Source organism: Rattus norvegicus, chromosome 6, assembly GCF_021556685.1.
Source record: "Rattus norvegicus strain SHRSP/BbbUtx chromosome 6, alternate assembly SHRSP_T2T, whole genome shotgun sequence".
Classification (NCBI taxonomy): domain Eukaryota; kingdom Metazoa; phylum Chordata; class Mammalia; order Rodentia; family Muridae; genus Rattus; species Rattus norvegicus.
Genome location: NC_141539.1, coordinates 28944048 through 29232405, shown reverse-complemented (window position 1 = coordinate 29232405; position 288358 = coordinate 28944048). Strand labels below are relative to the sequence as shown.

Below are 288358 nucleotides of genomic sequence, written 5' to 3'. Positions count from 1 at the left end.
AAACTCATCTGGACCTGCCTTCCTAGTGTATGTCCAGTACTTTCCAGAATGAACTGCAGTTCCGAGCAAGCCTGCTCTCCTGACCCACCTAGGATAGAGAACATTTCCTTGTTAAACTCTGCCTCTGCTTCCTCCCTCATCATGTCCTGCTAGGAGCACACATGGAAATGTCTGCCTTCCCTCCCAGGGCGTCCTACTCACACCTTCCTCTTGTCTTATCTCCCTGCCCCTCAGAAGAAGGAGCCCTGCCTCCTCCTGTCCTTTCTGTGCCTAGCAGAGAGGCAAATACATAATGAGTGTTTAATGTGCATTCATGGATCAGCCTGACACTTATATCCCGACTTTTCCTCCCCTTATTAGAGTGTAAGCTCTAATTAGGACAATTAACTGCCTCTATTGGGTTGTAAGGGGATGTTTTAAAATTACAATAGCATGTTATTGACCAGAAAAGGCTCTTCCTTGCTCAGAACCCTTTAACAGCTTCCAATTGACTTGAATACAAACTCCCAAGTCTTTCCCTGGGTTACAAGGCCCAGTATTTGGCTGTGCTGTTAATTTCTACCAGCTCTTCCTTTGCTCTGACCACTTTTGAGACACTTCAGTTTTTCATTTGTTTTCCTTTAGGCTCTGGGGGTAGGGGTGGGGTGTTAACCGAGAGCCTTGTGTGTGCTCAGAGAGCACTCTACCACTGTGTCATTTTTAGTTTCCAAAGCTCACACCCACGGCAGGATCTTCCTCTAGAATAGCGTCCCCAGTCCACTGGCCTATCCACACTTTATCTACCTTGATTCTGATTATATTCTCCAGGGTTATCCAGCTCATCTCTTCCAGTGGTTTTCAAAGTTGGGTGTGAGTCAAAAATCTCAGGGGCCTTCTGTTTCAGCAAGTCTAGAAGAGAGTCGGAAAGGCTTTATTTTCATCTTGCCCCTGATCGATTTTGCTCCTGACCCAGGGACCATACTGAGAAGACCATGGACCCCTATTCTTATCCTCCTCACCAGACCAACTCCTTAAGGGTAAGGATGGAGTCAAATGTGTGAAAGAAAATATCTCATATTCCTGCCACTTAGTTTCACCAAAGTACTTTTGCGCCTGTCTTGTTTGAGCTTTAAATCATCTCCGGGAGTCAGGCAGAGCATGCACAGAAGCTCCTGTTCTGTGATCGTTCTATTTGGCATTTGGCTGGCTCAGGAACGGTAAGGAATGGCTCAGATATGGTCAGTTCATATGGAGGGTAAGCAGGGCTTTGGGTAGGAGAGCCCATAGCATCTTGGTGTGTTTCCAAGAGAACGTTATTGTTACTGTGTCCTAGCCATATCTGCCTGCAGGAAAACAGAGAAAAGAATGAAGCGATCATTGATTCTTCTTCTCCTCTCTTCCTTTAACAAGCCACATGGGACTGAGAAATGCAGCCTGTCTGCAGCATTTACCCCATGGCCAATGGCACCAGCTGGATCCCTAGCAGCAGGTATGCTAAGTGTAGTTAGTGCATCCAGGGTAACAAAAGCACACAAGGCCTTCACTCCCTGTAGCTACACAGCCTTCCCCAGTTATCGCTAATCTGGCAGGTGTGGGTGGGCTGTATAGGAGCATGAATGGAGCTTTTGTTTTCTCTCAGCTGGAATCCACCTGGACTTCTTAGCGTCACCAGGCTCAGAAGACAGATGGAAGGCTTACATATCATCACCCAAGATGGGCCATGCCAGCCAGATATGACCATGACAGCTGCCTTTTGCTCTGTTCAGAGATGTGGAAAAGGTCCCTCCACAGAGCTGTCAACCCTAGAAGCAGACGTTGGAATTGGACAAGCAGCACGCGCAGCAGAAAATCCAGTAGTTCCGGGAGCCTCCTTGACAAATGTTCCCTTCGCTCAAATCACCTACTTACAATTCTTGATGGCATCCGACCCAGTGGGTGCATTTCACAGCTGCTGTGGATGGACTGTGTCCCTGAAAATGTATGCTGAAGCTAAGTCCGCTGTGTGAGTATGTTCGGAGGTGTCACCTTGAGCAGTAGGTCATGAGGTAGAGTCTTCATCAAGAGGGATATGCCTCCATAAATGGACAAGACCACAGCACTTGCAATGGCACTGGTTTGCTGGCTTCTTCCTTTCCCACAGGCACCCATTTGTTCTTCCTGTGTCCCTCTGTCCATATCAACCACCTTGGTTCCACCATCTAGCCTGATAAATAGCACTTCTATCCTTCCTGTTACTTAAACCAAAATTCCAGGCTTCCTCCTTAAAGCTTTTATGATCCCCCTGGATACTCATCTGGAAGCAAGTTGTATTAACTGTAACGCCATACACGCCAGCCACTCTCACCCACTCATGGGTCCGCTTCCCTTCTGCCAGCCATGCAACCCCATCACCCCTTGTCTGAACCTTCTTCCTACCTCTGCTCTCCTCCCAACCTGCTCCCCATTCTCAGTCCTCAGCAATCTTCACATATCATCTGCCCACTTCATCCTCTGCAAAAGCTTCCCCTGAACTTTGGATAAAATCTAGTCCCTTCCAATGGCCCTAGGGACCTGCAGGAAGCCATCTGCCTGACTCATGCTCCTCTTTTCCCTCCTTGGTCAGTCTTCATGGAAACTCACCTGTCAGGTTGCCAAGCCCCTCTCCATGGCCCTTACCCCTTAGGCCCATGTCCTACCCTGGTGCACCCACTGCAGGTTGAGTCTCTCTCACTCTTCACTGGCCAATTTAACTGTCACTTCAAGGAGGCTCTCACTGTGCACAATATTTATACAATATTTTCTGTTCGCACTATCATTTGTGGATTACTATAACTTATTTTCCTGGTCACATGCTGTGAGACATTTTAGGCCATTTCCGACTTTAGCATAGTAATCCAAAAGTTAAATATCTCAACTGAATCTTCTAGCATCCTGCAAATATTCCCTTAAAATAGACCAATAACATTTGAATTTAATTTTTATTTATGTATGTGCTATTTACCTAGCGCCTCTGTACCACAAAATATTCCAAATGCTTCTCTAATGGCTACATCGATATTGAATACAGGTTTTGTGGTTAAGTGTAGTGTGTGTGTGTATTTCATTCTGGCAAAAGCATTCAGTGTGAGTGCTAGCCTCTTTCCTTCCTTAAGGCCCATCTTATTGACAAAACTTTAAGTGTACAATACAGTATCTACCTACTCCATTAGACACAACCTCTGTGAAAGTGAGTAAGATGGCGTTCTTGCTTCCGCTGTCAGCAACACAATCCATCGTTTTCCTGGGGTGTGGATTGGAGTGTGGCGTTTAAAGGGGCTCACTCAGTATTAATCAGAGAATGAACAGGCACCTTGGCCTCTTGCTTACATGGTCTCATTTGATCTTCCAGGCTCCCCTATGAAAACATTCTTCTTTCTATAATTGAACACACAAAGACTCATAAGTAAAGAGTAAGTAAGGAGTAGGGCCTAAGCCTGCAAGAATTCTTAGCTCTAGTGTTCCTGTTGGTCAGAACTGCTGCCCCAAGACATGAGTGTTCCTGTCTGTGTAGCACTGTGCTCCACATGGGTGGAGAATGACACAGGCAAGGTTTCCCTTTCTTCTTTCCTTCTATCAAAAGATGGTTGTCTCATGCCCCTGGGGATATGGAAATGTAAAAATGAGGACCTTGATTAATAGGTCTATATATAACCTTTAATTAATTGGTCAGCATCCAAGGATTACACCCTTGAACTTTAGGAAAAATTAACAGAAGAGCTTCTAAAAATTAATGAGTAGAAATCAACATACTGACAGCTGTCTCCACGTCCTCCTGCAAGAAGTGTATACAAGAAAAAAAGTGGTTCTTGCATTAGAGTCACAAGGTCACAGATGGGAGACCTAAAGATCTGGCCTATGTTGTCTCAAGGAAGACTTGGCTTTGGGTGCCGAGAACATCCCTGATCAAATCTAGTCTTCTTCAATTATTCAGTTGTTTATTTCCCTCTGATTTGCTATGTATATAGAATCATCAAATTTTTAAACCCCCAAGTACCCTAACGATCATGTTTTGTTTCTTTAATATATGACCCCATTTATTCAGATGACATTAATTTGAAATTCATGATAATTACATAAACATTGAGTAAGCAGTACTGTGGATCCTTCCAACTGAAATATGCATATTCTCTTTACTGATACGACGCCTCTCTTAGCAAAGATGTGAGGTGACTGCATGATCAGTGCATTGAAGGTCTCCAAAGGAGGAAGGAGGAAAATGGGTGACAGAGATGCAGGTAAGACCTACTCTTCCAGGTTCAGAAGTGTCCGAGGGCTGAATTTTGGCTCCACTACTTTCCAGCTGTGTGGCCTTGTACAAGTGACCAACCCAAGTTCCAGGTGCCTCATCTTTAAAGTGGGAGACAACTAATACAGTGAGAGGAGAGGAGTTTGAAGCTTCTGAGTGAAGTGTGCAGAGGTACAGAGCCAAGTCATCACTGAAGACCCAAAGAATTCACTTGGGTCTTTCTCGGACTAGACTCAAAGGGCTTCTATATATTGTGTTTCTACATTTAAAACTTTGAGAAAGCATCAAAAAAGAAGGAATATGGGGACTAAAAACCAAACAGATGACCCCACTCTGACTGATCTGAATCATGCTGATGGCCCTGGTGGAGTGTGCTCCTATCCCATGAGTTTTAAAAAGCAAAGGTCACAGTAAGGGACCAGGGAAGAATACTTTAAACAGTCAGAGCGCACTGAAGCTACAACAGACCGATTGAAATTCTTCAGCCCACTGGCAAAAGGATCCCAGCTTGTAATTGATACCCACAAAACCATGCCTACACAATGAAAGAGGAATATGGGGGAGCTGAGGTACATTCTGGAAATTGAGGGGAACATGCTGTCATTGAGTAAACAGGAATCCCATGGAATCTACAGCTTGGAGAGTAAGCGCCTAATAACGGTTGCTGATGGATGGTGCTTGATACTAATCGGCTCAAAGAGAAAAGGCTTCAGCTCAACAACCACCACTAAATGTTAGAGCCAGAGTGTTAACGTTTTTCTAATTAAACTTTTGTCTTGAGCAGATGTAAATTCACATGCAGTGATGAGAAATAATACCAAGATCCTATGATGCACCCCCATGCATTCCCTCCCAATAGTGACATCTTACATTAGTATAACATATAGCACAGCCACGGTGCAGGCATGGATACAGTCCAACCACTCTTGAGATTCCCCTACTTTCAGTTGTCCTTGCATGTCCAAACGCTTTTGTGTTTAGTTCCGCATAATTCTATTCTAGCCTATGAATTGGTTTCCATGTCCTCCAGCACCTCAAGAACCCACCTGCTGCTCTTTTCAAAGACTCTCACCTCCTTTCCGCCCCCATCCCTAACACCCTGTAACCACTAATCTATTCTCAGCTCTATAATTTTGTCATCTTTCATGTTATATAAATGGAATCATAGGTGCTGTAGCATTTTACAGATAACAGCACGCAATTATGCATGAGAAGCATCCCTTGAGGTGATAATTGAAACCCCAAAGCACATCTCCTGCTCTAACAGGGGGTTGCAGAAGGATGGGCCTCATGCACTTGAACTTTCTGACAGTCTCAGAAAATGACTACTTTGTCTCTTTTAGCAATCCGAGTATGGATGGTAGGGAAGGAGACAAAGAAAGGGTCAGTTAGAAACTGGATTTGTCCCAATGGAAGGGCAATGTGCTGGACCTCATGTAAATGGTGGGTATGTTGGAAAGATGAAGTATAACACGTCAGTCTCAGAGTGGTTTTGTTCAGTGAGTGATCAGCTCTTGTTTGGGCCTAAAAGGAAGTCCAGAGAGCCAGTATGGTAGAGCTCACCTGTGCTCAGGAAGCAGACACAGAACATTCAGAGGTTCAAGGTCATCTTCATCTATGTTGGCAGATTAAGGCCAGAACAGGAGTAGTAAGGGTCTCTTGAGGGCTATCCGAAAACAAAGCAAAAACCATCTAACTAGAACAAATCGAAGAATAAAAGACCCTTGAAATTAGCCTGTGCTTGCACTTGAAAACCAGACTTAAGCAAAGTGGGATCTATGAAGACTTCTCCAGAGGCTGAAATGGAGAACAAATCATTGTCAGGTAACTTTAAAAGGTCTCCTTAATGTCACATGTATGTGTTTAGTAGTCAACATCTTTTCATATCAATGAAGAGAGCTGGGCAGACACAAGAGTCTGGTGATGAGACCACCACAAAACCACAGGTGGGAAGAAAGAACCTGAAATAGAATCACTGAAGAAAAAAGAGTTTACAAAACATTAAGAGGAGGGCAGGGGCACTACATCACTGTGAAAAGTTCCGGGTTATACACAAAAGCCTAAGGAGCAGCAGAGTTCAAATCCCATGGAAACCCAGGCGCAGTAGCAGGCTCTGTAAACCCAGTGTTCCTACTGGGAGATGGGAGGTAGAGACAAGAAAATCCACAGAAGGTTGTGGGCCAATTAACTCAGCATAGGCAGTGACAAACAAGAGACCCTCAGACAAGGTAGAAGATTAGGACTAACAGAGAGGTTGTCCTCTGACCTCCAGACTCATGTTTAGCAAGCACTTACCTGCACTGTCACATAGACACACAGACACACAGACACATGCACACATAGACACACACAGACACACACACACACACAAACACGCAGACACACACAGACACACACACAAAGACACATGTATACATACAGAGATATACACAGGCACACAGACACACAGACACAGACACACACAAACACACACCCACACACCCACACATAAACATACACCCACACAACTACACACAAACACACAGACACACACAGAGAGACACAGACACATACATAGACACACAGACATACACAGATACATAGACACACACACACACACACACACACACACACACAAACACATACAGACAGACACAGACGCATACCATATCATACACATAGACACCAAAAGAGTTTTGTTTTTAGTTTTTTTTCTCTTGTTTTTTTTTATTGTTGTTGTTGGTTTGTTTTTTTTTTTAAGATAGGAAACAGGATTTTCTGCAAGTGGGAGAGAAAGGTAAAAGTCTGTTGTAGCCCAGATTTGTAGCCTGAGTAAAGAGGAAGCTTGGAGACAGGAGAAAGTTTGTCATGAAGACAGGAGGTACAGGGATACAGACAGGGGCAGAAGAAGGTGGTTTGTCATGTAGACATGGCAGGTCAAAGGTCCTTTTCATAGTAGGAACAAACTGCTGCTTGGCCACAGCTGCGATCAAAACAGCTGAGAGGGCAATGGAAGGAAAGAAGAGAAAATTTAATTTGGCTCACAGTGTCAGAGAGTCTAAACTACTGTGTGGCTTCATCCTTGATATTATAGCAAGAGGACTACAGCACCCAAGGAGGGTAAAGAGAAGTAGGGACTATAGAAGGTCCTACACCCTCCCACATCTTCCACATGAGGCACACTGCCCAAAATTTCCACCACCTGAAAAAAACAATGTCACCTTCCAGGGACCAGGCATTTACAGAAGAATTATGGGTGACATTTCCTATTCAAACCATGACATGAACATTGGAAAGTTGGGAATGGCAGTATGCAGCTTGGGAAAGGTAACAGCTAGACAGCAATTTGGCAATCCTGTTCCTCATAGGTATCAGAGTGGATTTCAGGGGCCAGGGGGGACCTATAATGGCTTATAGTTCACACAGGAAGAGTGAATAAGAAGTCAGAAAAAAGAATGTGCATATGGATGAAAGGGGGAAATGTCATTCCAAGCAGTTACACACTGCTGTGTACTCCAAGGGACTGGAGTAACTGAAGGGTAGGTCTCCACAATCTTCCCCTGAGAGCCATAGCCTAGGGATTGTCTCAAAAGAAGAGTGTGTGTGTGTGTGTGTGTGTGTGTGTGTGTGTGTGTGTGTGTGTGTAAATATGTCATGGAATACATTTTATTATAAATTAGAAATATGCGTTCAAATTTTTAAATGATACACACAAACTGTACACATTGATGAGATTCTGTGTTGTGTTTTTGTACATGTACATGTATTTATCATGCAATGTTCAAATGAAAGTAGAAAATCTATCTCCTCTAATATGTATCCATGCAGAAAGGATGTTAAATCCTCCTATCTTGTCTCTTAAATGTTTACAGTGTGTTATCGCTATCTACAGCTACCTTACGGGCACAGCAGGGCTTCTCTCCTCATCCTTGTCTGTTATTTAACATCAACCACAACCATTCTCGTGTTCCCCATTTTCTTACTCCATTCCCAGACTCTGGTGAGCACCATTATATTCTTAATACCTCAGGGATGAACTTTCTAAGATTTCACATATAAATGAGACTTGTGTGTGTGTGTGTGTGTGTGTGTGTGTGTGTGTGTGTGTGTAAATATGTCATGGAATGCTGTGGAGGTCAGAGGACAACTTGTAGGAGTCAGTTCTCCCCTTCCACCATGGTGTTAGTCCCCGGAATCAAATTCGGATTGTCAGTCTTGGCAGCAAAGAAAGTACTAGGCCCAGGTAACCTATTTACCAGCTAATTCCATTTTATGGCTCCAAATGGAGGAATTCCTAATGAAAGAACTTTTGATAATGTTGCAGGTGTGTTTGTTTGTTTTCCTGGTTCCTTGAGAAAGGGCAACTTTAGAAGTGTGTCCCAAATTCTATTACAGCTAACATTTACCATAGCTGCTGTTAAGAATTCTCTTGTTTAATAATGAGAAATGGTAATGTCTGCAGAGGGTTCTAGCAGCTAAGGCAAGGAGCAAAAAGCAGAGAAGAAGCCAGGAAGACAAGGATAAGAACCGTAGTGGTTATCAAGCTTTCTTGGATCATTCAAGCAGAAAAATCAATAGGAGAACTTTGGACTTGAAATGCACTTTAAGCCCAAGGGACCTAGAGACACAAACACACAGCAGCCACAGAATGAGCACTCTTCTCAGTGCCTATGGGATATTTATTCAGATAGACCATATGGTTACACCACGAAAGAAGTCTGAACACATTTACCAAGACTGAAATCATATTGAATATATTTTCTGACCACAATGATATGAAATCGTACATCAATAATAGAGGGAATTTCTGAGTATATGGAAATAGAACAATATGCTATAGAGCAGCCAAGGAGCGAGAAGGAAATCAAAGCAGAAATTTAAGAAATCTCTTGAGACCAAATTTGTAAACCTAACATAACCAAACCTATAGAAAGAATTCAGAAAAAATTATTTTAAGAGCTCAATATTGTCAATAAACATCTTTATTGTTAAAAAAGGAAAGAGCCCACATTCCAGAGGCAAAGGCAGACAGTTCTCTGCGTTCAAATCCAGCCTGATCTAGGTAGCAAGTTTCAGGGCAGCCAGGGCTATAGAGTTAGACTCTGTCTCAAAAAAAAAAAAAAGCAATAAAATAAAATAAAGGAAAAGGTCTGGAGTGTGGCAGAACTGTAGAGCACTTTTCTGGTACACTGTGGTCCTGAAGTTTGATCCTGCAAACAGTAAAAATAAAATAAACAATCTAACAGACACCATAAGGAACCAGAACAAGCTATGCCACAGTTATCAAAGAGAACAGCAGTCCCAGAGCAAAAATAAATGAAAATGTCTAGAGAAGCAGCAGAGAAGGTCAACGAAACAGAGAGTTGGTGATCTGAAAGCACAAATTGGCAAACCTTCAAATAGACTAAGAAAAAGATGGAGAAGATCAAAACAAATAAAATCAGAATGAAACAGGCAACTTTACATGTTACACCACAGAATACTAGGATTATGAGCCCCTATGAACAATTACATGCTAACAAATTGAATATCCTACAAGTGGGTAAGATATAAAACTTGCAATGACTGGAGTGTTCAATTTATGACCTGCCCACATTGATAAGTGACTCTTGTTAGAAATTCTTAATAAACAAATGACAAGGAGAGACACATGAGTAACTGAAACATAAAACTGCAAAGAAAACTCTAAAATATAATAGCTTACTGGCAGAATTCTACTAAACTTTTAAGGAATAGAACCAATGCTCTCAAACTCTGCTAGATTATTGAAGAAGATGTACTATTTCTAAATTCATGTCGGAAGGCCATAATCAGTATGATAACAAAGCCAGAGAAGCCCTCTTCAAAAAAGGAAAATTATAGGTCAATATCTCTGATGAAGATAGATAAAAAATCCACAGCAACATAGGAAAAAGTTAAAATGGACAGGATATACCCATCAAATTATGGCCATATAATTGTATTTATACCCGTGGACCAGCCTTGATCTTAGAAATGCTGTTTTTCACTGGGTAGTGGTAACTATGGAGACCCATCACTAGGTCAAAGTGCTAAGAACAAGTGACATCTCTATCACCCTTCCCAAGGCTCAGAGAAAGACAAGGTGGATGGAATGCAACAGCCCCAGAGGCAGGGTGGAGTATGGTGGAGTGTCACCTTCAAAAAGTGACATCACTGGTCCACTTGTGATCCCACAGCATACATGATACCTGCACAAGACCTGTGCAAGACTGGGCCTGCTAAATTCTGTCATAGGGAGGGAGAAAGAACTGGGGGAAGGTACACACACACACACACACACACACACACACACACACAGAGAGAGAGAGAGAGAGAGAGAGAGAGAGAGAGAGAGAATGGTAGATTAAGGAGGATCACGGGACTCCACCCATTCCTAGAGGGAGGAGTCATAAGGTTCCACCCATCCCGTGGTCACTGAATGGTCAAGGGTATAAGAAGAGATCTTTTCTTCAGGAGTTTAACCTCTGGTAGGGAGCCCATGTTCCCATAAATAACCTTTCACCCAGGATCCTATAAGCAACCCTAATAAAACCCACTCAGTTATCAAAAAAAATCAAACAAAGGAATAAATAAGACATAAAAATAGAAGTGGGATGAGGTAGGAAGAAGGTGTTCAGTAGGAGTTGAAGAACAGAGAAGGTAACAAGTGACTGTGATAGAAGCTTATATAAATATATAAGATGACACCAAAACCCACTATTATGTTTAATCAACATGTTACTAAAAATTTTAAAAAGAAGTATAAAATACACTAACAAGCTAATTTAATAACATTAAAAGAATCGTTGATCAAAATCAAGTGGTATTTATCTCTGGAGTACAAAGACAGCTCATATATGTGATCAATATATGTGATATGTCACGTTAAGAGATCAAGTCCGTGGCCGTCTCAATGGATGCAGAAAGGAAACATCATAATATTCCACATTGCTTCCTAACAAAACTGCTTGACACTTTGGGTGGGAGAGAACATACTGCAAATATTAAAACTCCCATGTGACAAGCCCACTGATTGGCACATATGTCCTATGAAGAAGAGCTGAATGCCTTACAGAGAGGCATGCCCACTCTCGCCACTTCAGTCTGACATGGCACAAGAGGAAAGTTGAGTCACAACAGAGTAAGGGAAAAATAAAGTCCACCTTAGCCCTTCATCTAAAAAGCAACTCAACTAGAATTGAAGACTTAAACCTAAGACCTGAGACTGTAAAACTACTAGAAGAAAAGACCGGGGGAAATGCTTTCTGACATGTGTCTAAACAAAGAGTATCTGGATTTGATCCCAAAAGCATAGGCAAGAAAAGCAAAAGGTAAAAAGCAAATTGGATTATATCCAAATAAAAAATTACATGCAGCAAAGGAAACTTTAAATGCAATGAAGAGAAAGCTCGTACTTGAAGAAAGTATTTATAAACCATGTGCCCCATAATGGGTTAATATACACATATCTATGGATGTCAACCAACTTAATAGACAGTCCAATTTAAAAAATGGGCAAGAACCTGAAAAGACATTTCTCACAAGACAACATGCAAAGGGCCATGGGTATAAGAAAAAGTACACAATATCACTAACCGTCAAGGAATGTAGGTGAAAGTCACAATGAAATATTACCTCCCACCTTCTAGGATCAGTTACTGTGGAGTCAGAGACTGTAGAGCTAGTATGTTGACTATAATTTAACTGGGTAAGTAATGGTCTGAGAGCTGAACCATCTGAAGATCTAGAAGAGATGCAGAGTAATTCTGGAGTGCCACAGGGTGAATAGTGTTTATGGACAGAAATAGGAAGTAAAATACAAAGGTAGTGCATGGCTTAAAACTTGGATTTGCCATCTTGAATGGGGTTAGAGTAGATGGCTTCCTGTGCATGACTGAAGTGGGGCTGCTGTGATTGACTTCAGCTAAGCTACCCATTACAAAACTAGTGTGACGGTCTTTACACATCAAATTAAGTGTGGTTTATGATTTGGAGAAATGGGCCAAACTTCAGTCTATATGAAAGCAGCTTTAGGTAAACTTAATGAACCATAATGATATGACAGAATGAAAAAAGAACAAGGTGCCAGTGAGGAGGAAGAGAAGGAGGAGGAGGAGCAGGAGGACAAAGAGGAAGAGTAGGAGGAGAAAAAGAGAGGCCATTTCACCTTCGGACAGGATGTGAACTAGTTCAGTAACTATGCAAAATGGATGGAAACATTTCTCAACATATATGCAATTCTGCTTCTTGGTTTATAGACAAAGGAAATGAAGTAGTTGCCCATGAGCATTCAAAAGAGCTGGGATTTGAGGTCCAGTCTGTTTAACTTGTCTGTTCTGTCCCTAGCTACCCCCTTACAATCTATGTGTCCCTGTATATACCTCACTATAATCATGGTATCTACACCAGGTGTCTAACATGCTCTGATCTCCCTGCTCTGGACAGCCTAGCTCCTCCTGTGTGGAGCCTTGGTGGGAGAGAACTCCTTGCTCTCTAAAAGCGAGAGCTTTCTCTTTATTCCCATCTTTTGTCCTTGGTCTATTTCCCCACAGCACTCATTTTGATATGCAATTATTTCCTCTTCTGCATAGTTATGTGTCTCTTCCTACCCCTATGATGCATAGCATCATGACACCTGATATAATATCTTTCTCTTTTACCATTTTGCTGATTAATCCTGCTGTGGTTCCTATCATATAGTCAGTAAATATTTGCTCAATAAATGGATAATTAAACAATGCATTTGCATTGTATTTCTCCACTATACTAACTCATTCTATGATGGGAGTAAAGAACACAGAGAAAAAGAAAGAAAGGTTACATCTATCAGATGGGTCAAAGAGATCATACCTCATGTTACACAAAGGGCCCCATTGCTAAGATGTCTCTAATGACAAGAGAGTGTGTGACCCGTGTGTCTTTAAAGAAAGAACAGTGCTTTTCCTATAAGAAATGTGTGTAGAAATAGCAGTTCAGCATGCCAGTCACATGGTGATGACAAACACCTTCAGGCTGTCCCCTGAAGGACACTAGAGCTCAGGCAGGGCTGATATCCATCAAAGGTGTCAGAGATGTCAGCCAGGTTGTCTCAGCCTTACTCTGGCCTAATTCTATTGAGTTCAATGGCTTTGTCCTGTCAGCCCAAGGCAGAACTCTACAGGCAACAAATCCACAGAACCAGTGGCTGGGGAGGTAGGGTGGTCAGGTTCATTGAAATCTGTCCAACATTGTCAAGACCTCCTTGCCACTCTCAGGTGACCTGCTCCAGGCTATGCACTTGCTGGTTTACCTCCCTGTTGAGCATCTGTCCAGAGCTGTTTCAAGGGAATGGTGTTAGCGCAAGGGCAAGGTTACCAGGAGCTAAAAAGAGACAAAGGAGAAGAAAGGTGAGGACCTCTCTTTAAAAGCTAGGGAAATACCTCTTCAAATTTGGTTAAGAGCTTGTCCTGGCACTTAAGTTCAACTTTCCTGAGCTCAAGGTTCTAGGCTAGCTCCAAGGTCATCTGAAAGCAATGGAACCCAGTACCCAACCTGACCTCCCACATCTGACTCCAGCTAAGTTCAGCCTCACTGGGCTTCTACTGGGAAGTTCTCATCACAGATGTTATAGATGATGCAGGTTTTCTATTGCAGTGAGTGTATTAATGACAATCATTGGGGTTATCATCACCACCGTCACAGTCATCATCATCATCATCATCACTGTCCTAAGATACCTTAAGTTTTAGAACCCTTCATGGCCTACTAAGCCCCTTTGGAAAACGAGGATCACGTAATTCCAACAGCTGCTGCCCTACTCGGAACACAAGAAATGTCTTGCCAAGAGTTTTGTCACACTAGTTTAGAATCCAATTCACACAAGTTCTAGCCCAGAGGAGATTTGCTAGGAAACAGATTCTCTAACAGAACATAATAACAGGTAATGAACCAGGCATCCACAGCACACAGGAGCTGGGATATGGGCAGCCCTGGGGAGCCTATCCATCGCCTTCTTGGGTTTCTAATCTGCTTTGTTAATTTCTCATTATTTGATTGGCTTCCTCTGGCACCCAAACTGAGTTTCTGAGTGTTGTACAAAGCCATCCACACGTCTAGACACTCATGGGTTCACCATCTCTCTTTATAGTCATCCTCCCTGCCAGAAAACGTTCTTCTATTCCCAAGACTGCAGAGTAAAGAACCCCTGGCTCTCCTGTGCTCAGATGTCCATCCTTAGGTTCCTTCTACCTGCTGTCCAAGTACAGTGTTTGCGATGCAGGAGGAGTTAGGGAGACAGAAAGTCTGTCTAGCATGAGGATTTGAAAGCTGGAGAGAAATCACCCAAGAGTCTATGTGGCATACAGTAATTCAAAGGCTTATTAGTGCTACTGATGTTGTTGCTATTGTCTAAGACCACTGTGCATGCAAGAGTCAGAACCTGAAACCTAGTTCCCAAATGCTCAAAATGTTTCTGCTAGGGCCCTAGGGTTCCAGGGAAAAGACTGTACTCTGGTTATGCAGGTACGTCTCTGGCGTTCATCCCTGTGCATCGTAGAGCCCTGACATTTGAATATGTTGGGTTCGTGGTTGCCTCTACTCTCTGTAAAATCACAGCAACATCACTGTTTCCCTTCAGGACCAGCACGTGGCACACGGATACACTGCTATGCAAATAAGATCTGAGAGCAGTTCCCCAAACCCATAACCCATGTTTTTTAAAAAAAAAAAAAAAAAGCACGAAGGCAGGAACCTGCAATCCCAGTTCAAAATTGGGTGACTTCCAAATGCTTACTAGCCAGTGAGCCTAGTCTAATCAGCAACGCTGAAAGACCCTGTTTCCCACAAAAAAAGCACCTGAAGAAAGACAGCCAAAATTGACCTCTGCAAGTGCATGTGCATGGCACACACACACACACACACACACACACACACACACACACACACACACAAAATGGGTGAGAGGACAGACAGAGACTGACTTCTGACTGCTTCAGAAAAGATTCTTCCTTTCAGGAGAAATGAGGCTCTTTAACCCACCCCTACCCTTAGAGAGGATATCTTCTTCTTCATCATCATCTTCTCTCATCCATATAGCATAGCTTCAGAAACCAAATGCACTCCTATTGACTCTGGAAACTACAGGGAAAGGAGGGATAGCGAGCCTTGTGAGTGTTTGCAGAACAACACTGGAGATTGCAATGCACGCACACTGAGGGACTTGGACAGGAGGAGCTGGCAGCATCTGAGGCGTCTCCGAGGTTGTGCCAACTCAGTGTGTGGTCGGCACAAAGCTCTCACAGTCTACTAGGAGCCAACAGGTTTAGTGGACCCTGTCTAAGGACTAAACCTACTTGTGAGTGGAAGAATTTTTAATTTCTATGGTAATAAGGAGCTTAAATTCCATTTCTATTTACAGGCTAAACTTCTGTGCTATATCCCCATGCCCCAGGCTGATCACTATGATATGCAGATTTCCCAGGGCCTGGCAGTGACTAAAGAGAAACTACATGAGGACAAATTACAGTTAGAAGATAAAAAGAACTCTGTGATTAAAGAAGCTGAGAGATGCCGAAACAGAGACAGGATTGAAGGGGAAAGGCCTTAAAGGCTCATACAAGACGAGCCAGACAGAGTCCATTTCAACGCTTGGAAACCCCAAACCTCTTACATTAGCCATGGGGGGCAAGGCAAGTAACCCCCAAAGACTCCTTGGGGTTCCTCTGCTAATCTAATCAGTGTTTGACAGACAGTAGTGTGCACCAGAACCCCAAGGCACTCATCCAAACTGTGCACCTCTACTCCTTTCTGGAGCCTATAGGCAAGCGTTTTTCCTTCTACTTTTTGGCAGAACAGACATAGAATATATTCAATATTTGAAGGATAAAATCCATTATCTGACTGGTACTGGTAGTGGCTTCTGGGGTGGTGGAAGGATTAATAGATTTACATAAAGAAAGCCTCCGGCCCACTCCAGCTTCTGTAAGACTCTCCACTCTGTAACAGTAGAGCACTGTTTAAGGGGATTCTTCTAGAAAAATAATTCCCATTTTGTCAAGGCTCAGAGTGCAAACGAGCATCTCAAACAAGGTGAAATAAAGTTCTTTTCTCTAGCTGCATGTCCCTTCATGGAAGTTTAATCCTTAAAGAAAGATTTTTTTTTAAGACTCTCAAAATGTCCTCCAGATGTAGGCTTGGTGGAGTGGAAGAGCTGTACCAAAGAGTCATTTGCTCACTCTGTAACTTCTGCATTAAAATAGTCAAAATGGTATTTCTGGGTGAGAATTGGATCAGATTACAAGGTTCACTTGTCCCAAAGATATCTTCTGCCTTTTTGTTGCTGCGATCATGCTATTTAACTGATTCATGAATTGGAGATAAAGTTGCTTTGTCCTTGACAACTTGAGGGCTTACAACTGTCCTGCAACTTGGGATTTGTATTTATTTCCAAGGGAAACACGAGAGAGTCTGAGAAGTGGCCTGGAGCCACAAAATACCATAACTGCCACACAGGAAGGGAATGATGGCCTGTACACGGAGCTTCCTGGATTCCAAGTTACAGCGTCCTAGCTGCAGTCATGGTTCTATGTGACATTGGAGAATGTTTTATTCCATGACTCCTCAAACTCCTCATCTGTAAAACAGGGGACCTTGTACCTGACCTTCATGTCCCCTTGGGTTGTTCTAAGGATCTGGTCTCCCAAGACCCTCCCCTTGTAGAGATTATACCCAACAGAGGAAAAAACACAGTTATAAAGAACATATAATACATGCACAAACATATGGTAAGTTTACAATAATCATAAGCTATACTGGCATGTCAAATAGACTACCTGTCACTTAAAGGTGACTGAAGCAAAGGTAAAGCAAGGAAGGCTCGTAGAGCTTCAGGATGTAAATGAGATCAAATTTGAACTCAGAAAGTAACGTTAAGCAAAGATTTGAAGTTACTGAGGCAGTGAACCATGTGGCTATCTGCAGGAAGAAAACGCTAAGCAGGATGTGTAGTCTAAGCCTAGTCTAGCCTGTCAGAGTTCTCCACTCTGACTAAGTATGTCTGCATGTAAAGCGGTGGTTCTCGGCCTTGCTAATGCTGCAGCCCTTTAATCCAGTTCCTCATGTTGTGGTGACCCCCGACCATGAGATCACTTTCACTGCTACCTGACAACTGTCATTTTGCTCCTGTTCTGAATCATATACAGATCCGATATGCAGGATATCTGATATGGAACCCTGGGAAAGAGTTGTTCAAGCCCTCAGGGGGGTGTGACCCACAGGTTGAGAACTACTGACCTGGGACAGCCACAAGAATATCTCCTATGCCACCCATGTGTTCTTCCTACAATGCAACTTTGAGACTCCTTTTTTTTTTTTTTTTTTTTTTTTAGTTCTTTTTTTCGGAGCTGGGGACGAGACTCCTTTTTTAAAAAATTTTTTTCTTTATTAACTTGAGTATTTCTTATTTACATTTAGAATGTTATTCCCTTTCCCGGTTTCCGGGCCAACATCCCCCTAATCCCTCCCCCTCCCCTTCCATATGGGTGTTCCCCTCCCATCCTCCCCCCATTACCACCCTCCCCCCAACAATCATGTTCACTGGGGGTTCAGTCTTAGCAGGACACAGGGCTTCCCCTTCCACTGGTGCTCTTACTAGGATATTCATTGCTACCTATGAGGTCAGAGTCCAGGGTCAGTCCATGTATAGTCTTTAGGTAGTGGCTTAGTCCCTGGAAGCTCTGGTTGCTTGGTATGTTGTTCATATGGGGTCTCGAGCCCCTTCAAGCTCTTCCAGTTCTTTCTCTGATTCCTTCAACGGGGGTCCTATTCTCAGTTCAGTGGTTTGCTGCTGGCATTCGCCTCTGTATTTGCTGTATTCTGGCTGTGTTTGAGACTCCTTCTATCCAACATGGAGTCCAGTGTCTCGCTATCTAGAATTTTAGTCAGACTTGTGCCTATGACCAACGTGATCCTACATAACTCCTAAGGCTCAGACAGTAAAAACCTCTTCCTGATTATCTTAAATCGTTCATTTTTGACATCCGGACATTTTGTTGTGAAGAAGTCCAGGCAAAGGTAGGCAGAGAGGAATGCTGGCCTTTGGCTCCAGCTGAGTTCCTAACAGACAGCTGTCACCAACCAACCAGAGGATCAACTAACTTGCAGGTGGTTCCAAATGGCAGCCATCAATTCACCTCAGCTTTCCAGGCTTCCCAACTGAAGCCTCAAATATTATGGAACAGAAACCAAACATCCTCACTATGTCCCTGACAAACTCCTGGCATACGTAGTCCACAGGCTCACAAAATGCTTCCTTTTTGCTTCTAAGTTCAAGTGGTCTGCCATGAAACCATTTTGCAAGCAATGATTATATGACATCCAAACATTTTGTTGTGAAGAAGCCCAGGCAAAGGTAGGCAGAGAGGAATGCTGGCCTTTGGCTCCAGCTGAGTTGTAGAGCCTTACCCCAGCTAATAATAGAGTGATATTTTGATTTCCGTGTGCCTCGTGAATGTATAGTTTGCATAGGCATCTTATAGGGTTCCTAATTAATATCTTTCCAATAGTCTCAAGGAGCTCATTGAAATGAAAAAGACAGAAACAAACTTCCATAAAAGCTAAGGAAGTATGGCACAGCAGTAAGAAAGAGAAGAGTTATCTGAAAGTGGATAGCGTAACAAATGTTAACTATTTAGAAGAAATCACTTTAGATGTAGCACTTAAATAATTACTAAAAGCAAAGAGCTAAATGTAAGAAGTGAAACAAGGCAGAAACCATGGCTCAGGTTACACTTTGCTTCTTGCTGGGAGGAATTCTCCATATTCAGAAGCAAAGGAAATACAAAAGGAAATATTAATAGATTGGACTGTATGACAAAAATCATAAGCAATATTAAAAGACAATGAATGAGGAGCAATATCTGCAGGAAAGATTATAACCAAAGAGCAAACACACAAAACAAAAACACCAAGATCTCAGATGATTAATGGGCAAAGGACACAAGCAGAAAAATTCTAAATGAGAAAAATCCAAATGGTAAATATCCAACCTGGGGAGTTATCAGAGAGCTTCAAATTAAAATACTAATGAGGTAATAACGATCTCCATCTATAATAATAGCCAAGTGACAATGAAGGTGTGTGCTGGCCTGAACAGCCCGCACTGCTGGCAGTATTTACTTTTACAAACCTTTGATGAAGTAAGTTGGCAATATGAAAAATGAAAGTATTTGAAAACAATTTACAGCAAATCCCTACGATTAGAGGAATAGGTGAACAAATCTTGTTATATTCATCTTAGAAACACTGTGTATCTGTTTAAGTCTTGTTTACAGAGAGCTTTTAATAATATGGAAACAGCCAATTTTTAAGTAAATAAATGTGTGCAAGTGTATTTATGTTTCTTTAGAGAAAAAGTCTAAGACAATGCACCACCATTACTTGGGAATTTCTTGGTGTGTTGTTGTTGTTGTTGTTATTGTTGTTGTTATTGTTGTTGTTATTGTTGTTGTTGTTGTTATTGTTGTTGTTGTTTGGCTCTTGTGAAAATGAAAGAAGAAATTAGAGTTCACTGGGTAAAGGCACTTGTTGCCAAGCCTGATGACCAGGATCCAGCACCTCCAGAACACATATGGTAGAAAGAGACAGACAGACAACTATTGAAGGCTGGAGAGAGAGAGAGAGAAAGAGAGAGAGAGAGAGAGAGGATAGATAGATGATAGATAGATAGATGATAGATAGATAGAGATAGATAGATAGATGATAGATAGATAGATAGACGATAGATAGATGATAGATAGATAGATAGATGATACATAGATAGATAGATGATAGATAGATAGATAGATAGATAAATGATAGATAGATGATACATAGATAGATAGATGATAGATAGATAGATAGATAGATAGATAGATAGATAGATGATAGATAGATGATACATAGATAGATAGATGATAGATAGATAGATAGATGATAGATAGATAGATAGATAGATAGATAAATGATAGATAGATAGATGATAGATAGATAGATGATAGATAAATAGATAGATGATAGATAGATAGATGATAGATAGATAGATAGATAAATGATAGATAGATGATAGATAGATAGATGATAGATAAATAGATAGATGATAGATAGATAGATGATAGATAGATAGATAGATGATAGATAGATAGATGATAGATAGATGATAGATAGATAGATGATAGATAGATAGATGATAGATGATAGATAGATAGATAGATAGATAGATGATAGATAGATAGATAGATGATAGATAGATAGATGATAGAGAGATAGAGAGATAGAGATGTACTATGTATGGAACACACACATACAAACACACACACACACACACACACACACACAAATAAATAGATTGTAGGATGATGTCATTATGCAGCAAGAAGGAAGCTCCCCAGGAAATTTGGGATAAGGCGAAGCATTGGATGAGAAGGAAAGGTAGGTGGGAAAAAGTCTAGGAAAGAGAGAGGATTCATGGAGACCACGGAGGAAGATGATTCTGATCTGTGCAAGGGCCTGCAGAATGTGGGGTGAGGGTGGGAGTGGGGGTCGGGGGCAGGCATGATAACTACCACCTAGAGGACTGCTCGGAGAGGGCAGCTAAAAGAGAGACAGCTGGAGAACACAGCTCTCGATCCGCACCAAGTAAGAACACACAGGAACCGGTTCTGCTGCTTCATTATTCTTACCACAACAGAGGAATCAAATAAAGAAATGTAAAAAAGTTTAAAGGACTCAATTTGTATTGAAGTAATGATGACAATGGTTTTAATGTGTTGAAAAGAAGCCAAACCCAGTCAGTGTAGAGGTATGCCTTCTAATCTGTTCTCCTCTTGACCAAAGAAGCCATGAGCCTTATTCCATCCTTATACTGAATATCAATAATTACATTGTAATAATACGTTGTGTGCTGCATGTACTCACCCACCTCCATGAGAAAACCTCAGTTTTCTCTTCTACCATCTGCTTGATAAAACTCTGGGTGTTTTCAGAAAAGAGACCAAAAAATGATGACAAGGGGTTGACTAAAGCGGTCTCAGTTCAGAAGAATGGATCCAGGCAGGTGACAGAGCTATAGAAAAATACATATAGCACACCTGGCCATCTCTCCAGGCCTCAGTTTCAGATGAAAAGGTGATTAAACTGCATGGTTGCTAAGGATTTTGATGGCCATACATTGCTTTACGATTCTTCTTTTCTAACATAGCTTTGTCCTCGCTTCCAGGTTGAGGTAAGCAGTTTAAGGTGCAGAGCATCTGTTCTTGGGAGCTCCCCAGGGAATTCAGGACCTCTTTGGTGATGGCTTAGGCTGCATGGACTTTTAGCTTCTTGAATGCACACTCTCGCCAAGAATCAAGGCGCTCATGCTGTCCACTCAGGTCTGCAGCTCTGACCACTGATTCTGATGTTTCATCAAAATGATAGTTTGGCGTTATAGGCTCCCATTTCAAACAGGCAAGAGATCCAAGTATCATTTATCATGATTAATGATAAGAAACCCAGAATCTGATGGCGTGATTTCAGCTGCCTCTTTGCTGCCACACTCCAAAGACCATACCTGCAGCCAGAATGACATGTGGAGTGGGTAGAGGTATTGGTTGGAATTTCGGGGGGTTGAGGGGTGGTTTGCCGTGATGTGGACAGTGTCTGATACCAGGTCTGCACATGCCAAGGGAGCAACAGAAGCTGAGGCGGAACTAGCCTCCTGGCGTCTGGCAGTTGCAGAGGCTGGGAGGGTAAAACCCTTAGTGGTAATGAAGAGACAAGATGAACACTGTGCTCAGATGTTTATTCCAAGTCAGAGACAATAAGCACAGAGAAAACAACAGTTGGTGAAACCAATCGGGGTGGAAGAGGTCAGCCCAGAAAGGAATCCAGAAAGAACTGAAAGCTCTGGGAAGAGAATTCCAGAACAGGTTTCCAAGCCGAGTCTCAAAGGAAGCCAGATGGATGAGAGCCACAGGGAGCTCCTCATGAACTAAGCACAGCCTGTGGAGTTGAAGCCCCCTCCTGTGCTCCATGATCCTGACAAGTCAGGGGACAACAAAAGTACCCATTGTCTTGATACCCAGAGGGTAGTGGCACACTCCCTTACAGTCACCTCCCTGCTAAGCCTCAAAGTATCTATGGGCCCTGCACTGTCTCCTCAAAATAATAGCCAATGGTAAGAAAGCAGTTCCCTGTGCATCATGGGAATTTTCCTACCAGAGGGTTAATTCCTTCTGGTGTGACTCACATGTAAGAGTAGGAAAAGTACTAATTCTGCAACGGGTCAGTCTTACAATGAGGCCTCTAATATAATTAAACATTACCCAGAACCAAAGCATGAACCTACTGATCAGATCAGCCAGCCAAAGGGGGTGTGAACAACTCCGTGAGTCCCATTGCCTAGGGATTTGAACACACAAAAATGCCTGGCATGGTTCCCATTTTGACTTTGGATGATTATAAGATTACTCCCTTCTCTGTGATTTCCTTCACTGGTCCCCAGTCTACCCCCATCACCTAGAACAAAGCAACACATGACAACTGTCAACTTAAGCTCAGTACAGAAAGTGTTCTGCTCCTGTGACAAAGGCAGACAATGCTTGAAATAAACCTCACCAGTGACAAGCTGAACCCACAGGGACTAAATGAAACATGAGACACATCAGATCAGACACTGCTCTCCCCTTTGAGACCAACTCTGAATCCAACTGGAAAAGCCAGACATTTTAAGTAAGGGACAATGCGAGAGCCCTTGCCTAAGGCAGTTGCCAGGCCAAGGACAAGACACCACTACCACCAGCACTTCCTTCAGAGGAAATGCTGTTGATATTATTCTAATACTCTCTGGACAGGAAGTGTCCACACAGCCTATGTTATTTCTCAACCTATTGAGGAGAGGCGAAGCGTGCATGATGCATGTTCTCCAATGGGTGAATTGAGAGTTGCAAAGGAGACCATTTTTAGAAAAGTCTAAGAGAGACAAGAGTGAATTCTGCATTCAAGCATTGGTAATTCCCATACAGAAGAGTCTCTGTAAATGACACTGGAGAAGCATTTGCAGAAACAAACACCGGTGGACTCAGTCTCTAACATCTGCCTTTACTCCAGTTCTAGCATCCTTTTCCTAGGGAATGAACCTCCTTTGCAGGCCTTCCCTACTGTCAGTCAACCAGAATTGGAAGCAGAATAAACTCTTTCTCCCCTAAGTTCCTTTTTCTCAGGCTATTTTATCACATAGCAGAAATGAAGGTAAATCGGTTCATAGAAATGCAATTGAAAATAGACTAAGACACAAGTTTGCAAAGATTTAGAATAGAATTGTTCCCAGTAAACAAAAGATGGAAACAGCCCAGACACCCATCAACAAATGAATGGAAAAACAAAATGTGATGTAAACATAGAATGGGGTGTCACTGGATGTATAAGTAAAAGATGAAAAATTGGTGCTTCTACACCACTGAGAAACTTTAAAAACATGCCAAGTGGTCTGCGGAGACGACTCCGTAAGTTAAGTGCTTTTGTACAAAGACTTAAGCTCAGGTCCCCAAAACACACATAAAGCTGGACAGGTCTATCGTTCTGATGCTCCTAAAGCAAGGTGAGAGGTGGAGACCAGAGCTCCCCAGCCCTTGTCACACCCCAAAGTCGGCTGCTCAGGTAACCTGTGTAGGCTTCAGCCAGCATGAACAAGGTAGACGTGAGAACTGACATCTAAGTTGCCCTACATACTCTATGGCATGTGCAAACACATGCACACGTGCGCATACACATACACACACACACACACACACACACACACACACACTCATACATGGATACACACAAACATACACACAAAGATACACACATGTTAAGTGGAATAAACATGGCATAGAAGAACAAATAAGATTCTACTGTTTCCTGGTCCTGGCCCTGATCCTGGTGAGGACATAGGATCCTGCCCTCTGGAGGAGTGTTGAACATTGTCACGCTTGCATTTTAATGAGCCCAGACTGCACCACGATAGTGAAACAGAGACAACTTGGAGGACAGAAAAACGGTAAAGGCCTGTCACCACCTCCAGTCAGACAAGAAGAAAGAAGCATACTTTGAGCAGATAGCATGTAAGAAAAGAATGCTATGGAGTGAAAAAAAAGAATTAGAGAATATTTAGGGAACAACAGGGTAAGACAATTCCCAGATCCCTGACACGGGAGACCAGAGTAGCATATGGCACAAAATGAAATCACAAAGTGAGATCACATACCTTGAATGCTGCCTAACCGCCTATGGATAGCTTGCTTGCCCTCGATAGCTCCTCCTGGGTGGCCTTTCCAGTCTATAGGTTAATGCCATGTTAGAAGTAGCACACACTGAAGATCATTCTTATCAAGCCTCTCTCCTAGCTATAACCATCATGGCAGCTATCAGCAGCGTGCAGGCTCAGCTCCTGGCCTGTTTGTGTGGTGCTACATCCAACATAGGAACCACGGGGTAACTCCGCTCAGCTCTGTCAAGAGCACCTGAGAACCAAGAACTCATTGTCTTCTATACTTCATACCACAATGGATCCCTCTGTATAACTAAGCCTACCTTAGGAGCAAGGGTGGTTTTATGTTTAAGTTTACCCTGACCCTCTCCATTGGCTGCTCTGTTTACTACACATGCTCATGAGGATCTCATGCTAGACTTCTGGATCACTTGGCAATGTGTATTTATGGAGAGTATTCTCTCCTTTCTCTGTCCTTGACTTTATAGGCTATTTGGCCTTTGAGTTACTTTGCCTTTCTAATTCTTAGTTTTCGAATCTTTAAAATGGTCCCAATTCCAAGGCTATAATCAATCTTAAAGAAGATAATATAGATGCTGCTTAGACTGACATCTAGAGCATGATAAGCTTCCATTGTGTGCTAGCAATGATGATGATGATGGACATGATGCTGCTATGGTAAGGGTGATGACGGTGGTTCTGATGGTGTTAACACTGGTGGCGATAACTATGATAGTGGCAGACATAGAGATGGCAGTGATAAGAGTGGTGGTGGTGGTGAATTGGATGGTGATAATGGTGGATGGGAAGTTAATGATAGTAATGATGGTTATCATGGTGCTCATAATGGAACAATGGTGATGGTGACAGTGGTGATGATGGAGATGATGACAACTATGATTCAAATGGATGATGATTGAATATTTGAATGAATGAATGAATGAATGAATGAATGATGAGAGGGATGTGACAATGGTGATGATGGAGATAATGAGTGCTATGGTATGAATTTTGAATGAATGAATGAATGAACAATGAGGGTGATGGTGGTAATGGTAATGATGAAGAAGATGATTTGAATATAAAATGTACCCCTCTGGCTCATGTTTGAACACTCGATTCTTAGCTAGCACCACTGTTTTTGAAAGATTATTGAAAAATTTAAATGATACCTAACTGGCAGGCATAGGGAAGATAGCAGGGGCATAGAGGTGGGGGCTATAGGTTACAGCCCAGCTGATTACATCTGATTCCTTGTGTGTGAAGATATAATAAGTCGTCACTTCAGACCTTTGTCACTACAGAGCCATACTTCAAGTCTTCCCCACCATGGTGGACTATATACCTTCAACCTGTGAACCAAAATAAATTATTTTCTGTAGCCATATATTTTTCACAGCCTATTTTAGTATACATTCAACCTCTCCTCTAGTCCGCCATCCACCAGAGGTAGTAAAAGAGAAAAGTTATTAGGACGCAGGGAAGTGAACTTGTTTAGAAATTGTTCTTTGTAGCAAATTCAATCTGCACTGTCAGAAAGTCATCAGTTCAGTTCACAGGAATTATCGGCAGCAGCTCAGTCCATTCACAAACACTTCATGAATATACCAGCAGTCCATTTCAGTAGTGCTGGGATAGCAAACATGAATCCACAGCTATGGCATGACTCAGCAGAAACAACCAGGTCTCTGCTGAATCAGCACAAGTTAGCAGGAGTGACCAGGACCAGCAGGGACACCGGGAGAAATTCTCTGCCTCACCTCTCTCAACAAAGCAAAAATCAGTGAAGACAAAGAAGCAAGACCAAGACGTATTGCAGGGCTAGCTATGCAGGCCTCATCACTATTTCTTGGGTCCTGTTTATACTCTTTCCAAATGTCGCATGTCCTCCCACAGGTATTGTCTCACTACTGGATGTCAGTCTGTATCAGCTGACATCACTCAGCCAATTAGCCCAAGTCCATGGAAGTAGCAAGAAGCCACCAGAACACCACTAGAAGTTTTTTTGGTGTGTTTCTCTCTGGAGTCATGAGTCATGACAAATAGAGTTCAGCAACACAATGTAAAGCGAACCAATACACGTATAGTTAGCAAAGAATCCTTCATTGCATGGCATTTCACGTCCTTTCACCTGTGTCTGCTTCAGTGAAACGTTCTATGTCACAACTGACTTTCCAAAGGAACCGTATGCTTCCAACTGACTTTCCAAAGGAACCGTATGCTTCCAACTGACTTTCCAAAGGAACCGTATGCTTCCAACTGACTTTCCAAAGGAACCGTATGCTTCCAACTGACTTTCCAAAGGAACCGTATGCTTCCAACTGACTTTCCAAAGGAACCGTATGCTTCCAACTGACTTTCCAAAGGAACCGTATGCTTCCAACTGACTTTCCAAAGGAACCGTATGCTTCCAACTGACTTTCCAAAGGAACCGTATGCTTCCAACTGACTTTCCAAAGGAACCGTATGCTTCCACTTCAATTTTCCCTTAAGTTGTTGCTTGTCTAGGCAGCAACAAGACAAGTAACTGGCATGATGCTGACATACACGTGATGCTGATGGTGGTAATAATGGTGGTGGTAAAGGTGACCGTGTGACGTCAGCTTCCTTTAGAGTGTCCAGTGGAAGTAGAGCTCACCTCTGCTTTGGACTGGCTCGCAGGCTGTACTCTTGTATGAGATCTTGTCCTTCCATCTTCCGGCCTTTGATCCAGCCTTCTCCTGCATCACCTGCTTTCCCAGCACCCAGAGTAGAAGTCAGGGTCTTCATATTAGAACGCTTAGCACTAATCCAACACAGCACACGTATATCCTAAGTAAGAGGAGGCTCGCTGGTCTTTTATTTAGGATCATTGTCTTCTTTAGCACCTCTGATGTCACATTTTTTTTTAATGTATCAGAAACCATCGCCCAGCTTTCTTATATCCTGTCCATACAGTGGATCTGATTGCTGATGTGGGCTAAAATGGAGTGATACATCAACCCCTTTACATTTGCTATTCCTTCATGCAAAACTGTATATCCGCAAGGCCCTGTCACTTACACTGTTCCTACTGCCTACATTAACATCAGCTTGTCACAACAGTCTTTCTGTAAACAAGTACCCCTTGTTGCCTTCTGTCCTCCGCCAGGCTCTGGGCTCCTCCCACATTCATTGCCACCTGCTATGTGTCTCTCGGCTTATTGTCTGTGCTCCCTATGGATGGGGACATCATCGTGACAGCAGGAAATGTTTTCGGTTTTGTTCACTGCTCTTTCCTTTCTGCCTCAAATGCTGCCTGGCACAGAGCAGTTATTGAAGAAATAACTGTTCATTTGGTCGTTCGGTGGGAAAGTCAGTCTGTTGTTTATAGAACGAATTCACAAGGCCTTGCAAGGCCTCTACATTCACAGAATGGAGAGCTAATTAGGTAGATTCCCACTTCTACCCACATACAGACTTCATTCTAGCTGTTATTGGTTTATAAACAAGGCCTCAAGGCAAGGGAGGCATTCCATATGGCTCCTATGCCTTTTACAGAAGAATCTGGAGCTTGCTCTCACCCCTATGTAGAGTAACTGGCTGACCTATGACCCTTTGGAAGCACAGTGTAAAAGCCCCACCTCCTTCTGCTTAGCCCTGGGCTTCTGGATCCTTCCTGATCCACAAGAGACTTGACCACCAGGACAGAATGTTAGTGGGCCCACCTGTTTACTACAATCTGTGAAGCCATTATCCCATCCATCCCAACTTGGGACACAAGCTGAGAAGAACATTGTTCAGTAAGAAAGGCTCTGCTCCTATTGTACAGAATCAAAAGCTATCTCTTTCATTTTGTTAGATTGCAGGATAAATCAAGCCCACAGCTTTTTGTTTACCAGAAAACCACCTGTTTACCATTTGTAAAGGGACTTGATTGCCTCTGAGAAAGTCAGTGTGGGCCTGCAGCGTTCTCCACACTGTGGAAGACAAGCGGCCCAGAAATCACAGAAAAGACAAAGGAGGAAGTTGTGGGCTTTGGGGAAATTAGGTCTCCTGGAGACTCTGAGACAGTCTGGGAACTGTGACAAGCCAGGCCTTGCATTAAACACACTGCTCACTGTACGTGTTAACCTTACAAAATGTCTTCAATTATCTGTATTTTATACATTAGGACACAGAGGCTCTGAGGTCATATGACTTGTCAGAGTCAATAACCTACAAACCGTAAACTTCAAGCCTAATTTTTTCTAACATTGCTCCTTGGCAAATCTGTTGGATTGTCCTTCTAGGTATTTTTCTAAACACAACCTCAGCTTTGCTTTTGATAGTATCAGTGGGGTTCTGGGTCCCTTCCCAGACTCAGAAGAGAGATACAATCACTAAATCAAAAAGTGGCAGACATATCTGTTTCCTAACATTCTCCTACCCATACCCAATGTAGGAGACGGATAGAACACTGTCTTCAGAATCAGATGCTGCCACTGGGATCAAGGCACTACTGAGGCCGGGGAAGTTCCAATGAGTTGAATGAATTTCCAGTCACTGTGATGAAGGAGCATCTTTTTGTGGTATTAAGGAGCAAAGTACTCCAAGGATAAGTACTTGGCTCGCACAATGGCCATGTGCAGAATGCATAGTGAGGCGACTAGGGACAGGGCTACCAGGTCTAAATGGAAAGTGACATCAGGCTATAACCCTGGCCAGCATCCAGGATGTAGAGAGAAGGTTGGAGATTGGCAAAGAGATGGGTCAGAGCTACAGGCCATGCAGAAACAGCAGGCTGGCTGGGGAAAGGCCTGGCAGAGGCCTAGTAGGCAGCTTGTAGGCATCTATAAGGTTGATGGCAGAAAGCAGACACTATCCTGAAGGCCTAAGCTCCCTCAGGAAAAACAGTTCCACTCAGCATCCTCTTACTCCAGAATCACAGATGCTATGACTAGGAACCAGGACATTGAACTTACCCTTGCTGGGGACATACAGGTGACTGATCCACAAACAGCCTGAGGCTTCCCAAGTCACAGGCCTCATCCAGGGTATAGAATGCTTCCTCTGAGCCACATTCCTGGGTTGGGCTATTCTATATAATCTGATGTTAAAAACTTTCCACATTTAGATAAGACAATCTAAGGAAATACTCCTGTCTAAAATGGTCCTTCCTTCTCAAAGTGGTAGTCACTAACAAGATACACAGTTTACAATGAGCATGTGCTAACCCACAGCTCCTCCTTCAAGGTAGGACTGGGATGAGGGCATCACTGAACTACCTGTGACTGTGGCTAGGAAGGCACTTCACCTCAGGGTCACCCTCATCTCACCCTTGACTCTACAATACTCTAGGAGCTGGAAGTCTGCTTTAAACTATTCTGTTTCAAGTCCTTAGTCTAATGTCTTCTCCCTCCTAAACCTTAGGTCCCTAAAAGAGACATCTTCTAGACAATGGTCCATCCGACTTGCCCCAAAGGATGGGCAGCTTGTTTCACCCCTTTGTCCACAAAGCACAGAGTTATCATTCTTTGAAAACAAAGAGAATATGCCTACTCATATAATTGCCACACCTAAGTTATTCTTTTAGGGAAAACTTTTTCTTCTGTATCAAGAAGCAGCCAGTAAGTTACCTGTAAAATGAGTTGAGAGGCCAGGCTAAAACCACATGTACTGTTCTGCCAAAGAGATGAAATGCCATCTGAATGATTTCAAAGGAATGAGTTATCACAGCATCATCATCATCAGATGCTAATACAACTCTCTGGCCTGAGATAACTTTCTCTGACAGCCAATGTCCCAGGGCAGGTTTAAAACACATCTGAGAACCCCATCTTGCAAATTCCTTCCCGTCTTTGCAGGGGTGCTGCCTTGTTAGAGAGAGAATAGGGAAATGCCATTTTTTTCTGTGAGCCCATCCTTGGAGAGAAATGTACCTCATTAACGACAAGGCCACTTAGTCATCTCTCAGAGAAAATCTCCTGGCTATGGTAAAAGACCCATGTACTCCCCAACCACCTGTTCTGTGCTCTTGCTGTCTGCCAAGTTCTATCTTGAGCCTGTCTGTGGCCATTTCAGAATGAGCCGTGATGTAGAAATACCTGGAAGGGCTGATGGAAAGTCAGGAGGATGGTGTCAATCTTCTGGCCTGGGGTAGAAGGAGCCAGAGCCCTTCAGTGATTTGCTGAGTCACCTCATGGCTGCAGTTCTTAAATATTCAGAACCACAGACCCTGTTGAGAAATAGGTGAAAGCTATAGACTTTCTCTTTGTGGACCAGAGCCTAAAGCCTTTAAGTTATTGGCTCTCCCCAACCCTACGACCTGTCTAATACCTACCTTGTGGATCTCCAGAGGTCTACAGATAGATTTTTTAATTACAGCATTAAAACAACAGCTTTAGTGGGCTTATGAGTTCATATCTAAAAAGAAGAACTGTAGTCTAATTGAATAATATCTAATTGGCCACTATTTCCCTATGGTCCACCCCATAAAAACTCCAGATGATTGGAGCCAGAGTTTGGTGGATGTAACGTTCACAAGGTCCTGAGTTCGGTTCCCTAGAGCTACACAAACTGGTCAAGGTGGCACATGCTTCAGATCCCAGCACTTAGAGGACAGGACTTCCAACCAATCCAGATAAAACTGGTTACATAATGTCTTTAAGAGCAGTCTGGGCTACAAGAGATGTCACCTCAGAAAATAAAGATGAGTGGTGAGCTCCCTTTTTAAGGGGTGCTATGAGTTCAATGGGACAATTATTTGGGACAAAACAAAGAAATGGGGCTTTGTGGTTATTCTTCCATCCTTCCTGTAAAGTTAGAGCAGTTCTTCTGGCCTCAAGATGTTTGAAAATCTTTGTTCCCAAGGTCCTTTCCACGGCTAATTTACCAGTACTTTAGATATGTATGGCCTGGGCAGAGAGATGAGCCAAGGATAGGCGGGTAGCTCCATTACGGGGCCTAACTATCACAAGCTACTTCTTCTCTTGTTGCTGTAGCTGACATGAAGTAAGTTAAGGAATCAAGAACTTATTCTAGGTTTACAGTTCAAGGTGGGTACGGTCCCTTGTGGCAAGGAAGGCAGAGAAGGAGAACTTTGAGTCACCCTGTCACATTTGTCATCTGTGGTCAGAGAGTAGGTAGGAAGCTGGGCTGTGCTATAAAACCCACCCTCAGTGACCCCACTTCTTCCCTCGGGACTCTGCCTCCTAAAGGTTCCACAGCCTTTCAAAGCGGAACTACCGACTAGAAGCCAAGTGTTCAAACACCCAAGCCTCCAAGTGGACATTTCGCATTAATACCATAGCACAAGCATGACTTGGGTCCTGCCTGTATCTTAAGAGAATAAAGATCTATAGCTAACATCGTAAGTCACTGGCTCTTGAGAGAAGTGCCTGCAAATGATATGTAGCAAAGTAAAGAAGAAAATCCCTTGTTAGAAAGGAGGACGTAGTCTTCCTAGTTTTCACTTGTAAAGCTTTCAGTTGGGGAGCTGAGCCTTGCAAAGTTCCAGGGGCAAACTGTGAATGCTCAAGGAAACAGCAGGCTGCCGCCCCATTCAGTGTCACACTGTGTTACTGGAATTGTTCTGCTAACTTGCTAAATCGCTATAATTAAAACCAGGCTATTATCATTAATTATGACCTTCCCTCTTCTGATTGGCGGCTTGGTGTTTTCACCAAGTTTCAAAGCACAGGAGTCCTATGTCCTACAGGAAATAGGGCGGGGGCCGAACTGTTCTGACTTTGGAGCAATGGGTATGGCAGCATCTGGGGACACAGCAAACTTTGTGTCTACAGGAAGGGTTTCCCTGTCTGCTCATCCAGACACAACAGACTCTAGCCACCTCCTTCTTCCTCCACAGGCTGATCCATACATAATGGAAGAGCAGGCCAAGACTGGGAGGGCAGATGAGATTCCAAAAGTAGGTTGGAAAAAGAGTCCTACCCGCATTTAAGGCTCCTAAAACTTTTCCCATTACCAGGCTCCTGAGCTCCTTCACCATTTCCGGGTCCAAATGAAGCACTAACCCCTCTCTCATCATTTCACTTCTCCTTGCCTTAAATCTCCAATCCTGTAATTTTCATTCCCACCAATTTGGAGAAACAATGGAGAGACACTTCCTCAACCCAGATGTCACAGGAGTCCTAGGAGACAGAAAAGCCACATTTTGCTATACCCACCTATCCAGATCCCTAGTTCTTTAACAGCTTGGTAGAGATTCATGTCCACACCACCACAGCACAGCCCCCCACTTGTCCATGAAACAGGGATTCTTCATGAAACTGTCTAAGACAATCGTGCCCAAGTTTGCCATGAAGCAGAAGAGATTGTGAAAGATTATAAGTTTGAGACTTCTGTTGTATCCCAAAGACAAACCTTGACTTGAGGAAAAGTTCTTCCAGAACTGTGACAGTCATACATAAAAGTGTGACAAGAAGGAGACTAGAGCTGGCTATAGACATACTCCCTCGATCCTACAGGAGCTGAGGCAAGATCACAAGTTCAGTAGCAGCCTGGGCTGTACAGTAAGATGGCCTCAAGGCTCTAGGAAATGTGACTGAATATAGAACTTGTGTGTCACATGCAAGGCCTTGAGATTGATTCCCTGCACTGCGAAGGAGAGAAGGGAAGGAGAAAGGGAAGAGAAGGAAGACAGGGATGGGGTGAAGTGGATAAGGAAGGAGTGGGCAAGGGTGGAGTGGGGCATAAGGAAGGAGGGGGCAAAAGGAGGGAGTGGGGCAAAAGGTTGGAGTGAATCACAGACAAAAAAATAAATAAATAAACCAAGTAGCAAATCACCTCCAACCTGGTCTCCTCCCCTAGACTTTCCATTTCACCTCACCTATCTGTTGAGCACCTTCTCTCTTTTCTTTTACTTTTAAACATTTATTTCTACCTCATCTATATAAGTGTTTACCTGCATGTCTATATTGCACCACTGAAGTCTGAAGAGGGTGTTTGGAGCCCTTGGAACTGCCATGACAGGCAGTTGTGTGGCACCTTATGGGTGCCAGGAAGGAAACTCAAGTCTTCTGCTAAAGCATCACATGGTCTTCACTGCTGAGCCACCTCCTTAGTCCAACTGAACGTTTCAATGCCCTCCCAAGACAGCTCCTCCCAAGAAGGATATCACCCCTTCTTAGATATCACCCCTGCTCTTTGCCTTATGACTTTCACAAACTCGTGGAAGTGAGTTCCTGAAGGTGGGTACCCTAACTTGTCTGCCCCTTAATGCCCCAGAAGTGTCTAACATGAGACCAGATTCACAGGGGTGCTCAAGAGAAAACACTTGATTGAAGTCCATCCCTCTTTCAAAACATGAAAGCAGAGAAACGAGTAATTAAAGCCCAAAGGGGTAAAGACTGGATTCAGAACCACCCACTCCTTCAAGGGCAGTCTGGAATTTTTATTTAGGCCAAAATTCCATTTGAGTCCATTGCCTGATAATCTAGCACATGTATCCCGGACCCCCCTAGTCACCTACATGCCAATTACTCTCTGTCATAGCCTCCTGGACTCAGCCTATCCCCAACCTTCCCACCCCTACCCTCCACCCTCTCGGAGTGCTACCTGTGCTTTTCTTGGGGATTTGGTTTCACCTCCCATTTTGCTGCCTAATAAGCTTCTCTCTGTTTAATTCTATCTCATGAATTTTTGTGGCTCTGAAATCTAGTCAGGGTTTGGTGACACTGTTCTTGTGTTCCATATAACATCTACCAGGGTCACTAGGTAGCTTCATTCACCTGTTTGCTACTTTTATCAAGACAGCTATAAGTCTGGATTTAGCTGGAGCCGTTATCCAAAAGTGTTCCTCTGTCTATAGCAATCATGGTAAGAAGACAAGAGAAAGCTTCAAGGCCTAGGTTCAATGTCATGCAGGGTCACTTTTGCTTCACAAGCACACAGCCACATGCCTATGCAGATGATTCCCGGAGAGAGAGAGAATGGAGAGCTCACCGTGTTGAAATGAGAAGAATATCAAAAGAGTAGTCTACATTTCTAAAGAGTAAACTAAATTACTAAATCTTGAGACCCTTATGTAGACCTTGGTTCCATGGGTCCAGGGTTGGGCCTGAGCTGAGTCTCTAGTTCCGCCAACTCCCAAGTGATGCTGATACTGATATCAATCACCATTTTACCAATTACATTTAAAATAAATACGCTTTCTGACAAGCTATCATGCCATATCTTCCATTTTACCAGAATATCCTGTCTCTTACTGGTTTTTGTTGCTTGTCTTATTCTCTGGAAGCTTCATTTAATTTAAGGTTGAACAGGTCAATCTTTCCTCATCCTTACAGGAAGTGCTGCTATTTCAAAAGAAAAAAAAATTTTTTTTCTGTGTTTAGGTTTTACAAGGGAGTTCCAAAATGGCTACAGGGGAAACCTTTGGCAAATGAGGGTGTCAGGTGAGAAAATGAGAAAGCTTTCTGGGTACTTTTCCTGACCAATATCCACTTTAGGTAGACACTGAGTCCAAAACAGAGAGCTGTGAGAAAGAGACACACTAGAGGGAGGTTTAAAGGCAGCACCTGTGACTCAGGTGGCATCCATGACTCAGTTAGTAACTAACCAATAAATATTGATGCTGGGTTTCTCTTGATAAAACGTAGTTATCATTGTTGAGTCTATGTATGAAGGGCTAGGGCCTGGAGATGTTGAGCACATGGGCCAATTTTTTTATTTGTCTTATAAAAATGTGCCCTTTGTTTTAACAAACCACCAATGTTAATGTACCTTTACTTGCTAGCATTTATTTGCTGAGTTGATTAATTATGTAATCCAGAGCAGGGGCTGAGGGGATAGGAATCTCTAGGGGCAACATGGCAGTTCTGTAGTGCTTCTCATGTTATAACGGGTTTCCTCATAAGACCCAAAATGCTAGCAAACTTTGCCCTGTGTGAAATTCCAAAGACTACCCTTCTGAACCACCCTCACAACGCAGAGGCTCATGGGTAGCAGTGGTCCTGAAATCTATACTGCAATTTACCTGAAAGAAATCATTAAACCTTCCTTTCAGTGTGCCTAATTAGCTCTTGTGCACTCTAATTTCATGGCAGTAAAACCTAAGGTGTCTGAGAATTCCTATTAATTTCCCCAAAAGAGCTTCTTCTTACCCGCAATTTTTGAGTCTCTTACCCTCCATTCAAAAACTACTTAAAAGAAAATACCGTGTTAAATGCAAGTTCCTATGACAGCTTCATGATCAGAAAATCGTTCTGCTAAGCATGCCAGCACACACCTGGAATACAAGAACTCAGGAAGCAGAGGCTGGAGGATCTGGAGTTCAAAGCCATCCTTGGCTACTACATAGCAAGTTTGAGGCCAGCCTGAACAATGCACAAAACCCTATCTTAAAAACCAAGCAAAGAAAAGAAAGGGAAAGGCTGAGAGAGGGAGAGAGGTGGGGAAGAAAGATAGGAAGCAGCCATTTCTGTAGCCTTCTGAAATCTGCCTTCTGGCAATGTACTGTTGGATTAAAAGTAGATTTACATGCTATGTGCTTTGATTGAGAGACTCTGCCAAAGGAATTCCTAAGGACAGTCTCAATATATCAAACCAATACAAGATGAGTAGTCAGAGTTGAATCAAAAATGGAGACCACCATATCTCTAACCTGTCGGAAGACCAACGGGCAGGAGTTAATTTGAACTGAAAGATAACTTTAAATAGAAAATGAGTCTGGTGGCCTCCTTCCTGAGAGCCCCCCCAACCCCCAACACACTCTCTCTCTCTCTCTCTCTCTCTCTCTCTCTCTCTCTCTCTCTCTCTCTCTCTCTCTCTCATTAACATTTTAAAGCCCTGAATGGAACAGGATGCTTCCAGAACCTTACAATGGCTTCTCTGCAGAAGGAGATAATAGACTGAAAGCAGGGCAGAAACCACTGGGGGAGGTGGGTAGGGCCCCGCTGAGGGTTGGCTCTAGCTCTCCTAGTCCCAGAAGACCAAGGAGGCTTTTCACCTCCTTATGACCTGACTAGTTAAAAGAAAAGAACAAACAGCTCCCGCAGACTGTGTTGTGAAAACAAGCTGATAAAACAAGACAGCAGGACACTTACAATATGTTACAGAAAGTGCTGGGGGGAAAATGCATGTCCAGAAGATTCTAGTCTAAACAAGTGTGATTCCAGGGAATTTGTGCTTTCAGCTGAGCACCTGATTATCTACAGGCATGAGAAAGACAAGCTATTCCCCATCGTTGAGCAGGCATTCACTGTGACCAAGACCCCATGAGCCATGCATTTTGGTTTAGCTGTTTATGAAAATATTTCTTTCCCAAGTAGTCAGGCTGTTAAGTCCTTAGAAGAGGACTGTATCTTACTATAGGCTCCTAACCTAAAGAAACAAGCCTGAATATGTAGATTCCTAAGGGTTATGTCTTAGAGTTGATTCTTAACCTAGGCAACAAGCTTGAACATATAGATCCCTAAATGCCTTTGGTAGAAACCTGCAGTTCTACAAACTAGTCAGGCCCCTCTGTTTTTCCTCCCTCCCTCCCTTCCTTCCTTCCTTCCTTCCTTCCTTCCTTCCTTCCTTCCTCCCTTCCTTCCTCCCTTCCTTCCTCCTTCCCTCCCTTCCTTTCTTTTATTTCCTGTCTTTCATTTCTTTCTGTCTGTATGCCTGTATGTACATATGTATAAATATATACATATGTATATAGGTACACACATATGCATGCATGCATAAAAACTAGATTTCAAGCTGAGCTGTCATTCCTTAGCCAACCTCCACTTTCGTTTTTGACAGAGTCTCTCACTGGCTTATAGCACCCAGTCTGGCTGGACAGCATACCTCATAGATATCCCCCCCACCCACTACCACCTCAGAGCTGGGATCAGAAGCATGGACCACAATACTGGACCTGAACTCAGGCCCTCAAGCTTAAGCAGCAAGGACTTTATGGCCTGAGCTACCTCCCCAGACCCCTGTGCACTAGAAGATGGGGACTTCCTGCCCTTCAGTGTCTTCTTCTGTACACCTGTCATATCATGCTATTTATAATAATGAAGAATCAGTCAGGTAAACTCTAAGCACTAGGGTCCTGGCATCAGATGCTTTGAAGGGATGAAGGTAAAAGAAGCGAGCACCCTAAGATAAGAGAAGACAAAGAGAAGGCATTGGGTGGCGATTGTCCATTTGTCATAATAGGAGTAATAAGTCTTAAGTGGACACAGTGTTGGCATTAGCACTTAAGTACATTAGTGAGTTTCAGACCAAGTATTTCAGGCACACCTCCTATCCATTTGTCCTGTGATTATGGCCACAGACCATAGGAACTGGAAATGGCCTTAGAGATCCCTCTACCACAACTCACTTTTAAATGGACAAATCTAAGCCCCATTAAAGAACATCTTATGGTTCTGTGGAGAACCATAAGAACTATAAGAAGGTACTGAATGCTGGTGCTGCCTGGGAAACAAGGGTTAGCAATTACATCCAAGTGCTTGGGGAGATATTTGCTATCAGTCCAGACTCCAGTGTACCCAAGGTTGGTACCAAGCCATAGGTAAAAGCTTAAATGAATCTGGGAGAAGAGGGACAGAAAGCATTTGGGCACAGCCATACTGACATCCTGCTCTTCTCTCTCCAATAAGGTCAAGGGGAAGATTTATCAAAAGTTTGTTCTCTGAGCTCACATCCATTGCTCCAGGAAACTGCAGTTTGATTGGTGTTAACCTGCTCCTTTCACATGGCTGCCTACATATATCATTGTTCCTTAGTGGAACTATGGAGGTAGACTCTCTTACTACCTTGAAAATATTCAGTCTCTCCCCCCCAATCACCTCACACAGGAGAATGTTCTTCGCCTTCTTACGGATGTTGGCTTTGGTCTCACAACTGTTTCCAACTGTGATGTGTGTTGAAGGGACAACAAACCTGTTCCTGTAGAGATCCTCTAGATTTTATTTCCGTGATAATGTAAAGACTAAGAGAGACTAAGGAGATGATTCAGTGTGGGGAAGCTCTTGTCATACAACCCTGAGAACCTGAGTTCAGATCTCTAGAACATACATAAGAGTTGGATAAACAGTGCACATCTGCGAGCCTGACGTGGCTATGGTAAAATGGGAGATGCAGACAGGTGAATCCCACAGTCCAGATAGTATGACGTATGTAATAGAAAAACAATAGAGACCTGGCTCAGAACAAGGTAGAAGGCAAAGGCCAAGAGCAGAGCGAGTCTTCTGATTTCAGCAATGCACACAGGGGAATCACATATGCACACACACAACTCAGTCAACACATTGGTGTTACTCATTCTGACTCACAGAGTGAGAGAGGCATAAAGCAGAAAGAAGAAGCCTGACTTTCCAGAGTGGTGGCAACAGTCTTCCCATAGCACCAAGCAGCGACACAAACAAGCAAGACATGAAGCTATCAATAAACATTAAGAGTTTGACTATCGGGACAACAGGACCATGTGAACACTGTGTGCCACACGCTTCCTCTGTGGGACTGTGAGGGATGACCTGGACGGCCCTGACTATTTACCCTGCACAGGCTCTGTGCTGAAGGCTTTACTATTGCAGATCACCTGGTCTAGATGAGTAATTGCTGTTGCCCCTCTTTCACAAACTCGGGAACTGAGGCTGAGCAAACCAGGAGGCTAAGAACTGCAAAGGTTGGTTACATGGTTGACAGGTGGCAGAAATGACATTTGGAGCCAGCCCATCCACACCAGCCAGTAGCCAGGTTTGCTGTAGACCATGTGGCCTCTGTGAACATTAATGGATCAAAAGTACCCTCTGCCCTTCTTCGCACCCATTCTACCTCTCAGCAGATCTCTCTCTCTCTCTCTCTCTCTCTCTCTCTCTCTCTCTCTCTCTCTCTCTCTCTTTCATTTAAATGAGCACTTGGAGGGAGAAATGACTTGTGAATCTTCAGAATGATGTAAGCGCCCACAAACCCATTTTGAAGATTACATTGCATTTTTGAGCCATTCTATACTTGACAAGACAGTCAAATCCATTGTGCCCACAGCCCAGCTGACACTGCCTTATAGACTCCTCCAGGCCCTTCCTTTCTAGGGCACAAGAGTGCCTTCCGGGGACCATAACACTTACCCCTTCCCCCTGATTTACTGCCTCATCTGTTCCAGGCCACTCCCAATGTGCCACTGTTGTCCCTGCTACCTGACAGCTTTGGAGATTTTTCTCAGGCCATAACATCTGAGTATTTCCATCCTCAACCTCTCATAGCCCTGGAATTTCAGCTCCTTTTCATTCAGAAAAATTCTGTTCCATTTATTGGCAGCCTCATGGGCCTTTTTACATTTGGCTCCTGCTCAGCTGCCTTCCTGATCAGGTATTTAAAGATAAGCCCGTCTGCCCCTGACCAGTGACCTGCTCCTTCTTCTTGCTGCTCCGAGTTTCTCTCTTGCAGGCTCAGTATCATTTTATATGTTTGCGGGCTTCCAACTCACTCCATTATTCTTCCCTTCTTATCAATGAAGATAATGGCTGCAGAATGTTCTGAGAAACTACAAAGGGGTATATAAATATTAGTTCTTTCCGCGTTTGTCACTAACAACCTCCTAAGTTGGATTCACTATGATTTCACTGTGGCAAAGCCTTAACTCTCGATGCTAGGAAGGTTCTCGCGTGCATCCTCGGCCTCAAACACGCTAAGCACCAGGGATTGTGCTCTTGACAAGTCTGAGTTCTCTGACATGCACTCATGCCCATCAGAAGCAGATTACCATGCAGGCATCAACACAACCAGTCATATAGGTTTCTTTCCACGACATCTGTAACGAGAAGAACTTAGATGACCTGAGTGAGTAGAACTTTTTGAATGTCACAAGCAGAATCTGAAGGAGTTTCTTTGCATATGAGAAAAAGCACAAGGCTGAATACTAGGTTCAGATCCTAGTTCAGTCTCTAGCAGATGAACAGCCTGGGCAAAAGTAGCCTCTGCCCCTTCCCTCTTCCTATCTTGTTGTCTCTCCTGAGCTGATATGGATTCCAAATTCAGGTATCCCATAAAACCCCAAACAGAGTGCCTGGCTAATAACAGTCCTCCAGTCAAATGGTGTCAGTAATAATATTAAGAATAAATAGAAGACTAGACAGTATTACAAACAGTTGGGATAGTCATAAAACTTTCTAATTCAAAGCAATGTCAAAGATCCAAAAGCTTTTCTTATGGTGCAAAAAGATTAGGGCATAGGGTATCTAGATGCCCTGATTTGCATGCTCTAAGGCAAGGCCGCCTCTTCCCTGCAGCAGCTCGTGGTAGAGTTTCTGTGCTTGTCCTGGTGGCTGTTGTTGAAGTAAAAGGAATGAGAACAGCATGTCGGCCATCAGCAGATGCTGGGAGTCAGCGAGTCTGGAGCACAGGCTCCAATTCCATCAGAAGCAGTAAGATCCCTGGTCATGTGGTAATGTCCCTAGACCTCTGGAGAGTGGTGAACTGATGGCACTACTCCCTTCGAAGAGTTGTTGGTTGGGACATGTGCTAACCCAAAGTTAGGCTTCGTGATCATGTTTAGCTCCTGAAGTTATCAATAACAGAGCCAGGAGACCAACAAGAGGCCCAGTGACATGGCTTCTACTCCAGGGCATTTTCCCTCTATTTCAGAGAAATCAGACTTACAGATCAAGGAGAAGTGGTGCTGCTGATGCTTCCTCCCTACTCCCAAGCATCCTTGGCAATGCAGTACTCTCATCGACTCCAGACTCCCTGTCAGTTCTCAAACATCTTGCCTTTAGATTAAAGAGAAAATGCCAATATCTGTGAGGACTATTGTTGCTTCACAGCCTCTCTCTCTCTCTCTCTCTCTCTCTCTCTCTCTCTCTCTCTCTTTCTCTCTCTCTCTGCACTTAACACTTCTTCAATTTTCATCATATGTACTGAGGCAGGTACTCAATGTATCTCTACAGATAAATATACATATATATATTTTATATTTATGTGAAGGAATTATATATAACCTTATATAATTATATATACCCTTCAATTTGCATCTATGGTGAAACCTTGATATGTCCTATCCTGTGTTTAGACAAAATAACAGGTGCTATCATTACTCATAATGCATTTTTGAATCAAGTCTTAAAATTTATTATAGCTTTTATGCCTGGAGAGTGGCAAGACTTCAGTATGGAAGTTCTTGAAGTACACACAAGGGCCACTGGTTGATTCTAATTTTCCTAGATGATTTAAAGCCTTAATTAGCTCTAGACATTATTTCTTTGGATGGCCTCCTCCTTGGCATTTTGCACTGAGAATGGGTGACGTCAGAAAGTAGCCCACTCTCGAGGGAATGAGGATTCCATTAGAAAATATTTTTTCATCCTGAAAGACACCAGAAGTGAACAGGGGCTAAAAGACAAAGCTTTCCTTTAAAAAGGAATGGGCTGTGAATTGCAAGTTATTGAGGATGGCTTGGCAAGGAGACAAGAATTGAGAATGGAAGCGGGAACGCCGGGTTGCTTTAGCACCCTTGTGTGGCTGTGCACTGGTTACACCACAGCCTGGCTCTGCTCTAGTCTGATGTCTTCAGGGACACGCTGCGCAACTGATTAAATAATGTAGAAAAGAATCCACGGACTTTGTAAATGAGTGTTGCTTCATTGGCTAACGTTTCTTATTTTATTCTTTCTCCATAATATTTGCATTTTAATGGTCTTTTTAGTGGCTTAATTCAGGGCATCACTCACCATCTCAGTTCACCAATTAATTGTGAACCTCAGTCTGGTCAATTACCAGCTTATTGGCTGGCCATCATTTCTCCTAAGCCATTTTTCTTTTGGCCAATGGGGTTCTGAAAAAGGAGGGCCACCGGAGTGAAACTGTGGTGATCTAGGTTCTCAGTGACGAGAGAAACAGCATAGGCACTGGTTATGTGTCTCCCTCCCTTTTGGCCTTTTAGGAAAATCTGTAGCAGGCATGGGTACCTACATCCTAAAGTAAGGGATACTTCCTAAATGTTCCCATATGCTTTATAAACCATTCTGTGCAAGGGAAGAGTAAGGGTGGCATTGAGGCAGCAGGAAGATACAGAGATCTAGAACAAGGATGATGGGCTCGTGGGCTCTTTTTTGTCCCAGTACAAGGAAGGGTGGGCAAGCTTTCTTCTACTATGGACCTATCCAGCTCTCTTTTTATTTTGTATTCGGAGACAGCATTCTGTGAAAATGTCTGGGCTGACCTCAAACTCAGTCTGTAAGCCTGGCAGGCCTTGAATTTGCAACCCTCCTACCTTGGCCTCTAGAGTAGCTAAGATTACATGTGTGAGCCATGAGTCCTATCTTCCAAGCTCTTATGAAGCATGAGGCCACAAGTTCTTACAGAGTTAGGCTAACACGATCTTTCTAGACAGGAACTTATAGTTCTTGGGGTGCACAGAAAAGTACATGGGTATCTATAAAGAAGGATGCTATAAAACAGAAAATGAGTCTTAGGAGGGTTTGAAACATCATATAAAGTATAAAGAGTTTTTCCCAAGCTAAAGAGAGGAAAAAATGAAAATTTTACCCCCAAGAAGAGAAAAGGAAATGCCTTCACATGCCACAGAAGGGGGATGAACTGGGTGTTGTCATGGACTGAATCCTCTTGCCCTAACTCATCAATTTAAGCCCCACTTCTCCATGTAAGGATATGTGGAGATAAGACCATCAGAGTCGTAATTAAGATGAAGTGAGTGCATCATCAGTGTCTCCATAAGAAGACATGCCAATGACATTTGTGGGAGGAGAAAAAGGCATGTAAGGACACCATGTTAAGGCAGGCATCTGCAAAACAAGGACAGAGGCGTGAGGAGAAATAAACCCTGCAGCAAAATTAATCTTGGACTCTCAGCACTGAGAGGTATAAGAAAATAAGTATCTGTTACTTACACCAGCCATTCTGTCCCATTTTATTATGCTAGCTCTGCCAAGCTAAAGTACATGTTCTCTGGGGAGCATACTTGTTTACCCCAAGCTATCCTGTGAAGAATAAAAACCAGATGCAGGCATCAATGTATGACTATTGTTACGTCATGCAAATAGGTTTGTGTGAGTCCTATGTCAATGCATAGAGAGCAGCCCATAAATAATTAATAGTAGCTATGTCTAGAAAAAAGGAAGAGGAGCTAGAGGATGTTCTGGACAAAGGGAAACTTACGTATAAATAGGCATAACAGAGAACTAGTGACCTTTATGGTTAGGAGGGTTGGAGAAAGAGCTGCCATTGTGAGGACATGAGTTCAATACAGAATCCATGTGAGTGAAGCTTCGCATGGTGGCAGGAAGGGCGATCCAGGCACTGCGAAGGCAGAGACAGGTGGATGGCTGGAGTTCAGTGTCAGCCAGCCTAACCTACTTGCTAAATTCTAGCCCATGGATTCTTTGCCTTAAAAATAAAATAAAAATAAAAATTTAAAAAGATAGACAAGGCCTGAGGAAGACCATTCAAGGTTGCCTAGTCAGGTGTGTAAATTTGTACCCAAGAGAAATGGAGAAGGGAAGGAGACAAGATAGGCCTAAAGGAAGGTTAGAAACTTAGGGGAAAATAAAACTGAAGAATGGGAAAGAGGGAGACAAGGCTAGGAAAGGCAAGAAAGGAAAAGAGGAGAGGAGCAGAGGAAGGAAGAAAACAAGGAACCCACTGTCTACATTGTGGGTTCTCCAGCACACAGTCTCGGGGAATTCTTTCCCATCACCTTCCAGGACAGAGGCACACATTTCTCACTGGCCGGAGGACTGCATGCAAACATAAGGTAGTTTTCTCCACAGGGCTATCTCTGTTCTTCCCACCCGATCTTAGGTTTAGAGAGAGGGATAGGCCACACATCTGACCAAAAGAGGAAAGCATTTCTTTGAAACTGATCAAATGCAATTAAAGCAGAGTATCCAACCCATGCACCTCTGATTAACCTTAATCTAAAGAGAAATGATTGGTGATTAAGAATTAGATGAGGTGACTAATTATGTCAAGAATCTGCTTTCGAAGAAATCTCTTTCAGCACCAGAGAGAATGCTGATAAAAACAATCATGGCTGTAATGGTCCCTTTTAAGGAGAATAATTAACCTGTAATAACAATTTTGGCCCTGACTTAAGCCCTGTAAAATAATCCTTTTTCATTAACTTCCAGTTCAATTAGCATCAATAATGAGCGCTCATTTAGACGCAACCACAGCCCCAAGCTCCCTGATGGCTGTGGTTACTCAGCTTCCAGCAGACAGGCTATCGGGATCTTCTGCCCAAGGAGCTGAACATCTGGGCACTCCCATTGCAGGGGTATGAAAGATTTGATCCTCTGAAAGTAACATGTTACAGGGGCTGGTGAAATGGCTCGGCAAGTAAAGGCGCTTGCCATCTAGTGATCTAATCCTGATGAGCCAAGTTCAATTCCCAGAACCCAGGAAAGAATGGAAACATCAACTCCACAAAGTTGTCCTGACCTATGGGTGCACATGCACACTTGTGCACACACACATGCATGTGTGTGCACGCGCTCGTGCGCGCGCGCGCACACACACACACACACACACACACACACACACACACACACACACAGAGGAGAGGTTGACACTGATGTTTCTAATGAAGAAGAGAGAACGAACGGCAGGGAGAAGCCGCCTCTACCATCTCATGGTCAGTTACTCAAAACACTTCATAACCAAAAGTCTGTGTACCAGAAGGACAAAGACATTTCTTCTATTTGCAGTTCAGTCAAATTTATAATTCAGATTCTTACTATGAACATTTTAAATGAAAAGGGAGCCCCAAGAAGGTATGAGCCAGAAGGGACCAGAGCCCTGTATAAAACCTTTTGTCCTTTTTTGCCAACACAGCCTTTACTGGATGTACTTCAAGAGAGATGCTCTAAGACTGAGAGGTTTAAGCCAATGGATTTTCGGTTTGTTAGAATTGCAAATTCCTAGGCCTCACCCCAGGTCTACTGAAACAGGAGCTCTGGGGATGGAGCCCAGCCAGGTCTCATTTTAACAAGTCTTCTTGGCAATTCTGGTGCATGATAGTATTTGAATCTGAAGGAATTCTGTTATTTCTCCTAAGAACTGATTTTGTCACTCTTCTGTAAGGCAGACCTAACAAAGGAGCCACCAGTGGAAAGACACTGAGCGGGGGATGCTTTCCTCTTGCTTAAAAAGGAACACAGTAATACCAATTTCTCCTTTTTAGCCTCTGCAAGTAGCCATTAGGGAAGGTGACCAGAGTTTCTGTAGTCATCTGTAGCCCTGAGGGAGTCACCACCCCTGAGGAAGTGGGAAGATACATGACTCTGGATACTTGGTCTTGTCATGTGCTACTGAATAAAGCCACATGACCTCCAACCTCAGAGCTGAAATGCCTGCTTATTACACAGCTGCTTTCAACTGGATCTGTTACATGCCACCCAACACTCTATAATAGATAGTGCACTAGAAGTGATGACCATAAAATCAACGTCTAGGATAGGTTTAGTCAAGTGTTGTCACGACTGCTCCATGTGTAGTAGTTCAACTCCCCTTCACAGCTGGCCTTGCTTCCTCATTAACCTAAACCACTACTATTAGCAACATCTGTAGAGCTGAACTGAACTGAGTATGTTGAAGACCCAGGGCCAGACAGTCCTTGACTTGTCCAGATTAGAAAGCCTTGGAAAACATGAGAGATTTTCACTGTGGGTAAGCCAACTCATTCTTTATTCGCCTACTAGAGAAGATGATGAATGTCAAGAGAACAGTCTTCATGGGGTGTAACCTGAGGGGTGTCAGTGAAACAGACTGCCTATCAGGGAGTCCTGGACACATAAGAGTTATAGAAAATGCAACAGACGATAGTGGACCATGGCAGAAAGGCAGGGACACAGTGAGCCACACTTGCCTTTTAGACCAAGAATCTACTAACCTCCGTGTAAGGTTGTTTCTTGTCCTTTTTCTTGCTGAATTTTTTTCTCCTTGGCCTTAGTATCAACATAGGCAAAACTAAAAATCACACTTTTATTTTCACTTGAAGGAGATTTCAAAATACCCATCTGAAGATAATTTTTTCTAGCACCTACTGTGATGCCTTGAATGCTGTACGTATTTTGTCCAATGTCATTCTGCAATCAAAATGAAAACTGGGAGCGGGAGCCATTTGAGTGGAGTGTACGGCCTCATGCCCTCAACAGGACTCACAGAAGGTCAACAAAGAGGTCACAGAACATGGTGAAAAATGAAAGACTGGGCGCTCACCGCCTCATGCTCCACCCACTTCAAGACAGAGAAATGTTAAGAGAAGAAGGGCCACGTTGCTTAGAAAGAAGTGACAGGAAGCAAATAGATGCCAAAGGGGCAGAGGAGCAAAAGAAATGGGGGACTGTGGGAAAGGAGACAACCTGGACAAGCTCCTCAGCCCCTCAGAGCCTCATAAGTGAGACAGATAAAATTGCCTAACTCACTGCAGCTATGAGAGTTATACAAAAATGCCTGTAGAGAGCCTGGTGTACCACAGATGTTCAGGTAATATCAATGCCTCTTCAGCCTCTGCTAACGTTATCTAACATAAAGCATCTTACTCCGAGACGCTCTGGGTGCTGTTTTACGGTGTCTAGGTAAATACAGCAGTGCCTTCCTTTTGAAGGGGGAGGGGAGGACAGAAGGGAAGGCGATTCAACTTCCGAGTCCTACACTCTCCACCTCTGTGAACCTTCATCCCGCCACAGCAGAAGCTTGGTGCCCTGGAAGGAGAGCTGGCCTGCAGCACATCCTCTACCAGGTTTGGAAGCCCTACTTCCTGTAATCACGTTATCTCCCAAGCAGCTCCTCTCTTGTTGGGAATCGGCTCTTTACTTAAGAAAAGCTGCAAATCAAACAACAGGGCTATCCAGGGAACTGAGGATTTAGCTCTTTAAACATTTCTTCCTATAAATATAAATGGTTGCTTTTCTCCAGAGGAAGGCCCAGCCCTTCTGATCTACACAGCACTGGTGAGGAGGCTAAGGAGATCTTCCTGTCTTCTGGTGAACGTTGCTGATCACCTAATCCCTTCTCTGCCAATCCTATGATCTGACAGAAATAGAGGTTATTGTGTCCCTCGGTTTACAAAGAAGGGAAGACAGCGTGGATCAGAGGGAAGAACAGAGAACTCACCAGGGAGACACAGAGGAGGGGGAAGAAAGAATTGCTTTTAATGCAGTTGCATAATCCATAATTCAGTAAGCTTTTCATTTCTCTTATCTTCTAAAAAACACAAAATTAAGTTCTAAGTAAAGTGCATAATTTATGAGAAGTCTCTGTGTTGATGACTCGCGAATCCCCAGGCCTCGCTGACTTCTGACGCTTCCCACAGCCGGTCTCACATCTCACATCCTCTGTGAAATGTGCTGCCTGGAGCCAGGCTACGGGCTCACCTCTCCACTAGCAATGGATGAGCTCAACTCATTTTCCAAATTTCTTTCCTGCTGAGACTCGCCTTTCCATTGTCATTCTCATCTTGGTGGCAAAAAAATTCTAGAAGCACTTGGATTCTTCCTCTTCTGCCTCTAGTACCATGGTTGATAAAGGGTTGTTGAGGTTTGGTCTATTGCTGTATATTGTAATGCTCAATTCTATATCTGAAGGTTTGGCCTAGGAGTGACTTCTCATGTTTACAAGCTTTGGTTCCTTGATTCGAAACAATTGGCTAAATAAAATTGGCTACAGCCAGTTACTGGAGAGATTAGAGGTAGGTGAATAAGGAATGACCTCAGTGGAGTGGGGGTGGATATGAAGGGCGAGGATCCATGAGACCCTGGCCAGGAGAAGTGGCAAGCATCTGGAGTATACTATGGGGAGGTAGCCAGGCCCATAGTTAGAAGAGTACATTAATGGTGACCCCCAGCAATTGTCAACACCAAACAAAATACCACAGTTTGAGTCTCTGTTTGTAAGCTACGGGGGTGGGAGGAAGATAAGCTTAAATTGTTCCTACTACAGAGGCTTCCTTCATAGACACACTTTCTCTCTTACCCCATTTTAATCTACTCCTGTAAAAGTCTTCGCACTTCAACCCCAGCCTCCTGAGCCTAGTGTGCCCACACAATCTGAACCACAGACTACATTACCAGCTCCATCTTCCTAAAACACTACTCACATCAGCTCACTAAAGACTGCCTATTTCCTGCTATGAGATTCAATGCTCCCTGCTTGATCCACAAGGTCCTGACCTCATCTTGTGCATCTAAAGTATTTAAAACAAAACTTCTTCTGCCCTCACAGAGGATGCAGGAGAGCATGGAGCTCATTGCAATACTCAAGCAGGATGATGTGAGGCACTCAACCTGGATTGACAGCCTCTGCCTACATCCCCACACCCATATATGTGCACACACACACACACATGCACACGCACATGTACTCGCACTCACACACACATACATTACGTTCCGCACTCCATACCCCCCAAGATGAACCCTATCACCCCAACCATTCAAACTCTACTCATCTTCCTGGAACCAAGACTCAGCTTCCTGCAAAAGCCCTTCTCCCCACATACTGTTCTTTGCCCTGGGACACATAGCCCTAAGTCTACTCTACAAAAGTCACTTAAAAGTAAATTGAGTTACTTTTAATTAAAGCAGGTATGTGATGTTCATGATGTTTTGAATTCACAGTGCAGTCTTTTTGGATTTTCCCAACAGACTTTCCAATACCCCTACAGTTCACTAGGACTCAGAGAACCTAAAGGAAGATCATGAAGCTGATGTCAGTGTAGAGGATTGAACTTCCAACTTCCGATGCCAACTCCCATGTTCTATATGAGACCCTAAGTTCTTCAAAGCTGGGGGCACATTTTGTTTTTACCATTTACAACTTGTGATTTGAGTGCAAAATCTCTCCCGTGGGCTTATGCATTGAACACTTACTCTTCCAGCTCCTGGTACTGTTTGTGGATGTGTTAGAAATTTTAAGGGTACTTAGAAAATAGGTCATTCAATCCATACTGTTGAAGGTGGTAATTGTTTGTATTGCTGAGGGTTCTTCAGAAAACAAAACCATAAAGGAGGAGAAAGAGGAGGAGGAGGAGGAAGGAGAAAGGAAGAAGGAGAAGGAGAAGGAGAAGAAGGAGACGAAGGAGAAGAAGGAGGAGGAAGGAGGAAAGAGGAAGGAGGAAGGAAGGAAGAGGAAGAAGAAAAGAAGAAGAAGAAGAAGAAGAAGAAGAAGAAGAAGAAGAAGAAGAAGAAGAAGAAGAAGAAGAAGAAGAAGAAGAAGAGGAGGAGGAGGAGGAGGAGGAGGAGGAGGAGGAGGAAGAGGAGGAGGAGGAAGAAGAAGAAGAAGATGGTGATGATGATGATGATGATGATGATGATATATTACAGAGGGGAATTTCATGAGATCGGCTGACAAGATGGGGCCTAGGTAATCCAACAGTGGCTATCGATATAAGGAGAGATGGGGGGACTCAGTTGCTGGTTGATTTGACCTGCAAAGCTGATCCACACCATCCCCAAGCCAGCACTGAAAGCCTGGGCGATTCCTAGAGAGACGCCAGACTTCGGTCCAAAGAAGCTGAGTCTTCATTGTCAGCAAACGACGGTGGCAGCAGTAACGGTGGGCAGACACGAGTACCAGCAAGAAGCAAAGCAGGCAGGTAAACACAGCCATTTCCTGGACCCTCAGGAAATGGCTTAGGTCCCACCCACACCCCTCAGGCAATCCTTCCTAGAATGCCCTCACTCATAGGTCCACCCATAGGCCTGTCTCTCAGCTGATTCCAGATGCTATCTAGTTACCAATCAAGGCACCTAGCCTTCCTTCACATTAGCATCTGGTCTGCCTTCTTTCTCTTCCTTTTAGTTTCCTCTTCCCCTTCTGTCCTTCCCTCCCTCCTTCCCTTCTCTCCCTCTTAGCCTCTCACTTTCTGTCTCTGTTTTTCTCTCTCCCCTCCTCTCTTTCTCTGTTGTGTGTCTCTCTGTCTCTGTCTCTGTCTCTATCTCTCTCCATGTCTCCCTCTCTGCTCTCCTCCACTGCTGTTTCTCCTCCACTGCTCTCTCACTCTCTCTGCTTCTCACCAATCAAAAGATGAGCAGCTGTGATCTGAAAGTTCAGAAAGCTTGAGCTTTTAGCTTAATTTTCTCTGGTATCTGGTCCAGTGACAATAAAACTGACTAACACAGAACTTTACAAATCTCTCAGCATCAGGTTGAAGAGATGGCTCAGCAGTGAAGAGCATTTACAGAGTTAAGTCCCCTTGCGGAGGACTGAGTTTCTCTTCCCAACACCCACATGGTGGCTCGAAACCTTCCGTAACTACAGCTTGCTCTTTGGACCTCCACAGACACTACACACATGTGATGCATACATATATGTAGACAAAACACAGGCACGCACACAATAAAAAATATTTTTTTAATAAAAAGATGACAATGTTCTTAACATCCACAAGTCTTAATGGTTATTTGTTAAACAGAGAATTGGAGCTAAGGAAGGGGTCAATGAGCCATTAAGATGTAAGTGAGGAAATTTGTCAGACACACACTGGGTTCACTGGGGCATGGGTTGTTCAAGCAGCCTTTTGCACACACCATGTTTGCATCCATCTTCCGTTCGCTATTCTTTCTGTCATCGATTTAGCAAATACTGAATGCCTCTAGGATCTATCACACAGAGATGGATAAATCAGATGCTTCCTGACCCTCAGTTCTGACAGTAATAGAAAGAAACCTTATCCCTATAAGGAAGAAGACACTTAAGTTTATGTATATACATAGGTATATGGTTATTTATTGACCAGCCAGTAATTGATTGATCAATTTCCTCGGTCCACATGCCCAGTGTCTGACAAGCAAATATGAGAATAGAAAATCAGAACGTAACAGCTTGAGTCGATTTACTGTACATCCAGAAAAGACTCTCCTGTTGGGGAGATATGTTTTTAAATATCTTCCCTCCTGCCACAGTCTGTGAGGTATAGTAGAAGTAAAGATTGCTTATCATAAATTATTATTTACCAATTACATGAGAATCAGAGGAGGATCTCATTTCTCCTCACCGATCTGTGAAAGTCTGATTCTACATCTGATAAGGGAACAGTATCTTACCAGCGATGTTATTGCATCTGTCCAGGGACGGTTAGAATCACAGGATACTGATATGAAGTGGAAAGAGATTAGAACTAACTTATTTGATAAGACACAAACCAAGACTCAGGACACTTACACGACTTTCCCAGGTTCAAACAGGACAGCAGGGCATAACCTCCAAGAAAAGTCCAATTCCAAAATTCCTAGTACAGAACACGGCCCTCTCCTTCCAAACTGCTGCCAGGCAGAGGACATTGCCTCTGACTTTACAATTAATTACTGAGGTATGGAGCATTTTCTGCTATGAAGGTGAAGGACTATCTTAAGAGCTAAGAAATGCTCGTCACAATTTCAGCCCTTTTGATGTGAATGAAGCATGACCTGCTATTTTCATGCAGAATCCTGAAGTGACAGACAATGTAACAGAGGTGATTTTCTAACAAATTTTAACTATTTGAAAGAAAAGATGTCTTGGAGGTGTCTCCTATTTCGTTTCTATGAGGTAAACTCTAACTGCAGAGATGAATAGATCCTGGTAGATTATAAAGAAAGGGAGCCACAGAACAAGGATACCCTTCTATTAACAACAGTTGGAAGATAGACACACAGTAACATGTTTGGTGCTTTAAGTACCAAGTGTGGAACAAGACCCTAAGAATTATCTTACCCTTTCTAAAAATGCTACACTATGTGGCAAGTGTTGAGATGATCTGCGTGTGTTAATTGATGTTCCCAAGGGCAAGAGACGCCGGGATCTTGTCTTACTAGATTGAGAACTTCTCCACAGTGGACTCTAGAGCTGGGTACCCAGACCAGAACTAACCACAGATTCTTTTTAAATACAAAGTAACCCTGTCTCCTTTCAGAAGTACATGGATTAAGACACACTTACAATTTCTTAAGGAAAAAAAAAAGCCCGGCTCAGACTGAAGCTGCTGCTTTTGATGCCAATCAAACAGCAGGCTGAGTAGAGCATTCCAGTCAGGGCTCAAGACTTAGAGTTCTGTCAGAATGTATGCAGTTGGAGCAAGATTACTCTCCCTCTGTTTTAGCAACCAAACGTCTTTAGTAAAATGAGGATAAATAATACAAGTAAACACACACCTTAAAGTACTTTGTATTGAATCAAGAGAGAGGACATATTGATTATGAGCCTATCTCTGAGAGCCTCCATATCACATCACTCAGATATGAAAAATACAAACACAATTTTGGGGCTGCAAAATACTTTCTTGATGTTATCAACTGTTCTCATTACCTACCAGGAATCATTTACCACTTCTGTTCTGTCCTGATTTCTCATGTTTCTCTCGTTCCCATCTTCTGTTCTCTGTAGTGTAAACATCAGTACTTGTGCTGATCCTTAAAAGGGCTCATGGTTCTCATAGGCTAGCAATTTCATGCAAATGAGGCTTAAGTCAAAATTAGGTTTCTTGCCTAAATATTTAAGAACATAAATAATGTGTGGGTGCCCTAGCTGTCATTTTAAGCTATTTGACATTTATTGTTCTGAGGAAAAGAAAGGTCAGATGTATCAAATCTGCATTTCTTCTTCATGACATTTTTTCCTACCATACTTTTCCAAATTATAGTATCGAGGCTAATACCATGAAAGGGGTTAGGAGAGAAGGAGAAGGAGAGGGTGAACAGGAGGAAAGGGAGGAAAAAGTCTTTCCTCAACACCTTTCTCACCTCACGTTCCCACCATGACATAGGCATGTTTCATACCCTCTGAGCTGTTCTCAATGACTGCATTTGTCTAGCAGAAGTGTGGGTATCAGGAGACTGGAGCATGAAGGGAAGGCAGCACCCATGGCAAGAAGAATATGCATGGATTCATGATCTATTTAGCATGACCTGTGGTCATCCTTCACAGAACAGATGGAAACCGTCGGGCTCCCACCCTTCCTTTCTGCATGGCTCTCTGCGCACTTATCTTCCTCTCTCATGTAAGTCATGCTTTTCACTGACGTTTCCCTGACCATGGTTTGGCACATTTGAACACTGAAGGTCAAAACACGATATGCAGAATAACTGTCTTGAAACATTTTAAGATGTCCTAACGTTGAAGAGAGGACATAACTTGTGAGTAGAACTGTAGGACAGGTAATAGCAATGACCTTGAGATTCTATGTGTAGCGGAAACAGGCTGAGTTCAAGTACTCCAGTCTATGCTTACTGTGACCCTGAGCCCTAGTTTAAGTTGGAAAACAGAAGCGATATTAAAGCCAACCTTAAATGTGAGAGTAAGGATTAAATTAAGAGATCTGTCTAGCTGTTATGCTTAATATTAAGTGACAAGGGCGTAGGATTTTGTTTTGGGACACACCTTCCCAGCTACTCTGAGCAGCAATCGTAGAGGAAGGAACTCATTTTGATGGAAGACTCCAGGAACAAATGGATCCAGATGAAATAGTACCCAAAAGCTCTGTGAAAAACCCTGTACTCAGGAGGCTGGGTCAGAAGGAACTCACGCTTGAAGCTAACACAAGCACCTTGAGGAGAAAATGCACCCCCCACCCCTGAAAAAGAACAAACAAACAAACAGAGTATCTGGACACATATATGTTATGTGTATGGAGTTCCATGATGAAATCTATTACTTTATATGTTAACAAAAAGAAATTCTACAGTATCTGGGCTCAATGATTTTGCTGCAGAATTATCATTTTTCTGACTGACACCCAACTGTCTGTCCTTTCCTTATAGTTTTCGTCCTCCTGATTTTAACACAAGGAGTTTCGTTTGCCTCTAACCCAGCTCTGCTTCATTCTGACCACTATTCAACATCACTGACACACACACACACACCCATTCTCTTTCCTTATTTTTTCCTTCTGCAGATGGGCTCCAAGAATAAATGAATGACTTTGTCAGCATCTTTCTCTTCTAGGTCTTTAGGACACTGTAAACTTCTTCCTACTCTAGAGTGCACTGGCAGACCCACCAGACACAAAACACAGCCTTTCTGTTGCTTCTGAAACATGTGATTCCACGGTACCCCTTGATAAGGAAGCTTCTCTGCCTTTCTTAATAAATGTTCTTGCCAGTGGCACCAGCAGTTCTGTCCCACTGTGTGATCGTGAGCTTTGCTCAAACTAAAAATGTTACCCCTCCTTTGTCCTCCTCCTTCCTCTTCCTCCTCCTTCTGGAAAACCCATTTCCTTTCAATAATTAAACTGTCAAGATCAAATAAATAACTCCTATATCTATGTGAACCTTGAGTTCTCTCCTCTCTCAATTCTGTCCCACACAGCCATGTGCATATCAGGAAATCTCATCTTCGACAGATGTCCCTACTAATTGTAATCATGCCAACCACTGCACCCTCAAAGCACATCCTCTTTCTGACCACCTTCTTCATCACCAATACCGCAGATTTCAAGGAAGCCATATGAAGATCGTTGACTTGAATTCCTTCCTCCTGTTTCTCATGTAGTGAGCGTGTCAGACCCATCTGTGATGCCTTCACTTCTGAGTACAACAGACTCTCGGGGCTCCAACCTAGCACCAGCTCTCCCTGGGATTGGAGACTCGCTATGAAAATATGTTTCCCGAGGAATCTTCAGCTTGCACTCAACATGCTCTTTCCCGATTCCAGACCTAAATACCTTCTTTTCTCTTTTCCCCCACAATAAGTGTAAATGATACTTAATAAGCCATCTTCATATAATTCACAATACTTGTCCAGTACAGTGTCTCAGAACCCCAATATTCCATAGATTTCTGGGCCCCTGAATAGTTCTACTTTCTTAGACACACAGAGAAAGAGAGAGAGAGAGAGAGAGAGAGAGAGAGAGAGAGAGAGAGATTGAGAGATTTTGTCTGCCTGACTCTTTCTTCCTTATCCCTCTTCACCCTTCAGCCAAGCATTTCTCCATTTCTCACCTGGAGATCATATTTTGCTACTGTCCCAAATCAGAAGGTTCATTACCTGACTCTTTCTAAGTAAAACGCCTCATGCCTTCCAAGACTTTTCTCAAATCACCTACTGTTGTGGTTTGCCTTGGAGTTCTCTTTGAATTTGTAAAATAAAGGCAAGAGCGCTAGATTTGGGCAGAGGGAGGAGTCAGGAGCGAGAGGGGGATTAGGTTCAGAGAATAGGGTTAGAGAAGACAGTTGGTGACAGTTGAGCCAGTAGAACCTGAGCAGGGGGGGGAAAGCATGGAACAGTTGAGATAGTTGAGAGAGTGAGAAATGAAGATAGGTGGGAAAGGGACTGGTTAAGCACATGATGGGGAACTGAGAAAAGTTAGAGGAGACAGGAGATGGAGAGAGGGGAGAAGCTAGGAGTCGTTGTGGGAGAAGGAGAAACTAAAGCATGGAAGAGTTGATATAGTTGGGAGAGTGAGTAATGAAAAAAAGTGGGAAAGGGACTGTTTAAAGACACGATGGGGAACTGAGAGAGGATGAGTTGGGAGAAAAGTTAGAGGAGACAGGAGATGGAGAGAGGAGAGAAGCGAGGAGTCGTCGTAGGAGAAGGAGAAGCTGGAGACCTGGCAAATAAAAGGTGCAAGGGATAGATGGTACTGGGCTTTGTATGTTTAAGTGGGCAATTATATCTTACCAATTGGATCTAAGATTATTGTGTTGTGTGTTCTTTTATGTGAGGGTTTGAGTGTAAGAAAGTGTGTGGCTGGGCTGTGTTTCCGCCAAGATATCTAGCAGATATCTGGGGCACTGAGGTGTAGGACCTAGCAGGGTAAAAGACAAACTTTACCGTTTTATTTTTATATTTCAACAACAACAACCTACTCCTGGCATTGTCTTGCTAACTCAACTTCTGTCTCAGTCCCCAAAGAAATCCATCAGTTTCAACAGATACCCTTTGACCTGATTCCTTGCCTTGGAGTAAACTTATTTTTTATAAAATTACAGGGCTATCCTGTCCTGTCTTAAAGGAACAGACTCCTTTCAACTCAACATGCACTAAACAAATCCATCTGTGTTTAGTGAGATGGATTTTTGGTATCTGAAGGTACAGAACAACTCTGTCCTCCATCACCCTGGTGATAGTCAACCCTTTGAGGCCTCCACTAAACCAACCATGAGAACCAGCTTCACCATGCTCTTTGCTTTTGAGAGAAAGATGATGTAATTTGTTGGAGATATTTATCAGTGTGCTCTGTCTGCCTTTCTCCTTAATTCATTTGTGAAATCGTCCTGGGAAGAAGAGATCTTTCTTTATTCAACTCGGTAATTGCTCAGTTAAACTGACCTAATAAATAAGTATTTTCTCAGGGAATATTCCAAAATCTATAGGCCTCCCTAAAATCTAGAGAAGGATACAAGAGAAAGTAATTGCTCCTTAAAACTGTGCAGGGGTCCCATGAACCCTTTGACTGAATGTTATTAATTCCTGCATTCATGGATGAGATATTACAGTGTAAGCAAAAAACAACTGAAAGAGAATGGGGTCGGTGAGAAGAGAGGGGGAAGTCAGGGCAAGCACAAGGAAGGACAGAAGGAAGGAAGGGAGGGAGGGAGGGAGGGAGGGAGAGAGGAAGGGAGGGACCATACCAGAGAACTATAGGCTGACCACTTTCTACCACAGATCATACAAAGTTTGTGTGGTGATTTGAATGAAAATAGCCCCCATCAGTTCATAGGGAATGGCATTATTTGAAGGATTAGGGGCTGTGGGTCCTATTGGAGTGGGTATGGCCTTGTTGAAGGAAGTGTGCTAGTGGGGGTGGGCTTTGAGTTTTCAGAAGCTCAAGCCAGGCACAGTCTGCTGTCTGTGGATCCAGATGTAGAACTCTCAGCTAATTCGCCAACACCATGTCTGCCTGTGTGCCACCATGCTCCCCAACATGATGATAATGGACTAAACCACTGAACCTGTAGGCCAACCCCTGACAAATAATTTCCTTGTAAGAGTTACCATGGTCATGCTGACTTTTCACAGAAACCCTAACTAAGACCATTAGGAATGGCTGGGGTAATCAATGGCCATCATACATTATCTCACCTCACCTGGGGCTCTTGTTAAAGACTTTCAAATGTGGATCTGAACTAACCATAAAACAGAGGCTTAAGGAAACTCCCTTAGAAAGGCTTGCTGATAATCTTTGCTAGGGTTTAGATTGATAGGCAAGAAAATAAACTGTCAAAAAAATTTTCACCAGTCTCTAAAGTGAAGACAGAAAAATCCCAACACTCAACAATGTAATATTCATAAATATAAGATATTTAATGACTGAAAATACAACCTACAACCAAAGGAAAGAAGATCAATATGAAGTGACATAGAAATGTAGATTGGATCTAATTAAGAGAAGGAACTTGAGGACTGGAGAGATGGCACAGTGGTTAAGAGCACTGACTGCTCAGGTCCTGAGTTCAAATCCCAGCAACCACATGGTGGCTCACAACCATCTGTAATGAGATCTGATGCCCTTTTCTGGTGTGTCTGAAGACAGCTACAGTGCACTTATGTAGAATAAACAAATAAATAAATCTTTTAAAAAAGAGAGAAGGAACTTGAAAATAGCTATGATAAATATTTTCAAGGATGTAGAGCAAAACATAGGCATAATGAGGGAAGAAATAAAAATGAAGCATCTAGAGCCATAAATAATAATGTATCTCAGAATAGATTGATTTAATCAGCTGATCACATACTCCCAAACATACAGGGGATGAGCTTTAAGGCTTGCAGTAAAAGCTACCCAAACAAGAGAGAGAGAAGACTGGGAAAATAATTTCGGGATTTTTGTGAAATGCAGCAGCATGTTATACATAATTATAATTTGATTCCTAAAAGATAGTAACAGGAAAAATAGAAAAGTTCCAAATGTGAGCTTGGAATTGCATTTCACACTTACAATCCCAGCTGCTCAGGAGGCTGAGGCAGGAGAATCACAAACCCAAAGCCTGGCTTGGAATACAAAGCAAGCTCAAGGTAATTTAATAACTCCTAGACCCTCTCTCAACCCCAATAGTAGATAATAGTAATAGTAGATAGGGGTCTGGGGATAGAGCTTAGAATAGAATGCTTGCTCAGAGACCCTAGACTCCATCCCCAGGATTAACAAGAGAAAAAAATTGATTTATTTCCCAATGTAATGAAATATCTAATCTCCAGATCCAAGACCCTCAATAAAAGCATCAAGCCACATTATTTATTAACTAAATTTCTGAAATACCATAAAATGAAATCCTAAGGGAACCAGAGAATGCAGGAGACAGACCAGAAAACACAGGTTAAGAGAGTCTCCGAGTCTCATCAGAAACTATGTACAAAGAATAACAATGGAGTAGCAACCGCTGAAGTGTCCTTGGCCCAGGCACATTCAGTGAAGATATCATCAGAAATGAAAGAACATCAAAGACACTCAGAAAACAAAAGCCAAGAAGATTTAAACGAGGACTAACACAACATTAAATATTAAAGGCAGAAGGAAAATATTGTAGATGGAAGCTTTCAGCAAAGCAGTATGTAGCCGAAGTGGCACAAACCCACTAAACTCTATTTATCCTGAGTTTTACAACCAAAAACTGCAGGGCAGCATGGAAACAGCAACTGGTGGGGGGTCGGCAACGTAAATAAAGCAGTGAACACTGAAGAAGAGAGCAAAGTTCTACCTCGGAGGAGGTAAGTCTTCTTTTCGTCTCTTCTCCTTGTGTCTGTGATCCAAATGCAGGCTTCTGTGATAGCATGGAGTTAAGACACTCAGAGAAACCCTTCTTCCTGTCTTGGAGACTGATAAAGAGTGTGAAAAGAAACCTCCATTTCTTGGTGCGTGCGTGCGTACGTGCGTGCATGCGTGCCTGCATAGCAGAGAAGTCCAAAGTTAAGATGGCAACAGAAGTAAGCCAGAGGGCCCTCCTTGCCAAGGATCCTGGACAGAGAATCCCTGTAGTCTCTCTTCAAAGGCCAAAGGCAACCTTCTCTGCAGTTAAAATCAGTCAAGGCTCCGCCTTTAAGGGAAATTCTTGATTGTTCTAGAAAATGTGCTAATTCTGAGTGGACTGGCCTCTGGCTTCATTTTTCTCTGAATAGCAACTCTATTGACAGACTCAAAGAAAAGTCTTTTAGGATGCCTGGGGTTCTAACACACCCAAGTCTCAGACCAAATAACACATTTTGAATCTCTGGCATACACTGAGGCCTGGTGGTGATACAACCACTTTGAAAACAAGTTGGCATATCCATTTTTATGAAGTTGAACATATATTTACCCATGCTCCAGCAACTCTATAATGGACAGAAAAGAACTGACAACATAGAGCCACAAAATCACTTGTACAGAAAAGATTCTTTCCAGATGTATTCAGGAAAGCTCCAGACAGGGTATGGCCAGTAAGTGATGATTAGAATAAGCCTACCACTGTATGCTTATACAGTGGAATACTATTCAGTAATAAAAAAGAAACAAGACACTAATACATAGAAATACATGTAATATTAAAATAAAGCGAGAAATGATGAACTCCACAGAGATAGGCTGTGTGGTCCATCTATAGGAACCTCTAGAATACACTAAACTACTGATACAGTCCAATCAGGAATGAAAACAAAGATGGTGGTGGTTCCTGGACCGTTGTCCAGAGCTCAGAGGACTTTGGGAGATCCATGGAGGCTCTAAGAGTAATGGAGTGTGGGAAAAGGAGTCTGTAAATCCCACAATAGCTCCAGAACAACTAAGGAGAGAAAGAAATCAGAAATCAAATCACAAAGTTTTTGGAGCAGAAAGTATGGGAGACCCTTTGCAAAAGCAGGCATAGGGAGGTGGGGGTTGATCTGGAAGAATCTGGGGGGAGGAGTTGGGGTGAATATAATCAAAATACATGCTATGAAATTCTCAAATTAAAAAAACTATATTAAAAACTGGTCTAGCAAGAATTTTTAATCTTTATGGATTAAAATTTTTATAGATCACTGAAGAAACGGCCATTCAGAGCCTGCCCCACATGTGGCCCATACACACACACACACACACACACACACACACACACACACCAAAACTAGATAAGATGGATGAAGCTAAGTGCATGCTGAAAGAGACCGGATATAGATCTTTCCTGAGAGACACATCCAATACGGAGGTCAATGCTAGCAGCAAACCACTGAACTCAACAGGACCCATTTTGGGGGAATTAGAGGAAGAATTGAAAGAGCGTAGCAGAGGATGGCCTTGTCGGGGCACCAATGGAAGGAGAAGCCCTTGGTCCTGCCACAATTGGACCCCCAGTGCAGGAGAATGTTGGGGGGAAGAAGGGGGGATGGATGGGGGAATACCCATATGGGGGATGGAGGCTTATGGACAGGAAACCGGGAAAGGGAATAACATTTGAAATGTAAATAAAGAAATCTATCTAATACAAATTTTTTCAAAAAAAATTATTATAGATCCCAATTAGGATGATGTGCGTGCATGCATGAGTGTTTGCGTGTGAAATAAATTAAACTGCACAGTTAAAGGAGGCGCATGTATATATACTTCAATAAGACCGGAAATGGTCATTATACAATGTCACCCTAGATATAGATGGAGACTTTGAGAACTGGTCAGTATCCTTCCAGGCCATGTTCCTTTACCTGGCTCCCTTGCCACCCCACCTCACTCGCACTTGGTCTTTTCCTGTGTCCAGGCATCTCCGTGACCAGAGCATGACTCCAGCTGTTGTCCTGCCTTACCTCTTATTCTCCCTCTCTCAGTCTCTTCGTGTTTCTATCACGCTTGGCCATTTTTATCTTTCTCTCTGCTTGAAAATTTAGTGATATTTCTACTCAACTTTTTCTTTCTTTTTTTTTCTTTTCTTTTTTTTCGGAGCTGGGGACCGAACCTAGGGCCTTGTGCTCGCTAGGCAAGCGCTCTACCACTGATCTAAATCCCCAACCCCTCTACTCAACTTTTTCTATCCCCCTCTAAAATATTCTTTTTTTTTAATTATTTGTATTTTTTTACAGTCCAGTCATTAACCCCCTCCTGGTCTACCTTTCCACAGTCCCTCATCCCATTCATCCTCCCCCAAATCCCCATCTCCAAGAGGATGTACCCATACACTCCTGAGCCCTCCCACCCCACCCACCCATCCCTACCACCACTACACATACCCTCTACCCCCTGAGGGGTCTCACTACTCCCTAGGGCCTCAAATCTCTTGAGGGCTGTGTGCACGTCTTCTCCCACTGAGACCTTGACTACAACACCAAAAGATTTTTAAAATCATGTTTACTGAATGTTTTTTATTTGTTAACATTCTAACTAATCATAAGAATCTCATTAAAAGTTATTTTATTTATAAGTGAAATTATTGAAATGGTTACAGGACTCACATGATCTTTACCTGTCGTGCTTACCTCTGGGGGCTAAAGACTGCCCTTGCAAAGGTTTCTCTTTCCTACTTCAGGAAGCACCTTTGACAAGTGCATCTTGGCCACCAAGGGGAAAATACAATCAAGAGTTGGAGAAAGGACTAACATTCGTTTGGTACAATGGGGTGCATGGGGCTCCTTTCCACAGGCTTTGCATTATGAAATTCTCACAATAATCTCGGCAGTGCTATTATTTTTTCTCACTTTACAGATAAAGACTAAAGCATAGAGAGAGGAAAATAAATAGCCTTGGTCCAGTAAATGATAAAGCAGGCCTTCAACCCCAGATCTGTGGTGTGTTCTATATTTTATTTGTGATAGATTGTTTTATGTCTGAGTCTCCCGCAGAGACAACACCTTGGGTAGGGAGTAAATAACATGTTCTTGACAGGAACACAACACAGCAATATAAAAGAACATTGTGACCAGATGGGGAAGTGTATCTCTGAAATGCCAGTACTCAGGAGGCTGAGGCTGGACAATCACAAGGTAAAGGTCAGCCTGGGGGCTGGAGAGGTGGCTCAGTGGTTAAGAGCACTGACTGCTCTTCCAGAGGTTCTGAGTTCAATTCCCAGCAATTACATGGTGGCTCACAACCATCTGTAATGAAATCTGATGCCTGGGGTGACTGAAGACAGCTACAGTGTACTCATATGTGTAAAATAAATACTTCTTTATTTTAAAACAATTAAGTCAGTCTGGACTGCACAGTAAGTTACAGGCCAGTGTGACATATAATAAGACTATCTCAAAAAAAAAGAAAGAAAAAGAAAAGAAAAAATGGAGGGGGAGGAGGGGGATGAGAGGGAAGAAAGAAGGGGAGGAGGGAGACATTTTTAGCAAAGGGGTGAACCTCACAAAAATCATATTCAGTAAAAGTAACAGGCACTTTTACTGAAGGCATCTTAGATTCTTTTCCTGTTATAATAAAATGCTCCGACAAAAGTAACTTAATGGGGAAAGGGTTTATTTTCACCCACATATCTAGGTACGGTCTACGGTGAGGAAGTCCAGGCAGAAGGAGCTTGAAGCAGCCGTTCACATCACACCCGCAGTCAGGAAGCAAAGAGCAATCAATAAACGCATGCTCAGCTCACTTTCTCTATTTTGTTCAGTCCAAGAGCCCAGGCAACGCTTCTGCCCACAGCTGAGATGGCACTCGTCACATCAATTAATACAGCCTAGAAAATCTCCCACACACATGCCCAGAGGGCCATCTGCCTAGGTGAGTCTAGCGTCCATCAAGTTGTGACTAAACAGGAACCCTCACCATTGGCATGAGTCCATCTGTATAAAGTTCAAGAACAGTCCCAACCAGTGGGTCGCTCGTGGGTCAGAAAGAAATGGTTACTTTGGGTGGAGAGTAGGTATGAGTTGGAACAGGATTTGAGAGAACTTTCTTGATACTAGAAAGGTTCTGTCTTCATCAGAGCAGTGATTTGCACATTGATTATCAAGCTCTATTGATACTCACAAACCTTTTGGCATCCCTATGTTTAAAAGGATGACCATTACTTGTAGGAAGAGTATTGCAACTCACTACCATGTAATAAAGTCTGGAATGGCTTACTACAGAGGGTTGAGAAACCCTGGGAAGGGGACACAGAAGCTCTGTCAGGATGGTAAGCTGATGGCTGAACCCAAACCTGACTCCAAATCTGGTACCTTGTACAGCTGCTCCTAATGCCATGTTTGGTTGAAATAAAGATTGGTCCAGGTAGGAACTTAGCATTTTCAAAAAAATTCTTAGTCCTGTTTTCCTATTTCCGTGTGTGTGTGTGTGTGTGTGTGTGTGTGTGTGTGTGTGTTCTAATAATCCAACTGAAGTGTGTTCCATACAGGTCATCTCATTCAATGTAAATAATGACCCCATGAGATAAAGGATACCTCATAATACCTTCCCTAAAGACCAATAGCACCAGCAATTTTTTTATTGCATAGTTTATGTATTTACATTTCAAATGTTATCCCCTTTCCTGGTTCGCCCCTCTCCCATCCTTCCTCTCCCGCTTCTATGGGAATGCTCTCCCTCCCATCCACCCACTCCTACCTCAACTCCCTGGCATTCCCTTGCATAGGGTATGATGGTTTGCATTTGCTTGGCCCAGGGAGTGGCACTATTAGAAGGTATGACCTTGTTGGAGGAAGTGTGTCACTGTAGGGGTGGGCTTGGAGACCCTCCTCCTAGCTGCCTGAGGTTGCTCAGTCTGCTCCTGGCTTCCTTCAGGTGAAGATGTAGAATTCAGCTTCTCTTGTACCATGCCTGCCTGGATGCTGCCATGTTCCCACCTTGATGATAATGGACTGAACCTCTGAACCTGTAAGCCAGCCCCAATTAAATGTTGTCCTTTATACAACTTACATTGGTCATGGTGTCTGTTCACAGCAATAAGACCCTAACTAAGACACAGGGGAAATGAGCCTTCCCAGGACCAAGGGCTTCTCCTCCTCCTGTATAGCAAGGCCATCCTCTCCTACATGTGCAGCTGGAGCCATGGGTCTGTCCATGTGTACTCTTTGGTTGGTAGTTTAGTCCCTGTGAGCTCTGGAAGGTATGGTTGGTTGATATTGTTGTTCTTCCTATGGGGTTGCAAATAGGACCAGCAGTCTTAAGGAAATTACACAAGATCTCAAATTTAGTAACATGTAAATTCCATAACAGACTCCAGGTCCTCTGGCTTCTACTGAAGATGTCTCTTCACCCTAGAATGCTGACTTTAATTATGTAGGCTGATAATGTAGAAAGGTCTACAAAAGAACCTTGGCCGTGCCTATGTTCATGAACCCATGTTCTAATGGAAACTGAGAGGGGAAAAAAGAAAAGGAAAGGAAGACTCAGTGTCTTAAATTACCCTTCTAGTTTCCCCTGGCTAGCTGCCTGAATTCCTTAAGCTCTCCCACATTTTCCTGTCCTCTGAGCCCACACTGCATCCCTTTTAGCCTTTACTCTAAGGGATTCCAGCCAGCGACATCCATGCACCTGCTGTTATTTGGCCAGGAAGGCAGAGTCCAAGGGCAAAGACTTAATTAGCCAAATGTTTAGGTAGATCTGTCCCAGGGGAGCTCTCCGGTCCTGCAATCTCATGCTTTCTAAAATATGGACATTATATCACCCGAATATGATAAAATTTCCCTAGGTGAGGACCCATGCTCAGAATGACTAGCTGGAAACATCACTTAAAAAAAATTCTGAAGGGGTTAAAATAAAAAACAAGTAGTTTTGAGAAATCCAGCTTACCGAAGAAGTTCCTGAGGGATTCAACCCACCCCCTCAGCACCTCAGCACCAGATCAACATTTCACTTCAATCCCTTCTCTGTATTAGTGATTTTCCTCATTGTAACAAAAACAACTTAAGGAAGGGTGGGAGGTAACTCACAGTTGGAGGGCATGACCCATCCAAGCAGGGAAGTCATGGCAGCAGATGTGTGGGGCAGTGATTATGCTGCATCTACACTCAGAAAGTAGAGAGATGAATGATGAGACACATCTTCTCCTTTCTATTCATCCTTACCAAAGGGCTCCATTCTCTATTCCAAAACGGAGATCATTTGCATCTTTTGAAGGCGATGAATCAGCCATGAAAACCGTTACCTATCAGATGTCACATGGCTACTGAAAAGCCTGTTTAAAGCTGTAATGCTTTCCTGGGGAAGCCTACCTGAGTCCCTCACAGGTTTAGAGTCTCTTGATGTGCTCAGGTCTAGTAACCAGGTTCTTGATAGCTTGGTAACTCTAGTAACTTGGTTCTTTACATCTCCCTCCATGTTCTTCACTCATCAGGGAGAAAGATGAGGCAGGCCTTCCGGTTTCTGCCTGTGCCCACCTGGAGCTGACCCTGTGACACAAGACTCTTTACCCAGATCCCCTAGGGAAGAGAATGGGACTCTCAGAAGTGCGGGCAATCCTGAGAGCACAGAGGAGACCACCACTTCTGCTCACATTCCTGGCCCAAGAGGAACCCACCTGGAGCCCTCTGGACACAGGAACCGAGGAGCAGTCTGGGACAGGATCCTTCCAGTTTCTGCCTGCTCTGGAGTTGACTCTGGGACACAGATATCTTTTTCCAGATCCTGCTGGGAGAAAGCTGGTCTCCACACACAGGAGGGTCAAGCCACTGTCAGAGACAGCAAGACCAGCTAACACCAGAGATAGGCAGATGGTGAGAGGCAAGGGCAAGAACCCAAGCAATAGAAACCAAGGCCACTTGGCATCATCAGAACCCAGTTCCCCACCACAGCAAGTCCTGGATACCCCAACATACTGAAAAAGCAAGATTTTAATTTAAAATCACAACTCATGATGATGTTAAAGGAATTTAAGAAGAACATAAATAACTCCCTTAAAGAAATACAGAAGAGCACAGGTAAACAGGTAGAAGCCCTTAAAGAGGAGAAAAGTGAGGCAGGCAGTGAAAAGGAAGAGCATAACTCCAGTTAAACAGAGTAAAAGAGACCTAAGCCTGGGCGTTCTTCACACCTCTGGACAAGACAAGGCATGAGCTGGACAGGTGACTCTCAATTGAGGGACATTTGCCATTGGGAAATTGTTGTTCTGTGTCTTGCTCATCTCTAGGACCACTTTAATGCTTTCCTGAGTTAAGGCTAAGTCTCTTCTGTAGAACAAATTATCAGAGTGTAAATCTGTAGTCACCTGAGTCCAAGGTCAAAAGACCTCTCGGCTGTAAATGAAGTACATCTCACGCCTTCATCTTCCCCCTCTCCTAATGGGACAGAGCTTTAGTAAGACAACAGGAACTACCTCTATGGCCTCTCTTCTCCAGTCCTTTGCCTCTCTTGGGAGTCACGGATGTGTTGCAAGAGAACCTACAGTGTCACTTTTGTCACCTGGGTCACCAGACAGGGTCACACATAGGGATTACACAGCCCCAGGTGGCACCATTCAGACACATGAAAACACACGTGGATCCCTCAGAATTGTAGATCACCAGATGCTGGAGTTATGCTGCTATTAGAAAACTCAGTGCTACACATTGGCAGGGTACTGTACAATCCATCAGCCACAAAGCTAAGGGTTCATAGGTATCATCCAATATAATCTCTAATACAATTGTCACCACCCACCTTTAGAATCACACAGGAACCATCATAATTTCCCTAGTTTTATAATGATGAAAGCAATTTTAAGGAATTTTTTTCAAGTAATGGTTAATGTCTACCAAACATTAGCTACATGGCCTTCTGACAAGCATGATACACTGGTCTACATGTCTTACTGGTTCATAATGTGCATTTTGACATGGTTCCTTGATCTGAGGACAAGAAGCATAGATCCAGGCAGCATCTATTACGGTACCTAACCTCTGGTAACCTCTCACCATATGAAGCTCCCAGGTCTACTTACTGCTTCGTATATACATGACCTTGAGAATGTGCTATCAAACATCTGGTTTGCACTTACTCTATTCACAAATAAAGCACAGAGTTGCCCTACCTGTTATACAATTAATAAAAATAATAATAATTGTGAAAGTGATTTATGAATGTAAAGTTTCATACAACTAGAGCAGAATACTAACAACAGGTATAGAGGAAGGAGAACTGTCCTTTACTAGGCTGGACAAATGCCATAGGCGAGGTCACCTGTCAGTAAGCTTTAAAAGTGGTAGAGTACTGGGAAATTTCTGCAAATGGAATTGTCACTCTCTTTCTATACCTACAGGCCAGTTGCCCCTGCCCTTCAACAGACAAACAGCTTCATAAATATAGTCTCTGTTAAAGATAACATGCTTAGGGTGGGGGCGGTGCATGCCTTTAATCCCAGCACTCAGGAGGCAGAGGTAGGCAGATCTCTGAGTTTGAGGCCAGCCTGGTCTACAGAGAGAGTTCCTGGAAGCCAAGGCTACACAAAGAAACTTTGTCCAAAAATTAAAAAAAAGAGAGAGATAATAGTCTCTCTGATTCACACACACACACACACACACACACACACACACATGCACATACATACATGGGCCTTTTTTCTGGTCTCTGAGGGTGTCAGATACATACATGGCAGACACACACCCAGGCAAAACATCCATATACATAAAGTAAAACATTTTTAATTCATTTGAAAGAATTTTCAAGTAGCCAATAGAGGTTTATCCAACATATGGTGAATGTACTCACCCCACTGGACCACCAGACCATAACCCAGAGAAAAGCTTTAATGTGAGAATCAGGGGGGAACGAAACCTAAACCTAGTAATTTCAACCTTATTTACTCTGTTGTAAAAATTTCCCAAGTTTAAAGATCCTCAAGTAATTCTTCTTGTCCCCTGGAGACACCAGTGCTCAAAAACACTCTCAGGAGTAAGCTCCTACAAGATCAAGATTTCTGTCCCCAACCCCCCTGCCCGTCATGGGTTTCTCAACATTAGAACTTATTAATTACAATTGATGTGGCTTGTCTGACCCACAGCTCACCCGACTCCCTGCTTGCTCCCTGCAGGTCCCATCCCATAGTCTGAATGGAATCCATTCGGAAATGGAGAGAAGGGTATCTATTTCAAAAAATAAGATTCTTTGATATCTAACCTGGAGTTCTCTTGCAGCAGGCCCATCCTATTACTTTTAAAGGATGCACTAAATAACTCGTGCTCCTCACTGACAGTCGCTCTCTTCAGAGATTTGTAGATTGTTACCATGGCTTTCCCTTCATCGCCATTTAGCCCAGCCATATATATTTAATTCTTTTCATCTTCCATCATAAATCAGTCCCTTCAGCTCTTAAATCAGCTTTCTGCTCTTCTCTGGACTGGCTCCAATTCTCCCAATTCACCTCCAATAACTGATATCCCTTCTGGGAGCTGCAATTTCCTTATATCTTCCTTTACTCTCTCTGCCCCTTTCAGAAATGAAATGAGAAGGGATAGGCAGATAGGTGAGGTCAAAGGTCAGGCTCCTGAATTGCATGCATCATCTCTAAATTACCCAAGTTTCTCTGGAGTACATATAAAGTCCCAAGCTGTGTCTTCTTCCCTGTGGGCTTTCTGAGAAACAGACCCTCCTATCCCACAACGTTCTCTAGACCTCAGACTCTGAGATTACAGAAAGAGACCTCAAAGCACCTACAAACCAGGTTATAAGCCAGAGCTATGGGCAATAGGCTAGCATCAGGCAGACCTCCTTGGAGGCTTTGTGAATCCTGTAAATCTCAGGAACTGCCTCTCAAAATGGGGTTCTCCCAGGAACTGTCTTGGGGTTTGAGGCATTGATCCCAATTATGGATTCACAATAATCCACAAAGGAAAATCACAAGGATGTCATTCATTACAAAGGCCCCCAAACATCCTTTTGTTCTGTCAGGCAGCCCAAACCTTAATCAACACCCCTGCCCCCTGTTTTGTCCTTACTGGGTTCCTCTCTATTTTACTGCCTCCCTATGGTTCTTCTCAAGTTTAGGAAACTCTCTTCAGTCTATGACAAACGGGCTCCGGCAGAACACTAACTACAAGGGGTGGCAGATCACATCCCCACACATTAACCCTATTGCTCCCCTCTTGGTGGGACCATAAACCCCTGGATCATTAAGAAAGGAACTCAATTTGTCCATTTTCCTTGTGTTTAATTGAATACCCTATGTCACAAAAGAGAAACTGTCCTATACCTAAGGAGCCATATGAAAAGAATAAACTCATCCCCCTCCCCAACAGAAGGAGTAGAAAAATCAACCCCAGTGGCAGAATGCGAGCCAGGATTTCTATACAAAGAGACAAATGGAGCCACAGTGATGTGTGCTGCCCCCACCACAGAATGCGGTATGTTACAACAGGATATGCCCACTCCATGGAAAGGTCTATGGTGGAACCTGTATCTGAGGGATGCTAGGGAGGCAGCGAGGCAAGAGGCTAGTCCTGTGTGGCTGGCTGCCTAACCTCAGACAGCATTTGTCCTCAGAGACAAGAGAGCCCATCTTGTTCAAGTGTGGTGGCCACAAGGCCTGAAGTGCTCTTCAACAAGCTGTCTGTCTCTCTGGAGGTCACAGGGAGCTCATCCAGTTACTCTTAGTGTCTTATTTGATCCCATCAATAACCATTTGATCCCAATCCTGCTGAAAAATGCTTGGCCAAAATTCCTAGCCTTTTAATGGCAGAATCCTGGCTCTTCCTGAAGCCAGCATTTCTATGTGTGTCAAATAGCATAAGGATTGGCCCTGCTGCTCCTCGGGGAGGACTTGGAAAGCTCACCGCCTCGCTGTATCCAGTAGCAGAACAGCTCTTGGGAGACACTCCTTTCTACATGAAGTTTCCCCTGAGCACAGTTTGACTTCTGCACACAGGGCTCTCGACTACAGTACTATGTTCTTCTAATGCATTATGTGACTCGGAGGCACCCACTGCAGCCTGTCTATAGTTGTTAAGTTTGAGGCTGGAAAATGATCCCCTTTGTCTGCCTTCATGTTCATGTGACATGTGACAACAGACTGCTGGAGTCTATGGTCATATCACAAGAGGTGATGGGGAAGCCCCAGCAATGCTCAAAGACATGAACATGGAAAAAAAACTGTCTTTCCAGAGAAGTCACTCTACATCCACCACAGAAACATTGGACACTAAAAGACAATGTTTCATGTATAAACCACAGAAGCCACAATGCCTGCCGTCAGAGCTCAGCTGTTCTTTTCAAAAGGTCCTTAGTGGGACAACAGTTTCATTCTTTCACGTCATTTCACTGAAGGCACTGCCAAGCTCCTCAGACCCTGCCTTTCTCTAGGCACAATATAAATTCCAGCATTGATCATAAGGGGCTTGTTTTAAGTCGTGCCGATGTCACCAATGCCCATGCCGAGATTCACATTCTGTTTCCCTTGAGGACCACATGCCAGTCCAGCTACTATGCAATGACAGAGGAGCCTCTGCTTCTCTGTATCTTTGCTACAGGAGAGCACTGAGTGTACGTGTAAGTGGTGTGTGTGTGTGTGTGTGTGTGTGTGTGTGTGTGTGTGTGAATTGTGTAAGCATTGTAGCTTTACAATGGACCCTGTTCAATGCTCTCCTTCCAATTAATACTAAACATTAGTAACCAGTGGAGCGTAAGAAGTTCATTTATTTCTGATGATGAGAACGACAGAAAAGAAGCTAGGTCCGCTCAATGGAATCAGTGTGGGCTTCTTTTTTAAAAACATGATTTCTCTTTCTGTGGTTTTTCTCATTCATTTACATTGCATATCTAATTCATTCACAAGCCCTTCCCCTCACGGTCTTATGAGAGAAACATTCATTCAAAACCACCTGGCTTGCCATTCAAAAGACACTACTGCAGAGTTGGAAGCAAATGCTTGCACATACAGCCTTAACTCGGTGAATTTTGGAAGAAATGGGGAAGTAAATGAAACAGAAACCTCACTCCAAGAGCCTCCAGCAGTGAGGGTCTGCACAGAACTCTCCTCCAGAGCAGCTGCCACACACATGCAAGCTAAGACTCCCAGGGCAAACAAAGGGGGAGGCAGGAGAGACAACTATCGCTTCTCCCCAAAGCAGGGCAACCTTAACAATTTTCATCGCTTTCTCTACAACTCTCCTGTCCCTTGTTCCTTAGTTCCTCTGGGACATTCCTGGGACATCTGAGAAGAGTGATAGTCTGAGTGTGTAAACAATCTGGGGGGTTGGAATCCAGTGTGGCAGAATAAATAATTAAGGAAAATAGAACCTCTGGGCTAGCCAGCACTGGGGAGGAGGGCCAGCGCCGGGCAGTTGGCTGAGACTCGGTATAAAGGGGAATTCTATATTCTCTGGGAAATTCTACCACATTCTCCAAACTGGCAGTAGACCAGAAGAGGAACAAGAGTTGGGAAAAAATAGAGCAATAGTTTGAGGTCTGGTAACTTGGAACTTAGGAGTTACAGGGGCGTTTCAGTCATTCTCAGAGCTCAAGAAGGAGGGCATCCAATTATGATCTAATTGGATCATGTGTAAGTCTGTGGAAGGCATTCTGCCAACACTGGGAAACTTTTCTCCCAACTTGGTTGCTAAAGAGAAAAAAAGGTTCTATTGGAAAGTCACTATGTTCAAGTACATAAGAAGAAACTACGGATCTAAGCTCAAGTACGATGAAATGGGGGCTAAGAAGAGAGTAAGGGTTAGTTAACAGTGGCTACATGTCGCTATAACTAAAAATGCAAATCCCAACACACTCTGGTGGGAACTGCTCACCGGTCCCGAAGATCTGGAAGAGAAGGCGGGGCTGGGAGGCTCGGATCGCAGTGGATAGCCTTCCCTCCCTGCCCACTTCCGATGCCTTCTTCTCAGGCATCAGGCGGATCCTCAGCCGCCCTTCGCCGTGTAGAATCCACCAGCTGAACAGCTCGCTAAGGTTGAACTGGAGTATCCCCACAGCCGCCGCCTCCTCTGGGGGACCAATGCAGCCTTCAAGGATCGTCTCCTCGCCCAGCTCCAGCACCAGCTGTTTGGCACGCCTGAGCTTGCGCACCGAGCCGCCCTTCAGCACCCTGGACAGCGTCGGAGCCGCCTCCGGACTAGGAGAACTGGCTCCCTCTGCCCAGGAGATTCCAGGCGATGGCCCCAGCAACCTGAGCAGAGGGTCGCAGTCCAGAGCCAGTGATCCCCGCGCCTCCAGCCCGCCAGCCCCGGGCTCCGAGGGGGACGGTGGCTGCGGCAGCAGCAGGTCTCGGGCATAGACGCGGAAGAGTGAGGGCACCACGAAGTCCACCGCCAGACTCTTCCTCTGCAGGCGCGAATAGCTGAGCGGCTCCCGGGGCTGCAGAGGCGGCCCTGAGGCTGGAGAACCCGCGCGCTGATCGGTTGCAGCTCCGGAGTACGAGGCTGCTGTCAAAAGCAGCGGCGGCAGCAGCCACAGGAACCCAAGGGCTCCCATCCCTCCGGAGGGCGAGTTTACACTAGACTCCCTTCCCTGCCTGGTCCAGCCTCACCTTTCACTCTCCCCTAAACAGAAAGGGGCTCCAAATAGTCCTTGGTCCTGAACGGCTCCTTCCACTTGGTCTCAAGGACTGTGTACACTATAGAGCGCCCTGCTTTCCCCAGTCTACAAGGAGGCAAAAAGGGTTCTCAGCAAAACGGATGAGAAAGTCAGGGGGGAGTTCGGAGACAGTGAGACACCTTGGGTTCAACAGCTGGATCCTGCGCCTCTCGCCATGCTGCGCCCCATTTGCTCAGGGACCAGAGAAATCACTATGGTTGAGGGAGGTGGCAATTAGGTACCGTTCAAGGAGCCCTCGGTGACCAGAGCTCTCCTCTTCGCCTCCAATCTTCTGCAACTTTCCAGGCTGCGAGCCGCGGTTCTGAGTCGGTCACTGTCTTGCCCACGTCCTCCGTTCCTGTCACCTCCTCTGCGCTCCTTCCCAGGTCTAGGCAAGGACCACCGGAGGGGGCTGCTTTCTAGCGCCCCCTCAAGTGACCTCCGCTGCAGGAAGTCTTCGGATCGATCACCCTGCCCGCTGAACTTCTGGGCGTGAACGCGAGCTCTGCGTTGCGGAGAGGAGGCTCCCGCTGCCTCCACGCGCACAAGTTTGCAGCGTCCTTGCTGTCACCGACGTCTTCGTTCCTCGGAGTTCACTCCCAAGCACCAGAGCGGCCCCGGCCGCTGCCGCCGAGTGAAAACATTCGGGGCAGAGGAGCCCGCAACGTAGCCAGCTCCCTCCTTACCTACCAGCAGCGCCCGCGGTTTTGTTGACTGGCCAGGGGGCGAACGGAAAGCGTCTTACTGCCCCGAGAACCCCTGGACAGAAGAAGCGGGAGGAGCCAGTTGCCACCGCCGCTGCCGCCCCCAGAGCTGCTGGCTCGCATCTGCCTGGGCGCCCGCCACTTGCAGCTGGCAGTGCCGCGAGCGCGCGCCGAAAGGGGGCGGGGCCTCCGTGAGGGCGGGGCTCCTGAGCGAACTCAGCGCAGCCGCCCAGCCCACGCAGTCGGCCCCGCCCCCTCCCATGCCCGCCAGCCAATGCTGCTGCGAGATCTGCTCCTATGCAAATCTGCAGAGGCCCTCGGTATTCATTCAGAAAAGCACCAAGCCCGCCCCGCCTCCGGCTGTTGGTGCCCGTTCCTTCCTCCGGATTGCCTGCCCTATTTCTCTGCTGTGCGAACAAGAGAGTATTTTGGATAAATGGGAAAACTGGAAGCGATCGTTGCAACCAAGCACTCTCTCTCTCTCTAATTATATATTTAACAGATTAAATGTGTCCGACTTCAGAGGAGCAGGATCCGGAATAAAACTGGAGGCAAAGGAAAACCAGGAGGAGGCAGGAGTAGCATGGCCCCTTCTCCCCCCCCCCCCCCCCGCCCCGCAAGATTCAAGAGCAGCTTGTCTTAGGGCCTTGAAAGGGAACCTTCTCTAACACTCCAGTTATTTGAAAGCATTCCTGAGAGCCTGGTACTTCCGAATCGAGTTGTTCTTCAGCCGCATAAACTGCCGTTCAGACCTGTCAGCCACTTTGTTTTCTCATAATGATATCTGAACAGGTTTCCAGACTGGTGCTGGGGATGAAATTCCGAGCCTTCTGTAAAACAGGCAGACACTCTACTGCTGAGCAACCACCCCACCACGACACCATTTGTTTATCCATTTGTTATTTTGGCTTTTTTAAAAATAAGACCTTGATTGGTAGCCCAGGCTAACCCTGAACTCACTATGTTGCTAATACCGACCAGGAAGTCTTGGAAATCCAGCTTCAGCTTTTCAAGTGCTGGGGTTACAAACATAAACCACCACACATAAGATAAATATTTTTAATTCCAGTTCCGGATCGTATGGTCACATGAGACTACCAAGCCTATCCTCCAGTCCTGTTGACTGTTACTCTGCCATAGCCCTCCATGAATAGCAGACCACAGGCTATGGATGTGATTCTATGAACGAAGTTTGTGTGGGACAGTGGCTCACACAGTCAAGGCCTTTTATTTATTCACTTAAAATGCTGGCTTCTACCTCCAGTCTCCTTTCCTTTCTGATAACAGCTGTGTGTCACCAGAAGCCCAGATAAGGTTAATGTTTAGTTTATACTAATTTCTCAGTCCCTTCTCTCCAAGGCTGACTATCTTACTTTATGCTAGCTCTCCCAGTACCCCAGTACATTGCCCAGTGGACTCTCCCTTAGCCAGCTCTAAGAGACACAATATCTTGCTCACTGCCCCACATGAGAGAACGGTCAAGTGGAGCCCCTGCTCTTCCAAGGCCAGGGTATTTTCCAGCACTATGCTATCATGTTGACCAGTGAAATCCTACAGACAAAAACAAACAGCACTGCTTCTCAGTGACCTTCTGGCTTCCAGCTGCATATTTGAAATCTTTATGTGCTGCCAATTTAACTGTTTAAGGAATAAGACTTGACACAAGGAGAATTTAAGAAATGATCCTGTCTTGGGGAGGCAGAGGGAGAAGGAAAAGGACTATGGAGTTAAAAATTTTCATAGTAGGCTTGGGTTCTCATCAGTTTTTCTGTTGTGCAAACCCTCAGAAAAATACCTTTCTATGGGAAACATGAAAAGGATCAAGACACTAGCCCCTCGGCACCCCTGCTCTTTCTTTCCTGTCTGTATAACTCTTGTTCAAAGGCAAATTGACTCGTAATTTGTCAAGGATGGTGTACAGGCTTCTGAAATCAGTGGCCACTAGGGGGCTGCAGAGACTAGAAACTCAACCTGGAGGAGCATCAAGGTTCTGAACTCCGGGACAAGGGCTCCTAAGGTTGTGTTTGTATCTCACGGACACTGTGGGGGAGGGGGCGGGGCGTCTCAATTAACTTCAATTAACTCTCATGCCTTATTAATTCTCTCACGTCTCCCAAGGAGAAACTAGTGCCTTCCCCTGTAGGTTAAATTATACCAACTCAAAAATGTTTCCTATTTGCTAGGTAAATTTTTTTAATGAGTCGAAAATGGCTATTGATAATTTATCAGGCACCAAGCATCTGCATCTATAGTCATGTGTGTGTGTGTGTGTGTGTGTGTGTGTGTGTGTGTGCATGTGCACATGTGTCTCACATCACACAAGTAGACTTTTGTGGGGACAGAACAATTATTATTACTTCCATGACAGGAGAAACAGTTAAGGCTCATAAAGGCAAAATAAGTGGCCCAAGGTTAAACAACAAATAAATAACAGTGTTGGGATCCAAACTAGTGAATCTTTTTCTCAAAAAAAAAAATCACACATCCCAGTGAGACAAATTAGGCCTTCTCATCACATCAAGACAACTATAATTTTGACATTGTTATCCTACATCATTACCATGGAGAGGTGAGGTTACAGGAAAGTGGAATATAGAACAAGCAGGGGAAATAGAGACAGAATATGTGAGCACTGAAAACTAACATACCTTGTGTACACAGCGTGAGTCCAATATGTTTCAAAATAATCCTCAGTTAGGATTTAGAATAATGGGGTAGGGAGTGTGTCTTGGTGGTGTAGACCTTGCTAAGCAGGCACAAGACCTGAGGTTCAATTCTCAACACTAAAAAGATATTCTCAGTAATGCTGCACTGTGGTGGGTGGGGTTACAGGTCTTTATTTATGGAGGGCAAATAAAAGCTGAATTAGAGTCACTCCTCATTGAATCTATTTGGGTGTCAGGATTTATCACCTGAGCTGACCTAGATATCTGAGTGGGTGTCCAGGATCTCAATTTACAACGGAAGGTAATTGGGGCAGAGTTGACTGATGGACTTGTGTGGGCAGAGGAAATGAAGAAGCTGAAGGGGCAAATAGAGGTAACAGAGGAGGGTGAGGATGGCAGAGGGGACAGATATAGGTACTAGAAGATCTAAAGAGATGATCAAGGATGGTTGGGGTGCTGTGGTTACCTTGCACACAACTTTATTGTTAAGTAAAGTTGAAACGTGATCCTTTTCGTGGAATTCCTAATTTTTCTATACAAAGAAATGGACAACTCAGTCGGGGTGGGCTTTGCATTCTCTATAAGGAAGGCAATAACAACAGCATTTTAGATCCAGGTCCTGGGGTGGAGAGATGGCTCAGTGGTTAAGAGCACTGACTGGCCCTCCTGAGTTCAATTCCCAGCAACCACATGGTGGCTCACAACCATCAGTATTGGCATCTGATGCCCTCTTCTGGTGTGTCTGAAGACAGCTACAGTGTACTATGATAGATAGATAGATAGATAGATAGATAGATAGATAGATAGATAGATAGATAGATAGATCCAGGAGCTATAACTTAAGTAAACACATCTCACAAGTGTAAAATCTGACTTCGACCTATGGACCTTGGACATCCATTTAGTCAACAAACATGCCTTGAGTACCTAATGTGTGCAGGATGCTGCCTGTGTTGTGCAATGTCACTTTGAAGAAGAGACATTGAGTAGTCTCTCATCTCTAGATGCTCACATACCCATGGTGTAAAGACAAGAGATGGGAAGAGAATGTAATAAGGCCATGCAATGAAGAATGGTTTGGTGTGTGGGTTGGGATACTGCAGTAGGTATAGCGAACTGGCTAAAGAAGTGAACTCTGCCAGGATGTCCTCATTTGTTGGGCGAGATTATAAGGGAGAATGGTCTTGGGAATATCAGTTCAAGCCTGTGAGATCCTGAGAGGCTCTGCCAGAGCCCTGTGATACAGATGAGGATGCCTGCAGCTAACCACTGGACTGAACAAGGGGACTCCAATGGAAGAGTTAGAGAAAAGACTGAAGGAGCTGGAAGGGTTTGCAACACCATAGGAAGAACAACAATATCAACCAACCAGACTCCACTGGAGCTCCCAGGGACTAAACTACCAGACAATGAGTACACATGGGAGGGACCCATGGCTCCTGCTGCATATGTAGCAGAAGATGGCATTGTCCAGTGTCAATAGGAGGAGAAGCCCTTGGTCCTGTGAAGGCTTGTTTACCCAGTGTAGGGTAATGCCAGGGCACTGAGGTTGGAATGGGGCATCCTCATAGAAACAGGTGGAAGGGGTAGGGGGTATGGAAAAGGGAGGAAAGGGGATAATATTTGAAATGTAAATACATAAAATACCCAAGAAAAATAAAATAAAGAACATTCTGGCATACTCAAAAAGCAGAACAAGACTGGTAGGGTTAGAAAGCAGTAAGTGAGAGACGTGGCCTGACAAGGTGAGCCATGGTCCACTCCCTTGAGGGTTTCAGAGAGCACGGTCATAAAGAAAGCTGACTTCTGATTGTTGTTGGAGGATGCTGGCAAGCTGAATTGTCGAGCCCTTAAATAAAGATCTAAGAGTTGAAGGAGACTTGGAAAGAAGAGGGATGCCAGAGAATGGGGGATGAGATAAGTCGGGGTTATGTGAGTGAATATGGTCAAAATTCATTACAGACATATATGAAATTGTCAAAGAATAAGCCTTTAAAACAAGGAATTGGGACCCTGAGGACACCTCCAAATAAAGCAAGTGAATTGTGTTCAGGAAAGTTGCGATATCAGCTTCTCATTTTAGAGGCTAGAGGACCTTGAGGAGCCTTGATTTAGCTGGGCTCCTTGCAAATTAGGAAAGATGGCAGAGTCTTTAATATGCCAGTCAAGAAATCTATGAGGAGGTCTTCAAATGATCCAACAGGCTCACCCTACACCAAGGACAAGAGTTGGCAGATACTAGGAGACTAAATGTCCAAGGGAAGTAGAAATAGGATCAATGAAATACTGAATGGAAGAGAGAGGGCCAAGATTTATCCAAAAGTTTGTCTTAGCCCAAAGACAATCCTCAACCCTACTTCTGTAGCTTGCTATTGCTGGCCAGTCATATAAGCTATCATCTAACATTGATTATGGTCAAAAGTAAGAAACACATGATATCAATTTAATCAATATTTATTACGCATCTACTATGTGCTTGTCTTGGCATGATGTACAGAGGAAAGTTACTCTGGCAAAAAATGTTCAGGTTCTAGGGCTGAGATGACTCAGTAAAGTGCTTGCCATGTATGCATAATGACCTGACTCTAGGACCCCAGAAGTCAGGTGGACCTGTAATCCCAGCACCGAGGAAGTAGGCACAGAAAGAAGCCTGGGGCTTTCTGGCCAGCCAGTCTATCAAATTGGTGAGCTCCAGATTTAGTGAGAGATTGTTTCTCAAGAGACTAAGTAGAAAATAGTGAGAGAGTGACACCTATGTTGACTTCTGGCCTCTACATACACATGCAAAAATGAATGTATACAAGTCTAGGTTCCTACTATTGTGGGGCCATCTGACTATTAAATTTAAATGACCAGAATATTAAGTTCAATCCATGCCTATGCCACAATGAAACAAAAATAGAAAACATGGGAGGAAAATACTAAAACCTCCACCGACTGGAATGAAAATCATCCTTCCATCAGAGATGACTTTTAATAGGATTTGATCCTCGCCCACAAACACCTAAAACCCAGTAGCTGAAAAACAATGAAATATATTCATCTTATAGTCCCTGTTTACCCCCATGCACCAGTCACATAGCAATCCAGACTGATAGGGGCACCCACTACTGTACAGCTGTGGAGGATCAAGCAAATACTCCAGCCATAAATAGCACATGTCTTCACACACACACACACACACACACACACACACACACACACGACACTAACCTGTATGACGCAGTGAAGCATCAGAAATACCTAGTAAATATCCTTCCTCGCCTCCTTAGAAGGGTAAGACTTGAAACTTGTATGAGGAAAACTAATATAGACTATAGAGAAGAAAAACACCCTGAATTAATTCACTGTGAATCCACAGCCAATCTGAAGGGCCCAACTACCATTGTAAAGTGCTGCTCCTCAAACATGATGGCCGTCTTACAGACGTCACCGTGGCGGTGTTGTCTCTCCCAAGGTAGCACATAAGACATGACACAGGCAAAGAGAACGCTTTTTCCAAATACCAGAGGAATAGCACTCTCCTGGAAACTACAAACAACCATACATCTACAAAAGAGAAGGGAAACGAGGAGATAAAAGCAGACAGCATCCGCCGTGCCTCTCACAATAATCCCTGTGTTCTCAGAAGCCCAACACATTAGGGAGAAGAGCACCAGCGCTGGCTTTACCACTTTCTGCTATCCTAATGTGCTCTTGCCTTCTTAAAATGTCTGTTTGGGTTGAGGAAGATGAAAGAGAAACCTTTGGGGACAATTTGGTTATCAACGTAACCTTCTTGAGAGTCTTTCTTGAGAGTCTTTCAAAGGCCCCCAAACCAATACACAGCATCCCTTCTATTTCCCTCTCTCCGATTTCCAGACAAGAAAGGCGAGGGCCCCGGCCTAGGACCTTCAGTGGCATCAAGAAGGCTCTGGAGCCCGAAGCTTTCTTGTGACTACGTGATGGATCAGACAGACTGTAAGCAAGTCAATCTCCAAGCAATAGACTAAATCCAATTGATCTGCTCTAGACATCCTAACGATCAGATGAAGTTCCTGCTACCCGGTCTGATCTGATCCATCATTCTACGTCCCTGCTGTGCCTGCCTTGCTTTCTTACCCAGACCCTGGATGATTGACAGCCTTTGACTAATACCAGATTAGCCTAAGAAACCAATCTTGGCTCTACTTTGGAAAAATTTAAATTAGATGCTCATTATCAACTCATTATCAACTAACCCCTTTCTCACTCGGAGTCCAACCTCTGATATGATGAGCAGACCCTATTTTTGTCTTGCCTCTGTGACCGCGCCATACCTTGCTTCTAAATTTCCTTGTGTTGTGTCGAGGGAGGGGCGCGCACACACGTGTGTGCGTGAGTCCACAAAGGCAGATGCACACGTGGAGGCAGAGGCTGATGGTGACTGTCCTCCTTGATCATTCTACAGTTTGGTTTTCGAGACAGGGTCTCTCACTGAGCCTGTAGCTGGGCTCCTAGCTCCAGAAATCTACCTGTTTCAGCATCACTAGTACAAGTCTTTTACACATAGTTTTCATGTGGGTTCTGGGTACTTAAGCATTGGTCTTCATGCTCTGTGGCAAACCCATCTCTTCAGTTCTGTCTCCTTAAATTCCTTAAAATAAAATATCTTACCTTTGTTTTTATGAGACTCCCCACCCCACCCCAGGTCCATTCTTCCTGAGATCTATTGTGCATTGACCAGTTTCCTTAATTGATCCTACGCTCTGAACACACAGACTCCTAGTCCTCACTCTTAGGAATATGCATGAAATGCTGCTCTTTTCTTCCTTTTCTTTTACTGACTGTGTTCTTAGCTGGTGTCAGGAATCCCTAATTACTGTGCCACCATCGTGGCTGGTGAGAGCAGAGGTTCACAGCAGGATCCAACTCAGTCTAGAGTGAACAGTTGGAGTATCTCTCCCATCTTTGAATTGGCAAGCACAGACAGCGAGGGCTTACACTTGACTCATTTAAACAGTAGAGTGCCAGCATGCTCCCTGTCTTGAGAACTGATACTTTCCATCAGACCTGTGATCTCGTAATGAACACCTCACTTTCTAAGCAAGCATGGGATGGGCTTTAAAGACCCTTGGCAAATCAAACCAAGGCAAGCTAACCCTTTCTCTGTTGCTGGTCCTTCTTGGATCGTTCTCCATGTAGGCTTCGTAGACCATATTCTGTGAGTGTCTGAGTGTCTGCATCTGTCCACACTGCCACCCAGGGATGGCCTTGTCCATTCAGTAATGGCAGAGACTCGGTGTCCCCTGCTTTCAGACCAAGTGAATGTTCCCAGCCTTGGGGAAACCTATGCTCATAGTGACATCTTTACAGAGGGCACGAATCTAGACATAGCCTGATAGAATTTCTGGGTATAAAGAAGCATATAGAAGAAATTAGGTAGAATTAGTTTGGATGCTACAGTGTTTGTACTGCATAGATATTTCTAAGCTACATAGAAAGTAAATTTGTATCATGGTTGACCCAAGGCATTCAGGATGCAGGGTTTTAATACCAGTTGTAATACAGGAGATAGTCCTGAAAGCAAGAGAACTATTCTATTTTGGGAATAACAAGCTTTCTCTATGAAGCCTTTTGTTTTTCAAGTTCCAAACCCTGTGTAATGTCTCCTAGTGGCTTAGCAATCCCAGAATGGCCCTGCCAACCAGTCCCCAGCCCACGAAGCAAAATCTCAAACCTTTCACTAATCCAGACTGTCTGGGGGTAGAGACACTAGCAAACTTGGCAGCTTCGCCCATTGTTTTGAAAAGCAAATGTCCATTAGTTAATGAGCTTTGAAAAGAGCCCACAGTCCTCTGTTTGCAACACTGTATCTTGCCTACCCATACTGACTAAGGCTAACCAGAGTCACCAAAACCACGGGCAGAAATACAGTTTCTGAAGTTGTCCTTAAAGTGTGTCTTGGATCATTTGTTCTGAAGAAACCACTAGCGTTCTGTTAAGATAAACAAGAAGCTCTCCAGAAGGCCTGTGTGGCCCAGTGGCAAGAACTCCTGCCATCAATCAGCTATAACTTGTCAGGTATGTGACTAAGCCCCCTGCGAGCTGGATCTTACTGCCATGGCCAAGCCTTCCGATGTCAGTAGCTTCAGAAGAGACCCTGAGCTAGAACTATCTAGGTAGGTCAGCTGCTTGACTCACGTGACTGAGAGATAACAAACAAGTGTTTACTGTTATGTTAGACAGCATCACTTCTGATGGATTTGTTCGACAATAACAGATCATACTCATTCTCTGTGTCCCTCTGCTTCCTTTATTCCAAGCCAGTCACTGCAGGCCAGTCCTCTGAGCTCCAAAATCAATCAAGCTAGTATCCATCACTAAGGGCTACCACCAAAGAGAGGGTACCCCAGGAGATAGAGCCACTGTCCATTAGTCCTCCCCAAAGAAGCTCATGGAAAGAAAGATCCCTGGGAAGAAGCCTTTTCAACTATATATTCTACAGAATTTGTTTTCCGATTATATAAAAGTGATAGGTATTAACTGCGAGGAATTTGGAAAATTCATAAATATATTTAAAGAGCAACATAAATAACCCACACACTCACCACCCAAAACTAATGACTTAAAATTTCGCCGTATATCCTTCCGGTATTGTTTTAAATTGGTATAATTTGGCTCATGCACAGTTATGCTGTGTGCTATTTTTTAAACTTAACATTATATTGTGAACATTTTCCCATATCACGGAACATTCAGAGGATTTATGATTTTTAATGACGCCATAGAATTACAACATATAGATGCGCCATCATTTTTCTAACTGATCTCTCTTCTGGAGCATGGGGGTTGTTTGCAAATCTTAGCTGCTATGTACAATACTTCAACAAATATCCACGGACATCAGTCTTTGTCCACGGCTCAGATTAATCTATCAGCCATAAATCTCTGTTTGCATTTCAATTCACTTGTTTTTAGAAACCCTGAGTATGTATGTATGTATGTATGTATTTATTTATTTATTTTTTAAGAATGCAGTTGTGGGCATCGAATTAAAATGCTCCAAAAAGGTTCTGGAGTAGCAAGTACCTCTTGCCCCCAGCAGGGTTCTCTAGTCCTCCAAGTTTGTTTTCTTAGAGGTGATCATTTTTACCCATTCAGAAATATTAATGAAGAACTCTGCAAGAACAACCACAGAGGTATAGGCTAGCAGTCCTCAAAGACGCCTGGGGTCTCGGGTCTGGGGTCTGGGGACTTTGTGACCCGTTTAGGGAATCCACAAGGGTCAAAATTATTTTCACAATAATACCAATGTGCCTGCCATTCACCTACTTTATGTTTATTCTCCCTAGACTCACAGGAGGGTTTTTCAGAAGCCACAAGCTATATGATGGTGTCATCAACCCAACAGCTAGTGGGATGCATGTTTATGTATCTTTGAGTTTTCTAGAACTTTCTAAAAATAATCTTTGCATCTTGATAACTTTAAAGAGTCCAAGAGTTTTTCGAGGTGCTAATGTTTGACTTCTGTTGGTAGAGGCCTTCCCACACGCACATTCGCATATGTGGACACACAGGATGCTATGCATACTCCTCTCACTTTTCTAAATGGGATAGCACAGCTTTGTGACTGCTTACTCTCAGCACTCACAAGGCATCCTGAGTGTCTCTAAGCGACAGCATTTCATCTCAATTTATGGCTGTTCCAATTGTATCCAACCAGCACCTGTTGACAATGCAGGCTCTGTTGTGTTGTTTTGTTTTGTTTTGACACTCCACTGTCACCAATATCATGCACCCCTACATGTGTAGCTGGGAGAACTTGCCTCCTCAACCTTCACCACCACACTGTGATCTCTGAAGTCTGATAGCCCTAACCCTGCCCAACTTCAAGTTCCTCTCTGCTCCTTTTGGTAGACTGAGTGGTTGGCTGCTCTGGAAAAGTCTGTTGAGCCATCTTTTCTGGAAAGTTCCTGTGTGCGTCCTGACTTCCTGTGTTTGTTTGTTTGATCGCTAGGGGATCTTTATGCACTAAGTAAAATGGCACATTTTTCTTTTTACATTTGGTTATTGTGCAAAAGTTTTTGTAACTGAAATAAATAGTAATTTCTTTTGAGAATTCTGGGATAGAGATAGATAGGTAGATAGATAGATAGATAGATAGATAGATAGATAGATAGATAGATAGATAGATAGATGATATATATATATATATCAGATATGAACATAAGATATCTTAAATTCTAGCCTATATTTTTTCTACCATTTTCATGGGGTTTTTTTATTTCTCTATTTTTTTCCTTTTTTTATTAGATATATTTCTTTATTTACATTTCAAATGTTATTCCCTTTCCCAGTTTCCTGTCCATAAGCCCCCATCCCGTACCCCTCCCCCATACGAGTGTTCCCCCATACATCCCCTTTACTGCACCCCCCATATTCCCCTGCACTGGGGGTACAACCTTGGTAGGACTAAGGGCTTCCCCTTCCCCTGGTGCCCCAACAAGGCTATTCTCTGCTACATATGCAGTTGGAGCCCTGGGTCAGTCCACGTATAGTCTTTGGGTAGTGGTTTAGTCCCTGGAAGCTCTGGTTGGTTGGCATTGTTGTTCTTATGGGGTTGCAAGCCCCTTCAGCTCTTTCAATCCTTCCTCTAATTCCTCCAAAGGAACTTTTGCTAAAGTATTAAACTATAATCCAACTTCAATTTTGAATTTGAGACAAATATCTTGCTATTTTAGCTATGTTGTTCAGGCTGACCTTGAACTTGAATTCATCCTTCTTCAAGCTCCTGAGCAGCCGAGACTATATGCATGTCCCGCTAGACTGTACGCGTGCCCCGCTAGACTGTACGCGTGCCCCGCTAGACTGTACGCGTGCCCCGCTAGACTGTACGCGTGCCCCGCTAGACTGTACGCGTGCCCCGCTAGACTGTACGCGTGCCCCGCTAGATGACTGTACGCATGTCCTGCTAGACTGTATGCGTTCCCCGCTAGACTGTATGCATGCCCCGCTAGACTGTATGCATGCCCCGCTAGACGACTGTATGCATGCTCCGCTAGACTGTATGTGTGTCCTGCTAGACTGTATGCATGCCCCACTAGACGACTGTATGCATGCCCTGATAGACTGTATGCATGGCCTCAACTTTACTTTTAAAAATTATATTCATACGTGGAGCTCACTGTCACAATACAATTATACTGAATAAAAAAAATAATTTCCTGGGGCAATAAGGAAATGGCTCAGCGAGTAAAGCACTTGCTTTGCAAGCATGAGGACTTGAGTTTAAATTCCCAGGTAAAGCCAGGCACAGCTACATCCTACTCCAGAAGGAAGAGGGACAAGAGGATACCACCGAGTCATTTGCCAGCTGGTGTACAGTGTAGCCCAAACAATAAGCTCCCACAAAATGAAAGAGGGCCCATCAATAAAAGAGAGGTCCCTTTCCCCCTCTCTGCCCACAAAAAAAGGTGGCCAGTGAGAGAGGAAGGAGCTCTTTTGTGCCCTCCAGATGCACACACTCTGACCACACAAACTTGCAAACCATTTCTACTGATAAGAAACACCACATTTCTTTTTTAACATAGGTTTTGCATATTTGCACTTCTGTGGATTCCTCTATGCAAGGACACAAATCCATCTGCCTGCCCCTCCCTCCCCAACCTCACACCATGTGTAACGAGAGAATAGGCGTGAGGCTGTTCCTCCTCGTAGCCAATCAACCTTTTCAGAGTTTCCTCATATACTCCTTAATATATCCTTTAATTTTGCCACACGAATTTCAGAAGTGGTTCAACTAGCTCGAAGTATTTATTGAAATCACTTAGAATTAACAAACTCACAAAGTGACACAGAGCTCTGTCCTCTTTGAAGCACTGAGTGTTTCTACTTAAGAACACGGGAAGCATTTTTCCCTACAATGTTCTCAAGGAACATTTAATAATTTATTCATATAGACCTTGAGTATTTCTTATAAAGCGTATATTATTTCGTTTGCTACTGTAAATGAGATTTTTCCTGTCAAATACATTTTATTTTATAAGTGGTTATTCATATTATATATTGGAGTGCTATTGATTTTCTTATATTAATTTTGTACCATCTTCACTTTTGGAAACACTCATTGCTTGTAACCGTTTTACTGTGAATCGTCTTGGATTTCCCAAGAGGACGACTATATCATCAGCGAAAAGTAATCACTTTTCCCTCTGATTTCTATACCTCCTTCCTATCTCTTATCCAATTTATTTGGCCAGCTCGTCCCAAAAAGATCCTAGTGAGGCGACTGGGATTGTAAAGTCTTGTGTTGTTCCAATTTTGTGAGAGAGGGGTCCTAGAACCCTGTCATTGAAATTGCCTTGGGAATTTGCCTTGGAGAATATGCCTTTTAGTTGAACTACGTCTTACATTTCTAAGCTCCATGCTTCCACCAACAGGTTAGCTTTCCCAATCGGTATTTCTGACTTGTTCTGCCCTTGTCAGGCAGGACATATGGGCATTTCAAATCGAAGGCGTGAGCTTGCTGCTTACAAACAGGTGGTCAGCAGCAACATTAGGTTTTTTTAAAACATTTTTATTTAAAGGAGTTCTTTTTTTGAGGGGTTTGTTTTGTTTGTTTGTTTGTTTTAAGGACATAAATTTCAACAGAAGGCTACCAGGTCTGACTAGTTTCCAAAAGCCATTTTGGGAAAGGAAAGAATGCCTGTTAAAGCCTTCAACCCCCAGCCTGTTTGCTCGCTGCTTCTGTGTCTGAACTCTTACTCCCTGAGCCTCTAAACCCATGCCTTTCTCTGCCTCTCAGAGCACAGCTGAGCCCAGGGACACTTTAGACACATTCAGTCCTGACACATGGCATCTAGGCTAACCCCAAGGTCACCAGAGCCCAGTCGGGTTGCTCGGTGAGCACATGAACAGTCAGGATGCTGGCTTTGAGCTTTACAGTAGCTGGTGCCACAGACCCGGTGATGTTTATGCAGGACAATGGTTGGGAAGCACGCAAATGCTGAAGGAGCTGTCGATGAACCAAGAATGCCCAGCCCTTCTGCCCTTCTTTCTTGGCTACTCACCGGCTTGCACCTCCCAAGCAGCAACAGCATGGAGAGGGCCCTGTGAGATCTTGTGTTGATTCTGACTTTGTGAGATTCACTGTGATTCTTAGCAATGGTAAGCTGAGGGAATCAATAATCTCCTGAGAGACGGGCCAGTACGGGGATTATTTTGATTATTTTTAATAATACAAGAAGACCCATCCAAAGTATGGGTGGGGCCATAACGAGCAGAAGATCTTCAGCTGTGTAAAAATGGAGAAAGTGAGTTGAGCCCTAGCAAGCCTTCCTTGGTCTTGGCTTCTTGACTGGATCTAACGCATGCAGCTACGTCGGGCTCCTGCTGCCTTGGCTCATCCACTATGCTGGACTTCATCTTTGAACTATGGGCCAAAATAAGTCTTAAAGTTGCCCCCCTCAAGTATCTTATTATAATAGTAACCAAGATGCTTACCATTGAGACCAACACTACAAGTTACCTTGATAAATACGCCTTTTAACGGAACTACAGCACTCACATTGCTGAATTTCATTCTTCCATGCTGGCTATGTCTCCCAATCAGTTCTCATGCTAAATCCTGTCTGACCATACAGAGAGCTCAAAAGGAATACAAAGATTTATTGCTAAGAATGTGGTAAGACCTGGCTGAACAACTCTTCTCACCAGGCTGTCCCTGGGACTACTTGAATGTGCGAGACAAACACTAAGGGAAGGAACAGTATTCAACCGCCTCTGCTTGGAGTCTTTTTTTTTTCTACTTTTTTTTAAATTAATTGCATTTTTATTTACATTTTAAATATTATCCCATTTCCCAGTTTCCCCTTCAGAAACCCACTATCACCCCTGACACACACCCTCCCACCTCCCTGCCCTGACATGGGGGCATTGAGCCTTGACAAGACCAAGGGCCTCTCCTCCCATTGATGCCTGACAAGGCCATCCTCTGCTACATATGTGGATGGAGCCCTAGGTCCATCCTTGTGTTTTCTTGAGATGGTGGTTTAGTCCCCGGGAGCTCTGGGGAGTCTGGTTGGTTGATATTGTGTTCTTCTAATGGGGTTGCAAACCCCTTCAACTACTTCACTCCTTTCTCTAACTCCTCCATTGGGGGCCCTGTTCTCAGTTCAGTGGTTGGCTCCGAGCATCCGCCTCTATATTTGTCATGCTCAGGCAGAGCCTCTCAGCAGACAGCTATCGGAGGCTCCTGTCAGCATGCACTTCTTGGCATCTGCAATATTGTCTGGGTTTGGTGACTGTATATGAGATGGATCCCCATGTGAGGCAGTCTCTGGATGGTCTTTCAGTCTCTGCTCCACACTTTGTCTCCATATTTCCTCCTGTGAGTATTTTTGTTTCTCCTTCTAAGAAGGCCTGAAGCATCCACACTTTGGTCTTCGTTCTTCTTCAGTTTCATGTGGTTTGTGAACTGTATCTTGGATATTACGAATTTTTTGGGCTAATATCCACTTATCAGTGAGTGCACACCATGTGTGTTTTTCTGTGATTGTTATCTCACTCAGGATGATATTTTCTAATTTAATCCAATTGCCTGTGAATTTCATGAAGTCATTGTTTCTGATAGTGGAGTAGTACTCCATTGTGTAGATGTACAACATTTTCTGTATCCATTCCTCTGTTGAAGGGCATCTGGGTTCTTTCAAGCTTCTGGCTATTATAAATAAGGCTGCTATGAACATAGTGGAGCATGTGTCTTTGTTATATGTTAGAGCATCTTTTGGTATAGCTGGGTTCTCAGGTAGTACTATGTCCAGTTTTTTGAGGAACCTCCAGACTGATTTCCAGAATGGTTGTACCAGTCTGCAATCCCACCAACAATGGAGGAGTGTTCCTCTTTCTCCACATCCTCATCAGCATCTGCTGTCACCTGAGTGTTTTATCTTAGCCATTCTGAACTGTGTGAGGTAGAATCTCAGAGTTGTTTTGATTTCCATTTCTCTCATGACTTGAACATTTCTTTAGGTGGTTCTCGACCATTCGATATTCTTCAGTTGAGAATTCTTTGTTTAGCTCTGTAGCCCATTTTTTAAAGGGTTATTTGATTCTCTGGAGTCTAACTTCTTGAGTTCTTAAGAAATTAGGGGAAAGACACCTTTCACAATAGTCACAAATAATACAAAATACCTCAGTGTGACTCTAACCAAACAAGTGAAAGAACTTCAAGTCTCTGAAGAAAGAAATCAAAGAAAAGCTCAGAAGATGAAAAGATCTCCCATGCTCATTGATTGGCAGGATTAATATAGCAAAAATGGTCATCTTGCCAAAAGCGGTCGACGGATTCAATGCAATCCCCATCAAAATTCCAAGTCAATTCTTCACAGAGTTAGAAAGAACAATTTGCAAATTCATTTAGAATAACAAAAAAAAAAAGGATAGCCAAAACTATCCTCAACAATAAGAGAACTTCTGGGGGAATCACCATCCCTGACCTCAAGCTGTATTACAGAGCAATTGTGATAAAAAAATAAAAAATGTTAAAAACTGTATGATATTGGTACAGAGACAGGCAGGTATATCAGTGGAATAGAATTGAAGACCTAGAAACGAACCCACATACCTGTGGTCACTTGATCTTTGACAAAGGAGCTAAAACCATCCAGTGGAAAAAAGACAGCATTTTCAACAAATGGTGCTGTTTCAACTGGAGGTCAGCATGTAGAAGAATGCAAATTGATCCATTCTTATCTCCTTGTACAAAGCTCAAGTCCAAGTGGATCAAGGACCTCCACATAAAACCAGACACACTCAAACTAATAGAAGAAAAAGTGGGGAAGCATCTCGAACACATGGGCACAGGAGAAAATTTCCTGAACAAAACACCTATGGCTTATGCTCTAAGATCAAGAATTCACAAAAGGGACCTCATAAAACTGCAAAGCTTCTGTAAGGCAAAGGACACTGTTGTTAGGACAAAACGACAACCAACAGATTGGGAAAAGATCTTTACCAATCCTACATCCGATAGAGGGCTAACATCCAATACATACAAACAACCCTGCTTGTAATCTTTAAAGGTGCATTTTTGTGACAGTGGCTGTCACTGGCTGTCTCTATGTATATTGCAGAAGACATTCTGAAGTAAGTAGATAATATGTACATGTTAGGCCTAGAATTAGGAGGAGACTGTGGAAACTTCCCGGCCTAACCAGACTCTTCCTGGGATAGGACCTGAAAGCCAAATGATAAGATCTTTCCACCCACGCAGGGCGATGCTAAGACAGCTCTGTACTCCCTCACCACGGGCAAGTCAGCCTCTAGTCCGTCAGAACTTGGGAAGCCATGAGTGACTATGCCCAATGGCCAACAAGTCAGCATGAAGGCCAGCAAGAGCCAAGATGGCTTCTGCTCTCCCCACCCCCCCACCCCCGCACTGCTCACCGGTTCCTCGTCTTATGAGCGACAGCGAGAGTTGTCCTTGTCTGCTCTCGTCCCTGGTTCTACTTCCTCTTCCCTGACCCCCACACCTAACACTGTGAACAGGCCATTCCCACAAGCCCACTGAGTGCGGTTGTAGATGAATCAGCCTCTTTGCAAGTTGCCCACTGATCACTACTGAGCAAGGCGCTTAGAAAAGCGGCCTGGGAACACAGGAGACCTGCATGCAGGCAGCTTCCTGCAGTGGAGTCAAGGGTCGGGTACAGGCAAAACCACGAACTGCTGTAAATTGCCCTTTAAGCTAAAGAGTGAAGCAGCTCGGCCCGTTAAGGAATGGTCTCTTGGAAACTGTCCCACTGCCCTGCCCACCAGAGCCTGTAGAGACTCCACTAATGAACCGTCAGCACTATAGCAGGTCCTTGCCAGTAAGTCACGTCACATCAAGGTGAGTTTGCAGAGTAGCAGGCACACTAGTGGCAAGCCGAGGGATCCTGTCTCGTGAGTTCAGCGGCTGCCTCTAGCAGCTTGACATAATGAAGAAGGCCCCTTTGAGAAAAGCAGAGTGTTTCTCCAGTCTGTCTCTGTTGCCTCCACAGACAGGATTTTGAAAGCCTGGAGAAAGCAGGAGGTCTCCCCTCTCTTACAGGGAACACTAGAATCCCTCCATGGTGTCAGGCTCTCGGCTACTTAGTAACACCGTACAAGTGAGCTGCGGGCCTTATTTAACAATGGCAAACTTAAACAAAAAGTAGGATTGGTGCTGAAACAGAGGTGAAATCCCGTATCCAGTTGATAGGAAAAGGAGAACCAAGAAAGGCTACATTGAGACTAACACAGCAGGGCAGACAGTTTGCAGAGGTTAGAAGCCCCTCTTTATCCTGGCATCATCTAGCAATCAAGGCTAGGGTGAAACAAAGCCTGTAAGATATAAATGGTTGAGAAAGGGCGGGGCTATAAAAAGATCACCTACCTCGTGGCATAGCGCTCTGGGAGCTTTTTCCTGGCTTGCTAACCTACTTCCATACTTGGGAGCGCCTTTTTCTTTCTTAATGAGCTATCTATATTCCATGCTTAACTTTAAAAACATGGCTCTGTCTTGTACTCTCCTCCTGGTGACTGCCAATAGTTTTACCTAGCATTATATATATTTTTTTTTCCAAAAAATCTACTAAAACTGTCCTCTGACTTCCTTCCGAGTACCTTTCTTTCTTATTAATGAGACTAAGAACCCCAAAAGGGAACTTCAGTTTCCCAGGTAACAGTTACAACTTAAACCTGAGCTACTCACCTTCTTAAACTGTGGTGTTCTTACACTAAAAATAACTCACAGGTAGAGTTGGAAGAGGAGCCTTTTTTAGCATCCACGGGAAAGTCACGTGCCTGCTACAGTCTTACTGTGCACATGCAACTTGACATGTCGGTACAATGGCAACTGGGACAGAGAAACATCCTTGTCACTAGGCCTTCAGCATTAGGATTAGTGATGCTCTTGAAAGCACACATCACTTCACAGTGTTCTTTCTGATCATCATCATCATCATCACCACTACCACCATCATCATCACCACCATCTCCAACACCACCACCATTAACATCATCATCACCATCACCATCATCACCATCATCACCATCATCATCATCACCACTACCACCATCTCCATTGCCACCACCATCACCACCATCATCATCACCACCACCACCATCATCATCACCACCATCTCCAACACCACCACCATTAACATCACCATCACCATCACCATCATCATCATCATTATATGTGTATAGGTGCTTTGTCTGCGTGTATGTTTGTACACCACATGTACATCTAGTGTCTATGGGAGTCAGAAGAGGTTGTCAGATATCCTAGGACTGGACTTACAGGCAATCGTGAGCCAACATGTGTGGGGCGGCGAGTTGTGAAAGGTACCCTGATTCCTGGTCAAGACTGGTGGAATCCCCAGGAACCCTAAAAGGAACTGCAGTCGCATTCCCAGCCTCCCATATCAGGTTCTTACTAGCTGAAGCCCCCCACAAACCCCTGTAGAGAGGTTTGAGACAGACCAAATCACGTAGAGCAATGCCCCAAGCCCCTCCTCTGCAGGTGAGGACGTGACCATAGGTCATTAGGCCCAAGACAGATCAGTCATAGAGACAAGACCACGCCCCTGAATATGTAGATGAGGTGACCCACCCCCAAAAAAACTGTATTTAAGGATAGTGTTCAGAATTAAAGGTGTGCAAGGATCCTCCAGTCATCTGAGAGCTTCTGTCATAAAAGCTGTAACACTGCCGCTTGGGGAAGAGATCTACTCTCTCAAAATCTCTGCCAGAAGCCCTCCTGCACCCCTGCTGGCTAAGCCCGGCCTGAAATGGAGGCCGGACAACACCTGCCCGAGTTCTCTTCCTTTCTCCTGGACCCTTGAACCTAGCCAGACCAGAGATCTCCATGGAAACCTCTGGCACACAGTTCCACAAACATCATCATCATCATTATATGTGTATAGGTGCTGGAAAGGGAAACTTGGACCCCCTGCAAGAGTATCCGCTACTCTTAACCGCGGAGCCATCTTACTGGCTCTTTCAGAGGATTTCTGACTAGAGCAAGCTTATTGTAGCTGCTATGAGCTGGCGAGAATCTTAGGAGCCATCCTTTTGCCTTCTACTATGGGCTGCTGTTTATTTAGCTTTTATTATTATCAACTATTTGGTTAACCTGTGGTGTGTTGTGATTACCAGTGGCCTATACCTTTGAACCTGTAGTTTTCTACTGATTAAAATTCAGCATTAATTTTTTTTATATCCCTGTGCTAATACTCCTTTCCAAGAACATATCATTTGTTATGTGCTGCCTCTGAACTTGTACCACTTGAACTGAAAACTTTGAACCTTCTTGTCAAAGAGAGCATAATAAAATTATTGGGCTATTTTAAGACCTCTCTTGGCATTGTTTTTGCATAAATAGACTCTTTGATGGGCTTGTTTTAGGTCAAATGCTATAAGTTTATTGTCATGTACTGGTTTTATTTTTCTCCAATTCTTTACCAAAAAAAAAAAAAGAAAAGAAAAAATCTCTAACTCTATCAGTTACCAACAGAGGCAACAAGCAGGCCATGGAAGCTTCTGTCTCACCCACGTGGACTTCAATAAAAACACATTTAAGGGCTTTAAGAGCTGAGAAGGAGACTGGAAAGGAAGACAGTGGCCAAGGATCCTGGCCCTTAACACATAAAGCACAGCAGCGTGCTTCTGATCTGGGCACACAATGCATTTCTGTATTTTCAGAAGGAAGCTTGCTGCCTGCAAACATTTGCATTCCTGAACTACCCTTTTCTTCCTTTTCAGATGTTGAAAACCATTTTAAACAATGCTAGAATTTAAAAAAAAGAAATTAAATAAATAAGTAAAGTGATACTAGAAAAAAATACCAAGAAAAACCACCTCGTAGGTTGTGGTAATGACCTTATTTTGGGAAGAAAGATAAAGATGGCTGTAAAGTTTAGCTCAGATCAACTAACCCTAAAGCACTGGGTGAGTCCTCTTTGCTTCAAGTGAAAAAGGGCATTCAAAGCTGTCTGTGACAGAGAAAAGAGAGAAGCAAATGCCTTCGGGGAGAGGACCCAGTGTCACTTTGATCCTGTCGGACTAGGAAGGATTCCTGAGCTGATGTGACCTATTTGGCCACTCAGCAGAAATTTAGCACTGATGGTGCTCTAGAGGACCATGGGGAGGGTATTGGGATTCGGGGACATTAAGAAGCATGAGGGAAGACATCACTTCACCAACTGACTTGTCTGCACAGACTACCTGGTGAGAGGAGCTTCCTGGGAAGCAGGTTATAATCTAGCAGGTCTGTGGTTAGCTTAGTATCTGTAGTTTCTAGTTAGTTCCCAGGTGATGTGTCAACTGCTGGTCAGATGTTGAACAGCATGGACCAAACAAATCCATGAACAGCCTAGTGTACATGTGGAGGCAGTGGCTAACCCTGAGACTGACTACCTAATATATCATCATCATCATCACCATCATCACCATCATCATCACCATCACTACCACCACCACCACCACCATCATCATCACCATCATCATCATCACCATCATCACCATCATCAACGCCACCGCCGCCACCACCACCACCACCACCACCACCACCACCACCACCACCATCATCATCATCATCATCATCATCATCATCATCATCATCTTGCTCTTAGAAGCCCAGTTTGTTTGGCAAGGGGGTTATCTCAACTAGAACCATTTAATTCCACATGACCACTGGGATAGGAGTAGGCATACCATGATTCTAGCAAAAGAGATGTAAGTAGAACTTCCTGCTAAGGCATCCCTTTCTGTTTGATGTGGCAAAATCTCTGGTAGATGGTCTGGTCCTTTTCTTGACTTTTCTAGTCTCCCCACCTCCCTTTTTCCTGTCTGAAGACTGAGTCTGATTCTTGGAGGGGCTGAGACCTCACCATGACCTTTTAAAGTTTGGTTCTGTTTGCTTTAATCATCGTGATGGTCTTAACGTTCAACTTGACACGATCTGGAATCATCTGAGAAGGGAGTCTCAATGAGGAATCTCACCTAGGTTGGCCTAGGGACATTGCACTGATTACATTAATTGAAATAGAAAGACTCATCTACTGTGGGTGGTACCATTCCCTAGGCAGGTAGAAGAAATGAGCTGTGTGCATCGATTCACTGCTCTCTGCTCGTGACTGAGGGTACAATGTGACTAGCTGCTTCCAATTCTTACTGTCTTTCCTTTTCCTACACTCAAAGGCTGAAACCAGGAACTGTGTGAGTCAAATACTTTCTCTTCTATGCTGCTTTTATGGGTGAATTTTTGTCACAGCAAAGGAAACCACACTAAGGCAATTAGTATATTAATTGTATACAGTGACAGGCTTTATTATGTTTTCATACACGCATAGAATGTGTTTTGATCATAACCAGCGTCATTACCCTCTTTTGTCCCTTCCCTCTCCCACTGGCCCCTTCTTCACAGTTCCCTTTCTACTTTCTTGTCTTTTGTTTCTTCATTTATTTTATGGCGAGGCAATTAGTTTAATTAGGGTTACTTACAGGGAGAGGAGTGGGGGGCTATTTATGGCTATTTATGGATGACCACTAGGGGGAAAAAATCTCTCTTCTCTCCCTTAGCCCAGCAACCATCAACTGTCCATACATCCTAGGGAAGTAGAGGCCTCATGAGTCCCGCTCTTGCCTAGCAACGACTGACTGCTCTAAGTACTTAACCTGGCTCTGAAAACACGACTCACATGCTGGAGTTGGAGGAATGAACCGGGGTCACCCCATGGACAGTGCTGACCCTTTTAGTCTTGCTGTTACCTGGTATTTCCATTTGGGTTTCTCCAGAAATAGCCCCAAGACAAGAATTAAACTGCAGATAGGTTTCTTGGGAGATATTCCTAGGAAGCAGCAGTGGGAGGATGGGAAGTAACACAGGAAAGGAAAGGAAACTAGTCGGTGTGTCATCAAGCCAATTACCACCCCGGGAGACTGGTTTCATCTCTGAGCAGGTCTGGGAGCGAGAGAGCACATCAGAATCAGTCCACCGAAGGGGGAGGAGGCTGCAGTATGGGTATGTAGTTACCAAATCCCAACCACCCTTGGGGAGCTCTGCTTCTGTGGCACACTGATTCCTCAGTATTTTAGTTGGCCCCATCTACCCCCTTCCCCCTTACCCCCTAAAAAAACCCAAACCCACCAGGGTTACAATTGGGAGGACTTGCACTAGAAGAACTAAGTAAATCAGCAGGGTTTAGATAATAACAGTGTCTGCTACCCACCTGGGAAAACTCATTCCAGGCCTAGTCAAATACAATCCCAGTGGAAATCCACCCGGGGAAGATTCTGATTTTAAATGAGGTTCTCACCCCACCACATTAACAGAGAGAAATACTTGACACTAACCTGAATGTCTGCAACTGAAAACCGCAAGGCATTCTCTTAAGAGACAGGGAGGCTTTTTTCCAGCAAAGTTGAAAACACTATCCAGGTAGCCTCCCTCTCTGTCAATACAGGAAGCGGCCAGTGGGCCTCCCCACATTGTAGGGATTTTGACATAACACCCAGAGCTTATAAATATGTTACTCACACAGAATATTTTCCCGCTTTCTCTAGATAGTATTTTTTCAGTTCTTGGGAAAATCAAAGAGACTTTCGATGAGTTCAGGAAAAAGCATTCTCCAGGTAGAGAAAACTCCCATCCTTCTGAATGATTAACAACCTTCTGAATGACCTAGAAGATGAAATACGAAGAGAATTCCTCAGAAGGGCACACGGTACCGAGCGGAGACAAGGCAGACATGGCCAGGAAGATTAAAAGAACGAGTTCACGAAGTTTGTAAGTGTAGAAGAGTGAAGAAAGCCCTAAGATCATCTTTATTCTTGTCCAAGCCTTGGAGGGGGTAAAAAATAAATGTGGAGAGATGAAGAGACCCAAGACTTGAACTCCTCTCTGCAGCCCACGTCTTCACCCTGCACAGGGGTGGCTGCAGTCACAGCAGCACACACTGGAGACTAAGTGTACGCAGCTTTTCAAAGGCCTTGGCTTTCAAAGAGAAACCTAACAGCAAATGCAGCCATTTCGGAGTACCAGAGAGCAGCAACTCGGCCTCAGCTGACCCAGGGAATGAACTTTGGAAAGCCAGGGCAGAGTCCAACTAAGACAGAAAAACAGTAAGCCCAGGGTCACGGAGGGAGAATCGAGCAAGCTTTCAATTTAAAGTATCTGGGAAACTTTGGCACTCTTAAATATTTCCAAATTAAGTTCTGCCATAGCCAAAGGTCATGTAATTAAATAAATGCACTTGCTACACAAGAGAAAACAACCTGTTTTTCTTTGTGTTCTCCACATTGCAGTAATGAGACAGCCACTCTAAAAGCCCTAATGCAATCCCCCTGGCATTAATTTTTCCATTTCTTTTTTAGGTATTGGTCGATCTGTTGCTTCACCCTTGCAAGTCTCGTTTTCGTTATAACTCGAGACACATCCACCTTTTCAATACCTACAGGCTGGTGCCCAAGTCAAAACAAAGACTATCATAGATGAGGAATTGTATAAGTAGGAAATACATATAAAGTAAAACCATATTATTAGCATAAACAATATATTTAGCATCATTATTAATTATATTAATTACTAATAATTATTATTAAGACTAATAAGTTGTGATTATTAGCATTACCACTGCCCCTAAGTGTGCTTCATTTTTGGCTTATACAGCATGGGTCTTATTTATTGGTATGACTTCATATAATGCAGTGTGACTTGTATAAATACTATGGTATGTATAGAGACTGTTTATAAACAGTGTTCTCAATGTATTGTCTGTGTACCGACTATTGTTATGGAAATCACAATTAGCACCACCATCACCTCCATTCCCTCACCATCATAATTATATCCATCACTGCAATAACCATTGTCATCTTCACCACCATCACAGTTAGCATCGTCCCCATCACAACCACAGTCATCTTCATCAGCACCATTAGACTATCACCCAGCGTGGTTCATTTAATTTATTTTATGTCATATGCATATATGTCTTTGTAAATGCCCGTCAGTGTGACAGAGGCCAGAACAAGATATCAAATCCCTTGGGGATAGGGTCACAGGCAGTTATGAACCACCAGACACGGGTGTTGGGAATTGAACTCTGGTCCTTTGGAAGAGCAACAAGCACTCTTAGGTGCTAAGCCATATCTGCAGTTCCTGGTTCATTTCACAGTATGAATGCCCCCGAGTCAAGGAACATTCTCCTCCGTGGGTCATGGGAGTTTGGCTGCTTGTGTTTTTCCACTTTGAGTCCTTGAACCAACATTCAACAGTAAAAACAACAGAGGGAGGCATTCCCTGATACCCTAGGAGACTTTTCTTCAGAAGCTGGTGATGAATGAATCCAATATTACTTTTAAGGGGTTCTCATCTTTTGCACGCTGTCCTTGCTTTGGCCTTTTCATCAACAGCATTCATCTGAGAGTTTTCCCCCACAAGCCTTGGGATATGTGCATCTTGAACTTTTCTCAATAAAGCAGGTGTAGAGAAGATTTTCCATGGGCCTAGAGCCTGACAGAGTCAGCTCATGCATCTGCAAATAAATCAGGTGTATCTTCTAACTTTCTCCCCAAGAACCATACCACACCGTAGAACTGGGGTTCTGGGAAAGCCTGGAGCAAGCTAGTGGGTGCTCTCATCTTGAAGACTGGTGCATCAGGCCCAGGAAAACAGGCCTGTGAGACAATGAATAGAAGGACAGAAGTCCTCATCTGCTGAGTCCTCAGCACCACACTTTCCACTCCTCTCTACTGAAGTCAGATGGCGGCGCTGCAACAGACAGCTGGAGGGGGAGGACAGGCATTTCCTGTAGTTAATAAAAAAGAAGCCAGGAACAGCAGGAGATGAACTGGGGTGAAGCTGAGAGAAAATGGAGAGGGACCCCAGCACCACAGAGAGGATAGCATAATGTAAGGCAAAGGGTAAGAGGCAAGCATGGCCAAGACAGGAGCTGACACTCACAAGGACACCTATGTAACCTGACAATTCCTCAGAAGGCAAACTCATGGGACTTACTGGTTCCTCCACATCCGGGAAGACCAGCCTGGACCTGAAGTAACCAGGGATGAAAGCTGGACCTACCTTCTCAAGCATGATGGGATTGAATCAGATTTCAAGTGTTATTTTGAGCATTCTAAAGGGTTTAATTTAATCAAAGGATAAGTCCAGACCAGAGACCATATTCTAGGGGTGAATATTCCAAAAATACTTAATTTTAAAAGAACTGGAAAAAAACCCACAAAATTTCTTTCAAACTGTGATAACTGACAAGACTCTCCAGGAACTGAGAACTATTAAGAAAAACAAAAACAAAAACAAAAACAAACAAAAAACAAGTCTTAAGTAGAAAACCCAAAAAACAAATGTGATGGTTTGCATATGTTTGGCCCAGGGAGTGGCACTATTAAAAGATGTGGCCTTGTTGGAGGAAGTGTGTCACTGTGGGGGTGGGCTTGGAGACCCTGCTCCTAGCTGCCTAAGGATGCCCAGTCTGTTCCTGGCTTCCTTTGGATGAAGATATAGAACTCTCAGCTATGACTGCACCATGCCTGCCTGGATGCTGTCGTGCTCCCACCATGATGATGATGGACTGAACCTCTTTACCTGTAAGCCAGCCCCAATTAAATGTTGTCCTTTATAAGACTTGCTTTGGTCATGGTGTCTGTTCACAGCAGTAAAACCCTAAGACAACAAGGAAACAAAAACAACATTTCTTCTGTTCCATGACTAAGATACAATTTTAAAACTATTCTTGGGGTCAGTGAGATGTTTCAGTTAGAAAGTAATTACTGTAAAAGCATGAAAACCTGAGTTTGGATCCCCAGCACCCGAGTAAAACCTCTCTGTTATGGGGAAGTGTGGATTGTTGTCTATATGCAGGTGAAGGCAGGTACAAGATAAGACAAGGCCTGTGATTGGGCAGTGAAAGAGTAAGGTGGGCATGGAGTTTGGAAGAGAGGAGAGCGAGGAGAAAGAGGAAGAAGAATCAAAATGGAGGAGGAGAAGGACGGTCCAGATCTGTGTGACCTTAAAGAGCCAAAGGTAGTTATGACTATTTCATAAGGGATGGATTTTTATAGGACAATTTGTCTTATCTAGGTGGGCAGATTATTTATTGTGAGGACATTTTGTGGGGTGAGGATTTACTGATATAAATCTGATTGATAAATTACAAGCTTGCTGTGTTTTGATTTTAATGGGTTACTGGGAGTTGTGGCTATAACCACACGTGGTAGATGCCGGGGATGTGAGCAGAGTTCACAGCAGAACGTCACAAGAGGGCGGCCACTGCTGGGGCCAGAGATTAGCCTGCAACAGCTTGGCATGGAAATTGGAAATGTAGCAAATCAGGTTGAGATGCTTTGTTGATTAAGAAGAAAATACCCAGCGGATGCCATGTGGCCTGTCAGAGATGGCATCGTGTGGGATGGTAGATTCTCCTTTTGTAAAATTTGCTGCTACAGAGAAGGAGAGCAGCTGGATTCCTAAAATTCACTAGCCTACTAATCTAGACAATGGGTGAGCTCCAGGTTTAGTCACAGACTCCATCTCTAAATAGTAGTAGTAGTAGTAGTAGTAGTAGTAGTAGTAATAATAATAATAATAATAATAATAATAATAATAATAATAGTTGTGTTTTATAAAAAGAAGGAGAGAAGCCAGGGATGTGTTTGTGGTATGATGTGAGGGAAAGGGGCGCCTCTATGGAGTGCCATTCCTTCCCCCTGAGGTACCAGCCACATGAAGGTACAGCATAGAACAGAGTTTATTTAGGGGCATGGGGAGGGGAGTTGAGAGAGTAGAGACAGAGAAAGGTGGGGGAGGAGAGAGAGAGAGAGAGAGAGAGAGAGAGAGAGAGAGAGAGAGAGAGAGAGAGAGAGAAAGTAGAAGCTGGCAATGAGCACATGGAGAGGTGGGAGGGAGAGCACATGAGAGAGGGCGGGGCAAGCGGCCCCTTTTATAGTGAGTCAGGCACATCTGTCTATTGCCAGGTAACTGTGGGGCAGAGCCTAGACAAAATGTCAACAATAACAAACAGGCAAGGTGGGGAGGGGTAGAGAGGAGCACTGATATTAGCCTCTGGCTCCCACATCTACACGACACAGGTACATGCACCCCCAGGTCATGTACATAAACACACAAAAAGCATTTGTAAATAATCTTTTCAAAGTAAATCCTCTCCTTCTAGGGCAAAGACATAGATTGTCAGAAGGGATTTTTCACAGACGCTTGTCTCTGTACTCCACTGCAGTTATAGCTTGAAATCCTGACCCCTAAAATATTGTATTGGGAAGGGACCCTCTGGGAGGGTGACCAAGTAGGGATGTAGCCCCCTATCTAGTGGGTTAGCACGTGTACAAGAGCAGCTCCACAGGGCTCCTTCACCCCTTCATCTGGTGAGATTACAGTACAAAGCTGGCTGACTACGGTACAGCCAATGCCAAGTTTACCAGCCATGATTTCCAACACCTCAACTTCTAAAGCGGTTGCTGGGAAGCCACCCAGTCTCTGGTGTTCTGCATGCATGGACTGTAACACCTGCTTCTCAGCCTCCCTTGAGAAAAATGACAAGTTGCCTCTGTTAGGGTGACAAGGGCGGTGCAGCAGCAGACCGAGCATCTGCATTGGACTGCATCTGCTGTTTAAAGACAATGAACTCAGCTAGGGAATGGACAGGCACCCAGAGCTGTAGCAGAAAAGGTGGGGACACACATGTCATCTGTGCTCAAGACTGGATGTCCATCTCTTGACAGGCAAGTGACCTGCCACTAAGTTATAACCCCAACACTTCTATTTCCTTTTATATTGAGACAGGGTCTCACTAAGTTGCTCAGACTTGAGTTTATTTTTTAATCCCAAGCAGGCCATGAGATTCTGCTGAGGTCACCCATATAGCAGCAATTATAGACCCGTTCTGTTGCATCCAGCTAAGAGCGGGTTTAGAGGAGCATAAAAGATGGAGGGATTGGAGCTTGTTTGCAATCGATTCTCAAGAAGTCTCTCAAGTTCAGCCTGCCCTGTCATTCACAGATTCGGTATTTGCAAACCCTTCTATTTACTGAAATTTGTGCCCCAGATCCAAACTCCCTGTGCTCCTGGGTCCTTCACAGACACAGCAAGACAGGGTTTGTGCACAGTGAGGTGAATTCCACCTCTCTGGTTCGGCTCCAATACCAGTGCCTTTTGGCAGTCTATTTAGTACCATGTTCCTCGCAGCTCCACGCCTTTGTTGGTGATTCCACTGTTCAAAATTAGCTCCTACACAGTGTTGAAGAGCTGTTGAGTCAGGAAGGCGTGGTGCGCCTTACAGAGGAAACGTGTGTCGGAGACGCCGTTCAAGCATGAGTTACAGAGCTGTTTGCTGTGAGTTTGATGTTAATGAATCAACGCTTCATAAATACCAGGTCTAAACCAAAACACATAGAAAACATGTACTGATAGAATGGAGAAACTGTTGTGGCCTAAGGCTTGCAGGAACCTAACTAGCCCCGTGTTCCCCTGGGGAGCAAGGTTCCAGTATTTACAAACATTACTCTTGCGGCTGTGTAGAACATGGTTTCCATGAGGAATGAGAACTAACTGTACTTGAAACAGCATCATTTTATTTCACAATGTACATTTCACAAACAGGAGAACCCGATTCTCCTAAGACTGAGGCTTGCCCAAGGCACCACACTCACTAAGTGTCAGGGCCAGGACTTGAACACAAATGCTCTGACTCTTATTCTCCTCAAATTTCTACTCTGAAGTGTAGCAGATGCTAATACAGCAGAAATACTAATGGCCCTCAGGCCAGGTCTCAGAAACCTACAGTCAGATATAGCACACACTGAAAGATAATCAGCCCAAGTCTGCGAGGATGTCTGCCTGGGCTCCTGACCATAGAGAGCGGCTGATCAGATAAGGAGCCAGAGTCTTGCTCGGGTCTTCCTGAACTTGGCTGTTTGAGAGCGTTATCAGTGGCCCACAGCAGGATCTGAAGTGAGATGGCAGCTGGCCCAGGAGAAGCCCGGTGTCTTAAAATTCCAGAGGCAGCAGTGCCTGGAAGCCTCGGGTTGCATGAAAGCAGCTTGGTTGTACACATGCTTGACATTCCCTCCAGCAACCCCAGCTCTCTCCTCCTGTTTCCAAGTCTTGCCGTGTTTTTCTTTTTTTTTTTAGAAAGACTGAACACATTAATAGGGGGAACCAAATAAAAATCTATGGCATTCTGGAGAACCAAACCATGAAGAAGAATGGTTCCCTTCTGGGAGGGAAGAAAAGAAGGACAGAGGGAAGGACGTAAGGACCGAAGAAGGGTGGGACAGACAGACTGACAGACCAACAAACAGACCACATTTTATCTTACTGAATGATACTTTTGAATTATTGTATGTCTGTTCAGTATTCAACTGATACCCTAGAAAAAAGTAAGCTCAGCTAGTGAATGGTGTGTATTTTATCTGTATGTGTGAGCACACTTATATGTACGTGTCTGTCTGTGTGTGTGTGTCTGTGTGTTTGCGCGTGTGCGCATGCATACACACATTGGACAAATAGGGTTAAGAAGGAACCAAAGCATTGGAAGAAAAAGGAAAAGAAAAAACCCTTCACTCTACCCATCCACTGCTAAATTGGTTATCTCCATGAGATCCCTTTCAAATCTTCCAAATTGCAAGGACATAAAATCCTTTGAAATGATGTCCCTTACAGAAAGAAGAATCAACATGGAAAGGTTAGTTAGAGGAGGCCAGAAGCAGGCCCAGGTTAACCAAGAGGGTCTGTGAGCTCCAGCAACTCTGGAGGACTTCTGCTCTGTGGACACTTAGGGACCCCACAGCCTCTCCCTAGTAGCATTAAAAGGCATCCACTACTTAAAGTCCCATCTGTCCAGCTAATACATGACCTACTGTGTAGAAATACTGGATATTGCACCATTTAAAGAAATCCCACCCCTAACTAAGAAGCTACTGGTCATTACCAACCGCTGGGAAAGTAGGAGTTGGTTTTATGGAAGTTGTGGTCTCGGGTGGGTTGAACACGTTACACTACATAGCCACACACCCAATAGTAATTGAATAAAATGGGCTTTTGTTTTGTTTTGTTTTGTTTTGTTTTGTTTTGTTGTTTTGGTGTTTCAAAACAGGAGTAGCACTGACTGTCCTGAATTTCATTCTGTAGACTACGCTGGCCTGCAACTAGTCCCTAAGTGTGTGTGTGTGTGTGTGTGTGTGTGTGTGTGTGTGTGTGTGTGTGTGAGAGAGAGAGAGAGAGAGAGAGAGAGAGAGAGAGAGAGAGAGAGACAGATAGACAGACAGACAGATTTTGATCCTCTATTCGCACACTGCCTTCCCTGTGGTGGTAATGATGGAAAGAGACACTTAGTCACCTGTGGAATCCCTATGGCTGTCTACAAATGAAGGCCCACTCATCCACCTCAAACTTTTGGAAATGTCTTACTATGCATGGCCATGCTGATTAACCAGACTGCCATGGACACTTTCATGCTGCAGAGGTCACTTACAGGTCTAGATGGCCAGCAAAGAGAAAATAGCTCCTGCCTCTCCTTCACAAGAAAGACAGTGTCCAATCTCTACCACTAACACTGGAAACTGAAATCTATTCTGGTTGGTTCTGTTCTCCTTGAATGCCATACAAAGCAATATCCTCCTCCAGAGGAGAGTTCCCCACCGTCTTCCAGCAGCTTCCCACCCACCCTCCTGCAGCAGACAGCTTCCCACCCACCCTCCTGCAGCAGACAGCTTCCCACCCACCCTCCTGCAGCAGACAGCTTCCCACCCACCCTCCTGCAGCAGACAGCTTCCCACCCACCCTCCTGCAGCAGACAGCTTCCCACCCACCCTCCTGCAGCAGACAGCTTCCCACCCACCCTCCTGCAGCAGACAGCTTCCCACCCACCCTCCTGCAGCAGACAGCTTCCCACCCACCCTCCTGCAGCAGACAGCTTCCCACCCACCCTCCTGCAGCAGACAGCTTCTGGGCTTGTGTAACCAAGCACAGTGATTGAGTTGGGGCTCTGAACTGGTCAAGATGGAGACCCCTTCCTTTCTCAGTCTCTATTTTCATTCAAAAGAGGATTGTAGCCACCCAGGCTCAGTGATGATCTGCCTTCTGGGGGAGCTATAGATTTCTAATGGCCACCCTCAACCTCATTCTCACTATAGAAATCTCTGGGTTCTTAAACTCGATAATTTAAACTTTCCTGTAGCTTGTACTTACTTATTCAGCCATCGGTTCTCTTTACGAAAAGCCTATCTAGTGAGGCTTGCTTGGCCTATTAATCAATGTATAGCCCCCAGCCAACTGGGCAGGGTAGCAAGGAAATGCAGACGAGAAGGGAAAGAGTTTCAACTCAATTTGGCTGGTATTAGAATCAATGATTGTTGTAGCTAAAAGGGAGCTGCAGAGCAATTCCTTTATTTGACAGATGAGTGGGCAGAGTCCCAGAGTGCTTACAGAACTTGCCTAAGGTCAAAAAACTGAGGACTAGTGGGGCTTAAATCAGAACTCGGGAGTCCTGACTCCAGGATCCTGCTGTGTTCTCTCCATATGACTAACTCCTTTAGGGCTACAACAGAAGACAAGCACCGCACCGAGTGCTTTAAATCGTAAGGTGAGCAGGTGGATCTTTTCTAGCCCACAGCCATCCTACATTTCTGGAATCCCTTCCTCTAGCCTCCCTTCTCCATTCTCTAAGATTCCAGAGTCAGGCCCTGGGTGTTCAAGAAAAAGGACTAATATGTATATTATGTTTTAAATGCAAATGTTTTCTACAATTACTGCCATTTTAAGTCTGTGGAGCCTTTAGGAGGTGGGTCCTGACTGGAAGATGCAGGTCACTAGGGAGTGGGCTTTGGAAGGTTATTCCCACTTCTGGTTCCTGACTGCTCTCTGCTTCCTGGACCACTGCCGTGTGGAGAGTCTTGGCCACAGCTCCCCCATGCCTTGACCTCTGACATACTGTTCCCACCATGATGGACTGGAATTCTCCTGAAACCTGGAGCCCCGAAATGCTTCTGAAGTGGAAACTTAAGGGTTCTTTGGAAAGTCAGTTGGATGGTGTTTCCTGGGACAAACATGTGAAGGAAGTTTTCGTTGAAGTGGACATAGGTGTGAAAGACTAAGGCAGATTCAGGAAGGAATGTTTCGGTGAAGCAAGCATAGGAGAGAGGATGTTCTGCTAAAAGATTCTTTGTTAACAACACACATGTATATGGTCTGCCTTACACTGTGTAGTTGAACTGCATTTGTCAGGACTCCACAAATAGAAATGCACCAAAAAACTTCTGGTGGTGTGCTGCAGTTTCTTGCCCCTTCATCGGACTTGGGCTGATTGGCAGAGTGATGTCAGCTGAGACAGATATACATGCTGAGGCAAGACAAGTGGAGGACACATGATGTTTGGAGCATATAAATAGAACAATGGCCACTGACAGAGGCTGAGCTTGGCTTGCTTATAGAGCTAGCTGTGCAATGCTTGTTGGTCTCACCTCTTTGATGATCTTCGCTTCCCTGAGAGAGGCACAGCTGAGAACTTCTCTTGGTGTTCCTGTTGGCCCTGGTCCCTCCTGCTGACTCATGCTGAGGCTGAGGCCTAACTGTCTCTGCTAGGTCATGTCACCACTGTTGCTAACCCAACTCTACCAAACTGGACTACTGGTGTATCCATGAAGTGTTTTAGAGTGGATTGAACTGCCACTGCTAACCTGTGACTGCTGATTTCCAGACAACACAGATGGGATTTGCTCCAAAGAGCTTTTCTAAACAGGTCCACTTCCCCTGTATCCTTTCTTTCCCACTATCTCTAGTGGGTGGTGGGTTACAAGGGAGGTTAAAGTGTTTAAGAACCATCATTAAAAATAAGATTTGAAAAAAATTAAAGTTACATTCTTCCTTTTTATCTTGCTTTTATCTTGTAATTTGTCACAAATGATGAGAAAAATAACCAGTGGAGTGTATATACTCACTACAATTTATTGAGCACTTAAGTATGTTCCAAGCGCTATGAGATCTGCTTCTATACTGGTAATGAATTTAACTCTTAACCATTAACTACTTCCATTGGATAAACTGGGAACTGGGGCTTTTCAGAGCCACCTGAGTATGGTAGAGTTGGGATCACAAACCAAAATGTGAATCTTTTACCCAGCACCCCTCCTGCCTCCCACTAATGGAAGCTGCATTTAACTGGCCTATGGCATTGCACACAGTCCATTCTTTCATGGAGGTGACTGTCTTTTACCAAATACACTTGTGCTCTCACGATCAATCAAGCAACCAGCAAAAACTGATAATGGATCCATTGCAATCCTGGTATTGTTTTTTACTCCTTTGCTCTCTTGCCTCAAATGGCTTAACTCTACAAAAACCACACAGGTCTTGCCAGCTCCAGCTGGCCATGTAGGAATAGCTTGCTCCCCTTCAGATTCCTGCTATGCTGAAGGTACAGTTGATTCCATCGTCCCTGCCCCCTTCCACAGGCACTTGCCCTAAATTGTAGAAAGAAACAAGCTGGGACCCTGAATCCACTTCCCCTTATACTGAGCCCTTTTATGTGGCACAATATGAATGATGTTGATACACAAAGAAAATATACAGCTCTGCCCTCCTCGGAGTTTATGACCTTGTAGAAGGAAAAATGCATTCACAAATCATTTGAAAAATAATGTGGGACCTAAAGCACACTGTGACGCCTGAGACTAGGGCACTGGTTCAACATAGTGAGGTCAGGGAATGTTCCAGAAGGAAACATATTTGAGCTGAGTATTTTAGGATCAGTAAGACCCATTTAAACTAAGAGAGGGAAAGAAGTCTACAGCCCACTGAAGATGGAGAAATTTCTTGAGCCTGTTCATGAGGTAAGGCCAGAGTCCTTTACTCACATAGCAGCAAGCATGCAGGGGGCTGTTGTTCTGTCAGCGTCTTGTGTCACGGAAGTGTTAACCCAGTATTCACAAGCCCCCAGGTAAGTAGCAGAGCCTACTGTGCAGAACATGGATGCTTAGAGAAGCTGAGTTCCTTGTCCAATTCTATGAAGACAGATGCCTGGGTTCCATACATGGCAGGGAAGTTGCAAGTCCAGAGCCTATGTCTGCACTTACCCTTGGGCCCAACAGCTGGGGCCCAAAGGAGTCAGTCTGAAGGCCAGATACACGATGGGAAACCCAGGTCTCCTTGGTTGGAAGCCAGATGCTAGGGCTAAGTCCTGAGGCCATTAAGCAGTGGGTTTTTTCCTTAAAGACGATAGGGGGTGCTGGTCACAGTTAGAGCAATCTTCTTAAACCAACCCCTGTGTTTCCTCCTTCCTGGTCTTATGTCTGAGTAGTGTAAAATTCTGGAAGACAGTTGGTCTGGAGAGATTTAAAGACATAGGAGCTGAAAGGAATAATATGGCTGCCATTGCTAAAAGGCAATCTTACCTGTGGCCTAAGTTAAAATCTTACCTTAAAAAAAAAATCCCTGTTTTCTCATATATGGAGTAGGCCAAGGATGCCCTACAGAGACTACAAAAGCCCCTCTCCAAGAGTCGGCTCAGATCACAAGTGCAGACCACAGCCAGAATCAAGACTTCAGCCTTTCTTCCCCTCACCAGAGATGGCCTTGTTTATACCTCAGCTTCTCTTGCTTGCAGTGAACTGTTTGACTTAGAATCTCCTAGGAAGAAAGATGGTGTCTTTCTCATCTACCTTTGTATATCTAAGACCCAATGCACAGCAATACACCTGCTAAACGAACTCACAAATCTATATGCCTTGTAGAGCCCAGAAATCCCACATGCATTTAATTAATTTATCTTTTTCTCCCCTGGCTTTCCACCATTTTCACTCACCGACGCAGCAAATGTTGGTTGAATTAACAGTTCATAAGTGTCATCCCACTCCAGGCACTGTGGGGGACGTGAGGCATAGAAGGTCCCCGTCACCCTCTAGCCCAGACTACTGGAACAGGTCTGAAGGCAGTAGGAGCTATGTACCGTAAGGAGTGTCTACAGTGTTCAAAGTGCTCTGTGGGTTTAAAGGGAAGAGAAAGCCCTGGGGTTGCAGTGGCAGCTTCACAGAGTACTTGAGCTTTGAAGAGGATTACTCTGGCCTGAGTGTAGAATTTACCCACATCACTTCCAAGCACGCGATGCAGCTTGACTCTGTGTCTGCTCTTCTCTGCATAGTCCCTATTTGCCCAACCTCTCAGCTATCAACTCGTTGCCCAATCAAAAGTAACAGATCTGATGAACAGGTAAAACAAGGCGCAGGACCCTTGCAGGATGCTGTCATATTTATAAATTGGCTTTCCTTGGCTTGTGGACAAGCCTCATGCAGTCAACTATGATGGGAAAGGGGACCAAGGAACCAGGTACAACATGGTATGTTTACAGACTTCCAAGGACCCCTCCCTCAGCAAGGCTCTGAGGAGATGCTATCGTAGAAGAATCCTGATAGGGTAGGCGCTTTGATGACCTGCCCCAATGTGGCCTCAGAGCTTTGGTTGGTTCTCATGGGAGGAGATAACAGATGGGGAATGGGGGAGAGAGAGAAGGAAAGCATTCCAATGAGGGAAGAAGAAAACCAGGAAGGGCAAAGTCTTGGTGATAACAATGTTCAGAACGAAACGATTCCTCTACCTCAGTGGTTCTCAACCTTCCTGATGCTGTGACCCTTTAATACAGTTCCTGCTGTTGTGGTGACCCCAACCATAACTACTTCATATCTATAATTTTGCTACTGTTATAAATAGGAATGTAAGTATTTTTGGAGATGGAGTTTTGCCAGAGTGTCTCGACCCACAGATTCAAGAAAGTCCAGACTATCAAATGACAAATACTGCCTTTAGTGCAAGGGGACTCACTATTCAGGAACACGTATGTTTATTCCTTTGGAAGCTGAAAAATGGAATATATCAATGGGTCGATGAGAGATATTCACACCTCTACATTTAAAAAAAGAATGCATGTGACCCTTCCAGGACAGCACAGGGTAGCAAGGCCTGGAGGCAGAGAGCGGGACCATGCACACCTGTTAGCAAGACTGTTGTAATTAGCTCCCCAAGACAGTGGACAGGCACCAGTCTTAGTCCTCAAAAGGCCTCATTAAACATCAAACAGAATTGGCCGCAGCCATTAGCAGATCTGAGAGTTCGACAAAGGGAAAAGGAAATTGTTTGGGAAGTACTGAGAGACACTAGGTGAAACTGTAGCTGGGGTGCAGGTAAAGTTGGCACAGAGTAGTAACCTCAGGCAGAACTGGGGAGTGGGGCGGGTATGGTGGAAGCTGGAGTCAGAGAACAGAACAAAAATGAGAGCTGTGTGTACGGCACCTCTGCCTTCATACGTCCGTAGCCAGTCCCGAGCCATCTGCCCCGTGCAGAGGAAAAGGAGGGCCCTTTTTCTCATGAGTTAAAATAAGCTGTCAGGCTGGGGACAAGGCTCGGCAGTGCGGTGCTGGCTTTGCAAGCAGGAGAAAATGGGATGGAGCCACAGGACCGGCATGGAAAGTGTCTTGTATGGTGGTGTGTGCATGTATGCAGTTCTAGTGCTGCCGAGTCGGAGTCAGGTGGATCCTGGGGTGCGCTGGGAAGCCATCTTACCTCGCTTTCTGAGGTCCAAGTCAGTGAGAGACCCTGCCTCAAATAAAGAAGTTATATGATTTCTAAAGAATGACATCCATTCAAGGTTGACCTCTGGCACACACACACACACACACACACACACACACACACACACACACACACGTATATAAAACACATCTAGGAACAATGTGAGTCACTTCTATGACTCGTTTCCCCAAGTAAAACCACCTTCTTTTTTATGTTGGGGAACCCTCAGTGCAAGGACTCCAGGTCTCCACATCAGAAGAAAAGTTGTCAGTTAAGAAACTTTCCCCATCCTCAACCAAAAAGAGCAAATCAAATTCACAAACAAAAAGAACAAGCAAAGTTCAGCTCTGAGCGAAAACAGGGATTAAAACAAAAAGACAAAGCAAATAGGTCTCTCACAGAATTAAAAAAAAAATGCACCAGTTACACATCATCAGGCACCATTTTATTTTGTTTTGGTCTCTGTGAGGTTGGTCTGGCTTGGTTTTTGTTGCAGGGTTTCCAATCTAAGGCTCACACCAGTTTCTAATTCATAATCCTTATGCCCCAGTCTCCTCAGTGCTGAGATTACAGCAAATACTTCTTAGCTGCCTCAGGCTGCCCCTTTTTTAGACATCAGAGAACAAGACAGATACCTCGAAATCCAAAATGTAATTTCCCTAAAGTACAAATTAATAAATATAAAACACTAGAAAATAATGCAAGGGCTGCTTTGAGGATCAGAAGAGAGGGGATACAAGCTATGAGTAAAAGACACATCGTAGGCCATTCAGAAAGTCTAGATTCAGGCTAGGGATACAGCTCTAAAGGTCCTGACTTCATGCCTGGGGCTGAAGAGTCTTCATTCAAAGGATGAGATCCTAAGAGAGAAACATAGTGTCAAAAACCGCAAAGAAACACTCCCATAGCTAGAGTCAGAAGACCCAGATAGAAACTAACAAAAATCACTGGGCAGGTGTGTACGTGCGAATCGCCTACATGAGAGGAGGAATTTGGGTTGACAGTATCCCATCTCATCACCATGACTGTAGGCTAGAATATGATCAAAGGATGTCTCAGAGGCTGAGAAAACGCCTGTTAGCAACTAGAAACCAAGCCACTGATTAACCAAATGAGGAAGAATGAGAAAATTCTCGTACCGACAAAACCGTCTGGGTGCCATGTGCCTGTCTTTGAAACTTATTTTAGGATCAACTTCAACAAAATGAGAGCTGAGGTAACTCTAAGGTGTGGGAAAGATGTCAGGAAGTACTGGGAGGCCTGCTGTGAAGCAGACCCCACAAGGAGGGAGCGAGGGTCAGAAGACTCTAAGAGAAGCCGAGGAGGGAAGGAGGACTGAAGAAGGGGCGGGGTGAGGCTCAGGCCTGAGAACACTTTAAGAACGTTAAAAGCAAAAAAAAAGAAATATTTAAAAAAAAGGGGCTGGGGATTTAGCTCAGTGGTAGAGCGCTTACCTAGGAAGCGCAAGGCCCTGGGTTCGGTCCCCAGCTCCGAAAAAAAAAAAAAAAAGAAATATTTAAAGAACGTTAAAAGCATGGTGAGTATGGGGGGGGTGAATATAAGAGGTACTCAGACACCCCAAGGGAGAAGGAAGCGCTCTCAAATATGAAGCAGTCGGTTCAACAAAGAACAGAGGGTTGTTGTCCTTGAGGAAGAAGTGAAATGCATTCTGAACAATAAAGAGAGTGAGTGGTAAAGGGATAAAGTGGAAAGATAACTTAATGTGGAAAACCTAGAGCTATTCATCACCGGATGGTGGGCAGTGCTGAGAAAAGGACAGGTGCCATAAACGTGACCTCAAAATGAGAGACTTGGAAAAGAAATGATATGTCTGAGCAATTGGTGGAATTTTAAAAAGAATCGTCTATTTAATGATATTTCTTTGCTTAATAATATGTCTATGTGCATGTGTGTGCATAGTCTATGTGTGTTTGTTATGTGTGCACACGTGAATGCAGGTGTGTTCACCTATGCACACATGGAGAAACAGAAGGACATCAGGTGTTCTGTCCCGTCGCTCTGCCCCATTCTTTTGACACAGGGCCTTTCACTTAAGCTGGAGCTAGACTGATAGCCAGCCAGTCCCACTGATTATCCCACCTCCTCCCACAACAGCAGTGGGGGCTAGAGGCATGGCCAACTGTCTTTGTTGGGATCCAAACTCAGGTCCTCATACTTACCCAGAAAGAACTCTTATCTTCTGAGATATGGATCCCGCCTGAATAATTTCTTCTGAGCTGCAGGAAAAAAATTACATTGTAACCATAGGGGAAAAATATCATTGGCCTATCATAATTGATTGACTGCAGTAAACAGCCCCTCTTCTTGATAACATAAAATCTTTGTGTTGGTTCCACATTTAGAACAACATAGAGTCAAAGCAGAAGAAGAAGAAGAAGAAGAAGAAGAAGAAGAAGAAGAAGAGGAGGAGGAGGAGGAGGAGGAGGAGGAGGAGGAGGAAAGGAAGGAAGGAAGGAAGGAAGGAAGGAAGGAAGAAAGAGAGAGAGAGAGAAAGAAAGAAAGAAAGAAAGAAAGAAAGAAAGAAAGAAAGAAAGAAGAAAAGCTTAATTGTAGTTTCAAAATAAGATTTAAATCCCCCAGCCCCAGCAATACGAAAGCTGGGTTCAATGTTCTCATTTCTCAGAGAGATAAGAGGTTTGTCTTTACAGGACAGAGGTTTGAGTGGAGTTTAATGCTATCCTGAGATACAAAGTGCTAAGTAAAAACATCAAAGCGACAGGAACTCGGAAGCGCTGACGTCATTCTTTAGAAGAAAGAAAAGGAGAGGACAGTAAGGGAGCTGTGATCAGAGGAAGTCAGATGATCCTGTCCTGGGCTAGAATGGTAACGTGCATCACTAACACGTGCTTGGCAGCAGGCTGAGGGCACAAAGCGCCTAAAGCAATTGCTTCTGGGAAGCTGGGCTCAGGTGAGAATAGGAAGGGCAGAGAGAGGGAATGAGGTGAGTCTATTATAACCAGTGTGTGTGTGTGTGTGTGTGTGTGTGTGTGTGTGTGTGTGTGTGTAATATTTTATATATTATACTAAAAGTTAAAATATTATTTCTAAAAATATTCTTTAAAAATCTTAAAATACATAATCTGGGAAATACATATACATATACATATACATAAGACATAAGTATATGTCTTATTTGTTACTAAAGAACGATCTAACTCATAGATAATATAGAGCAGGCCTTTTCAGCATCTTTTATTTATGTGTCTGTGCATGATTGTGTATTATGTAAGTCCAGTGCCTCCACTGAAGGACAGTTATAAACTAACCACCTTGTGGATGCTGAGAGTCTTTGGAAACAGCAGCTACTGTTCTTAACCACTAAGCCAGCCCTCCTGCCCAAGATCAATGATTTATACATACATACACTTACTTACACACACATACAGGCACACACACACAAGCATGCACATGTGCACACACATACAGGCATACACAAACACACACACACTCAACCCTATGTCCTTTGACCTGTAGTCTGTCAACATATCCTTTCTTAACATACAGATAACCTTTTATATAAAGCTAGTAGAATTCACATTCAACTAATTCAACTCATGATTTATTTTTATCTAATTATAGGTTATCTCCCAGTTCCCATGACTTTTAGAGGGTTATTCTTTTAAAATATAGTATCCATCCAGTCTGACACACAACATTGAATTATTTTTGTTTTGTTTTGGTCTTCTTTAATTGAAAGTAGTTTTAGTCTTTGTCATTTTGTCATTCAAGAAGTTGTTGTTTCTGAAGAATACAGAGCATTTGTCCCACAGGATTTTTATGGAAATGGTGGGTTTTTTGGTTTTCTTTTCTTTTGTTGCAACAGACTTCCGGTTTGGGTGTGTTGGGTTTGTTTGCTGTTTCTTCGCCACAACATCGCAGAATACAGGTTTTCTACACAGCTGTGGAGCTCTGATTCTATTGACTTTTTGCTGTCTGGCCTCTATTGAACCAATTAGTAATCATTTGAGACGACTGCCTTTTTCAATTCTGAAAACTTAGTTCATTCATTCACTGTTTCCCTTTGTCTCACGGTGAGTTCCCAGTCGTCCACTGTGTTGTTTTTTAAAATGGCGGGCATCATTTTCTATACATCTTGGGACATATCTGAACTTCATAGCCATCTGACGTCTTTGCTAAACGACACACTAGGACTGGTTGTCCCACTCCTGGTCACTGCTTTGCTTTTCTTCCCAGACCTCAAGCTTTTGGTTAGCAGTTTGAAACTACAGGTAATACGTTATGCTGTGGATTCTGACTCCCACCCCTCCCCATTTCCAGGAGTGACAAAGAGCAAGGTCACCCACCCTAAACTGCAGATATCACTCCCCTGCCTCCAACCAAAGCTGTCTAGCTACTCATTTCTCTGCTTGGCTGTTTGCAACTCACCTTCACTTTAAAGAAGAAAAAAATATCTGGCTTTCCAGGAATTATATGAGTGAGTGGTCAAACAATGACCTGTGCTGAGCTCATTCTCCAGTTGGTGGTACAGGATACATTGCTGACAATCTTGAGTGAGTTGTCATATGTAATTCATAGTCTTCACAAACATGGGGGTATCAGCCCAAGGGGCAGAGATGATGGCCCTTTCAGTCCCACCGTATCCTCTGGCTCCCATCTTCCTCTCTCCTGTGTGTAACCATACAGAGCCTGCCCAACCAAGAAGTTGACTTTTCACCAGCTTCTGATTGATCTCTAGATCCTTGAAAGGACTGTTCTGTTACACTGGGGGAAGAGGAAACACTAACTTCTTAAAGCATGTGACCGGAAATTCTACCCTCTTTGATACACCTAGAGTTTTTTCAGCAAGTCATTTAGATGAATAGGCCTCAGCTTTCTTTTTTCTTTTTTTTTGGGGGGGGGGTGGGAAGTTGCAGTGAACTTTATGGATGGTATTCAAGAGAGTGGGGGCTCCCTAGGCCCCTCCTGTTATTATAGGGTCTTGGATAGAAATTGTGAGGAGATGCTCAGTGTTGGGGGCTGAGTTGGGACTCCTTAGCAACTGAGAACCTCTCTCTTGCTCTAAGTGTCCTTGCTGGTTTGGGTGGTCCAGGGTTTCTTACTCCTTGGAGGCCATGTAGGCCACAAGGTCCAACACCCTGTTGCTGTAGTCGTATTCATTGTCATACCAGGAAATGAGCTTTACAAAGTTGTCATTGAGAGCAGGGATAGCCCCAACATCAAAGGTGAAGGAGTAGAAGTTATTGTTGAAGTCACAGGAGAGAACCTGATCCTCAGTGTAGCCCAGGATGCCCTTTAGTGGGCCTCAGATGCCTGCTTCACCACCTTCTTGATGTCATCATACTTGGCATCCTGTTTCTCCAAGCCATATGTCTGATTCACAATGGTACATTAGGGGTAGGAACACGGAAGGCCATGCCAGTGAGGTTCCTGTTCAACTCTGGGATGACCTTGCCCACAGCCTTGGCAGCACCAGTAGATGCAGGGATGATGTTCTGGGCAGCCCCATGGCCATCATGCCACAACTTTCCAGAGGGGCCATCCACAGTCTTCTTAGTGGTAGTGATGGCATGGACTGTGGTCATGAGCCCTTCCATAATACCAAAGTTGTCATGGGTGACCTTGGCCAGGGGGGCTAAGCAGTTGGTGGTGCAGGATGCATTGCTGACAATCTTGAGTGAGTTGTCATTCGTAGTTCATACTCATCACAAACATGGGGGTATCAGTCCAAGGGGCAGAGATGATGGCCCTTTTGGTCCCAACCTTCAAGTGGGCTACAGCCTTCTCCATGGTAGGTATTGAAGATACCAGTAGACTCTATGACCAGCACTAGCATCATGATGTTTGATGTTAACAGGATCTCGCTCCTGGAAGATGGTGACGGGTTTCCTGTTGATGACAAGCTTCCCATTCTCAGCCTTGACTATGCCATTGAATTTGCCATGGGTAGAGTCATACTGGAACATGTAGACCATGGTGTTGAGGTCAATGAAGGGGTCGTTAATGGCAACAATCTACACTTCCCCAGATGCAGAGCAGAAGGCAGCCCTGGTAACCAGGAGCCCAACCCATTGGGCCAAACCCATTCATAGTGACCTTCACCATCTTGTCTATGGGACAAGGCTGGCACTGCAGGAGAAGATGTGGCTGTCTCTGGAACAGTGAGGAGCAGAGAGCAGACCTCAGCCTTCTTAATGCTGAGACCTTTTAATACAACTCCTCATGTTGTGATGACCCTAACCATAAAATCATTTTGCTGCTACTTCATAATTATAATTTTGCTACAGTTATGAATTGTGATGTAAATCTCTGTATTTTCCAATGGTCTTAGGTGACCCCTGTGAAACAGTTGTTCCCACACAGGTTGACAAACACCTATTGCTCTGACATTATTCAAATATCTCTCTTTTCTTTAATGGTTTATGATGCTTTGACATGTGCTAAACATGTGGATTTGGTTTCTGAACTCATATTTTATCAGTTCATTTACTTGTGACTGAGTACCACAGTCTTAGTCATAGGACTTTTTTAGCGTGTTTTAATATCTCCTGTGCCTACCCACATACCGCCTTTTTACTGTTCCGTGGTTATTTTCCACATGAACTTTCAGTATGGTTTTGTCTCAATCCAGGACAAAAGGCATAGCATTAGTTCCATTGGGAATGCAGTCAACATCTAAACGAACTTAAGCAGATCCAACATACTACAACAATGCAATATTCTATCCAGGAACAAGCAATGCCCTTCTATTTGTTCAACTGTGTGCCTCCCAGAAGTGCTTCATGGCTTCATTCATTGGATTCCCATGTTTCTTACTATTTATTTTAACACATCTTTGTTATTCTTATTCCTTTAAATATAAAAGGCTTACAACGTGTCAAATCAGGCCTGGCAAGTGCTCATTGTACTCACTAGGTCCAATACCCAACTTTTCCTCTTGTTTAGCAAATGACCTTCAACATGGTACGACCTAATTCTCTCAGAGCCCCAGCTTCTTCACCTGGGAAATGGGAGTTGGTACTGCACAGAACTGAAGGGGGCTGAAAGGATGAGCTGAAACGAAATTTCCACATGGAATGGCCCACCCATCCCTAGTGTACCAAGTTTTTCTTTTCCTACAAAATGTTGGCAAGGGTTGTAAGGATTACAGCATCATTTGATTGCTAGGAAAGTAAACCACTCCCGTTACGTGAGCATCCAAGCAAGAGACTGGGGAATGAGGCGGTAAAGAGAAGATGCAAAAGATATCATTAGAAAACTCTAGAATAATGGTTGTGCTAAAAGCACCAATTAAAAGCTGCATTGGAGCTAGCAACATGGCTCAGTGAGTAAAGGCGCTTGGCACCAAGCCTGATTACCAGAGTTCAATCTCTAGGACCCACAGGTAGAAGAGACTTGACTCTCATAAGTTTTGTCCTCTGACTTCCACATGTACATCATGGCATATCCATGCTTCTCCCTAACACACACACACACACACACACACACACACACACACACACACACTCACACACACACACACACACACAAATAAATGTACTTTAAAAAACTCTCTTATTGCTTGTATAACATGGAGTATTTGTCTAGCTTTGTCCACAACTCTGTTCATTTCCTCCCCACCGTGAGAATGGAACGGAGCGTATGGGAAACAAGAAGAAAGAAAAAGAGAAACCCTAATCAATGAATGCTTCTTCGTGTTGTGTCAGACATAATTAGCAGACATTTGCATAGCTAGCGAGGGGGTGAGAAATATAGGATTCTTAGCTCGCAAAGTTTATTATCATTCAACTAACAAAAGTAATGAGACATAACTCCGTCTAGACAGAGAGAACAGGATCCTGGACAGGCATTGGAGTCTTGATGCTACCTGTAATTAATAACATAAATTGGATTGTTTTACATAGTGTGATTAAGTTTAAGATTCCTTGTTTTTTTAAAAGTAATAATACTAACAATAGTATTGTTAACTAACAATAGTATTGTTAGTATTATTGCTATTATCACTTATATGGAGGACAGAAGAATGGAGCTAGAGTTTGCAATGGTGGCGAGCCTCCCCACATGGGTGCTGGGAACCCTCTCAGGAGCACAGGAAGAGTGCCCTTAATTACCTGCGGAGCCATCTCTCCAGCCCACTTCTCCTTTTCTGTCAGGAAGGTTGAATGAGGTGATCTTGATGATCTCTTGGGCTTTTAAAATTCCACGGCTCTGTTTTGCATGTTCACAGCGTGAGAAAATGATTATCGTAAGACAATTACAAATAAAGTGTCGTTGAATTCCAGAAGATAATAAAATAAAATGACCCCACTTAAAAATTGTCACCACTTCTCCCTGCGCTGTGATCACAGTTGCCGGACTGGACATTTACCTTTATGAACTGCACATCTGTTTCTGCCTTGCAGCATGCCTGCTGGATCTCTTGGTGAAACCTTGTTGGTCAAACTGTCGGAGACAGACTAGTAGGGTACAAAATGAAACTGTGTTATTTATTCTCTTAATATAGGAAACATTCACACATGTGAGATGTGATTGCTCCTCAGGTTCCTTAGTAATTATCTAAACACACACACACACACACACACACACACACACACACACACACACACACACACTTTAGGATTAGTTCGTTTGCAGGGGAAAAAAATTGATTCAAAAATCACAAAACCTTCCCTAACTTTCCAAACTCTCTGAGGTGGGACTCGGAGAAATCCCATCAAATTTCTAACAGCGTTCCAAGTTCTCCTCCAGCCTGGGAATTTATTCATGACTCACAGTCCCTTCACTATCTCAATGCAGCAAGCTCTGTTCTCCCGTCGCTACTTTCTGAAGTAATCACCCGTAATGCCAGGAACGGTGCTTTGAGATCCTAAGCGGAAAGGATTTGTGTCCATCCACCTGGACTTTGGTTGGCATTACAGCATGCCCCTCGCCTCTGAGCCTTTCATTCAGCACTGAGCAACTTTGCAATCTTGCTCCCTTTAAAAGTCGCTGTACCATGTGGGGAACTGGGGACGTGCTGCCTTTCAAGACACCAAATGTCCCATTTTCAGAAAACAGCCTGTTCATTTCCGAGGCGCCTTTGGCTGCTACTCCAGATTCCCCGAGCCAAACAGAACTTCCCGGAGCAGCTGGGGCACGCAGGTGCTTCCGGCTCCTCCACGTCCACACCTGAGGCAAGCACCTCCACGTCCACACCTGAGGCAAGCAAGAGAGAGAGCATTTGAGGCCTCGCTCTTTGTGGGCCTGAGGCCTCCGGGCTTCCAACTGGAAACACCAGTCTCCTCGCCCCCAACCCCATCCCTACTCACCCACAACCACACCACTTAAATCTGGCAACCCAGGAGGACCGGTTTCCTCTGGATATAGCTTTCTTGTTACCCTTTTGGCAGTGGTTTCTCTTTAAGTTTGGTTTTCTTCTGAATTCAAGACTGAATGGAAAACAGTAATAAGTCCGTTCAAGATATGGAGGTGGGGGTGGGTCTAAATCTCCTACCCTCCCCCAGCAGACATACAATGGGACCCAAAGTACAAAACCCTGAGGCTCTTTACTACATAACCTGAACATTAACAGCAGGGAAAGAAAGAACATATTTGGATCGGTAAGTGAGGTTTAAAAGGAAAGCTATGGGGCTGGGGATTTAGCTCAGTGGTAGAGCGCTTACCTAGGAAGCGCAAGGCCCTGGGTTCGGTCCCCAGCTCCGGGAAAAAAAAGAACCAAAAAAAAAAAAGGGGGGGGGGAAGCTATGAGGTTGTAACACCAGGCAACACTCCTAACCCAACAAAAAGAAGCAGGAAAACTTCAGAGAGCAACGAAGCCATGAACCTGAGTGTACACCAACCTGTCTTGCACTTCATCCACTGTCTGACCTTGCCGGTCACGTGAGCCCTCCAAGCTTCTGTTCCTTGAGGAGGTACAGTTAATGCTATCGGCCCATTCCCTGAGGTGCCCCCATGTAACCAATGGCAACGACATTCCTTCTCTCTGTAACACTCTACCACACTGGGGGTTGGTATAAAACAGCCGGGCTACATAAACCCCTGCCTAGCATTTCCGGTGATCCAAAATGTGATCCCAATTACAACCCTGCTTAAAGTAGCCATTCATTCCTTTAGAGCCGGCCCCCTTTGCTTAAGTCTAAACCTGCACTTGCCATTGATTAAGGCCTCCACATTTTATAACTTTCTACATGACACATTTATTACATCTTTGTAATCTATCCCCACTAAAACGTACTCAAGCTAAGCCAGACACTTTTAGGACATGATTTTTAAGTAGTGGCTATGTGCAAATTGCATTAGTGCCTCCAAATTAAATTGTTTTTACCTTAATGCACGATGTCAAACAGAGAAATATCCAAATTCGAATTCTTGGGGATAGAGAAAGTGGTAACAGGCTTGGAACTTGAGATTTAGAGAAAGTTGGGTTCGTGAACTCATTTTCATCTTCAAACCGGTCTTGAGTCTTCTAGACTTAGAAAAGAAAAAAGCCAGTAATTCCATGCAGGGACTGAGGGGCGGGGGAAGGCAGAGGATGTGAGTGGGGAGGGCAAAGGGGACTGGAAGGAAACTGTGTATAGAAGACACCGAGAGAGAAAAGACAATAAACGCTCCCTTAAAGCTTTCCTGTCTCCTTGCCTGGTCCCCGTCAGCTCCACTCTGTTAATTACACCGTGTACTTTTATGTCTGTTTATTATGGACTCATTCCTTTCGCACCTGTCTCGGTTCATTTTATGCTCACAATAATCCCAGGACCTACAGGGAACAGCCTACTTTGTATCCATTTCTTCCGTGGAGGGAAGATGCTCTGTGAGAGTGACTGGCCACTCCTGTTGCCTGGTCAGAAGGGGAATCCAGAGCCTTCCATTCCCCTGTGCGGTCTGCTCTGCACAGATCTTGTAATTGCTAACCCTTGGCCGGGCTGTTCATTACAGGTGTAGACAAAGGTCCAGAGGGCACCCGCCAGCATTTCTAGATTTGTGTTGTCCTGGCAGAGGAACTGGCTAGTGATGGGAACAGAGGCAGTCTATTAAGGAAGAGGTGCTCTGAGGAAGAAGTGAGCTGGGAAGGTTAAGCTCAATGGCTCGGGGTCATGAAGGTTGTCACCCTTTTAGACAGTAACGCTTCCTCTGGCATTTGTCTACTGCACAATCTCTCATGTCGTCCCTAGTCAAGGGTTTCTTTCATGTATAAATCTGGATACATCTCTCCGTGCCTTGCCCTCCAGCTATATGCTGCCCCATAAAGCATCTCTAAGGACCTCCCTTAGAAGTATCAAAGGCTCCTCTGAGGAATACTCCCTCAGGAACATGCCCCTGGGAAGACCCTGGCTGCATTCTGGAGACCTAGATTCTGGGTCCTGCCTGACTCACTAAGCAACCCCACACATTTTGCTCACATTGCCTTGGCCTGCATCTCTGTCACAGTTGGAGGTTTCAATGAGCCCATTGACAGGCTCATAGTCAGTGCAACAGAATTTTCTATACACATGAAGGTAGTTTGCTAAGCTGAAAGTTAGACTTCATTGCATCCCATTGGTCCCTGAAACTGCCCTCCTTTAAGCTCTTGTCTTGGGAACATCTTTCAGTCACATCAGAGCCTCAGACCATCTGGCACAGGACCTGGTTCCCTGACCTCATCCTGGGGATCTGCCAAAGGGGCTGCTCCCCAGGGACAAGTGCCTGCCTGTCAGCCCAGCCCTGCCAGAGGCTCCCCAATTAGGTTACAGGTCGGCTCTCTTGCTCTGCCCCAGCAAGGGGCCATCAACAACCTGAGAAACCTGTGGCCAAGGCTCTGAGATGTGAGATTCACTATTGAATGAGTCAGTCCTGGGGCCTGCTAAGCAGTCACTACCCATAAGTGTGCCTAAGGAACAGGTTGGAAATAGGCAGCTCTAAGCTGAGATTCTGCTCTTATTAGATCTAACAGCCTGCTCCTCTTCCTCCAGTCACTCCTCAGGACTGAGCCTTTTGTGTTCTTCCCAATTCGCTAACTGCTTATTGGGTTAAAGCATCAAACACAGGAGTTCAGCCAGTTCTGGTTTTAGAAATCTGTAGTGTTCATGGAACCTGGTGAATCTGGGATCCCAAACTGTTGCAAGAAAAGGTGGTGTTGAAGATGAAGTAGAGAATCTTGAGTTGGGGCAAGGGTAGGGAGGAGAACACTGTGCAGTGTTTAACTGTGTTACACACCAAGCCTTCAGACAGGCTGCAGAGCCCTTCACTATCCCCCTGACTGTCTGAAACCAGAGACACACGGGGTGAGAGAGACAGCTACCTTGAGGTCCCTTCATTTTCACAACAAGTCTTAGAAGAATCTGGAGCTGTAGAAGGTCTCTAAGCCTGCCCTGAAAGTTATACTGAAGGCAGTGCCACCAGGCAGCTGTAAGGAGCCCCAGCTCAGGGAAGTTTCTTCATGTCGAATGTGTAAAATGCTCTGGTAGGGCTGGCGCTGATTAGCACTAGACCCTGAGCTGCTGGCTTGTCTGCATGCAGTGTTTCATCTAGTCCTCCCAGGCATTACGTGACTTATGGATAACAGAGAGACATGCTCACCCAAACAGAGGCAGCAAGCAGTACAGAGCTGAAGCAGGACTGAGGCCTGGCTTCAGAGTCTGTCCTCCTGGCCACCTTACCAAACAGGTTTTGCTAAATGAAGTCTGGAGACCTCTTAAGGAGGGAGGAAAAAGGCATGAGCTCTACTCTGCGATGTGGATCCCTTATCTCTCTGATTTCCTTCCTAGTGACAGATTAGGACACTGAGACTCAGGTCATTAATGAGCGGAGAGTTATCAAACTGGGATTCAAACCCAGGTCTGTTGGGTCGGTGCTTGCATTCTTCCCAAGGGCCTGACCTGAGAGTTTGTGATTCTCTCTCAATTTCTAGATTCTTCTAAGTCAAACTCTTAGAAGAAGGAAGAGCTCTGAGAATGCCATGGGATTGAGGGAAAATGTAGTCTGTTAGGATTAGGCAGTGGCATTCCTGAAAAGTCTCTGCAAGTCCCCAAAATGCTAGGAGCTGCTGACCCACTTTTGAGACTTTCTCAGAGCCAGCAACCATGAGATCTGAAGACACGTGGTCTTTCAAAGGGACAACACCAAATGAAGAAGCCAGAATTTTACTTATATTTTCTCTCTACTGCTGAATGGACTCAGGGTAACCAGTTCCCTTCTTGGGGTCTCCATTTCCTGATGTCTTTCCAAAGCCCCCAGCACCCACTACTTTCTGATCCTGTATCAGAGCTGTCCTTGGGTTGTGACAGCCTAGAAGATAGCACAGCACACTGATTAGGTGACATGCTGCAAATGGTTTGTTATTAATATTAGATGTACCAAACGTATGCCCTTTAAGTAACACCCATAATGAGAAGGAAAGAGGAAAGAAAGTAGCAACCAAAGGTAGCCATGGCACAAATACCAATTACTGGTGATTCCAGGTAAGTGTGGGTAATCAGTCACGGGACAGAACAGTGACCAGATGGAACAGAGGAAGTGCCATTTGTGCTGAATCTTGGAGAACGAGGAGGAAAAGCATTGTCAGAAGGACACAGTCCAGCTCTTTGCCAACCACGATGATTCAAGTGGATCCAGCCATCCCTCCAGCACCCTCAAGGAAGGTCTAAAAATGAGCTAACTTTTCCAGGGTTCCCAACCCGCAATGAACCAATGTAAACAGCTTCCTGCTACCCAGAGAGAATGGGTTCTAAGGTAGCTGTTTCTAAGAACAGCTGGGGACCAGGAATATTCTCTTTCCTTCAGTAATAACTTTAAAAATCTAAGACCCTAGGCTCAGGGAACTCCGAGGAAGAGGAGGCAGAGTGTTAAAAGACAGAAGGGATGGAGGGCACAGAGAAATCAAAACCTTCTAAACACATGAACTCACAGAGACCGTGGCTGCACGCACAGGGCCTGCATAGCTATGCATCAGATGGGTCCCTAGAGTTGAAAGGAGACATGGACACACACTCCCATCCCCAAACCAGAACCTTTCTCCAATTAATAGCCACTTTCAAATAAAAACTTAGTTTTCTTCAAGATAGTCTTCCTGAGGAAATGAGTCATTCTTAAAGGTGGTCCCCATGTTCAGGGGAAGACGGCCAACACAAAAACAACTCAACAGGGTTGGGGATTTGGCTCAGTGGTAGAGCACTTGCCTAGCAAGCACAAGGCCCTGGGTTCGATCCCCAGCTCCGAAAAAAAGAATAGGAAAAAAAAATAACTCAACAGCCATCTTTGGAGGTTCACGGTCTCTTAATGTTAAGTCGGGGCACTGTCTTTTAAACCTTACAAGTCCTTAAAGTACATATTATAGCTTCTGGTTTGGGGTTTTTAATGGGGTTCCCATGTATGCAAATATGTACTTGGAGTCTGTATGTGTTTCTTATGCCTTTTCTTTGGCTCCTTTGCTTGCTTGGCTGACTTTTGTCATGTTCTGATTTGTCTTTGATTTATTTTATGTCCTTTTGTTACTAATCCCTAGGTGCCTGTTTGGTTTCCAATAAGACACAGAAATCGTGTGGCTCTGGATGGAAGCGGAGGTAGGAAGGAGCTAGGAGAAACAGGGCAAACCATAATCAGAATATATTGCATTTAAAAAACTATTTTGAATAAGAGAAAGGGAGGAAGGAAGAAGGAAGGGAGGAAGGGATGGAGGGAGGGAGGAAGGAAGGAAGGAAGGAAGGAAGGAAGGAAGGAAGGAAGGAAGGAAGGAAGGAAGGAGACAGAAACTGAGGCTCTGTCCTGCCGTCCTACCCTGCTCTGTTCCCTGGCCAAACCTGTCCAGCCACGTCCAGTCATGCCAAATCTTGTCTCCTCTATCTGACCTATAAACTCCACCCAATTCTGCCTTGGCCTGCCCAGTCTTGCCAGCCTCTTCCCAGTTCTTAGGACTTGTTTTGCCCAGTCCTGCCCTGTCCTGCCTAACTCTGCTCACCAGCTCAGCCTTGAATGATCCAGTTCTTCACCTGCTCCACCCTGCCTGGCATTCACCCTCATTCAGCCAGCCCTTCCCGTCCACTCCTGCCTGCCCTAATGCTGCCATGTGCTCTCAGTCCTGTCCTGCCTGACTTTCTGCTCTGTGATGTTCCCTGTGTCTGAGACAGTAATCTTCTCCTCCGGAGGACTCGACGGAATCTTCCTTTTACAAGATTTCTCCTCTCTCTAAGGCTGTATGTGGGTACACCCTAGGAAGAACCCTGTGAAAGACACCATAAGGTATGCCAGGACAGGTCACCATGTCCCATCTCTTAGGACAGGTTGCCATATGGTCTCTTAGAAAAGAGTCACCATATAACCTCTTAGGACATGGTCAACACATGGTCTCCTAGAATTTAGCCACTATATAGTCTCTCAGGACACAGTCACCATATGGTCTTTAGTACAGGGTCACATGTGATCTTCTCGGGACACAGTTACTACGCAATATTCTCAGGTCTTGGTTATCATATGATCTCGTAAGACAGGATCACCTTATAACTTCTTGGGAAGTCATATCTCTACTAAGTCATCTCTATATTAAGATGCTATCTTTTAGCATATTGTCACTGTGGAAACTTCATAGGACATTGTTACTATATAATCACTTAGGACATGGTCATCTTGGGATCTCTTACAGTATAGTCTGCATAGGACATCTTGGGACACTATCACATGATCTCTTAGGACATGATCACTATATGATATTTTTGATGAAAGGCCTCAGAAGAAGAATCTATCTGAGCTTAGAAGTAGATAGCACACTTCACTCTTCTTTCAGCCAGTGGGATCATTTCTACATGTGGCCATTGTAATATGATAGGGTTTTTTGGTTTGCTATGTTATGTTTGATGCACGACCTTGCTATGTAGAGCAGGCTGGTCCTGAACTCATAGAGATTTGCCTGCTTCTGTCTCCTAAGTGCTGGAAATTAAAGGCATGTACCACCACATTAGATATTTTAGGGGCTTACAAGAAGGGCAGGAGGCAAATGAATAACCCACCCATACAGGTGGATAGATCATAGGATGTGCATTTGGATATTAATCTTTTTCCACCTCACAGACAGGAACTTCTTTCTCTTTGTTTCCTTCCTATATGGTTAACTTATTTTTCTTTGTAAACTACCCTGAATTCTTTCAAAAGGAAGTTAGGCAAAAACCATGGGGAACATTTATCGAGCCTACACTTTGCAGTGTTGTACAGTAAGGGACCCTAGAAGCTCTCGCACATCCTTACAAGGCAGTTTCAAAGCTCCCCCAAAGCCTGTGGTGTTCTAGTACACATACAGCTGGAGACCTGACACCCAGCAGAGCCAGGAACTCGGCTCAGCAGGGACCAATTTTACCCAGAAGGGAGAACAACCTTTAAGTTCTTAGTAACTGATTGTGCTCACTTTGGGGACTTTAAGACATCAGGTTGGGGGAAAAAAACTTGCAAAAGATGAAATGACTGACAGCCTTGGTTTTCTCAGATGTAAAGCTCACACACTGGATATCTTAAAGTGGGGAAAGGAAGAACCAAGTAGACACAGGAGAAAAAAAAACACACACACAAGTGCACATCAGGTTGCTTGCAGTGGCCAACATGGACACGTTAGTGTAGTCGTCACAATCATTAAAAAGGAGCAGAATTCCTAGGGATTCCATTACAAGGTAAGCCTGGAATACCGAGAAGATTTTTTTTTTATCTCCAAAGACATTATAGTCCAGCTAGAGGAAGAAATCAAGGAGATATTTTTAACAACTACACATAGTTCAAAGTTCTCTGTGCTGAGAACCCAGTTGGCAATGGGAGACCACATTGGCATCTTTAATCAAGGGGTACTAAGGGGCTCCCTCTCCCTCTGCTGCGAAGAGTAGAGAGGAATAAGCATACTGCACAGTGCTGGCCTGTTAACTCGGATTCTGCCAGGAGCCCAAGGTGAACAGGTAACAGACATGGCCAAGAACAACTGATGAAGGGAAGTGTGCCCCCAAGCAGTGACAAAATTGGAGTATCTTATTATGCACGTGTCATATTTTCTCAGCTCTAAATATGGAAGTGCAGAGAGATGTCAAGGGGGAGGAGAGTGCACAGCTTCGTCTGCTGCCCCCTCCGGGATCCAGACAATATGGCGCTGTGGGTCCTTCCTCTGGTTCTGTTCCCCACTCTGAGTGTGAACACTCAGCAAGGCAGTGAAGGTCTAACTAATGTGTAAAGATCCTTTCCCACATGCAGCACGGTCTCCACATCATCCTTGCCCCTTCACAATGTGTTGTACTTTTGGGTGAATTAAGTTATTTTCAGGAATAAATTCCACCTTGTGATCCCTTACAATATGCCGTTCTCTACTTCAGCCACTCCGCCCCTCGCCCTGTGAGACGCAGCAGCTAACAGATGCTTGGTACCGTTTTGATAAATGACTAGCTGAAGAGGATAAGGTAGGGGTAAGAATCAACCTCAGACTGTGACCTGAGATGATTAACGGGGTCGGCGAGAGAGTCACAGAAGCCTAGAGATGCAACTGGTCGTGGAGAAATAGCAGCGGTCATTCTTTATGGCCAACATGTCATTGCGCATGTCATGTCTTCAGCCTACAGCTCCTCTCCTAGTTTTCCTCTTGCCTTTTGAAACTCCACTTACACCATTTCTCTAGGTAGGGCTTCCCTGGACCCATATTGGAGACTTGGTTCCTGTCGTGTTACAGCACACGGTTACTTATTGCTTCGTCTGTCACTACTGCATGGAGCACAACACTAATCAACAGCACAGGTTCAGTTGGAGACAGACCAAGATTGGTAAGGCATCCAGTGTGATGTACTGTAAAACTGGTCTAATTCCTTACCAGTAACCCCTGTTCCTGAGAAAAAAGAAATGGACTTTTCCAGACTTTGATTTCAAAACATGTGATGCAATGTCTCACAGAAGGGTTCCTGAGACATTTTTTAGGGTGATCATGAATTCAAACTATTTTCATAATAGAAGAAATTACTATGTATTCTCTTCACAAAGTTGATTTTTTTTCGTCAACTATGATGAAGATTGTTGGCACTTTAGTATGAATCAAGGCTACGCTATAACAATGACACAGGTGGACCTTATAATATTTACCCCATTCACTTACGGTAAAGGAGAATGTTCGTCTCCAGAAACTTCCTTGATGAAGCAGTAGAAGGGACTAATGGTTTTGAATTTTGAGAAACAGCTGTTCAATACTCCGTGTAAAGAAATGGGAAGTAAAACTCATGTTATTTCTGTCACGCACCCAGGTACTGAAGCTGCCTCAAGGAAAGGCTCTTTAAGATGGACCTGCAAGCTGCACCAGCTAAGCTGGCCAGACAGTGTCACTTTTTTACTTGAAAGAATGACTAACAAACACATTCACGTGTTTGGCAGACGCTTTGTCAAAACCGAGCAGAGACTGTCACAGGTAGGGAAACACCTGACAATACTTGTAGCTAATGATATGATTTGAGCTTTCAAGCCCAAATTAGAATTTTGTAAAACATGTTTTTATCAGTCAGTGTACTGAAGACGCAGACTCTTTTTGATGTTTGACAAGTCCCACCTGTCTTTCTTCTCTTGCCCTACATTGTTTAAGCAGGAAGGAAGCCAGGCAAGTCCAAGCACTCTCTCCCTGGTGCCAACACAGAAGTTTAAGCTACACAAAGCTTAGCCACACAAAACATCTACTCTTCTCTTACTCATGACAAAACCCAAAGCTACCCTTTTTTTTCCGTACAAGGAATTTGGGACCCATTCTTTGCCTTACTATATGAGCGGTGTGATCATTTTTGACAACCATGCCAACCTGAGGGAAAGGCCAGTCCTGCCTTCTGAGAGCAACCACAAGACAACAGGCACCGCGGGGCAGGATGCTCTATGTAGTGAACACAAGTTAGGAGTCTTTTGTCCTCCGGCTTTCAGCTTGTCAACAAATCTGTAGCCTTCTGGTACTGCCCTTGAAGCTGCTACCTATTGGCCATGTGGCTTCAGGCTAGGCCACTGCCTGTGGACAGCCTTGGAGCTATGTTGATTTGTGCTACATTTTCCAGAAACTGCAATGTAGATTTAAATGGCCCAGGTAATGGTCCTTTAGGAATAGAGGTCTCTAAAATGGTATTTCTACTTTTGGTGGAATGTCCTGGTCTAGATCTACTTAAGTGGCACAGGTTGAACTATGTATCTTATTCTGACATATTCTAAGGCTGACAGACTCCAGGCTCAGTGAGGGACTCCTGCCCTCTGACTCTAGTTTGTGTGCATGAACAGCAGTTGAACTTTGTACAGAACCCCAAGGCAAAAGCCAGTATCATATGTAATGAATGGGCCCATTGGGGTTTTCCTCATGTAAAGACTTATGATGTGCTGGAGCTCAAGTGCAAGTGGCTATTGGGACTCTGTGGGACTTAAGAAAAGTGTTTCTATTGCTGTTGCTTTGCTTCTGCTACAAAAATAGATCCAGATGCTAGAATTACAGTCGTGGGACCCTCAATGCCCCAAGGGATAGACCCTATGAAGAGTATCTCAAAATGTTTCACCCTATTTTCCCAATGGAGCCAGAAAAGACTGAAAAGGGGGTCACCAAAAACTCGGGGGATAATATAAGAACATCTAAGTGGCCATGCCAGCTCCCCAGAATCAGAGATCTCGAGGACCATCATAGGGTGGTAATATAGAGGTGGGAGGTGAAATGCCTAATGTTTATGACACTGACTGGGAATCCTCAGACAGAGAAGCCTGAACGTGACATGAGAAAAGCCTGCTCTGAGATATTTCTCATAACCACTCACCAAACTTCTATTCCAATGGAAGACATGAAATGGAAATAGAGGTGTGTGATTTGAGCTGATTGAAAATTTACTAAAAGAATTTATTCAACAGGAAGACGAAGTGGGAGCCGAATGACTTTTGCACTTCTATAACGCTAGCTCAGAACTGACGTTAGCATCTATTGAGAGGAACCAATTGGTAGGCATATCTCGTGATCCCAAAATTAATAATTTATTAAGAAACCCATTTAATTTATTAAGATGGGACCATTAAGCATGCCCTCTGCAACATTCTCAAGCTCATTTTCTCTTTCATTTCATCTCGTCAGTGTTGATGACACGGAAACAGCCCATCCCACCATGGCAACAAAAGTGTCCATGCCTTCCCTAGCTGTAAAACATTGGAGGAAGGAGGACAGCTATTCAGGAAAGTGGGCACAGTGTGGTGGGTTTATTGCTATTATGCTGAACATGCCATAGACCTCTTACCAGCCCCAAGCAGGGCCTTTGATGATAATATAAAGCAATTGTTTTAAAGAAGAATTATTCTCTACATGAAGAATGAGATGAAACTCAAATGTTCACCTACTGTTGAAATAATGCAGGAGACAAAGGTCCCCATAAGAGACCATCCAAAAACATGACTCACGTACAAATTCTGATACTGGATATTTTGTTGGTGGTGGCTTTTTAGGACAGAATTTTGCATTGTCCGGGATATACTTGAACTTGCTATGAAGCTGAAATGGGTCTTCTTTTTTTCTTTTTAGTATAGAATAGGGTTTATTCAGGGCATGAGGAGGGGAGTTTGGAGGGTAGTAGAAGCAGAGAAAGGCAGAGAGAGAGTAGGGAAGTGGAGTAGAAGCCATGAGCATGTGGAGAGAGAGGGTAGAAGGGAATTGGGGGGGATGGGGAAAGAGCCAGAGCAGGAAGGCAAGAGCAGGAAACAGAGTGAGGCTGGTCTTGAACTCTTGATCTACCTAACCCTACTTCCCATGTTCTGGGTGGCATGGGCCACCATACCTGGATAAAAGACTTGATACTGGACACTCTGAAATATGAATCTCACAAATAATTTAATCTTGGGAATAACACTTGAAGAGTGGCAATTTTTATTTCATCAGACTACGGGGAAGCTAAGGACCCCAGGACCAGTTCACATGAGATGTACACGAGGTGGTTCCAGGCTACTGCCACCCAATATTCTGATGTTAAGGGATGGCAACCACAATAACCCTGTTGAGAACTTGCAGGGACAATAGCCACCAACTAGGGACAATTTACTCTTTACCTCTCTGTTGGGTCATCAGTCTCCCTTGTTGTTACTGTATTTTTATTTTTAAAATATTCACACAATATATCTTAATCATAGTCTCTCTTTTCCTCCAACTCCTCCAGAGCCTCCCCACCGCTCTATATACCCAATTTCATATTCTTTGTCTCAAAAAAGAAAAGAGGGAGAGAGAGAGAGAGAGAGAGAGAGAGAGAGAGAGAGAGAGAAAGGGAAGGGAAACCAAAACAAACAGCAAACCACTGAAACAAAAGCCCCCCAAAATTATGAAGTCTATTTTATGTTGGACAACTATTCCTGGGCGCACTGGGTAAAAAGGAATTGGTTGCTCCCATAGTATTTGTCCTGCCCTGGAGTGTAGATAATATACCAGTGATATCTCATTAAAGAAAACTGACTAAACCCTCACATGCATCAATGTTAAATGGCTTCTTGTTTAGTGTAGGGCTTTGTGTCAACTTCCCTTTCTCAGCATCGAGATTTGTACTGCTCTTGTGTATACTGTCATAGTTTCTGTGAGTTCATGTATGTGTCATTCCTGTTGTATCTGGAAGATGCTGTTTGTATGAAGTCATCCACCCTTTCTAGTCCTTACAAGTTTTTACTTCCCCTTTCACTTAAATCCCTCAGCCTTGAAGGATTTGATAAAGACATCTTATACAGGTTAAGTGTTCTAAAGTCTCTCACTCTCTGCATGTTGTCCAGTTGTAGATCTCTGTGTTATTTTCCATCTATTTCGAGTAGCAACTTCTCTGATGGGGGTTGAGGATTGTCATTAGGAGTGTCCTAGTGTCTTTTCAATTTCTGTGACAAAATACTATGACTACAGTATTTAATTTGGGACTCACAGTTTTAGAAGGTTAGAATCCACGACCATCATGACAGGGAACATGGCAGCAGACAGGCATTAATGATTCTGAAGTCATATCTGAGAGTACACAACTCAATCCATGAGCATAAGGCAGAGACCAAGATAATTCAGAGTAATATGGGTTTTTAAAACCTCAGAGCCTACCTCCAGTGACACACCTCCTCAATAAGGCCACATCTCCTAATTCTTCCCAAGCAGTTCCAATCGAGGACAAACTACTCAAACATCTGCGCCTATGAGTCCCATTCTCATCTAAACCACCATAAGAAACCATTTTATTGTTATCTTCCTTTTAGCAGAATAGTGGTAGTAGGTTTTCATATAGGATTCATGACTTTTCTAGTCTCATTTTTTGACACTTTAGCTGTGTCAGATATGGGTTCCATCTTAAAAGAAAATGGAGGAATTGGTTACTCCAATAACATTTGTGCCACAATTGCACCCATATTAACTTGTAGGCAAGTTGCTGTTGTAGGTCACAGAGTTTGTAGGTGGGAGATCTTGATGGTTCCTTTTCTTCTCTGGAAGCGTGCAAAGTACCTTTTAGCACCATGAACCCTAGTCAGTATAGTGGAGCTTCTAATTTGGTGCAAGCTTAATAGCTCCATGTTCAATGACATAAGCACTGTCACCACCTTGTAGAAAGTAAGCAATGACCTTGACAATAGCCTGTGACCACTTTGGCCAATGTAACAAGATGCAATCCATTCTTGACACTACAAGTTTTACTTGATGGCAGAGATATCTAGATGAGGCAGTGTGGCCCACATTATATTCACCAGTCTCCTTAAAACTGGAGCCTCCATAGTCTTCATATTATTTCAACTTACAGTTATACTCAGGAGCCTAGAAAAACTAACAAAGCTTACCCTGTATATTTAGAAAATTTGGCAGAAATAAAACAGAACAAACAACAGTGTCTTATCTTAGCTATCAGAACTATTTTCTTACATACACTCTCCACAATCATATCATTCGATGCTCCAAAATGTCCCATAGTTGCATAGACGACATGATCCAATGAGTAATAAATTAAAATCAAGTTGGCCTTTGCCACCCCACTTCATTTCTTATATTTTTGGTTGCTTTAATGGCTGAGCCATCTCTTCAGCTCCCCCAGTTCATTTCTTTAACTAAAATCCTATAAACCTTTTCCATATGCATACATGTGTTCATGTACGCCCTTCCACATGGTTAAAATAGCTACATTCTGATAGACTTTGAAACAGAACAAACAAATGTGAAGCATCTTTATACAAAATTTACTGAAGGAAGGGGTGGTAAGTCCAATGATAAACCTTGTTAGTGTTCTAATTTGGTTATTGTACAAACCCAACAGACAGTTTGTCTAAATTTTATTTGTCACAGTCTTGGTACCATCAATAAAGTCCCCATATCTAATACCATGGACAATATTGACTCTATGTAGTAGCAACTGCAGAGTAGTCTGCTCTCTTACACATTTGGTTAACATATCATTTTTGGTGCCTATTTTGACGGCCTCTTGGACACAATTTGCCTTCACTTTCAAAGAAGCAGAATACATCTTTACTTGTCTCCTTGTGGGATTTTTCAGAATCCCTGCCAGCATGTTCAGTCTTTGCAGGCAAGCTCATAACCATATTCAACTTCTTCTAGGACCATAGGTAAGACATTACACTGATGACATTCTCCAAGGTTATTTAAAGGATATATGCACACAGAATATGTAAGTATTCAAACAGGGACTCAGTCATTATATCTCAAAAGATTCAGTTGACATAAATTTCTCATATTTCAGCACCTCTGTATTGATGTAGGCCCATTATTCATTATTTCTATGCTCACTAATCACCCTACTTTGAATGGGATCCCTAGTTTTAATAGGTCGTAATGTCGTTTCAATGGGTCATCTCGTTAATGTTCACCAGAGACTCCCCTTCTCTGTAGAAGCATCATCAACTTCCTTTCATGCCCCCTGAAGCCTTTGTGCCACTGTTGATGACAAGAATTTATGTGTGGCTTCCAGGGCTCAAAGTTCCAGAGTTCCCTACTACATATTATTAGACTCACAATTTATGACTGCATGCTTGGATCTTCTGAGATGGATAGGAGCTTTCGCCATTCCTTAAACTCAGACTTTGCTCAGATTTATCAGATCAGCATTTACCAGCTGCCATTGTGCCTAGTTTTAATAGGTCGTAATATAAGGCCAATGTGGCCACAGGAGGCTTCCTTATTGAAAGAGAAAGAGTACTTACAGGATAAAAACTCACTTAGGACCCCTGGAACACCCTGCATGCAAGGGAGTATGATTTCTCTTATTCACCGTCCTTTGACGGAAGCAGTGGTTTCAGGAAACAGTTAATGTTGTTAAAGACCAAATTAACACTGGAGTCAACTAAATTATCAAGAAGGGGAAAAGCAAGTCCACATATTTCATGTATAGCAGATATGACAAAGCCCACTGGAAAGCTGTCTGTCTCCATTTTCTTACAAGATGTACCTAACATCCAAGCTGGGATCCAAAGCCAGTGAAACCGGCCAAACCTCCAGAGTCACTTCAGTACCAGAGAATGCGCTGTCTTATCAGCATTTTTTAAAGAACATCAGGCCATTGTCAAGGGTATAGATACTTGGTAGAATTAATGTTTTTACCCTTTGTAGGTAGAAACCTCAGAAAGACATCTTCATCTAATCACTTGATTCCAAGGAGCTCACTATAAATTAAGAAAACACAGACCACTTCAAACACTAAAGCCACAAGCAAAGCCTCACCAAACACCCCTATTATCCCAGAGTTCCAGACATTGCTGACAGTGACCAAAGCACTCAACTGACCTCTCAAAGTGCATAATCCTGGGACTATCACCGTGTTTTCCAAGTGCAGTTAATTAATGTCACTTAGGTTATTCTTCAAGAACCTTCTATAAGGTGGGCCAAAAGGATAATTACAAAGGAAAGCAGCAGTTAATGAATGAACTGAAAGACTGAACGAGAGGCTACACTGAGGAAGGAAGAGTGAACAGAAGACAGAGAGGGGAGGAGACTATATTAGGCATGCAAGAGAGAACCTTGCATTCCAACAACTGGAAGCAGCTCACTGCAATTAGAGAGCAGACTCTCTGAGAGCTGATAGAATCAGGAAAACGGAAACCTCTCAAGGCTTCTCAAATCAAGGAGATTTAATGGATGTAATTCTTAACAACTGCAGTGGAAAAGTTAAAACTACCAGGGGGCAGTCAAGCAACTCAGCCGTCAGGGTAGGGAGCCAGAGGAGAGGTAGAATCACAGCCCACACTGAATTCATCTGGCTGGGGCCACATTGTAGTGATGACTTCCTGGTGGGAGCTGGAGAACAGGAAACACCACGATCTGAGGTAGGAGATGGCTTGTGGTAATACCCTCCTACTCTTCATGTCTCATCACTGTCTTTGATGAGCCGAGCCTGGTGGAGCTTAGCTGATGTGGGAACCTTGGATTATATTTCTCAGGGTGATGCTGACTCCGACAAAGAAAATCTGGGGAAGAAAAGCATGGGAGGGTGAATAGGCAAACCACACAGGGGTGCTCAGGAAAGATGACATCAGAGAAGAAAGCCACACTCATATCAGTCAGGGTCCTCTGGGCTCTTAGACATAATGGGGAATCCGTTGAAAGGTTTGAAGGTAGAAGTCGATGGTTGATTTTTGTCTTGAAAGATTACTAAATCTTTTGATATATTTCTTTTCATTTCAGTTTCTGAGCACAAAATTGCAAGGCTTCATTATAGTAGATGCAGCATGAAAATACTGACGTCCCATTTAGGTTGCACTGGTGAGTCAGGGAGGATCTGGAGACTAGGAAAGAGAATAATGAGGTGTCTGGGAACATGTCATCCAAGAGCCCATCTGAGGGTATCAGTAACATTTTGCCTGGAGAAGAGAGCTCAGAGGGGAACCATGACAGCTGTCACAGCATGTGAGAAGCTGACACGCAGAGGACGGATGGTCTGATCCCTTGAATTTTCCAGGGGGAAGAATGAACTTCTTGGGGAGATGGCAGGAAGGCAGATTCTATTTCAGTTTGGAAGAGAGAAATTCCCAACCACTAGACCATTTCAGCAGTGAATAGCCCTCCTTCTCCACAAGATAGCAGGTGCCAGGGAGGAAGAGCAATCCTCTGGAAGCGTCTATTGGTTGGGGAAGATTATGGAGGAATACAGAATGTCAGTTGCTCAATACAGAGGGGTCTGAGTTCATACTCATGCTGTACATTGAATAGGGGCCAATGTTGGTCTTCGATCCCTGTGGTTATCAATGTGATGGGAATGGATGCATAAACATCCATGAACTCCCCCGAGAAGGCCCTCCCAGAGCCTCTCTCTCCAAGAAAAGTGATCTGTCCATCTTATATTGCAATATCCATAGCCTGCCACATAGACATAGTGCTTAAAATAATGATATTCAAAAGGCAAAAGACCAGAAATAATTAGAAGAGAGCATTAATGGAAACCATAAACCTCATCCTCTTGACAATGTGTGCACTGCCCACTTTGCAAGCTAATGAGAGAATACCATTGGGCGCATGAAATTATTTTCATAAGTAATAAAATGAATGGATGCTGATGGCATCTTGCATCTTATTTACTGATCTCTCAGGAACCAGTCACATGCTGTTGGCTGGACAGACACCTCTAGCTCAGAGGAAGGAGCAAACAAAGGCTATCAGACACCCAAGAGAACCCTAGCCCCTCAGTAGAGGGGAGAGTGGTTTGTGGTCCTAGTGAGCATGTATTGGTTGCTTGCCTGGAATCACTCTACAATCTTGTCAAGTACCACTAAGTTTCCTTCATTGGTGTGCCTGAGTTGGATGGTGCCTTACTCTTGGCCGAGTGCTATAGAGGCTCTGTAAATGTTTGCTGAAACGCGATGAGAACTGACAAGCTCTTGCCCTTTCGATGTCAAATGTCTTCTACAAGTTTCTGTGTTTTGACCCTTGATTTTTAGTTAGTGGTGCCGTTTGGGAGGTTGTGGGACCTTAGGGACTGTGGTCTATCTAGCAGAAGTGAAGTGGGTAGCTGGTAAAGGAAGGGCCTTGGGATGATGTCTGCTTCCGGTTCTGGTGAGATCTATGCTTCCTGGCAACCAAGACGTGAGAAGCTCTGAGTACCATGACCTCTGCTGCATAGACCTTCACCACAACGGACTGCAGCCATGAGTCAAAACGAACCTTTCTCCTCTAACCTGCTCTCTAACCTTGCAGCAAAGCAAAAGTCACTAACACACAAGAATGGTGAGGTGATTCAGTTTCTACTGAGAACAACCTCAACTGACCCTTGCCAATACTGGGAGATAGGAGAAGGCTAGTTCAGTAACCAGAATGCTGAGAATCTGATTCCTCGGTTCAGACAGAAGACAAATTAAGTGACTCAAAAGTCCTCTTTAGCAAGAACATTTTATTTATTTATTTTTTTTACTATCTGCGCAGTTTCCTCCCTGGAGACAAAGAAACAATGATAATCTGGAAATAATGGGCCAGGTTTCATGGCTTGTGAAAGGTATTTTATTCTTTCAAATAAACCCTTCCCCCATCCACTCCTTTGCTGGTTTGTTTTATTATCTGGATGGTGTGAAACTTCCTGAGCTGTTATTGCCACATCCTCATCTAACACTATAGCAAAACGAGGCAGGCATCATCCCTCATTCTGGCTAGCAACCCTAGGAGAAAAGAGATTGGCCTCACAGATGATACCCACTGTTGATTGACTAGGTCCAGCTCAGTCCAATATAAAGTAAGAAATCTGAACCTTACAAAACTAGCTTCAAAACGAAGGCTTCTAACTTAGAGATGCTTACAGCACAGAAACATGCCTGAGCCCCTTCAACTGTAAAACCCAGCCCAGCTTCCAAGCTCGCAGATACAGCCCACAGGAGGAGGCTCCGCCCCACAGCGCAGGTGCTCACCAGCCCAAAAACCTCACCAGTAAACACAGACCCTTTGGAGAAGGATCCGCAGCCCTCACAATCACAGTTTTCTGTTGAAGTGGCATTTTCCCAAAACATTATGTAAAAGCAAGTTGGAGAAGACGCTGAAGACTGTAACTTCCTAATTTGATTCTGCCATTTCCAGTAATGGGAAACCGCACTCCAGCCATCCATCTTAATAAGTGACAGATGCATTCCATTACAACTTCCTTAAATAATTTCTTGTGGTTTTAGAAGGAGGGGAACAAACAAGAAAATGTACTGTTCTGTGCTCTCTTGCATGTCAAGATTTCAGGAGCCATTAAACAAAGCAAGAGTTCCTCTCCAGTTGAGAATTAAGTGATCAAGCCTCTGCCAAGCCAGGAGTATCTCTCCAAAGCACTCCTCATCGGTCCGAGGCAAAGGAAAGAAAGCTGTTAGACCGTGTGCTGGCAAATGAGTTATAGTCGTTCGTACATGTGACTCGACAGTTGGTGTTACTGGGCCCCACCCCATGACACATTACAGCGTGGAGAAGGGTAAATCTGTAAAATGGATCCTTCTCAACTTTGTAGCTCTCTGTAGAAAATCAGATATTTAAAAATCCAGCAGAGCAAAGGGGGAGGACACTGGATGCAGGGGTTTCGGTTCTGATCTTGTTACTACTGCTTATGAGCCACGCAGCCTTGACAACACAATGCCTCTGTCTCTAGGTGTTTGCAACACTCACATTTTGATGATATAGTATGTGTCAAAGCAGCTCCGCTGGATTATCACCAGGATTAAATGAGACAATGAAGGAGAAGATATGTTAAACTATAAACATTCACGATACCATCATAAACAAAAGAATTCTTTCCTTCCTCTTCCCTCCCTTAACTCTCTCCTGTTTGCCCTTTTCTTCCTTTCTTCCTTTAAACCTTTCTTCCCCATCCCAACACCTCTGGTGTGCAGAACAACACCTAGCTCGCATTCTTGCTTGATTTTAATTGAAAACTCTATAATTAATCTTACGTTGTCAACTTTACTAGGCCACAGGATTTCCAAACATTTGATCAAATATTATACTGAGTATTATACTGAGTATGTCTGACGGGCGTTACCAGGTGATCTCGGTATTTGAATAGTGGAGTAAGTCGTTTGCTCTCCCACAGTGGGTGGCCACCATCCAATCAACTGAGGTTCTGAACAAAGCAAAGTAACGGAGAAAGAATGAACTTGGCCTGTCTGGCTGCTTGAACTTAATCCATCAGCTCCCCTAAGTTTCAGGCATTGGGCTTGGACTAGAAATTGTGCCACTGAGGCTCCTGGGTCACCAACTCACACTTTCAGAGTTCTCAACCTCTGTAATCTGTGATCCAATTATTTATAATAAAAAATAAATGATAGATACACAGATAGATAATAGATAATGGTGATGGACTGATAGATGACAGGTAGATAAATAGACAGACAGACAGACAGACAGATGATAGATCCATCTGCTGAATTCTGTTTCTTACAATGAACACAACACATAAAATGAAAGAATAATAACAAAGTCACTTTGGTTGGCTTGACCTTCTAAGTAGAAATATAGAACTGACGACGAAAGGTAAGTGAGAGAAACGTAATGGGAAGTTGAGCTATAACTCAGGGCATGGGGCTTCACACTTGAACTTCCAAGCAGGACCCTTCAAGGTTGTGGGCTTTACCTCAGCTCTGTTGTTCTGCTCTCTTCTGAGCCCTCATTACGCGCTCAGCAGTGCTCATGCATTATCCCATTTAATCCTCACAAGCCTGTTATTATCTGTTCTCTGCCTTCACCTGAAACACTGAGGCTTAGGAAATTCAAAACACCTACCCTACCACAGAGCTGGCGGTGGACTTAACTCTTCACCACCACACCACCACTTCCCAGTCACCTCTATGGTGGAAGAACGGTGGCCGTGCCATTTACTGTAGAATTTTAATATAACCCAAGCCAAGCAAACGTAGACAGGACGGGATAAACGGATGCACGACAGAATAGCACTCTGTCGAAGGTTCTTTAATGATCTTGATCCAGGATTCTGTTCTAGTTCTCTGGATCTGTTCTTATCCATGTGTCGGCTACATCTTGGCCTGGCTGAGCAAAGTTATGACAGAGACTCCAACACAATGTGCATTTCCAAGATGGTTCAGAGAAAAGCAGAAGACAAATCCTCTCCTCTGGAACTTCAGGCACACTAGGAAACGCCATGCTCATGGACCAACCAAAGAGAATCAACATGGTCAAGATATGGCCACACACTGATTAGTGTAGGCTAGGGTCATTTCCTGGCCCCTACACAACACCCAGGCAAAGAAGATGAAATGACTCTATCTGTCCAAGGATAAGATGACCAGCACCTCAGCACCACATGTAGGAAACTTGGAGCTATTGAGGGAAAAGTGGAGAGTGTAACTAACACTAGGCTATCCCACCGCTATTCCCTCCATTAAGGTGCCAGGACTCCCTTGACTAACAGCTAACAGCCTTCTTCCTCTGAGTCAGAGACAGCCTAATCAGTCAGCATCCTCTCTTCTTTCCAGTCACACAGTAGACCAGCAGACATTAAGGGAATAGAAACAAACACACACACAACCCTACCACACAGAGTACCACTGGATTGACATTCCAAAACAGATCCGATGTCTTTCTGGTCTCCAGAAGACTTTCAGTGGCAATGCTGGCAAATGACTACAATGGATGCACCAAGGAGGAGGAGGAGAAGGGATGTAGCGTGTGCAGAGGTCATACGTGGTATCAGAAGCCTAACTGAGGCTGACCCTTTGACCTTTCTGCTTCCAATGACGTCAGCCCAATGTGAGGCTATTCCTTGAAAGCATTTTTTATCATGGTCCCTAATGCCTTTGGACCAGAGCCTCCTTCTCTATTCTTTTTCTCAAACTCTGAGCCCCTTGACATTTGCAGTGCTCCGGGGCTCCCAATTCAACTCCCTCCTCCCCCACCTTGATGCATCTCTCTCCTTTATTCCTGCTCAGCTTGCTCTCAATCTCCTTTCACATAGACACTGGGGAGGGGCTGTGCTTAAATATTCTTGTTTGCAGCCCGCCCAAAGCAGAGCTGTTGTTCAATATCTATCTATTAACAACAGTAGGTACATTGATAAAGGATTCCAGTCCCCTGAGCTCTTAATCAGATGCTCTTTTGACTACTTCTAAACTCATTTCATCCTGAAATATTTATACTTCTCACTCATCAGCAAGTTGACTTATTTTCTATCTGTTTGTACGGTGAGATTAGCAACCGGGCTTCTCCTTGTTCTATAGATTTTTTTTAGTCTTAGAAGCATAGATGTCCCCTAAGCCTCCTGAGGCTAGGAGGGGTTAGTTTTCACAGCCGACATTTCAACGGATTGAAAAAATACAATATACTGAAATACAATACATCGTATCTTGGGCGGCAGTCACAGAACTAAGCCTGCACTTTAGTTTCTTGGTAACCCTTGCCTGTGCTCCTGGGTTTCACATCTGTCCTACCATGAATGTCTTCTAAAAGGCATGGGTGAGGAAGGGCTGAGTGCATGACAGCAAAAGGAGGGGAGGAAGGGGAGATGCTGCATCTACTGTTGCTACTTCTCAGGCTTGGTCAAAGGTTTTCCTGGGAACTCTATCATGTATTCTGGTCTTAGATGGTTATCATTATTCTCCTTGTGCAGACAGACAGGAAAGTGGAAGAGGCTCACCCGGTGACATCAGTGTGCAACCCCAGCTATGGCAGAGATTGGGACAAGAGGCTTGTAAGCTAAAAGCTTACCAAGTGTCAGAGGGAGTTCTAGGCCATCCCAGGCAGCTTTGTGAGACCCTGCCTTAAAATAAAAATTAAGGGGTTGGGGATTTAGCTCAGTGGTAGAGCGCTTGTCTAGCAAGCGCAAGGCCCTGGGTTTGGTCCCCAGCTCCGGAAAAAAAAATAAATAAAAATTAAAAAATAAAAATAGAGGGCTAACCTAAAGAGGACATTTGTACCACTCCCTCTGAGGCTCAGGAAACATCACAGAAGAGAGGGTAGAAAGAGCGGAAGAACCAGAAGATTGGAAAGGCTGTTGTGAAGGGCCGTCTCCTAGAGATGACAAGCTATGTGCCCATAAACTCATACTAGCAGTGGCTACAGAAACAAGGCCTGCACAAGACTGGGCTCCATTGTAGGTGGGAGGAGAATTCGTAGGGAGGCCCCACCCCTCCCCGCAGAGTTATATGCGTTTGGTGGAAGCTGAGGAGGGAGTTATATTTGCCTGTGGTGTAAGTACTAGTAAGCAGCCCTTGCTCTAGGAAATAAACCCTCAGTGGTGTCCATGCAGGCAATCCTATCTAAAACGCAATGAACTACAAAAACTGAAGACATGAAGGCAAGAAAGGATTTATCGGGGAAAAGAAGGGGTTCTGTGGGAAGAAGAAAGGAATAAGGGGGCATAATGGTGAAAATATTAATTCTGTGTGTGTGTGTGTGTGTGTGTGAGAGAGAGAGAGAGAGAGAGAGAGAGAGAGAGAGAGAGAGACATTATGAAAGATCAAAGGGTTTTTTTTGACTATTTTTTAGATAGAAGGTTTAGGATACAGTTCAGTGGTAAAAGCCTTGCCTAGTATGCACAATCCCCTGAATTTAATTTCCAATGCCCCCAACAAAAAAAAATTAAGAAGAATGTACTGTTGCAGAAAAGTGAGAGTCAGCCCTCATTCTCAGTTCAAACTCGGTCCCAGCCTTTGCACCTGCTGTCTCTAGTTTGAACAAACCAGCGATGGACTTGCAAGTGCTTAGGAAACAGCATCTGGAGGATGTCAGAGCTGAGCATCCCTCCTGTCCCGACTGCACTCTCTTGTGATGTCGTCTGTCGATGATTTGATGATGGTAGCAGACATAGCTTGGGGAATGATGCTTCTCACCCTCTAGCTGTCACTGTCTGGCTGAGTGGCCTTGAACAATTCCACTTCTCAGAACCTATCCACGAGGAGTTTCAAATGGATTATCGAACACCTAGCAGAGGAGTCTGTTGATGACTTAGCTCTCTTTGCATCTGACCATGTTAAAGGTACTTGGGAGGTTGATAAAGATCTTAGGAGTGCTAGCCCAACTGCTGTGGAACAGAAAACCCAGGGTCTAAATAACCTGCCTGTAGGAGAGTAAAAGTCAATAACTATTCTGTCTGGGTACTCCTTGCCTGGTGCTGGTGTAAAATCTAAAGAATTAACACTCCTTCCAAGAATCATCTGGAAATGGAGTCACAGAACAAAGTGGGATCAGAGGAGTCCTGGACCAGAAAATAAAGGGAGGGAAGGAGGAAATGGAGAAAGGGAAGGAAGAGAGAGAGAGAGGGATGGATGGAAGAAAAAAGAGAATAGGTTTCTTTCAGGAACCTCTTCTGCATAAAGGGAGTCAGCATGGAGTAGAAAGGTACTATGAGCTAATGAGCCAAAGATTGGCTCTCCAGTGACAGTGGCCTGCGAATGACACCGGAGAACACATTCCTTTCCCCTGTGCAAAATGCAGGCAACAGGCCTCACCCCAACTCTCCCACAATGCTACCTAAGACTTCAGTGAAATAAAGCAGACGAGGAAGGACAGGTTATGACGTCACCACGAGGGGGGTTTAGATGGCTCTGCCGGACACTTTAACACTTCTTTCTCACCAGGGGACATCTTGTGACTGGACCATCTTAAGAAGAAGGGGCAGCTAATAGAAATTTCATGAGACTGTACTATAGGCAAAGTTGTAAATGTCTACAAAGTTATAAGGCATATTCTTACCCACTGTAGTGGCTGGAGATACATACCTCCAGTCTCATCCTGTACTTGATGGCGAAGCTAGCGTGCGGTTTCAGCAGGTGGAATGATCTCTACCCAGTCTTCTGCATCTGAGAGCCTGTGCATAGAAATGTTTCCACAGAAAAGGAGAACCGGGTTTGCAGACAGAAAGAAGCCTGCTAACTGGATGACCCAAGATGGGAGGGTGGAAGAGGACCCTGCAGCCTGTGGGATAGATACCCCGTTGTGATCTCAATGACATCTCCTGGTATGTGGAAGAGAGGACAAAGAAGTTATCAGAGATATGACTGTGAAAGAAAGAGGAGGCCCCAGGATTTCTGGCTTTGAGGCTGGAAGGAAGAACCCACGGGCCCTGAGAACTGGAGGCTATCCTGGTCTACATAGTAAGTCTCAGGACAACCAGGGCTACCTGGTGAGAACCCTGTCTTAGATAAATAAAGGAGGTAAGAAAGGAGGAGAGAGAAGGAGATAAAGGAAAGAAAAGAAACAAAGTACAAAATGTCAAGAAAATAGTTTTTATCCATGTAGATAGGATGAAACTGGTGATACCTTGATTTTAAGTCCAGTTCAACCCTTCTTGGACACCTGACCTCCAGAACTTAAGATGATTGGTGAAGGTTTAAGCCTCTAGATGTTTTATAGTTTGTTGTAGAATCCAGGAGGATCTGAGAGAAGAGTTCCTTTACTTTTTAATTCAGATACAAAATAGCAGATTTCCTTATGATTGTCATAAGACCTTTGTTTTGACCGATCCTTCTTCCCATCCCCCACTCACTGCCCATCCCCCCCCAGCCCCTGCTCATACCCCCTCCCCCAGGTCCCTCTTTCCATTTTTATATCACATGGATTCTCATTCCAAATCTCCTGAGTTTTGTTTTTGTTTGTTTTAGGTTTTTGCTTTTTAATTTCTTTGTTTTTTTTTAATTTTTATCTACTTTCGTGTTTTGTTTTTCTGTGTTTGTATCATATGCATTTGGTACACACAAAGGTCAGAAGAGGGTGTGGGATTCTCTGGGAATAGAGACAGACATGATCATGAGCCATGATGTGTGTGATAGGAATTAAACCAGGTCCTCCAGAAGGGTGGCCACTACTTTTAGCCGCTGAGCCATCTCCCCCTTCCCCTATCCTGCCCCCTCCCCATGTCTCATTCTTTAAACCCCCTTTGGTTCTCTCATGGTCCCTTCTCTATTCTCATGGTCTCTGTCCTTATTCACTCTCACATAAGCATTGTCAGTCTGCCCTGGTCTTGGTGGATTCATCGGGTACGGTGCAGCCCATTTCCAGTCTCCAGCAGTGTGTTCTGGTCTAATGCTCCATGTGCCCCAGTCATAACGAATCACTAGGACTTCAGAACAGCAGAACTTTTGATCAGTGGGGACTGAGGCACTCTTGGGCTCTGCTGTCTTCCTGTAAAGGGTTCGGCTTTGTTTGTTCATCTGTTTGTGCTTAGAAATAAAATGGAGCAAAGGGCTTTGAAGTCCTCTTTCTATACAGTTAATGTTTCTTCATATTCCTTGGGATTTCAGAGAAATTACCACAGTTGGTGATGTAAATAGGCCATCTTGCATTCTCCTTCCAAACACTGGCTAAGCCCTCTAATATCAAGCCAGAGGTTTGAAGCATCCTTCAGAACTCTTTCAAAACTGATTTCATCACTAAAACACGATGTTCCCACATCAGCTGTGACTTCAGGGCATTCACAGTAATCTCTGCCCACCAGTGTTCCAAGAGAGAAGGGATTATTGACTGGGAACCAATTGGCCCCACTGCTGGTACAGTTATCAATCTGTAGTACCAATATGTGTTCCACTGGAATTCCTAATCTTTGCTCAGTCCCACCTACGTCAATGGCAACTTTAAGCTTAGTCACTAGTGAGACATCCTGTCCTCACTAAGGGTTGACTTAGGTCCCCAGGATAAGACATACTACATGCCTTTCAGATGGTTTTCTTGTCTGTCAGTCATTATTAATAAGGCTGCCCTGTGCTCAAGGCCAAGGCTGAGTAAGCAGAGCCCAGCTCCAGCCTCTTAGGTACTTCAAAGTCATTCTCCACTGGATCTTAGCCAAAAGGCCGAGAAGTGATCAAAAAGTCATTCTCTACCGAGTTCCTGACACCTCCCACAGACACTCTAGTGATGAGGCCCTGCTGTCTATCACCCACTAAACCCACACATTTTCTTTCCTTCTTGATCACAGAGGATGTTTAAAAACGCTCTTCTTCCTTCGGCAGCTTCAGTATCCTGAACCTGTTGGACACCAAACACTTGTATCCACCTTGGTCTCTTCCTCTGCGGCTCAGCAATTACCCTCTAGTAAAGAAAAAGCCAAGAGAACCATTGTCTCCTGGGACGCTGAGACTGCTGCTTCCTGCAAATGCCCCTGAGTGAGGAAACAGAAGTCTGAGTAAGGAAAACACTCACTGCTAAGTGCATGGGGTTGGAGCGCACGCCATTGCTATTTCGGTAACTAGTGCTGTGGTGAGTCTACTGTGGTGCCTCATACTGCCACAACAGAATTACTACAATTGTAGGAGAGAAGCTCCTTTGTGGATTCTTGTCACCCTTTCTCCACAGGACAGTGGGAAAGGGCCTCTGGTTGTGGGTGATGTGAGCCATCACACCTCTTCTACCCACCAACACGCTGTCTCCATCCCCTCGTGTTAGCAGTGGTTTCATTTGGGCCTTGCTCTCTTACTAGACTGTGAGTTTCTTGAGGGCAGGGTCAGAGTTTATCAGGAGATGGATGTTTCTGTGAAATCAGATACCAACTGTTCATTGGTGAAGGGACTGTTACAAATACAGAGGTGTAGGAAGGATGCAAGGGATAGTACAAGAATCCAGAACTAACAGAGATGGGAGGGATGAAATAAAAGGTCATGTTAGTAGCACCCAGAAGGAAAGCATGGGACAGGGTGTAAACACCAACCCAAAATGGTCTGAGAGGGATCTGTGAAATGTCACTCTCCTAGCTTCACTCTCCTCCAATCAGTTGAACTCTCCACTGGCAAACCGAACCAGACTTGGGGCTGTGGTTCCATATATGCCTTCTGTTCTGTCCATGATTCCTATAGCCTATAGGGCTCTGGGTATTGTGAGAACCCTCCCAAATCAGCTCTGCCCCATCCCTTGTGAATCTTACAGTCCAGATGTGACAAAGGAAGCTTCGCATGGGGTTTCATTCGCTGTGAGTCCACAGTCTGCTCTGCTTCTCTTTGTGACCAAGTCACTGCTGATTCTGACCCCTACAGACACTCAGTGTATCATACCTACTCCATTAATTGATTGTAAGTTGTTTTGCAACTAGCCTGGACCTGGACTATAAACTCTGTAAAGGTTTCTATCTTGTATTTCCTATGGTTATAAATACAGTATGATGACCACATGGGCACTTGATATTTGTCAAGAGGGTGAGTGAGCCATTAGATCTTTCTGTGAACAGCGATAAAGCTCCAGCCAGGCCTTATTCCTATGGAGATTTCTTGGGGACAGAAGCACCTAGAATCAGCCATGGTTTCTAGTCTTCTTCTTCCCTCCTTCTCATAACTGAAGAATGAGAAATAACCCCAGACCTGCTCCAAGAATAGACCGATGCTTCTGGGATATAGAATTTCTTATTCAAGCAATTGTTCACGCACAGAAAAATTATTACTGAGGCTATCCTGGGTTACGAGAAAGGGGGGGATGGACAGATGGACAGATGAATGGATGGATGGATGGATGGATGGACAGATGGATGGATAAATAAATGGGTATCAGAAATATAAACTAATGTTAAATTAATGTTTGGTACAGTAATCTTTCTTTAAGATTGACATTAGAAACCCACAGAGACATGGCTCCTCACCCCTCAGCCTGCTCCGACAGCTTTTTGATTTGGGAAATTTTCTGGCCTGCCCTACTCTCGGAGACCCGAAGTTAAGAAAGTTAATAAGAACAAAAATATTGCTATTTTCATAATAAAACTAGTAGTGAAGAATATGCCTATCGTATCTGTTGAAAACTAAGCTTCAGAATTCAGCAGACTTGCCTGGCCTCTCCACACATTCATTATGAAGAGAGGAGAGAGCTGAACTGCCTGACCCAGGTTCTTGCAAACACATCACTCAAGTGGGCCACTCATTCCTCTGAGCACAGTGAGAGAGCAGAGAGGAGAAGTTGCAGTAGAACCCCCAGAGAGAACCAGGAAGGGAGAGGAACACACACACACACACACACACACACACACACACACACACACACTGTACACTCATTTGTTCTTCAAGCACAGTACTGAGCTCCTCTTCCCCTGTACTAGGTGGTTCACAAGTGAAAGAAGATGAGGCTTTGGCTCGCATAGAAATCATCCCCTTGGTCATGAAGGCAATTTCAGCTTCCTGAAGCTTAGCATTAGGAGAGGAGACATGATTTCATGGCGATTCTAAGCAAGAGCATCCATCCATCTACTGAGTGCCTTTTTCTGTCTTTTGTGCCTGGTGAAGAAAACTCACTTGCTCTAATAGTGCCTGTCCCCCAGTCTCATGCCAGCCTAATCACCACCTCGGGGTGCTCAAGAGGAACTGTGTCTCCTATGGAGAGAATGGGGCAATTAGCTGTTCCCCTTATCTTTATGGCTGCTAGGCGGTCCTCTTACACAGTCACGTCCTGTGTCCCTCCTGTTCCCAGTACAGTGTGCAGTGTCTCTTCCTTCCAATAGTGACGGCAACCAGGCTTTGGGTTATTTCTGTCACAGTCTCAAGGCTCTTTCCCAGAATATATTCAACTGATGTCACAGGCCTCTGAGTTCAGAAGGCACTTAAAACAGAGAAGGCATGGAGTAGCACTGTGGGGAAGAAGGGCTTAACTGGGAGAAGGAGCAGGGCAAGACAGTAATGGAGAGGAAATGACTAAAGTTCATTACGTACATGTATGAAACCATATAGAAATGATGGTGGTGATGGTGACGGTGGTGGTGGTGGTAGTGACGACGACAATGATGATGATGATAAATAGATGCAAATAGTTTGAGTGGTAATTTCAGCAGGAAATTACCTAAAAATTAAGTAAAAATGGAGAATGGAGAAGTGAACCACAGGAAGGAGCCAAGCCATCCAGCGGAGAGTTAACAAACAGGTGACTTGTTTTGGGTACTGGGGCTCTATCCCTCTGAGACAGCCTTGAGGAACGTTGAAACAGGCTTTTACCAACTGATACCTGTCTCTCATAAGATAAAGGTTGCTTTTCATGTCTTAAATGAGATAACCCCCTGTGGTAGTTTGAGTCAGAATGGCCACCATAGGCCTATAGGAAGTGACACTACTAGGGGGCGTGGCTTGTTGAAGTAGGTGTGGCCTTGTTGGGAGGCAGTATGTATCAGTCTCTTCCTGCTGCCTGGGGGTCAAGATGTAGACAGCTCAACTCCTTCTCCAGCCCTATGTTTGCCTGGTGCCTCATGCTCTCCTCCATGACAACAATGGACTAAGCCTCTGAACTGTAAACCACTCCAGTAAAGGTTTTCCTTCATAAGAGTTGCCATGGTCATGGTGTCTCCTCACGGCAATAAAAATCCTAAGACACTCCCCACTCTCATGAAAAACCAATTACATAATGTGCATGTGTATGTTCGTGCATGTGTACGTGTGTGCATATGCAAGTGGTTGCTGGAAGACAGCCCCGGTATGGATGGTTCCTGGGTTGCTGATCCCTTTTTTTTATTATTTTTAAGACAGGTCCTCTCATTATTCTGGAATTTACCAAGACAGGTAGGCTGACTGACCAGCAGGTCCTCTTTCCCGAGTACTGGGATTCTAGCATATGTTTCTACATGGGTTCTGGGAGTTGAACATAGGTCTTTGTGCTTGTAAGGCAAGCGCCCTCCAGAATTCTATTACTTTAAAATTCTAGTTAAAGTGTAGAGGCCTGAGTTGAGGGTCCCATTCACTGGCCGTGTGAACTTGGCTCTTTACTTCATGGCTCTAGGACTCAGTGTCTGTCTTTATTGCTCCAAATAGTGAGCCAGGTGATTTCCAAGTATCTACGACCTGGGTTCAGGAATCCTTGGCCACTGGGGAGCTTTCCTTGTGCCAGCAGGTGAGGGTGAGCTATTTTCTTCCTCTGTATTGCCCAGGATTCACCCTTCCCTGTGTTGTTCACTAGTCCTTTGTATGGTCTTCCTCTGCACACAGACTGTTGGTTCCACCAGCATGAAGCCGAATTATTTTGCCCCTTCCTTGTTTCTGAGATATGTCTTAAATAATGGCTGAATTTATACATGTGTAATAATTCTGGGGCCATGGCCCCTGGATAGAGCAGCCATCCTTCCCCCATACAGTGAGAACAGGGAAGCAGTATAGTGTTGACCTGGCCATGACTCTCTCCGCCTCAGAATCCAGCAATGAATTAAACGCTAGAGGAGAAAACTTGGTTTTCTAACTGTTTTTGCAAAGGAAATCGCCTAACAAACTGTTTTGCAGGTAAACTTGCTAGTGTGGGAGAAACAGCAAAAGCTCCTGGGGAAGGAGAAGCAGCCGCCTCTCCCATTGGTCCATCTACGTTTACAGGCATCCGAGCCAGAACTACTGCTGTGCATAAGCTCAGGTTGTCAGTGAGGCTCTTAGCCATTTGGAAAGCACAATAAACTCGCCACTGCCATCTGCACTATCCCACGCTGGAGTCATTCCCTCCCCAAGCCTCACCTGCTATCGGGAGGCTTCCTCTCCCTAGGATTGGAGGAAACAGGCAAATCAACCCTGAGCACGCTTCAGGTGGCTCTGTGACCTTGCATTCCTCCTGCTGACCTTTCTCATGTTGCTCTTTGCATGGGCAACTCCAGCCATTACATTAGCAACACGCAATTACACCTTCAAGGTAGATTCAAGTTCAGGTGCTGCCAGGACATAAATAGCTTAATGAAGTGACAGCCATGCAAAACTTCGGAGTGGTATAAATCAGGGCTCTGATGGATACGAAGACAGGTTGGCAGGTTCGTGCCCCAGTATAAAGAAAGCTAAAAGGAACAGGGGGGAGGGATGAACTGAGAGAAAGGGGAAGGAGGAAGAAGGGAGGGGAAGCAAGGAGGAAGGGAGGGTTAAGAAAAAGGGAAGGGGACATGGGGGGACATACAGACAGAGTTCCTTCCCATAAAATCAATGCTTATAGCATGTGACTTTGTTCCTATGAGTGATTTCTGATTTTCACCCAACACTCGCAAATTATCCATATTGTCTTGGCTTCTCTGCTGGCTTCTCCTACTTCCGGCCTTCATGCGCAGCAAACACTCCTCATTAATCATAAGACAGACTGACTGCAGGTCATAACTTGCCCATGATCGTGAAAGCAGGTAGGGCTTCTTCCACACAGACCCCTAACTTCTGTCAGGTTTCTAAGGGACTATTAATCTCACATCAGAGACACAAGGGCTGGAAGCCACCAGCCAACCTCCAACAGCAGCCAGGACAGGAGTTCTACTGGTGTGCTAGCCATACAGTGAGAGAAAACTGCTCAAAGGTTCTCTGATGGCATTTGGCTATGCTCTCCACTGACCGCACAGCAAAATTACCCTGGCCACCCCAGTGTATATATTGATCCAAACATGGGGGACTGAAACCAGTGTCCACCCTAAGGAAAGAGCACCATGCAGAACCTGAGGTCAGAGGTCACATTTACAGCAAACAGCAAGCAATGGGCTTGACCCGGTCTCCATGGACTACTGAATCTTCCAAAAGTTCAGCAGCCATTTCTGTGTACATAGTCACCTGATTCAAAGGGCAACTGCCTGCACTCACGCTCAAAGTTTACAGGCCTGTTTACTTATCCCCACCACGTCACCAGCATAGCTGCTAACCGGAGCAGAATAAGTGGATGTTTTTTACCCACCTTACCCTGGGGATAGCAGGAACTGGGAAACATCCAACGAAAATATAAGGGTGCCACAAAATGTGATTTTAAAGTTTATAGTAGATACACTAAAGATCACAAACATATGGAGTTAATCTACCCAACTCTCTCCCGAGAAACCCAGGCCTACCCCTTGGGTGTACGCTACAGCCTTTTTCTTAATAAATCCCAACCTTGCTTCAGAAAATTCATCATAATAATGTATTTTACCTAACTTGAAAACAAAATATCATGGTTTCAAGACACAACTAATGCAAAATTGAAACGTCTCATGATCCTTTTCATAGCGAGGGCTAATCCTGTATGTATTTATAGGCTGGGTGTTGATTACAGACAATGTCATCTCAGTCGGCACGATGCTCTGTTACAGGTACGAAGTGGCTGTCGTCATGGATTGCAGTGTCCATTCCTGCTACCTCAGGTGTATGAGCAAGTGAAGAAAAGGTTCTCTGAAGAAATCAGAACCATAAATCGCACAGAGACACAGGAATTAGGAACGGCAAGTGAGACCACACCCCACACCCGATACAAAGAACCACTCCAACCCCAGCAGAGTTCTCACACCCCCAAAGGGACAGAGGTCTCTAAGGCTCTTATCTACTTTGGTCCCCAAAGGCAAAATGTGGCTAGGGCTTGGCTGCAAAACACTTTGCTAAGAGTTGCATCTCCTGGCTTACGGTTACTTCATTTGGCCTGCAGACCAATATACCTCATCTTTTAAAATTTAACTGGGCATCCATGCATAAAAAATGAGTGATTTTTACATTAGGTCTAAGTTTCAAGTTTCTCCTGAATTATCAGATATGGGAAAAATGTGGGCCTGAGTTTCTGCAGTTCAGCGCACTGCCAAAGCCAATACACCTGCCAACCACCGGCCTCTCCTCCTTCACAGGCCAAACACCTGCTCTCCCGAATCCCACACCCCTCATCCCACAGCACCCCACACCCCACTGTTGTCCCTCACATCAGCACTTCATTCTCTTGTTATTTATTTATTTATTTAAGATAAGAAAGAAAGGCACTTTATGCCCCCCTATATATGCACTGAAGAGGGGAAACAAGCAAGGCAGAGTTTACTACACGTTCTCCCTGGCTTGCCTGCCATTCTCACTCTGACCTGCCTTGAGGACCTTTAAGTGAATGAGTGACCCGTGCTGGCTCTGTCCCTACGGCCTACCAGGCAAGGACAGTTCCAGGTGCTTCTGCCCTCTGAGTCCCTCCATGGCTGTAGAAGTTTCAGTGTCTTAACTGGTCTCTGTTTAAATTCGCCAGCCCTTCCCCGAAAGCAATGGAAATATCTCTACCTTGACCATGCTGTACGCCAGTGACCCAGGGAAGGAGAAAGAAACCAAGCCCCAGTTGTTCTGGCTTGTCCCTTTCTTTATGCAGCCCCTACTCAAAGGTGACTCTGCCTCTCACAGGCAGGAGAGGGGAGTACTTCAATCAAAACCATGCCACCATGTTGGGCATAGTGGCTATAGTTCCAGTGTGAAAGGGGCTGATTCAGGTGTGGGGAGGGAGGGCAAGTTCTAGGCCAGCCTGGGCTAGCGAGACCCTCTCTCAAGACAGTAACGAACCATGCAGGTCCATTGATCACAGGGGTCTCCAGTATATTGTTCACCTTGGAAAACAGATTCTACTAACCCTGTGTGGCAACAGAGGACTTCCTCATCCATGCAGGTCCTCACGGGCCACGTTTTGCACCCTTGTTATAGCCCTGCCCCTGAACCCTAACTGTGAAGCAATAAACCTAGGACCGGGCCTGGACTCCATCTTTGAGATTTATACATCTCTTCTGCATGGTAGCTCCTTACAGACACAGCTGGTTACCTGCATGACTGCGCGTGCTCTACGCCGCAGTTACCACATCTATGAAGAACCAAGAACTGTGGTTCAAGCCTTAGAGTTTATATGCCTTCCTCATCCATGCAGGTCCTAACGTCAATGAGGTGTCCATGACACTGCTCAGCTACAGTGAAAAAGCACAGCTGTAACCAGCACTCGTTAGTCCTTGGAAAGACTAAACTAAAGAAACCCATCAACGTAAGCTCAGACACATCCAGATGTGCATGCCCAGAAGCAGCCCTGGGAAGCTACTGATAGCCTGACGCTCAGGAAGACTTTTTTTTTCCTTAATATGTGAGAGACATCTCTAGACCTGGACCAAAATGACTCGCTTTTCTCACAATCTGTCCTTGCAGTCATGATTAGGCCTGGGTCGTGTGCCTACTCCTGGGATGGGGAGCTGGGTCAGCCTCACCCAAACACTACCCAGGCAGCAATGAGGAAAGCCAGGTAACGTCAGGAAAACAGAAGACTCTGCTGTCTTCTGTTACTGTTGTTTATTTGTTTGGTTTTCACCAGAGGAAGATGGACAGAGGCTGCCCAGTTAGAGCCAAGCATTGTCCACTACACGCTTTCTCAGGTTGCTGTGCCTTTAACTTTCTTCCTCTTGTACTCACCATTGACTTGACAGAGACCCAACCCAGTGTGTGAGGGCCCTTTGTTTCCTTCATAGTTGCCACAGATGCCTGCAGACCACCCCTTACCCAGTGGCCCCCACTACAAGTACAGTGAGTGACCAGTGTCAGTCCACTGGGTCACTGTCTGGGACTTTGACGCAAGAGAGCGGGTCTTTCTGCACCACAGAGCAGGTGGGGCTGTGACTGAGAGACATGCTGCTTTGCAGAGCCCTGAGTGTTTATTTGGATTAATGGCTTTCGGAGCTGCCAGATTTCAAATGTAAATTAAATATTTATTGGTGATAGGTGGCAAGGAAAAAAAGTATACTTTGGAGGTAATTACTCATGTGTTCCCACGCAGCTGTCATGGAGGCACAGCTGCATTTCCGTCCTGTAGCTGGGGGCCCAGGCAGTAACGAGCTCCTCCATATCGCCTCACTCTCTAGGGCTGGAGCAGCGGCAGTTGCAAGATTTAGCTGCGAGTTATTAATTTTGGCTTTAAGTCACACACATACACACACACACACACACACACACACACACACACGTATAAGGTGATCATTGTAGTTCCCATTTTACAGATGAGAAAAGCGAGACTCTGGGAATAATGTATCTCATCTTGAGGTAGCAGAAGAGTTAAATCCCATGCAGCCTAATTAAAGGAGGAAGGTGTTTTGTTTTCATTCACCTGTATGATGGGGGCCGAACAGAGCCTCATGCATGCTGGATAAGCACTGTAGCCCTGAGCTACAGCCCAGCCTAATTCCAGATACAGGGCTAGGGCCAGGATGCCACTCAACTCTGACCCTGATAAGCATCCCTAGAACATACACACAACCTGAGGTAAGGGATTCTCACCAGCCTCTTCATGGACATCACTTCTCTTTAGCAATAATCTATGACATCAGTATTACTAACTCCCTTCTGAAAAGCACTTCCAGATCAAGGAGTGCGAGTATGTGCCCTTGAGGTGGTGTGAGAGGAAAAGACACCTGCTAACATACCTGATGACCTGAGTTGGGTTCCTAGGTCCGGCTCTATAGCCCACAAGCTGTCCTAAGATCCCCACTCCAACACTGGCTACACACTCGCACAAATAAATCAATATAAAAATTATTAGAACCATGTATAAACTAAGAGGTGGACCAGATGTAAATGGTATTGTATGGCTAGTTAATTCCCCTTGAAAGTATTTTTCCATGTCTAGCTTCTCTACATCCAGACCAATATACAGAGTGATGGTTGGCAGTTATCATAGTCTATATAGTGAGTTCCAGGCCAGTATGAGACCCTGTCTTAAAAATTTATAAAATAAGGTGAATAGGTGAATGGTCCCTATGTAGGGACAATGGCTGAGTTATCTTCTGGTGTACACACACACACACACACACACACACACACACACAAACATGCACACATGCATTCATGCACACACACACATATATGCACGCATGTACATATATATACCATAGCAGAGAACACCCTTGAATATATAACTTATTAGAACACACTTCTGCACTAGCGAAGGAAGAAGCAGCTACTGTGAGGATATGTAAGGCAGGAAAGACCAATGCTCAAAATAGCTCACGATGTCCCCTAAACATCCAAGTGGTTATGTCTGGTCATTAATCAAATGTACCATACGACTGTCACAGAAACCTGCCTCCTCTCTCAAAATAAGTCTGTTCTTTCATCTCTATTTAAGTCCCCAGCCATCACCCTCACAGATAATTGTCCATTTGCACAAACCCAATTTCTGACCTTTTCAAGTTTCCATCCATTGTGCTGATGGTGAGCCCTACTCCACGTAACCGTCTGACCTCCTTGATTTCTCTGGTGTCTGCTGACACCATTTTTTTTAACCCACTTATGCTTCCTTTTACAGGCCAAGTGTCTCATTTGAATACGCGTTTAACCTCACAGAGAATGATATGAGTTCTTTGCGCTTGATAGTGGCCAATTGTCCCCCACCATTGCAGGGTCATGTGACGAGTCCACTGTGAGGTCAGAAGCTTGACTGTGAGATTCTGCTAAGGCCAATTCCTAGATGACATGTTCTGAAGGAAGTCGTTCACTTCACCTCACACGTCGTATTATTTTTATATCCCAGACGCTCAAGTTGGAAAAGACTAAGCCTTTCTTATCTTCAGATAAAATAAAATACAATAAAATAAAAAAACCCTAGGATCCTCTTGAAGTTTTTGATGAAAGTTTTGCTAAAGTATAAAAATAAGACTTCTGAGAGTAGAGACCCTTTTTTCTCAGGTTCCCCAGATATTTACTGTATGCGTATGTAGGCCAGAGGATTAACTCAGCCATTGTTCCTCAGAGCCATTCGCCTTATTTTTTAAGACAGTCTCATACTGGCCTGGAACTCACCAATCAGGCTAACTGATCAGCGGGTCCAGGGCTGCCTGTCTCTGCCTCCCGTATACTGGGTGTATAAGCATGTGTCGCCATATCCGGAGGACTTTTACGTGGCTTCTGAAGATGTAACTCCAATTCTTGTGTTTTCAAGACAAGGACTCTGATGACCGAGCCCTCTCTCCAGGATGCTTTCTGCTATGTGAACGTGACATTTCTGTCAACTTTCAACCCAGACTTGTGGCTACATCCTGGCTCAGCCACTCTTGACCTGGGAAATCCAAGAGGCCCTGTGGTGCCTACTCCTGGTTGTCATCTTAACTACATCCGCAATGAACTACAGTCCAGAATTGGAGGGCTCACCTGAGTTCCTGATCTTAAGACTGGAAGACACAAGTTTCTGACCTGGACCTTGGCATGGAGATCGTGAGGCCTGGTGGCTATGAATCCCAGGAGACTAAGGCAAGGAGATCTCTGAGTTCAAGGTCATCAGGGACAAAGCAAGTCCCAGATCCAGCTGCAGTAGTGCACACCTTTAATCTGGGCCACACCTTCTGCTGGCAACCTATATAAGGACATTCGAAGAAGGAAGACCCACTCTTCTTCACCTGCCTGCCTTGTGGGACTGAGCCACTGCTAGATCCTTGGACTACCATTCACAGCTGCTGCTGACCATTGTTGGGGAGGTGGACTACAGACTGTAAGTCATCAATAAATTCCCTTACTATATAGAGGCTACCCATAAGTTCTGGGATTCTAGAGAACCCTAATACTGGCCCTTTGAAACATATCCTGATATCTAAAATGTGGGTAATGTGTCCATCCTCACAGGACCATTGTGGTAACCAGTAACATCCTCTGGATGGATGGGAACTGCCCTCACCACCTCGGTCACATCAGGAAGATCGCTAGAGGCCAGGGAAGAAGATGCTTGGTGTCTATATGGAGAAAAAACAAAGGATAGAGAACAGAAAGCACTCTACTCTTTCCTCTGCTATGTGTCACAAAGAGCCATGTGTTTCTGAGAAGCAGGACTAAAGAAAGGATCTGGGCAACTAAGGATGCTGAGAGTGGGATAGTCTTCTCCAGGCAATACCAAATGGTCAGTCCTAAAGATATACATGTAGTATATGTAACATTATACAGACTGAGCAGGTCATATGGAATATGTATGTATGGAATATATATATATATATATATATATACACACACACATATATATATATGTAAAATAAATAGGACGTGAACTTGAAAGAGAATGAGGAGGCATACATGGGAGGGTTTGGAGGAAGGGAAGGGAGAAATTATATAATTTTATATATAATCTAAAATACGAAAGAAACACAGTGAGAAGAAGAGATCTAGGGCTGGCTGGGGCTGGGGCTTAGCCTGGATCTGCGGAGCTAGGTCAGTCGGAAAATCGTTCGCTGTGCAAGGATGAGGACTTGAGTTCGTTCCCAGGGACCCTGTAAAAAGCCAAGTATGACAATAAACTCTTGTAATCTCCCAGCACTGGGGAAATGGAACGAAGTGGGTCCCTAGGGCTCACTGACCGAGCAGCCTAGCCAAATTGACAAGCTACAGGCAATGTGAGATCCTGGTTCTCACAAAGCAAGGTGAGGCTAGCAAGGTGGCTCAATGGGTAAAGGTGCTTGCCACTAAGCCTGACAACCCGATTTTCATCCCTGGGACCCATGTGGTATAAGGAAAGAGTCAGGTCCTTCAAATTGTCCACTGAGTACTCTGGCGTGCACATGCACACATGTACATACATGCAGAAACACCCAGACTGAAAAATAATGTTTCAACAACACATATGGATTGATTCTAAGGAGCAACATCTAATGGTGTCCTCTGGCCTCCACAAACATGCACGCATATGCATAAACACACAGGGAAAGGGAGAGGGAGAAGAGGAAGAGGGAAGAAGGGAGGGAGAGAGAGAGAGAGAGAGAGAGAGAGAGAGAGAGAGAGAGAGAGAGAGGGAGAGAGAGAGAGAGAGAGAGAGAGAGAGAGAGAGAGAGAGATTTTCTATTTTCACATTGATGGAACGATCCCTAGTAATGTCATATCTTGGAATGCTTATCCAACCATACCTTATCCCTCCAAACTCCCCTGTGCCTTCTGCTTGTGCTGTTAGGGTGGAGCCCCTGGTGAAGGTGTATGGTCGTATTCTCTGTGAACTCCAAAGCTACCTGGGAAGACCGATGAGCATTGCCAGGGTTTCCCTTCCTGGCTCCAACTCCCTACAGACCTCCCCCATGGTACAAGTTACTGTGCGGCAGCCACCTGCTCCTAGCCTCTCATCCACTGCGCTGTCCCCAAGGAGTCCAGCTGACGTTCTCCTGGTCCCCAGGAAGAAAAATTTTCCTGGTGTAACGATATAAGTCACTTCCCAAATTTTCCCTTCCCAATTACTGGACACGGCCACAGGTCTTCTGGGCGCTGGGCTCTTCCTGTCTCAAGTGACCTTGCTACTTCCCACTGCCTGGAACAATAGAATGCATCAATTATAGTAAAATAGCTCCAATTTCTTGGCTCCCCAGTGCCACAAAGCTCTCTTGGGAACAATAAACTGTGTGCTCATCTAAGTCAATCACCTCACTCCCTCTTGATTAACCTCTTTAAAATCCAAGCCACTATCCCCAGGAGTAGCAAGACCCCTCCTTGGAGTAAATCATGAGCCATTCATAGCCAGTGTCCCTCTGTGCTCCAATTTCAACTCCACAAACATCACTAAAGTCATTGTAGTGCAGAGCAGCCTTCCTGAGTCGCTTTCCTTCCTTGCAGCCTCCCTGGGTCGGCTTCCTCCCTTGCAGAGACGTCTCATGGTCACAGGATTGAACTAAGGTCACAGAATGGGAGCAAGGGCTCTCACCCCAGAACACCGTTGGTGAGATCTATGTTCATCTTTCAAGACAGGAGTCAATGGATGGTGTCTGATGCCCATAAATCAGGAAAGAGTCAGGCAGGCATTATTTAGAGGTGTGTAATAAACTTGAACGAAAGCCAGAGACAGCACAAGTGCTTGCCTTTAGGGAACTTTATCTAGAAAGACAGGAGGTGGACAGCAGGGCATTCTCTCTCATTTTGAATACTCGTGTATTATTCAATTTGTTAACCCTGTCCCTTGATTTATTTTCTCCATGTGGAGTCAAACAAAAAGAAATAAGGAGGATTAAAAACAAGTCAAAACTATACTTATTTATAAATTATAGAAAAGAATCTAGCTAGCCTCTCTTCCTGGTCACCTGCAGGCATTCAAGTATCTGAGGGAAGCAAGCACTGGGAAGAAAAAATGCTGGCCCCATATCTTCCCAGGGACTGTTCCTTGTAATTACCTGATCTCAACAGCAGGTCCTACAGCAATGGTTGACAAAGGAAGGTCGATCTGGGGAAAGCATGAACTCAAACCCTCCTCTCCTTGTCTGCTGGAGACCACAAGGGTCTTGTTAGCATGACTAATTGCCTCTTGTGCAGTGGCGGTCTCCGTTGAGCAGGCAGCCCACTGAGTGGTGGGATGGTGCTCTAGGGAGTTCTGTTTGTGGAGTCTGGCCCACTGATGAGGAGAGGAATGTAGAAGTAGTTCCAAGTATGGACAAAACCTCAGGCTTTTGGTACTCTGGTTCTGTGATTGTGAGGAGGCTGCTCACAATGGATAATTTTAATTGCCAACTTGATACAAGCTAGCTTCACCTGGGAAGGGCATCATAGTAAAAGACTGTACGCGACGGGGTCTGAAGGTACCTGGAAGAGAATGGGAGACAAAAGACACGAAGAAGGACGCCAAGACAAGAGTCTGATCAAGGCGACAATTTTATTTTTCTCGGAGGCTGAATTTATACCATAACAGGGGTAACAGAGGGAGGGGGGGAGTATGAAACATTTACGCAGGCCAAGGACACAGTATTCGTGTGGTCAGGGAATAGGCTGATGTTGACAGGTTGTCAGAAAGGTCACAGGTTTGTCATATCTATTAGTCAGCAGGATGTTGGTTTTTCAGAAAGGTTACAGGTCATCGCATTGGGTATCTTGACGTATCATATTATTATTATTATTCATTCTGACCACCAGATTTGTATTAGTCTTCTGCAGCTGGCTGGGGGTTTTTCATGAACCCAGTCATACTTAATTCTAACCGTAATAATAACATCAATAATGGAGGGCTTCAAGGGCATCACTCCCAACAAAAGACTGCCTGGGTTAGGTAGTCTGGTGGGCATGCTATAAGGAATTTTTTTTAATTTGGTTTAACTAAGATGCAAGGCCTAGCATGTTATAGGTGGCCCCACTCTGTGTCTGGGTTCTGGATTATAGAAGAGAAATCAGCCTGAGGGGCAAGCATGCATATACTTCTTTATCTGTGCCCCTGACCCAGAACAAGGTGCTTCGAGCTTCTGCCTTGAATTTCTGCAATAACGGACTTGAACATGGAATTGTGAGCCAAACCCTTTCTCCTCTGAGCCTGCTGTTTGCCAGGTGTTTATCACAGTAACAGGATTGAAAATAGGAGTGCACTTGCTAGCTCGGGGCCTTGTCGTGTTGATCAACACCATGAGGACAATGACAGTCCCTATCTTATAGGAGTTCCTTAAGAAACAAGCAAGTGCATGTATGTTACACACTTAGATTGATGCATGGCACATGCTAAAGTGCTTATCGGTGTTGACTTTCCCAAATATTATTTCAAGCTCCCACATTATTTTTTAATAAATTCATATACATAAAAATTCTGTGGCTATGAAACCATGGATCATATCTCCGGGAAGGAAAAGTTAAGAAGAAAGCTTGTTATTATTCCTTAAGATTCTAGATTCTCTAACACCTCCTGGGAAGACAACATACGAACTCTTTGAAAAGTTGATGGCTTCCCTTGCCAGATAACCAATGGAACTGCCATAGCACATTCTGACATCTCAGGGAAGAGTGTTAGCACAGAAAAAGGACACAAGACTAAGAATTGGTAAGTGTCGAGTGACAAGCACACACACTCTTAGTTAGGGACACCATGAAGAGCAACTCTTATAAAGGATGGCATTTAATTGGGGATGGCTTACATACTAACCAAGGCCAACAATTGACAAGTGGGGCTTCATAAAAATGTCTAAGAAATCTCTCAGAAAGTATTGTGTTCATTACCCTTAGCAACTGGGGAAGTGCAAATTAAAACAACCCAGAGATGCTTCATCTCACCCTACTCAGAATGGCTAAGGTCAACAAAACAAATGACTGTAAAGAGGTGGGAACCCTCAGTCACCATTGGTGGGATTGCAAACTGTCCCAGCCATCCTGCAAATCAGTGTGGGCAACCATCAAAGAGCTGAAAATTAGATGTACCACTCCTCAACATGCATATAAAGGACTCAAAATCCTGCACAGAAACCTGCCCAACCATGTTCACTGCTGCCCTAGTCACACAGGCGAGGAAATGGAAACAACACAAATGCCTTTCAGCTGGTGAATGGAGAAGGTGCTATGTACATTCTGTGTTCAGAAAAATGAAATTTGCAGGTAAATCGGTTGAAGGGGCTCGAGACCCCATATGTACAACAATGCCAAGCAACCAGAGCTTCCAGGGACTAAGCCACTACCTAAAGACTATACATGGACTGACCCTGGACTCTGACCTCATAGGTAGCAATGAATATCCTAGTAAGAGCACCAGTGGAAGGGGAAGCCCTGGGTCCTGCCAAGACTGAACCCCCAGTGAACGTGATTGTTGGGGGGAGGGCGGCAATGGGGGGAGGATGGGGAGGGGAACACGCATACAGAAGGGGAGGGGGGAGGGGGATGTTTGCCGGAAACAGGGAAAGGGAATAACACTCGAAATGTATATAAGAAATACTCAAGTTAATAAAAAAAAAAAAAAAGAAAGAAAAGAAAAGAAAAGATACTATCCTGAGTGTGGTAGGCCAGACCCAGAAAGACAAACTTTTCCTTTTCTCTTTTATTTTTGGTTCTTACCTCTAAATTTTTAGATGTGAATGTTATAACCTAGAGGAAACAGAAAATCCAGGAAGGTAAAGAGAAACTGGTGGGTGTGGCACTCCAAAGTGGAGAATGGGGAAAATGTTGAGTCTTTTAACTGGCGAGGGAGTAGAGGCATAGATATAGAAAGAAAGGGAGGAAGAAAGGATAAATAGCACTGACAATACTTGAAGAAGATACAAGGAATCATTATTTTATATTTACCCAAAATTGCATATAATAAATGTAAGTGTATGTGTATATATACATTTTCATGACGTTTGGGATAATAAAGATCCCCACAAGTGCCATGGATTAGCCAACCAAAACGCTATAGCATGCATGAGAAACCTCATTTCAAGTTGACATTGGAAGTCTAAGAAACCCCAAAACCAAAAATCAAAAACCAATATAGGCCATTGTCGTTGCTCTTGGTTGCCTCTCTGAACGGGAAAGTAAGCCCTATTACTGAAGACATGATGCACTTTGGACACAGGACTTGGGAGCAATCTGACCTGGAAGCCTCATTCCTGAGAGATGCCTCTCAAAGTATCAAAAGGTACAAGTTGGCAAGGAAGAGGAGCCATCAGTAGTCCTGCCTAGCGGCAAAGGTGATGCACCACCGCCCTGGCTAGACTGGACATACATCCCACATGGGTGACATAGTGATTCTTTGCTCTGGGGGGTTACCAAAAGCTGTCTAATTGGATTTAAGACCTGTTAGACAGGAAGGAAAGTGTGCCTCGTATTGTCAATCTAGCCAACTATGTGTCTGGAGAGGTCATAGACCTGAGAAAAGAACCTACTGCTGCCACTTCCTAAGTCAATATGATTCCCAACTGCACTTACACTCACAGATGGGTAGAGCTTTCACCCCTCATCAAAGAAGCTTCCTTTTGCAGCAGCAGAAGAATGTACCAGAAGGCTAAAGTCAGTTAAAATGCAGAGAACAGCTGAGTGTGGGACGTCCAACCCTAAGTGTTATCTACAACACAACTTCTGCCATCCAGGGCTCAGTGAACATCAAGGAAGAGGACACAGAAAATTGTTACGAGGCAGAGGTCTAGAAAGTCTGCTGTGAGACTGTGCCTTTAGCTAGAACAGGGAAGCTATATCCATAAAGCCTTAACAACAATGGCTGCCTATAGAAGACCTGAACAATTCCAACAGTTAACATCGCAGCACAGAAGGAGAAAATCTCAACAAGATCCCACACCTAGTTGAAGGGCTACACACAATTAACAGCTACCGAGAGAGAAGATTTAGTCTTCCCCAGGGATGAGCCAGCCAGCTCATTGGTTATCCAACACCAGGTGCTCAGCCCTAGACACACACATGAAGGCGTTCCTGGGTGAGCTCAACAGGTTGCATTTATACATTTATTGTTTATTTATACACTTATTATTAACAGCAATGGTTAAGAAGAGGAGGCAGAGAATTTGGGAGGAAGGAGCATGGCGATGGCAGGAGAAAGAGAGAGTAGAAATGATGTGATTATAGTTTTCATAAGCTTTAAAGAAGGAATTATCAAGCCATGGCTAAATATTTGATACTACGGGATGTAGAACATCTCTGATGTTTTTCAGAGTTGATCAATGTTTTCATTTTATAATCACCAAAGCTGAGAACGCACAGCACATGGTAACAGGTGTGTTTAGGGCTATTCCAGAAATTGTCAGAAACTCCATCCTAATATCAAGCCAAGATACATTTAATATCTTTTGATGAGACTCATTATGAGTCAGCAATTCAAACAGCAAACATTCTCACATAGTGCAACTAAAGGTATTCTAAATGGATAGTTATGTGTTGGGAAAAAATTAAAAAGTCTTTGTTTCCCATGGTTAAACTATTACATGTACATAAGAGCAAACAGTTTACTTGTATACTAGAAACACTGGAATTCATAGCATATGATAGTCTTGAATCAGACAGCCAGGCATGGTGAAGCACACCTTTAAGCCTGGTACTTGAGAGGAAGAAAAAGGTAGATTCCTGTGATTTCTAAGACAGTTAGAGCTACATAGTGAGACCCTGTCTAAAAACAGCAAATAAAAACAACAGTCTGGCATCTGGACTAAGGTGTTGGCAGCATTTGTTGACACTATGTTGTACAACATCATGCACATGTCTGTGTAGTCGTATATTTCTCACAGCCTACTTTAATAAATGTCTAACCACCCTTCTAGCCCACCACCCACCAGAGGTAGTGTAAAAGAAAGGTTATTAGCATACAAGGGAAGTGGACCTGTTTAGAAATAGTTCTTCAGGGCAATTCCAATCTTTGTTGTTCTCAGTCCAGTCCATTAGCAAACACCAAACATGAATCAGTAGCTGTAGACCAGTCCACTCGGCAGACACCACACACGAATCAGCAACTGCAATTCAATCCTGAAGAAACCGTAAGGCTAGTCAACTAGCCCAAGTTCGTGGAAGCAGCAAGAAGCTACAGGAACCTTGTGAGAGTTTCTATGATATCACCACAGGCAAAGATCAACAAAGCAATGTAAGATGAACCAATATATGGGTGTTGTTAGGGAAGAATAGCAAGGCAGAGCAAAGCGAACCAATGCTTGAGCTCCCACTGTCTGAGGGGTCATATTTGGGAGGGGCAGGTGCAACGAACTTTATTGATGGTATCCAAGAGAGTAGGACTCCCTAGACCCCTCCCATTATTATGGGGGTCTAGGGGTGGGAACTGTGAGGGAGATGCTCAGTGTCAGGAGCTGAGTTGGGATGGGGACTCCTCAGCATCAGAGGGCCTCTCTCTTGCTCTCAGTATCCTTGCTGGGGTGGGGTGGGTGGTCCATGGTTTCTTATTCCTTCGAGGCCATGTAAGCCATGAGGTCCACCACCCTGTTGCTGCAGCCATATTCATTGTCATACCAGGAAATGGGCTTTACAAAGTTGTCATTAAGAGCAATGCCAGCCCCAGCATTAAAGGTGGAGGAGTGGGAGTTACTGTTGAAGTCACTTGAGACAACCTGGTCCTCAGTGTAGCTCAGGATGCCCTTTAGTGGACCCCCAGATGCATGTTTCACCACCTTCTTGATGTCATCATACTTGGCAGGTTTCTCCAGGCAGTATGTCAGATCCACAATAGATACATTGGGGGTAGGAACACAGAAGCTATGCCAGTGAACTTCCCGTTCAGTTCTGGGATGATCTTGGCAGCACCAGTGGATACAGTCTTGATGTTCTGGGAAGCCTCACAGCCATCACTACCACAGCTTTCCAGAGGGGACATCCACAGTCTTCTGAGTGGCAGTGATGGCATGGACCACGGGGGCCAGTGCAAGCAGTTGGTGGTCCAGGATGCATTGTTAACAATCTTGAGAGAGTTGTCATATTTCTTGTGGTTTGCACTACCACAAACATGGGCACATCAGTAGAAGGGGCAGAGATGATGACCCCTTTGTTCCCACTGTTCAAGAGGCCCCTGACCTTCTCCATGGTGGTGAAGATACCAGTAGACTCCATGACCTACTCGGCCCAGCATCACCCCATTTGATGTTAGCAGGATCTCGCTCTGGAAGATGGTGATGGCTTCCCACTGATGACAAGCTTCCCATTCTCAGCTTTGACTGTGCCATTGAATTTGCCATGGGTAAAGTCATAGTGGAACATGTAGACCATGCAGTTGAGGTCAATGAAGGGGTCACTGATGACAACTATCTCCACTTTGCCAACGGCAGAGCAGAAGGCAACCCTGGTAACCAGGAGCCCGATAAGTCCAAATCCGTTCATACAATGACCTTCACCATCTTGTCTACTGGACAAGGATGGCACTGCAGGAGAAGATGCAGCTGTCTCTGGAACAGGGAGGAGCAGAGAGCTGTGGGGTCCATCACACATCCTTTCACATGTCTGCTACAGCAAAACATCCTTTCCCCTGTGTCTGCTTCAGGAAAACATTCTTTTATGATTGCTTTAGTAAAACATCCTTTCAGCTGTTTGCCCCAGAAAAACATCATTTGACATAACTGACTTTCCAAAGAAACCAGAAGTTTCCACTTCATGTCCATTCTGTCACATACCAAAGCTGGAGTGAAGCCATATGATACTACACACATGAGCCATTCCACAAACCCTTTCTAGTCATCACACACCTAATTGGAAAGGTTCAGAACCTTTCATCGATGCCAAATTATTTCTGACCCCCAGATTCAGTTGTATGAGGTTGGGACCCTCAGTTTAAAAAGCTGGCATAGAAGACAACTTACTATAACATAGTTGGATGTATTCACCCCCATGATTCAGTACATGCATGTGGACCATGGGCCATATGCAGGGACATTGAGAAGAGCAATAAGATAGCAAAAAGGATTCATTAGCTTTTAAATGGATAAATGAGTGGTTTTTCTTATACAAATGATAATATTTATACAATGCCTATAACACATAGCAATCCTCTTTATCTATGGCACATATCTATGGCACATAGACCTTCAATCAATGCCAAAATCTGCAGGTATGACCAAACTCTACTAAACTATTATTTTTCTCATATACATATCCATTCTTGAGATGTTTAACTCATAAAGAGTCACTTCACAGGTTTTGTCATCCCTACCTGTGACTAACCGGTCCTGCTGCTTTGGGTGAGCACATCACAGAAGAAACACATAGAAGAGCAAACAACTGCTTAGCCACGGCCAGAGACCTGCAGGAGGGTGGGTGCCTGAGGTCCCACAGTCTCTCTCGAGGAACTCTCCCAACAGTCTAAGAACTTTTTATAAGGACTCAGTTCCTAAATATCCACAGCCAAGAGTGACATTCTAGTGACCTTTAACCCATGAGCCAAACTGTGACAATGCCTATTATAAAACTTAATCTTGTGGGCCGCTGAGATGGTTCAGTGGGTAAAAGCACTTACCAGCCAATCTGATGGTGGAAGTTCAGTCTCTGGGACTCACGTGGTAGAGAAGAATCAACTCCTGCTAAGTGTCTTCAGACCCCCACACATGGGCCATATTATGCTAGTCATTCCTTCCCCCTGACAAACACAAAATTAATTAATTACTTAGTTAATTAATTAATAACTGTTTAAGGGCTGGAAACATGGCTCAGTGGTTAACAACTCCATCTGCTCTCCCATCCATGCTCCCACCAAAGCAAGGGGATTAGATGTTCTCTCCCGGCTTCTACGGGCATTGTATGCAAGTGGTGCACAGACATACACACAAACAGTGCATACAGATACACATACAGATGAAGGAAATCCCTTTTAAAAAGCCAGATATGGGGACACATGACTTTAATCCCAATGCTTGAGAGGTAGAGGCGGGTAGAGCTCTATGAGTTTAAATCCAGCCTAGTGTACATAGTTTCAGGCTGACCAGAGCTACATCATGAAACCCTGAGTGGTGATTTAAATAAAAAATGGCCTCCATAGCCTCATAGGAAGTGGCACAATTGGAGGTGTGGCCTTGTTGGAGAAAGTGAGCCAGTGGGAGTAGAGGGAAGTGCTTTGCAGGAGGGGTAGGGGCGTGTGTAGGGGGTGGGTGTTGAGTTTTGCTGTTTCAGGCCTGTTTCAGGCCTAGTGGCCCTCTGTCTCTTCCTGATGCCTATCGGTCCACATAGAGAACTCTCAGCACATAGGCAGGCATTCCTCCTGCCCTGATAATGATGGACTGAACTCGTGAACTATAGGCCAGACCCAATTAAATGCTTTCCTATATAAGAGTTGGTGTCTCCTCACAGCAATAAAAATCCTGACCACCCCCTCTCAAAATCTTTTTATCATTGGAACATGAATTAATAGCTAAAAATTAATTTTCCCATGTCAGATGTTAAATAAAATAACTCTGAAATTAAATATCTATAATAAATCACTATAATTAACAATGAGTGAGCAGAAAATTAGTCATGCAAACGCATATTATAGCTTGTTCTTATTAGTCAAACTTTAAAACCATGGGGTATTTATTTGATATTGCTGAGGCAAGGTCTCATATAGCCCAGGTTAGCCTCAGACTTGCTTTACAGCCATGACCTCAAATTCCTGATCTTCTGGCTGAGGGCTGAAACTACAGGTGCGTAGCACTACATTAGCTGTAAGAATGCTTTTTAAATAATCTGATGGGTTAAAATTCTAAGTGTTCTGTCAAAACGGTCATCCCTGACTCCCAAATGTCATGCCTGAAAAGAAGAAAATTTTGAGATTTTTCTCAAATGATAAATACAATTTTCAAAGTTCTTTCTTTATGATGTGCTACAAGATGCTCTGTGAATTCTGTTCTGGAATTCTGCACATAGTATTTTCAGACTGTGGTTGACTGTGAGTAAATGGGGCCCACGGAATATGAAAGCATGGAGAAGGGTGAACATCTGTACAGGGAATTGTTCTAGTCACTATCACATTCTTAAATCGGTTCACATACTCCAGTGAGGTGGACGTTATTGTGCCTAAGTCACGGATGAGAACGATGGGAAAGAGGGTGGGTAAAAGCTCTGTCACGCCACAGTTAGTAAATGGTGAAGGGATGGAGATGGCTCAGAAGTTATGAGTCCTTGCTGCTCTTGCAGAGGACACAGGTTTGGTTCCCAGCACCCGTGTAACTGCTTACACTGTTGTGGTAAGTAATTAGCAAAATGGTTTCTTTTATCCTGCACTGTGGTGCCTCATGGCATCTGTGGGATATTTTCATTTCAGTCAGCAAAGCATCTCATCCTTTTAGCTCTAACCCATATCACACTATCAATGGCTACTCCCTGAGCCTAGCAACAATCTCTCTACCCATCTAGTTCCCAAGGCAGGTTGCCACCATGCCAGACACACACATCCCAATTCCATGGCAGCCCAGCGTGTCTAGCCACCACACACTCTCTTGAACTCAATTAAATCGCCACATGAAAGAACACACAACACTATAACCTCTGATCCAATTGATAAGATATAATTTGCTCATCTAGACATACAAAATTCTGTACACATCCATCCCTTAAGAATATTCATAACAGGGCTGGGGATTTAGCTCAGCGGTAGAGCGCTTACCTAGGAAGAGCAAGGCCCTGGGTTCGGTCCCCAGCTCTGAAAAAAAGAACCAAAAAAACAAAACAAAACAAAAAAAAAAACAAAACAAAAAAAAAAGAATATTCATAACAACCTGTAAATGTGCAGAAAGGAATCTTAACATCCACCTCCATGTTCTCTCAGCTGCCCGCTCTTCCAGTCTCCTCCTCTAAAACTTTTCTCCCGTTCCTAACTCCATCCAGGGGATCTGTCCCCCTCTTCTGCCAGTGTGTGTTCATATATGCATGCAAAATACTGCAACACATAGAAAAGAATCCCTGTAATAAGTAAATGGTAGACACCAAGACCTGACTAGCTATAGGATTTGAACCCTTAATCACTAATTTAGCCTACTTCCTGAGATATTGATTCACGGACATTAATATAAGCAGCAGTGTAAAAGAACAAGGTAAAACTACACATAAAAATGCAAATAAGCTGTGAACCACAATATTAAACAAGCAGAGTTCATTGTAAAGGGCTAAGTACTGTGAAATTCATTTACAAAAAGTTTTAGAACTGAACAAAGTTTAAAGATATATAAACATGGGGCTGGGGATTTAGCTCAGTGGTAGAGCGCTTACCTAGGAAGCACAAGGCCCTGGGTTCGGTCCCCAGCTCCGAAAAAAAGAACCAAAAAAAACCAAAAAAGATATATAAACATATATTAAAGGATAATTTCACTTACTCAAATATTAAAATGGAACCTATGAAACTTACGTTGTTTATAGATTAAAAACAATTAAAAATCTACATGATTGGTGCCAGTGTGTGGCACATACCTTTAATCCTAACTCTGAGAAGTCAAAGGACGGAGATTCTCTAAGAATTTGAGGCCAGCCTGGTCCACATGACCTAACTCTCAACCAGCCAGGGTCACACAGTGGGACCCTGTCCCATAAACTTTATATGATAAAGCAAGAGAGGAAAAAAGAGAGCAATAATAAAGCTTGGGTAAACGCTTGAGTTGGTGAAAAACATAAAAGCAATTAGTTGTAAGTTCCTATAGTGTATACGTTCATTAGTTGTAAGTTCCTATAGTGTATAAGTTCATTGCATTCCACAGTGATTTATTTTATATTTGAAGACAACTAGGAGAGGACTCAGAAAGTTCCCTACACACAAAAGTGGTGAATGCACCATTCGGAGATGCTAATTACTCTGCTTTGATCATTGAATACTGACTACAGGTGCTGAGCTCAGGCCCGCTCTACCCTGTATGCAACTGTGATGAATCCGCTCTAAAAAGTAAAATCAAAAGTAACAACTTCACATTGGCTTAAACCAGACGGTGGCTCTGAGCAGGGAAAAGCAGAGTGTGCTAATGAAAGAGAGGGCATTAGAGAACGAGAACAGACGTCCTGAGGGAGACGCAAAGTAATGCAATGTCCTTCTGCCTGCACCAGATTTGGGGTACTTACGTGCTCATTGGATTTTTATTTTGTATCTTATACATATTTTATAAATATTATTGAGTATATACTTAATATTTAATATTTAATAAAAACCTTAAATAATGTTTAAAAAATAAGAATCAAGGAAACAAATCAGAAAAGCCTATCGTTAGGACTAAATAGGAATTGATTCTGAAAAAATAAAGAAGGACTTTAATAAAAACCTGAACCTAAAGTCTGAGTCAATAGCGACATGGGGTTCTGATAACGGAAAGACAAATAAAGCCATGCTACTTCTGTTATATGCAGATAGGTAAAATAAATACTAATTAATTCTAAACTTCATTAGAAAAAGTTTTCCTTATGTGTCATAGCACAGTGGGAGAAGCTAGAAAAATCAAAATAAATCGTGTTAGTCTCTAATAGGTAGAAGAAAACTTTCAAAACAAAAATCAACAGTGTGTGTGTGTGTGTGTGTGTGTGTGTGTGTGTGTGTGTGTGAAATGTTTGAAGGCAAATAATCAAAAGACAAGAAAAGTAGGGGATAAATAGATGGCTTGGAGGTTAAGGTCAACAGAGAACTCAGGTTTATTTACCAGCACCCACATAGTGGCTCAAAACTACCCACAACCCCAGCTCTAGGGTACCAAATGTCAAAACTCCCAGACACATTACACACACACACACACACACACACACACACATATATATATATATATATACATATATATGGAGAGAGAGAGAGAGAGAGAGAGAGAGAGAGAGAGAGAGAGAGAGAGAACAGGACAGGAGAAGGGAAGGGAAGGGATGGGAAGGGAAGGGAAGGGAAGGGAAGGGAAGGGAAGGGAAGGGAAGGGAAGGGAAGGGAAGGGAAGGGAAGGGAAGGGAAGGGAAAATAACTGAAAATGGTTGAGTCAGGAGAGAAAGGAGAATGAGAGAAGGTTTAGGGTAAAACATTTTTTATTAAAAGCTTTGTAGACCATTTTTCTTTTTAACAAATGTGCTTGTAAAACCTCGATAAGAATTAAAATTAAAACATATGATTATGCCCTAAAACTGCTGAAAAGGCGTTTGATAAAATTCCAGCCACTATTTATTATTCTTCAAACTCTAAGCAAATTGGATAGAAGAAGCTAGAGTGTTTAATCTACTGCAGACACCCATCAGTGTGAGGGGAAAACAAAAACAAAAACATTCACCAGCATTGTTCAGCACAGCCTGTGCAACGAAAGAAATATATACATGCGAGATAATGGAATAAAGGTTATAAAAACTACCAGAGGGATGAGGACTGCCACCATCCACAGATAACACAGCATACCCTGAAGTCTGGAGAACATGAACTGGAAATGACTAGTGCTTTGCAAATCAGAGGTCAAACTGGCACATGTCCCCAAATCAATGCCTTTCTACAACCTAGCATTACCTGATAAGAACATAGAAGTTTTTATACATTACAGAAACAAAAATCTATAACTAAATCTAACAAAAATATAAAAAATAAATATTGTTATAAAAACTCACTGAACTTCTCTGTGCATTCTGTCTGGTTTTGTTTTGCTTTTGAGATGCCATCCTAGCTGACCTGGAACTGGCTATGTAGCCCAGGTTAGCCTCAAAACTACAGCAGCCCTCTTGGCTCAGTTGCGACTACAGGTGTGCCCCACCCTGCACTGTCTCAAAGACTTTTTTTAGACATGAATAAACCATAAGGGGATATATTTGATGCTGTATTCATTTCTCCCACAAACAATTTATTCTATATAATTTCAATCAAAATCTCAATGTGCTATCTGTCGGGATCCCAGTGGGAAACTCACTGCATGCTGGGATGAGGATGATTCACAAAGTGTCTGCATATGCCACATAGGGAAGTCTAACAACATTATAGGAAAAACATACCATGCCCCCAGAGTAAGCAACAGTGAGCTGAAGGAAGAGAGGTGAGGAGAGGAGAGGAGGGGAGGGGAGAGGAAGAGAAGGGAAGAAAGGGGAGGGGAGGGGGGAGAGGAAGCGGAAGGGAGGGAAAGGAGAGTAGAGGGGAGAGGGGAGGGAAAGGGAGGGAAGGGAGAGGAGAGAGAAAGGGGAAGGAAAGGGAGGGGAGGGAAAGAAGGGAAGGAGGAGGAGAGGGAGAAGGAAGGATGGGGAGAGGGGAGGAGTTATCAGAATCCAGAAAGAAGTTGGTAAAGATGGCTACCACGAAAAGACATGTACCCACATAGAGAAACACAGCTGGCCCCACACGGTGCAGTCAGAGTCAGAAAAACAAATCATCTCAATGCAAGCAACCATCCTCATGCCCCCATCTTCTACTACAGCACCTTCCACTACAGATTCCCCACCGACAAGGCTCAGAGCTGGAGGCGTCTCAATACAGTCTCCATGTTCCAAACAGCATGGCCCTGGGCAGATAATAGATCTGAGAGGTCTTCATTGTCTCCCCAAGACCTGTGTTATGAAGGCCTGGAACCCCACTGCTGGTGAAACCTTAGGAGGTGTGGACTAGTTGGAAGAATTGGATCCCTGGGGCATGCCATCAAATGGGGAACTATGAAGCCGTTCAAAGAAATTATCTAGTCCATTGTGACACTGTGGACAGAGACTAAGATGTTTAAAAGAAAAGAAGAAACCACAGAGTGGTACAAATAGTATACTTTTTGAACTAAAAACACAATTAGCATCCACCATGGTCATCCTAAAATGTGTACCCAAGTGAAGTGTTTGTGAAGTATGCAAACCACAGGGCTGGAGAGATTGCTCACTGGTTCTAGAGGACCTGGGTTTGATGCCATCACCCATAACAGCTCACAATCACTGGTAACTTCAGATCCAGGGCATCTCTCCACCTCCTCAGGCACTGCACATGTGTGGTGCAGAGACACATACAAGCAAAACACCCATATATGTAAAATAAGAATAAAACATCTTAAAATACGTTTTCAAATAATAAAAACGAAACTAAGGGTCAAGCTATCAGATTAAGATCTAGGATGGTGATAGAAAGCCCTTTAGCTCATGTGCATGCAGATGTGTGCATGTGTACCTGTGTGTATGTGTGACTGTGTGCATGTTATGTGTGTATGTTCATGGGTATGAACATACATTCATTCATGCATGTGTACAAATGTTGGAAGGCCAGAGATCAATGACAGTGTCTTCCTCAACCATGCTCTTCCCTATTTAAAGCAGGTGTCTCATTGAACCAGAGATAATTTCACTTAACCGGAGATAATCTATTAGGCAAGGCTGGCCATTGAGCTACTGGGATCCACCAGTCTCCACCACCAGCTCCCATCCCTCAACTTTGGGGTTAGCCAACTTTTAATATGGATGCTGAAAATCCAAATGCAGGTCCCCATACATGCAGGGTAGGAACTCACTTTACCTACTCTCTGTCTTCCCAATCCCAACCTTATTTTTATGGTATTTTATTTGCTAAATGTTAAATAAGCAAAATGCATATTGTTATGTTATCCATATCATGCCATGACAATGATTGTCAGGGTTCTGTCCTTTTCTCTTGGGGATTTTCACACCATTACCTGCTCTCCTAAAATTATGGAAAATCTATAGGCTGATGAATCCAAACTCTGTATTTCCAGTTCAGTTTGTGTTTGAGCAATTCTAAAGTGTCAGGCCCAGAGTTTCTGAAGCCCTGTTTTTTGTTTGTTTGTTTGTTGTTTTGTTTTTTTTTTGTTTTGTTTTTACTTGTTGCCTTACTTCAGTAGTTTTCATTCCAGGAAGGGAAAGAAGAGGTGTTGGCTCCTATAACTAGAATAAAATTTTTCCTCAACTCCCCCAAAATCTTCACTCTCTTACTGGATGCAAGGTTCTAGTGGTTTTCCTTAGCTGCAAAGGGAGCTGGGCGATGTTGGTTGGGTGAGCTGGCATTAGAAGAAGTGTCAGTGCGCTCAGGTACCTGCAACTCCAAATGCCCCAAAACCACTGTTCCTCTGCATCTTCTAAGCTTCTCCCCTCCTGTGGTCCCCATCCACACACCCACCTGAGTCTCAGGTCAGATTTTTGCACTGACTTTTTGTCCTCAAATCTCACAAAGGGGGCTGTCAAGACTTCCCCCAACACCTCCTACACATATCCACTTTCCAACTTTCCCTGGACTCTTGCCTGCCTTCTCTAGGGGCTTCTTGCCCCTCGGACCTGGTCTCTATAGTCAGCCAGAGCAATCCTTTTAAAAGACAAAAACAGATTCTAAGGTGGTGTCCCACTGTTTCTTAGATGAAGTGAAATGTTTTTATCCCGCTTTACGAGGCCCTCCACGATCTGCCTTAAGTGTCTCTCCAGCTGCACTTAGGATCGCTCATCCCTTGACTCTGTGAGTCCCTCTAAACTTATCGTTCATCCCTCTAACATACAGAACTTTCTCTTGAGTGCATGAATTTTTACAAGTCTTTATCCTCTACCTGAAATATCACCCGCCCAAATCTCCATTACCTTATTAACATTTATATCATTGTCAGGGATCGACGTAGAAATACTCCCCTCTAACAACAACAAAAAAAGTCTTTTCCGGCCCTTTCCCCCTATTAAACGATGGTGCTCTCCTTAGTCAACTTTGTTGCCATAACAAATAATCACCAAATCTCCGTGGTGAGTAATTACTAGCACCTATTTTTTCTAATGTTTCATATCAGCAGCTACAAGCCCCTTCTCATTTTAGGATGCAGGCTGATGGAGCGTCTCCGAGCGTTGATATGGCTTTCTCGTGGTGGAGATATATGGAATGCCTTTAAAACTTCTGTTTAGACCAGGCATACATCATATCCTCTCCCCTTCAGCTAAACAGATTCTGTCACGTGGCCAGCCCTGATGTTGTTGGACGGAAGATGTGATGTTTACGTCGTCATCAGGAAGACACTGGTCACATGGCAATGAGAAGAGGAGCTTAATTAGCACACTGGGAAGGGAGGAGAAAATAATTGAAGCCAATTATAAAACTACTACAATGATGGCGATGATAGCTATCGCTTCCTGAGTGTTCACTGTCTGACAGGCAGGTCAGGCTAGACCGAGGAAGAATCCCGAGCCCAGCATCGTCTGTCACCAGTGTTCGTGATTTCTCAAGTCTAAACCTTCCTTTTCTTCCTGCACCATTCTCCTTCCTTTCTGGCTCTGGTGATAAACCTGAGCAAAGCCATTAGCTTTCCAAATGGGAATACACACATTCACCAGATCTCCTGTGTGCACCAAGATAGTCAGCCTTCTCTATCGTCAGTGGCCAGCAGAGCTGAGCCTAGCAGGGCATCGATGCCCTTTCAAAGCTCATAGTCCAATGGGAGAATGAGATAAGGAGTGAGACTAGAAGCCAAAAACAATTTCAGAGTCTAAGTTCAAAGATAAACGTAAGTAGAGAAGAGAGGCCAGGGTCTCCTTACATGGGTTGGTCAGAACAAGGTGACTTGAGATGTAAGGTTTGGACTGAAACCTGAGGATGCCAAGGAACCAGTCAACTAGGATGAGAGAACGTAGGTCACTAGTAAAGGGAGCAGTGAGTGCAGAGGTCGAACAAAGCTTGCTGTGCTTCAGATATCCAAAGAAAGCACATGGTCGGGGAGTTGAGGACTTAGAAGAATATAACTTCATGGGGCAAGGAGCAAGGGTAGATCAGACAACACAGGGACTCGTACGCCATGATGGGATTTTGATGAGATGCCTCTGGGAAGTTTCCCAAAAAGAAGAGTTAGGCTACCTCTCATCTCAGGGACATCATTCTGGCCAGGGTGTGGAACCAAGGTGTAAAATACCAGAGTTTCATCCAGAAGACAGATAAGATAGCTCACACATGGGACAGTGGAAACAAAAATTTGCAGAATAGTATCTAGGATCTAGCATCACAGAATACAAAACTGGACATTTCTGCTTTCTTTGGAGACTCGGTTGTGTCATGTAATGCTTTTCTGGAAATTGACTTATAAGAGGATGTTTTTGCTGATGCAAAAGTGTAGAAGGATGTTTTGCTGAGATCAGACATGTGGTCTTTTTCTGGAAGCTGCCTGGAAAAAGGACATGTGATGTTTTGCTAGATCAGATGCCTGAGAAAACACATGATGTTTGGAAAGGGTATAAACAGAACCTGACATACAGTGGACAGTGCTGTGTGGTATTGGTTCATCTTACCACTCTTTGCGGGTCCTCATTGGGCTTTGCTGGTGCTGGTCTTCACTGATGATGCTGTGTAGTATCTGTCCACCTTGCCACTCTTTGCTGATCATTGTTTGCCATGACTTTGTAGCGAGAAACACACCAGATATCTGGTGGTGTTCCAATGGCCTCTCGCTGCTTCCACAAACTTAGGCCGATTGGCAGAGCCTCATGGTTTCTTCTGGGTTGAACTGCCTTTGCCGATTCTTAAATGGTGTTTGCAAGTGGATCAAGCTACTGCTACTGATTCATATGAACTACACTGCTGATATCCTGACAACGCAGATTGTATTTGCCCCCCACCCCGAACTATTTCTAAACAGTTCCACATCCTCCTTTGCCCTATTAACCTTTCCTTTCTGCTACCTCTGGTGGGTGGTGGGCTAGAAGGGAGGTTAAAGCATTTAAGTACACTTATTAACGAAGGTTTTGAAAAATATAAACTACAGGATGCAGACATTTAGATATTAAAAGCGAAGAATTTATTAAAAGAGAATGCACTTCCAAGCAGGGATACTGTATTAGAAGGAGGAGTAATTGCAAGGAAGGAAGGAAGCTGGAGCAGTAAGAATTTGATAGCTCAGCAGCCCACTGTGCAGAAGGCAAGAGCATCCATGTCACCTTAGCATGCGCTGTCTGAATCATTTTTATAGTGCAGGTTTTTCTAAGCATGTTCTACCTTTTACATGCAGTAGCTTAATGCAATACTTGTCTTGGTGTCTTAAATCCCCATCCAGAAGTGTGGATTTGAATATAAAGAGGCAGAGGCCATTTTCAGTCTGAAGTGCTTTGGCTCTTGTGCCTGAGAGGGTGAGGGGTTTACAGGTTTTCTTTTTGCCAACTTATATTTTTTTCATAATGCTAATTTTGGAAGGCCCTCTAGGCTTCACTCTCTACTGTATTCTCTGCCTTAAATTTTGTAGTTAGTATGGCTCTATTCATGTTTAATAAAGAGTATCTGTGGATATGACGCTGTTGAAAGGATGCTGGCATATACCTGGACCTTGAGGGGTCCACATAGGAAGTCGAGGTTCAGAGTCATCAGCACACTGAGGAGGTTTTGCACTAAGATTACAGTTGCTATCTCTCCAAGAAAGACATATAAGTCCAATTTGGCAAACAAGGAGCTAGCAATGCAAGGCTAAGAAGGGTGCTCAGGGAAGACACGAAGAAAATGGGGAGACCCCAATGCCACAGAACTCAAATGAGAAGATTTTAAGCAAAGATGACTAATAGGGCTTAATTCTTCATCTCTGTGAGAGTTGAACACACATTTACCTTATCTTTTAGATAGTTCTTCCTCTATTCTTAGATATTTATATGTTAATGAAGCTAAGCTATTAAAGACCATCACAAGACATCTTTCCCTAAACATAGGTTACCTCACTTAATATAATGTCTTCTGGGTTCATCCAGATTTTAGCAAATGACAGGATTTCATCTTTTATTGAATATTCTATTTACTACTTATACATGTATATGATTCATTTGAACCCAATCCACCCACCATTCCTTCCCCTGCAACCCCTTCCCTATCCTCCCTACTTTCATCTCTAATTTCATGTGTTCATCTTTGTTTTAATGTAGTGTCCATGAGCCTGTGTAGGAATGGGTGTGAGACATCTCTGGAGCACGGGAAGCCTGTTGGATGCCACATTTCTAAAGAATGTCTCACAATCTCACAGTAGCCAGCAATCGCCAATAAGTCCTCAAATAGGGTTAGGTCTTTATGAGCCCTTCCTGTATCTCTGCTGAGATTCCAGCTGGCTTAAACCTGTGCAAGGCTTCTTCGGGATGTTCTAGACACTATGAGTTCATGTGTGCAACAGCATCGCCATGTTCAGCAAACACTGTCTCACTGCAGATACCCACTCCTTCAGGCACTTATATGCTTTCTGCTTCCCCTGCCCCCAAGTTCCCTGACCCTTTGATGGGAGGAGTTTTATAAATGTTCCATTTAGAGATGAACACTCCATAGTCTCTTACTCTCTTCACATTAGCTGTTTGCTGGTCTCAGTATTGATTACCATCTACTGAATAGAAGTTTATCTGATAAGGGTTGAGAGATTCACTCATCTATGGGTATGTATATATGAAGACTTTGAAGGCAGTTTATTATTATGTCCTCTTGGTAAAATAATAGTACTAAGCTCTCCCCTAGGGACTAAGACCTGGCTAACCATGGCTTTGGGCCCAGTTAATGATAACAGTCACGAAGTCCATCTTATGGAGCAGACTTATATCCAACCAGAAAGAGGTTGGTTACTCCCATAAAGCTCCTGGCACTACTGAGCCAGTGGGAATATCTGATAGGCTAGTCATTATTGTAGTATTAAGGTTCATAGCTCAGTAAGACAATAATCTGGGTATGTGGTGTCTTTAGTGATAGGATCTTACCATCACTTGGAGGGTAACCAAGAGCAATGGCAATAGCCTGTAATGTTTGATGGGGTATATGACCTACTAACCTATAAAGGAGGTAGCCATATTTTGTATTTTATACCTAGTAGTATCTGAGGGAAGCATTGCCCTTTCCCCCTCTTTTAGAGTAGTTCCACTTAAATCCCTTTGTAAGTATGTGGATATACGTGTGTGTGTGTGTGTGTGTGTGTGTGTGTGTGTGTGTGTGTGTCCAGATGTGCATGCACACGCATTTTAGGAAGCCTCTACAGTAATAGGTTTCCATTAGCATTTTCAAAGATCTTCAGTGTTATCCTTCCCACACTCCCTTCTCTATGCTTCCCTTCCTATTTCCCACCCCATTTCCCATTTAACCCTTGTGGTTCAATTATTCCTCTTCCCCCATTTCTTGCCATCTGTATTTATCTCCCTTTTCTTGAGTCCCCAGTCCCATCATGGCTCCTTACTATTTTCCTGCCTTCTACTTATACTCCAATGTAAACACCCATATGTAAAAATTCAAAGCTAGCATCCCTTATGAGAGAAAACACATGCAATTTGTCTTTCTGAGTCTTGGATATCTCACCTAAAATAACTGTTGTAACACTCCATTAGACACCCATGCATGTATATGTGTATCATATATGTGTGCATATATGAATAAATGTACACATATACATATATGTATGTGTACATGTATGTACATATAAACATGTATGGTACAGTTGTTTATGCATTATTCCTCATAGGTTTGTAAAATTACCATGAGTAAATTAAAAATTAAAAGATTTGTTTTTCTACTAGGAGGGGTTAAATGTTAGCCCACATGCAATAATTCTTAGGGAAAGGGAAACATTAAATGCATTGCATCTTATGTAAACCCATACCTACTTTTTAAAAAAATAGGGGGCTGGGGATTTAGCTCAGTGGTAGAGCGCTTACCTAGGAGGCGCAAGGCCCTGGGTTCGGTCTCCAGCTCCGAAAAAAAAGAACCAAAAAAAAAAAAAATAGATAAAACATGGTTGCTAGAAGAACGCTTTCAAGCCATCAGTGTCCAGCCTGGTGACATCTCGCAGTCCAGAGTGCAAGGCTCATCAGGAGTCTTGGTTACTCTAAGGGTGGGCCCAACACTGGGTGCTCTAATAAGCTCTCCAGATGATTCTTGTTCAGGCTCTAGTTTGCAAAGCGCTGTATTACATGAGCCTCCTGGCCCTTAATGCCTTTCTGAGAGAGTGGATAACGCAACAACCCCCTGAGATGAACAAGCCATACCTTAAGCTGATAATCGGACATAGCTTGGAAATTTGGGGTGGCCAATGGTGAGAGAACAGAGACGTGCTAGCAGCTCTTCCGGGGCCCCTGGAGTGATGATGATTCTGGAGGTAGCAGAACAGCCAGGGATCTTGGACTCAGTTGTACCCACTGCTCCTGGTGTATAATCCCTTTTAAGGATTCTCCATCTCAGCGATTCTGCTACCCAGGGATTATGGCTAATGGGAAATGCATTAAATTGTAAATCACCTTCCCCATGTGGGCCGGAAGAAGCCCTGGAAGGATTCATTAAAGTATAATGGCACCTGCCAATGTTGCACACCTCACTGCAGTGCGGCCACTGCATACAGATTATCTGTCTCAAATATGGCCACTCCATAATGAGCTCCTCCAGGACCAGCTCCTGATGGAGAACGAGAGAGGAGGCAGCCTCACAAAGAAAAAATGCTTTCAGGGCAGCAAGAACGCAGAGCTGGAGTATCCTCTGCCTGTCGTTAACTCACTGCACATCACTGGCCCTGTTCCCTTGACAATGAAGTGAACTGCTTCGAGAATCTCCTAAACTTCAGAGTGCAGAAAGCCAGCAGGTGACCACCCAACCCAGCAGTCCTAGGACCAAGGCAGTTCCCAGGATGTGGGAATTAACAATGCCAAACAAACTTCTGGAGAGTCAGACCCAACAGGATGCTGCTCCTACCCTGAGGTGTAATCTTGAGCTCCAGAGAATGGAATCCAAGAGAGTGCACAGCTATAAAATAGGTCAGAACTGCACACTTCTCTACTGACATTTAGCACATCTGAGGAGCTCATTCGAAACAGATTCCTGGGGTCCAGCATTAGAAATTCTTATTCAGTGGGGCAGCAGCATCCAAGGTGGTGTCTTGAGGGGGTAACCCCACACCTGGATAGCGCCAAAGGCTCTGCCTCTTCAGACATTTTATTGCATCTGAAATGTCTGTGTCCATCTCCCCTCTGTCAGAACTCCTTGAAAGTTTGATGGACAAGCTCCACATCATTTTCTCTGTTCTGGGCACAGTCATCACCTTTTTTTCCATTTTTGCCCTGAGCAAATGCAGCTGTTAGAGGCAGCACAGGAGGCGTGGAGACAGGAAGGCACATTCAGAATAGGCAAACATTCAGAGTTACTCATAGATGTGGCCATCTACCCTGGGGAGACCCCAGCCTACGTCAAGGAGGCACTCAGGATGTGAGCCAGTCACTAGGGCCTCATTGGCGATGAGTATGACCTACACTGCTTATACTGTGCCAGATAGAGTCAGATCTAGACACTGTGGATGAAGTAAGTGTCTCCTATGCCCAGAGCTTAGCGGTCATCTGAGGCTCATCTCCTGACATGGCAGACTATAAGCAATTTGCAGTGGAACATAACGGAAGAGGCCGCATGGAAGGGCATGATGTGTACTTGGCCCTGCTGGAGTCCCGGTCCAAACCCAGGCTGTGCTCACAGAGAAGCATGTGCTGCCACCTCCTGGCTCCAGCTGGTCTAAGCCAGAGCTGTTCAGATGGCCTGCAGTCTCAAATCAGACATTCTAAAGTGTCTATCCCAGAAAAAAAAAAATTCAGAGTTCTCTTTGGCCTTAGTGGAGCATTTTGAGAAGTGTGGGTCCAGGTGGAAAGGCAGGAGGGCCAAGTTGAGAGGTGGACGATACAGCATCAACGTGAATGCCAGACGGCTGTGTAGAGAGAAAACTATGTACCTTGGGTAGTTTCAGATTTCTCCCCCATGTAAAATTTATTCCCAGCTGCTGTAATAAAGACAAAACAAAAACTTTGATGAAAGCAATTTAGTGGAAAGAGGGTTTATTTTAGCCCACAATCCCATGTCATGGTCTGTGGAACAGTGAAGCCACTGACCAGAGAGCTGGTCATATCATAGTCAAAGTTATAACAGAGAGCAGTGGATACCTACATGTCTGTGTTCAGCTCACTTTCTTGTCTTTCAGACCCAACCCAGGGCATGGTGCTACCCCCATATAGACTAGGTGATTCTGCATCAGCTAATGTGATCGAGACAGTTTTTGACAGACATGTCCACAGTCCAGCCAGAACTAGCCACTCTCTCCCTGCAACTCTCTTCCTGGGTGATTCTGGGTTGAGTCAAAGTTTGCACTCAACATCCCAGACACTCAGCAAAAGCAGAGCACGCTCACCCCAGGACTCCTTCCCTCATGCTTTACTGGCTTCCGATCTCTTCAAAGCAAATCACTCTTACCCAGTAATCTGGGCAATGCATAGGAGAAACAGGTTCCGTAACAGGATCTCTGTGAACAGAGTCTTGGCTGCCACTCAAGGCAAGACCAACTTGGCTTCCTCTGGGCTTAGCCCTCCTTTGAAGACAGCAGAGGCACAGAAAGGGCAAAGTAACTGTCATTTCTTAGAGGCAAGAAAGAAATGTGTCATAGAGAAATGTATCCAACCAGTGATCACTGAAGGAAACAAGTCTCAAATAGAAAGGGGTCCCCACCTCCCTAATAACAGACTGTAGTGACTATTAAGTGCTTGCCACATAAACATGGGGCCCTGAGATTGATCTGCAGTACCCATATTTTTAAAAGATCTTTCTACACTTGAGCTGTGTAGCCAACTTTGGGGAAAAGCTATTTCAGTTTATTGTGTTGCGACGGCACTGTACAGAAGTAATAGCCTTGTTGGCTTAGAAATATTAAACTTATATTTTTCCATTTAGACAGGGGGTAAAGCACTACATTCAATATACAAAGACTTATCTACGTGTGTTTGATTACAGAAACTAATAAAGCATTCTTTAAATGATGAAAGGAGAAAACCCTGGGCGAAATGGGAGTGATGGTGCTAGCCTCTAAGGAGGATGTGGAGACAGGAGGCTGTGTAGGGCTCGGTCATCAGCAGGTGTAGTGGAATGAGTGTGCTAGTTCAGTGAGAGATCCTACTGAAGGCAGAGAGCTATTAAAACAAAAATCTAAGGTTAACCTCTGGCCTCCACACACACACACATGCACACACATGCGTGTACCCAAATACACATGCACACACATAAAATGTGTGCATGTCTGTGGCAAGAGCCACCTGGAGCAAGAATAACAGGAATAGTTAGGGTATCCTCGGAAAACCTTTTAAAATACCACCGCTTGGAGGTATAAAGAAGAAAAGGATAAAATAGAGAGAATAAAAGGGAAGAAGTGGGGGAGATAGAGAGATTCAAATTCAACCATGGGTCTAATCTGACCCTAAGGCCTAATCCATGTCTCAATAAACCTCATCACACATGGTGGGTACCTTTTTTACCCACAGTAACCCACATAGCCCAAATTCTACTGAACAAGGAATCACTTCCTCTTGCTTTTAAAGAACATACAAATCAAACTCTGCGGACAAGAAATCCTACCAAGAAATGACAGCACTAAGTAGCGGGTGATGGGTGCTGTGCAGTGATGGACGCTGTACCACGCTATTGTGAAGTCTACAATGGAGAGAAGAAGGGTTCAAAGAGAGTGACATCATCTCACTGGGGCCCCGAAACCATGGGCTATGCAGACACGGGATTCTGCGCATTTGATGGGGGAAAAGACATGAGTTGAAGAATGAGGGAAATACATTTAAGAACATAGGATCATCCTCTGGCTAAAATGCAGGTATGAGAAGGGACTTGTCAGCAATGGTGGAAAAGGCAGGAGTGGGTGCAGGTACTTGTGAGGGAAAGGGTGGTGAGATGAACTTGTATGGCAGCTCAAGTCTTTCTGTACCCAAAAAGAACCCCATAGACAACAAGCAAGAGAGGGCACAATCAAAACGGTACCTTAGGAACACTCCTTCAGCAACAGGGTAAAGGAACCCATTTCGGGGGCTGAAGAGATAGATGACTGTGGTTAAGAGCACTTGTAGCTCTCGCAGAGGACCCAAATTCCATTCCCATTTCCCACATGTTAGTTCACAACCAGCTGTAACCCCTGATCCGATCCAATAGGCATACATGTGACTTACACGCATGTAAGCAAAACATTCATACACAGAAAATAAATGAAAGTAAAATTAAAAAAAACCAGTAGAAGTTTGCCATATAAGAAAGAGAAGGCATGTGTCCAAGTGGTGAGGGTCTCCCATCCACTGAGTCTGTACTTTGTAATTAGACCTAAAGAAGTAAAGACTATGCCCCCCGTGTGCATATTACTAGGTTTGCATCCACTGGTTATGGCTTCCGGCACGCTCACTGCCAACTTCTACTCAGTGAAGTTCCTTGGAGAACAATAATGGCCTCTGCTTCCCACTGTCCTCCATTCAGTTCTATATCTGAGTGATATGGCTTTGCTCATCAAAGGATAAAACTGGTGTTTCCGACTGAGGCTCACCATCAAAATTTAAAGCAACTGTGATTGAGAGCCGAGTAGTTTAACGGTCACCACTACAGACCGAGACTTCCTCTTTGAAGCCCTCAGAAATGGGGACATGTGGGGCTTCTCTGACTCACCCCTCCCCAGTGAGGAGCTTGTACAACAATGGCACTAAACAATTAGAGCAATTAGCAAAATGCCCTGAGCTTATAGAAGGACCCTGAGCTTATAGAGCGGAGCTGAAGGAAGCCTTGCCATGGCTGTGGCCGGGAGGCCCCTCACTCAGCAATTGGTTCATCAAGCAAACTTGCTAGATATCTCGACTTTAATTTTAAATGACTAGGTCCCTTTGTTCACAGCCAAATAATCAAATTCAGTATATTGGAAACATGTTTCAGTCTATTCTGGGCTTTTTTTTTCAATTTTAAATAAATAAGGGTTCTTTCCAAGGCAGCCTCTTATTTTCTTTGCTTCACAGCCTGATTAATGATGGGCTCAGCTCCACATAAAGCCGAGGGAAGCGGGGGAAATAAATGTGAAGGCCCAGGCATTTCAGCTCTCTCCTGGCCCACTGGCTGCTCCTGGATGTGAACTGGCGTCAGACCAGAGCTGGATGCCACGGACAGGCACGGGATAAGTCCAAATCTGTGGCTGGGCTAATTATCCTTTCCAGTCCCAGCCAAGCGCAGTCTTGAAAAGCCAAGTCAAAATCACCAAGACTCTACAGAATCCTGGGCGCTCCCTGCGAGCGTGCCATTTGATGTACAAAGAAGCAGAAGCTTAGGTTTCAGATGGGAATCTAATCTCTCCTGGGCATAGAGTTTTAGTCAAGGCACTTCTCTCAGTGAACTCCAGCCCTCTTTTCTTTAAGGTGAGTTGCATGGGGCTGGGAAGATGGCTTAGTCAATGAAGTGCTTACCATACAAACATAAGGACCTGAGTTCAGATCCCCAGTACTCATGTAAAAATAAAGCATGGTGATATATGTCTGAAATATATGTTCTGGAGAGATGGAGATGACAGGAGGTTCCTTTGGGCTCACTGGCCAGTCGTCAAGCTCTAGCCAGAAGCTGTGAGAGACTCAGTCCCAAAAAGTAAAGCATGACTAGGGGAAACATCCAACATCAATCAACTTCTGGCCTCCGTGAGAGAGAGAGAGAGAGAGAGAGAGAGAGAGAGAGAGAGTGTGTGTGTGTGTGTGAGAGAGAGAGAGAGAAAGAGAGAGAGAGAGAGAGAGAGAGAGAGAGAGAGAGAGAGAGAGAGAGAGAACATATCACTATCACTTGCAGTCTTGTTGGGAGCATTAAATGAAGTGAATTGAAACTGTGTACAACATTTATGAAAACAGATAAAGTGTACACACTTGACCATGAGAGAAATTGTGTCAGTGAATGACTTCGAAGTCCTCACAAATGACCCATGAAAATAGCATGAATAAATAAACAGACAGCAAGGCACTGGGGACCACTATCCTTCTTTGGAGTCCGGCCCCGTAGCCTTAAGCAACTCACTTCAAACCTCAGTCTTCTTCAGTGTGAAATGGGGTTACCAGTTCCTACTTCAAAGTCTTTAGGGTAGTGGTCCAGGATCTCCTGTTAGGGGCAGTTTCCTTTGTAAGAACACATCCCTACACAGCTTACCTGAATACTGCCTATAGGAATGGTTCTGCAGGCTCAGGAAAGTGGATACAACTTCCCTGTAGGTAAAATAGAGGAGGCTCGGGGAAGCCGTCAAGAAGCTGAAATGAGGTTGATGTCCCCTCCCTACCACAAATCCTACTCCACAGTAAAGCGCTGGGTGCCATGTCTACAGCAAAGTCAATGAGCTTGGACAGCAGTGGGTGTGTGAGCTGAGGCCGCACTGCAGCTGGCCATTCCGACATTGCTTTTAAAAGATGAAGAGGGCGAATCTCCAAGAGCCTGAGGAAATCATGTGGACAGAACTGGCTTCCCCAAGTTGGGGAGGCCCTCGGTGTCACCAACAATGAGATAAATGTTGCAAGAAGAAGAAAGTGTGATGAATTGGGAAAGTTACACTCAGAAAGTTAAACTTGCAAAGACCAGGCTTCGCCGTGCAGATGCATCTTGATGCATCATTCCATTCTGCACCATTGCCTGATGAGCATGGAAAGGCTGGGCCACCGGCCCTACATATGGTAAGAGGAGGAGCCTATTCCCGCTTTCAGTCTATTAAAATTCATAACGAGAGATAATAGGAGCGTGTTACAGAGTCTCCAACAGTAAAGAAGAGCAGAGCTTCCACAGTGGGGAAATAAAACAATAAAAGGGGGTTCAGGAGGAACCAGAACTAACAATTTCCCTGGCAGGTTAGCTTTTATGTCACACCTGTTCTGAAGGCTTCCTTACTTCTGCCTCAGTGACGTTTTGCATATTTTACCCACAATGCCTTGCAGTCGTTTAGCTTTCAATTGGTTGCTCTCTGGCAGTTCTCCTAACTGAATTAGGTACCTGCCTAAGCCAAGGGAGTGACACTTTTTTTTCCTGGCCAAAGTTGGCTTCCAGGAACCACAAGCCCATCCAGCACATCTGAGTCCAATGCAGTGCATATGGTGGACATCACTTATGCGGCGTGACAAGGACTGCTCAATCTTTCATCCTTGCCCGATGGCTATAGCCTATTGGGTTTCCTTCGCAAGACGTTATCCACAGTACTGCTTGGCAAATTACATATCCATTGGGTTGTTGTAGTAAACTTGTAAGCAGATGGGATTTTAGATTTTCTATCCTGTCTCAAAGAAAAATGAACAGGGGATACAAGACACCTACTCGCCCTCCTCCATCATCGTCAGCTGGCGGGTGATCTGATTTAGCTGTTCACACAGAACATAGCTTTGCATTCCTCTCCTTTATTCTGCCACAAGGGAAAGTTCTGAACTGACAGCTTCTCTGGTGTCAGCCGCAGCCAGATGTTGCTGCTCCTCTTCCTGGGCAGGCCGCATGCCCCTCTGCTGGCTTCCATTACAGGGTCCTGGCTTTGACATTCATTCATAAACCTTGCTCCTCTCTCCCTTTGCTTTTCACCTTATGTCCTGAATCATGGCCTCACCTTCAAAGCTTCTCAGCCCTCTGCTCTGACAGACCTAAATGCTCATATTTCCATCAGGGTCTGTCTCTAACAGGTCGCTAATTAACTTCTGGCTCTCCAAGTTACAGAGCTCATTTGCTGACTCACAAGAGACAACCAAAGGAAGTCCTTCATTAGCGTTCCTGAGTTGCTCATTAGCCAGTGGCAGAGTCACACCATCTGAACTGTCAAATCCATTCCCCTGCACAAAGGAAAATGACTCCGCGTTGATTAACAGTACTTTACCTCCAGCAAGCAGTTCAGCACCATTGCAATAGCTCATCAAGGCGGTGCAAGGCAGACTCCTATCCCAAAGGGGATGGGAGCGAGACCCACAGGCATGAAACAGATTACGCTATGCAATTGAAAGGACAATCATTTTCTTCAGTGGTGTAGCCATTGTTAAGTTGTCCGTGTATCAATAAACAGTCCTGGGGCTGGGGATTTAGCTCAGTGGTAGAGCGCTTACCTAGGAAGCGCAAGGCCCTGGGTTCGGTCCCCAGCTCCGAAAAAAAGAACCAAAAAAAAAAAAAAAAAAAAAAAAAACAGTCCTGCCCATGTTCAGGCAAGAAACCCTACTTAAACTTAGTGTGTCCCCAAAACAAAACAAAAACTGAAAACAGGAGGGGGCTTGAGAAGAAGGGGTTCAGCAGGAGTGAGGAGGGGACGAAAGGAAGAAATAAGTGGGTGAAAAGACCCAAGCACACTATATGCATTTATGAAATTGTCAAAGAACAAAAGAACTGAGATATGTGACAGAAAGATGCCAACTAAATTAAATTTAAATTGGTTTATTTGATCAAGCAGGGAAAATAATAAAATAAAGGAAGTAAGAATGTTAAAAAGTCATCACAACAAAGTTAAGTTCATTCAACAAAATGAAATTGGTTTAACATTTTGAAAACATCAGTGCAGTTTACCAACTTAAAATAGCAAAAGTGAAAAGAAAACACAGTCTGGTCGGAAGAATCAACTGATAAAATTCACTCCCATTCATAACTGAATGGGGAAAAATAACATTTTTGCCAGAAAGTAGTAAAATAGGACCTGAGCTGATGAAAGATGGCCACTGCAAATCCCACTCTCTTGTGGAGGGTGGACTGACAGAGGCTTTCCCTCTGATGCTACACTTAGTGTGGGGTAAACTGACCAAGGCTTTCCCTTTGTGACTGGGAGCAAACAAAGCAAAGCAAAGAGTGGATGGTGTTCTCCACTCTTTCCACTTTCTGAGTAGATTGGAAAAGGATATTGAGAAGCTGGTCTCGAACTCACACTACTGACAAAAGTCACGTCCAGGTGCATTATGTATGTACATATGGAAAGTGAAACAAGAAAGCTTCTAGGCAACCTTGTAAGACTTTGGGCCTCTAAAGGGCCCCATCTGAGAAACAACGAAGAAGAAATTGATCTACGTTAGAAGCTGCTGTTTCTAAACATGACAAGACCATCAAAGGCAAGGATATCATACATGGGCAGGAAAAAAATGAGCTTATCCAAACTATATAAACAACTTTTGCAAGTCACTTACACAGACTGTAAAAAGCACACCTAAAAGGCAGAAGACTTGAATGGTACTATATGACTTTTCTAGGGGAGAAGTGTGCAACCATATGTTCCAGAGAGGTCCTAATGACACAGCAGACTAACAAATTCACCCAAGTCTAGCTCTGAGAACCAGGAGGTTGAAGTTAAGTCACTAACAGGAACAAGGATGAGGGTGGGGCTTCCTGTTCCACAGGTAGCAACACCACTGAGGCAGAGGCTCCTTCCTTCATCAGCTCTTAATTGCTTATGTATCCTTGAGGCAGGGAGGGGCCACATGTGCTACACAGGTCACTGATGGGCTACTTAATAAGCTGTCTAATGATTCCACCCTCCCCCACCTTCCATGAGGAAATGTTAGTGAACCCAGTCTTACCAGGGTCTCATGCAGTAAATCAGTTACTCTGTAGCAAAGGACAAATCATACGCAGAGGGCAGAGTTGCACAAACAAATGATCATCTTACAAAAGAAGATCTAAATGGTCAATAGACATAAAAGTTTCTGAAACTTAATAAAACACAAGGAAATACACGTTAAAGCCATATTATGATATTATACCTCCTAAAGTATGGAGACTACTATTTCAAGTACTGGCAAACATGCAGACCATGTGGATTTCTCCTGAATTGCTGGCAAAGGTGTCAACCAGGATATTTATTTTGAGAAAGTAGCAACACTCACTCACTCAAGTTAAACACACACATCTTCATGAGCAAGCAATTCTACTCCTAGGCATAAGACCAATAAAAATGCAGGTGTGTGTATACCAAAAGACACACAAGAATATTCCTGGCAAGACTTCTGGGTAAGATGGCAGACTAAGGGCTGGTGAGATAGCTCAGTTGGTAAACAGCTTAACTGCACAAGCATGAGGACCTGAGTTAGGATCCCCAACAAGACATAAAAATCCATATGTGGCAGTGTGTGTCTTTAATCCCAGCTCTGGGAAGGCAGAGAAAAATGTATCCTAACAACTTACAAGGCAAGCAATCTAATCAGTGAATCTCAGTGATTAGGTTCAGTGTTCAGTGACAGATCATGTCTCAAAACACTGCAACTGAGAAAGATGTTAATATCTAGCATTCATACACATGGAAACACATATGCACCTATACCTTTACATATACCTGTACACCTACCTACACATACCCACACAAGTATATACACCACATATATACACACACAATACACACAGATACAACACAGAGACACATACACACACTACATACACACAGACACAACATAAACACAACACACACGTACATACATACCACACAACACACACGGAGAGAGAAAGAGAAAGAACACACATAGAGATACATGCTCATACTATATATACAGACTCAACACACACACCCTACATACCACACACACACATACACACCACAAACACACACTACATACACACACACACATACACACCACAAACACACACTACATACACACCACACAATACACACACCACATGCACACATACATACACACCACACCATACATATACACAGAGAGACACATACACACACTATGCACACATAGACACAACACAGACATTCACACATACCACACATAAACACACACAAACACACATACATGCACACCATACACACACATACACATAACACACATACACAAACACACACACACACACACACACACACATTATTATTAGATGCTGACTCCTTGGGACCTAGAGGAAGAAAATCATAAAGTTATTTCTTTCTAGCCAGAGAAAGAAATTTAAAAATAGCTTTGGAAACTCACAAAATGAGTGATAGGATATCTGAAAGGTGCACAGAAAAGAGAATAACAGTGAAAGAAGGAAACTGAGTCCCAAACACCTCCAGGCTCATAGCTGTTCAGCAAAGAGAGGGAAAGCAGAAAACTCATTTGAAAGTTAAGTCTGGTGTCCTGTGAAAAGAAACCGGCAGTCTTATCAAAGGACAAGCTCGGAACCCACACAAGCCTTAAACCTAGCTGCGGGTTTGCTAGGACAGTAACATCTCTGGCTCTGAGGTCAGCAGTAGAGAGAAATAGCCCAGTTCAGAAGGCTGAGCACAGGGAGCAATCACAACTTAATGAACCTGTAATTAACCTGCCACATTCCCTAGGTAAAAGACAACCCCAGAAAGCTGTTGTAGAGAGTAGGATATGAAGTGGAGACTTAAGGGTTCTTTGGAAAGTTCATTTTGTTGGATGATGTTTTGCTGGGGCAAACAAGTGAAGGAACATTTCACTGAAGTGGACATAGGTGAAAGGCTAAGGCAGACTCAGGAAGGAATGTTTTGCTGAAGCAGGCACAGGAGAGAGGATGTTCTGCTAAAGCAAGCATGTGAAAGGGCATGTGATGAAGGATTCTTCACTAACAAAGTGCATGTATTGGTCCACCTTACATTGCGTTGTTGAGCTCCATTTGTCGGGACTCCATAGAGAGAAATGCATCAAAAAACTTCTGGTGGTGTGCTTTGGGTTCTTGCCGCTTCAACCATTTGGCAGAGTGACATCAGCTGAGACAGACCCATGTGCTGAAGCAAGACATGTCCTGTGGAGGACACGTAATGTTTGGAAGGAGTATAAATAGACTCGATGGTGAAGGAGGCTGGGTTAGGCTTGCCTGTAAAACCATCTGAGCAATGCTTGCTGGTCTCTTGTCTTTGCTGCTCTTCACTTCACTGAGAGAGGCACAGCTGAGAACTTTTCCTGGTGTCCCTCAGGATCACTACTGCTGACTCATGCTGAGGCTGAGACTGAGGCCTGACTTTTTCTGCTAGGCCATGCCACTGCTGCTGATTCATGTTTGTTATCCCAACTCTACCAACCTGGACTGCTAACACACATAGGATTGGCTTAGATGGGATTAGAAAGAACCATTTCTAAACAGGTCCACTTCCCCTTATCCTTTCTTTTTGTCTACTACCTCTGGTGGGTGGTGGGCCAGAAGGAAGGTTAAAGCATTTAAGAACCATCATTAAAAGTAGGTTTTCAAAAAGTAAAGTAGCAGGGATACTGACAAACAAAGATGTAACGGTGGCAGAAGGCTTAGCCCGGACTGTGAAAGTGATATAGGATAGGAAAATGCAGTCCTGCCCTTGGTGTCCAACAGCAGAACTCATCAACTGAGAATAGTGCTGGTGTCTGATAGCTCTGATCTGAGGTCAGTGAGTAGATCAACCTCTGTAACCACATATCTGTCATGAAGTTCACTAACCTCTGGAAAACTACATTACATCCGCAACCATGTACCTCTAGCCGGTAATTAATGCTTGGTGGCTTTTAAAGGCACAAAGACCGTCTTGGGTATTATAGTTGCTTTCTCTATTTCCAATGTGCTTAGGAGACAGCATTCACACACACACACACACACACACACACACACACACACACACACACACACACACACACACACCCCTCCACCGGTATCCTGGAGATTATTATCTGGGAAGTCTTAAGAGGGTGGCAGAACTGCAAAACTAAGTGTGTCTGGTAGAAACCCCTGGTTTGCAAAGAAAGGAAGTACTAAAGTGAATGGAGTTCTGGCAGACATTGAACACTTGCCCTATACAGGTTCAGCACCAGCACAAACCATAGGAAAGATAAGAGTCCCCAAGTTCAACTCACCCTATGCTCTGCGGGTGCCCACTACTTTCCAATTTTCAATTTCCCAGAAATTCATTTTTTCTTCTTCCTTTTATCTGTTCTTGGCTTTTATGTTTCCTTTTTTCATTTTATTTATATTTTAGTAGTATTTTTACCTTATAATTTTAAAAACTTAGAATAATTAAGGATCATTGTCATGAAACCAAACTTTAAAAGCTATGAGATATAAAAAGAAGCTGAGATAAAAGGCAAAGGTGTACACAATCTATTCCATCAAACTGTAACATGATTTGTTTTCAAATCTAGAAAGAGTTGGACGTAGAAGCGTAAGAGACATTTAGAATCCTAAACAGTCATAACCAGAGAAGAAATTCTCATGAAACATAACCAACCCAAGGCATGAAAACAAAAATCAAAAACAATAGGAAAACTGTAAAGAAAAAAGTGCCAAGTCTCTTAAAAGGGCAAATTTGTCAATGGATCATCAAATCCTTCATCAGCAACCCTAAATGACAGATAAACACAGAATGACCTATTTAAACTGTAAAAATAAATAACTGCCCATCAACAGTGTTATATCCCACAAAGCTGTTTTATAAGTGAAAGAGAAAGGGGGACGATATTTCAGAACAAGATCAAAATCGGGAAGACCATGAGTACCAAGCCAATGCTGTAAGAGATACTTAAAAGAAAATACACAAGTTAGGAAGACAGACAATCTCAACCATGAGAATATAATAAAGAATAAAATTCAAGAAAGGAACACTCTACCATGTATAATACAGCAAACTTGCAGACCTTCAATGCCAATAAAGGAACAAAGACTACAATACGAAGAAAATATGGATAAAAGAAAAAACAATAATCCAACCAAATAGAAAAAAATCAAAGGAATCAGTCAATATTTCTCAGTAATAACCTTAAATATAAATGGCTTCAACTCACCAATAAAGACTGGCTGACTGAATTAAAACATAAGACCCAACTATCTAATGTCTCCATGAAACACATCTCACTGACAAGGATAGCTGGAGCCTGAGGGTCAATGGATGGGAGTCAAATTATCAGGCAAATAGAAGCTGAAATCAAGCTCTTATTAACATTACTGATAGATGATGAGGGCTTCAAACAAAGTTAATCAGAAGAGACAAAGATAGTCATTATATATTACTGAAGGGAACAATTCACCAAGAAGATTAACAGCTATAAATATGTATGTGCTGAATGATGAAGCTCCTAATTTTGTAAAACAAAAGGCTGTACTTAAAAGGTCAAATCAGTGCTGATACAATAAAAGTGGGGATTTCAATACTGCAGTCTCATTTATTTTTTAGATTTGTCATCCAAACTACAAAGTGACAAAGAAACTTCAAAGAGCCTCCCCCTAAAAGAGAAAGCAGAAAAGAGAAAACATTCTAAGATAGAAATATACTATATATCAAATGGACTTAATAAATATCCACCCAACAGATGTAGACCATGAATTCTTCTCAGTAACCTATAACAACTTGTCTAAAATAGATCATATCCTAGGCCACAAGGCAAACTTTAATAAATAACAAAAGGGATGAAATAATGTCTTATGTTCGATCAGATAATAATGAAATAAAATTTAAAGTTAATAGCAAAAGGAACCATAAAAATTTTACAAATACTTGAAGACCGGACAAGAACCTCTGGGATGACTGCTGGATTATTGGAGAACGCAGGGGAAGGGGGGATACAAAACTCTTGAAAATTGAGTAAAAAAATGAAACTGTCTTAGTTTCATTTGCTATTACTATGGCAAAATAGTCCAAAAAAAAAAAAAAAAAAAACACAGCTTAAAGAAGGTGTTTATTTGGTTCACAATAACATGTTACAGAGCATCACTGTAGTAAAATCATAGTAGCTGGAACTTGAAGCCACTAGTCATGCCCTTAGACAAGAGCAGATAGACAACAAAGGTGTGTTGTGTTCAGCAAACTCTTTGCATTCTTTTACCGTTACAGGATTCTCTGAGTATGGGATGCTGTCACCCACATCAGGCAGGTTTTACATAAAATTACCTATTAACATAAACAAAATAATCCTTTTCAGACCCACCCACAGCACCAATTACATAATCCCTCATCGGACTTCCTTCACAGGTGATCCCAGATGGTATCAAGTTGACAATTAAGACTAACCATCAAAACAGCTAACCAGTATCTTTAGGACACAGCTAAGACAGTTCTAAGGCAGAGGAAAGTCCACAGCTATTGGTACTTTCTTTAAAAACCAGAATGATCTCAAGTAAACAGCCTAATAATACACCTCAGGTCTTAGAAAAGCAAGAGCAAGAACAAGCCAAACTCAGAAGCACTTGATGACAAGAAATGACAGAGTTCAAAAGAACAGCACACCAAATTTGTTATTTAAAAAACTATATTGCAGGGGACAAAGATAGAGCAGAATCTGAGGGAAGGGCTAACCAATAACTGCCTCAATTTGAGACCCATCCCACGGGCAAGAACCAATCCCTGACACTAATAATGATACTCCGTTATGCTTACAGACAGGAGCCTAGCATAAGTGTCCTCTGAGTGTCCCAACCATCAATGGAAAGAAATGCAGAGACTCACACCCAAAGGGTAGATGGAGCTTGGGGAGTCTTTAGAAGAGTTGCGAGAAAGACAGAGGGATCTAAAGAGGACAGGGGACTCCACAGGAAGACCAACAGAGTTAATTAACCTGATGAACTTACACAGATGCTCCTCCAATTTTCCTGTATTACAAAAAGCGAGGGAACACTCTGAACCTCATTTTGAAAAGCCAGTATTAACCTGATATCAAAATCAGACAAGAAACAAAACAAAAATTAAAAGTATATAAAAATTTCTCTGATGAACACAATGACAAAAATTTCCAACAACAAAGAATAAAATAAAGAAGGTCATGTACGAACAAGTTGGCTTCATTGCAAGAATACATGGGTTTGTTTGATATGCACAAATCAAAATACACAATAGAGCACATTAGTACTTACAGACAAAAGCCACATGATTACCCCAATAAGTGCTAAAAGTCCTTTAATGAGATTCAACTGTCCTTTATGGTAAAAACTCTGAGGAAACTGGAACTAGACGGAACAAACCTCAACACAGAACAGGCTACATACAATGAACACAGAAAATACCTCAACACACAGCAGGCTACATACAATGATCCCATATCAACATTAAAGGAAAGAAAAGCATCTCCTCTAAAACCAGGAAATGGCTCTCTTTGCCGTTGCTCAAGACCGTGCTCAAAGTCTTAGCCAGAAGAGCAAAACTGGAAAAAAAGAACAGAAGAGATACAAATAGGAAAGGAAGTAAATTATTACAGACAACACACTCCATACTTCTGAAACTCTAAAACCTTCATCAATAAACTTTGAGATGTGATGATAGGCAATTTCAACAAAATATCACAAAAAAGTCAACATACAAAAATCTGTAACTTTTCTATGTAAAAATAGCAAATATCCAAAAAAGAAAAAAGATACTATTCATAAGATCTTCAGAAAGTAAAAATGAAATATAAATAATAAAGGAGAGTAAGCTAATCAGGAAGATGAAAGAACTATATTGCCAAAATAAGGTACCAAAAATATTGAAGAAAACACTTAAGCTAGAAAGTTTTCTCATTCTCACGGATCATAAAAATGACTGTATTACCAAAAGATCCCACACATTCAAGGCAATACCATCAAAATTCTAATGACACACTTCACAGAGATAGAAAAAAATGCTAAAATTCATGTGAAAACACAAACTATCTTCAATGGCTAACCGAATTAGGTAGAGAGATAGATGTTAGAAACATTGAAACACTGTATCTCAAACTATATTACAGAGCCATAGTAACAAAATCAGAAAGATACTGGCACAAAACCAGACACATAGACCAATGAATAGAATAGAGGACCTGCACGGCCATAACTACCTAATCTTTAACAGTGGGGTAAGACAGAATATGCTGGAGGGAGAAATAATTACACACACACACACACACACACACACACACACACACGTGTGTGTGTAATTATATACATAATTATATATATATATATATAATTTTTCTCTTCAACATGTGAAAGAGTATAAGCAGATCCATCGCTCTCATCCTGCTCAAAAAACAATTCAAAATGGATCAAAACTCTTCTTGTAAGACCCAAAACTGGACGTTCTAGAGAGCGCTAAAGGCAAAGCGCAGGCCATGGTCTGCTCTTCTGCACACATTGCATACTGTCAGTCACACCGGGACTGTCCTCACCTAGGGACTGACTGATGGAACTAGGTAGCGGGTTCTGACAAAATCACCCCGTGCAACAGGTTTCATGTGGGAGGTTTATTAAAAGGGATACAGAAGCTGCCTCTGAGGTATGGGAGGAAAGAAGAGGGAGGGGAGAGGAAAAACATGGCTCTTTTTTAGCGACCCTGTTACATTCACAAAAAGGCATGCCACAAGGGTGATCATGGGAATGTGTTGCCGCTGGGCAGCTAATGATGATGTGTTTGTTGTCTCGGGGTTGTCTGATGGCCCCATTGTTGCTAGACAGGGCTGGCCACGGAGTTTGTCTGATTGCTAACACTGATTGCAAGTGGTAGTCTTCTCTGTGACTCATATGTAAAGAAACAAAATTCTGTTTTCATTAAAAGTACATTTTCAGTCTCAAAGAAGAGGCATAAGGAGAGACTTTCTGAATTTTCCCTAAAATCACAGAAAATGATACAAAGAACTGAAAAGAAGATCACACGGAACAATCAGCGAAGAGACAGTCCACAGACCGGGAAAAATAACCTTTGCCAATTATGTCTCTGGCAGCAGGTTGGTGTGTAGAATCTATAAAGAACTACAAAAAGTAAATCAATAATCAAATAACCCAGCCAACAAATGACTAATAAAGTGAAGAGATACTTCTAAAAGAAAGTAGAAAAGGCCAATATTTTTAATTACTTTATGTTATTATTTGTGCGTTTGGGTGTTTTGCCTGTACATATGCCTGTGCCCCATGTATATATGTCTGTGTACCCATTCAGCGACCCCAGAGAGCAGAAGAGGGCAACAGATTTCATGGAGTTGGAGTTACAGACTGTTGGGAGCTGCCCTGGAGATCAAACCTGAGTCCTCTGATAGAGCAGCCAGTGCTCTTAACCACTACATTGTGGTCCCCTCACCCTCCACCCCTCCAAAAGATATCTTTTTAAAGTTTTCGACATTCTTGGACATAGAAAAGTGGGAATTAAAATGGCTTTGGGATTCCATCCCTGGTTGGAATGGCTATCATAAAGAAAGCCCTTAGGATTGGAGGAAACGACTATATATTGCTTCCTTCCGTATCACTGGTGGGAATGTAGACTACTAGAGGCACTTTGGAAACCAGTAGTAGATTTATCAAAAACAACCCTAGAGCTAGAACTACCATATGATTCAGCTAGGCTGCTCCTTGGTACATACCCAAAGGAGTCTAAGTAAGCACACCTAGAGAGACTTGTGGCACTCTCCGTAATGTCCAAGCCATGGAGCCACTGACACATCCATCGTCAGGTGAAAGCAGAAAAAAAATGGCGTAGACACAGTGGAATTTTATTCATCTGTAAAAAGTGAAAATATGACATTAGCAGAAAGTATATGGAACCAGGGTCACCGCGCTGAGTGTAAAAGGATGGACCCTGGAAGACAAACGTATGCTGTCTGTCACATGTGGAATCTAGAGTTAAGTGTTTGTACATGTGATTTTTGCTTGCTGTCTTTGTGTCTCCTTGGCGACTTTGACTATCCTCCTTGTGAGTGCATCTACTCAGCTGTCACCACCACTGCTGCTGCGTTCCTTTGCTGACAGCAGATCCCAGCTTCTTCAAGCCAACAGTGATTGAGGACCGGTGGCTATACAAGGAATCCTCCAGGCTATCACCACCATGTGGGACTGCTTGGCAACTCAGCCCTGTGATCCCAGCAGTTACTGGGTTCTCAGTCTTCCCTATGTAAAAGTATAATTGCTATTGTTAGACTAACTAGATTGTGTCATAAGAGCCAATCTGATAAACCCCTGTTACTATATATCCATTCAATTGTGTCTGTTCCACTAGAGAACTCTGACTAATACACTGTAAGAACAAAGACTGCTCTAGCAATGCTGTTCATAAGAGCCCCAAATGCACTTAACTCTAATAGTCATCCACCAAAGAACAGACAAACTGGTACTTTACTATAATACTACTTAACAACGCAAATGAGGAACTCTGGCTACCTATGGATATTGGATATGTCTCACAAAATAATACAGAACAGATCAAGAAAAGCCGGACTTGAAAGGGTACAGACTATATGACTCATTAGATGTTACACTAAAACTTTGGCAAAATGAATCTTTGGAATTGCAAGTGAATCTTCCAGGGTGCTCTTCCTCCTCCTCCCCCTCTTCTCCCTCCTCCCCTTCCTCCTCCTCCCCTCCTCCTCCCCATTCTCCTCCTAAAGGTAGGTGTGGTCACATAGAAGTATTTACAGTGGTATTTATCAAGCTAGGGTAGAATACAGAAGTGAGAGCTCCAGTGGGTCATTAATACATGAGGGCAGAAAGGAAGCATTCTGGAAGTTTCCAAAAAGAGTAGAAAGGGAGAGCTGTGAGTGGGTATGGTCAAGATACATTGTAAACAAGTATGAAATTGCCAAAGAATAAATAAAAATTATTCTTCATGAAAAAATGGTGGGCAGTAAGGAGTACTTTATTGCTGGCATTGGTTATCATGCTGATAAAAAGCTGACTGACTGTTTCTCCCATGTGCTTAACATCTTTACCTAAAGATGGAATAATGGCTCTCACCCTCCTAATACGATGTATCAGAATTTTATGATTTTGTTACATTGTATTTAAAATGTCCACTTTAAAATTTAATGGCAGCAATTAAAGAAATACAATGTATCATTTCTAAATCAGAAAATATTAATATAAAAGATCAACCCAAATTCATTCCTTGATTGGAACTGTTTCAGAGAAAGGAAAAATGGAACATTAATTGTCTCCCCTGCCCTCTCGCCCTCTTTCCCTCTGAAAGAGAGAGAGAGAGAGAGAGAGAGAGAGAGAGAGAGAGAGAGAGAGAAGAGAAGAGAAGAGAAGAGGTGAGAAAAGAGAAGAGGGGAGATGGGAGAGGGGGAGAGAGAGAGAGAGAGAGAGAGAGGAGCTTACATACTCTTTTTCTCTCACTGTCTTCTCATAGAGAAGTACTTGGGTCTGGTCACATGATCAGCAAGGCAAGGCCTGGGGATCTACCAATTGCATTCAGGAGGAGTTCAAGCAGTACCCTAAAAGATCTGGGGCTGTCACTGTAGAAGGTGTTTTGGGAAATCCCCCAGGCTTTAGTGGAGTAACTGGTAGATCAATACTAGGCAAGGGTGTCAAAGCAGCAGTGTAGGGTACATCAGGGCCCCTGCCAACTTCATAAGTCAACTCATGGCATCTAAGGATCTGACCAAAGGAGCCACCTCCAGACAAGCAAGGAGGAATCTGTTTAAGCACAAGGTGAGTTAGTGATGTCAACACTCAGCCTTGTGGCTCTTTGTGGCTTTCAAACACACTGTCATATAACATTCTGTTCTGGTTCCTGGGGCACTTCACAAAAACTACAAGAGACCAATAAAACAAGTAGCTATGAAATTTTGGAAACAGAAAAAAGAAAAAGGCCACCTATAAATGATCCTACTTCACATTTTTGGTAATAGTTCACAGTCTGCAAATTAGTTTTGTTATGTTTTTCTTTGTAATCATACAGAATATATAGATCTGTCCAGCAGAGCTCGTCAATTCTATTTAAAGACAAGTAACGTGGGGCCCTGAGAAATAAAATAATGTGTCCAATGACACAGAAATATTGAGTGAGGAAGGCTGACACTTTCTTATACACTTAAATGAATTTAAGGACAGAGTAGGCTCTCAATGCTGAGCCACTCTGCCAATTCAGGCAGTGCACTGCTTTCTCCTCAGCTCTTTCAGAGAGGGAGGGAAGAGAAGTCTACAGAGCGGAACCACCATGGCTGAAGCTGTGGGGTTGGCAGCAGCAGCAGCAGCAGCAGCAGCAGCAGCAGCAGCAGCAGCAGCAGCAGCAGTGCACGAGCCAGCAAGGAGAGCCGTAGCTGGCTTCCTGCAATTTAGTCTATCTAGCTCTGGGCAATACAGGAGACCAGGAACTGGTAGAAAAGAAATGGTTCCAGCTGACTTGGGTAGGAAGATTTCTCACAAAGGTGTGAAAAGAGCTAGGGGGAGAAAACTCACCAAAAAGTAATAAAACTTCCTGAGTGTGGAAATGGTGGAATTCTGGGACTATAGGAGAACACAGTCCCCCAAATCATGGGCAGCAAGGAAGGCAAGGAAGGGACATCCAATCCTTCATCTTCTCCTAGCACTGAACCGGCCAGCATCTCTCCAGGGCTGAGATCAACCAGAGGGCACAGAACCTGGAAAAAGGCCCTGCTCAGCCTCCGAGAGCAGGAGAAGCATGGGTAAAGGGGGTGTTTCTTACATTACTTTCCCCTTTGTTTCATTCTAGGTAAATCCAAATGTCTGTGAAGTTGAACTAGACTGACTTATTGGAGTTACACATCAGAATTTAGCTCTGATCTGCGGGTCTACACCAAGGAAAAGCTAGCTACCATCTACAGCCTGGCTCCAGCTCAGAGCCTGTTTATATTGTTTTACATGGGTATCACCACCTCCATGTGTAGGGAGCCTCTGGAGGGCTTTCATACTGTGACAGCCAGGCTGGACAGTTGTAACAGACTTAATAGCCTACCCAGCCTAAGATAGTTATTTACTCGCTGGCTGTTCATAGTAAAACTCTCCTGACCCAAGTCTACAGGGATGACACTCACTCTACAAGTATTTATTGAATGTTGACTATTGCCAGACAGCGTTTCAGATACTAATAACAGAAGAGTGAACAAAATAAGCAAACTCCCTGTCCTGATAAAACGTGTGCATATGGTAGGGGGCTACTAAACAAACAAACAAACAAACAAACAAACAAACAGGAGAGCATCTGGAATGTAAAACTCAGTGTATTCCATGAAAGCAACAGAAGAGATCAGGATGTGCTAGAGTGGTGTGTGAGGTGTGACACAATGCCTATTGTCCTTAATCTTAATCACATCACAGAACCCCAACATAAATACACTAATACGCTCCCAACGTTCCCCCATGAAGAGAAACACTGGGTACACACTGCACTAGGACCACATGATTAACCTGGGGGTTTGCTGATATTCGAACTGGAGCCGTCTATTCCACTGGGCCTCTATTGTACTACTCTGGAAAGTGAGGTTCCAACTCAACAAAACAAAGAAACTTCTGCTGAGTGTTTCTTTCTGATACTGACAGGAGGACATGGGTAGTCATGATCACCCACTTGAGGCTGACTTACTCAAGGTCACACTATGAGTTAGCAGCCAACAAGGCATAGAACCCAGTCCTTCTGAATCTAAAATCATGCATTTAACTTCCTATTAAAAAAAAAAAAAACTACTTCGTGTATTTGTTACACATGTGTAAGTGCTTGTGTGTGGGAGGAGGGGCACACCCAGAGTGTCCATGGAAGATGCTGGGTAGCCTGCTTAATCACCCTCGACGCTGCTTGAGCCAGAGTTGCTCACTGAGCCTAGAGCTTGCCATGTCAACTAGACTGGTAGCCAGCAAGTCTAAGCCACCCTCCAGTCTCAATGCTGTGTTGCAGGCATATACGGGGTTATGCCCTCCTGTTTATGTGTGTGCTGGGAATTGAACTCAGCTTCTTGTGCCTGTGGACCCAGTGCTCTTACCCTAGAACCATATCCCCAGCTCCTAAACAAAACTTGAACAGGAAAATTTTGAGTCGCTCAGAAGAGAGAAAAGTTCCAGACGACTGTGAAAACTGACCCAGAAAACAGAAGCGCTTTATAGTCACGCTGCTTAGCTCAGGGACACACCTGAGCAGGGAAACACGGGATGGAAACACTGCTAAACACTTACTTCCCCATCACGGGGCTCAGCTTTTCTGGGTCAGATTTTGTCAAAAATAGATAATCAATTCCTTTCCCATTTCCAAAGGCCAAACTCTAATCACCTTTGCATAGAAGTTGTGGATCCAGGTTATAAAAAAAAAATAATAACTTGGCTTCTACGTTTTCTCCCTTAGATGTCCATTCTAATGTTCAATGGCGCCTCTTCTTGGCTGGTATGGTCTAGGGAGCTCTATAGGAAGCTTGAGGTCATAAAAAGCTTGTCATTTATTCTCCCTCCAACTAATGAAGTCCCTAGGCTAGGAGAGCTATTAAATTTCAGTGCCAAGTATTAGTACCTTTTCCTGATTGTGGTGATTCAACAGCCTCCAGTGAGGGTGAATCACAGGAAGAGTTGGGAAGCTGGATGTGGCCCTAGGGCCCAGACAAGTCATATTCATGGGCCTCACCTGGCATTCACATCAGCCAGCAGCTGGGCCCTTGGAATAAATCTCATCAGCATGGCCCCATCTGGCTGCCATCACTCTGGACATGGCTGTCCAGTCCTTGCCCTCAAAGCCAGGACATATCAAGGTTGAGGGTGGATTTTGGATAGGTTAGGAAAGAGATGCTAACTCCAGAGGGCACTGAAGCTATGAAATGAATGTCTCAACTGTCTTCCATGGATACCCTAATGCCAGGGGGAGGCAAAAGCACTAATAGAAAAGCTGAAAGAGCTGAATTAAAGAAACAAAGGAAATGACCAAAGTGGTCTTTGGGTAATAGGGTTTTATAGAGAATGGGAGGGAAGGGAATGGGATTTTTATAATAGGGTGCATCTTGCCAGGAAAGAGGCAGTTTCCTAAATGAGATGCACGCAGCAGGGAGACAACAGCCACCTTCAGTTGGCACTGTAGCAGTGATCTCCACAGCACACTCCTTAATGCCACTGGTCAAACTCCTAGACGACACTATCCACCTTCAAGCACAAGTGGATGACCAATCCCAGCCCAGATGCCTACAATTCTTCACCAAGCAGATATCCATACTAAACAAAAAAATATTAGGGCTCAGCCAGGACCCTAGTTCCACCTTATAGAGACCACAGGGGACGTGGGCGAATAGATACAGAAATAAACGCACAGGAGAGCACACAATACACCCCGTGCAGCCCTAAGAGTAGAGACAAGCAGGACAACTCCTCAGGCTTGGAGACTCAGGGAAGTCAAGTTTGAACATCAGATGCTCCCTCAGGTCCTGAGCTAGTTTGAATAAGTCCCTCTCCCTTGAAACTGGACTGTGCTGGACTTAATTATTCTCTCCTCTATTAACCCCCATAGACTATTATATATGAAGAAAAGGTAATGGCTTCATTTTAGTTTCTTAAAAAAGTAAGGAAATACAGCACCAGAAGAAATACTGCCTGGAGTCTATAGACATGAGTTCGTGACAGGGTCTGAACTACTCAGTGTGACTTTGTTCGAGTTACCCCTGAGATCCAGCATCTATTCTTCACTGTTAAAAGGGTCAGTGGCTGCTAGCCTACACTCTATAAACTCATGCTAGAGGTTCTGTAGTAATAATAGGGTTTTACGATGTCACACCCAAGCCAACTCCTAATGGAAAGTATACATTTTTCTACCAGTAAGACTCAGAAGGCCTGACCCCTTTCTTGCACACAGCTCCTGGGGCACTCCACAGACACCAGCTCTGTCTACCTGCCTATCACCCATGGTGTGGCAAAGCTCTTGCAGAAGAAGGGCTGACCCTACCGCATATCATATAAATAACAAAAGTAGTCTGCTAGATAACACCCTGGGAGACAAAGGTGAACATTAAAACCTAGTGATTCCTTGTTCAGCTCCACCAGCCTCTCCCAGCGCCTTTCTCTCCCCGCCACTCCCTGCAAGGGCTCCTTCAAGAGTGGCCCCTGCTCAGCTGAGGGCTGTAAACTGTCCTTCTCTTCTCTGTTCTCTGTCCCACTCTCATCTTCTTCAATCTCCCCCTCCTCCCCACTGAACTTGTCATGAGCCCACTTGGGGCTGGTACTGGATTTCCTGACAGGAATCGGCCCGACTCCGGCCCCACCCCCAGAGGAAAGGCTCCTTTGCCAAGGCCTCAGCTCCTCCATTTGTCGCTGCTTTGTCGCTGCCTTTGCCTTCCCGGTTGTCATGCAAGTAATACTTCTTGCCCTTGGGTGTGCACTCTGGATCCCATTCTTCTTCCGGGCTTCTCTACAAAGAGCCTCAAGAGGATCCTGAAAGTCCCACCCACTAGCCACACAGAATCCCACTACAACAGAGTGTGTCCCTGGTGTTGTCTCATTGGACAAAGGACGCTGCCACTGAGCCTTCAACAGGCCCTTGTTTCCAGCAGAGCACACACTGGGCTCCCGCTGTTGTTTGTGGAGGGTGGGGGGAAGGGGAGAGAATGATGCGGATGTTTGGACTTCGTTTTGGTTTTGTCGTCCCATTCCCCACTCCCCCAATTAGAAACCAAGTTTTCTTCATTTCATTTCACTTGGAACTAAATAGGAATTTGGTTTTCAGTCTCTTCCTGTCCTGAGTTTTGAGAAGTTCTTATATTTTTCTTTTTTTTTTGGGGGGGGGGGGGCGTTGTGTACCAATACTAGCTTAAAGATGTTGATTTGGGCAACTTTGATTCTTAAGAGAAAACAAAGCGAGTGAATAAAACTTGAAGTGTTCACTTCAGTTTGGGACCAAACTGCTTGGATCTTTGTACAGCCGGTTTTGTATGTTAAGGAGGAGTTTAAGGCCTTCCCGACCACCTCGCGCTCCCCCTTCCACACAGCCATGTATCACATGGAGTTGCTCCCAGCCTCCCCTGTGCACCCTGCTCTCCTCTGATTTCTCCTGGGCTGGGCTTCCCAGTCTCACCAGCAGCTCCAGCGTCCTGTAGTCCTGCTGGTCTTCAGCGAAAGGAGAGGAGACTGGAGGGCAGTTTCTGGTCAGGGTTTTTTAGAAACTTCTTAATTCTATTATCTTTACAAATATAAGATGAGAAAATATTTTTTCAATATTTTTATTAATCTCTTTATAAAATGAAAAGACGCCTGTGATTGATTAAGGATGGTGGTTATGGCTGGATGGTCTGTGGGGGTTGTGTGCTTTTGGGTTTTTTCTTTTTCTTTTTTTTTTTCTTTTTGAACCTTACATTTTGGGTTGAAACATTTTCAAATGTTGGGGGGCTTCCTCATTAAAGGGTCCTTGTGCTTGCCTTCTGGGGTGTCATGGTGATCCCTGGCAGGTGACCACTGCACCCGTGCATCTGTAGGAGCCACTGAACCTTCCTCCCCCACTGCACCCTCCCCCCCACTGTACCCTCCTCCCCCACTGCGCCCTCCCCCCCACTGCACCCTCCTCCCCACTGCGCCCTCCCCCCCACTGCACCCTCCTCCCCACTGCACCCTCCTCCCCACTGCACCCTTCCCCCCCACTGTACCCTCCTCCCCCACTGCACCCTCCCCCTCACTGCACCCTCCCCCCCACTGTACCCTCCTCCCCACTGCACCCTCCTCCCCACTGCACCCTCCTCCCCCCCACTGCACCCTCCTCCCCACTGCACCCTCCTTCCCCCCCACTGCACCCTCCTCCCCACTGCACCCTCCTCCCCCCCACTGCACCCTCCTCCCCCACTGCATCCTCCTCCCCCCACTGCACCCTCCTTCCTCCCCACTGCACCCTCCTCCCCCACTGCACCCTCCTCCCCCCAGCCTTCCCTCTTGGCTTGTTGTGTATACTTCCCTTTACTTTGCTAATTTCAACAGTTAAATTGGTTTTACTTGAATGATCGATGTTTAGGGTAGAGGAAAAAAAACACCCTTAAATTTTTGTTTCAACTCCTCCTGCCAACAAAAACAACAAATGAAGTGGCAGATGAAAACAAAACAAAACAAAAACAAGAAACAAAAACCTCCAGCAATTGTTAAAGTTGGACCCGTAAGTGGACTAGGATGCACAGGTGAATTCTATGTTTCTGTGGCCTTCTATGCCATCATTTGTGAAAAGAGAGGCGTGTATCACCTGGTTTTCTCTTTTGGTTTTCAGTGACTGCGCGTAACAAATGACTAGAGACCAAGCAGCTCAAAACAATCTATAAGAAAAATAATTTTAAGAGAAAAAGACAAAACCAAGAAATCATATTCTACAGATGCGAGTCACTGGCCTGTGGCCTGGCTGGCTTCCCTACTGAGGTTACTTACGTCTGCAGGGTTGTCTCTCCTATGCAGTGTAGCATAAGGAATAGGACAGGATAGTGTCCACTCTGGATGTGACACTCCCTCACAAGTGTCCTTCCCACGCTTCCTTCTCCATTCGTGCCACATGCGAGTCAGGACACCGGCCTCACGTCCTTCATTTGACCTTTCCACCATTACACTCTCGTGTCATTGTGCAGGAAGCATCAACAGAGTTGTTCGCTGTGCAAATCATGGTCACTTGACGGTAAACAGGAGAAGAAATAAGTGGCCCTGAGCTGGATGAGAGACAGCCCTCTCTACCCTGCCGGGCCCCCAAACCGCACTGACAACAATGGCGAATGCTCTCATTCCTGAAGTTTAGGAGTAAGTATATAAGAGCATTTTCTACAGAATGCAATTTCTTAAAACAAAACAGACAAAAGACCTAGAGGCTCGCAGGTCAAATGATACGTTGGGCGTTCTCAAAACCTGACCAACTCTTACAGTAATTTACAATGAATAGGAAAATCTGCGGTTAATAAAAGCAGTCGTTACAAATGCTTCCTGCCTTTTCATGTATTTTTTTTAAATCCACACATTCCCCTTTCACAAGTAGATTAATAAGCCCTGGAGGAATACAGATATTTTTAATTCCCTACTGCAATCCATATAATACTGTAATTTATATGATGGAGCCCAGTGCATGAAAGCCGTTCGATAAATTGGTTGTTGAGAAGACGGATGAAGCACTGTTCCAGTGGACATGTTTTAAGAACTGCCAGACTAGACTCCCACACAGAAGCAAGCCCATACCACAAAGTACAGTCCGAGTCAAAGATGGACAGAATCGTGTTCTGAACTTCATTAATGGCTTCTTCCTTTCTCTCTTTGAGAGTGTCTTTCAGACCAGCAAGCCAAGCTACAAGGGTTGATTCACAAAACCAAGAGCACCAAGTGAGTTCCTGCGGCCCTCAGGGGCCAACACACATTTAAGGGTCTCACCAGAGCCTGGCCCGCATCCAACAAAGACACAAAGCAAACTGAATTTACTCCTGTTGTGTGAACTCTTTTTTAAATCTTTTTTTTTTTTTGGTTCATTTTTTTTTTTTTCGGAGCTGGGGACCGAACTCTTTTTATCCACGTCTACCCACTGAGGCTTGTGAAAAGCCCGCCTCTCAGGCTCATTCCTTCAGGTGAAGAACCAGACTGTAATCAATACCGAGAATGTAGATACTACATTAGCAGCAGCACATTAAGCTGTAGCCAGTTATTAGCTCAATCGTAGGATTGTCTTTAAATCTCTCCTAAGACTTGGATGAAGCAGGGGGATAAATAGAAGCAACACTTCCGAATAACAGAGATTTGTAAACTTTAGAGTTGTCAGCAACCTTACCTAAAGCCTGTTTTAGAAAACGCTGCCGAGGGTAGTGACACAGGTCCTTAATCCCAGCACTCGGGAGGCAGATGACGGTGGATCTCTGAGTTTGAGGCCAGCCTCATTTACAGAGTAAGTCCCAAGTCAGTCAAGGGTACACAATGAATGCTCACCCCCTCTCCCCCAAAAATAAGTTAAATAAAAAGGAGACACCTCCCCCACCCCAACCCTGTGCAGCAGCAGAGACTCAAGTGTCTCGGAGCAGGGCTCAAGAACGGGCTGTACCAGCCCTCTCAGGGGGCCTTCAGTCTGAAGTTGACAGGGTCAACACTCATGCCACTAAAGAAGAAAGAAAGCTATTTCTCTGCTTGATTCAGGAGCCTACTGAGGGCCTCCAGCCTGAGCCCAGATATCAGCGCTTCATACTTCTTGGATGCAAAGCTATTCTCCCACTTCTAATTACATATTTCTCCCAGTCCCTTCCCTCACTTGCCGACCTCATGAATCACAAAAGGGGGCTGCTTTTAGTGAATTCATTTTGACATTGTTGAGTATTTATAGGCCTTGGGATAGAGCAATACTGAAGCCATAATATATCTATGTTTGTTTGGGTTTTTTTTTTTCCACTTCTATTCTGATGGTTTGACCACTTGAAAGAATAAAGAAATTCAGTATTTCTACCTTTTACATTTTATCAAAAAAGAAAACGTTCAGGTCATCAGACAAATGGATGTTTGCGAATAAAATCCACATTGAACTCAAAGAGCAAAGCTAAACCATTGGGGGAAGGTAAACTGTTGTCTTAACAGCCTTTGTCTGCCTGGTTTCTGCTCTTGATTCAACTAAAGGCGTCCCCTGACTTTCAAGTGACAAGGTGCGTAAACAACCCTGGTTTGAATTAGAAGCTGAATTAGGTTCACCAGTGAAGTAGTGAAGCCCTCTAATTAATATTCCTTATCCTTAGAAAGTGGATTAAGGTTGGGAAGATGTCTCTGTGGGTTGGTACACTTGCTAGAAGAGAGGCTGAGTTCAAATTCTGAGCACCCATGTAATAAGCTGGGGTGGCCATGCATGCCTTGTAACCACATTGTGGTGGAGGGTCAAGGACAAGTAGCACTGGACTTGCTGGCCATCAACCTAGCTCAATGAGAGGTTCTGGCCAAGGGAATAAGGCAGAGAATAATGGAATGGTTATCCAACATCCTCTTCTGGCATCCATCTACACACACACACACACACACACACACACACACACACAGAATTTGCTGAAAGATCGTCAATAACAGAATACTCAAAGCAGCATTGACCTCTAACAGGAAATATCCAGATTCTCGTTGTGATGTGGTCATTTGCAGAAGTATTCTTATTACTAACATTTAAACAAAGTGCTGTACATGTGTGCGCGCACGTGTGTGTGTGTGTGTGTGTGTGTGTGTGTGTGTGTGTGTGTGCATTTGTGTGCTCATATGGGGTAATATGAAGTCTACAAAGTAAGTGAGCATATACATTTTCCCTGCAAAGAATCCTAGCCAAAATTTTCACAAATTTTGTGACGATGTTTTTCAATGTCTCATAAAATAATGAAGACATGTGGATTTAAGTTTTCCCACTTTACCATACCATCAGGAAAAGCTGTTCAGCTCCAACTAGGAGTCCACGGGTACCAATGCAAACAGTTTGCTAAAGTTAGCTGCAAATACCCACGACGCTGCAGGCTGCGAGCATGGCAGAAGAACAAGTACAGAGAAAATGCTGTCCGTGTGTACTGGAAATATAAACAGAAAAATCGTGTTTTACCTTTAGTAAGTAGCTCTCTACAGTCCGTTTTAATATCTCACTGAAGTATGAATGACACACAACTCATTCATCTACTCAGTGTAGTTCAAAAGGGTTTGAGGGGTGTGGTTTGTTTGTTTGTTTCTATTCTTTTGGTTTGGTCTGGTTTGGCGGTTTTGATTTGGTTTTTCTCTCTTTTTTTTTAAATTAGCTCTCACTATGTCGGGCTATCCTGTAACTCATTATGTAGACCAGGCCGGCCTTGAATTTACAGAGTTCCAAGTGCTCCTGCTTTTTCAGGGATGGGGTTAAAGGCATGTGCCACCAAGCCCAGCCCTCAAAAGATACTTTGTGCTTATCTGGGACTGATCCCTGGCAATCCCTGATCTATTTTCTACATTGCTAGATTTTTTTTCTTTTCTAGAACTTTATATATGAATAGAATCATACTGTGTGGGGGCCGTTTGTGTCTAATTTCTCCAGGCCTAAGAGTCATCCATGAACGAATCAATCTGCTCTTTTTCTGTGCTAAATAGTACTCCATTGTGCTTGGTCATTCACCAGCTGGTTGGCATTTGTTTCTCTCTTTCTGCTTGTATGTGGGTTCTGGGAATTGAACTTGGGTTACCAGGCCTGTTCAGCAAGCCACTTTACCTACTGAACCATCTCACCAGCCCTGGTACACGCTTGTCTGGTTTTTATATTACTGGTTTCTTGTCTGGTCATTTTTCCTTCTACTTTTACATTTAATCTGCCCTTTGCTTTGCAGTTCTAAGAGTAGAAGCTTAGATTACTAACTTTCAGGTCTTCCCATTTTCCAATGGAAGCATTTAAAGCTGTAAATTTCCCTCTAAACCTTGCCTTGGCTGCCTTCATACAGTTGAGTACATTTTATTCAGTTAAAAATTTCTCTAATTTCCCTAGTGATTTCTTTCATTCACAGATTATTTAAAAGTGTATTGCTTAAATGTTACATATCTGAGAGTTTTTCAAATTTCTTATGTGTTGATTTTAAGTTTAATTCCATTGTGGCCCAGTGATTTTCAGTTTCTAAGTAGAGAGTCATTTTTTGTATGAAAATAAAGAGTAGCTTCATTTTATAAAATAAAGATGGCAAAAGGATGAACTCGCTTCCCACACACATTAAAAAGACTACTCTTGCCAGCCACTTGTTTTTTAATTACTTTAGCACAGTCGTTCACAACAAATTAGCCAGGATCTGGAGAGATGGTTCAGCGGTTACAAGCACAGCCCTTGCTACTCTTGCAGATGACCTGGGTTTGGTTCCCAGCACCCAAGTGGATGGTCCACAACCATCCATAACTCCAGTTCCAGGAGTTTAGCATCTCCTTCTGACCTCCTCAGATACGAGGCGCAGAGATGGTAACCATAATACATACATGCGGGCAAAACACTCATACAAACATGAATGAATGAATGAATGAATGAATGAATGAATGAGTTTGAAAATAAATTAATCCTATACGGATGGCTAATCAGTACCCTCAATTTTGTAGTAAAGATCTACACAGTCTATCCTTATTCTAGGACCTGACAGGTCTGATTATGGCAACACCATAAGCTAGTGCATTTAAGCTCTAAGTAGAGTGCAATTTCCATGCACAGAAATCAAGAACAGCTATGCTACATACAGTGAGAACCTTGCACAGTACAAGAACCTTGCCTCCCATATGCATTCCTTCTAAAACTCAGAGACCTGTCATTCCCTTAAGCCCTGCCCCACTGCTTCCAGTGTCCTGTGCACCCCAGGCAGAATTACACTCTTGGGTTACTGAAAGGAGTTGAGTCACATAACATGGTTAGTGTGGCAGTTAAAGCCAAGACAGGCCACAGCAGTTCAAAGCCCGGCTTTGGCACTTGCCTGCTCTGGGTCACTCCAGCTGATACTCCTGCCTTTCAAGGCTGAACCTGAGACAGTCCCAGCAGACAAAGGCAATGTGCCCCTCTACAGTGCCCTGGGGCCCAGAACACACCACCATAATAACATTGCCTTTTATTTCATGAACTTGTTATGAAAGTTCTGTTCTGTTCTGAAAGTTCTGTTCTGTTCTGAAAGTAAAGTTCTGTTCAGATTAACAAAACCCTTTGTGAAACCAACAAATTTTAAGCGGATATAAAATGCCCTATCCCCCAATTTTCTCTCTTAGAACTTTGAAAAATCCAAAGTCGGAATGAAATAAAAGAAATTTGAGTTGTAACTACAATCTTTTCTTTAAAAAATGATTTATTCATTTTATGTGTATGAATATCTTGCCCCCGCATGTACTTGTGTGGACTGTGTTGCATGTCTAGTGCCTGCAGAGGTCAGAAGAAGGGATTGAGTCCCTGGCACTGAAGTTAAGGCTGGTTGTGAGACATCGAATGGATGCTGGAAACCAAACAGGGCCCTCTACACGGGCAGCAAGTACCATAACCACTAAGCCATTACTCCAGTTCCCTCCCCGTAACTGCCATTTTACATTCTGCTACAAGTTTGGGTTTTTACACAGTTACTTTTGTCCCTTCATATCTCCCTGCTACTATGATGAGTAATCTGACCTAAATGTGTATGCACATTTACACCGGAATTCCTATATCCCAGAAGAACCCAGTGCAAGTTCTACTGTGGTCAGATGCTTTCATAAGCGGCCATTTAGTAGCTTCCCCAAAGGATGCTGGGATTTTCCCAGTAGACAAAATCCTACCATTTGCTTCTTATTCCATCTCAGATTTCACAAAAATGGTGATAAGGAAATAAATACAAGGAACTGGGAACCAGAAAGTCAACAAGAATAGAATCAACAAAAAATTTAATGATGGGGAGGAATTTAACAAATCCTTTGCATCCTAACTTGGACCTCAGATTTGTTTACTTAACTTGCTGGGGTGGCAGGGGAGAGGCAGCAAGGAACAAACTAATTCAGGACACAAACACTCAGGAATTAAAGGTGCAGTTACCTTCTGAAGGCAGAATGCAGGATGAGGCATAAAAACAGCATTATCTATTCAGGAAGTGGGAGGCCCCATGACAAACCATATCCAAACCATAGCGGGCAGCGTGCCTAGTACCCTCATTACCATGGTCGCCTCATTTGCAGGCACATGACGCTCTTCCCAGACCAGTTTGTGCTCCACTTTATTGTAGCTTTTAGAAAGAGATGTCTCCTTGACAGCGTTTGCAAATCATGTTTTGTTTTCCCCTCTATAATTTGCAGCATGGAAAGTCCTCCTTGTGTCAGAGTTGGTCTCATCAGTTTGCTTGGAGGAGAGAGACAGGGAAGACGAGCAAAGCTGCAGACCTAATTTAAAGTGGAGCACCACGTATAAATATTGCAATGGCCTCTTCTCCTCGGTACAGGGCTTAAGAGCTTCCTATACCAGCAGCTTCACCTGGTTTCTAAGGTATAATGATTTTCTTTAAGCACCAGGTTTGAAGTAAAAAGTAGACCAACACAGCTGAAATATACCCTAATGTCCTAGACTGTTACCATACTAACATCTTAACTGCTGTCGTATACCACGCTTTGTGAGCTGACTGGCTCTCATTACAACGCCGAACATGGAAAGAAATCCTGCCTTACTGTATAAACATCCTCTGTCCTGACGAGGGTGGCCTACAGTTTTCATCTACTCCAGATGACTTGACTCCTGGAGGTGAGGGACTAGGGTCACCCGAAGACATCCATTGGGGTTATGGTAGCAGGGGGGTGGGATCATTTAATGACAATGGAACTTGTCTTACCCTCTCTGGGCCTCTCAGAACTAAATGCCTCCAAGCCGAGTGCGTGACCACTCAGTGTCCACTCACACCCAGAGCAAGCCGTCCTGCTGATGAGCCTTTCCAATTACAAGAGTGAGGCAAGAGTCTACAACACACAGCTCTAGGCTCCTTCCTTTCTTTAACCTCCTGGCTTCCCTCTGGAGCTCTCTACGTTTCTTCCTTCTCCTAGGCTTATATTCAGGAGTCATTATAATTCATTATTATTCAACTGGAGAGTGAGAGAATAGAGTACGGATTTTCATCTAACTAAATCACAAAGAACATGTAAACCAACGTTTAAGCGCCACATCCTCTGCAATTCTCTTGCTTTTTATCATATGCATAAACTGCACACGCCATTTTAAATGTTCCTATGAGATGTCTTTCTAAAGTACTTCATTTCACAAATATCAGTTTCCAATATGGGTTCCAGTGGGCTGGAATTCTACACACCTGTCTAATCTACCTCGAAGGCCCACGTATACTTCTTCCTGCTCCTTCCTAGATTTATGTCCTTTGTTCTTGGCCTTAGGCTGCTACTGCTGCCCTTGATGTTTCCAAAGCTCATGGTCTTATTCAATGGGTGTGCAGAAATTCCAACAACTACTACCTCTGGACGTGTCTGCACCTGTATACCCTCAAACTCTCAAACAATAGCCCTCCGATGCCATCGCCTGGCTAGAACTACCGCCAGCTAACACCGTCCCTGCACCACACCAGCGCCTGGCTAGAACTACTGCCAACTAACACCGTCCCTGCACCATCCCTTCATTTCATCAGAGTTCGAAGCAGCTGCACTGCCATCTGCTCAACATTTGTTTCATCCCTCATTCTCTGTACATCCCCTACTTGTCTCCATAATGCGACCATCCCAGGCATCCCCACCTTCTCTGGGCTGGTCAACCCTCCTGTGCACTAATGACCAGGCTTACCTCTGTGCCGTAGTTTACCTAGAAGACATTTTCATAGTGCATTTACCTTTCGTTCGATGATCCTCAGCACTGACTGCAGAGCGTTAAAAACATGCTCACGCTTAGACCGGATGCCAAAGATGCTGATTTAATTGGCCTGGGCTCGGCTGTGCTTTCCAGGTGATTTAAATTGCCCCCAGGGTTGAGAACTCGGGTTCTATTGCCTCTGTACTTCTATTTCTATGTGAAACATGGACGATGCTGACCAATTTACCAGGCTGCATCATACCCACAGGAGCTAATGGGATGCCGAGTCTACTTAATTGAATGCAGATGGAGCTCCTTAGCACTTGTATCTCTCTAAAAGCCCTGGTGGTGTCCCTAGCCTCGGTGCTCAGGGGACTGGCAGGGATGTGCTCCCTTCGGCACTGGTTCTGGGGTCTCCTATTGCTAGGTTCCTGAGGACTAATCACAACTAAATTATCTATCCCTACCCTTGGATGAATATAAGGTAGGAAGAGGGTTGTAAGTCTAATCAGGCGATTAACTGTCTCTCTCTCATGATAATGATGAATTGGTCAATATGGTTCCTTCCTACACTTAAGGATCACCTTTTTCCCTGTTCTCAATGAATGGGAAGTGCTATCCAGGATGGTATAGACGGTTGAGAGTGAACCTGCTATATCTTGGTACACTTGCCTAGCTCTGAGAATCTATTCTGATCACCATGGCACCTCCATAGGAAGGACTTATTCTTGGACTGGGGGCAAAGATCAATGGACCATCATGAGTCAGGCCCCCCACAACAAACTTATCAGTAAGTTATGGCTTCACCCTCAGTGAGCTGGAAGATGGCCCAGCAACATGGTGAAGGGCATGGACTAGGTTACATGTCTCTCTTTGAATTCCAAGTCCAACATCTCTAGGGTGTATAAATTAGAATTAGTCATGATTAGCTAATTCATAGAGTTCTTTTGAGGATTAAATGAAGCAATGCAGGTAAAGCTTCTTAGTAGCCTGTCATGGTACGTAATTAATGTTTTCTAATAACGTGAATATTAAAGTCCTCACTTTGCATAACCTTAGAAATCATTTAGGGGATTAAAAAACAGAGAGGACCATGGGAAGACATCCTAATCACGATATTCACTCTTAATTCGAGGGTAGAACAGAAAGGGTCTGTGAGGAAGTGAAAGCGAGGAATGATCTATCGCACGCCCTCCCCCTGTTTTGTGTGGGTAGGAAAGCTGTTTTCATTTTCCCAGGTGATGAAAGATGAGTAGACAGGGATGAAAGGAAAAAAATCCAACCTATATTTCCCAAAGGACTTGAGCCAGAAGAGGCTTTGCAGCCCCATACTATGATCTACAGGGTGCTGATGAGACTTAAGGACCTCTGACACCCTTGAATTGAGCCACCAAGACCCAGGGCACTGTGGCTGCCAACTGCAATGACCACTGTAGCTGGGACCATAAGGTATAGCTGACTTCCCCTGTAAGACAGCAGAAGAAAGTCACTCCACTGCTCCATATGGGCTTGGTACCTCAAGCTGTTTAGGTGACAAAGCAGTCACACCAGGCTGTGACCCACTCTTCCAACACCTCCCAGTGTCCTTAACTTGACTCAGGGCTGAACAACACTCGGGAAAGAGAAATTTTCTCTCACCTTTAGTAAATAAGAAGAAAAAAAAATCAATAAAATAATTTCCAATCTGTTCCTTACAACTAGATGCCCCACTGATCAGAGTAAGTCAGGAAGAAACACATTAGCTCTGTGAGAAAACAGCTTTTGGAAATAGGATTTGATCTAGTTGGCTGAGTAATCACTATGCTTGAAATTTTCTGTGCCATATTTACTAGTCAATAGAGCACGCGGGGATGCAGACTGCGGTGACAGCGCCTCTCCTTGACGCCAGCTTCCAGACCACATCTGCAATTACTGTCAAGATCATCAAACCATCTAGCTTCGGGGACAAGCTTAATTCTGCCAAAATGAAGCAACGGTGAGTTTGTAACAAAATAAAAGAGAGTCAGTCCCCTTGGGACTAGCTCCTCATTCTAACTTCTCAAATTCAAAGTACTACCTGTTCCTGAAACTTAAATCTAAGCATACTGCCTATAAGCCTTTCCTCACCAAGCCGTGTTCAACTGAGGGCCCAGTCACGCTCCTACCCAGTCCTGAGCCTACCCTGAGCGGGATGAGAGTGTATCAGGAAGCATTGCTCTTAGTGGCATCAGTGATGTGGGTCCACAGTACAGGAGAGTGTATGAGTCCTTGCTACCCTATTTTATAACTGCTTCGCTTCCTGCCTAACTCTAAGAATATCATGTTCTAGAGACCCCACTGACATGCCCATTCACAACTCAGAGAAGATTTTTAATATTGAGTCTACCATAATTAGGAGTCTGTGCTCTGCTGGAGAAATGGCTCAGTGGTTAAGAGCGCTGACTTTGCTTTCAGAGGTCCTGAGTTCAAGTCTCGGGAACCACATGGTGACTCAGGAACATCTGTAAGAGGGTCCAATACCTTCTTCTGGTGTGTCTGAAGACAGTACAGTGTACGTGCATACGTACATACATACATACATACATACATACATACATACATCTGAGAAAGAAAGAGAGAGGAGGAGAGGGAGAGAGTCTGTATTCTATTGAGTCTCTCTCTCTGAGGTCCTTTTCCCATTTGTCCTTCTCCGGGCCAGAAAGCACCCACCACACTTTCAGAATTATGAAAAACATTGACGTTTTAGGGGTTTGCCTCTTTTTGCTGTTATATTTTGTTTTTTGTATGGTTGTTGTTTTGTTTGCTCCACAGTAAAAGGAAAGGAAGGAAGAAAAGCTAGTCTTACATAAAGCATTGAACTATACCTATTTATGGCCTTGGGCTTTCAAACAGCACACAAGCTAGGTCAAACTTGAAGGGATGCAGGCTATAATCCCAATGCTCTGACCATGTGCTGCTCGGCAAGTCATTCAGCAGCTGCCAGTGTCAAACCCGCACTTCAGGCTTGCCTGGCGTAACATGCACACCTGGTACCCGGCCAGCACGCGCATTTCGAGAGTGAGCATCCATCCCAGTTGGGAAAGCACTGGCCACTAAAAGAGTTGTCCTTTCTTTGAAGAATTGCTTTAGTCAATGCTCCATTACTTTGGGCCGCCCGTAGCCACTACCTGGATGCTACAACAAAAAAAGCACTAGCCTCCTTGCTTCAGGAAGGGGCTTTCTGAGAGGCACTATTTCTTCTCCAGGTCATTCCGTGGGACCCAGGAAAGGGTGAACATCAGCTGAGATGACGCTTTGGCTTTCCTTCCTGACACCGCCACTCCCGTCCCCACCCTCACCACCACCTTGTGTTTCTCACTCCATTTCTCTGAAGGGCCTTCTTTTAATAAATCCCTGTGTAAGCACCTCCAAACCCTCCTTCAGAGTCTGCTGGTAGGGAACAAGGCATGAGGCAACTACAGTATTGTGTGTGTGAAAAGACTGGAGAAGGTGACAGGTGAAGGCAAGGAAACATGTTGGGGGTCTCCTAAAACCATCCAGTTGAGAAGCGTGGCTCCTTCCTCTTCTCCTGGAATTCGGTGGCTCTCTGAGTTGAGAGCTATTAGAAGTTGCAAGCTCGTGAACTCAGCTCCACATGTTGAAACAGAAATGGTTCAAAGTGGCACAGTGAGCTCTTTATGCCAATGAGGCTGGCGGCTAGAGACATAACAGGGTAAGTGGAAACATTCTATTTACCAGAAAACCACACTAAAAAAACAGTTCACCCTCCAGTTTGCCAATGAAACTTACAGTAAACTTTCACGGGACCCAAATGATTTAGTACACTGTGGTCTGCACATAGATTATCCAATCTGCAACCCTGTGACATCTTCCCAATCCTCCAAGCAGTTTCCTGTGGGATGGACAAGACATGATCCTGTTGAAGTTGAGTCACCTCAGATGAGAGATTCACCATGCATCCGAAACCAGACAAGTGGTGAGCTATTAGTTCATTCAGCATGGGAGTTCACACCTTTCCTTTAACGGAGGTAAATATTTCAAAGTTTCTCCAGTGGGTGTGTAAATATGTCCTTAGGAACTTGAAGGTTTTGGAAGATGTTCTATTGTCATTTCTATGATCGTCTTTAACGCCTAACGTGAGTGGGCTCTGCATCTGATGACTGGGCCCTGGTAACTAAACACTGCCAAAAGAGTTCACTATTAGTGCTATAATTATATGTTGACTACACTGGAATCCAGAACTGCAAATGTTCTTCACTGAAGGGTCTCGTGGGTCTCCCTTTTCCTCATGGGTCATTGGTCACCGGTCCCGAGGGCAGAGGGAGCAGACACAGCAAGTGGGATTTGGATGACCGTGAGTATGATGAAGAATTTCTGGGAGGGTGATTCTGTGAGACAGATCTACTTTGACTTTTAGGGTCTACAGAGTCTCTTAGGAGTTCAGGCAGAAAGGGCCAACTGGTCATAACACGGTTCCTCACTATCATATGGGGTGGGGAGACTGAGCTCATGTGCTGAATCGTGCAGCACTCACAGGAAGTTCTGTGCAGGGTTATCCTCCAAATAAGGTCAGGCCTCTGTGCTCAGAGACACTCTCCAAACAAGGCCTGGTAGAGAAAGAAAGGGGACCCCTGCTGAAAAAGGGGATTCTCCATTTTTCACAGAGGTCGGAGAGCTATCTGGACATGGTAGACTGTGACCTTAATAGTGGGGTTCTCCAACAGTGTCTCTCAAGCTAGAAACAGTAGCTGCATTTTCATGAGTCTGAGAAATTTTCAAATTTGGGAAATATTCAACAGCAAGTTTATTCCTGAAGACAGTCAACACGAATTCCAGTTGCTAATGTGAATAGGGTCAATACTTACAAATTCTAATTGCCAACGAGACAGTACGTAAGGAGGTGTTCTAGTTACCCACCACCCGTGATATGACACAGATTGATTACCCTAAGCATGAAGGATAAAGGTACAACTGAGAAATTTCAAAAGACATCCTTTTGTAGGCTTTTAACTAAAAATCCTACAGAATAGTTTTGAGGTGGGCACCCATTTAGCCCAGGCTAACCTCAAATTCACTGTGTAGCCAAGGATAGCCTTAAATTCTTGATCCTCCTACCTCTGCCTCCCCAGTATTGGGATTACCAATTATTAGTCACTACACCTTGCTTAAGAATCCTACTAATTTACAGGCCACATAAGCATGAGGACCTGAGTCCCAGTTGCCTGCACCCATGTAAAAAGCCAGGCATAACTGCATGTGGCCACAATCCCAGCATTGGGGGGCAGGGGAGGTTGCAGGGGAGGACCTTCTGGTCCTGCGGGCTTGCTGGCCATCCAACTTAGTCAAAATAGCAAGTTTTCAGTTTGGTGAGAGACTTTGTCTTAGGACAATAGAGGAGAGCAATGGGGAAAGGCATTTAGCATTCTGTTCTGGCCTCTACCTCCATGGGAGTATGCACCGACACTCTCAGATGTTTGCCACAGACAGACAGACAGACAGACAGACAGACAGACACACACACACACACACACACATATCACAAGCAACATACCAAAAAGCAAAGATATATAAACTATAGATTGTTTTATATAATGGGGAAATGAATGAACCCACCTGACATGACCATGAGACTATGTCAACTTGAAGACAGATATATATTTATATGTTATATATTTCTGTTAGCATTCCTGGGAGATACTTAATAAACACTCAAGGACAGAATAACTGGGGATCATGATACAGAGGTAGTCTTTCAAGGGCTTCCAAGGGTCAGGTGGTTTAAAGGCTCAGATTAAGTATAAACATGTGATCACAAAGCAAGTCTGGGCCTTCACAGATGTAGAAACCAGAAGGAAAAGAGAGAGATTACCATCAAGTCAAGACATTGGAACCTTCTAGAATCAAGGGCATTTCCTATTGCTTCATCATATCCATTACATAGATGTGCATTTTCATACATCTCAGTATACTATGCTTTTCTGTTACAGCAACAAAAATCAGGGAGCCACTATGATTTCCAAGAAAGTATAAGTCAGTGAGATAAGTATACTGCCCCAAGGTCCAGATTCCTAGTTCATAAATGAATAGTTAATTAATTTTAATAAATTACATTACCTCCGAAAGCCTCAGTTTCCCTATTAGTACCAACTCTATAACATGTCATGATTCTGAAATGAGACAATACACGGGAAAGTGCTTTACAGTTTGTGTGTTATAAAATATAAACGCCATTAATATTATTGAGGATTGCTATTGCAATTGAGACATTGTGTCTGAGAAACGAAGGCTGTCTTGAAGATAAGAGACCAAGCGCAGGAAAGCAGAGGAACTGTCTTGAGATCCCACAACATGGAGTGGGTATATAACGTGAGCACAGGCACCCCACTGTTGGTCATTCACTGTATTTATTCATTCACTCCACAGTCTCACCGTTAGGGTCACTGTGGGTTCATGGGGGTAGAAGGCAATGATGGAATGAGTGAGGAGAGCCATCCATTTATCTACAAGTTGGATAACTTTTTCTCTTAGGTGCCTAAGTTTGGATGAAAAGGAAGCATTTCCTAGTGACATTTCAGCATCTATTTTTATTTCTTTCGTTTCTCTCTCCTTAAACTTAAGCTACCTGGGGATTAGCCAATCAATTAGAATATGCTTTAATTAATGGCATTGTTCAAACTAGTCTATGTTCATTCAAGCCCCCAAAGGCAATCTCATGAATGAAGTGGGGGCTGGAGGTTTAAGCTTTCGGTCTCCTTGTCAATCAAACCCAAATCTTTCAGGCATGGATGCTTTGAGGAAAACAGTGTGAAGATAGGTTTTCAAGGCTGGGTTGAGCCCCAGGGATGGCTGGTAAGGCAGCAAACTCAAATGCCTGCAAAAGGAATCTCTTAGCAGAACTCAGTGAAGTAGACGGGTTGAAGAGCAGGCTCAGGCGGCCTGCAGGGACTCTCTCACAAAGAACACTGCCTGGTTGTTTTGCTCTTCATAATCCTGTGTAGAAGTGTGGTTAGGAGTAGCAGATTAAACTCATACGTTCATCCTTTCTCCTCCTTTCTGCAGCCATAATAAAATGACAGTGAGACAATTTTAAAAGAATGGATGTGTAGGGATAAAGAAGCGATGACAGCAGACAAAGGACATCCGTCAGTAAGACCCTGGAGGATGGATGTGACACTAACAGTAATGGGGAGGAAGATGAAAACGAAGCAGGAAGAGAAGGTCACCATCAAGAAGCAAACTAAACTGCGCTCTAAATCAAAAGAGGAGCTCTGAATATAGAGGAGCGTGATTGCTCCAGTGGCTAGCACAAGGACATGGGACTGAAAACCAGAAGGGACAAAATAAGCTAAGCACCCCACCTTCAAGTGTTTATGTGGCACCTCTCCCTATCTTGGAAAACACTGGAAGTCTTGTTAGTAGTACAAAAGAACTAGACTGACTCTTCTCCACCACACCATACCGATCAGAAGACACTGAACGAAGCAGGGACCCATGGAGAGGTTTTACATGGCTTTCTTTAAACTTATTATTGATAGTTAATATTTAGAGCAGTTTTAGAAATTGTGTCGTTTTAAAATTCCACCTTCTGATTGACTGTAAATATTGACAACTGACCACAGAGCCGATGACCTGGCCAAATCAGCCCGATCATTGAGATCCTATATCTGTGCAATCCCAGCACTTCCTAGATGCACAAAGACATGACCTGCCAAGAACGGGGGTTTTTCTTCCTTCGACTCCTTTACCCTGATTTCTTCTGCAGTTAATTCCCTGGCTGAAACTTCAGCTACAGTGTCCAAGATAAATAAATGGCAAGGGAAGAACATCATTATCTCCTTTCTGATCTTATCAAGAAAACTTCGAAAATATCACCACTGTTATTACTCCTTCAGTAAACTCCTGTCTTCAGCATAAGGACATTCCCTTTTATGGCTGTTTAGCCAAGAAAGTTCTGAAATCACTAGTAGAAGGTGAGTTTTATCAATTGTTTAAGGTTGTCTACCAAATAGCTCATGTGATATTTCTCCATTGCTAATTTGACAAATTGCATTGTCAAATATTTAATGGCAAATACTCCTTGACTTCCTACATGAGTCCAGCCTTGTTCCTGACACATTGTCTTCTCTCTGTACTACTGGATCAGTTTTCTAATCTGAACGATATATTATCCAAGAGAGAGCTTGTCTAGAATTCCTTGCATGACCTGAGAGACTTGGGTACATTATCCAACACCTCTGAACTTCTGTTTCTTTTTAAATAAAGTCTATCCAAGATAATCTCAAGAATAAATTAATGGAAGAAAGGCTCTGTTTCCAAACCCAACAAGTAGGGTTTGTCATGCAACACTAGCCCATAGAGCACTGTTCTGCTCGGACTTCCCTCAATTCTGAGAACCCAGGGATTGCCATCCTGAGGGCAGGAGGTCCAGAAGAAAATGGCTAAGAGCCTCTCCTCCAAAATACCTACCCTTAAATCCCTAACAACAACTGCTGAATCTACTGCCGGTGTAAATGACTGGTCAAATCCGCCTAAACAAGAAGCTCCAAGATGCCGCCGCCGCCTGACCTTTCAGGGCTGAACTTTCCTTGTTTATCAGAAAAACGGTAGACCTAGAGGGATGGCTCAGAGGTTAAGAGCACTGGCTGCTCTTCCAAAGGACCCAGATTTGGTTCCTAGCACCCAACGTTGCAGCTGACAGCCATCTGTAATTCTAGTCCCAACGTCCTCTTCTGGCCTCCCAGGACACTGCTAACCTGAAGTAAGCAGATTTAACATGCAAACAAAACACCCCTGCACTTAAAATAAAAACAAATTAGGTGAGGCACACACCTTTAATCCCAGCACTCCAGAGGCAGAGGCAGATGGATATCTGTGAGTTCAAGGGCAGCCTGGTGTGCAAAGTGAGTCCAGGACAGCCAGAGCTACACAGAGAAACCCTGTCTTTGTTGGGGGAAAAGCAACTGTAATCTTCACCCTGCCTATGTCACCGTACAAGAATGAAATATGAAAGGTTTTCTTTAAAAAAAAAACAACTAAATCCAGTTTATACCTGCAAATATAAAGCATAATTACTACATTATTATCACCAACAATATACAACAGCGCTTCCTGTTGGTTACATCAGTAAATAATAAGTAAGCCTGAGAGGCATGAGAAGAAGGCACAGGACCATTACACACATGGCTTGATTCCTACGACTAGGAAATTGTGCATCACGTTTTAAAGCCAGGCAGCCTGTGCCTCAACCTCTAGGTTAGACAGAGGGAAGTGGCTAATCTCCCACTCAAAACAAAGATTGACAGTATGATACTAAGACTCAGCAGCACACGGGCAGTAGAGGCTCACACCTTTAATCCCAGTGCTTGGGAGGCAGAAGCAGGCAGATCTCCCAGTTTGGGGACAGCCTGGTCTACAGAACGAGTTCCAGGACAGCCAGGAAGACTCGGCATTGTTTGATACAAGAACATCCATTCAAGAGAAGCTTGGGGGAAAACCTTCTTTTTATGGTTACCCCTTTTGAGGATCATTTGTTTTCTCATTCATAAAAAATAATACCAAAACAAAGCCTGCCACAGGAAATGCTGCCTCCCATAAAGCTCCAGCTAATCAAATTTCCTTGGCCAGCTGCCCCAGCTGTGCTACTGGAGGACATTAAGACTTTGGGGAACTCACAGTTCTCCTGTTAATCTAATATTAAATTGTTCTAACATTTCATTGACTCCGAGATTGCTCTCCATCCGACAATAGCTTCCGCCTCTGGATGTTCTTGATGTTCTTTCTTGGGTCTCTCTTGTCTCGTTGTAGAATCTGCAAAGAGCCACAGGCCTTTTCATGCATGTCATCTTGACACACACCTGAGGTGGTTAACTCACTTCAGAGACAGACACTGAAACAGGAAGATCCAGCCCTGGGGCATGAGTGCTACTTCTCCTCAAAGCCTCAGGGGCAGGCACGCTGGTTGAATGAGGCTCATCGGATCTACCTCCTTCTCTGGTTGGAATTTGGGTAGGGTAAGGAAGATCCTGAGAAACTGCTATGACAAGTGCACTGTTCACAGTGAGGAATGACCATCACAGTCTGTCCAACTGTGTGCTGGGAAGCAGCACTGCTGGAGTCTCAGAAACCCGCTCCTCTTCTCTACAGAAACCTGATAATGTGTGCTTCTCTCATTTCTGTGGCTTCCCCTCATCTAGGATCTCCTTCCCTGGCTTTTTCTCAGCCCACAGTCCTTTTAATTTTTTTTTTGGTTAAAAACAAAATGAAACAAAAGTTAACACTAGGCATGATGGTAAGCGTTTGTTACTTCCGCACAAGGAAGATAGACACAGGCTGATCTCCAAGGCTTGCTGACCAGCTAATCTAATTTGCAGGAAGGGCTCCAGTCCATGGAAGACCTGTCTCAAAGGAAGGAAGGAAGGAAGGAAGGAAGGAAGGAAGGAAGGAAGGAAGGAAGGAAGGAAGGAGAGGGAAGGAGGGAGAGTAGGGAGGGAGGGAGGGAGGCAGGCATCTGAGGAAGGACATCTAAGGTTATCCTCTGACTTCCACACTCCAGACACAAGTGTACACACATTTCCATACTCCACCCACGCAGACACGCAGCTGCCTTCTCCCTGCAGCTTGGCAGATACTGTGAAGTTGGAGCTGAATGTAGACCCTGGACCTTGCCTTCCTGTACAGTCTACCCCCTTCATAGGTTCGGCATGGTTCCCATCCTATCTCCTCCTCTCCTTTCCCTACAATTGAAGGCAAAATGGAACATTTATTTTCCGTGCCAGGTCTTCCTAACCCTCGTCTGGACCTCCTTCCATCCACCTTCCATTAATGGAGCGTTCGTTGACAGCTCATATTGGATCCTGTGTCACCATGACAAAATATTAAGGAAGGAAGGGGGTTTTTTTTGGATCATGATTCCCATGTGCTAAGGGATAGTATCTATCGTGACAGCAGAAACAGGTAACAGAGAAGTTCTTCACCTTGCGGTGGCTGGAAAACAGAACTGAGGGCATACGGGAAGGGGTCAGAGTATGATAAAGCTGCAAACCGCAGGCCTCTGGGGAACCTACTTCCTCCAACTTGGCCCCACCCCCCTCTCATCATCCATGCAAATTTTAAACCAATCAATAGATTAAGCCAATTATTATGTTGGAACCCTTATGATATAATTGTCCCCCAAAATACCCAAAGAGCTTTACTAATCTACTTGGTGTTTCAGTCCAATCAAGTTGACAATCAAGATTAACATCAGGCAAAAAGATAAATTCAAGAGGGAAGCCCTCAAGGAATGTAAAAGTCCAGTAGGAAAGACATATTAGTATCTTGAAAATGGACTGGCTGGACCGGAAATGGAAGATGATGAATGCCACATTCCAAAGACCTAACCAGGCCTGAAGTTACTACCAAGGAAAGCATTTCAGAGCGGGAGTCAGCAGGCTTGCTCTTAAGAGGAGAATTAGCTAGATGGTGGAGGAAGAGAGAGAAAACAGCAAAATGGAGGGAGAGTGAGCCCAGTCCTTGAGAAAAAGTCACAGGCGATAGCTGAGTGCAAGCACGTTGAGAACAGTCGTGGAAACAGGATACAGAGATTTAGGCAGAAATAAATGTAAACACGAATTGTCGTTTGCTAACTAAGAAGCTTATGGGTAAACACCGGAGCTGAAGATTTGCAATTTAGGTCACACTGTTGGCTGTGAAAGGAAGGCTGAAGAAGTCTTGTCTGGACACCAGTTAGGAATGGCAAGAAGCAAAGACGACCTCGGTTACATGCGACCTTGAGAATGGAGCGATAGCAGATGTGGAGAGGAGGAGGCTGAAGGACCTTCTGACTACCCACACGTGGGGGACAACAGCAGAAGGGGGAAGGGGGCATCTGCAGAGCAGCAACCAGCTTGCTGACTTGGGGATCAGAATGAATGGAGAGACACCATAAAGGATGCAAGCAGCCTAAAAAAAACAAACAGTAGGGTTTGGGGAAGGTGTCGGAGGTGTTAATTGGGCCAAGGAAAGGAGATCGAGCACAAGAGATATAATTGTCATAAGGTCCCATTTTCACAAAATTACAGAAAAGGCAAAACAACAACATAGCAGCAGACATCAGACCCATGTGGCTGAGGACCCAGCAAAGGAGCAAAAGAAATGCTGAGATGAGAGAACACGGAGCCAGAAAGAGTTGTTCTAAGGCTGATATATTGTCTGGGTGTATAATTATAAGAGTGGGTTTATTAAATTTGCATAAATGGCTAGAATAGGGACAATGCCACATCTTAGTTAGGGATTCTATTGCTATGACCCAACACTGGCCAAAAAGCAAGTTGGGGAGGAAAGCATTTATTTGGCTTAGGCTTTCAAATCAGTGTTCATTGTGGAAGGAAGCCAGAACAGGAACTCAAACAGGGTAGGAACCAGGAGGCAGGAGCTGATGCAGAGGCCATGGACGGATGCTGCTTACTGGCTTGTTCAGTCTGCTTCCTTTTTTTTCTTCTTCTTTTTTTTTCGGAGCTGGGGACCGAACCCAGGGCCTTGCGCTTGCTAGGCAAGCGCTCTACCACTGAGCTAAATCCCCAACCCCTCAGTCTGCTTTCTTATAGAACCCAGGACCGCCAGCTCGGGGCTAGCACTAACCACTATGGGCTGTACCCTCCGCCATCAGTCACTGATTAAGAAAATTCCTTACAGCTGGAATGATGTCTTCCCATCTCTCAGATAACTCTAGCTCGAGAGTCAGGTTGACCTAACACTAGCCAGCACGGTGGCCACCTGGGAGTTGACAAGCCAGAACGTCTGCTCAGAAGAAGACAGAAGCCCCCAAACAGAAGAACCAATGATTGAACACCAGTGTGAGGCCGAGGGCCTGCCCTGGAGGGGGCATGTGAAGTTCCACATTCAAAGGTCTGGGAGGCTGGAGTGTGATAGCCACTGACAAAGGTGGCAGCAAATGCTGTGCACACTCAAGTCAGGCGGAGCGTCACGCGTGTGGGCTTTCCCTTTCCTTGCTTTCACTTGCTTTCAGTCCGGGCGGCCACTGTTTCCCACCCAGCTGTCCTGATTGAGGGCAGGGCTTCCCCCATTTTCCATCTGCTGATACCATGAGCCAATCTTTTCTGGAAAACTCTCACCGACACAGAGTTTGCTTTGCCCGTGTTCTAAGTATTCCTAAGCCCAGTCAAACTGACAACCGAGATTAACCACCACAGGAAATAAATACCTTAAGGTGGTCGTTATACAACAACGCACAGCGAACAAAGCTGATGGAACAATGCACCGACGGTGGATAAATTTTAATGTATTTACATGTAAATACCTGAGCTGTTTTTAAAGCAATATCCTCCAAGGCAGAGGACGTCCTCCGGGAGAGAGGACAACCCACAGACCGTCTGGGGCTGAGAGGTGGATTTCTATATTACTACAAGGTTATGAATGTTGTACGAGGTAGAACAGAGGCTGTGGCAAGTGCCTGGAGACATGGCGAAATGATGGGAAGAAAGACCACAGAGGACCAAGAAACTAACGTGCACAGCATGAGGAAAACGGGGACCAATAGCTGAGGACAGTCTTTCAGAAGAAGAGAACAATCAGCAGGAAAATGTCCCAAGAAAGACCCAGAAAGATGGGACTAAGCCTGAGCACCCAGGGCTCTGGTCCGTTTAAGGGATTCAGGTAAGGCTTAGGGTCTCTTCTCCCTGGTCTTGCTATTACAATAACCAGGGTACCCTGAGGCAGTGGTTTTAAAAACACATTTTTTTTAGTAGCAAAAAATGTAGGGAGTGAGTGGTAGAGGGCTTACCATGACCAATTCTAAATTTGCTGGCTTTTGGGTCCTGAAATTGAATTCGTGAACATTTTTGGCCATTTCTAGTCATGCACTGGTTGGGCAAAATTTAAAATAAATTAGAATTTCATGAGAGCTTGTACCTGGAAACGAGGGCCAAGATGGATAGTTGTGATAGCCTCCAGTGTGGATGCCAGTTTGAGCAGGCACTGGGAGCCCAGAAGAACCAGGCTCTCTGCAGAGAACCACGGTGGCAGGGAGGTAATAATCTACCATTCTAAGGCCGAGGGTGACACCTCGTGGCCACAGAGATCACTGCAGACCCTCAACATCATCTCCTTTTGGCCTCCAGCTTCAGTTTCTGAGAATAAGTCAGGCTAAAAGCAGGACCTGGTGACCATGACTGAACCCCTAGAGTCTTGTGTGGCACCAGCTGCCTTTCCTCTAGAATGACGAGACCTGTGAAAAGGCATTGTAAGGCTCTGTATTATCTCTCACATCCTAACAAGGGAACAAGGGAGGCAGAGCCAGTTGTCACAGCTCCATTTTATAAACAGAAGACGGGGCTGGGGGGTGCAAAAAGGTGACAGAATTTATCCAGAAAGCCAGGCCTCCTGGATTCAGGTGAAGTGCTCATTTTGTAGCAGTATGTCATTAGAACTTACCCAGGATATGCCTTGGGGATTCAGTTAAGTATCCAGAGTCAGGGTTGGGGATTTAGCCCAGTGGTAGAGCGCTTGCCTAGCAAGCTCAAGGCTCTGGGTTCGGTCTTCAGCTCCAAAAAAAAAAAAAAAAAAAAAAGTATTCAGAGTCCTCGTATCAAGAAGCCTAGACATGAACTATGACTTGGGTTCTAAGACATCCCAAAGCTATTCAGTCAACAAGACTTGAGTGCTTACTTCGTACCAGACATTGTGCGCATAGACTGAAGAAGTACTTAGTCTGTCCAAGGAGGCAATAAGCATGGTGAAGGCGAGACTAGAATGGGCGGGCAAGCAGCAGGAGTTCATCTTTGCAGAAAGGGATTGGGAACCGGCAAGGACACACCTTCCCACACCTTCAAAGGGCTGCAGCTCTGAGCAGTTTGGCGAGTGCTGTCTATCACCAGACCACCTGGAATGAGAGGGAAGTCCAGACACGTTTCCACACAACTTCCTTCCCAAAGAACGGAAACTCATCCTCAGTGAAACTACAGCCATCCCCCAACTCCTGGCTGGTGAGCCCAGTCAAAGAAAGGCAGGGCATGGGAGCGCGTGTCCAGCCCTTGGATGACTTCTGGTTCTATGGAAGTCAGACGTGTAGCTCAGTAAGGAAAACACACCCAGAACTCACATGCATCCATTCAAATGCAGGGCAATGGGAAGCATGCCAAAAAAACATCTTGACCTCAGAACTAGAAGTTGGCAAAGCTAGGAACAAGTTTCTCTGCCTCTTCCCATCAGAGAGAGCCCAAGGGAAGCAAATGCTGAAACACATCCTGCAGGACCCGATGATGAGCAAGCAGGCTTGCTACTCACTCTCCAGACAGGAAACAGAGATGTAGCCTACCCAGAAGGCATAGGAGAGCCTGTGACAAAGTATGGAGCAGACTTACATCTCTGGCTAAAAAACAAAAAGTGGCCAGATACTGCCAAGCATTGAGGGAGAGAAACCCTTGCTATAGTTATCTAGTAGTACAAGAAAGATATAAGAAACCTTGTTTTTTGGACAGGGTCTTCCCTATGTAGCCCAGGCTGGCCTCAGCCACCTAAATGCTGGAATTACAGACATGCCTCACTCTCAGCAAACCTGAGCTCAATCAGCCAAGGGGATCTGTGAGCTCTAAGAGATGGTTGGGAGAGCTTTGAACTGTCATGGGGGTTTCTGCCTTAGCTTAGGATGCTAAGGAAAAGGTGGAAGTCCAGGATTCATGACAAACTATGCCCTTGGGAAAAGGTTATCCCTGAGGGCAAAGATCATCACAGGAGTGACCTGGAAGGTTACGAGTCTCCGGCAATAATGTGGCATCATTTTAATTATTTTTTCGTAATCCAGCAAATTTTGATTTTTTAGGAAAATGGGTAGAGCTTGAAACCATATATTAAATGAAGTGAGTCAAACCAGAAAAGCAGCAGCCCCCATATGTTCTCTCTCATATTCAGATCCTAGTTTGCAATCTAGGTATGAATGGATATAAGTGCATTACACGGGCAAAGCCTAAAAACTGGGAAGGAAACCAAGTGAAGGGGGGAAACGAGGAAGCTTGGGGTGAGGGTGGTATGTGTGAGTGAGTGTGTGTATGTGTGTGTGTATGTATGAGTATATTTGTGTGTATGCGTGTATGTGTGTGTGCGTGCTCACGAGTGTGTGTGTGTGCGCGTTGGTGCATGCATGAGTGTATGTGTGAGTGTGAATGTGTGAGTGTACATGCATGAGTGTATGTGTATATGTATATGTGTGTCACATGAGCAAGCCTGCAAAAGGATACATGTGACAGAAAGGAGAAAGGAAACTTTATAGACAGAAAGATACAAGGGGAGAGGGACGGAGAAGATGTGAGGTAAAACATACTTGGTTTGAGAATGCCATTATTATCTAGCACATTGTAAACTAATCTCAAAAATGATTTTTAAAAAGTACAAGTTTCCTCAAAATCTATCACCACAAACCTTCCCCCTCATAGGAGGGGTCTGAAAATATACACTCCCCGTTCAGGGAACCCCCAGGGGAAAATTCATCTCAAGTCCTTCTCAGTTAGAAACACACTGGATACCCTGCAGACACAACCAGGAAAACACGCAGGCCCCTCAGGGTTCCCACAGTGAGCAAAACACGATCAACTCAAAACTGACCAAACGCAAAAGAACAAGCCACCAGGAGAAGTGGAACAAAGGAGCGAAGGCTGGTTCCCAGATGGTGCCAATGTCAAAACGATGGGTGCAGACTGAAAACGGAGTAAGAATGAACAAGCAGAGGCCACAGAAAGCCTTGGCTCAGGATGCCTGTGGCTGCGGAATGCCCAGACCTGTCATCTGAGTCTGGTTCCCAGGACCCACATAGAGAACCACCTGCAGTGTCCCCCTCCCCCAGAGAGGTGGGAAGCAGAAACAGAAGACTTACCAGAAGTTCATGGCCAGCTCTTCTGGAGTATAAAACACAAGGGCCGGAACAAGAGAGACCCCACTTCCTACTTCAGCAAGACGAAATATGAGAACCGAATCCTGAGAGTTGACCTCTGCCCCACACACAAGTGCTATAGCACATACACACAGACTTCACACACACACACACACACACACACACACACACACACACACACACACACACACACCAAATTAAACGACTACCAATACATGAAAAACTCCATTCTAGTTCTCCTGTTTAATTTTTAAAATGTATTCTTTTCTCTTGCAGATTACATCCCAACCACAGTTTATCTCCTTTCTCTCCTGCCAGATGCTCCCCCATACCTCTCCTCTCCCCCAGATCCGTTTCTCCTCCATTTCCTTCAAAAGAGAGCAGACCTCTCAGGAGTGTCTACCAAACTCAATATAACAAGTTACAATAAGACTAGGCATATACCATCGTTATCAAGGCTGGATGAGGAGGAAAAGGGCCCCAAAAGCAGACAAACTCACTCACTCCCCGTAATAATCCCATAAGAACACCATAACCACATTTGTGTAGAGACCTACCTCAGACTCATATAGGCTCCCTGGCTGTCACTTCACTCTCTGTGAGCCCTGCTTAGTTGTTGAATCTAGTTGCTAAAGGGGTCAGCATGGGGCTGAGTCAGATACTCAACTCTGCTTTTTCCTCTCAAGACATTTGCTTAAAGTGGCCCCCTGAGAGTTGGAGGAGGGTGGGGATCAGAAGAAAATTGCAACAAAAGTGCTGGGGATCTAAATAGAGAGTTTGTAGTCTAAAGAGAGTTAAGAATCAGAGCTGGGGGGGTTGGGGATTTAGCTCAGTGGTAGAGCGCTTGCCTAGGAAGCGCAAGGCCCTGGGTTCGGTCCCCAGCTCCGAAAAAAAGAACAAAAAAAAAAAAAAAAAAAGAATCAGAGCTGGGGCCCCTTAAAGTACTCCCAGGTTTTCAAGTGAGAGCCTGCCAGAGCCATCCACGAGGACCAAAAGCAACTGTCCCTTGTTTCTTTGTTTTGAATTTCAAAATGGATTGAGTGTTTGAGTATTTTTCTAGTTCAACCACCTAAGTAAAATAATAGTAATAATAATAATAATAATAATAATAATAATAATAATAATAATAATAATACATCTTTGGCAAGAGAGTTCACTCAGAGTCTCAAAATAGCTCTATAACTTTCCAAACACCATATTGCTCATTCGAACAAAACCTAGGCAAGCATTGCAGAACATTGTAGAACAAAGCATCTCAAACAAAGGAAGCGTGAATGCTACCAAGCCTGTGCTCGTTCAGCTGCCTGGGCTCCCTAGAGCCTCCATCGCGTTCCCAGAGATGATTTTCACCAATTACCGTAACCGTGTATATGTAACCCACCATTATTTCACACAATGCCCATCCCTTAGAAACTGTGTTTGTCCTTCTGAAAGGAAGATAAGAATTGGATTCCCCCAATCACAACTAGTAAGCGTGGGAACACCTACCCCAAAACTAAAGGAATGTCACAGAAGGGGGTGAAAAGTCAGCAAGGGGCAAAGCATGATGTAGATTGCTTAGAAATGGTGTCTCCTGGACACGGCAAGGCTGTTGCATCCATGAACATACAACTACGGCTCCTTGCAGGGATCAAACCAGTCAATATTCCAACACAGAGTGAGAAGGAGTTCTGAAGGACCCGCCCTCAGAACTGTGGAGTCACTGACAGTAGTTGATGACTATGGGGGAAGGAGGAATGGGCTCTTGCAGAAGTGGGGTCTCCAGTAGGTTGTTCATGCTCTAGCAGACCACCCATGCACATGCAGACAGCACCAAGTACAGTGGGCTATAAAGGAGGACAAGGAATGAAATTGGGGGATCAAAATGCATTACATACACGCATAAAATTCTCGAAGAATAAATAGATCTTATTTTAAAGAATACAGAAATGTCTAAATGAACCAAATGGTTTATATAAAACTTAGAAGGTTTAAGAATTTGCTGCCAAAATACTATGAATATTTTATACTTCTCTCTACATAGCCATGAAAGTTTCTCAGGATAATATTTTTGTTATTGCTTTGGGGACTGAATACACACATACACTGTATTTTGGTCATATACACATGTCCTCTCCCGTCTCCTCCAACTTCTCCTATACCCACCCCTACCTTCTCCCAACTTCTTGAAGGTTTTCTTTTGAGTGGTAAGCAGGATTTTGCGGAGTAACCAATCTCACCTGATACTATGTAGCCCAGGCTGGCCTCAAACTTACAGCAACTCATCTACCTCAGCTTCCGAGTGCTGAGATTACAAGTACCCAGCATCAGGTCGAACTCTAATGGTGCTCTCCTGTTAATGCAAGGGGTCAAAAGCGAGGCGTTGTGCATGCTAGGCAAACACAGTGTCACCGAGCAGTTTCCTCAGCCCTCTTTGGTGACAGTTGCTTTTAAAGGAATGGATCCTTTGGGTAAGAACGTGTGGGGAGAAAGGGGTGTTTGTGAAATCTAATCTGACGGTCTACAAGCATCACATGCCCAGCAGGGTTACATTTCTGCCACGTTATCCTTCGTGATCTGTGTGCTGTTCTACGTTCGCCGAATTGCACCCTTGATTTTCTCACGGGTGTTCTCTGCTTTGAGTTGTTTCTATTTTGAGGCGATTATATAAGACTTGCATTTATTTAATACTGATGTCAGCATTCCGAGTGCTGTGAAATCATGTGTTTTGTGCTATAAATTCCCTTGTACCTGCTTTCCTTTGCTTTCCGCTCACTCCAATCATTAAGCTAAGTCATGTACACTTTGCTTTGTGATACTGTGACTGACTCTCTCTACGCCTTATTTCTAACTTACCAGCAGGCTGCCAGGTGGGCCCTGTCAATAAATAGGAGGTACTAAGAATAGAATGTATAGAGATAGAAGGAGGGAGAGCATCTTCTGTGGCTTCCTGCCTCCTTCCTCTTCCTGAGAGCATCCCTTTGGCAATGTTTCCTTACTTGGGCACCCCCAGTTCTTTCCCATGCCAACAGCTGGATTCATTACCCAGATTATTGACTCTAACCAGACAAGTCAAATCACATCCCCTCAAGAGCTCACCACAACCAGCTGGGTGGGTGGACCTATGGGTTGGAACCTTTTTTGGGAAGTTAAATGACTTTTTCACTGAGGTCACATACCAAAATATCCTGCATATCAGACATTTCCATTATGATCCATAACAGTAGCAAAATTGTAATTATAAAGTAACAACAAAAATAATTTTATGATGGGGGGTGTCACAACATGAAGAAGTGTATTAAAGGATCACAGCCTTAAGAAAGTTGAGAATCGCTGAGCTACCCTTTCCTCAGAAGTCAGATCCCAAATCTTTCCTGTGACCCTGAGATACCAGTGTTGGATGGCACACATTATGCAGCCCTCCCCCAAGGTGCAAAACCTCCATGACTCCAACCTCTTACCTTTGATAGTTCCAGAGTGTTGGCTTACGGTTGCCACTAGGCTCCTCCCAGGGACCTAGCAAAGGCACCAGGCCTGGGTGGGGTGTATAAAGACTACCCTGCCACCCCAGCATCTCTCTTTCTGTTCCCATGAGTTCCCAGCTGGTCTCTCTCTCTCTCTCTCTCTCTCTCTCTCTCTCTCTCTCTCTCTCTCTCTCTCTCTCTTCTTTTCTGCCCTTCTTTTGGTCCTCCCCTGCCCTCATGGCTCCTGTCTGTCTGCCTCTACCCCTTCTCCAGGCCTTTATTCTCTTCCTCCTTTTATAAACCCCCTTTTATAGCAGGTCTGTTGCATGGTGTGATTTACCCACCAGTGCCATATTTCATTAACATTGGGCCTCTTGCCCTCCTAACACTCAAGAGTCCTATTTTGATGGTTGCTTTCAGAAACCTAGGTAACAAATATATACATTGTTAATAATCCCTTTGGTTTACCATTTATTTTATTTTTTAAGCATATGTGTGAACATAAATGAAGAAATCCAGAAGAGGGTATAGGAGCCTCTGGAGCTTTCGTTCCAGTGGCTATGAGCCATCCAGTGTGGGTACTGAGAACTGGGTCCTCTGCAAGGACGTGCTCTTCACCACTGAGTTGCCTCTCCAGGTCCATTATAAATAATTTGTATATAAAATGATCTTCGTTAAAATGACTAGCCAGTCTCTTAAGCAAAATTTATCCTCTCTGAGTTCCCTTGACTCTTTTGAAGTTCACAGCATCAGTGCTTCCACATATTTTGGCAGATTATGCTAATTTTTAGTGATTTTAAATGATTGGTTTTTTTTGTTTTAAATAGATTTCATATAGCTCAAGCTAGACTGGAACTCTGTGTGTAGTGCAGAATAATCATGTTTGTGTGTGTGTGTGTGTGTGTGTGTGTGTGTGTGTGTGTGTGTGTTGAGGTGTGTTCACATGAGAGCAGGTACCATAGAGACCAAAAGCATCAGATCCCCTGGACCTCAAGTAACAGGCCACTGTGACCCATCCAACTGTGTGACCGACCCATCCAACATGGATGCTGGGAATTGAATGCAGGTCCTAGAATAGTGCATGCCCTTAACCTCTGGCCCCTCTTTCAGCCCCATCCTTGACCTCTGATCATGCTACCTTAACCTCCTAAAAGCTGGAATTACAGCCATGTGCCACTAGGTTTGGTTTTATGTAGGACTTGGGATTAACCTCAGATCTTTGTGCATACTAGACAAGTACTCCATCAACTGATCCCCTAAATGATTCTTTAAAAGTGAGTTTAAAGGATTAATTAGAGGATTCATTATGGTTTACATGTCAGCTATCCCCAAACTAATCTGCAGATTCAATAAAATAAAAAACCTAGTAGGCTTTATTAATATATATATATATATATATATATATATATATATAATTTGAAACCAATAACCTGATTTTAAAGTTTATATAGAAAGGGAATAGGAACCCAATAAACAAAGACAATTTTGGAAGGCCCACACTATTTTATTTGAAAGCTTACTATAAAGCCATAGTAATTAATACAGTGTGGTATTAATGACAAGACAGATAGGTAGAAGACAGATCAGAGGAGCAGAATGAAGAGGTACAACAAGCTGCCCCATACACGGGCAACTAATTTGCAGCTAAGAGTCTAAGGAAGGAAGGGTGGCTACTCTAATAGATGCTACTAGACCAATTAGACATCTGCACACAAAGGCAAGCCAGAGTCCCATCCAACTCTCTCTCTTTGAGAAAAGGTCCTGCTATGTAGCTCATGTTGTCCTTGAACTCACTATCTTCCTGCCTCGGCCTCTAGTGACTATATTCACTAAAGAAACTACAATGGGTTTGGTTCCTGAAACTAATAAGTCTTCTCTAAGTTTAGAAAAGGAAATAAAAACTCTAAAAATACTTCAGCAAGAGGAAAAACTATCTGTTTTACAAAAAAAGAAAAGAAAGGGGCAGTACTCTATGATTATAAAAATGTGAATTTAGAGGGCAGGTTGAAGCTATGTAATGACTTAATTTTAATAGGTGCTTTTAATATTATAATATATATTATAAAGGAGATGAGCTCACACACACACACACACACACACACACACACACACACACACACACACCCCTCACCACCACCACCAAAATAAGCAGATAAATTAAATGTAGCTTATAAAAAAGAAAAACAAAACAAGAAACTTCCAAAACAATCTAGACAAATGTAATTAAACAAGAAGCAAGTCTAAAATATATGTAAGTCAGAAGGAAAAAAACATTGGAAATATGGGCAAATAGCACATGACACAAAGAGGGGAAATTCCTAACACTTATTCATCAAAAAACAGAACTTTTCATTTTGGATGATAAGTATGTAGCATTTTAAAAGAGACACACTTAAAATATTAGAATCCACAAATTTTAAAGTTAAAGGTGGGCAAAAACATACTATATAAATATTAATTGATAGATAGTTAACGTCACATGGCATACGCCTTAACAGGGAAAACCGTTAGAGAAGGTTAAAATAGGCTCACCAGTGAGAAAAGTTTTGACTCCTAGGACATACAATGATTCTCATCTGTGTACAGCTTGTAACCTATCTTCAAAACAGGCCAACAAAATACTGTTTGAATTCATAAATTCAGTTCACAGTGGGATACTTAACATATTCTCCAAGTTATTGAAATGACTGTTACAGGTGAGTTGAACAATTCATGAATAAGCTTTGTCTAACGGAGACTTATATAATGCTTATCTCCGTGGCTAGAAAGTATTCTTTTCAATTCTGCGTTGAACATCCATAAAAGTTGGTTAAGTATTATAGAGATCTTAAAGCAAGTCTCTCTAAGTTTCAAAGAACATGTGTGAACTAGTTCACATTTCTGACCACAAGGCAATTAATTCAGTGATCAAAAAGCAAACAAAAACACTTTCAAAATTCATATTACCAGGCAAAGTGTCTGATATCAAATCTCAGCCCAGAGGCAGGATGAAGAAACACCCGAGATTTACAACAATCTCAAACAAAATCAACAAATTGAAGGAGATATAGATAGATAGATAGATAGATAGATAGATAGATAGATAGATAGATCGATCGATCGATCGATCTGACCAAAATATTGGAACAAGCAAGCCAAGGTATTTATTCCTTGAAAGGAATCTAGTAAGCAAAGAAGTTAGTAACGCAGAGCAGAGATCGGAAATAACCATGTGGAAACATTAGATTTGATTATTGTAACATCTAAAGGGAGTTCGAATAGTAGATTAAATTAAAGTAGCAGAAATAAAGAAGTGAGAGGCTCACTAGGAGTCGCTGACCTATGGAGGACAGAAGCAGAAGAGCCAACATCTGGAAAGTGGAGATCCAGAGGAGAACAAATACAAGCTCCGCTCTGAAGAAGCAATGGAGCTAAACTTCCTGTAGTGAGGAACGTGGGCAGGACTCAAAAGATAGAAGGAGCTCACAAGTTCCCAACACCGAAGTGAAATACATGGGCATCAAAGGGAGACAACGGATCAACTCACACATGTGATAGGGTTTTAACATCATCTTCCAAGAAGCTTGTAGATCAAGTAGATGTATGTAGGCGATGATACTGGAAGCTTGGGATATAGCAATTAACTGGAGCTCTAGAATAACTCTGATGCTGCCTTGAGTAGCTCAGTGGAGCTCTGGTACTGCCTATTGCCATGGTGAGCAGAGCCCTTTCACCATAAAGCAGGTCATAATTTGAACAGTAAATTATATGGTCAAGTCAGCAGTTTATATTTAGAACTTGGCACTCAACATCAGAGAAGGTAATTTTTTAGCTTCTATGGAAGCTTTACACAACTTGAGTTTGTGCTGTCCATAAACAAAACCACAGAGGGCTGGAGAGAGGGCTCGGTGGCTAAGAGCGCCTCTTCTTACAGAGGAACTGAGTTCGGCTCCTAACACATATGTCAGAGGCTTCACAACCCCAAGTAATTCTGCTACTGGAGATCAATCACCCTCTTCTGGTCCCCATGGCCACATGTATGCAACACACACAAACACACACACACACACACACATACACACACACACACACACACACACACACACACACACACACACGTTGTGGTTTGCCCTGAAGTTATCTGTATTTTGATGCTAATTCCACTGCCCCAGGGATAGCTGCCTAGTCACGTACTCAGGAATCAGGAGACTTCACCAGGACCTTTTCCCCATTGAATTTGTAAAGTACAGGTGAGGGGTAGGTACAGGATAGAAGGAGGCCTGTCATTGGAGGAGAAGGAAGGATGGGCAGGAGAGAAGTTTGAAGGAAGAGGAGGAGATTGGACCAGAGAAGAGGGTGAGAAGCCATGGCAGGTGATGTTAAGATTCTGCTCTGTATTTACAGGTTGTTATTAATGTTCCTAAGGGATGGTACCGGGCTTTTTTATGTTTAAGTGGGCAATTATATCTTACCAATTGGGTCAAAGATTGTTGTGTTCTGTGTTCTTTTATATGAGGGTTTGAGTGTAAGAAAGTGTGCGGCTGGGATGTGTTTCCACCAAGATATCTAGCAGATATCTTGAGACACCGAGGTGCAGACCTAACAGGTAAAAGACACCGATACTTTTTTATTTATATATTTTTACAACAACACACACGTACATGCACACGCACACACACACACAATTTTTTCAATAAAAAGTGATGAGGCCAAGAGGTAAAATAAGCCAAGTGGCATAGATTCTATGGGCTGGTGTAAACACTGATGGACACTAGAACTTTCAGACTCTTTTAAACAGAGGAATGACGTTAACTGAGTCCTGTTCTGAAAGCATCGTTTGGGGCCTCTCTGCAGAAAACAGATTGTAAAGACACAAAATTGCTCCAAAAGAATCCTGCAGTGACGTAGGTGAGTAACGACGGAGGTTTAGATCAAAGTTGGTGTGGTGTCGGCACAAGGACAGTCATGTTCTAAATGTATTTTGGAGCTAGAACCAATGTAACTTCCTCATATAAAATGCTGAGTAAGACAAGTTGAAAGAGGTGAGGGATTGACTGCTGTGTGATCAAGGCCAGCTGGGCCACATACTGAGTTACAGGCTAGCCTGGGCTACAAGGAAGAGTCTAAAACAAAACAAAACAAAGAGAACGAAAAATAAATAAATAAATAAATAAATAAATAAATAAATAAATAGAGACTGAGGTTGTAGCTCCATGGTAGAGTGCTTCTCCAAAATGCCTGAGGCCTTGAGTTTCATTTCCAGAATCACTGAAAGGAAAAACAAGACGGAAAAAAGGACCTAGCCGATAGCCTTCTTGATAAAGTGCCTGCCACTTATGCATGGGGACCTAGATTTGGGTCTCAGCAACCATTCAAAATATGAGAGAGAGAGAGAGAGAGAGAGAGAGAGAGAGAGAGAGAGAGAGAGAGAGAGAGAGAGAGGGAGGGAGGGAGGGAGGGGGAGGGAGGGAGGGAGGGAGGGAGGGAGGGAGGGAGGGAAGGAGGGAGAGGGGTACATAGAGTTGGAGTCGTTGGGATTATGAGTGATGGGAAGTAGCAAGTTAGAACATGCTGGTCTAAGCAGAATGCTTGGAACAGCACAAGAGGAACAGAACATGTCACCGCAGGCATTCACAGTGTATCAAGATCAAGTCTGGCCACAAAAGTGAGAGGCTGAGATTGGGCAAAGAACAAAACTCAGCAGAAGGAAGGTAAGTAATATACTCGGTTCTGTTGTAAAACATTTCTTTATGGAATAGAGGCCTGGACATGGTGGCTCACACCTGAGATCCCAGGATGTCGGTCTCTGAGACCAGAGAACCACCGGAGGCCAGCTCTCTCAGTCTTAAGGAGCAGTGTGGGTGCAACTATGGAGTGCTGAGTAGAAGATACTTTTACTCTCTCTGAGGTATCACGCGAGGCATTGTCACTTTTAGAATGTCTTGGCAAGCAGGACAAAGCAAGAAAGCAGTATCTGCAGCTCAAATCACTCCCCAGTAGTCAACCGTGTTGAAATTACTGTTGAGTTTCTAGGCTGATCCTGGAAACCTTAGCATCTTTCGAAAGGCAAGGCTTTTTCACCATGTAAACCTTTCCATCCCCCATGGCGAAAAGCCCAGCTACAGAGAACAGAACTACACTCAGAGAAAATCAAGCCTTGACCTTCCCAAACCAACTTTAGATGCCCGGACCCTTTGCAACACTCCTGTACACAGCAAGAGCTGCGAGAACCAGTACCTCCCTCTGCCTGGGGCTTTTGGCTACCAGAGGCTCCTCCTGACAAGGAAAAGAAAAACATGCTTAAGACAGTGGTTCTCAACTTCTAGGTCACAATTCTTTTGGCAAACCTCTATCTCCAAACGTATTTACATTAAGAGTCATAACAGTATCAACATTACAGTTATGAAGCAACAACATAAATAATTTTATGGTTAGGGGTCACCATGACATGAGGAACTGTATATTAAAGGGTCACAGCATTAGGACAGTTGAGAACCATTGTCCTAAAGGGTGGTTAGTGTCTTGGAAGTAGCCGCCCACCACTACCACCACCACCACCACCACCACCACCACCACCACCACCACCACCACCACAACCACTACCACCTACTCACCCACCAACAGACGGGGAGAAGGGGATATAAATACACCAAATCTCTCCTTCCGCCATGTCTCAGAATCCCACAGCGGTTTCAACAGCAACTCGTTTAAAATTTCAGTGTTATCTCCCTCCATTTCCTGTTTTACTTCCACATTCCTCCATGAGTATCCCCAGGATCACTGTCCAAATACAGTGCCTGCCCAGAAAGGAAATGTTTGCATGGAAGGCTCACTTCAGAGTCTGCCTGTGCAGAAACAAGAAACCTAGGCATCAGGTGCAGAGGCAGAGGGCCCATGAAGCCCAGGAGGGCTCTCAGAGACCATTTAGTCCACTTCAGCATCTTACGGAGAACCAAGCTGAGGTCCAAGGACTGTAAGTCAGAAGCAGAGTTAATATCAGCGTTGAAGCCTGACAGACAGCCTTGCTAAGACTGAGACGCTAATAAAAATGAAGAAGCAACAACATAACCAGGAGGCTTAGGAGGTGCTGAGGTTAGGGGGTTGACTAATGTTGATTGTGTTTGCGCTTGAGTGCATATATAAATATGCAAGCGATGTTTAATATTCTCCATAAATATAAATAAATTAGTTCTTTCTGATGGCTGCAATTCATTCCTTCAGCTTAAGAAGAAAACCTCCTGGCTCCTGTTTTTTGTTTTTTTTTAAAGATTTATTTATTGTATATAACTACACTGTTGCTCTCTTCAGACACACCAGAAGAGGGCATCAGATCCCATTACAGATGGTTGTGAGCCACCATGTGGTTGCTGGAAATTGAACTCAGGACCTCTGGAAGAGCAGTCGGTGCTCTTAACCACTGAGCCATCTCTCCAGCCCCGGCTCCTGTTTTAAGAGATAAATTTAAAGAGTTCGAGGTTCATTTGCAGGACCGTAGGACATTCCAGAAAGGTTGTCCGAAATAGACTTGAAGGGAATTCAGCAGAGAAACAGAAGAGCTTCACTCACATCCACCTCTCTGTCAGTTGCCCGCCACCGATTATGCCTCAGCTGTGAGAGGACGAAGGTCTGTGTGGGTCTTTGTCACGTGAAAATACGCTGCCGGAGAGCCTGAGTCAGCACCTGAACTAAGCTATTCCCAGAGGGAAAGTTCACGCTAGATCTGCCTGCCGTTGGACTCTGCAAGGGGCGCTCACCGAGGAGGTCACCCTCATTTGGACATCAGCTGGCCACATGCCCACATGACAGACAGCGGCCACCCTGAGCAGTTGTTGTGTTATCTGGAGCATGGTGTGATGAGGCCTGATCATCGTCCACTTCCTGGAGAACAGGGAGTGCCTGTTTCCTTCTCTGTTGGAAGATCTGTGCTTTCTATGGTGCCGGGCTCAGGAAATTCCATACATGTTATCTTGATGGCTAATGAGAACTCAAATGATTGGTATGGAAGAACCTCCTTAAACAAACACCTACCAGCCGGACGTTAAAGGCAACCTGTTGGTGCTGGGGTGTAGCTCATTTGGTAATGTTTGTCTAGCGTGCACAAAGCCTTGGCTTTCGGTCCCCAGCACTGCATGCATTTGGATACAGTGGTGCACACAGGGAATTCTGGAATTTGGGAGTAGAAATGGAAAGATTGAAGTACAAGGCCAGGGCTGAGAGGATGATGCATCAGTAAAGTATCTGCCACGCAGCCCGAGGACCTGAGTTCAAATCCACAGCACCCATGTAAAAGTCAAGCATGGTGATGAAAATCTGTAATGCCAGAAGTGGAAGGCAGATCCCTGGAGCTCACTGTCCAAACAACCTAGCGGAATCAATGAGCTCCGGGTTCAGTAAGAGACTTTGCCTGAAAAAAAATGGGGTGGGAAGCTATAGGGGAGAACACCCAACACTGACCTCTGACCTCCACACACATACATATATGCACATTTAGTCATGCACACGGGCACACACTCACATGAACATAGGCATTTACCATACAAATAAACAAAAATAAAAATATGTTGTTTTGTTTTGTGTTTGAGACAAGGTCTCTCTGTGTAACAGCCAGGGCTGTCCTGGAACTCCCTTTGTAAACCAAGCTGGCCCTGAACTCAGACCTCTGCCTGCCCCTGCCCCTGCCCCTGCCCCTGCCCCTGCCCCTGCCCCTGCCCCTGCCCCTGCCCCTGCCCCTGCCCCTGCCCCTGCCTCTGCCTCTGCCCCTGCCTCTGCCTCTGCCTCTGCCCCTGCCTCTGCCCCTGCCCCTGCCTCTGCCTCTGCCTCTGTCCCTGCCTCTGCCCCTGCCCCTGCCCCTGCCTCTGCCTCTGCCTCTGCCTCTGCCCCTGCCCCTGCCCCTGCCCCTGCCCCTGCCCCTGCCCCTGCCCCTGCCCCTGCCCCTGCCCCTGCCCCTGCCCCTGCCTCCCAAGTGCTGGGATTAAGGGTTTGAGTCACCACACCTGGCAAGAATCACATTTATAAAAAATGTATTTATTTTTATTTTATGATGAGTGTTTTGCCTACCTGTATGTAAATGCACCACATGTGTGCAGTGCCTAAAAAGGCCCGAAGAGGGGATCAGATACTCTGCGGCTGAAGTTACAGGTGGTTGCGAGCTGCCACATGGGTGGCGAGAATCAAAACTCAGGACCGTCTGCAAGAACAGCTGGTGTTCTCAACTACTGAACCGTCTCTCCAGCCCTAAATGTATAGATTTTAAAACGCTCAATGTCGTCTTGAGGTATTTAGCAAGCTCAAAGCCTACCTAGGCTACACGAAACCTTGTCATAAATAAAATAAAATAAGATGAAACCTGCCTTGCTTTCCTGGCTTACTCTACCCTCTACATGATTCTTGCTCCTGCAGTACCACTATGCCTGTCCTCCCATCCCCCAACCTCCCAGAGTGAGGGCCTTAATGTGTGTTCTCTCTCTCTCTCTCTCTCTCTCTCTCTCTCTCTCTCTCTCTCTCTCTCTCTCTCTCTCTCTTTCTCTCTCTCTCTCTCATGCCTTCCCTCCCCCTGACCACACATTCATAATAAATAATAAATATTTTTAAAACCCTGGTCATCCAGGCCTAGTGCCACAAGGCTTTACTCCCAGGACTCTGGAAGCAAGAGCAACAGATCTCTGCAAGTTCAAGGCCAGCCTGGTCCACAGAGCTACAACCTGTCCTGCCAGGGCCACATAGTGAGACACAAACAAGCAAAACCTGGCTCCACCATTCGCCCTGCTCGTCCGCTGTGTGGCAATTCGCCCAATCTCTTTAAGCCACTGCTCCACCATTTGTAAAGTGAGGGGACTGGTGGCCTTTTAAGGAGTTGAGAGAGCTAACCACGTTGCCTGGCTCTTTATACCTGAGCAAATGTTAGTTCCCCTTCTTTGATTCAATGGGGTCTTTCGGTGACCCCTTAAACACAAACCAAACCCTTTCCTTAATGCTGTACTCACGAACCCTCCTTCCTTCCTCGCTGGAAGAACAGCATAGTTCATGGGCACATTCTCCCTAAATGAGCTTTCTAGAATGGCTATGGGACTAGCTTCCTTTTATACAGAGGCTCGGACACATCATATGACTTCCCCAAGGTCACACAGCTCCTGAGAGGACAGCTGCTGATTCAGTCTAATTCTCTGCTTCCCACAGCACTCTCCTTCAAACGGATGCACGCAGATGAGATCCGCAGGCCAGTAAAAATGACTGCACCACATCAGAGAAGAAAGCCTTCATCCAGGAAGGACAGTTTACTCAGGGGACATATTCATCTTCTTTTCCAATATCCCACAGTCCTTGAGCTGCCTCCTCTCGGCTGCCTTTCCCTTTCCATACACAAGATGGCAGTGTTCAATAAAGTTAAATGGAAAGCCTGGGGCCTTAAGCGCCTGCAGGGAAAGATCCCGACTAAGCAGGCATTACCCCCGAGTGACGTTCTCCCAGTATACTGGAAGAGAACAAGCCTATCTCGGCCTCATCTCTCCACCTGCAGGACAAACTCTCAGGAAGACGGACCCCTCGTTCCTACATCACACAGAAATCAACGGACCAGAAGAAATGAGAAAGAATAAAATTGGGATAAGAAGGAAAGCGTTCGAGGTAGCTCAGCAGGTAAAGGTACCTGCTGTCAGGCCTGAAGACCTGAGTCTGATCCCTGGAACCCTCATAGTAAAAGGAAAGGATTGACTCTGACAGTGTTTCCTCTGACCTCCACAGTCACGCAGTGGTACATAAATAAACGCACATGCACACAAAAGCACACACACACACACACACACACAGACACACACACACAGAGACACACACATACACACATACACACACATACACATACACACACATATACATACACACACATACACACACACACACACACATACACACACAATAATTTTTAAGAAGAAGAAATAAAAAGAGAAAGGAAAATGAAGAATGAGGCCAGGTTTAATAACAAGAGAAAGTAACAGATACCTGACAATAAGAAAGGAGACAGGAAGGACTTCTTCAGAGTCATGGTTTTGATAGCATGGCTCAGTGTGGATGGAGAGTCATAGTAGCAACATAAGAAGGGCTCCCAGCTGTTCTTATTCCTACAAAGGACAGCTAAAAACCCAAGACATTAAGATAAACATTAGGAAGACTCCAAAAGTTAGAGAGAAGGCAGACAGACTTGGATCCTCAAGACACAGGGGTGAATTCTCAAGTTTATTTTTTGTGACAACACTGGTTATTGGAGAAACTATTGACTTGGAAACACCATTACATGCAGATACACACACACACACATATATACATAAACATCATATAAACATACATAGACATCATATATGCATGTGCATACACACGTATATATCATATACACTTACACATATACATATATACATGCATATGCACATGCATATACATCACATGCATATCATATGCATATACATATACATATCTGTATGCCTTGTATGCATGTGTATATCACACATATATACATAGACATAGACATCATATATGTATACTACATATATATACATGTACATCTAGATATACATATACATATGCATCACATACATGTGTGTATATGGTGCATCATGTGCATGTGCATCATGTGTACCATATACATATGGATCACATCCATCATGTACATGTGTACATGCATATGCAGATACAGATACATAGAAAGCTTATTCTCTTATCAAAGTTGCAGGGAAGCAGCAACCTTAAAGAAATAAAAGATGCGTCCAAGACCCAGGCACGCACTCCATCCCTAAGCTGTATTCCTAGCCCTGAAAACTATTTAGCTCCAGCCAAATAGGCCTGTTTCGGCCTGGTCTTCCCCAGCAAAGCTGAAGCAGAAAGCCTACATTCCACCTTTTACACAGCATCCTCCCTTGCTCTCTCCCCAACTAGGTCCAGGTGGCACAGCTTCAGAAAGGGCAATGGAAGTTGGACACTCACTCTTGCTTAGTCGTTTCAAGCGCCACCTGACTGTGTTGAGTGGTCCGTAGAGACTACATAGAGAGCCCAAGCTCTGTGACCACCAGGTAATAACAACGTACTCCTGTGGTTTGATTGGCCATCTGGAGATCTTGAACTCCCACTACTACCCAGCAGATCCAAGAAGTCTCTTTAGGCCCTGGATATTGCCACAGGCCAGGAAGAAAATCTGAATTTTTGTCCCCATCCAGCAGTAACAAAACAATGTTCCCTTTCTTCCATCATTGCTATGAATGACAGAGAGAATCTATTGAGATATAATATTTAAATAAAATCCAAAATCCTGTACTATCTAAGGTACGTCTGCCCTAGTCTGAATTTCATCGCTATGAAGAGACACCATGACCATGGCAACTCTTTTAAAGACAAGCATTTATTTGGGACTGACTTACAGTTTCAGAGGGGATCGTTCATGATGGGAGCATGGATGGCTTCATTTAGGCAGAGATGGTGCTGGAGGAGCCAAGAGTTCTACATCTTGATCCGAAGGCAGCCAGGAGGAGACTCTCTTCCACTGATAGCCAGAAGCAGGTTCTCTTCTGAACTGGGCAGAGCTTGAGTGTAGGACTTCAAAGCCCACCCCCACGGTGACATACTTCCTCCCACAAGGCCACACCTATTCCAACAAGGCCATACCTTCTAAAAGTGCCATTTCCCATGGGCCAAGCATACTCAAACCACCACAGCTTGGTATCATTTTTTTATTTATTCATCTGCCTTAGTTATTTTTCTCTTGTTGTAATAAGACACCATGACCAAGACAACTTATAGAAAAAAAGATGTACTGTGGGGTTACAGTTTGAGAGGGTTAGAGCCATCATGGTGGCATTATCTAAAAGAACAGTTAAAGGGGCTCCTTAATCAAAGAGAAAATGACTGGGGGAGGAGGGGTTGTTGCATGTGTTTAGACCAGGGGTGGACATCAGATGACTTTGTCAATCACTCTTCACCTTACATTTTGAGACAGGGTCTCTCACACCGATGCAGGACTCATTAGACTCCCTCCAGGGAACCTCCTGCCTCTGCCTTTCTAGTGGTAAAGTAATGACTGCATACCACCACGCACAGCTTTTACATGGGTGCTAGGGATCCGAACTCAGCTCCTCAGGGTATCATGGGCAAGAACGTTATTGACTGAGCAGTCCCTCCAGCCTTTGAGGTTCTTTTGCTTTGTTTGAGATAAGAGTTCCCTGTGCCCCAGACTGCACTCAAGTTCACTGTAAAGTGAGGCTGGCCTGACACTGTTGCTCCTGTCACCTCTGCCTCCAAAGCGCTGGGACTGTACATGTGCACCACCACACTCAGCTGAGAAGGGAGTATGCAAAACGGAGCACGGCCATTAAGAAAAAGGAACAAGATAAAGGCAAACGCAGCAGAGTTTCCTTCTGCTCTTGACTTTTCTGCATTCCATTCAGTGGTTGGAGCAGGAACTATGTAATGTGGCTCTTTGTGCAGGCAGTGGGTTTAAGACAATTATAAACGGGACTTGCTGGAGGGGGGTAAAGGGAGTTAAGCTCTCTGCACTTTACCGGAAGTAGTAAGGCATTAGCAGCAATGGATACTGATAAACCGTGTACATACAATGCCTACAGCAGCCACAACGAAGACACAAAGACACATTCGAAAGCAGTACAGATAACACAGAGTGGACTTCTCAAAAGTGTTCTAGAAATTCAGAGCAATTGGAGAGAAAAAAAAAAAAAGAACCAAAACAAAAAGCAAAATAATGATACCACACAGTTAAGCGCTCACAAATCAATAATGGCAGTAAATACAAATGGCCTGAATACAGACATGAGACGAGACTAAGGAGACTTTGGTCAAAGGTTACAATGTAGCATTCGGACAGGAAAAACAGATATGTGTTTAAGGTTATTTATATGCTAATTAGCCTAATTCAATCATTCTATAATGTATACCCATACATATTTGTGTCTCATATTATTATATATGGCTGTATTTAAAAAGACAGACATTAGTACAGGGCTTAAACACAACAGTGGGTTTCTGCAGAAAAAGGGCCAGCTGCGGGGGTGCAGCTCTGTAATCCAGGCCCTTGTGGGATACAGGAAGGAAGCTCAGGAGTTGAAAGTCTTCAGCTTTATCACTATAGGGAGTTTAAGGTCAGCTCAGAGTGCAGAAGACACCGTCTCAAGACAAAACCCAAATAACACAAAATATGTATTCGTAAAAAGGCACCTGGGAGTAAAAAGTCAGAAATAATATATTATGAAACTGTTAATGAAATAAAACTTTAGTCGCTCATCTCAGTAGTAAAAAGCTTGCCTGGCAAGTGAGAGGCCCTGTTTTTCATCTCAGCACTACAGATAAAAGAATAATGCATTTTTTTAATGCTACCATCAGATTGGGTGTCAGAGCAGAGAAAATTAGCGAAGACAGGTAGGGATATCAAGAATGTGTCCTTTTCACATTGCCGCGACCAAATGAACGGCTGACAAAATTTAAGGGCAGAGGAATTTATTTTAGCCCAAGTTTCAAGAGTTTCCATTCATCTTGGCGGGGAGGGTGTGGTGGGACAAGCTGCTCACATAATAGTGGGCAGGAGAGAGGGCAGTGAGTAGGGGAGGGTAAGAGAAGATGGAGAGGGAAAATCGCTCCTTTCCATTACTCTGTCATTAGGGCACTGAGCCTGGAGGACGGGCTACCCATGTTTAATGTGGTTCTCTCTCCCTTAGCTAATCCTCTCTGGAAATATCCCACACAGCCCCAGTGCTTCAGTGCTCTCCTACCAAGCTAACGTTCAAAATAAACTGTCTCCGGCTGTAGAGATGGCTCAGCATTTAAGAGCACGTGTTGCTCTCCCAGAGGACCAGAGTCAAATTCCTAGCACTCACATCAAGCAGCCCACAACTGTCTATAACTTCAGTCTCTCTCTCTCTCTCTCTCTCTCTCTCTCTCTCTCTCTCTCTCTCTCACACACACACACACACACACACACACACACACACACACACGCTTAAAAGAATAAAAAAAAAAATCTAAAAATGATTAACACCATCAACCATCAGCATCAAGTGGACGCCTGACAGTAACTCGCCCCCGGGGTATTTAAAGGCCTATGGAACACAGACACCCGAGACCACATCCGAGGGCATAAGTGAACCTCAGCAAATTTAGGGCCACTCGCATATGTGGAAATCAAAAATAACTTCGGGGAGTCAGGTCTCTCCTCCCACTGGGGGTGCCAGTAATCGAACTTGGGTTATCATGTCTGTGTGGTAAGTGCTCTTGTTTGATGATCACCACCCCAATTTAAAAGAGCTGGATCGATAGTTTATTCTTTGACCTGTGAACAAGCTTCCGTAAAAGGACCAGCTACAGCTTGCCTCCTCGACATTCACTAAGTCAGCTTTGTGCTGAAGGAAGTAATCAACATGAGTGCCGGGGCTCCCAACTGCTGCTGTCCCAGACAAGGGCTTTCCTTTGCCGTTAGGTTTTGTTATCGACACTGAGGGCTGGTCCAGGCTGGTCTAGGCTGGAGCTCCTGCCTCTGTGTCTCATCCACTGAGCTGCCTCACCCTGACAGTAGCTGAAGAGACTGAGGTAGCAGAATAAACTTCATTTTGTTCTTAAGACTATTCAAAGTTACCCTGCCCTTAGAGAGGCATGGCCAACGAAGAGGTAAAAAAGCAACAGGACAAATTCCATCTTGTCCTCCTAACTCTATTTTAAACTGCTGTCCTTGGAGAAAGCTACTGTCTGCTGTCCTTGGAGTGATATGGCTCCCAACTTTGGGCTCTGGGAAAGAGATCAACATTCCTCTACCTTCTCATGTAATGCCAAGTCTTGAAAATCCCTGCTTGTGGTTTTTTCCTTTATTATCCCCCTTCACCTAGAGCTGGAGGTCACTCTCCTTCCTGTTCCATCAGGAAGGTCTGTGGCCCAAGCTCGAGCTCGAATAAAGCTCTCGTGTGCTTGCATCAGAGTTGTGGCTCCTGGTGGTCTCTTTGAGGGTTTTGCAATCTGGGCACAACATAGTATGTTATTTGGGACAGCAGTACCTGAAGCCAATTGTCATTTCCTAGGAATTAAAGAGGCACTCCTGCCAGGCTTGATGGTGTGTGCCTGTAATCCCAGCACTCCAGAAGATGTTGAGGCAGGAGAATTGTATTAAGTTTGAGGATAGGCTATGACACATAGGGGATCTCAGGCCAGGCTAGCTTATAACATGGAACCCTGTCTCAAGAGAAAGAAGTAAAAAGGGAGGAAGAGAGGGAAGAAGAGAGGAAGGGAGGAGGGGGAAACAGGGAAGGAGAAACAGAGGGAGGGAGGGAGAATCAGAAGGGGAGGGAGGGAGGGAAGGAGAATCAGAGGGAAGGAGAATCAGAGGGAGGGAAGGAGAGAGAGAGAAACAGAGGGAGGGAGGGAAGGAGGGAGGAAGAAGCAGAGGGAGGGAAGGAGAGAGGAAGAAGCAGAGGGAGGGAAGGAGGAAGGGAGAACCAGAGGGAGGGAGGGAGGGAGAGAGGAAGGGAGGGCGGAAGGAAAGGAGGGAAGAAGGGAGGGAGGAAGGGAGGGGGAGGAAGGGAGGGAAGGAGGGAAGCTTTTCATGTTGCTTCAGAATTAGCAATTCAGGCTCAGCATCTCCCATTCTCTCTCCCGCACACATGGTGCTCTAGGTGGGAATACACATCAACTACCACGTGAGCATCCATTGCCAGCTTGCCACTGCCTCCAAGCCCGTCCTTTTGTCTGTAGACACAGCAAAGTCGCATGTGTCCTGAAGTTGTCCCCTCTATGCTACCTTACTTTTAAGTGTTCATGCCTAGTAAGCAACTCCTCCTGGTAAACGCTCTCACGTGAGCTGGCATGGAGACCATCTCCCATGACACCAGCTCCACTGAACACTACTTTCCAAGGGCCATTGTTGCTAATGAGTGGAAGTCAGTTTAGCTGATGGTGGATGCCTCCAGGACCCTGTCAGACAGGAATTACCTCAGAAATCAGTTCACAGAAGATGTGTTGGGCGTGTTAGTAGTAACAGCCAAGGCCAGTCCCATCCACCGGCTCCATCCTCTCCTCACCTCCCTGGCTCTGAACTGTTGCCTTCCTCCTCAGGTCCCACTCCTTTTCTGTCTCCTTTCAGACCCAAATGCTGTGTCCCCGCTTTCTACTTAGAGACAAGTCAACTACAAACCTATTTCCTCTCAGCTTGTGTTTGACTTTTCCTGTGAAGATGTGAACAAACGTCTACTTATCCCTGACAGGAGGCCAATGACAGACCACAGGAATGACGCTACCCCACTCTAGCTCAGTGAACCGCCGAGTTTATTGGGGTTACCCACTGGGGCTGAGTAGCTGCATCGCTGAAACCTCACCCCAGCATCAGTACCGACTCCCGAAAGCATCCTTAGTGCTTCCTGTACAAGTAGCAGGCCGTTCTGTTCATCTGAGAGTCTCTTATCCCCAGCAAGTGTTCACTGCTCTTATAACCTGGGAGAAGAGCCTCGTGAATCTCACCGTTTTCTGAACTTCCTGTTTCAACAGCTTCCTGAGTCTTGGGAGGCAGGGATGTTTGGAGAACATTTCTGTTCTGGGGAAACAGCTACACGGCATCTGTATTCTGCGCTAGACTGGAAAGGCACGCACACCAACCTTCAAGCAGTAATGCATCATCTTACCGTACATGCCTGATTCCTGTGAGAACAGCAGTGCTGACTACCAGGCTTTCCTATGCTCTGCCTTGGTGGGCTTCCTAGGGTAATGCATCCCTGACTTCTCCTATATATAATTCAAAGTCTATCAGTAAAACACAAAGGAAAATGATTTACTGTTTCTAAGTAGAAGCACGGAAGAATTGCTCCACTCCTGTGCACCAACCCCTCCCAACACACACACACACACACACACACACACACACACACATGCACGCACACAGCCTGCCCTCTACTTCTGGCAGCCAGTGACCTCCAGGAAACCAAGCCTCCCTCTGCCTAGTCGCTAAGTTTTTGGTTTTATTTTGTTACCACAGCAGGGTTTAAGCACGTCCTTCCTGATTCTTAAGCTGGCTCTGAGTTTTCCTGTCTGGTTAGCTTTCTGGTTTGGTGCTTTCTGAAGCCCTCAGCACTGAATGCTTATTGAATAGTGGAGAGACAGCACTCTCCTGTGACAGGCCACGTGATGGGACCTTTGGGAGAGCACACAGCCCTGGGAAGAAGCCCCTGCAGGTCTGCGGAGGCAATAATGAGCCTTCCAGGGCTGTAGAAGAGTGTAAGACTCCTCTGGGAGAGCAGAAGAGTGAAGCAACACAACAACAAACGAACACTGTGAGAAGCACACTGAAGACAAAACACAGCCTGAAACAGGGAAACTAGCACTATCAATTCTTTTATGCTATTTACTTGACGGAGACAAGTATGTGACTTGAAAGGGGGATAGTTAGAAATGCCTGGAACGGAGGCAGATGCCTATAATCCTACTACTTGGGAAGTGGGAACTTGAACATCAAGAATTCAAGACCAGCCTAGATGAGATCTTATATCAAAAATACAAAAAGTCAGTGGAGGTACATAGCTCCGCTTGTAGAGAACCAGCTTAGCATGAGCAAGGCCCTAGGCTCCAGCCCTCATAAAGTGGCATATCCAGGAGCTGGAGAGTGACAGGAGAGGGAAAGGAGATGTCCTGGCTCTCAGGGGCTGAGAGACCTTCAGTTGTATTAGATGAAAAGATTCTAGACACCAGCTGTACAACACCGTGCCTGCCATCCGCACCAAATCGCTCAGCTAAAAACCTCTGAAGACAGTAATCTCTCATAGTGTTCTTGTTACACAAAAGTGGATAACATAGAAACACTAGAGAAGAGAAATATACACCTGTAACCATCACATTCAGGAGGCTGGGGCAGGAGGATTGCCATGAGTTCAAGGCCAACCTGGATTGTAGAGTGAGACCCTGTTTTCAATACATATATAAAGAAAGGAAGAAGAGGAGGGAGAGGTGGGGAGAGGGAGGGAAGAAAGGGATAAAAGAAAGGAGGAGGGAGGGAGGGACGGAGGGAGGGAGGGAAAGAGAAAAAAAACATTCTAACCAGAGTCAGCAGTGCACACAAAGTTCCTGAGACTATAAAGAGTAAAATCAGATGGTGGCAAGACAGGGGATTCTGTATGAGTGAAGCACAGGCTACCCGGGAGAGAGGGTAGGAAAAAGCAAGCTCCAACTGGTGCACAGCACTAGAACCCAGCTTATGGGTTTTAGAGTAGCTCTCTAAACACTGGAAGACTTAAGCTGAGGTCACAAGAGGGAGAATGAATTGATGGGGTTATCTCAGGCAAATGCCGTTATTCATTCCAGTGAGATAACCAGCACTAGGTATGTAGAGCCCAGGCTCTCCTAGTTCTGACCCTGACCACCCCACCCCACCTCCATGATTCCTCTGGGCTTCAAGGAAGGGACCTGACCACCATCAGTGATTAATTTACTCAAGTTCGCACAGTACTCTCTACTGAAATACTCTAGCCCACTGAACGGTCATAATGCACACTACTTCATGAAGTTTCCGAATGACCACCCAGCCTCCCTGAGAGAATGCCCTTCTGCACCTACAGTTTCCATCAGCCTAGCCTTACTCACACTTGCAGAATAACAAAACAGAGAAAGAACTTCAGAGACGATCACTGCAGTCCCTGTGAATGGGCCTTACCAGAGCTGTGTGGAGTGTGGCAAGAGAATCTGCTGACTCTCCAAGGGTCCAAACATCAGTCAACGCCTCTACATACTAAACATGGAGCCCTAGGCAAGACTCCCACATCTCTCTTACTGTAAAGAAACACATCCACTTCAGAAGTTGAACTCAGGGCTGGAGAGATGACTCAGAGGTTAAGAGCACTGACTGTTCTTCCAGAGGTCCTGAGTTCAAATCCCAGCAACTACATGGTGGCTCACAACCATCTGTAATAAGATCTGATGCCCTCTTCTGGTGTGTCTGAAGACAGCTACAGTGTACTCATAAAATAAAATAAATAAATCTAGAAGGAGGAGGAGGAGGACCCAACTTTTACTTTTATTTTTAATGGAAAACTTTTATGCGTTTCTCAAATAAAATATTGTCTCAGTTGTTTTACCTAGTTCTTAGCATTTTTCTCACTTATGACATGGGCCCCATACTTCTTTTTGCAAATGAATATTCAAAAAACTTGATATTTTCTCAGTGATAACCTACATGTCCTTCAGTAGGAAAAACTCATTTGAGATAAGTGATATCATACCAGAGAAAATTATAAAGACAAAAGTAAATTTATAGATAAAAGCTACATTTCACATGCAGAAAGATGGCCCAGAACTTAAGATAGCTTAGTGCTCTTCCAGAGGACTTAAATTCAGATCTTAGCACCCATGTAAGACAGTTTACAGCTGCCTGTAACTCCAGCTACTAGGGCTCTGATGCCTCCTTCTAGCCACTACAAATCTCTCTCTCTCTCTCTCTCTCTCTCTCTCTCTCTCTCTCTCTCTCTCTCTCTCTCTCTCTTCTCTCTCTCTCCCTCCCTCCCTCCCTTCCTCTCCCTCTCTCCCCTTTCTGTCTGTCTGTCTGTCTCTCTCTGTCTCTCTCTCTGTTTCTGTCTGTCTGTTTCTCTCTCTTTTTCTGTCTGTCTGTCTCTCTCTCTCTGTCTCTTGTCTCTCTGTTTCTGTCTGTCTGTTTCTCTCTCTGTTTCTGTCTGTCTGTCTCTCTGTCTCTGTCTCTGTCTGTCTGTCTCTCTCTCTGTTTCTGTCTGTCTGTCTCTCTCTGTTTCTGTCTGTCTGTCTCTCTCTCTGTCTCTGTCTCTGTCTCTGTCTCTCTCTCTCTCTCTCTCTCTCTCTCTCTCTCTCTCACACACACACACACACACACACACACACACACACACACACACACACACACACAGCATTTGCCAGCAAGCCTGACAACCTGAGTTTCATTTCTGGAACTAATATAGTGAAAGGAGAAAACCCAACTCCTGGGAACTAGCCTCTGACTCCCACACTTAAGCCTCACGTATGTGCACTTATGCATGTGCGCACACACTCAAAACTTTTTTCACTTGAAAAGGAAATAAAAGAAAGGTTGCTTTTCTGTCACTGTGGGAAAATGCTGACCAAAGCCAACTTAGGGAAGGAAGTTTATTAGCAGCTTATAGGATACAATCCATCATCACCAAAGCCAAGGCAGGAACTGAAGGCAGGAGTCTGAATCAGAATGGAGGTGACTGCTTGCTAAGTTTCTCAGCTACCCTTCATATATAACTTTCATAATCAAGGCCAACTGCCTGGGAATGGTACTGCTCACTGTGGGATGGGCCCTCCTATATCAAAAAGCAATTAAGAAAATGCCTTAAGGGCATGCCCACATACCAGCCAATCAGACAGAGGCAATTCCCTAATTAATATTCTGTCCTCCAGATTTCTCAAGACAACCAAGATTAGCCATCATCACTTAGTTTAAAGTTTGGGTTTCAAGTCCAAGATGGAGTATCCAGCTGGTTTGACCTCCGGTGAAGGTAGCAGATATCAACATACCATGACCAGAGTACGCACCAGTAAAACGGCTTATACCATCAAACAGAAAGTCGGAGAAACTGGAGACTCAACCTCTTCTGAGAACATGGCCCCAGTGACCAAGGTGGCTTTTACCAGGCCTCACCTCCCAAAGGATCTATCACTTCCTATAATGTCTCTCGGAAGACCAAGAGTTTATTTACAAAGGTCGTAGAGAGGCTCCTCAAACAATAACAGTGAGAAAGAAGGGTAACACGGATGATGAGTCCGCATGTCTGCACAGAGGGGGCCTGCTCTCTATCCTGCTAAAGATAGTCTCCCTGCAGATGAGGCTAGGAGAGCTCCTAATGGGCATCAGGTAATTTCCAGGAACCGCATGCTTATTTGAAATCTTTATTGTGCAGCTGCATACGGCAAAACATCGAGTCACAGATTTTAAATATGTGCAGGCTGAGGGCAACAAAGATTTGTTTTTAAATAGCCTCCAATTATCACGGCAGTGTGCCCAACACTGATCCAGGCAGAGAATGCCCTCCACAGTGGGGGTAAAATCAACTAAGAACCAGGGCAAAGTGGACACAAGTTAGAAAGAGATTAACAGCATCTTAAGTCCACAGTAAACAGAACCGACCTCTGGGAAAGTGACTGATCAAGATGTCAGTTAAAACAAACCAGGAACAAACAGTCACAGATGCAAAGACTGAAACTGGCGTTTGCATAAAGCTGAAGGCCCAGAAAAGCTGTCATTTTTACACCCTGAATGGAACAGAAAATGACCTTCCCCTGAGGGGCAGCCCTTTCACCACCACACGCTCCCTAACCTGTTCTGTGAACCCTGGCACAGTAACCCTCCCCAGAGAACGTTTTCATTGTGAGTTCTGTCTCCAATTTTCTGAGCCCACACCCCGTTTCCCATGGCTTACAAAGCAAAACAAGACTCCTACTTCCTCTCTCTCCATTTTCCTTTCTTAAAATGATGTTAACCAGAATGTCTTTCCACCTACCCAGTTCCCCTGAGGTACCTGTTTCCTGTCCACCCCAGCAGTCCTTCCCTTTTCTAGGCCTGGCTTTGTGTAACAACCTCTGCAAACCCTTTCTTGGCTTCCCCACTAGATGATCACCTGCCTTTCCTTGCATTAAGAACCTTCCTATGGGGACCTTATTTCTGAGCCCCAAACTAGGATGTGTGGATGTAGTTCTGTGCTGTTGGCAGATGTGTAAAACAGAATGTTGCTTGGATGTTCAAAAATGGGTCAGTGGAAGACGGATGTTCTGCTAGAGCCTCAAGTCAGGACGCAAACTATTTGAAACCGTGACTGACTGTCAGCTGACTCTGCCTTTTGCCTTCTGGCATGGGCTACATACATACAGCATATTAATAAATCCTTTTTTTTTTAGTATCTATTTTGCAATTGTCAACTTTAGTTGTCTTGTAGACAGAAACTTTGTGAAAACTTCAGTATTGTCCTGGCTAGTTTTATGTCAACTTAGCCCAAGCTAGAGTCATCAGAGAGGAGGGAGCATCAACTGAGGAAATGTCTCCATATGATCCAGCTGTAAGGGCTGGAGAGATGGCTCAGTGGTTAAGAGCACTGACTGCTCTTCCAGAGGATCTGACTTCAAATCCCAGCAACCACACGGTGGCTCACAGCCATCTGTAATGGGATCGATGCCCTCTTCTGGTGTGTCTGAAGACAGCTACAGTGTACTCGCATATAATAAATAAATCTTTAAGATCCAGCTGTAAGGTATTTTCTTAATTAGTAACCAATGGGGGAGGACATCACTCCTCCATGACCTCTGTATCAGCTTCTGCCTCTAGGCTCCTGCCCTGCTTGAGTTCCTGTCCTGACCTCCTTTGATGAGGAACTGTGATATGGAAGTAAAGGTGAATAAACCCTTCCCTCCCCAAGTTGCTCTAACGAAGACAAATATATTCTCAACATCCAGGCAAGGCCTGGCCATTGCTGTGGAGAAAAAAAAAATGTTTGTGAAGGAACAATTTCAAATCCGCAATCCCTGTGGGAAACCACTAATATTCAGGAATTCCATTCACCCTTCTTCATCCACTGCCCTTCAAATCCTTAGTCCCCTGTGTGGGACACAGTGGCACTACGGATGCAGGGCAGTCAGGGTGCAGAAGCCACCATCTATTTAGTGCCAATGCACTCCAAGCATCAACGACAGGCGGGAGCTGTGTGTGTGCTTGTACATGTGTGTGTTCAGCAATGTGAGCATGCGTGTGCCATGCCTGATGTGTGCAGGGAAGAGGTCAACTTCTAGGAGTTGGCTCTTTCCCTCTACCATGTGGATCCTGGGGATGAATCCCAAGCTTAGAGTCAAACACCCTAACCTGCTGAGCAGATATCAGCCCCAGCGTATACTCTAAGCTAATGCTTGTAGGTATTTGGTAAGCATCTTGTTAAATGTTCTATGTGCATTTTCTCATTTAATCCATGCTAATCACCATCCTACAGCCTGGAGAAACTGAGGGCATGAAGTCACTCACTGGGCAGAAAGCTCTGGAGGCAGGACCCAGCCCAGGCCCCTGCACCTGTTCTTAGGTGTAGTTAGGTTTTGAGACAAAGCCTCGCTGTACGATCCAGGCTGGCCCGGAACTCACTAATGGCCCAAACTGACTCTGACCTCATGGTTTTCTTGCTTCCACCTCTCTACTGCTGGCATTACACAGCACCACACCTGCTCACATAGAACGCCCACGTCGACATGCTGCTGAATTGCGGCTTCCTCTGTAACGCTGAGAACTGAATCCAGAGCCTTCCACACTCTAGCCAAATGCTCCACCACTGAGGTATGTCCCCGGGCCTGTCAGGATTTCTTACAGTTCCATCGGGGAGAACTGACTGGTACTCAAGTGTTTGCAACGATAAGTGCTCAGAACTGTTAGCCAGCCGTGGGACTGGAAAGATCGCTCAGCAATTAAGATTGCCTACTGCTCTTGCAGGGGACCCAAGTTTACTCCCTAGTGTCCATGCTAACAGCCACCTGTAACTTCAACTTCAAAGAATCTGATGCCTGTGGAATCCAGAGACACCTGCAATCAATCAATCTATCTCTCTCTCTCTCTCTCTCTCTCTCTCTCTCTCTCTCTCTCTCTCTCTAGCAATTAAAAATAGATATTACCAAAAAGAACCCTGTTAACTGGTTCTAGGTGTGGTAGAGCATTTGAGAGGCAGAGATGGGCAGATAATCTGTGAGTTCAAAGCCAGTCTGGTCTACACAATGAGTTCCCGACCAACCACAACTACATGGTAAGACCCTGTCTCCAAAATAAAAGCAGCCTGTATGTACAGAATAAAACCCATCTTTGCTGGAAGACATCCTGGAGTGACTCCAGGTTCAGCTAGGACCTCCCAAGTTCAAAAGGCCCCTTGCTTACTGGGCCCCTGAGTGCCACAGTTCTTTATGTTTACTAGTATGGCTGGTGACAGGCCATGTGCTTGTCCTTCGTAAAAACTAGGTCAGTCACACAAGCCTCGTGGGGCCTCAAACTTTCCATGTCAGTAGTCACAGGGACATATGTGGAGTGGATGCTTAAAGAGAAAACTGGTTTCCTTTTGTTATTTTTGTTTCTCAAGACAGGGTTTCTCTGTGTAGCCCTGGCTGTCCTGGAACTTGCTTTGTAGGCCAGGCTGGCCTTGAACTCACAGAGACCGAGTGCCTCTGCCTCCCCAGTTGCTGGGATTAAAGGCGTGTGCCCCCATGCCCGGCTGAAAACTGGTTTCTTAAATAATAGCTCTTCGGAAAATCCTAAGGCTCCCTCCCACTAGACCTGCCCCGGACTGTGAGTACATGCTAATCCCTATGCTAGGTCCCATGGCATCTTCTCCCCCTTGCTAGCTCCAGTCCCACAGGGTGCTCTCAGAACATCAATTTAGCAGCTGCTACAGGCTCTGCGCTGTGCTCCCTGTAAGTGACAAGAATCACTGGCCCCGGGAAAAGGACATCCCAGCATGCTTTGCCAGACAAACTTCAGTTCCTAGGTCAGCTGGGCCCGGTTAAACACTGGAAGGCAGAAGGTGGCTCTAGAATACTGATGCTCTCTCAGCAAGGAGCCAAAGCTGTAATTAACCCACACAGCACTTGGCCTAACTCCAGGTGGCTTTCTCCTCCTCACCTATATAGAATGCATGGCCAGGTATTCAGACTAGATCCTGAAAGCAGGATCAGGCCCTTCCCACGTCAAATATCAAATGCCTGAGAGGCTTTTAGGCTAGTTTGATGTTTTTTTCTCCTTTTTAACCACTCCCCATTTCACACAGGCCTGCCTGTCCAGATCTGTTGCATAAACACATATATTTCACTTCCCTCAGATCATTCTAGGTGGATGGCTAGGGCTTCCATACGCCAGCTGAATGACTTGTGCACTTTCTCTCAATAGGAGAGGTTGCCATCTAGTGCCCAACAGGGGAAGTGTGTGCTTGAGGGGTGCCAAGTATGAGCAAGTTCACTGAACCTGTACCTGCCAGTTTCCAGGAAGATTGGTGACAGCTTGTCACACACTCAGGCAGGCTGCATACATTAAGATGCTAAGAAGGGGGCAGGTTGGAGTGTTCCTCCCTGGTGCGGAATGGCAAGCTGTCCTGCTTTACCACAGACTAGGAGTGCTAAGAATAGAGGACGTCCAGAGCTGACATCTGCCAACTCTCGGGAAAACAGCAGCAAATAGGTTACCCACCACATCTGGAGAGTTGAAATGGGTCTGTAGCAGAAGCTCGGGGGAACAAGAAGCGTCAGACTTCCAGCTGTGGGCAGAAGACTTCTGGAAAAGGTTGGCCTGTAGAAGAGATTACGTTTTTGTGGTAATCAGCAGGAAGATGGTCAGCCAGGAGACAGACAAGTTCTGGTGTTGTGGTGTAAATAACTATAATGCGATCAAGAGACTGGGATGAGGGGCTGGAGATGGTTCAATGGTTATGAACACTGGCTGCTCTTTCAGAGGTCCAGGATTCAATTTCCAACACCCACATGGCTCACAGCTGTCTATAACTGTGTGAGACCTGTTTCCCTGTTTCCCTCTTCTGGTGTGCAGACATAGATGCAGACAGAACCCATTACATAAATAATAAATCCAGGGGGTGGGGCACTGAAATGAGCGAAGATGGCCCAGCAGGTGAAGGCTTGCCTGACCACCTGAGCGTCTTCTCCGTGGCGGAAGGGGAGAACTGACTCCTGCAGTTGTCCTCTAACCCCCATGTGTGGCCACCACATACACACTAACAGATGTCTCTAAAGAGAAAGAGACCGGGGGCTGCTCCACAGCCTCCAGACTGAAGAATGACATTGACAAGTCTTTCCGAACCCCCTCCCCCCGGCCTTGGCTTGGACCAGTACCAGATAAATCACAGCAGCTGACCGAGCCTGGGGGTGCCTCCCCCTGTTTCCCACTGACCACAGGTTAGACTCCATCTTCTCCCTACTTACTTTACTTGACGCTTTTCTCCAGACCCACTGGTCCTTCCTCACAGGATGGGCTGCAGAGTGAGAGCCTGCAGTTAGAGGGATTTAAGAGATGGGAAGAGTCTCTCGAGCAGGCCTGGCTACATGCAAGGCTAGAAAGCAATGTCTGTTCCCTGGTTTTCTCACCTTTACTTCCCAGCCGTGGTCCCGAACTTTTCACCGCTGCTGGAGTCAAAGAAATAAATGGGGGCTGGAGAGAGAGCTCAGAACATATAGTTTCTGCCATGTAAGCTTGATGGTCTGAGTTCAAATCCCTACCACCATGTGAAAAGACAGAGCATGGTGGGACATGTAATCCAACACTGAAGAGGCAGGGATGGGGGATCCTGGGACTCAACCGAACTAGCCTAAAACATCAAGCTTCCTGACCTTACACATGCGCACACACATCTGTATTCACACAGGTAGTCAAATGTGAATGCACATACAATGTTTTAATATGAAAGAGAAGTTCAAGACACTCTTAACGTGTCGTCTTAAAATTCAGGCATGTTGCAACATTTCAAATGCCTCGGGTCTATCCATGTAACCAAGACTATGGCTACTATGTTACTGTGCTAGCTTGGAGACATACACAACACTGCCCTCAGAGGGCTTCCAGCCAACAGAGAAGCCAGGCCTTAAAGAGGAATTACAAGGAGGTTCTAAAGATGGAGCTCAGAGGGCTGAGGGGACACTGGAAACTGGAGATGGAGCTCAGGGGACTGAGGGAACAAGGAACACAGAGCCATCTGCCTTGGGGTCTCTGTGAGGCCACTATAACTGAGACAGGGGTGGAAGGAGTGCGCTTGGGAAAGAAAGGGATAAAGAGAATGACAAGGACATGAGGGAAGCAGCTGAGGACAGCACAAGCCAGGGACTGAGGCAAAGTTGGAAGTCTGTGCAGCAGCAGAAAAAAGGTGACATCCGAGGAAGCTAGAGCAGCCCAGCCTGGAAGGTCTCCCACAGGACCCGGCACTTCTAAGGGCATGGGAAGACCGTGGAAGAATGGCCCAGGGATGGAGTAGATACTTGTATCATTGCTGCTTCCAAAATACCTGGCAGAAACCACTTAGAGCACGGAATGGGGCTTCATCTCAGTCTAAGAAGATTCGCTCCACCATAGCACAAAGGACAGGAAATGGAGGGGTTCTACTGGCCGTTTCCTTTCCTGCGTCTGGACAGGTGCTGCCCACGTGCACAGTGGTTCTTCCTCGCTCAACCAATCCACCCTGGAAACTCACGAATGCACAGAGAGATGAACCTCCCCAGTCTCCAGGAGGTTCTGGCTCCAGGCCTGCTGATAAGGAATTACCATGGCAAGGGGGCTGAGGCAACAGGCTGAAATTTGGAAAGCTCGCTTAGTCTGAGTGTGGAGCTGAGCAAGGATTTTGCCTTCTTGACACTCCTTCCTTTTGTAAGCTTTTCAAAGATAGTGTGGGCAATGAACAGGCTGCGTGAATCTCCCTCCTCAAACACTCCTGGGCCAAGAGGCCCACCAGGTAGATAGTGCAACTTGTTTTCTACCAAAGCGTCCCTGCGTGAGGAGGATGACTAAGGAAATAACTCTACTCCCTTGGCAGATGGCGGGGGAGGCTGGGAGCTAGCGGCAAGCCAGCTGCAGGGCCCACGCAGACCTCCCTTTTCTTTTTATAACTGGCTATATTGCTAGTTTTTATAGTTGGGTCAACAACTCCAGCTCATTGCACCCCTGTACCTCCCAATCTGTGCTGCGGCATCTGTTGGTCTGATGTGATCCTACAGAAACAGCCTGACACTTCCAGAGGTGGGCGGATGGGCTGAACACTTGCAGAAATCAGCTACAAAGCAGAGATTTGTTCTAGTCTTCAGAGAATTCATAATATTTGGGGGGAAGGAAAGACTGAATCCAGCAGGAGACAAGGACAATGATAGCACGTGCACTCCTAGGTCAGGAAACTGAGGCTGGGGATGATGCAGGACCCAGTCATCTAAAATTAAGCCAGAGTCACTGCTGAAGGCAGTTAGAACCCATGAGGGCACACTGGTTCAAGGCACACGAAGGCCTCCAGGGAAGGCCCCTGTTCCCTAGAAGACTGAAAATAAACAGGGGACAACGTCCCTGACCATGGACCTCCAGGTCACTGTAGTCATAAAGATCTTCATTTCAGTTCCTCAAACAAATGACAGCTTTGGGACATTTCCTTCATGGCTTGCTTTTCGTTCTGCTTGCTTTTGTAGCCCAGGTAGGTCTGGAACTACATCAATCTTCCTGCCTCAGCCTCCCAAGTGCTACGCTAACCATACCCAGCATTGGCACACTTCTCTTGTGAGTTCCTCATCCTGGAAACCTCCGAGCTCTACCACCACACCCTGGTCTCCCCTTCTGGGCAGCGGCACTTCTAACTCCTCATTAAGGTCTATTCTGCCCATACCTAAACACTAATGAGCCTTCCTTCCCCATCAGAGGCTGCATTTATCATCTCCTCCCCCATCACAAGCCCTACCCTGTAGACTATGAAGTAAGAAATGAGGTTCTTCCCTGTCTCCTTCATTTCCAGGACATAACGCAGAGTAATCATCCAATAGCATTAAATGGAACCAGTGGAAGAAATGTTGTAGAAACAGCTTGATCCAGGTAGGTTTGGAAGCTGCCCTTGGTAAGGGTACAGTGGAGAGAAAACTGTGCAGAGCCATCACGAGACAGGAGTGTGTGTACTAGATGGACTTTCCTTCTATCTTTAATGACCAAAGTCTTAGAAACTCTAAATTCCAGATTGATTTGTAGAGCACAAAATAAGAAGGGGGCTGAGGGATAGCACAGTAGTAGAGAGCACTTGCTGCTCTTGACAACAATCTGAGTTCAGTGCCATGAGCCATGACAGGTGACTCAGAACCACCTATATAACTCCAACACCAAGGACATCTTTCTCTTAGCTCTTCAGGTACACACAAACACACACACACACACACACACACATACACACACATACATACACACGCACATACACACACACCACACACATACACATACACACACATACACACACATACATACACACACACCACACACACATACACACACATACACACACATACACACACACTCACACACACATACACACACACACTCACACACACACACCACACACCACATACATACACACACATACACACACACCACACACATACACATACACACATATACACACATACATACACACACACACCACACACACATACACACACACATACACACACACTCACACACACATACACACACACTCACACACACATACACACACACACTCTCACACACACAGACACACACACTAAAATAAATATGTTTTGAAATGAAAATGAGAATGGAGGAGCTATATAGCTCTGGATAGAGAGGCTATTTATGTATACCTTGTATATAAGGTCCTGGATTCTATTCCTAAGATCTAAAAACAACAGCATAAATATGCTCACAATCCATATTGGAGATATTAAAGTAGAGATTACATATATACATACATACATATATACATACATATCCAAGTAGCTGAAATCTAAAATGTTCTAAATCCAAAATTCCCTAAGTATCAGCAGGATAATACATGTGGAATATTGTACACTTGACCACATGTGACAGGCTCCAATAAAAGTTTTGGCACACTAGTAGGGACATGGTATAGCTCAATGGAGAATACTTGTTTATCATGCATGAAGCCTTGGGGTTCAATCTCCAGCACCACAAAGATCTTAAATAAAAATAACCACATAAAGAGGCACAAGAATTACCTGCTGTTTATGTGGACAATCTGTATATAAAGAGGAACAGAATTTCATGTTTACATTTTGATCCTATTCCCAAGATATGTTTGCGTATGCAAATCTTTCTTAAATCTGGCATCTAAACCCTCAGGTTTCAGGCATTTAGGATGGGAGATAGTCAACATGTATTCAACATTCTATAAATCACAAAATGCAAATAAATGTATGGCTACTACTTTACAGAGAACATTACTACAGTGTTATTTAAATAAGAACTTTCTTCTGACTATTTAAAACAAGCTTAGGAAGAAAAACTGATTTAGAACCAACAATTCACAAGTCATCTAGTGTATAAATGGAATCATTTGTACAAATGAGAGCAGAGAATGTAGCTGTGTCTATTCTGAGCCTTTTGTTTTCCTTTCACGCTGTGCCCACTGACAGCTGGCTTCACTTTTGAACAATTTTTTTGGTCTGTTTTCTTTTTTAAAAGGTTTTTTCATATTTATGTAGTATGCGTTCTTGTTTAAAAATTCAGAAAATACAAGAAAAGAGAGAAGAAAACAAAAATCACCTATAACCATTTAGTCTATAAGTAACTAAAGAGAATATTTCCAAGGATTTCCCTTCCAGACCTTTTCAAAAGAGTGGACTCGTGTGTGAGAGTCTCATTTTGTACAGAACATGGATGGGAAGAGTGTACAAATGGCCTACTATGGTAGAAAATGCACAGCAGTACACTTGAAGTCAAATAAAATTACCAGGGACAGGGAAGGAACATTACATAATGTTAAGTGATAAATAAGTTAGATCAATCAGGCAGACATAATAATTCTAAATGAATGTGTACAAAAAGAAACCTGATAGAGTAAAAGGAAAAATAGGCAAACCCATAATTATAGTTGAAGAGTTAAATATCCCCATCTCAAAAATAGTAAAGACAGAATCCAGGCTAAAGAGACGGCTCAGTGGTTAACGGCATGCTCTGCTCTTACAGAGAGCCTACATTCCACTGCCAACACCTACATGAGGCCCTTACAACTCACAATTACAGCTCAGCTCCAGGGTCTGATGCCTGTGGCCTCTCAGAGTGTGTGCACAGCCCACATGTATACTTTATACTCACACAAAGACACATAAACATGTAAATCTCAATATCATCAATAACAAGATCTGATTTAATACGTAAGGGAATGCTCCATCTCTCTTATTAGTTAGGGTTTACATTGCTGTGAAGAGATACCATGACCAAGGCAACTCTTTTAAAGGAAAACTTTTATTTAATTTTTTTTTACTTTATTCACTTTACATCCCATTCACTAACCCCCTAGTCTCTCCTCCCACAATCCATCCCCATCCCTCATCCCCTTCTCCTCTGAGATGGTGACCCTGCTCAGGTATCCCCCAACCCTGGCAGTGGATACGTATCTGCCAGTCTAGATACGTCCTCTTCCACTGAGGCCAGACAGGGCAGCCCAGCCAGAACACATCCCACGTATAGGCAACAGCTTTTGGGATAGCCCCTGTTCCAGTTGTTCAGGACCCACATGAAGGTCAAGCTGCACATCTGCTACACATGTGCTGGGAGGCCTCGGTCTAGCCTGTGTACGTTCTTTGCTTGCTGAGTTAGACTCTGAGAGACCAGAGGATCCAGGTTAGTTGAGTCTGTTGGTCCTCCTGTGCAGTTCCTATCCTCTTTTGGGACCCACAATACTTCCTATTCTTAAGAGTCCCTAAGCTCCATCCACTTTTTGGTTACGGGTATATTTGTCTGAGTCAGCTACAGGGTGGAGCCTCCAAGAGGACAACTTGCTCCTGTCTGCAAGCCTAACAGAGTATCATTAATAGTGTTAGGGATTGGTGCTTGCCCATGGGATGGGTCTCAATTTGGGCCAGTTGTTGGTTGGCCTTTCCCTCAGTCTCCGCTCTGTCCCTCATGCCTGCATTTCGTATAGACAGGATAAATTTGGGGTTGAAAGTTTTGTGGGTGGGGTGGTATTTCTATCACTCCATTGGGGTTCCTGCCTGGCTACAGGAGATGGCCTCTTCAGGTTCCAAATCCCCAGTGTAGTGAGCCATGCCCAATTGATTCTTGGGTGCCTCCCTAGTCCCCAGTCTGTCTCATTCCTGAGATGCTCCCCACTTCCTCACCCCTGTCAGTTGCAGGTTTCCATTCATTTTCATGGCCATCTAGCCATCTCTCCTGTCCTTCCCAACACCTGATCCTGAACCCCTCCATTGCCCTCTCCATCCCCCTTCCCTCCCAGTTCCCTCCATTTATCTGCCTCTTACGATTATTTTATTCCCCCTTCTAAATGAGATTCAAATGTCCTTGCTTGGACCTTTCTTCTTGTTTAGCGTTGTTGGGTCTGTGGAATATAACATGGTACCTGTATTTCATGGTTAATAACCACTTAAGTGAGAACATATCAAGCATGTCCTTTTGGGTCTTGGTTACCTCACTCAGGATGACATTCTCAAGTTCCGTCATACTTGAATAGTATTCCATTAGGTAGATGTACCACATTTTCTCTATTTATTCTTCAGTAGAGGGACATCTAGGGTGTTGTCCAAGTTCTGGCTATTACGAATAAAGCTGCTATGAACGTAGTTGGGCAAATGGCTTTATGGGATGTTGGAGCATCTTTTGGGTGTACGCCCAGGAGTGATATAGCTATGCCTTGAGATAGAACTATTCCCAGTTTTCTGAGGAAACTCCAAATCGATTTGCATAGTCGTTGTACATGGTTGCACTTCCACCGGCAATGAAGAAATGTTCTCCCTGCTTCATTCCTCACCAGCATGTGCTCTCTTGAGGTTTTTGACCTTAGCCATTCTGATCTGTGAAAGATGGAGCCTCGGAGAGGTTTTGATTTGCGTTTCCCTGATGACCAGGGACTCTGAAGCTTTCTTTAAATGCTTCTCGGCCATTCAAACTTCCTCTGTTGAGAATTATCTGTTTAGCTCTGTGCCCCATTTTCAAATTGGGTTATTTGGGTTGTTGGTGTCTAACTTCTTGAGTTCTTTGTAAATTTTGGATATTAGTCCTCTGTCAGATGTAGGGTTGGTGAAGAGTCTTTCCCAATCTGTAGGCTGCTGATTTGTCCTATTGACAGTGAAGGACAACATTTGATTGGGGTTGGCTTACAGCTTCTGAGGTTCAGTCCATGATCATCATGGCAGGAAGCATGGCAGCACCAGGCAGACATGGGGCTGGAGGAGCTGAGAGTCCTACATCTTGTTCCAAAGGCAAAAACAGGAGAAGACTGATTTCCAGGCAGCTGGGAGGAGGGTCCCAAAGCCCACTCCCACAGTGACACACTTCCTCCAACAAGGCCACACCTCCTAACAGTGCCATTCCCTGGGCCAAGCATATTCAAACCACCACACCATCCAACAAAAGAACATATATTCCTTTCACACATCAATGAACAAAGCAAGATGATTATATCATATGTCATAAGGAATAAGTAGTACTCAATAAATTTAAAAGAAATGAACTCAAGCCCAGCACAATGGAACATGCCTGCAATCCCAGCTCTTGGGAAGTGAAAGCAGGAAGTCAAAGTCATCAATTGACTACACACCAAGTTTGAGGCCAGTATGATAACCAGAAAACAGTAAAAAGTGAGAGAAAGGTAGTTGGCAGAGGGCAAAGAAAGGAAGAAAAATGAGAAAGAACAAAGGGAGAGAAGGAAGAAGGGAGAAGGGAAGAAGAAAAAGGAAAGTTAAGGATTAGCAAGATGGATGAGCAAAAAAATTCACTCACAGCCAAGTCAAACAACTTGAGACCCATCCCATGGGCAAGCACAAATCCCTAACACTATAAATGATGCTCTGTTATCCTGTTGCAGACAGGAGTATGTTGTGCTCTTTGAGGCTCCGCCCAGAAGCTGATTCGATATAGACCCCCATAGCCAAACAGTGCATGGAGCTTGGAGATTCTTATGGAAGAATAGGAGGAAGGATTGTGGGTCCTGAAGCGGATATGAACTCCACAGGAAGACCAACAGAGTCAACTAACCTGGAGCCTTGGGGCTCTCGGAGTCTGAACCACCAACTAAAGAACATACACAGGCTGGACCTAGGCCTCCCTGCTCATATATAACAGATGTGCAGCTTGACCTTCACGTGGGTCCTGAACAACTGGAACAGGGGCTATCCCAAAAGCTGATGCCTGTGTGTAAGATTTGTTCTTCTAGCTGGGATGCCCTGTCTGGCCTCAGTGGAAGAGGAAGCACCTAGACTGGCAGACACTTGAAGGGCCAAGGTGTGTGTGGAGGGTGGAGGGGTCAGGGGTCCCTGCCTGCCCAGAAGAGAAGGGGAGGAGCAAGAGGGGAAGATGAGGGGAAGGATTATTGAAGGGGGTAACTGGGAGGGGCAATGAGCAAGATGTAAATTGAGGAAGTAAAAAAATGTTTTTAGATTTATTATATATAAGTACACTGTAGCTGTCTTCAGACACAGCAGAAGAGGGCATCAGATCTCATTACAGATGGTTGTGAGCTACCATGTGGTTGCTGGGATTTGAACTCAGGACCTCTGGAAGAGTAGTCAGTGCTCTTAACCATCTCTCCAGCCCAAAGTCCCTGGGACAATCACATGATGCTGACATAGAACTAATCCCCAAAAGTTGTTCTTGTCATCTTTCTACACATGCCCCAGCACACACACACACACACACACACACACACACACACACACACACACACACACAGAGAGAGAGAGAGAGAGAGAGAGAGAGAGAGAGAGAGAGAGAAAGTAAATGAATAAATGTAATTTTCAAGACAGAGAAAGTTAAAGTTATATACTGTATTGTCTGACCACAATGGAATCAAACTAGAAACCAAAGGAAGGCTTCCTATCTTCCCATGCTCAGAAACAAAGGGCACACTTTTAATATTTCATGGGCAGAGAGAGGGAAGGTCTCCTGAGGGATTGTAAAGGACGCTGAGCAGAATGTGAGGGAGAATACAATCTATCCAAACATGAGGGGTGCCACACAGCACTAGGGGAAGGAAGACCCCCCAGCACATTAGAAGAGAGAAAAGGCCTGAAGTTAATGATGTAGCACTAACCCCAAGAGCCTCGAAGAAGAGGGCTAATAGACGGCCAAAGTAAACAGCAGGAGCAGCAAAGGAAAACAACAAAAATATCAATCAATCAGACAGACAGACAGACAGACAGAATGAGAGCTGGCTCTGCAAAGGTCAGTAAAGCAGAAATGACTAGAAGACCAAGAAAGGAAGACACAGTGAAATAGGAGCCACAGGTCAGCCGTACACCAAAAACAACCAGGAAACATGTGAGGTGACTGTACAGACAGACAGGGGGGAGCTGCAACAAGAACCACCACATCATACCCAACATGAAGCATATACTTTGAAGAGCTCGTGACTTCAAAGGAAAAAGTTATAACCCCCAGGCCCAGGGTTTTAGTAGAGTTCTATCAAATGAGAACAGCAGTTCTAAACAACCTGGAAACAGATGAGGAATCATTTCCCAAATCACACGAGGAAGCTACTCTACCTGGAAACCAAAGCCCAGTGAAGACGTTCCAAACAGAGCAATGTTGTTCATGAACATAAATGCAAAAATCATCATCACTTATTTGTTTCTGTAAAAATCAAAAAGTGGTGGAACCGGTTCCCACACGTGCCTTGGCGGTTGCTCTCTCTCACTAGTTCTGGCTCCAGTGGGCCACTGGAACTAGTGCTGATTTACCTCAGTGGCTCCACACTGCCCCCATCCACCGTCTGACCCACTGTCTGTGAGCCATTCCAACATGGCACCCTGTCAGGCCACCTCAACCTCACTCACAGCTCTCTTGGCTGGTTTCTACCGTACGAGGCATACACATCCCAATTCCATGGCGGGCACGGTGCAAGCTCTCTTGAACTCAATTAAGTCGCCACATGAAAGAACACATCACACAATATCCTTTGATCCAATTGATATAATTTGCCCATCTAGACAACACAAAATCCTCTTCACAGCCATCCCTTAAGAATAGTGATAACAGGGGGCTGGGGATTTAGCTCAGTGGTAGAGCGCTTACCTAGGAAGCACAAGGCCCTGGGTTCGGTCCCCAGCTCCGAAAAAAAGAACCAAAAAAAAAAAAAAAAAAAAAAAAAAAAAAAAAAAAGAATAGTGATAACAACCTGTAATATGTACGGAGAGGAATCTTAACATCTGCCACCATGTTCTCTCAGCTCCTTTCTTGTCGCTCCGGCCTCTTCTGTCTCTCTAAAACTTTTCTCCAGCCTTTTCGTCCACTGACAGGCCTTGTTCTATCCTGTACGTGCCTTCACCTGCATAATGACATCCACCTACACTGATTAGAAAAATCAGAGGCTGGAGAGATGACTCGGTGGTTAGGAACACTTGTTGCACAATCATGAGGACCAGAGTTTGAATCCTAAGTATGTCATAACTGGAGGTCTGCAGAGGACAGAAGTAAGAGAATTACTGGGGACTGCTGGCTTCTGGCATGGATGAGAAAACATTAAACTCAGGTTCAGGGAAGAACCTTGCCTCAAAGGAATAGGTAGAAGTGTTAGAGGACTTCTGGCCTTGCACAGACGAACTCTCACACACACACATACGTACGCACACATGCACAAATTAGCAAAAAGTACTCAACAATGTGTAAAAAATAATTGTAGGGCCAACAAGATGGATTAGTAGGTAATGCACACTTACTGCCAAGCCTGACCACCTGTGAATTCGACCCCTGGAACACACACTGTAGAAGGAAGAAACCAACACCTGAAAGCTGTCCTCTGACTGCCATGAAAATAATTGTGTTACATGGCCATGTGAAGTTTGTTTCAGACAGGGATGCAAGATAAGTTCAGTACTCAGAGTCATTCATTATAACCCCTGCATTAGCAGCCTGAAGAAGAACCACGTGGTCATTGCGAATGCAAAGCAAGCATGCAACAAAATTCCTGATTTTCACGTTATCGGCCTGGGAGGGCGGAGACTGTGGAACGCAGCTCAGCTGTCAAAAGCACTGGCTGCCTTTCCAGAGGACCTGGTTTGATTCCCAGCATACAACCTTCTTAACCTACAGTTTCAGGTCTGAGTACCATCTTACGGCCTTTATGAGAGTACCAGGCACACGTGCAGTGCACGGATACAGTGGCAGGCATGGTACCCATTCATATAAAATAATAAAATACATTTTTAAAAGGTGCCAGGAAAGTACACATGCACATAGTATTGCCTCTGGACTGTCAGTGTTGGTATATATTTCTAAGTCTTTCCAAAACCTAAGATATGCTCACCTTTATATATACCCTATAACGGGTTGGTTTTGGGGTTGGCTTGGTTTTCTTCCAGACATAGTTTCTCTGTGTAACCCTGGCTGTCCTGGAACTCTCTGTGTAGACCACGTTAGCTCAAACTCAGAGTTCTGCCTGCATCTGCCTCCCAAGTGCTGGGATTAAAGGGGTGCATCACTACTGCTCAGCTTTTCTACATTATAATTTTAAACAGGAATATAGGATTATATCAAATATAATTTTCTTAGTCAATAATTTTGGGGTCTTTTTCAAGACAGGGTCCACTATGCAGCCCAAGTTGGACTAAACTTCTCTATTTACCTGAGGCTGGCCTTAACTCTTGGTTCTGCCTCTTTCTGACCTCGTGACGGGTAGGGATGGCAGAGGTATGACACTATGTTTGGCTATTTGAGATATTTTTCTATAGCAGTATTCTCCTACCTCCCTTGCCCTTCCTCCCCACCTCTCCTTTCTGTTTTTCCAAGACAGTGTCTCATGCTGTCCAGGAGGGCCTCAAATTCTCTTACGTAACAGAGGACAATTATGACCTCTTGATTCTCTTGCTTTCACCTGCCAAAGCCTGGGATTGCTGGCATGCACCACCAGGCCTGGCTTAAACATTCCATTTCTATCAGAGGCTACACAGAATGGCTGTACCATAATATGCCCAATTCTCTTTCCTTGCCTATCTCCTCCCAAGTCGGATACACACGAGACCGGATAGTCCTCTCCAGCTTATGCAGCTCCTGTGTCCGTCTGTGCCTCACTGGTGATCCCTTCCTCATCTCTGGCTTGTCTGGAGGCAGTTTGGTATCTGCTTCCTAGAGAACCTGAAGGCTCACAGAGAATCATGGCTCTGCTGGGAAAGCAAGCTGGGTGGTGACATAGCACCTGTTACTACTAGAGCTACCAGCTGTCCCAGAGATTAAAGACGGTCGCCGTGCCAGGGCACACTTTTTCCTACTGCTTTCTAATAAAGAATAACTGATGGTGTGACAAGAACATACAGATCTGAAAAACTGCCAAGGGGTGAACTATGCCACTACCCTACTTAGCCATCAGGGTCTCAGTCAAGCCTCTTCCTCATAGATGTTATGGTTTCCATGTGTAAAACACGAAGCCTGACTCACACCATCTGCAGCTTTCTGTGTCCACGGGTGAATTTATTGAAATTTCACATTTAAGGAATAGGTTTCTACATTTAACCCCGGCACTGAGAGATAGAGATAAATGGGTCTCTGCAAATCTGAGGCCAGCCTGGTCTATACGGTGAGACGGGGTAAACTTAGAGATAGTTGACAAACTCTGACTGCCTTTGAGACCTTTTTACAATATGCTTAGAGCTCTCTGAAAACATAACTTGAAGATGGGGATCACACAGGGTACACACCTGGAGGAAAAGAACTCAGTAAAAAAGATAGGCTGACTAAATAATTTTCCCTACTTAATAGTGCAGATGACGAAAGGCTGTAGGAGTTCAGTATTAGTATTTGCTACTCATAAAACACTGCTTCAGATAGTTTCTATCTGTCTGGAGCACTTTAAAACGGCAAATACTGCCAGCCTAAAAGTAGGCTATCATATAATAAATACGTTTGCTTTAGTGGAGACGCTCTAGATTCTTTGCATTGGAGTTATGGGGCTGATAAAGTAAAATCTGTTCTGTTTGTACCTTCTAATTGTGACAGAACTTGTAACCGCAGACATGTAATGAAAAATCAAACACGTGTCTGGAGTCAAAATGATACCATCTGTACTTCTTGGAAAATCCTGAGTACATCTTTGTTGTGTGAAACCTCCGAGCATTCCCTGGGGCGTGCTTTTAAAGTCCTGGTCAGAAACATTGTACCTGACTTACTCATCCCCGGCAGACTTCTTATCTACTCTTAGAAACCTGTCAACTGCTGGGGCTGGCCCCTGGCGCTATATAGACTTGTTTGACTGGACTCTCTTTCTAGATTAGGCTGGTCTTGGGCTCAGAGATCTGCCTACTTCTACCTCCTGAGTGCTGGGGTTAAAGGCATGTACCACCATACCTAGCCCAGCTTTTTTTTCTTTCTTTCTTTCTTTGTAGACAGGATCTCACAATTGTAGTTCAGGATTGTCAAGAACCCCATGCAATCATCTTATCTCAGCCTCCCAAGTGCTGCCATTAAGGCTCTGAGTCATCACACTGAGCTTTGCTCAAGATGTCCCAGCCCTTACTACTGGCCATCCTTTTCAACTTGCTCACATGATATAGACTACTACACACCATATATTTTCTACATTCAAGACACACCAGAGAGAGAGAGAGAGAGAGAGAGAGAGAGAGAGAGAGAGAGAGAGAGAATGTGACAGAGACGAGAGAGACAGAGAGAGGAAAAAGAAAAGCCTAGTGTTTCTCCGTAAGTTCTAACAATGATTGAGTACTACTCTAAACGAATGTTAGGAAAAGGGGGACAGAGAGGGAGGAAGAGAAGGGAGAAAGGGAAAGACAGAGGCGGATGAGAAACAATCGCCTGCCAGTATATTGGACTGTGATGTCCCATCAGCAAAAGCCCAGGGCATGTTCACCCTGACATCAGATGACTCATCCAGGAGGGTCAAAGGCCATCCATGCTCCAGAATCTGCACATAGAAAGCTGCACTAGTGAAGCAGAACTGCTACAGAGGAGAGATAGCCCTCTGTCTTGGTACATGTTAGTTGACATGAGGTTTCCCAGGAGCACAGTGGGACACAATGGGCATGGTGTTGAGGGAAGAAAATGCTACTAATAACTTGATAAACAAGCATCAGTGGCAGACTCTACTGTGTGCTCAATGTTTGCCTTTCTCTGAAGGTCTATATTATTCTCTTCCTTTATCCACATCCCCACACAAGAAGCCATCTACATACACATCCTCCAAAGCCCATGTGAAGGCAGAGAACAGAAGCCTAGAGGTTGAATGAATGAATGAATAAACAAATAAATAAATAAATGGCTATCTATTCAGCCCCCTCTTCCAGATTACTGACATAATTATGAACTTTGGTAAAACAAAGGCCTTTTGAGGAACTACACAGAAGGGTTTAAAATTTGGTGCCAACCTAGGTAATTAAGCAAGACCCTGTCTGCCTCAAACTAATGAAAAGACTAAATGTGTAACTTGGTGTAAGGTATATATAAGGCCCTACCTGGGTTCAATCTCTAGCACTGATAAAGAAAAAAACAAACTTAACTCCTTAGTATTAATTTGTTTCATTGTTTAAGAGACAGGCCCTTACTATGTAACACAGATTGACTTTGTACTTAAAAACTTCTTGCCTTTACCTCTCTAGGCGCACAGGTTTGTTTTATCAGGTTCCGTGTCTCTGGGATTTAAAAAAGTGGATATATATGTTTTTGACTCCATGAGTATTGGGAGGTGGGGCCTTTTGTAATTGACAGCCTCATGGGTGGAGTTAGTAACCTAAAAAAAAAAGATGAGATACCTTATGGAAATAAGGATGAAATCTTATAAGACACAGGCCCTCACCTGACACAGATCTACCAGTACCTTGATCTGGCCTTTCACACCTACAGAATTGTGTAAAATAAATACTCGCCATTTGAATGACCAATATGTGGGGCCCACCACCCCACTTTTGTCTCCATATATGCTAGACAAATGCCAAACCTGTGATCTGTATGTCCAGCACAATATTCTTGGTATAGCTATGTGAACTGAGTCACCCCTAAAAGAACCTGTCTATTCTCATTAACTTAAGTCAAAACAAAACAAAATAATAATAATAAAACAAAACGGCAGTCCAGGGTCATGGCGGCTGCACACAGCTCCCAGAATGAATACTCCTCTCAGCTCTTAGCCCCAATGCCCGCTCCAACCATGCTTCAGGCAGCAAGTTGCAGGGGAGGGGGAGGGATGTGATGTCAATACAAACCAAGGGGAGGGACACACCTGATTAAGTATGGTCATTGGGCTGGGGTTTGCTGGGGTGTAAGCCAGGGTACTGAGACTCTGATCATTTGCAAAGATCAATCTGGCAGAGGGCTAATGTATAAAACTTCATCCTGAAGAAGTTAAATGGCTTTAATTTTTAGGTCAGGAAACACCTCATTCCATAAAATAGAATGAGTGCTCTGATGAACCAAAGAGAAAAGAGTTTCAGTTTTAAAAAAACTAAAGAGACTGCAAAACAACAACAACAAAAAAACCAAAACAAACAAACAAACAAAAAAACAGAAATAAAACATGAGATGAGTTTCTAGAGTGTGGGCAGGAAACAGAACAAGTATAACTTAGAAGCTCCCTTGCCCAGCACCAAGAGGCCCTAGATTTGATCCTTAGGGTTTCAAAACAAAACAAAAAACAATAGATTTAAAAACACCCTAATACCAAGTACCAAGTCACTTCCTAATACCAGGGTACCTCTGTGCATGCTTTGATTAAGATAAAGGGAACTCCATTATTTCCACAGATACTAGCCTCTCTAACTCTGCTTTACTTGCATAGAGGAGACTGGTCTCAGACTAGCCCAGAACTCAGCTTCAACCGAGGCTTGCCGGGCTATGCTACCACATCTGGCAGCAATTCTGCTTTTTTATTTTTTTTCCTGTTTTTTTTTTTTTTTTTGAGACAGGGTTTCTCTGTGCAGTGCTGACTGTCTTGGAACTTGCCCTGTAGACCAGGCTGGACTGAACTCAGAGATCTGCCTGTCTCTGCCTTCAAGAGTGCTGGGATTAACAGTATATACCACTACCACCCAACTAGCTAATTCCAATTTCTGAAGGACGAAAAAAACCAACTTTATTAGCTTGGCGATGTACAACTGTAGCATTAGTAACCCTATTTTTTTTTAAAACTTTTTATTGTTTTGTGTGTGTGTGTGTTTGTGTGTGTGTGTGTGAGAGAGAGAGAGACAGAGACAGAGACAGAGACAGAGAGAATATTTCACATTAGGCACCCCAATCCCACTCCCCTCCCCTTCCCCTCATACCCTCTACCCCGAAACAGAGGAAAACAAAGTAATACTGTTGTGAAAACTGTGGTGTGAGTGACAATACCCACCGCCACCCGCCACCCCGGCCTTTTAAGCCTGGACTAGTGCTGTAGCTTTATTTCAAACAATGCTTCCTGTAATTTCTAGTTAACAGACACCAACAATTCAGCTCATAAGTACTTGCAGAAACTTAAGGAGTGAAAGGTGACGGTGGGGCAGGCAGGAGGCAAGGGCGGGAGAGGGCGGATTATAGACACTAGACAGGAGACTTCTGACAGCCAAGGCCTAACGAAATGTCTCTGCTGTTGAAAGGAGATACAGGTTCCATTTCAGAGGGCTGAGTTTCAAGATCTAGAAAGCTCGCTATACCCATCCAAAGTCTCTCTGGCGTTGGAAAAGAACAGAGATTACCATCTGAGAGTGATTGAAGTGCCTGGATCTATTTTTTTTTTTTGATAAAAATACATTTGACATTAAGAATGATCAGGGATGGAGAGATGGCTCAGTGGTTAAGAATACTTGATGCTCATACTTGATGCTCTCGCAGAGGACAGGAGTTCCAAAATTATTAACACCCATGTTGAACGGCTTAAAACTGCCGGTGATTCCAGCTCCGAAGGATCTGACAACCTTCCTGGCCTCCCCCAGCACCCAGACCAACATGTACATATGAAGATACATCGAGATACATAATAAAATTTAAAATGACGGATTGTGGCTACTAAATTAAAAATAAAAGCAAGTTGAAGAAGTACACTATGCCCCACCCATCTCCATTTTGAAACTATCAGCAGAGAACAGAAGTCTTTTTTTTTTTTTTTCCATTTCTTATCGAGAACAGAAGTCTTAAGAAATGAGGTAGCATGCTAGGGTTGGTGGCACAAATCTGTGATCCAGCTACTCAGAAGCAGCTGTGGTAGGTGGGAAATTGGAGACCAAACTGGGCATTGTAACTGGAATGTGTCTCACTCGAGTATTTTGAAAAGGGGGAGGGTGCTGTAACTGAGTGGCAGAGTACTTGTCTAACATGTGTGAGACCCTGGCCTTGTTTCCAAACACTGGGGGAAATTAGACACTGGACTTTCCTGTAATAATTTAAGACAGTGTCACTGTAGCAATTCCTGAACCTCTTGCCTAGGTTTTCTAGAGTGCAGTGACAACAGCCATACACCAGTGTGCACAGCTCTAAATGTAAGTTTTGCATGAAAGCAAAATAAAAATGAAGGAATTATGAGAATCCCCCAATACACCTAAAAGTGCTTTTTTTCCCCCTCCTGCAAAATTTTCATTTATCTAAACAAAGTCTTTTATCTTTGATGGTCAGAGTAGTATTTTTGTTTTTTGTTATCGAGACACTATGTAGCTGTGGCTGTCCTGAAACTCACTCTATAGGCCAGGCTAGCTTGGAATTCAGAGAGGTCCCCTGGATTAACTGTATGTTCTTCAAAGCCAGGCCAGAGTAACTCTTTTTAAGTGAATGAAAAATCCTGGAGGTAGTTTAGGGTTAAGGAGTTAAGCACCAAGGTTTTCTCATAATACATATTCCATGTTACAAACTAACAAGTGCTAGTATATGTGTGTACACATTTATATATTTTTATGTTTATATTTTATACATGAAATATTTTTGAGATATTTCTGTTATCTTTATGGACAGCGACAGAGATTTATGGACCTGGGAAAGCCAATGAAATGGCAAAAATCTTCAACTTAATCTTAAACATGTGAGGGAGGACTAAGAGAGCAGCTGTCTTTTTCAACAAAACATAATCTCCACATAAAAGACCTATGTTTTTGAGAATTACTTCCATGGACAAGAGAAAACTTGGAAAGTTGTAAACAGAATCTAGCACGCTGAAAAACCCCTTGTTTTCCATGAATTCCTACACACCGAGATTCAAAGAGTTCGGGATTTGTTAAAGGCAATTCCGTGTAAGACAAGAGGAAGTGGCCTGAAGAAATAATAAAATGGGCATTTCGACGTAGGGTGCACTTGAACCTAAATACCTGTTTTGACTACAAAATAGCTTGTTGTTTTCGCTTCTGCTAGGCTTCCTTGGATATCAGGAAGCTAAGGCCTCAGCCGCCACCTGGCGACGCAGAGGACGGGTACCGAGTCCCAGCTGCCGTAATTAGGAAGGCGGAGGTGTCGCCTTTAAGAGGTTGACTCACGTGGACGCTGTGTTGTGTGCGCTCAGCTGGGAGTGGGGGGGTGGGTCCTCACTCTCATTACATTGGCCGCCTCGGCCGAGGAGGCAGAGCTAGCCTCCTTGATTGGCTGTGAGGATGCAAGGTGTCGACTTAGGGGCGGGGAGAGTAGCGATGAGTCCGCCCACCCTCTGCGGCTTCGGGGCGGGGTGGGCGGCGGAGTGTAAGGGGGCAAGGGTGGGGGAGGGTGAGCCAGAGAAGGGGCGGGGCCCGGCGGAAGGGGCAGAGTGCCAGGGAGAGGGGCGGAGCCTAGAAATGAAGGGTGCTGCGGGCCAACCGGGAGAGCCGCCTGAAGGGAGGGCGGGGCCACGCTGGGTGATTGACGCCCAGGCCCGACCGAGGAGAGGCGGGGCCAAGGCCTGACTAAACCTGAAGACTTGGAGGCCGAGGGGGGCTTCGACCCAGCTGAGGAGCGAAGAGCTGCTGGCAGCGCCGATCCCCAGTGCGCAGGTGAGTACGGCGGCGGGCGCTGGGATCGGAGTCGGCTGGGGCTCGAAGCCCTTGGGCCGGCGGCTTCGAAGCCTTCGGGGAGCGGCCCGGGGCGGGGGCCCAGGCAGGAAGTGCCTCTTCCCCTTCTCCACTCGTCCAGGGTCCCGGCCGGGCCACCAGGGCCCCTCAGAACCGCAGGGCCGCGGGCCGGGCCGTCGCTCTTTGTGAGGCTGTGGCGCGGCGGCCGCCGTCCTCCCGTCCCCGCCGCGCAGCCGAGCGCTCCGCGAGCCCGCAACAGCCGCGACCCTTGGCGACCCGCGGCCCCCACCCGCCTCCCCTCCACCCTCGGTGACTGTCGCAGCGACCGCCGGTCCGCAGACAGCTCGCCCAGTGACACCCCCACTTCCTAGGCCGCCCCGCCCCCACGGCAGCCGTCCCAGCCGCAGCGTCGGGGGCGCGCCCGGGCTCCGCTCCTGGTCGGCCCGCGGGCCCGCGCTCCAGGGCCGCGCTCGCACCCCGCCCGCTCGTGCTCAGGTGTCTGGGCTTTGGGCCGTGCCCGCCTCGGAGCCAGCCCCTACCACGCTGCCCACCGGACCCTGGGTGTGGGGGACACTGCTCGGGAGCCCACGGGTGCTGAGCGCCCGGGAGCCCGCGCCTGCCCAGCTGTTCCGCCTGTGTTTGTTGTGCCGAGGAGGCCCCGCCGCCGCCGCGCGCTCCGCCTTGCGCCGGGCGATTGGCTGGCGGGCGTCACGTGGGCGCGATCAGCTGGGCCGGCTGCGGGCGGTCGGCCTGGCTCTGACCCCCGCCGCTGCTTGGTGAGCCGACCGGGAGGCTCGTCCCTGCTGGCGTTGGGTAGGCACACTCCTGCACACCCCTTTAATCCACGCTGCTATCTAGGCAGGTAGGAAGTCCGAGTGTTGGCAGCGGGAGTGGGAAGCCGCAGTAATACAAAGGTCTGTTTAATCCGGACACCGACCGGTCTTCTCCCTTTGGAGTGACAGTAAGGGAAGGTGTAGAGCTCATTTATTTTTAAACTTTTTTCCTGTTTACAGAGCCCTGTTGGAAATCTGAGGATGTTTATTTCAGGTGGTCTTCGACAGATGGGAAACCTGAAAGTAACCTCAGACTTACCTTCCTTTTGGAAAATAAGTGAACTTGGCTGGTTCAGGTTAACAGGCACAATAGGAAACTTACCAGATCGTTTTGCATAGCCACACTGGCGGGATTGCAACTGCATTACAACATAGGAAAAGTCGCAATCGGTGTTTCTTGGGTGCATGTTTGTGCCAGATGTGAAGCGCCTCGATGGGTTCTTTTACCAAGAATTAATCACATATTTACTTAATAGTGTATTAGGTAAGGAGATTCCAGAAAAGTCTCTAGACTCCCAATGTAGGAAAAGGTTACAATGAAATCGGAAAACAGTGCAATGCTAAATATTGGTAAGTTGTGGAATGAGTGTTCCAGAAGTTCAAAGATGGGGCAGGGAAACACCAGGAGGAGGAAGTAGGAAGTATTCTGAAGAGAATAGATGTAGAGCCGAGAAAATGAAAAGCTTGTGAGTTGCTGCTGGCCAAGAAGGGCTTAGGGTAAACATCCCTAGAGCATTTACGGTAGCAAGAAGATGGAACACGTACAATTCAGTGTGTGTGTGTGTGTGTGTGTGTGTGTGTGTGTGTGTGTGTGTGAGTGTGTGTGTGAGAGAGAGAGAGAGAGAGAAAGAGAGTGAGTGTGAGTGATGAGAGCTTGCCAGAGCGCAAGGTAGTTTGTACTCTTTGGAAGGAACTAATGCAGTTGTTTTTCAGTAGAGTCTTAGCAGGGAGGCCTGGCTGCCCTTGAACTCTTGGCAGTCCTGCCTTGTTGTCTTTGGTGTGGGGATTCCAGGTGTGCTAAACAATGGCTGTCTTATTCCCTCATCTGGCCCAGGGTTCAGTACAGATTTTTTTTCCCTTAGTTTATGCGTGGCAACCATCTTATCTCTAGGAAAGGCCTACAATGAAGTATGTTTAATTTGTACAAGGAAACCAACATGAATCTAAACATGCTTAGCAAAATGCGTTTGGCTTCTTCTACAAGAGCATCTAGTTGGAATATTGAAATCTCTTTGCTAGACTCATTTGCCTTCTCTGTCCACTAAGATTTAGGAGCAATAAAGAGTAAAAAGGACGACAAAAAGGCCCTGCAGGTAAAGGTGCTTGATTAAAAACAAAACAACCTGAGTTTTAACGGAGGGACCCACATGACTGAGAGAAAACCTACTCCACAAAGCTGTCCTGACCTCCATCTGCCCACATTAATTATAGGTCTAATAAAATGGGTTTCTTTTAAATAATGAAATAAGGCACCAATCACTATGAAAAGAAATTAGACTTGATACTTCATGAAAAAAGACATGAAACTAGCCCTAAATATATGAGATGTGAAGATAGTCCTGAGTATATTTGTTTCTAGGCTATCTTTTGTTTTATAGTGCCTTGATAGTTATGTAAACTAAAACTATTTTCCTGGTATTACTATATGGTAGAAAGTTCATAATTTTGGAACTGTTAACTAAATATGAATTTGCTATTTAGCACTTGAGTCTGGAAGAAGCTTTTGGTGTTGTATCACAACAAACAAAGGGATCATGTTTGTCTTGCCAGGAAGTTTTTGGGGAGATGACCAACTCTGATTATTTGCTGACTCACGACTAACTGCTGAGTTATGTGGCTGGTCTTATTTTCTAATGATGACTAAGCAGTATCCTAGAAACCCAGTCAGCATGGAAGTTAACAAAACACAAAATAAGGCATTATCTTAGAAGACCAGGCACATACACTTAAGTTACTGTCAAATGAAGATTCAGTCCCACAAGCAGGACATCATTTGACCCAGTAGAGTGAACTGATACTGTAAGAGGATAACATGGCTTTCCTGTGTCATTGAAACTCACCTCTTGCTAACATTTTGTACAAAACTAAGAAAAATGGGCTGGGTGTATAGCATAGTGTTTACCTGGCGTGCACAAGGTACTTGGTTTGATTTCCAGTATCACAGAAAGGAAAAAAAAAATAGATTTTATAGAAGGAGCTGTTGCTTCCCTGTGTAACTTTTGTTGTTTTGTTACAAATTGCTGTGAAAATAGTTAATGAAACTGCAATAGCATCAAATGTTTATTGCTATGGTAGTAATTATCCTAGCTATTAAAAGTTTTATGGTTTTTGTTCTTTCCTTTGTTCTAGAGAGAAGAGACTGAAAACCAAATATACAGCCATGTTTCCACGTGAATCCATTATAGCAGAATCAGAATATGCTACTTCTGGAAGGGGCAGAGTTTTGTAACCCTTCCTGTGCTAGAACCAGTGCGCCATGCTCTTTATACTCAGTCTTTGTCTTCCCCCATTTGGTAGAATGAGAAACCCCCTCTGCTCTGTCCACTGTTGGAGGGAACTCTGGGATGGGTGTTTGTGGAAATACCCCAAAGGTTTAGTTCTTAAGTAGAGATTCTTCTTTCCGAAGTGGGTGTTTTCCATCCGGAGATCCTATCCAAATGCAAATAGATGCCTGTTGTTCTCCTTGGTATTTTTAGAGCTAGGAAGTGGTGCCTCCTTAGGTTGAATCCATTTGCCAGCATTGAGACCAAACTGGATTATTAATTATAGGGAGGGCAGATACCTATTTTAAGACCTAGAGTTGAAACACCAAGAATTTGAAATCTTAAGTTTCTAGCTTTTGTCCTGTTTATAATTTCCATTACCTGGGTACTTATGGCTGTAATTAACAGGCGGTGAAGCTAGTTAATTGCTTTTTCCTATCCTGAACCCTGCTTCCTCATCTGTGGTGGAACAGGGATGAAATGGGATGTAGAGTCTACTTTTATGACCTTTATTTAGCATTCATCATACAGGGCACTGTTCTCAGGATATAGTGTCTTCATTTAATTCTCTTCCAGGAATATCGCTCTTGCCATTTTACATAGGAAACAGTAATTTGTCCAAGGTTACAAAGGTATTGAGGGGAGGGAGAACTGAAATTTATAAACAGCACCTGGCTTTAGCTCTAGGCTGTACCGTCTGAGCGGAGTCAGCAGCTGGCTGTAACTGATTTGAATGATCTTCATACAGTTGATCTTCCACAGAAAAGAAAGCTAAGGATCTTTGTCTTGAGGACTAGGACTCACACTGGCTGCTCTGCACTTCTCAGTGCTCTTTGCTCAGTCTTCTGGACGCTGGGATTACAAGCCTGAGTCACTGCCCCACTGAGAAAACCCTTGGGTTTAGCCAGGAAATCTATGAAGAAAATGGGAATGGCATTCCAGGAATTTGTCAGTTATTCCTAATGATCTTTACGCCTGATTGTCAACCAGGTTTCTGTTTCTCTGAGAAAGACATCTAAAGTGAAGAGCTTTTCCCCTACCTATCTCAGTGTGCTGTAAGCAGGATAACCTTTCTTGGTAAGGACAAGTGTGGCTGTAGTCCAAACTAGTAAAATATGATATTTTCTTCTTAACCCTTTAAAGGAATTTTATTTTTAATATTTTTAAATCAGGGGAGCTAGATTTGGACTGCTGGCCTTGGTTTGCTGACCCCTGTTCTTTTGGTTTGGGTTTTATTTTATGTGTATGGGTGTTTTGCCTGCATGTAGTCTGTACACCAGTTTGTGTCTGGTCCCGATGGAAGCCAGAAAACAGCATTAGACATCCTGGGACTGGAGTTACAGTTGTTTGTGAGCCCATAGGTGGGTGGTGGGACTCAAACTCAGGTTCCCTGGAACGGTGGCCAATGCTCTTAAGTGCTGAGTTAGACCAAACCAACTAGGAAATAGCATATTTCATTTGTTACTGTATATATAAAAGAGCCAAACAGTCCTTTTAGACCATTGTTTTATGGCCTGGAAATGAGGGATTTATACAAAGTCATCATATTCAGTTTTTAAAAATCAATTCACTACTGATGGGTTTCTAAAAGAAAAGTAGTTTTTTTTTAATTAACTTACAAATTGTATAATTAAGAAAAATAAAGGTGGACGATATAATTACTTCATTAGAATCTTGTGATGCAGATAGAAGTTAGAAATTCTAGGTGTCTAAGGATGCTCTTTGGTGGGAGAAATTGAAGATAATCAGTAAAATACCTGAGTTGCCTATGAACTTCCTTGTGTTTTCATCCTGGTCCCTCAGGTAATAGCAGGTCAAGTCAGGTGAACTGTTAAACAGCCTGTAAGACTCTCAGAGAGAATCTTCCCTCAGAAGGGAGATCCTCTAGCCCAATGACCAGTCCACAGGCTGCAATCTGCAAGAGGATTTTTATTGATCAGGATACACAGGTATCTGTGGGCGTCCCAGTCAATTCGGAAGACTGGCGCGCCTAGCAGAACCAGGGACGAGTTTTTATAGTGTATTGGGAGCAGAAGCAGGCTTACAGAAGCAGATGCATGGTTACAGGGATGTGATTGGTGGAGTAAATGAGGCATACGTGTATGTTACCTATTTTGGCTATAATCATAACAGTGAGTTAGCAAAAAGTACATGGTGGTCAGGGCTTCCGGGGGGTCAGGGGCTTTTTCTTTTTCTTGCCAGGTGGCCCATGGAGCAGTGCCCATAATTTAGTCTGGTTTCTGCATTTTGTTTTCTTTTCTGGTCTGTTTCGTCTAAATGATGGGTCAGCTTGTCCCACATATCTAAAAACTTACTTTTTACTTCTATAGTTGAGGGCCTTGGGCTTGTACAATTCCCTTTCTGGGAGGGGGTTTTTCACAGCCCAGTTTGATACTTCAGCCTGAGGGTTTATAGTTTGGAACGATGCAAACACACTGCCAGAAGAGCCTTGTTTGCATGTCACTTACAAAATAATGTAGTGGTTTCTCTTCGAATGTTGAAGCATCATAAATACAGCAGGCCACACCAAGCTTAGCCCTCATTTCAGCCGTAAATGGAACTAAGCATGGCAGAGTATCTACCAAATGATGCACTTTTGCAGTGGGACACAGTAAAGTGCTTCCGAGTCAAGATGTTGACCAACCGACAGATGAAGAGATTGAAGATTCCACTAAATGAACCAAAACGATTAGTATGTGTGGTAAATGCTTTAGGTGTAAAAAATAATTCCAGAAAGCTGGATAGTGGTGCTAGAGGCCTGGAGAAATGACTAGCTGCAGAGCGATTTGTGAGAACTTAGTGGGCAAAGCCAGTTTGTAGTGATGGTACAGCTTGATACATTTGTAAGGAAGTCCTAGGGGTAGTTAACATGGAAGGGTTGCTCAGTATGCTCTTTGAGATTTTGCCTTCTTTTGATATTCTGAAGATAATGCTAAAGCTCGAAGACAGGCCTCTCACATCCTAGGAAATACTCTACCACTGAGCCACACAATTAGCTCAATAAAAATTTAGTGTCATTCCCCACTACCATTATTGGGAATCAAATTTGGGCCTCATAAATACAGGCACAGTGTTCCTTCACTGAGCCACACACACACCCTTAGCCGTTTTTTTGTTTGTTTGTTTGTTTTGTTTTGTTTTTTAAATTCTGCCCCTTGGTTTTTAATTTTTAAATTTTGAGGCAGAATTTCACTTGGCTTCTTGGGTTGATTCTAAATTCCAAATATTTGTGCCTCAGCACCTAAGGTGTTTGGGTCTTTTTTGTAAGAATCATCCCTAGGTAGTTATGACTGCATAGGCCTATATTCCCATCACTTGGGAGGCTGAAACAGGAGGGATATTGTAGGTTAAAATCAAGCTGGACCACATAGCATTTGAAGCAGTCTGAGTTTAGAAGGTGGCAGCTGAGTTGTATTTCACTGTCTATATTTTTGTAGGACCAGTCCAATACAAGTACAGCACTAGCTGAGAATGTGTGCTAGGTTAGTAAAACA

The 288358-nt window shown here is 44.2% G+C and overlaps 2 protein-coding genes and 2 long non-coding RNA genes across 22 annotated transcripts in view; 1 reads left to right on the top strand and 3 right to left on the bottom strand.

Annotated features, from left to right (window-relative positions):
• Positions 1-55505, bottom strand: part of LOC108351183 (uncharacterized) — a 98678-nt gene extending 43173 nt beyond the window's left edge. For 2 of the 7 annotated variants that reach the window (XR_015622851.1, XR_015622853.1), the window contains exons 1-4: positions 55323-55494; positions 41007-41116; positions 3325-3372; positions 784-888 (exon numbers count right to left, since the gene is read on the bottom strand). This is a non-coding gene — a long non-coding RNA (uncharacterized LOC108351183). Of the gene's footprint in view, positions 89-783; positions 889-3324; positions 3373-13511; positions 13583-41006; positions 41117-55322 lie in introns of those variants that run through there. The other 5 variants (XR_015622852.1, XR_015622856.1, XR_015622857.1 and 2 more) reach the window with 5 other exon arrangements.
• Alk (ALK receptor tyrosine kinase) overlaps positions 1-73468 on the bottom strand; it is a 719717-nt gene extending 646249 nt beyond the window's left edge. Inside the window, exon 1 of the mRNA NM_001169101.3 lies at positions 71868-73468. Within this exon, the coding sequence (NP_001162572.1) occupies positions 71868-72549 (682 nt within the window). The 5' untranslated portion in view covers positions 72550-73468. The remainder of the gene's footprint in view (positions 1-71867) is intronic.
• A 37554-nt stretch (positions 73469-111022) lies between these two features.
• On the bottom strand, positions 111023-232558 carry LOC103692567 (uncharacterized). 3 transcript variants are annotated; one of them, XR_015622848.1, is made up of 9 exons: positions 232491-232558; positions 167716-167835; positions 120901-121046; positions 119885-120004; positions 119571-119771; positions 118945-119032; positions 118688-118784; positions 112778-112834; positions 111023-111457 (listed from the first exon to the last, which is right to left on the bottom strand). It is a non-coding gene; the product is annotated as an uncharacterized LOC103692567 (long non-coding RNA). The 3 variants fall into 3 exon arrangements; XR_015622850.1 differs by lacking the exon at positions 119885-120004 and having other exon boundaries at positions 119413-119771; positions 120901-121041; positions 232491-232540; XR_015622849.1 differs by lacking the exons at positions 119885-120004; positions 232491-232558 and having other exon boundaries at positions 120901-121041.
• A 48865-nt stretch (positions 232559-281423) lies between these two features.
• The window catches only part of Ypel5 (yippee-like 5), a 15428-nt gene continuing 8493 nt past the window's right edge, over positions 281424-288358 (top strand). For 2 of the 11 annotated variants that reach the window (XM_087552507.1, XM_087552511.1), the window contains exons 1-3: positions 282299-282410; positions 284731-284850; positions 285855-285941. The gene's annotated coding sequence lies outside the window, so the exon portion shown is untranslated. Of the gene's footprint in view, positions 281531-282298; positions 282411-284730; positions 284895-285854; positions 285942-288358 lie in introns of those variants that run through there. The other 9 variants (XM_087552506.1, XM_087552509.1, XM_087552508.1 and 6 more) reach the window with 9 other exon arrangements.